This window comes from Chiroxiphia lanceolata, chromosome 15 (assembly GCF_009829145.1).
Source record: "Chiroxiphia lanceolata isolate bChiLan1 chromosome 15, bChiLan1.pri, whole genome shotgun sequence".
Lineage (NCBI taxonomy): Eukaryota > Metazoa > Chordata > Aves > Passeriformes > Pipridae > Chiroxiphia > Chiroxiphia lanceolata.
The window spans coordinates 14,586,400-14,874,757 of record NC_045651.1 but is presented as its reverse complement, the minus strand read 5'-3'; the positions used below and the strand labels follow the sequence as shown (position 1 = coordinate 14,874,757).

The window sequence follows — 288,358 nt, the reverse complement described above, 5'->3', positions numbered from 1 at the left end:
TACAAGTCTGCTAATGACTGTGTGCAGTGCCAGGGCAATAGCTTGGTGTGCTACCTGAATGTGCTGCTGACACCTGGAGCACCCTGGAGCAAGACCAGCAACCATCAGCCTCTCCCCCATCATACCATTTGATGCAAAGAACCCTATTAAAGCATCAGCACTAACTCCTGTCCTTTCTCTCGAGACACTGTGGGCTCTTCAGTGACTCAGAGAGGTTCAGGCCCACCTTTCTACTCCTGACCTGCAGACACCAGCTCCAGAAGCACAGGGCTCCTGGTCACTCATTGGTTCAAGGCAAGGGCATCATCCCTGAGACTTGATAGCAAAGGCACCAGCCTGAGCCAGCCTCTGCCAGTAAAGCACATCTTACCACCACAAACCACACCAGGCAGCCTGATGCTCCTCTTGAATAGGGTAGAAGTTTTACTGTTTGCCTCTGGAAGATGGTTTCTAAGTAAACTTTCTTCAGATGATTCTTCTTCTCCTTATCTCCAGCCCATTAAACACATCCTCACCAACTGCAGAGGCAAATATGGAGAGGTAAATACAGTTTCAGCAAACTCTAATTCTCATGTCTTTAGGAGCTCCATCCCTAATGGCATCTTCTTCTTTAAAAAGTCATAGATGCATTTACAATTTTTAAAGAAACACAAACTAACTAATCAATAGAATTAATATAGCAAATTCAATGCACTGATAAGAGAGCAGGGAGAGCTGACACTGTGGAAGGCTTTCTATGTGTTTCTAGAATGTTTTCAACTTTTAAGTTTCCTCACTTCCTTTCTTACAGCCTTTTAAGGCAGAGGGGAAAGAGAGGCTTTGAGATAGACATTTAGGAACTGAAACCACATATTTAACACAGGGCCTGTCAAATATTTCAAGTCAGAAATATGCAGGAATGCATAAAGAGCTTGTGCTTCAATTGTTACAGCCTACATGAAGATATTTTTTCCAGATAGGCTGGGAAAAAGCACAACTCAGAATAGAGCACATCTTTCCTCCTAGGGACAGAGCTCCTATAAATTTCCGTGAATAAATACTATTTCATTTATTTTACTGACTAGCAAAATATAAAACTCAGTCCCAAGTCTTCCTCTCTCTTTTCTGTTAATGGTGTAAGCCATGGCTTATTCACTGTCTTGAATCTGGTAGGTCCCCATTTGGCTGCTAATACTGAATCAACTTAAGCTTCTTCTTTATCCTTTAGATTGATGGATATAAATGTACAAAAAACACCAACCAACAAAAAAAACCCCAAACCCAAACAGCAAAAAAAACACGACCTCTCCTTCCTAGGCATAACCAGTTCGGTACAATTAGAGAGGAAGTAAAGCCTACAGTCCTTAAATATAGCCAAGGGTCACTCACAATTAAGAGAAGTTCAGCCACACAATAGAGTGATTTACCTGATCTACAACAGCTGAGAGCAGCTGAATTAATTCCCAGATGGAGACTGTCAGCTTTTCAGGGAAAGATCCCAAATACACAGCTGCTTGGGGAACCTTAGTTTCATTTTCCATTGAGATGCCTTAAGGAGTTAGGACAAGATCTGAGCTTTTAGAAGCATGAACTGTGTTTGTGAATCCATCCATCCATCCATCCATCCATCCATCCATCCATCAGGCTCTTCCAAAAACCACTCTTCTGTAAACTGGCTCAAAACTGAGCAGCTCTCATGGAAACGTTCAGAATGAGCAGTGGCACATGCTGGACTCCGCTGCACCAACCACCTGGTTTTGGCTTGCAGCTACTGGGCCTGGCCCCAGGGTTATTCCCTGGATCATCCCTTGAGTTGAAATAGGCAAGGACGAAGCTGGAGCATATTTCTTCATTTTTTATTCAGATTGGTGAATCCTTGGGTTTTATTGCTTCTTATCGCCTCTGGGCCAGGTGGTCACTGACTTCACCCAAGGCCTCATGGAACCTCTTCCCACTGATAATTTGCATCCAGTACCTGTGTGTCTGCTTCTGCTCATATCTGTCGGCTTTCTCTAGATAAGCAATCAGCTGGTAGGAGAATTCCTAAGAAAGCAAGCCTTTATTGCTAGAAACTTCCAAGCACAGAAGAATAATGCTGGGGGCAGTACATACACCTTTGGGTTGAGGCAAGGGCTGCCTGTTTAGGGCTGCAATCTCAGATAGGGGCCCGTGGCTTTCGGTGAGCAGAGATTTATGTAGGACTGATTATTCACAGCACCTGCAATTCAACATTTGCATTTAGTTTTAGCAGGGTAAAGTGTCTGTTGAGGAGATAAAGTCATAAATAGACACTGTTTCTCATGGAATAAGGGACTTGCCAAAGGTCCCAAAGAAAGCCAGAGGCAGCGTGTGATACTGAGGATGGAGCCTCTGTAGTGTCTCTGTCCCAATCACAAGCCCATCTCTCATTTCTCAGATCTCACTTGAAAACAAAAGGTGTTGAAATATTTTTCCATACAAGAGGTCTCTCAAATGATCTAGTCAGGTAGGGCCTGCCCTTTAAACATACTGCTTCTGAAGACTCCAGCTCTTCTTACCTGGCAATTCTTACTGACATGTTACTCTGCACTTGAGGAAACATATCCAAGAAGAAGAGACTGAATGTTTTTGGAACAATTCCAGTCCCCATCTCCTCTTTGACAGTTCCTGCTGTCCTGTGTTGTGCATTGCTAGTGAAACAGTACCAAAGTGCAGTAAAAGCTTTTCCTTCTTTGGTAACCTCTTGGCAACAGAAAGAACTAAAAGTATCCCCTACATCCAGTTCTTGTTCCCTTTTTATTAAAGGATCACCTCTAAGGAATAGCTTTTAGTGACAACTTTGAGTGGGTTTCAGTAATGACCGAAATGATCCATCTTTTAATGGATCTGAGCTCTGTTTACTGGGCAGAAAATTAAAAGGCATGTCTGCAAAATTAGCAGGAAATATATCCTTTTCTGGCATGTAAAAAATACAATTCCTTTCTACTAAATTTGGCTTAGATGTAGCAAAACATATTACGCAGAGGGAGATTTCTTTCAAAAACAAATTAGCCATCCTAAGCTAACCAAGATTTAATGGTTCTGATAGGACAGTTAGACACAAAACAAACTATCAACCAATATTAGTTGTATTTTTAAGTTGATGTATTGTTTGTCAGTTTACTGTGTTTTATATGGGCATAATTGTTAGACTAATAACATAAGTTCAGCTTATGAGTTTATGAAAATGTTTATTTCCACTATTTGTGGTACAATATTTTGGCCAAATGGATTCTGTGAAATAAATTTCAAACTGTTAGAATACAGACGCAATGAATTTAAATATGCTTTTTCCCTATGTGAAATTTCTGATGAAGTAATGTTTGTACCTCTTTGAGAAGACATAAAATTTTCCAGAAATCAATCTTTAGCCATTCCAGTACTCAGTCAATTAATGGTCTTGTGTTAATAAGAACCAAGGTAATTAATCTTTTTAATAAAATTTTGTTGTGTTTATTCCCCTCTAGCCTCAGGAGTATGGAATTAGTTAGGTTCCTCTGCTTTCCATGTTTTGATTTAGGAAAAGAAAGAAACTGGTCTTTTGATCCTGCTCAAAATAAAACTAAACCCACAAAACATTTTGCCAGGTCTTTTGTGGTAAAGCAGTATCCTCACTGTTTGCAACAAGCCTTTCTGCTTCCTTCCACAAAGTGAGACATCAGAAGAACACCACTGGGAGACCAAGCTATCAAAAGGAAGGTGTCTTCAGTGAAAAACAACTCCTTTTTCAGACTGTATTTAGACATTTAAAAAACTTTCAAGAAAATGGCTTAGCCCATGCATTATATCCCCACTGTTAGCAGCTGCATGCAGTGTTTCAGCAGTCGTTCTTGTAGGAAATATAACAGCAATTTTTATTGAGACAGTAAGTATCAATGGATGTAGACTAGGAGCCCAATTTACTATAAACCTCTGCTCCCTCCATGACTTTCCTTCGAAGCACAGTCCCAGTAGCCCAGATGTTGAAGCTCCCACTCTGCAAACTGTTCAGAACAGGCTCTGAGCAGCTGATTTCCTGAGCTTCACAAAGTGCTGTGAAAGTAGAATATACTCCTCAGGGGACATGAAATGCCCGTGGAGTTTGCCTCCTACTTAGGGATGTCTCCAAGGTGAAACCTAGAACTAAGCTCATGGCATTTTCCTTTAGTTCTAAAGTACCAGTTAGACCAGGGGAAGATGGTTCAAGGGTTAAATGGGCTTTAGCAGATCCCATTTGAGTCTTATGCTCCATCATTATTTTTTTATATAGATGTGGGTAAGCCACTAAAGTCCAGATCATTAAAAACACCTGAGAACCACTTTCCTTGGTATTATAACGCCCTGTGCTAGGCAACTTGGGAATTTAAGTCCTGAGGCCCTAAAAGCAATCGAGGAGCACTTTCAGCCCTTGGTAGCCATGTTTCAAGTTGCACATGGGAAAAGCACACTTAAAGAGAGTAGGATGTCCTTTGGGATCCGGGAAATAAACCCCACTGGAACATCAGAACTACCCACAAGTGATCTGATGTGACAGATGTTTGGATGATAAAGCAGATGCCCAATACATCTGTCTGTGTATCCAAGGAGCAGTTCCCTCTGCTAGAATAGCTGTGAACCCTCTCTCAGATGCCTGTGTGTACATACCATATCCTTGCCCTACCCAAACCCAACTCCTGGAGTGCCCCTGTGTGCCTCCAGCTCTTCCTTGTGTGGGTGCTCTGTCTTATTCCTTTTTCATGTAGGAGAACAGATTCTGGTCCCTGGCAGTGGCCATTTCCCTAAGACACCCTCTGCAGGAGCCACACAAGTTCAGATAATGAGAATCCGTCTGTACAGAATGTGTTGGGCTCTGTTCTGCTCTTGCTAGGAACTACTTCAGCCCTAAAGCAAGGCTGAATTAATCTGTTCGTTGCAAAATCATCTAAATGTTAAATTTATGTCCCTAAACTGTTTCTGAAGTCTTTTGATGAAATCTAGTCTGGAAAACACTTCACATGACCACGCCAATAATGTCTCTAAACGTTCTCTCTAGTGAAAGGAATGACATGAAAAATTTAATTCCTTCCTAACTACTCACTCTGCTGTCTGCCTTGTGTGTAGGAACAGAGCAGTGATGGGATCATGTGCGTCTCAGTGACACACAACTGAGCTAATGCGGGAAGAGGTTGTATCAGGACGGAAATGACCCTCTGAAGTTGTAGCGTCGGGTCTTGCACTACTGGGAATCACATTCCATAACCTACTGCAGGAAATACAAGCTCAAGAGTGGAGGCAACTGAGCAAGAGGCAGGGAAAAGACAACATACAGAAAGTCCAAACCATGTTCTAGCTGACCAATTTACATTAAAATTGGCAGGTTTGAGCTGATGAGTAGAATTGTCCAGATAAATACGCAGCTACCAAAGACTTGTAGAAGACCACATAAATATGCAATGTCCTACGTGTTTGCTGGAAAATTAGTTGTGTTACTGGGTTGCCTGTAGAAACTCAGAGCAGAATCCAACTGATTACTGATTACACAGAGAGGATGAGCTGTCTGGTGGCATATCCCTGACTTTTCCTGGCCATGAATTGATTGGCTTTGTGCAGACTACAGCCCTAATTCAGGGAACCTGGTCATCTTCTGAGTTCTCCTTTTACCAAGTCATAAACCTATCTAAAGAGACAAGCAGTAAAAGTAGCTGGGTTAAACTAGCAGCAGAGGTTGAGCCTTGTTTTTAAATACAGGGCCTCCAAGGAAAAGCACTGAATAGCACAATTTGGGAAGACCTAAAGCTGAACGTTGTGTTTTGTTCCCAGTGTTCCTAATGAAGAACTAAAGTAGAAGACTTAAAAATGTTTGTGTCATCTCAGTGGGACACTGTGGGCAGTTTTAGGATTCTGCAACAGAAATGGATCACAGAACACAGCTAGAGAGGTGATTTCAAGTATCACCATCTTTAAATGCTCGGTTTGAATCACTATCCAGATGAAAACACCTCTGTAACACCTGGTGTTTCGTCGTAACTCCAACCCTCTAAGATCATCACTGCCTTTGCAGAAAAAGGTGTTGAAGGTAACAACAGGGAGATTCTTTCGAACAAGACAGCAGACAATACCACTAGGTCTGAAAAGCTTCTCAGAGAGACCCCAAGTTTACAGGGTCAGTCATACCTGACCCTAATTGTAGCAGGTCACGACTTCTTCAATAACATTATACACAGAGCTAGATTTTGGGGGTGGGAAGGCTTACATTATAACAGCTCAGTAGGTTTCATTTGCAATGCAAAACCTATCAGATTTGGTTTTTTAATCTAACACTGCAGTTTTGACCCTCATAAAAAGAATTTTCTTCTTAATCTTCACCATTCAACTGAACCAGTCTTAAACTTTCCCAGCAGGGATGAAAACAGGATGTGATAGTAGGTTCTGCTTTCTGTACAAATCCAGACTTGCACATTAGCTAAACCATATTTGCTGCAGGGGAAGAATTGCTGATTTTTTTTTTTCCTTCCCATCCCATTTTTTCTTTTCTCTGGGACATCCATCCTAACATCTCATCCTAACACTGAACAACATCAGTGCCTGCATGACGCCACTGGTGAGGCAGGGCCCTTATCAGGAACATCAGCAGCAGCCAGAACATTACCTCTGAGAGAAGTTACTCAGTGGCCATCTGCATATTTACACAATGTTTTCTTTTTCAACTTCCACGAAAGGGTGTTTGTTTTTATCCACTCCTTTTATTTTCTCAGTAGCAGCGGAGATGTTTTGAATAAGGCAAGGGAATACTTCTGATTGTTTGGATTCTGTTCAAGATGGACAGATTTATGTGTTTACCCTGGAAATGACTTATTGAATCATACTTTTGAGCAGAGCCAGGGAGCCCCCTTGCCTCCACCTCCCCCAGCCAGTCCTCAGGGCTCTGCCATAATGTGGTTCTCATTATAAGCAGGAGCATTTTCTTCCTTACTACAGTATTTTTCATTATGCACGGAGGAGAATAACTAAGAAAACCGACCTCTGTTAAGGAAAGAATTGATTAAAACTATTGGGGGGATAAAGGTCTTTTAGGCTCATATGTGTGTAATGGTGTTAAAGACGTGATGATGGAGGGTGAGGGGAGCCTTATTCTGTGTTTATAGTGCAGCACTGTGATATAATAAGGATTCATTAAGAACAGACCTCATGGCTCAGTTTGGATTCCTTGGTGTGCCCAGGTTGTTGCTGCAGTTCAGGCACATTGATTTGCTTGGGTTACTTTTGGTGGTGATCTTACCAAAGAAACACTTCTTGCAAGCTCACCACCTCGGGGCTGCCCCATGCAGCTGAGTGAAAATGAAAAACTGCTGCTGGAAAGATGAAAATGTGGAAGAAACTCCTTTTCAGTCGCAGCTTTTCTTGGGCTCTACTTTTTTCCTGCCTTCATGAGGGTTAATCAAACCCAAGACATTATTTCTGCCATGTCCCTACGATGCACTCTGCAGGAATACCACAAGGTACACTGCACTCTATTGCCTGGAGGAGGAGAGGACAGAGATCCCATGGGTGAAGAATTATTTGCCACTTTTTGGTGACAAAACCATTCATCCCACTAACTTGCTGAGTGGCTGAGCTTTCACAAAGCTTTTTTGCCAGTTTCATTCATGTCACATTTGCTCTACCATGAGGGATTAGAGCCCAACTGCCTCCTCAGCAAACCATTCTTTAGTTGTAATACCTGCAAAAAAAGCTGTGACACCAACAAGGGGATCAATCTTGTGCATGTCAGTCCTGTTCACCTCAATTCCCACTGGTGCTTGGCAGAACAGTGTCCACCCACAGGACATTGTTTGCTGCAGACCCCAGGGGATGTGGCTTGCTCTGAGGATTTCAGCACAGTCTTTTGCCCTATGGAAGTGTCCTAATAAATCCCCAAAATAGTATCAGAGCTTGGAGGGATTCCTACCTCTGCAGCCCCCTGATATATATATCAGTTTCAGAGGCTGATATATCTCGAATTACTAGTGTTAGCATCATGGTATAAGAGAAATTCCACCAGATGACAGAAAGATCTCCTGTTACCCTGTTAGAAGGAGAAAAAGTGAAGGGCTGTAGGGCAGAACTGCTCTTTGACATGTCAAGTTACAGCCACAAGAGGTTATCTCAAACATCTGCTGTTGATTTGCGTGACCCTGGAAACAGAGACATTTCACACAGCAACTTTGCTTGTGCATTTGCTATGCCTTCCTTTAGCCTCCTCTTTTTCTTTTTCATGTCTCACTCTATCAGTGTGAGTTAATTTGGAGGAAGCTTTACTGAGTGATTTCCTGTTTTATATGATATTTTTGCTTCAATGAGGATGAGAGAGGATGAAGCTGAGCAGTGAACAAGTCTATCTGAAATTTTGAGGTTTCCATGTGAATTCCTGGTGTGGGGTTCATGCACCCCTCCCACAGCAGTCAGTGGTGAGGAAGTCTTTGATGCATGAGACATGACAGAGCCACCTTTCCACAAACCAAGACATTTCCAAATTCATATATTTTCTCTCCTGATACTTCCTTTCCAGCTGTGGCCTTGCATGAGATAACCCTGTTGGTTTTTAAAGAAAACAAAAAACCTAGCAGATATAATGACTGAGGATATTGAGCAAGGAGCCATTTACCCAATTGTGACCACTTTAATCATTCTCCAGATGTACCCAGAGCACCCCTACCACGTTACATGAAATTTTCTGTGGCAGAGAAGAGCAGCTGCCATGTCTCTGACAGAAACCACACTGCAGAAACCCTTCTAGAGACATTTTATTAGACAATTTCAATCTAATAGCAAAGCTTGGAGCAGTGTGACATTTCTTGCTTTGGGTGGGACGAATGATATTTCATTAATCATTGCTTGTTTTGGAGTTACATCACTGTCCATAAAATTGAAAAACAGAGTATGTTGTGTAGTTTCAACAGGCTTGATCATCACGTTACGCAAGGCATCAGTAGTAGGGAAGTGGAACAGGTTGCCCTCATGGTTACAACGCCCAAGAGTGGGGTTTTTTCCCCTATCTAATGTCTTTTTCATCTGGAAGTGGCTGTGCCTACATCACACTGAAAATGACACAACCAAAAAATTGTGTCAGGGACTTCAGCTTTACCAGCAATGATGCTGAAGATTCAGTCTGTCCCAGCAAAAAGACTTCTGTTTTTCATGCGTTGAAAATCAGACCTGGAGCTGCTAGAGCGAGGCCTGGTTAAAATTTGTCACCAATATTTTATATAACTGACATTAGGGAGCTTTGAAACTTGCCATATTTGTGCATGGGAAATACACAAGCAAATTGCCAACCCCCTTTTACAAGGCGAGACTGGCCATTTTCAGCTGTGACCTTTGCCCACTCTTGGGTATTGCTCAAGTACAGAAAAATTAATACCAAAAGGATGGATGAATTCCTTGTGGGATCCAAGCTTTGCATTGCTGGGTACCCGGATCCAGCCAGCTGCCCTTTGCAGCAGGGGGTCTGCATAGGTGTGGGCTGTTCTGGACAAAGCATTTCTGCATGTGCACCAGAAGTCAGGATCCTACAGCAGATGCTGGAAGTTTCTTGCCAATCCTAAGCCTAGAGAGGCCAACAGAGCACTTGGAGATTTGGCCCATTCTTGTTCCTGTTGAAGTTAATGGATTTTGACACCATTCTCAATGGGCAGCACAATCAATCTTCCACGGGGGGGTTTCTCCCCCATGTGTCATTAAGTGTGTGTACAAGCTCCTGAGTCCGTATTTCATCGGTTACTCCTTTAATTGAGTTTGTACTTTTCAGACATACAAAATAAACATTTATTTCCTTTGTTAAATGGAGAGCAATAAACTGGGGTTGCATACTTTTATTATCAGGAAACAGCATAATACTCAAAAGTCAGGAGAGTGCAGTTTGGTATGCTGTGCACTAATCCTGGGATGGAAACTTCCCATTATTGGTATCAGAAAAAGACTTTGTACAACAGTGTTCATTTGCATTTGTACATGAAGCAAGATGTGGCCAACCCATAAAAATGTAGAGAATGATAAAGCAAGAGAAACAATATATAAAATGATAATCTTGTCCATCTACAGTATTCAACTACATCTGTGTTGGATCAGAGTTTGGCTGCTGAGAATGAACTTTCAGAATATGTTGTTCCCATTTTTGGTTCTTTAGGGAATTGGGGAGCTTTCCCCCTGAATTTTCATAAGCTCTTCTTTTTATATGACAAAGAGTTCAGCAATTACAGAGTTGCGATGTGGTAGGCAGGCAGGAGAAAATGTGAAATGGAATTTTATTTTTTATATTTCTGTAAATTCCATGTGCCCACAAGGACTCGGGCAGAAAGCTCCTCAGCACATAAGCATTACATGGCTGAGAGGCAGATGCCCTCTGATTTCTAAAGTGGAAGAAGCCAAAATGTTAGAGCCCAATATGCCATGCAGAGACCAAAAGAAAAATTAGTGTATAGTGTCAACCCTGAAACTTCAATATCCAAATATAGTCTGAGACTCTACTGCCACACCAGGAATGGAGCTGGGAAGTCCCTGGAGTAGCTTGTAACAGAAATATCTGTTGAGAGACAAGGGTTGAAGTAATTAAAGAAAATATAAAAGCCAAGAGTACAAATAGCTGGCTACATTTTAAGATTTTAAGACCCAAGACTCAGAATACACCATCTGTTGAATAAGGATTCACAATGAATTTCTGTACAGTCCAGTTTTTATCCCACTTTGAAGATCTTTCATTTACTAGATACAGTGTCTAAGAGCTCATTCTCTTGCATTTGTTTTCCATTCACATGACTTCATGGCCAACTGCTGACCATGTCCATTGCAGCTGCTCAAAGAGGGAGCCTATAAATTAAAAATGGCCAATTTCTGTGTGTTTGAGGGCCCACTTCATTTCTAATCCCACATTCATGTGGCAGTTCATGTAAACCAACAACTCCTGCCTGAATCTGCAGCAGGCAATATTCGTTGGGGCCAGACCAAAACCCACGGCTTTTCAATGTCAGATCTACCTCCCTCTCCTAAACCATAACTGTATGGTTGATTAGAGTTCTGGATTTTAGTAATTGGGGTTGTGCACTGAAGGCCATATCTAGGAGACCTCCTTCAGTGTGATTCAATCAGCCTGTGATAAGCACAGGCTCACAGCAGTGCTGCTGGAGGCACCACAACTGCAGTGCCAGCATGGAAGGGGTTTCATCAGGAAATGTTTTCAGGGTAACTGTGAGGGATTCTAGATTAATTGTGCAGCCCAGGTAATGCTGGCTGCCCTGTTATTTTTTTTTTTTTTCCTTTTTCCCCCCCTTTTGTTATTTTTAATTTTTTTGTTCCTGTGGGAGGTCTTGCTGGGCTGTTCCTGATTTGGAGATCGGTGCTTTGCATCGTTTCTCTTCTAAACCAGACTTACTCTCTCTGTTCTGGTAAAACAGTGAGGCACTATTGTAGTTCACATTTGTTTAGGTTTGTGGATTTTTTTGGTGGTAACTACTTACACATCCCTTTTTTGTAGCAGCTGTTTTTCTATAACTTGCATCTGTGGCATGTTTTTGAGGCCAGGACATAACAGATTTGTTGCTGAATGTAGACATAATGTATGTTGTCAAGGCTCATAGGCAGTGAAAATCTGCATTGCTTCAGAATGCACCAGGGTTTATTTGCTTTCTCAGTTCAAACATCCCTCAGTGAGCACTTGCTGGCTGGAGTTTGGCATAAATTCTGTGGCAGGATCAAGGGAGCTGATAGCTCAGGAATATTTGAATCACTAAGTCAGTTTGGGGCATTGGCAGGGGGGAATTTTACTCCTACAACTGTGGTTTTTTTAATGCAATAAAGCATAAGATTGTAACAGGACACTATTTAGTTTCCTATGACACTAAGAATATTCAGCCTTAGCTAATCTGTCCTGGTCAAATGCAGCACAGGGTTTGGATGTAGTCATATGGCAAAGCCAGAGGACAACCAGCCAGATTCAGACCTTACTGCAGAATTTCCTTCCCCTGCATCTCTGAAGAAGAGTGACATTCAGCCTTGACACCTGGGCAGTCCCTGCTGGCCATCAGGCACATGAGGTAAAACATAAGAGCAGTACACAAGAGCACACATGAGCAAACCTTGGTTTGTAGTTACAGAGAAAGAGCTCTCTGGGCTTGGTGGGGCCAGCACGCTGTGCACTAAGTGACTTGTGTTAGAGGATGTCCAGAGTGACTGGCACAGGGAGCAGCAGGCAAGAGAGACAGAAAACATTCCCATGTAACTCACATCAAGCTGGCAAAACTGTGCTGAGCCCTCCAAGGCCCACAGTGAACCCAACATGGTTCCTGGGGCTTGGATCTGGATCTCTCCCATCTCTTTGGCACAAGGCAGCTCTGACCAGTGATGGACAGATCATGTTCCTTCCATCCCCATCAGACATGGGCAGAGCCTCCTGCTGCTTATTTTACTGTTCTGAAGTAAGAGCATTCATGTTTTCCATTGCAGCATTCTTCCTTGCTCAGCTGGCACCAAACCCCCCAGCTTGGCAGCTCACCAGAGAGGGGAGGGAAAGGTGACCAGAAAAAGTGTGAGAAATGGATGGACATAATGGATTTTAGGGGAGGGTCTCCTTCATCTAATCTACAGTTTCATTTACCCTGTCAAGACTCACAAGCCTTGGCATGTGTCATGCATCAAAAGAAAACCTAAAAGGATAAACACAGATTTTTTTTTTTATTTTTGCTTTCCCCAATCCAACAGAAAGGAGGATTTTCTTAAATTTAGCAACTGAAGCATTTTCATTTTGCTTCAAACCTTATTTCCTGATGTTTTATCTGTCTTCTGGAGGATGCCCACATCTATCTCCTTCAAATCTCCAACTTTAATCACTGCATTTTATACAAGGAATAACCATTATAGCACCTGAGTGTGCCTGAGGTGTCATTCCACATTCAGATGCAGAAAAACAGGATGAACCCATATTGCAAGTTATCAAAGGTAACACTGGTTATACTAACAGAATCTTTCTTTGGTATCTCATTTCCTAAAGAGCAGGAATGTGGTAGATCTCACTTAGCAAGACTTCAGTAAAGGCTTTGGCTAGGTATCACCTGGAAAATCAAAGAAACTGGAGGAAATGGCTATTAGTAAGGAACTGGTGATAAAATAGTTGCCTCAGCTAAGAAAAAACACTGATTTTGCATGGAAAAGGGAAATGGCAAATCAGCAGCAGAAAAAGGAACTGTTGACTGCCCACGTCACATGGAGAGTTCCCCAAAGACAGATTTTGAGAAGTGACATCCTCAGTGAACACGAGTGAGAATGGACACTGATTGATTTCTATAAATACTTGGAAAGATAATGCCTGTGAGAGAGAAGAGCTATTTGAGAGCAATTTTGGCAGGGGAACAGATGAGGTTAACTGACCACGGACCAGTTCAGGCTCAGAATCAGGCACCGTCTGAGCAGTGAAGTTCTGGAATAGCCTCCAACAGGCAAAAAATCCAACCGACTCTACCACATATTGTGGCATTACCTGTGCCAAAGGGTGAATTATTTATTCCCAGATTTGTGCCACTGTAAACAGCTGCAGTATGTGCCACAAAGGTGGCAGCTGTTCTTTAGGTACCACAGACTCAGGTACCACAGTGGGTGATGCTCCAGCTCCTCTCCCAGTATCCTGGTGTGTGCACCAGCCCCTGGGAATGGCTGCTGAATCCACACTCTGGCTCCTGCCTCCTGCAGCACAGAGGTGTCAGGCTCCAGCCTCTGAAAACCTCAGAGAGAAACTTCTCTCTAAAATAGAGCAAAACTGAGCTCAGTAATGCCAAAGGGATAAAAGTCCTTGTGTGCTGCTGGCATTCTGGAGACAGAGGAGGGTCCCCAGGATAAACTGGGTCCTTCTTGAGGACCTGCACAATGCAGCCTGCCATCCACCCTTTCTACCTTTTTCCTCCCTGTGCTCTCTACATTTCTTTCTGCTGTGTTTTCACCCAAGGGAACGAGGAGGCAGGCAGCGCAGGGATGATGCCTGGTGCGGAGATAGATGTGGCATTCTGGAGAGGCTGTTTTCCACCTCCTTTGTGAGTGGTATAAAAGGTGAAATGAATCTGCACATCCTTCCCAGGCAGAGTGGAGCCAGGGCCAGCACTCTCCTTGGCTGGCTTCTTGTGGGCACAGTGAGCCTGGGATGGTGGGTGCTGTTGGAAAGGGCAGGAGGAGGGACATTTCCTCGACTCCTGAACAAGGGTCACAATTTGACCCTTAAAAGCAAAGAATGTGAAGTCAACTTGCGAGGATTAGAGATATTGGGATTTGGTTTCTTCTGAGTTTTCTCTGCGCTTTAAAAATCCCACAGGCACGGAGGAAAACGAGCCTATGCTGTCTGAAGTTCCTTTGGCTTCCAGCTCAGCTCGGGATGACTGTGGCACAATGGATTCCAGATGCTGAATTTCCGGCAGTGGCTCACACACACACACACACACACTCTCACACACACAATTCCTTAGCTCCACAGCCTCAGACATAATCCCAGACTACAACAGACGGCGGAGACTGGCAGCATGAGAAACAGAGACATTACAGACTCCCAAACTCATTCCCCCTGGACCTGAGTAGCTCACAGGCTAGTCAATATTTTGGGTATTTTTAGGAGTGCATTAGTGGGATGACGTTCCCTGCTCATGGTAATGACAGAGGAGCTGCATTGCACCAGGAGCACCAGTTCACAGAGTTTGGAGCAACGTCATTTCTACCCCCACGGGACTGCAGCCAGGATCAGGATCAGGATCAGACCTCCAGAGGTGTAGCTCAGTGACTGGCTCAGAAGTGGCTGGTTAACCTGTTGGTGGTTGTAGGCAGAAAATTAATGATCTGATCCCAATTATAAATATTCCAGAGAGGGCTAATGATGATTAATTTCTTGTTACTGAGTTAGTCTTTTATAACTTGTTATTTATTGCTCATATGACCGTGCTCACTCGTGACACCTGTTCCTCTTGGAAACATCTATCACCTATTAAATCTTTGTAAGTAATTTATAGGGTAACCATCATGTATAAATAATATTTATGTCACTTTTTCATATGATGAATGACACTAGAGATCAATTGGCAATGCACAACCCAAATTAACAGGATCAAAACCACCAGATATATTTTACATCTTGCGTTTTCTCAGGCTGCTGCCCAGCACCACTAACAAGAAGCAATTAAATCACAGTATCTCTTTGGTGTGATGAGGGAGACTGTCTCCACTCCTCCCGTGTAACACAAATTTGCTGCAGACAATAGACTCCAGGAATACCCACAGGCACAGGCCCTTGCTGGGACGAGGTCAGAGGAAAGCTAATTTTATTAAGAATTTTTACTATGAAGATATAAACTTGCAATAAAATGTTAGTGACTGCTTTAGGCTGGGATTTTCCAGAAACTTAAGGGGCAATAGGTCCCCAAATCCCACCAAACTGGTACTGCACTCTTACAGGCTTCTCTGAACAGCCCAGCCTTCACTCTGACTCATTACCCATACCACTGCCATTATTTCTTCATAAGCTTTTGTTTAAGTTATTGTGCTCTCAATTTCCTGTTTCACAATCCTTTAGTGATGCCAGCAGAATACATTAATTCAGATTTCTGGATTTGCATTTGAACATTCAAAGGATTAAAATTAATCACAGCTTCTCATTGGCTCAAGGCGAACAAAGGTTCAGCGTACACATTTTAGATTAATATTTCTCCTGACTGTGATTTGTCAAAGCTCAAGTGAAAAAAAAAATTAAAAAAAACCACAAACAAACAAACAAAAAAAATCCAGGCAACTGGATCTTTACCAGCCATGTAAATACTGGGGCAAACCCAAGTGTAGCACGAGCAGGTGAATCTCCATTAATCACAGTGTGGATAGGCTGGCTCATGTTCAGGTTGACCCTAAGCAAGGAAGTGCATGGACAGAAGTCAGGCTGAACTCACAGTGAGCAATGCACTCCCTGACTCAGGGGCTCTCTGACTCAGGGCTGCTTCATTGGCACCCTCATTATTTTATCATACATTAACCCTCTTCTTTTTTTTTCAGCAAGAAACCGTTTCTCCCAATAGATACAATAAAAGCAGATTAAGTGGGCGTAAAACTGGGCATGAATGAAAGATCTGTCAGCAGAAGTATCAGGTTTGCAGGGAAGGTTTGGAGACACTCCGACATCAGGATTTGCTTCTAACTTGCCTGTGCCTCCAGAGTCTCTGTTATGCAAGATTTCTCTATAGCGTGCCCAGAAGTGTGAAGGAAAAAAAAAAAATCCAATAGCTGTGGAGCATCTGGACTGCCAGGAACATCTAATTGCAGAATAATTCAAGTGCCTCCAATGAACCGCACAGAACAAAGGTGACCTGCCCAGATCACCCAGCCAAACTGGAGCAGGGATCCCAGCCTCCTAAACCCCAAATGGCTGAGTGTGTCCCCAGCAAAAAGATTTTTGTGGACAAAGTGGATTCATTTAGAGTTCTTCAAACAGCTTTTTGCCCCTGATACATGCCCACTCCTCCCTTACCAGTTTAGCAATGGAGTCTGGCCCTTCTAGTTTCATTTCCATTGCAGATTAGCAAACATCTTAGTAAAGAGTCTGGTGTCAAGATGTTTGTTGGGGTTGGTGGTTTGGTCAGATAGAAATAAGGGAAGTTAATTCTCTAGGGGGATCTGTATGCAGTCCTAATTCTTTTTTCTAACCATGTGTCCGGCCAGACAAATCCACAAACATGCAAGTTGGTAACAACTGCAGCCAACTGAATTTTTCTAATTATTTTTCTGTGCACAAGATCTAGTGTTTCTGCAGCTCAGATTCCATTCCAAGTGTGTTCCAGTTGATGGAAAGACTCCTGTTGGCTGCAGCAGGCTCTGGGTCAGGGCCCTGGGACAAGAGGCAGAGCAGTGGCTCCATTTGCTTTAGAAATTCCACCCATGAGTGCAACACTTGTTGGAGGAGTCCCATTCCCTCTCCATGAAACAGCTCTCAGTCCTCTGGTCTGTTGTTCCAACCACTGCTTCAGCAAGTGACATTTTGGGTACATAAATAATTATCCTTTGTACCCAGAAGGTATCATTTTCCCTGCCAGCCACCTCCTGCCCCTTCCCTCGTGTCCAGCACTGATCTACAGACCTTTTGTGAGTCTCAGGTGTGAAAAACAGGCCAGTTCCAAGGTCTGAATGGAAACTGGAAAACAAACCAAGCTAAATAAAATATCCAAGCCAGGCATTTTGTGCATATGTAGCAACATGTGCTGCTATCCAGAAAGTCTGAAGCCTCTCCCAAATTCTAGACAATGACCATCTTCATTGAGGATGAGAGTCATTTGGGTCAGTTCCCCAGCACTGAAGAATGGGGATCTAACACAAAAGAACCACTTGTTTTCCAAACTGATCAATATTTATAACCTTTGTTTTCTTAGTTGTGGTACATGTCTTTTTCTCCATTTTAGGACATGCCCTGGAAGGTGTTGACTGTTGAATCCTGAAGAGGGAAATGAGCTATTTTTTTCTTTTTATTTAATTTTATTTTAGATTTTAATTTATTTTAGCTACTGCAGTTTAATAAAGCCAGCATTTCTGAAAGCTATGCATAAGTCCAAGAAGGATAGTTAATATCCATCAAGGTTTTACTATGCAGCATCCACTATAAATAGTCTATGCCTTCAGCAAAGCAACAGGGAGGAAAGTGGATGGTGGTGGTGCAACTGGTAAACCAGTGGATAGCAAGGAAGGGATGGCCTGGCCAGACTTGGGGTAGGTCCAGGTGGGAGTAGAGATATTATTCTCATACTTGTAGAAAGAATTGAGTTGAAAGTGAACAGCAGGGAAAAGCTGACTCCAGGAAAGTTAATAGCAAAGCTTCCAGTGACTGCACTGCATTTCATAAAAGTTTCACTGCATTTCATAAAGATTTCTCTTACAGGGCTTACATCCATGGTTGTTAAAAGTCAGGTGAATTGCTCATTTTGGTGGATATTTAAATTGATAGAATTTGTTGCATTTATAGCATTAATAAAGGTAAAGCCTATAAAACGGAGGTATTTTTAAGGGAAAAAAATCCTCCTGAAAATTTAGTTAATGCAGGACAGATGTTTCTTCTCTTATTGACAGTCAGAAGTTCCTAATAATGGAATTTGCTCCCTTTTTAATTAAAAAGGCCAGTGTTCACTGAAAGGTGAATAAGAATAGATGTTTGGCAAAGGCTTTTAAAGTGTATTTTGAAGGAGGTCTGTTTTATTTCCAAACTCACAGCTGCTCATAAGTCTAAATCTCTAAGCTGACTCCGTTGATTTCGTAATTAAATTCGATGTATCCCCTTATCTTCTCACTTTAGAAACCACTCAGCTTTGAACACTCCATTGTGCAATTCATCTGCTCCTGGGTGGGTGAGGAGGGGGAATAAGGGCTGGTTTGGGTTGGATTCGTTTCACTTGCTGGAAAACAACTGGAAACAATTTTGTATCAGTGTCACTCTTCATCATTTGACATCAGGCAGAATCATGAGACTTTCCCCTCGAAACGTCACCAGCAAATGAGACTGATGTCTCCTGGCTCCAGAATGAGAGTCTGTTCATGGCCCTCTTCCCTGGCAAATCTGCCTCCATGGGAAGAGAGGACAGGACAGGACAGGACAGGACAGGACAGGACTGGACAGGACAGGACCGGGACAAGGGACAAGAGACAAGGGACAAGGAGAGGAGAGGAAGAGGAGAAGAAGAAGAAAGATAGGAAGAACAGGGAGAGGAGAGGAGAGTGAGGGTCAGTGCAGGAGAGGATAAAACTCCCAAGCCGGTGTGAAAAGGCTTAGCCCTTAAAAACCAAAGGGGAACCAGTCCCTTGACACTGAGGACAGGGGCCAAAGGATTTGCCAGAGGGACAGGCACTTGGCTGGGGACTGAGAGCCTGAATTACTGGTTGGATAAAGGGAAGAGATCCAGGGCTGATGGGCCTCCCATCAAGTTTTCCTGGAGAGGAAAAAGTCTTTCTAGAAATCCTGCCCTGACCTTTCCCCATGCTCCTGCGCCTGCCCAGAGCTCACTGGTCTCTTACCCAGGCCAGAAAGGATTTTCCTTGGCACCCAAGCTTGGATCACATTAGTTATTGCTTGTTTTTTTCAGACTTAGGGTTGGCTAGAAAACACCATTACATTCAACAAAAAACAATGGAGGCTTCAATATTTATTTTCTTTGAGCTTAGAAGTGAAATTGAAACTGTCCAAGAAAATTAGCTGCCCCCAACTCACCCTCATAAATCTTCCAGCCAATTTGAGCTGAGGGGGTTTATTTGCTCACTTGTGTTTTTGGGTTTTGTTGTGTTTTTGGTTTTGGGGGTTTTTTTTAGCATAATCGAAATTTCCCAGGTTTTTTTTTCTATTATGGAAGTAGAGGGGAAAAGAAACTGAATGGATGTTTTCAGACTTTTTAAACTACCTCTAAAGAATTTGGAGTTCTGGAAGTTAGGACATTTCCTTGGTGAGGGTCAGCTTTCACCCCAGCCGGAACCAGCTGTGGCTGCAGTTAGAGACAACAAATTGTGTCAGAAAAGCCTGTGACAGATGGCCCACACATATATCTATATATATATATATGTATATATGTATACATACCAACCCATATATTCATCCACCTTTGCAAAATGTTTCGTGACCCTCAGATGAATGCTGACTTTTTAAGAGCAAAATATTAATATCGCTTCACTGAGGCAGAAAAGCAGCTTTTCATCTCAAGAGCTTTATTAGCTAATGGGGAATAAAAATATTCTAACTGCTTGCTAGAAATGTGGAAATTAATTGCACTCAATTTCATCGAATTCCTGGGAAAAAATATTTAGGTATTTTAACAGCATTTAAATAAATGGACTGCCTACTGCAAACAGCTGAGCTCCAGAGAGAGGGCTTGGCTCACAGTGGGAACCAGCCCAGGGCCAACTGCTAACGTGGCTTCTATTCAGTGCTTTATTCCAGGTATGGCTGCCATCCAAGAAGATGATAAATTCCAACACCTTATAATTATTTCAGCAAAAAACAACTTGGAACAATGCACTTGAAATTAAAGGGTACCAAAAAGATGGAAAGTGTGGTGAACCTCCTTTCGATACCACTTTCTATTGTTCTTCAAGGACAAAACTCTCTTCTCTACAATTTTCTATGAAGTGAGAGAAAATCTGACAACTCCCAAAACTACTGGACACTCTGTGTGTCAGCAGTCACTTTGGCTGGGATGTGCTGAACAGGCTCTGAACCGTTCCTCCCTCAGGCTTATCACTGGAGCAGGGCTAACTCTCAAAAAAATATTCTATTTACACTTTAATCCTCAAGCAAGGACCTCTCGCCAGATCTGCAGTGCTCCAGCAGCTGCAGTCCATCAAATGCATTCAAGAATGCAAAAAAAATGATAAGAAAAGCCGTGGATGAGATGCTGGGCTGGGAGTCAGGAGGCTTTGGTGCTGCTCCAGCACAGCCAGAGACCTGCCAGGCAGAGGGAAGCTCTCCCCATTGCCCCACGCTCCCCTTTGCTTCATCAATTTAGGGCATGAAGCCTTTAGGGGAAGCAGCATGTGTGTGAGGCCAAAGGCAGCAGGGAGCACTAAGCAGCTACACTCTCGTATTGGGCTTTCAGGCATCAGTGAAATGTCAACAAGAATAAATTGGCTTAGACAGCAATGCTCCCCCCTCTTCATCGCCGCTGGCCGTGCAGCAAACGCAGCCCAAAACCTCTGCAGCACCTTCCCAGACCCAAAATTCCCCCTGAGCCGCCCCGAGCCCCACAGGAGCTGGCTCAGGCAGAAGGGCTCTGCAGCTGCACCAGGAAGGTCAACAATTTCTGACGTTTGTTCAAATAAAAGCTCAAATCCATTTGACTGCTGTGGTCTCTTATGGCTTCCTGAAATTGTGTGTGTGTGTGTGTGTGTGGACTCTGTGTGTGTGTGTGTGTGTGTGTGTGTGTGCGTGTGTGTGTGTGTGTGTGTGTGTGTGCCCATGGAAACACGATGGGAAAAGGTAACACGCCTGCATTGGGCAGGAGGCTGTTTAGCACAAGTGTTCTTCCTTAAGGGACTGTTGTACTGCAGCCTGTGGAGAGGAAGAGATTGAGCCTGAGGAATTTGAGAGCTACCTCTATTCATTTCTGAAAGAGGAAAGGAATTAGGGTACAAAATGAAAGCCGAAGACAGGATTAGGGCAGATGGAATTAAAGGGTAGGCATGTTGAGTCAAGTGCCTTATTCCTAAAATCTTCTCCGATATATTTAAAACAAAGTTAATGAAAATTTTTCCAGCCATAATTCTCTTCAGATTTATATTTGTTTCTCCCATGAGTTGTAGTGTGCCCCATGGTGGACCTCGTTATTTATAAGAAATGTGAAGGCAAAGGGATACATGTGCATTAGGAGCACTAAACCTCAGACCTTTATAGGACTTTTCTTGTAGAAGAAGCTCAGAACATCTGTTTATTTTTATCACATCCAATTGCCATGGAGATGTGAACACCCTGTGTTATTCACAGGAAGATGACATAGCTATTCTTCTGCAAAACAGAAATTGCTTTTTAAGTATTTCCAATCATAAATCAGGAAAACACCCAAAAATCCACGTTCCACCCATGGCCCAAAATGCCACACCCTATTCTGTCAATTTAAAATAAATGAGTGTGATAACCTTCAGTTTGATTTGGACATGTCCTGCCCTGAGCAGGTCAGCAGGACAGGGTGACTTCAGAGCTCTGCTGTGCCACAGCCTTCCTCTGGGTGCTGAAGGGATTTTCCTGGGCAGCCTGGCTGCTGCAGAAATGTTCATCCTGGCAGAAAACCGTCCTCTCCTGGATTTCAGATATCGACTGCTTGCAGTGAACATGCCAGAGCAACCCACCAGAGCGTGACTCTTCGAGGACAACCTGTCTGGGAGACAATTAATGTGTTTCAGGGAAGAAGACCATTATGGTTGCTCTGCAAGCAGAAAGCTGCTTAATGGAACAAAATACGTGCGGTGATGTGAGCCAGTCCCTGGGCTCTGCCCTGCTTTAAATCAAGCCTGTCACAGACTGATTATTCTAGCAATAATGTCATGTTATATGCCAGAGGTCCTCGGATTTTAGCCCCCAAAGTGCAGTCAATGAACCACCCCAGTGAAGACCTACCTGTGCACTCTTGTCCTGTAGTTTCTCTTTCCTTTTGCTTCTACCTTCCATCAACCCCTCTCTGCATTTTCCCTCTCCCCTGCTTGCAGGAACATTAGTTCCTCTGGCACCTTCGTGGGCATCCCATGCCCATAAGACTGGAAATGCCACTGACAGATTTGCTCTGCCTTCTCTCCTGGACTCTTGCTCAAAGAAGCAGAAGTGAATGAAGGAAAATGGAGACACCATAGTAAGCAACAGACAAACCCTCAGATCATGAACTATTGGCTTTGTCCTTTTGGCAATATAGCTCCTTCAAAATACATGGAAAATTGCCTAGAGAGTGCAAGGTCCCCTGCAGGAACCTCATTTTTCTGTTTTTCTTTCGTATCCCACTCTCCATTACCTCAGTGTGAGTTATGCTCTACTTGCATCACCTCAATAAGTGGATGTCACATCTTTATTTAAGAACAACAAACCTGAGCATCACTCAGTATGTTGCTGAGGTATGAGATGATGATGACTGAGGAACCACCAGCAGAGTCTGCACACACACCAGCATCCCAGGGAACACCAACACACTGCTTTGAAGTGGCTTTGTGAGCGTTAGTGGGGGATGTATCGCTCCTGGGTCCCCTGATCTATTTGGATAATTAGAACTCAGCTGTATTGGGAATTAATTCAACGCCTCCGGCTCTTGCAACATTACAAGGACAATTGCCAGGCACAAGGTTTTCCTTTGTAAAACATAGCTTTAGTCTCATAATCCCAGCCTGATATTTCACCCTCCAGCTATTTCCCACATTTTTTTAATCATTAAAGTAGGCTTTCAATTAACTTGTCTTATGGATCAGATACCACCTGCAGATACAAATACAAACATAAAAAAGGAAGGTTGCTCAGAGGCTAGAGGAAAAATCCTGCACTTTGTCACTTGTTTAAATCCAGCTAGCTTGAGAGAGAGTGGGGGCTGTTGCTGGAGGTGCTGGAGGAGGTGAGGTTGAGCTTTCTGTGTGTTCATCATTCAGCACATCTTCTATAGGCTCTGGCACTGCTGACTTCTATGGTACCATGGGACAAAAAAGGGATCATCCTATAGATGAGTGACTTGTTTAATGGAAGAAGACTACAAGCCTGTATGATCATCCATTTAAAAAATATTTTAATAAATAACTTCAAAACTCTCAGATTATTTTTCTCCAGGATCTTTGCAAGCATTGACCTTGTGCTGTGCTCCCTTCTTGTACATATTGGAGAGTGAGAGGGAATTCTCTCTCTTACAGCTTCATACCATTGGGAAAGCAACCACCAAAATCTCAAATGACTGGCTAATATTATCAGAATAAAACTACACATTGCAGGAACTCCTGCTGATGTGAAATTAAGAGGACTTATCTTGCTGCAATTTCCAGCGGGAGAACCACAGGAGAAGGAGCTTGACATCAACAAGAAAGAGCTGTATCATGTTTGGAGCAGCCACAGTGCAGGGCAGGAGCTGGTACCAGAGGACGGTGACAGAAGAGGGAGGTGTTGGTTTACAAAAGCCCTGGCAGATGTGTTCACATGTGCATGAATCAAAACACCTCTATAGGTAAGAACCAAAGGAAAGACTGTATTCATCCCCAAATCATCTTACATTCAAATGAAGAACTTAGGAATTACTATTAAGTAATAAAATGCTCAAAACAGGGTCATAAAATCCAACCAGTTTCCCTGCAAAGGCAGCTGAGATAACAGAGTTGCTTTTCCTTCCTGGTTCTTACAAGCAACTGAATGACCGTGGAAAACCCAGTGATCTGGGCAAGCTCCCCTTTGTGGCTGGCACAGCTGAGCTGGACTTTCTAAGGAGTGCAATGTCCTCTGTGGGGCAGCTCTGCAATGTCTCACTTAGAGCAGAGATGAACCATGGGGCACACCAGCCTTGCTCCTGCTGATGGTGGTTCTTGGAAATGGGACTCCAGTATCTCCTGGACCCTGCATAAAATACCCCACCGGGGAACTATCCTGGGGCACCTCACCAAAGGTACAGGCAACCTGGTTTATAGAAGGCAAACAGTGAAAATCGTTTTGTACCATTTCTTTTTAAATTGCTTGTTCTCTGACTCAGCCTCTCCACTGTCTCCCACAGACAGATGTCCAGGATCCTCTCTTGTAGATGCTTGGAAGTGAGGAGTAGTCCCTTGGAGTTACAGTAACTCCCTCGGGGAATGGTGCCAAAGACACAGCACATTACAGTCCTCTTTCTAATATTGTTAAGTGCACAAGGACCATCTGTAACAGAGCCATCACCCTTTCAATCAACTGAGATGATGCCATAAGGGCAGCTATTGATTAAAGAAAAGAAACAGATCCCAATGAGCAAAGGCAAACCAGTGATGACTTTGAGCTGGCATTCAGTGCAGGTCTTTGTTCAAACTAGAGCTCTGCCACTCTGGGGAGCACCCAACCCTGCTCCTGTTTTCTGGATGCAGTTACACTTATTGAAGCTCACATATCTTTATCCCACAGCTGGTAGCTGGACTAGAGCATCTGACCAGATACAGAAAACTCCTGATGAATTCTGTGGTCTGGGTTACAAAGCAGGCAAAAATGACAATTGCTTACTTCCCTGTAACAGTTTCAAATCTACTTTCTGTGTATTACTAAGCTACGGATGAGGCAACAGATCAGTTCTGACTGAGAAAGGCTGGAATTTGTGTTCAGCTGTTCCTTGTGATATAGGAAGGAAAACATCTGCATCAATTCAGTCATCTCTGTGAGCAACAGCGTAGATCAGACACTACAGAGCAGGCAGAACTTGTATTAAAACTCTGAGGATTAGGACATATATAACATTTTTAATGTTTTAATGCATTTAAAAATATGAAGCAATCCTTTTAATCATTAATGTTTCAGAAAAAAAACCCAAACAACTAACAAACAAAAGCAAGTCTTTTACAGCTGCCCTTAGTGGTAACCAGTCAGGGCTAAACCCAGAAATGTCTGGGGTTTTTTACAACTCGGTTATATGGAATATCGCTTTTTCTGTGCAGCAGTTGAAAAACCCAGGTCTTTTACAAACAAGCTACAGGCCCTTCAAAATACTGTCCAACAGTTCTCTTGCCAAATGAGAATGGTTTTACACCATATAATACAGTGTAAGACACCCAACACACCCTGTGACGCACCGAGTAACGCTGCGTCACTAACAAAGTTACTGGAAATGATGTTAAAAGGAGTAATTTGCTTTAAAAGTATGCTCTTTCAGCCTGAATTATCTGGTTGGGGTTTTTTATCTGACCTGAAGAGGTGGTCTGATAAGTCTCATTTGAATTCAGTCAGTCCAGCATGAAGGAAAAGTTTCTTTTTTAGAAGCGCTTGAATTTTTCCATTAAATCACTTTTTTCTTTCCTAGAGGCCTTTATAACTATGCAAAGCACTCCAACAGCTAATTTTAAATACACCACCAGTTTCAATGAGACCAATGAAATTATCCACATTCATTGCATAAGCACTGAAATGCTTTGTAGGGCCATGATGAGCCCACACAAAGTATGAACCAGGTCCTTTGATCTGAATCTACACATCCTCACACTTGGAGAGAGCTGGATTGAGGCTGCAGTCTGGTTTTCAGTGATAACCAACAGAATTCCTGAAATCTCCCATCCAAAAAAAAAAAAAAAAAAGGTATTTTTGCAGCTTGGCTTTGTTAGTGCTGGGTCTGGAGCAGATCTCCCCTCTGCATTCCTGAATGCTGATCACCTCCACTCCCCCTTGAGCCTGGGCTGCTCCTCCTTCTCTTCCAACTCTGATGAGCCAGAAGGTTCACTCCCGTGGTGATGAGCCAGTACTTCACCTGCTGCATTGTAATTTGATTTTCTTCATTCAGCTCTGTGCTGGGGAGATACAGTTTGCAGCAGGGTCAGTGTGTTCCTTCGGGCTGTACAAGCCTCCAGGGGTGTATGCTAGAAAAATGCACAGAATAAAACACCCTGAACGATCCTGACCACCACAGGCATCACCTATGCACCACAAACACTGAAATTAAAGCTGTTTAAAATGAGAAAAACACAGGTATGATCTGAGTCTCTTTGGGAAAAGCTTCAGCTGAGAAGCTCTTTTTTCTATCAAACCACGGCTCACAGGATCTGGCCTCCGTAGGGGAACTGGCCACAGCATCCTCTCACAAAAAGGAAAACTTTTCCCTCTGGCTGGACCATACTAACCCCAAAAATCTATAGTAAAATTCCAAATATATTTTCAGCATGCCTTTGTTCAGATCCACTTGGGAACACACCAGATTTGCCATTTCCTTAAGTTAAACACTTTGCATCTGAAACCTGCACACATCAAAGGCCAGTTGCTGGATTCTTATCACCTTTAATGGAGTTTTCCTTGGGAATCTCCCATCAGGGTCCTGTATCTCCACCATATAGGGTGGAGTTGCTTTGATTACTATGTTCTCCTCAGCCTCTGTGTATATCTAACAGCAGGACTGTGTGGGAGATATCGCTGTCCTGGCCAGCAGCCAAAGAACCGACCCTCTGACATCCCACCAGGGAGCTGGAGCTGATGTACAGCTCTGCTAAGCTAGAGAAGGAGACAGCCTTTAACCTGCTCACCCATCAGTAATGATATGAACACTGTGTTCTTTGCCAAAATTAAGTGAAGCATCACTTTATCCTCAAGGCATGCACACTTTCTCACTTTGGCTGGAAAACAGCATCAAATGGCAGTCAAGGGACACGTTTAAGTATTGCACCATGTGAGCCTCCACCAAGGGGGTTGAATGGCAGAGCTTCCCAAATCAGGAAAAACATGTATGAGCTCAGCCAGACTTTCAGACTGAAGTGCCTCTGTTCCTCAATGAAGCTTCTTGACTTGTCTCTGAGCAGTTATATTTATTTTTTTTTAAAGTCACGACTTAGAAACGAAGTCAAAATTATTTACACCACTAAGCAAAACCAGATTGTCCCAGTCCCACCTCCATGCTAGTGTTTATTCTTTTGCTGAGAGGGACAAAAGACACCTTCTAAAGGAAGGAATTTGTCCTGGACCCTGATCCAGCCCCCAGTGCCATCAGCCCCAGGTACAAGAAGATGGGGGGGAGATTCAGGTTTTAGGTCCTGTTTACAGAGCTGGGCACAACCCTGCACATCCACATCCCTTCTCCAGTTAATAGCTTGTTCCCTGCCATACTGAAATCAGATAATAAAGAGCTGACCAGAAACGAAATCAGATAATAAAGAGCTGTTGGGGACATCTCTAACAGTGTGAGCCATCTGCACTCCTACAACGGGTGGTTCCTCCCACGTCACTGCAGTGAAGGTTACTGGCAGGACACCCAGTCTACATTAGGACTTGTTCCCAGAGCTTTCCTATCATCCTGTCCTGAAGGGAATTTTACTTACAAACTCTGATATTTCTGCAAGCACCACCCTTCAGAAGCAGCATGTTGCAATTACATGTCAGAATTTGGCTAAGTTTGATCAGTAACTTCATATCAGTTACTACTTCTACATTCACTTAAGAACAAGTAAGTCATCACTAGCAAACCCCCTTGTTCTCCACTTCAAATGTGTCTTTCATAGAACGGTTTACTAACAAGTTTTTTGGTTTTTTTTCTGTAAACTTTAGAAAAAAATAACTTAGAAACATGAAATCTCATTAAGAAACCATTTTTGCTATTACAGTTATCATGTGATTTACCAGCTGACTGGGACACAAAATTAATATCTGCTTTTCTGGAAAAGCTGGGGTTTGGCTCAACTACAGCTCTGGAAAACAGGAGGATTGTAGTGATAATTCATCTTCTAGATTATACAGATGAGAATGAATGAAGTTTAAATGGTGAAAGTTTAATGAAAGAAAAGGTTATATTGCCACATATTGTAATAAGCACCTGCCAGAGACAGGTTTGCACTGAAAAACAGATGACACAGTGACTGCAGTGTATTGAGAACTAATTTAAACACAGAAGTTCTGGAAGGTTTGGAAGCCTGTCCAGCTTCTTGGAGAATTGTTACTTTTTCTAAATTTAAATTGGGAACAGGATCCCAGCCCACTGCTGCAGAAGAAAAGTTCTGGCTCATCAGAATCAAAAGCTCAAATGCAATTTAATTATAGTAGGCTTATAGTTCAATCCTGAAAAAAACTAAAAAGTCCAGAATAAGCAGAGCCAAATTCAATCGCTTATTCCTGTGACAGCATCCTTTGACCATAGCATAAAATTTTGGCATTTCTGCTCTCCCAGCTATAGAGAGATACATAAAAATATAAGAGATTAGATGGATAGCATTTCTTACACAACCAGCTACACCTGGAAATACAGGCCATGTAGGAGGGTTAAGCCTCCTGGCACTTGTCAGCTGTGCTCTGGCCCAGATCTGATGAGGAAAGAACTCAGTTGTTATCCCAGTGGCCAAACTACAGATGTTGTTGTCCACATGTGGGCGTTTTTGAGGGCAGTCTGAAAGCAATTACAAACCCAGTCAAACAAGAAACCTGAGGTTAGGTTGCCTTAATTTCATTTAAGACATCTGATTGGAGCTCTGCTTTTCAGGCCACGGTAGACTGTCATAACATGTCAGTTAATTATGGAAGTCCAGTTATTAAAAAAAACAAACAAGTTTGCACTTTTATTGGAGCTGAAATATTTCCAAAGCCAGCAGTAAACAAAGTGTCTGCATTAAATAAATCACGGGCTGAATGTGTTATTGACATATGGATTAACGGGGCTGGATGCTCTTCAAAAGCACGTCTGCGCCTTTGCCCAGTCCCACGCAGACGTTCTCACCAGGCCAACACAAAGCACTGTCTTATCACAAAACTTGCAGGAACATTTGTCCAAAAAAGCTTCCATTGCTCCTGCTGATGCCCAGCTTGCAGGGCAGAGGGATCTGTATGGTTTATCTGCCAGCTGGAGGATGGACTCAACCAAGTGGCCAGACCCTGTCTGTTTGACACGCTGCCCTGGCTATCTTCACACCCCTCCAGAGGATTTTAGGCTGGAAGAGAGTGTTTCCTTTCAGCAGCCCTGCTAGCTGATGCAACCAGTTTAATTCGGCTTTAATTCAGGTCCACAGAGTCTGCTGGAGCTCGCTGCTGTTCCCAGCCCCAGTGCTCTGCTTGCTCAGCACTACCTGTGCGCTTCCGCAGGGATATTATCCCACACGGATTGCAGAGTCAAGCCAAGACAAGCTCTTTCGGTTACATGGCCAAGGAGCCCACGGAAGAAAAGTGTCTCTAGAAATGTCAGAGTGGGAGGGGCTTGAGCTTTCGTGGAAAACCAGAAAAACTTGGAAGCAAGCCAGGTGCAAAAATGGAAAAACTTGGAAGTAAGCCAGGTGCTCATCCTCTTTGGAAGCAGCTTTCCCACCCTCACCCCGTTTTAGGAAATCAGAGAAAGCTTTGCAAAGCCTAATTCTTAAAAAAAAAAAAAAAAAAAAAAAAAAAAGTGATGAAATGAACATGTGCTACCACCTGCTGTCCATTATTTGGAAGAGCAGGGGCCCCAACAGGGTCTGGCACCCACGGTCCCCCCGCAGCTCCCTGTCCCACTCCAGCCCCAGGACATCGGGAGCAGCTTCAGTCCATGCAGAGCCAGTCTTGGGGAGCTCAGGGGCAACAGTCACCCAAGAGAGAAAAATCTGACCTTTTGTTAAATTCTGATCAATTAAAAGCAGCATTGAGGAGGGAATTAGGAGATGAGGTTAAAGGGAAGGTCAGAAAGGTGCCCAGGCTGGAGCAGTTTCCTGTGATGTCAGATCCATACACAGACATGGAGGTACCAAGATGGAGAAAGCAGCAATGGCAGCTCCAGACGTCCTGGGTGCTCTCCTGGGGTCCATGATCACCCGCTGACTCATCCCTGACAGGCAGCTGCTGTCACAAACTGCCGGGAAAGCAAAAGATTCACCGAATAAATACGGGTTTAAATAGACCAATTCCTGCACAGGTCACTTCACTTCCACACGTCCCCACTGGGGACTGGCAATTCAGATCTGGAGCAATAAATCACCTCAGGCTGGCAAGAATAACGGCCCAGAGCTCACGAACACAAAGAATGCATTTAATCCTTTTCTGTTGCTGTGGTGAGCAAACAGAGCGTGCCCAGCACATTAGGCAGCTTCTTGTGTTAATGTATTACCTATAATTATATGTAGAACAAAATGGAGACCAGTGGAATCAGTCCAGGTATTCACCATTCCCTGCAGCCAAAGGGCTCCCAGGAATTATCATCTTCCCAAAGTCTTGACAAATAGAGAATTAAAGGACGAAAGGAGTTTGTTTCCAATTGTTTTAACCAGAACAACATACGTCCTGAACACATGGTTACACACAAGATCTTACAGGAGAAAAAGAATAAAATAATTTCTGGACAGATCAAAAATCCACCTTTGTCCTTCTTGGCCCGTTCAGAGGCTTTTGTGTTTGCAAGGGCCCTGGGCATCAACATTACCCATCTCAAAGTCTTTACATCTGCTTCTTTTACAACATGTCACTGGTCCATGCTGCCTCTCATCCAAAACCCTCAAAGTACCTCCACAACTAATTAACCAAGCACACTGTTTTACAAGGATTAAATGAAGTAATTCCTCACATACAGTGTTATAGAGGTGAGCAGCAGACTCCAAACACCACCTCAATGCAGGACACATTACAGACATGTCCCAAACAGACTAGCCTATGTGCTCAGCTGTGCTGGCAGAGATCACACATTGAATATTTATGAGTAAGAAATTGGGAAGAAGTTGCCTTTTCCAAGAACACGTATGAAAATAAAGCATAGTTACGTTTAATTAATAAATTACTAAGCTATAATATTCCAATTGGCCGCAACAGAAGGTTGGATTTCAGCAGAGGTTTCTGGTAACTCCCCTGGACTTCCCCAGCCTGTTGCAGTTTGCTCTGAAAGGGAACCCCACCAGGTTGGTTTGGAAGGGACCGTTTCTATAAACAAGTGTCCCCTGAAACTGCTTCTGTGCAGCCAATGTGCTAGAGCAGTAACTACCAAGGAATAAAAAGGCCAGTACAGCATCAGTGTAAGCAGAAAGGCAAAAGGTATTCAGAGAAAAAAGGGGAATAAGTTAATGTCAATCCAGGCTTTACAAACACGTGTCAAGGGTTCTTCTCTCACTTTCCATCTGCCATAAACAGAAGAAAGAAACATTCTAGGGTGGAATAAAAATGAGCAAAGGAAGAAAATAACATGTGTGCTAAACCCATTTCTCCAAAGCCTCGGTGGCATTTCTCTGCCGCAGCACTCCACATCTCTGCAGGCTCGAGCCAGCGAGAGGATGCTGGGTTACTTCACTCTCATAGCATGAACTCGTACTCCTTGCTATTCTCAATCTGTCACATTCAACAATCACACGCGAAAATGACTCAGGCTGCCAGTTGTCTCCATGTTGTGCTCGTTGAGCATTTGCCAGTTCCTCAGGAGTAGGCTTGATATTGAAAGCCACACTTTGGGAAATGTGATTTAGCCTGAGCCTGCTGCATTAGGCTCAAACATTATGATTTTTTTCTTTATCCCACAATTTTTGGTCTTTTTTTTTTTTTTTAATCTTGCAGACCAACAATTCTGGACACAGAGGAAAGAAGCAGCAGGTTAGATCAGTGGTTTGTTCAACGTGGCGTTTTGCCCCTCCTGGAGGCATTAATTCAAAGTGCCTAATATTTCAGGAGGAGTGGAAAAGCCTTAATGTACCACCCCAAACACCAGCTGTAAACGTTGGGCAAATTTTCTTCCTGTCACCTGCAGTGACCACCTGGGAAGCAGGCAATGATTTTCACCTTTTTTTTCTGAGCAAGAGCTGTTCCGTGGTGCAGCCTTTTAGCTGCAGACATTGAGTTACCCCCTCCCCTCTGCAGCAGCAAATACCCTTCAGCCCACTGAGGGCTCCCCATGCTTGGAAAAAAAATTCTTCCAGTCTCATAATCTCAGCTCCAACACCTGCCATCAAAGCCTTCAAAAAGAAATTACAGCCCCAAGGATCTGTACCGTGGCCTCCTCTGGCTGCAGGGGCATCCTGTGGTGAGCAGCTCACAGACATGTACATGCCCACACTTATTTAGGTTGTTCCCCCTCTCTGCAAACCTAATGTCCTAAGGAAAGTATTTTGTCAATTCAGATAATATAGAAATAGCCACACTTAACGACCAGCTAAATTTATTCAGTCATTTTGTAATTTATTTTTGTAACCACCAATGAAAAAAAGAAAAAAAAAAGAATAGTAGGCCTATAATAGCCTCAGGATTAAAGTGTACTTTATAAATTCTCTGGAGGGTTTTTTTTTCCCACTAGAAACTGTCCTCAGCCAAAATTCTTCAGATAAATAATGATCTCCTATACAAAACATTCAGCAATGAGGACATTCAACATCTTGGAAATGTGAAGCACGAAGACTATGTATAACTGTAATTGGAAATTGTGTGAAGTTAATTACTGTTATATAAGCAAAATTTAGGCCTAAGATTTGATGCAATAAATAAAAAAATGAAAGAGATCAATTCCAAAATCTTCATGCAACCATTTTATTGCTATTCAAAGTAATTAATCTGAGTTACAAATTTACAAAAGGTAAACAATAAATCACTCATTCTGTCCCACAAATGCCACAAGTCATGGGAATGATAAACAAAGTTTTCTACGTCTTCTAATAATGTAGCAAATGGATTTTTATTCAGGAAGCCTCTAAAACTTCCCCCAATTACACAGATAGCTGTCTGAAAGCATACGGTTTGTGTAAAGACTGCGTGTACCATATGCACGTATCACTTCACTTGCCACTGAAACAGTTGTGTCATGGGTGGAATGTGGCAACTCTACCCACACACAGTAATGTGATACAACAGATGAAGATAGTGGAAAGCCGTGAAACTGCATGGAGAAATTTAAGTAGATCGAGTCCATCTCTACTTCAATGGGAATTAGATCAGGCCCCAAATGAGAATTTATGCATGACAGCTGGATTAACATATATATTTCCTGAAAGACAGTACCTTTATAAACTGAAGAGTTCCATAGTGTCACACTGGAGCATTAGTTCATTTTTTATTAAGAGAGAAACCATAATTTTGTAATTCACGGTAATTTCCTCCAGGACATCGGTCTCCTTAGTTATCTCTTTTGAGTCCTGATCCTACTTAATTTGCAAGGGATGAGACTGCAGCAGGGACAGCTTAGTGTATATTTGAGTTATAGTCCTCATATATTCTGGTTCATGAGCAGGAAGCAGTGCAAGTGTGAGAGGCCCAATTAAATTAAAAGTTCAGCAGTCCTCCATTTCAGCAAACGGTCAGGCGACAAATGATTACGGTATTATTGCATTTTCTTACACAACAAAAACTGCACACTTTTTTTTTTTTTTTTTTTTTTAAAATCATGCCCTGCCCACCTGATCCCTGACCCACGGTGGGAAATCCTGGCACTCTGGAAGGCTGGAGCTTCCTACCCATGGCAGGAAGCTCCATCAGACATGCAGTGCCACGGCAGGGGGAAGCTTTACAGTGCGGGAGCACAGATGGGATCAGCTTGCAAGTAAATATGTTTCTGCTGCTAGGGAGAAGCATAGAAAGCAACAATGAATAAAGATGAAAAATAAGATGCTGACAGAAGAAGGGGAAAAAAAAAATGCCAAAATGGGTACAAAGGGAAGAGGGTATGGTAGAAAAGACCAAAAATCTGGATGATTTGTTTTGTTTGAGCACTTGCTTTCCACTAATGAGAATTCTTCCATCTTACATCAATAACACCATTATTTGGCATTTAACCTCTAAGTTGTGACTTCATAACTGGGCATTCAGGTTTTCATAGCAATTTGCTCTATTCACTCACATACATAAAAGCCCTTGCTGTGAAAGGCAAAGCCTTGTGCTCCTTTTGCACAGCTCTGAATGCAACCAGGAGCTCTGCCCACATAATGAATGCACACAGGCCGTACCTTTAACTTTTTCTTTCATGTAATTAACTTGGTTTTTTATATAAAAAGATGGATACCTTCTTGGAGACAGGTGACCGAGAGTTGGAGAGGTGATTCTAGAGACAAAAATCTGTAAGAATCACCCTGTATCTGAAAAATGGCAATGAGGTAAACAACATCATGGTTCATAAATCCAGCTTCTTAACAGCATTCAGATTTTAATATTTGATTAGGACAAGTAAGAATTAAGACATTCTCTTATCTGTTACTTCACTGCTATAGCATAGCACAAATGTACACACTAGAATATATTAATGACTAAATGCTCCACAGACCTGGAAACTTGAGGTAGAGAACAAGATTCATTTTAAACTGCTACAATCCCGATAACAGATCAAATATCTAAATAATTAGAAGAGTCATCTAAACATGGTATACAAGCATCTCAGGTGGTGGCAGTGTTAAATAGTAGCATCCATCCCTGGCAAAAAGGAGTTAGAAACTCTTCTCTCGCTATGGAAGTCTTCCTACTAAAATGTAGTTATTTCTAGAAAGAAAGCTTTTGATCTTATTCCGTTTCTTTTTAAGCACTTAGTCTACTTTTGTCTAACAATGGATATTAAAGTAATTCTAAGGCTGCAAAGCCCTTACCTACAAATCGTGCCATTCCAGGATTAAAATTCCTGAATTCATCTCTGTTGTGGATATGCATAAGGGGAGTTTTCAATTACCTTTTTACATACAAGTCTTCTGGAAACCACAGAACTCCATTCCATGCAGAGGAAAGCAGGAATATTAATTGCCTCAATGCTTTCTGTATGGAGCTTTCACTGTAGTTTTAATGCTCAATAAACATCAAAGATTTATCTTTACTATCCAGCTGTGACAGAAGATGCTCTTACATTCACTCAGTAGACGGAGAACAGGCCATAAAACTTAAGGCTGAAATCATTAAAAATGCAATGATTTCAGAAGCACAATATGAGTGCTCCAAGTCCTCATTTTTCAGAGTACCTGTCATTTTAGGCATATCCCACGTTCAGAGCAGTTATCCCACTGATCTCAACTGCCATGGAAGCTATCCTGTAGTTTCCTGTCTCTCTACCTACATAGACTAAAAATGTAGACCATAATTAAGCTCTGCCCTCCTATTTGGGATCCCTCTCCTCTTCTCCCAGTTACTCCCTTCTTTCCTCCTCATTATCTCCCTTACTTTACCATAACTCTGCTCGATTCACTTCCTGCCTCCAGTTACTTTGGTTTTGTCACATTTCCTGGGCACAGAAGGGGAGGAGCAGAGAGGACTGAGCCTTTCCTTGGCCACCTCTTCTGTGACCCCAGACACACGAGCTTCCATAAGCCATGACACCTCTGTATCTGTTCTCTGGGGTGATGATGTATGAACCATGCAGGACGAAGATATGTCTTTTACTACAAAGAACTTAGAAGGCAAACAAGCCTCTAGTGTGCAACTGTACATAGATATTTTAAGATTATAACTTCACCAAATTTGGCAATTTAAACAAAGCAGAAAGTACCATAGCTCAGCCACAAAGATAACTCTCTACCACAAGTTTCACATCCCTCTGTCAGTGCACAGAGGCACCAGGACCTCGAACCAGCTGTAAGTGTTGGTGAGATGGACCAAGTGGCCCTCCCTGAGGCCTCCCAGACACAGCTCGAGCCTTGGATGCGTGCAACAGAGGAGATGGTGGGGATGCTAGAAGTCTTTAAACTACTCACAGCACATACTTCTATCTCCAGCTGTAAGGAGGAGAAACGTTGTAGGACATTCACCTTCATCATGTGGGACATGTGACTGTGTGCCACAAGTGAGATTTGGCCCAACTGAAGGCCTATTGCACAGCACAGAAAGGCTTTTCTTTTTAGGGTTAATGAATGAAAACTTATCCTCAGAGTACGGTAACCTTAACATTGTGTTTTAAAAAGTGACTAATTTCTGCTCTAACCTGGCTGTCTTTCACAGCAGTGCTGTCCCAAACTCGGGACTACGGCGTTCCGTGCGACATGGCAGCTCCTGAGACGTATGGAAACTGCCATGGGCAGGTAAAAGATTAATGGGAAGGGCTCTCTTTTGATTGATGAATCTGTGACCTTGAGCAACAAGAGCACTTGCACCAAGTATATCTGCCATGCGAGGCAGACAAAATGAAAGAGGCTCATGTTACACTCTCAGATCTCATTAAACACCCAGACCAGAAACACCGATACTGGCACTGGCCATCTGCTCTGCTGTTTGCCTGGTTACAGGTCTGATAACACTTTCAGGGAGCAAAAGTTAATCACATGTACAGATGAGCAGCAGCACTTCTGCACAGGAAATTCAGCAGAACACAACAGTTTCTAAAAAAAACCCCCACATACCTGTTTTTACTTCATTCTGTTGTTTCAAACCACATAAGCTGGCAGTTCAAAGAAGAATTGTTGACATAAAAGGCCATAACTTTAGGCTCTTCAAATATTGCTATTTTTTTATAAACAACTTCTGGCGTTATCATAAAGTTCATTAACTTGAAACCTGCCAAACTGCTGTGACCTCCTGTTACTCTGAGTAACAGGCAACAATACAGAATTATTTTTAATTGCTTTTAAATTATTTCCCCTAATGCTCTTTTTTGCTTATCTCAGTTATTTGAGAATTACAGTATTTTCTGCCATTTGTTCTCCACTTGCAGAGATGAAGGCCCTTGCCAGCAGACCTTTCCATGTCTAATGTAATATTACCCCAGCATCCATCCCTGAGGAATGAAGTTTCCCTGCAAGCGTTTTTCAAGAGACTTATGATCAACTAAATTTTCTTTGCTGAGCAGCAATTCCTGGAAAATCCTGCAACGTATTCAAAGACTTTCCTACTGCTTTTGGAGAATTAGCTCTGGGCAAAATGATATAGTCTATTGAAGCCATATCTGACCCAGAAAGTATTAACTGAAGAATGTGCAGGACAGCTGCTTATCGGAAAGAAAAGACATGCAGTGCAGGAGAATGACATGTAGAGCTACTCGAGTTAGTTCTGAATGACTGTCAGCTCTCCAGAGCCAGCCAAGCCCTGGAAGCAGATAGGATATTCTGCCAGAGCCTGTGCACATCCGTAATGGAGCAGGCTCGGGTATCTCCAGCACAGGACTGCACCATGCGGCGAGGAGATAGTTTATCATCCGAGAGCATTTCAGATACATGATCTGATAAGGCTGAACAGAAATCTGAAGTATAGCAGGATTATTTCCAAAAAAGTGTCAAAGGGCTCAACGTTCCTGTGGAGGATGTTCTGTGAGCAGGTTTGGTCTGCAGCAGGCCAGGGTCATGTTTTTCAAAGCACTGCCCTCGCTGGTTTGTGGTGGTGCTCCTCAGAAGCTCGACCAGGTACCGTTCTCCCTTGAATTATGTTAAAAGAGAATGCCTTGTTTGCACAACAGTGTAAGTGCCACTTATTTCCAGCTACATATCCAGTTATACCTAAGCAGAGGAGCCTTCAATTCTTACTCAGCTTTCTCAGACTGGAAACAGGGTTCTATATGTGGGACAATGCATTTTTCTTTACTGTTCCTTTGGATGAGTTGGTGTGTATCAAGTGCTCATTTGCTGCTGCATCACCAATGCTCGAACATTTTAACTCTCTGAAAAACTGAGGGAATCCTCGATTTGGAAGTCATTATTTATGATTTATGCTAACACTACACCATGGATGGAACTTCCCCACCACCATTTCCCTTAGCATCCCTCATCATACTGTGAAGTCTTATTGCACAGGGACAGTAATAACATCATTAAACGAGAACATGCTTTATTTTTTTAAATATCTTTGTTTGCATCCATTAATCTGTTCAAGGGAGAACACTACACGAGCCACAACCTGAGTTTCAGAAAGGTGCTGCTGGGCAATTCTGGGGGACATTTCACAGTAAACATTGTTTCTGAAAATGTCACAGCAGAGGATCTGAGGCCCTGGCTTGCCAGCAAAGATACAAACGTAGAAAATACATTCCCTTTCCTAAAATGCATCCAGGCCCACCACCCGCACCACCTGCTCACCCACCGCAAGGCTGAGCTCCCGATTTGGGCTTTTGCAGGAGAATTTTTTAAAAGTTCTTTTCCAAACAAGCGGCTATTTCCATTCGCTCCTGCTCGGAACCCTTTCCCTGCCATACACCGCTTGCACCGGTTTCGTGACGTTACTTTCACCCACTTCCCTCCCCCTTTCCCCGGTTCCCGAGGCCGTACCCCAAAATCCCCCCCAAAATCCCCCCCCCCAAACTCCTCCCTCCTCTTTCTCCCCCAACGCTCCCCGGCGCTGCTGCGCCCCCTCCCCGCGCTGCTCTCCGCGGCCGCGCAGTGCGGGCGGCCTGGGCAGGCGGGGCGGAGAGAGGGAGAGGAGGAGGAGGAGAGGGAGAGGAAGGAGGAGGAGGAGGAGGAGGAGGAGGAGGAGGGGGGGGGGGCCGGCCCGCCCGCAGCCGCCGCCGCCGCCAGCGCCGCCATGATGCTTGTTTGCTTTCAATGAGTGTGAGGAGGAGGCGGGGGGGAGCCGCTCTCCCGTCCGGCCCGCGGCAGGAAACAAAGAGCCAGGCAGGCGGCGGAGCGAGGGCGGCGGGGGGACGGGGATGCTGCAGCCACAGGTAGGGGCGGCCCCGGCGCCCGGCCCGGAGGGGAGGGGGCTCAGCTCGGGGGGGCAGCACCGCGGGAGGGGTGCGCCGTGTGTGTGTGTGTGTGTGTGTATGTGTATGTGTGTGTGTGTGTGTGTGTGTGTGTGTGTGAGAGAGAGAGGGGGGAGCGGCGGTACCGCGGCGAGGGGACGCCCCCATATCGGAGTTCAGTGTGGGGGAGCCCCCCCCGGTCGTTTCGGGGTGTCATGGGGGGGAGAGGCCCCCTCTGGGCGTGGGGGGGGCTCCGGAGCAGGGGGAGCTGGGCCTGGAGAGCCGCGGCTGCGGGACCGCCCGGGGGAGGCTCCGCGCCCCGGGGGGGCGGCGGGGAACGGCGGCGTTGGAACGGGGGGCGGCGGGGAAGGGGCTGCGCACCCCCGGCCCGGGCCCGGCGAGCGCCCAGCGGCGAGCGGGAGGGACGGAGCGAGGGAGGCAGGGAAGGAGCCGGGCCGGGCGGCGCCGCGCAGGAGCCCGGCTGTGTTTGCATCGGGGAGGCAATTAAGAGAAATTAGTATAATGGCATCTGCGAGCCTGAAGTTTTTCGGTGGTTTTTTCCGGTTTTTTTTGAGGGGAGGGTTTTTTTTTTTGGTGGGTTTTTTTTTTGTGTGTTGTTTTGTTGTTGTTGTTATTATTGCCGTTGTTTTGGTATCGGGGTTTTTTTTTGTTGTTGTTGCGGTGGGGTTTTTTTCCCCTCACCGTGCGATCGAGTTTAAAATAATTAAAACAAAAGGCGAGAGAGGGAAATGACATCAATCGGGGGTGGGGGGGGAGAGAACTGCCCGTCCACCCCTCCGCGCGCGCGGCGCCCCGCGCCGCTGCCTCCCCCGCCGGAGGGGAGGCCGCTCCGCCTGGCTGGGCGCGCACCGAGGGGCGGCAGCCAGCGCTGCCTGTCAGCGGCGGAGCGCCTCGCTTGCTCCGGAAGGAGCCGCGGCAGCCGCCGGTCCCTGCCGGCCCTCCCCTCCCCGCCGGCAGCGGGAGCCGCGGCCGCGCTGGCGCCGGGGCCGCAGCGGCGCTCGCTCGTTCCGGCGGAGGGAGCGGCGGGGCGGGCGGGGCGTGTGGGGGGGAGCCGTGACTGACAGCGGAGGCGGCCAATGAGGGAGCGCGGGGGCCGTGAGTGGCAGCGGCGGTGGCCAATGGGAGCGCGCGGGGGGCGGGCGCGCGAGGCCGCGGGACGGGCGCATGCAGGGGATAAACAGAGGGAATTGGGGCGGGGGGGCGGCGGCGGGACCAGGGTTGGGGTTTGGAGTGGGATCTGGGGTGAGTTGTCTTTCCATAAACGGGCTGGGTGCTAGCGGGGTCACTGCCTGGGTTCGGCTGCACAGGGATGAACGCCCGGGCTGACTGCGGAACGGGAGCGGGCAACGGGGAGCTCCCGCACCCCCACGGCCTGTCGTGGCGTTCGCTTCCTCATCCAGAATTTTATGGAGAGCGATAAGCCTGGGATCAGACAAGGCTTTAGAAAAGGAGATATCTGTGCACCTGTCTCTGTCTTGATGTGGATGGTGAACACGTATTTTACCAGCAGTTTTTCCACGAACGTTTAAAATTCACGTGAAACCTGCTAGGTTGGTATCCTGGCTTGGCCTCGATGATCTCAGAGGTCTTCTCCAACCTACGTGATTCAGTAATTCTTTCATGCTTTACTTTTTCCAATATATATAAAAAAATATTCAAAACAAATACAGTAAACTAAAGGTTTTGTTGGTTTTTGTAGGCGGGTTTTTTTGTTTGTTTATTTTGATTTTTTTTTTTTAAATACAGCTCTTTATTTCCACAAATGCGTAGAAAATTGTATGGCTAAAAATATAACTGCACGGACGGGTGTTTGCATTGTAACTAGAGTTGCAGATCGTCTGTTTTTTCATTTGATTTCTGGGGCTTATTTTCTTAATCTAGATTTCACCACAGTGGGTAACTAATTCAAAATTCAAGGGATTAAGAAATACCTGTGGTATTTGTCTGGCTTAAATACAAAGATGTGCAAGTGTTGACTGGTAATTGTATTGTATCTCGCATTTTCTTTCATTCTAGAGCAGGTCTCGTAATTGGGAATTTATCAACATTTCCACTGGGGTAATTTTACAGGATTATCCGCCCTCTGTTCTTCCTGCTGGTTCATCTGGACTCTGTGGAGTTTGCTGCTAGCAATGGAGCCTTCTGTGGGGGTTTATTCATGCTATTACTGAAATGGAGCCCTTCGCGTTTGGATTAACTCTTTGTTCACTTTTCACCTGAATCGCTCGGATCAGCCCATGTGTAAAAAGGATACTACCATGCATCCCTTTTCTGTTTGCATTTTGAAGTTGAACTCTGAATACAGTCTCAGTGTGTTCAGGCTGTTTACTGTGCTTGAATTTTAGAGGAAGAACTGAAATATAAAGATAGATGTGACTGTAAAACTGCATGGGCAGGTAAATACTTCCGACGTTTTATATTATGAAGACTTGAAAACATGTTATGACGGGTCACAAACTGAATGAGCACGGTACCTTTCAAGGTAAAAATCGTTAGGAAAAGGCTGTACTAGGTCTTGGGAAGACATTCTTTTAAGCAGGTGCAATGTTCATGATGGAAACCACTGTCTTTAAAATGGGATCAAATGCTCCCAGGTTTGAGCAAACTAAAAAACCTTTCCCAACACACGAACAAAAGCGTCTGGTTTTTTAAAAGCACGGCAGTAAAATAAAAATGGCCTTGTTAATATATCACCAAAAAACTAAGTAATTTTCTTGGTATATTGTGCCATTATTGTTTGGCTCACCACCATGCCTAAGAGTCCAGGTGGTGAACCAGAATTCCTTCATCCAGTTGTGCAGCCCCTGTTGCAGAGGCCCCAGTCTGGTTTGCTAACAGACTTTTGAGTTTTAATTTATTTTCTGTTTTTTTCCTGTCATTTTGGCTGTACATTGTGCATGTACAGTCTGACCATTATATCCCTGTCCCAAATGGGGCTGCATTAAGCAAAGATTCTACACAGAATCTCTAGCAATGAGGATGCCTTTCAGTCTTTAGAATTGAAAGAATATACAAGAATTGACACTTATTTCCATAGGGGTTTTATTGCCAGGAGATATATATAGTATTAAAGGTTACAGTTGTGTATGATGAGCTTTAAAAAGCTACCAGTGACCTTAAAACACCACAAGAATATTCTCTACAGGCCCCACCACTGGATTTTAGCCCTAGCGGCACAGGACAGATCCTTGTCCTGTTGCATGCAATGTATTTGGGGTTTTTTAGTCCATATATTTAGATTTTACACTGCTTTTGGTGCCAAAATACTGACATTATTGAATCCAGTCTAAATTTAGACTTCTTTGTGGTGTAATTTTGAAAGCTTTATGCATAAATTGCTCAAACTGAGTCACTGCAGGGTTTCGTCTGTTTTGTTCCTTCTGAAGTGTTGATGCTTCACACTTGGAAGTGTGATTATTGTACAGTACCCTGCAAGATTATTAGCATTGTATTAAGTGACATAATTTATGTTCCTACATTGAAATTGGGTTGTAGAAGTCCACTAAACAAGGGAGTCTTGGCATAAGCTTGGGGACCTGCACTCACAATTTCTACACTGAGCTGTTTCTGCAGTTGAAGTCTTGAAGAGTTTACAAATGCTCAGACAGGTCCCTTAGAAAAAGCTGTTTAAATGCTTAACATGTAGTTTTAGTTACTAATTACACCTCCAAGATGGTGCTTATTTGGAAAGAAAAAGGTTGGCAACAACTCAATTTTTCCTTTTGTAAGGCTGCAACATGAATCCTTTTGTTAATGCCTCAGAGGCCTTTTTTCAAGTGGATAAATCAAGGAGGGCCTAGGAGCAGTAAATATATACAATTGTTTATTTTAGAACTAAAGTACTTGCTGTTAGGATTCCAGTTTGTGCTATAATGGAGAAGATTGATTTGATTTAAATTTTTTTATACTGAGAAGGCTGTTAGTTGTGTTATGGAGGCTGCCAGCTAGACACTGTGATCACTGCCTGGATATTTGGATGGCTCTCTTGTGTGTCTTAGTTCATTTTCCTGGTATGCAACCTTTTTTGCTGCAAGTGAAGTGACTCCCTACCTGAAGACCTTCCTAAAGTTTCTGTGCCATTGTAGAATGCCAGTATCTCCAAGGCCTCCTTTGAACTTCCCCCTTTCCTTAGCAAGGGTGCAGCACCTTGCCATGGTTAGGAGACCATAAATACACCATAATCTGTTATCCTGTGTGTTACAAATAACATGTGCAGCTTTATTGCTTGAGCTATTTTGGAGTATTTTGATGGGTAAGATGTGGATCCTGCACGTTGATCTGACTTACGTGGTGCTCCACAAAATTATCTCTCTGCATAGATCAGTTTGCAGAGTCAAGGATCAGAAAAAAACTCCAAGCACCGGCTGTGCTCCAGAGACAGATCTTTCATATGTTTTTTAGAACAAAACCCACATTGAGCTGACACCTACAAAGACAGGAAGGCTTGAAACTAAACTAAAACACCACCAGGTTTGAGCGTGCATCATCTGGTGTGTATCACCTGTCAGAGCAAGGAGATGGCATCATAATGGCTAAATAATAAAAAGTATTAAGGTGTTTTGTGCCAAACTCTGACCGTTAATACTCTTAAATATTCTTTTATACAAGTTTTAACAGTTTTCACCCAACAGAAGAGATTTGCCTGACAAAGCAAAGGTCATGTGGACTAAGAGCAGTTTCAGTGCTGCCTTACTCACAGTTCATCTGTAAAAAGAGTACTTAAAAGAGAGGTTTTAGGAACAAGTGTGAAGATGTGTGTGAAGAACAATTAAGATTAGGAAGGATTCCTGCTTTGATGAGGAGCATCATGTAATATCCACCTAAGGAGCTGATCATGCAACAATGGTCATGCTCTCTGTGCAGGGAGCAGTGGGTTAGATCACCCCATGGTTTCTTCTGGTGTAGTATGTCAGGGCTTTTCTCCAGTGGCAGAATTTGGAAAGCTGCTTCTTTGGTTGCTCTTTTAACTCCACATAATCTGTGTCAGTACCACCATTGTCAGAATGATGCTGAAAACCACCCGGTGACGTGGCTGGAGCGGCGATACTTAATTATTTAGAGAAAAAAACAAACCCACAACCTATAAACCCCACTTTCTTAGCTGGGTGTCTGTGCTGGTTTTCACCATTGTCTCACAAACAGCTGCATCAACAAAACAGGGAGAGGTGCAGAAGTGGAACATGGGGACAGGAAAGAAATCTTGCGTTGGCTTTGCTGCGCAAGAGCGTGGTTGTGGAACAACATTTTCAGGCTTGTTGGTTAAATTTGAAGTGAAAACAATCTATGAATAGTTTGGTTGCTTCTGTCAGGATGTGGCTAGATGGGTAGAGCATAAACTGTATGATGAGTTCTGTAACATCCTGAACTTCAGTTAGTTAAGCAACTCTTAACAAGCAATTAGATATCTAGAACTTGTATTTTAGGAAGGCGAAGATTTTTGGATTTAGATACTGACATCTCTTGTCAAGCTCTAGTTCAGTTCTATAGCAGGAATGCTGAAAATGAGCTCATGTCCAAAATTCATTTAAAGTAGCTGAGTTACCTCTTACTCCATAGTTCTGTTGTAAGTCTAAGAAATAGTGTTTTGTGTGGTGACTTCATGTTTTCACCCATGAAACAACAGAAATGCGGTAAGCATTCTCCAGACATGAAGAAAAATGTGGTAAGGAATAGGGTGGTGAATGTGCCAGTATCTAGAATAGCTTACTGAGGAGGACCAGATAAAAAATTCTGCATTAAGTAGTCTAAACAAGAATCAATGTTCCTTGTATCGAGAAGAATCATAACTAAATTGTCAAAGGCGATTGTCTGGACACACTCAGTGCAGGGTGAGTTGGTATTATGTGAACATCTTGGAGTGTAAGACCATTCTCAGCTTTCTAAAGACATGTAGGTAAAGCTTTTAAACTCTGATCTTACTGCCTACATTTTTAAGCTAAATGTTTTACAACAGAACTCTTCCTTTTATAGCTGATCTTTTAGGTTCCATCTTACTCGTACAGCATGCAATTATGTAATGCAAGTAAATTCTTAAAGTAATTAGTGAACCTGACATCTCTTAATGTATTGGCATTTCAGAATACACTAAAATAGAATGTGCAAGAAGCTGAATGCTGTGTAGTACTCATTAGTTAGCCAACATGTTTATAGGAGTACCAGTTAAGGTCAGCCTTTGCTTTGCAATTTGGTTTTGTGTTAGTGTTTGTTTTGTATACAGCGGCCTTTTACTATAGGCATAATTACATACAATTGCTGATAATTAAGAACTATTCGAATCATCTGGACCGTGTCTCTGCTACACTGAAAACACTTGGACATCAGATTTCAAATAATTAGATGCTGTGCATGGTATGGGGTGGGAATTTGAGTTTTTTACCATGATTCTGATAAAACAGATCTGTCTTGTAGGTCTGTCTAGAGGATGGAGCAGTCAAGGACCTCTGTGCTGAATTGTGCCATTTGTATTCTGACCATTGTAGAGTTCTCTTTGGAACCCAAATTGGTCTTTATGGCAACTGAACATGGAAGTGACAGTTGCTTCTTTGCACTGGTTTTTCACACCACCCAAGGTTTAGAGGATTCCATGTACAGCAGTAAAATACTGGGCTACGCACTGCTCATCTCTAGGAAATTGGGATAGGTAGAGATTGGGTAGGAGAAGTAAAAGTTTGGAAAATGACATCCTCCCTAGCCCTGCCACACACCTTGAAACCAGCCAGTTTGCATTTCCATGCACAAGTAGTTATGAGGGACAAAGTAACCTTAATTAAATTTGAAATACCTGCAGGTCAAAATTTAACACATTCTGACTGAGTTTTGGACTTAAACAAATTTAAAGGCTGTTCTAGTCACTGCTCTCTAGTCTAATCAAGTCTGCCTAATTTGAAGACAGCAAATAAATCCTTAGACATTTATGGCCTGATTGATCTGAACCAGGATGGTTTGCTTAAGTTTCAGGAGCGTTGCCTCATGTTAGTCAGCTTTGGCTAGATTAAGGATTCTGCAGAACTTTTACAGCTTTATAGATTTTTGAAAAAACATTGAAGCATTTGTTAACTTCTGAATTTTCTCTAGGAGAACTTATATATGCAAATTCAAATAACTTGTCTGATTAGTAATATTCCAGATATACTCACGTAGGTGACCTAATCAGTATCTTGTATTTATTATTACATAGTTGTCATGCATGTTCACATCCCACTGCATTATCTTAAGTCTGAAAAAGAGGAAGGGTAACTTGTGGGTTTGTATTGGCAGTCACATAAAATTATGGTTTTAGAAGTCCTCAAAATATGACAGAAAACCATTATGTCCCTGGTGAAGACATTAAATCTTAATATGGTAACAGCCACTAAAATGTGATCTTAGCAAGTGAAAAAGCACTTGGAATGAATCAATTGACTTAGTGTTGACTCAACAGCTTTTTTTTTTTTATATTTTTAATTTAGATTATTCCAACATTAAGCTATAAATTGGGTTAAAGGGATCTTGACACTTTCCCACATGTTATAGTTGAGTCTCTTGGGGGTGGGGAGTGTTTCAGGAGTCCTTCTTGTGCTGCTCCAGTTCTTGCTGTGCCCACAGCTGGTACGTGCCATCCCTCCCTACACTGGCTAAAAGGAAATGTTTAATTCACAGCGTGTGTTCTGAAAAATTCAGGTGTTACCCTTTAGCTGATTTCCCACTCGGATTTTTCTTGGCCTTGTTTTTTTCAATACTAAATGGTTACTGTAAAAAAAAAAAACCTTGAACAGCCTTTTTCAAGTAAAATGCCAAGAGTGTTTGCAATAGTCCACAAATAATAGGTGTTTGCACAACAGACTTGATATTTACCTAGAAGTAGCATAATAGTAGGAAAAAAATAAATCTGTGGTTTCTTGCAACACTGATGTTTTCTTTGTATATATTTCAATAGAACAATGTGGTTCATGCCTATGAAGTTAAATGTAAGGTTGTATTTCAATGGATAGGCAAGTCCTCAAGTTTCTGTTTATTCAGCCTCAAAATATTTGTGATTTTAGTGTGCTGTAGTGTGGCTTCCTCTATTGTGAGGCAGATTTAATAATTCCAGGGGTTTTTTTTCTTTTGGGTGATGGCCCACACCTGCTTTTCTGAACTTTGGTTTATCTACTTATACAGTTGTGTATTGTAGCAAAAGATATATTTTTATTTATTGTATATATATGTTATAATACATTGTAACAAAGTATATATTGTATAAAATACATGTGGTATAAATATATATTGTATACTACATTGTAGCAAAATACATATTATGTAACAAGCTACATTTCATAGCAGGATGCAAGTATTCTTCCATATTATGGTGTATACCTGCTAATAGCTGGGAAATCCAAAACTATAGGTGTATGTTTAGATTTATTTTTAAAAAAGCAAAGTTTCAGTTTACTGTGTTCTAAATAAGATATTGATAGAAATAAAATGACATGAAATTTAGAAGGCTTTGTAGGAACAGTGTCAGGCATATAGAAAAAATATTTAATTCTCTAGTTCAAGTTTTTATGTCTTAGGTGGGTGGGGTGGTCCCAAATAATTTTAAATAAGAATTTAGCTGAAGTACATTAAATTTACTTCACATGACACTTGAGGTCTAGCTGGGATGTGTTGGGTACTCTTCCTTTCCTCATCCTGGTATCTTGCCTATGAATAGTTTTTCCATCATTTTTCAGTATTGACATCACTCTCTAGTTTGTTGCCCAGGCATGGTACAGGCTGAGGATAAATAATACAGTCATTGGCTCAACTCATCAAGTCAAGTATGTAAATTGTGCAGGGACTGACCTTTGTCATAAGCCTGTTCAAGTTGCTTTTTTGTGAGGAGGTGACAGATGTTGCATCTTGTCATCCTGGCCAGGGACACGGTTGTTGCTTCATTTGTTTGTACATCAGGCTGAAATGTAAGTAAGTTCCCACAGAAATTCATAACTTGCCGAGTAAAATGCCACCAGTGACAGGAAGGTGAGAGAAGTGAGCTTGATTCATTTTGGAAACACTGTTGTTTAAAGAATGGGTGGTGGGTCTTCAAGTGGGAGTGGGAAAACCTGAATTTTTATAGTAAAAACTGAAGTACAACACTATGATGACACTTAAACATTTTTTTTTCCAAAGGGAACAGTAGTTATTTTTGAGATGTACTTCTGTTCCCTTTGGAGAGGGTCACTGTTTGGAGTTGAAAGAATTTCTGTTAATTCTAATAAAGCTCAGCAGTAGAAATTAACCCTTTAAATACAGGTTAATGCACCTGATTAACCTATGCATTGCTAGAAATGCTATAACTTTCAGTTATCTAAAAAGAAGTGTACTTTGCCTTCAGTTGGGATTTCAGACTTTGTTCAGTGTTACTGTTTAACTGATGGATGGGTGAGGGGAGCTGGAAGCAAGATTCTGTTTCCTGCTCTGGGAGAAGAAATTTTGTGTCCCTTATGGTGGTGTCCCGATTTCAGTCCTTTAAACAGCTGCAAATCCACACATACATTTCTGCTATACAGGAATATTACAGGAAGCTAGGCTCCCTCAAATATATTTTTTTTTTCATCTTCCCCACTTAACCAGCTTAATTAATTCTCTTCACCAGCTCCTTTTGTTATCAGACAAAAGTCAGTGTTGATGCAAGAGCGAAGTGGAAATACAGGGTCCTGGGGAGGAGGAACTGCAGCAGGACCAGCTCAGTTCTGCTTCGTGTGTTGTAAAACCACAGTGCAAGTGGTCGGGGGAGTGGGTGTGTGGAGGATCCTAAATTAACTTGGAATTTGAGACATAGCAGTCAATTTAAGAAACTATATTTGTGGAGGAAGTCATTGAAACCCATTTTCAAACGAAACTTCGGATTGCATGGAAGAGAGCTTCAAGGTTAAAGGCACAAGGTTACAAATGAATGGTCTGGGATGAGCTTCAAGTGTGAGGGTTTGGAGAGGGAAAGGGAAAAAGAAAGTCCCTCATATGGACTATTGTTTTCTTACAAAATCTTTGAGCAACTGAATAGATTGCTTTCTATCCTGCTACTTTTCAGCAGTTCAAAAATAATTTATTTGACAAGTAATACTGCACTGCATCAATAAGTGGAAAACATACTTCAGTTATCTTGTTACTTCAATTATCTTGTTACTTCTGACTTTGTTAGATCTAAATTTGTATAGTTTATTCACTGTTTTCAATTAAAGTAGCAAAAAATTTGAGTAATTCTGCACTTGATCAAGTGTGGTACTACATTGTTTACTTTCCCCTCCTGGCTGTCTCCTGATCTGCATCAGTTTGTCAGTAATAAGTAATATCAAGTAAAGGGGAGGGAGGGGAAGTCAAAAGAAGTCACCAACATGTGTTAGGAAATTTGAGAAGCAGAGTTGTAATGCTTCAGCTCATGATCTTGAGGTACTTCTACAGATACTCCCATATGTGTAAATGGGTTTTATAGATGCTACGTAGTAAGTATTGAAATAGTTATTTCAGAGTTGATTAGATCAGTCAAAATTGTGTCTGAACACTGTGCTGCTCTCATTAGCTCATTGTTTTTTACACAGTTTTAGAATTTTGGCTTTCTTTTCTTAATTTTAATTTTGATATGGTAGGAGATGATGTTTCAGGAGAGTTTTTGGGGCAAACTTGATATCTACATTTATAATAAAGCTAATACTATAAAGGTACTTGGCCTGCAGGAGTTGTCTGATACACTTAGTTTTGAAATAGAGCTGATTTATCTGTGGTGTTGTAGAAAGCATTTCAGGAAATGAAGGCATACTGTATTATTTTCTGTTGATGCTTAAAAAAACCAAACAAACCCTTACTGTTTACTCTCAAAATAACTGCTCAGCTACCTATTTTGGTTAAATCTTCCTCCTCACCATCTTACAATTTCATAAAAGTGGCAGAAGAGCAGGACAGGAAAAACATCAGTCTTTCTTGCCCTGTCACTCAGGGCAGACTCTCATTTCTCCATTTCAAAGGCATTATTTATTGGTAGTTTTCCTAGTCGTCTGGATCAGAAACTGCCTCATAGTCGAGTTTCCACTTCACACATGCCAGTAGCCACGGACACCATTTCAGAAGTCCTGCCAGTCAATGATCTGAACTCTTTCCACTGTTCTCCAGCAGAGTAGCTCAGTCAGCTTGGCCTCCAGGAACTCGTTTTCTGGGCCTCCTGACACCGTGTCCTTCATGGCCCTGGTGCTGTGGCTGTGAGGGCACCCCAGGAGCACAGCACACCCATGCACATGGTGTGGGTGATCACACCATCCCCTGTCCTGGACAATTCCAAAGCCAGCACCTGGCCTGGCTGTGCATCCCTGGCTGCTGCCATCCCTGTAATCTGGAGAGACAGGCAGCCGTCGGTGCAGGTGCAGCTCGACCTGTGAACATTTGGCTTTGTCTCTAGTGGTCTGTTCCAAAGTGAAGCCAGAGCCAGTGTTCCATCATCCACCTGCTGCTGTAGCCAGCTCTGTCAGCTCTTCTTCCAACAAGTTGCCCCCCCTTGACTTTATAACCTTCAGTTTTTTCCTTCTCTTTCTGATCCTTGTGACCCTCGCCCTGCACCCTTCCCTGAAGGGTCTCTCTGCCCCTGCTCTCCCTCAGCCTTTCTCTCAGCACCCCCTGTGCAAATAAGGGCTTAAAACTGTGTCTGCACTGAAGGCTCGAGATCTAATTCCCTGTATCAGACCCTGTGCACTGTTGACCTCATTTAGCTCAGTTCCTTTGGGATAAGGGGTGTTAAATCTGTGTGGAGACTGAGTGATCCAGGGTGGGAGTGGGCAGCCACACTCCTCTTCAGCTCTCAAGCTCTTCTGTTTTTACAAGTATTGAAATAACAATTTTAATAACCTGGTACAAGATAGTAAACAATTTCATTTTCATTCAAACTCACTTAAATGTCCTCGTCAACAAATTTATGTAGTTTGGGGCGTGTTTTTGGAATCCATGTCATATCTTTGTTTATGAAGATTGTCTCCTTTATGAACTGATTTGCTGCATGTGATAGCAGCCTAACATTAGTGGTGCTTCCACTGTCTGTGTTTGCACAACTGAAAATTACAGGTGGTGTAAGCTCTTTTGAAAATGATCATCATGATCCTTTAAAAGCTGCAGATAACAATGACTCTGAGGATGTTCAGTGCTATTTTATGGGTCTTACTAAAAATTGCTTTAGTCTGACAAAACTGTATCACTTAAACATTAAAGCTGAGGTAAACATCAGATTAACTGTAGCAGCTCAGCAGGTGCTAAATTTGGATTTGGGAAAGGGAGAAGGGAGAAGAGACAGTGATTTGTAAAAGAGACTGATGTTCTTGAACTGCTCCATGCTGTGAAGGTTTGAAATGCAATTCAAGGTATTGTGCTGGTGTTTTACGATGTCCTGTGAAATACAGCCCAAATTTAGCCTTGCTGTCAGTTCCTGAGAAGTTTTGAGCTCTGGGTAATGGATAAAGATATGCTAGTGCCTGGTGTGACAGTATCCTTGGTGTGGCTGATGTCAGTGATGCTCTTGGTCAGCAGTAATTCCTTCAGCCAGGAGGCTCTCAGGCTTTTGCTGCTTTTTTGGCACCTGGTAATCCTAAACAGCAGGGAATCATTCACTGAGAAATGCAGCTGTGAGACAGGGAAAAACATCAAGAGCAGGAACTTTTATGAGGGAGGGTAGTGTCCTGGATGGACTGGGAGTGCAGGGTCACCAGGATCCAGTGTCAAAACCTCAAATTCCTAAATCTCTAATTGTTTTAGTGCACATTAACAAAACCCACTGGAAAAGTATGTCATCCTCTTCTGGTAGCGAGGGGTGATCTGCTGCTGGTACCAGCAAGGCTGTTAATTAGTGCATGTGATTGAGTGTGCTCTGGGGAGCATTCGTGTTTCTGTACTGAATGAGATTTCTGTCTCTGGTATACCTGCTTCTTGAAAAATTGGAACATATTTATTAATTCAGGGAGCGGCAGGAAGAGACTGAGCAAGGTAAACGTTTCCTGACAAACCAGAGCATTCCTACACGGTGTTGGTCTTTGTGAATCATATGTAATATTTATAGGAATTTCAGAAGAGATGCTCTGTACATTACTTTGCTATATATTCTTGCACCAGTTGCATAGTTATGGCAGGGAGAAGTTATGCTTTTACTTTTCCAGTGGTTATAATCCAATCTCCTCTCCGTTAATTAGTTTAGTTTGATGAAGAAAGTGTTACACTTGGTGATTCCAGCACCCTGGGTACTCAAGGCCCTTCAATCTGGAGGGAGCCTCACCCAGCTGCTATTTATAATCACATCCTTTTACCCACAATTCACTTCTTAAAGGGGAATTTCTTTTCATTGCAGAAATCTGGTTTTGGCCAGTAGTGGGAGGTGGGAAAGGAAAGGAGGAGTGTGATTAGTAAAAGAGCTGTTGTATTAAAGTAAGCTTGTGGTGCCTAAAAGCTTTATTTTAATTAAGTTGCAGAGTTAGCAGAAAGTTTTGGTGAGTTTCTGTTGTTTTTTTAACGTGCAAAGTAAACATTTTTCAGTAAAGTCAATAAACAGATAATAAGTCTGGTTGATAGCCTTATTTACTAACAGTTATTATTTGTTTGTTCTGTACAACGACAACACTCTTCACTTTGTCCAGGGATGTGAAAAAATAAGAAAGCCTTAAAAGACCTGGTAGGAAGATGTCCTTAAGAATTTGACCAGTATAGCTGCTCGTTTATTGAGTGGGTTTGGGTAGCATTATGTTATCACTGTAATGTATTTTGTTGCATAATTGCAGAGTATTGCTTGTAATGTGTTTGCAAATGTGATTTGAGCCACCATTGTTTAATATCTTTATTTCATACAAATACATTTATACTTTGTTGCTTGTGCCTTTCTGTACATATTTAGATGTGGCAGCTTAGGACATGGAAATATTTGCCATAAAAATTCTAGGATATATGTAGGGCAATGCAAAATCATTACTCTTATTTGTGATAAATGTGATCTATACTCGAAGTCCTGTGTAACTTTAAAGCACTGAACTAATTTATAAATTAATACAGTGTTGGTTTAGTTATTTAAAAACTATGTAAGCTGGTTTTCCTCTTAAACTCAGTAAACCCCAGATGTATTTCTCCTGGGACAGAGGAGAGCTAGCTCATGGTGCAGGGAGGGTTATGGCACAGGGCTTTGTTATGGAACTGGGAATCCTTTTTTCCCCCCTCTCCTCTTTGCACTGAAACAGTACAAGTATGTTGATGTACAGGAAAGCTGGAAGGAGGGTGTTTTTAGAGAGGAAGATTTGCTGCTTCTCTCTCATGGTCCATGAGTGGGTATGGTAAAAAGAAATAACCTAGAAAAATGCTTCTTGCAAAGTTACCAGGAAAGACGTGAAAAAGAATGAGAAGAATGGAGTTAAATTTCAGTATTAAATACTTGGCTGCAGAAAGTGATAGAAATGTCTACCTTGGGTACAATATTTTCAGATTGCAAGAGTAGGCTGAAGGTTGGATTAAAACCTATAATTCTGCAGACTTAAAGAATTGAGGATCTTTTTGAAACCTTAATTCTTTCATGATGCTGATTTGTGGAACCTGGAACTGATAGATAATCAGATTTATTAGCTAATGTGTTCTCTGTGAGTAGAAGTGAGATCCCAGCTGTGCTGATTATCAATTTTCGAAGTTTCATTGCTGAAGAACCAAGAGCCTGGAGTAGAATGGGTTGGTTTTGAAGGACATATGACATACCCATGGGAGGGTCATATGGCATATGGCAGGAGACAATGTTTAAGTTGGTTTACACTTGTTGGTAGATTATTGGGTGGGGTGTTAGGCTGTCACCTGCCATTCTGGGAGCATCAGGAATCTCTGTTCTTCTATTTTATAGCAGTTTTCCCATTCAGTGAAGTTTGTAAGTGGGTGTGGGTTATCTTTATCCATAGGTTTGAGAAATACATGGAGCAGACATCCCATATGAAATCTAACTGAAACAGGAATTACCTTCTGAAGAATTCTCAGTATATAACATCTCAATTAACTGTCTTTTTGTTTCAACAGGAATGCCCAAGGAAAAGTACGATCCACCTGATCCACGGAGGATGTACACAATTATGTCCTCAGAGGAAGCAGCCAATGGAAAGAAATCACACTGGGCAGAGTTGGAAATAAGTGGTAAGAAACTGAGGCATGGGCCTGAGTTCTAAACTCCTTGCAAGTAGCATGGGCTGGGACAAGAAGTGTGGAGTGGAGTCGCCCACCTTGAAGTGAGCCAGCAGAACACCAGGAGAGCAGCTGCCAGCCTTGGGTGTGGAGGGAAGAGTGTGGGTTGGGATAACATGGGGAGCTGTAGGAGAACTAAGCTGGGGCAGGTGGGGAATCCCCACATGTAGAAAAGTTGTGAAGGTGAGGGTATGGGTGTGAGCTTTTTGTGTTTTAAGAAGATGGAGTGAGTGACAGCATGAATTTAAAATCTGATTTGTCCAAGAGAAGAGGGTGAGGTTGGGGTTGATCTGTAGGTGTGTGTCAGTGATGTACTTACTGTAAGTGATGGAACAGCAATGTGTTAGTCCATGACATAGTTTCTGTTGAAGCAGAAATTTTCTGTTTAAAAGCAGTTGTAGATTTTGCTTTGTTCTTGAGATTAAAGACAATCCCCAAAGCCTCCAGGATCTGTGCAAGCTTTGAGATACTGTTTGACTCTTGGATCTTTTCTCGAAAATAAGATAATGCTCAGAATTTGTAAGCATGAATTTGACTGATGTGGGACACCAGTGTCACTGGATTTGTAGAGTAAATCCTGATTTTGCTGCAAAAAGTGTGTTTACAAGGCAATTCAAGCAAATATTTTAAGAATTAAAAAAAATTTTTGTGATGTTTGAAACTTAGGCTGAATTTTGTTTAAATATGGAGGTTCTTTATGAGACTGAAAAAATTGGCATGTGGTATTTCTAAAAGACAGTTCAATAGAGAAATTTATGGAAGAAGGAATAAACATCCAGTTCATCACACTGTGGAGAGTCTTTCCATCCAGTTCATTGAATCTGTGTCTTGCTTCCAGTGGCACGTGCCTTACCATGTGAATGGCATTCTTTACTGAAGGTTACAGATGCAGAAACCCAGTTAAATGCTGCTTCAGGAATCAGCATTATATATCGGCATTAGGCTTGGAATCCTCTTGGACATCTGCTGCTCTGCATAGGAAGTGCATTAAGTGATGGCTCTTTCCTTTCCTGCCTGGTAATCTCACTGCAGGCTCATTCCAGCCAGGAGAGGGAATGAGAGGGGAGAGGCTGGATCAGGGATGTGGATTGGAAATCCTGTCAGCTACAAGGGTTTCTTTGATCACAGTCACCTGTTTGCATTGGGGGTGGGGAAGAGGTGTTAATTCAGTTTTAAAAATGCAAAGAACTATTGATTTGTAGTTAAAACCTTTCAAAAGGCTTCTTAACGAGCATTAGAGCAGCATCAATCCTTTAAAAGCTGAACGCACTTGCCTTGCAAAATAAAGCATGCAGTGTTTTTATTAGTTGTTCACACTGTCTTTTCCTTGCAAAATACTTGGCCATCTAATACAAAAAGGCACAAATGTTTTAACTGCTCTCCTTTAAATCGCTGGGCTTTTTTACTGCAGGGTTTTTTACGCCCCTCACTTTGTTACAGCTTTACTGGAAATGATACCTGTGTTTAAACCTTTTGCCACCAGGGCCTGAGTCCCAGATACACGTGTATCAGTGTAACTTTCCTCAGGCACTAAATATGAGTTCTTCTGTTTTGAAGAAAATCATTTAAGGAAAAGAATTCTGAAGTGTGTATGTTGGTATAATATTAACCAGACTGTTCTTAACATCGATGAGTCACAGTGGGATTTCTAAAGTAACTTTTTGCCTTGGACAAACTGGTGTTGATTCTCCTCTTCTAATGCTTTTGGCGTACAGTGAGATGACTTCTGTAAACGAAAAAGGATCTACTCCTTGGGGAAAAAAAATCTTGGAGAGAAGAAATGTTTTGAGACCTTCTGATGATATCTCACATTCCTTGCATGTGGCAATGTAAAAATCTTGATTCTGTCACACAAATCCATGTTTCCACCCTTCAGTTTATACAAAAAATCATACCTTTTTTTAAATATCTGGCAATAGTTTATGCAGCTTTTAGTTGAATACCAGATGGAAATCCATGTTCTCAACTAAGCATCTTAGTCACCCTAAATATAGTGTTTCTATCTGTTCTTGGCTGGATTAATGCCACAGAATAAAGATTTTTGGTTTGAAAGATGTGCAGAAATAAGGGCCAAAGCTCTTTCATCTCAAACATAAAGCATAATTGAAAAAAATCTGTTTCTTACACCTCTGGTAATTATTAAATTTATGGTCAGCTAGTAAATATGTCTTGTCTTGTCTGAAACTTGAGAAAGATGTTTAAACCTTAAGTTTGAATTGGGAAAAACAACATAAGCATCTCTGGCAATACACTGTATTGTGTGTTGAAAAATTTTTTATCTATAGAATTGATGATTAATGGGATTTTCATTGAATAAAATAATAATGATAAAACCCACAACAAAACCCTAACAAAACTTCTCTCAAATGTGTTACTGCTAAATCTAAAATGTTCTATTTTTCTCTTCCTTCCTTCCACAGGGAAAGTGAGAAGCTTAAGTTCATCATTGTGGACACTGACCCATTTGACAGCTTTGCATCTCAGTGACAATTCCTTATCCCGTATTCCTTCAGACATTGCCAAGCTTCACAATCTGGTATATCTGGACTTGTCCTCGAATAAAATTCGCAGTTTACCAGCAGAGCTCGGAAACATGGTGTCACTCAGGTATGTAAATCTTAACAGGAGTTAAAATTGGTCTTTAATTGTCTTTGTAGCAACAGTTTAAATTTTAGCGTAAGTAAATTCCCCCTTCCTCCCTTCTTATCTGTCTCCTGAATACTTGCTGTGGTCTGTGAAGCTACAGCAGTGCTGGTTTTCTGTGATCTCCTTTTCCAGTGTTGACAGCACAGAATGAGCCTCAGAAGTGCTTGGTTTGATGGCAATCACCTATTTTGTATTTATCCAAGTCAGGTTTCCTTTCAGGCATTTTCTTCCAGACTCTTTTACAAATCTTTTATCTGGTGTTTTTCTCATAGAGTAACTGATGCACCAAAAAATTTACTTTTAACTCATAGCAAGGTAGGAGAGAGGTCAGATTAAACATTTATAATCCTGTTAACTACAATTTTTAGTGATTATTCCTAACAATAGTTCTTATTCTGTTTATTGTATAACAATTACAACATATCTAGTATATCTCCTCCCCACCTTTACTATGATGTAACTGCATTCCTGTGCAAACTGGGGAGGAGGAAAAAATGTTCTAAACACAGCTTTTTGGTGTTTTTTTTTTTTTCCCTTCAATTTTGCAATGCTGAGATGTGTAAAGTTAGCATGGAATGAGAATTCCTTTTGGAATTGAAACATGCATAGTGATGCCTATGCTGATTATACTTAAGGCTGCAGTATTTCACTTTGTAGAAACACTGTTATGTAAATATATAAATTATTTATATAAGACTAAATATTTGCAGGCAACAGTCTTTGACCCAAAGGAAGAGCTTTATCTTAGGTTTATTAGACAGTTGCCAGTAATTGCTTTCATTGCTGTTAATTTTGAAGACACTTATGAACAGCTTTCTTAAATCCAGAAAGTCTAAAAGTAATGAGAATGTTATTAGAAGTAAAGACCACAATAGAGAAATGGGCTGCCAGCACAGCTTTCATGAAACTGGAAGCAAAGCAAGTTTGTGCATAGAAATATCAGTCATTGCATTTTCTTCTCCTTTAGAAAAGTCTGCTCTGTTGGGGAGGATTAAAGTAGCTGATTAAATTGGTACTAAATGCTCAAATTCCAGAGCAGTTCAAGTCTCAACCCTGGAGGCTGAGCAAAGAGATCCTGCTTTGTGAAGCATAATTGGCAGCTCTGTTTTGTAGTGTGTTGTATAGTTGTTTTCAGCTGTGAAGTAGTCTGTTCTGAGTTCTAGTTCTTTGCATTACTTTTTCTGCTAAAAGCAGTTATTAGTAACAGGTTTCTTCTTCCTTTATCCACTCTTGGGGTATTGTGAGCTAGTAACCCTAAATTTATTGGAATATTCTCAAATTCATCTTTGTACTTCATTAACGTCCTTTCAGTCTTCTTCCTTTTACAACATTTTTGTAAGTGTAATGCCCTTGACATGGAGATGGCTCAGCAGTGTGGAGTCAGCAGGAATGTCAGAAGTCATTACACCTTCTGCCCAACACTCCTCCCGATTTATTCTGGCTGTGAGGCTTCAGCTCTTCCAAGTTTCTTTTGAGTAAAGAAGGCTAAATCTTGTAGATGTGAGATGTGTAGCTAAGGTCTAGGATCACACTAGTTTTCTGTTTATGACCTAAACATAACACTTGAGGCCAGGTCTCTGGATATGGAAAGCTGTGCGTTAATCCACAGCATTCTCTCTGTCCTCAGTAACTGCAGCTGGTGTGTGGTTCCTTTTCACTGTGGTGAAGGTGAAGAGAAGCCCATAAGCACATCCTGTGTGATAGTGCACTGCAGGTCTCAGCTGGGCCAGGGTCTTATGTTTCAGGCTGGCTCTTACTGCAGACACTTCCCATGGCTTCTGGAAAGTCGTTCAAACTAACTGTAATTCAATGCTGGGCATTGCTGATATCCTGAGCCACAGAAATCATTTGTGCTCTCACCAGTGAGAACTGATAACAGCTTTTCCAGCTCCCACATCTGGAGCTCTGGGTTTGGTCTGTACAGCAGAGCTCACCCAAGGCTCCTTTCATCTCCCTTTTTACTGCAGATAGTTGAAAAAAGAGGTGTCAGAGCAGTAGGATTTCTGATCTTTGCAGAAAGAGGAGAAAAAATAAACACTGTAACATGTTATCTTGGAAAGCTCAGCTGTAAAACAGATTCTCTTGATATGCTTGAAAGAACTTGAGTGCACCCTTGGTACGTTTGCAGATGACACAGAGTTGGGTGGAAGTGTCAGTCTGCTGGAGGGTAGGAAGGCCCTGCAGAGGGATCGATGGACCGAGGCCAGTTGTGTGAGGTTCAATAAGGTGAAGTGCCAGGTCCTGCACTCTGATCACAACAACCCCCTGCAGTGCTCCAGGCTGGAGGAACAGTGTCTGGAAAGCTGCCTGGGGGGAAAGGACCTGGGAGTGCTGGTTGACAGTGGCTGAGCATGAGCCAGTGTGTGCCCAGATGGCCAAGAAGGCCAATGGCATCATGGCCTGTGTCAGCAGTAGTGTGGCCAGCAGGACCAGGGCAGTGATCATCCCCTTGCACTTGACAATGGTGAGGCCACACCTTGAATCCTGCCTTCAGTTTTGGGCCCCTCACAACAAGAAAGACATTGACAGCTTCAGATGCTGTTATGTAGAAATCTAAAAGAGTTAAGATAACTCTTGGCATCCAGGTTTCCTTTTTTTTTCTTTCTTTTTTTCCTTTTTTGTTGCCCAAAAATACCCTGCAAGTCTCTAGGCACCAAGTTGTAAAAACTTCAAAGCAGCAACTTTATATTGACTGTGATTCTATGAAAGTCTTCACTGCTTAGTGGGAATGTATTTGAGAAAGTGAAAAGCTCCTAACAAGTCCATTTACTTTGCTCAATTTGTTGGGATATTAGAATTCAGGACATGAATTCTGTTACTGTCTGCATATTGGTTCTGTCAGTTAAAAAGCACATATTTTGTCATAACCCTGAAATTATGAAAAAAAAACCACCCAAACCAATGGAAAATTACTGTTGTGAATGACTATTGCATGGTAATGTCATAGTTCTAATCATGCTGCCACAATCCTGGCTTTTTTTCTTATTTGTTTTCAAATAATTTCCCTTTATTTGGTCTTCAGTCACAGCCAAACTGTTTCATGGTCTGGTTTGTCTGAGCTGTTACTGCTTCATCACTTGTAGATATTGAAGTGTTTTATTACTGCTAATGTTTGCAAAATGTCTGACTGTTTAAGATAAAGCTCCTTTCCTCTGTACTTTAATAATACGTGTTTTGTCTGTATGTGTGTCTTGAGTACAGCAGGATTTCCCCAACTATTGCTGTTTAGTCTTTCAATATTGTGGTTTGCAGTATATTGATTCTCTTCTGGTTCAATTGTTGTACTGTACTGCTGCAGACAAATGTTACTCTGTTTTCAGCCCTGTATGATTCTTGCTCTGTCTACAGGGAACTACATTTAAATAACAACCTGTTACGAGTTTTACCTTTTGAGCTGGGAAAACTGTTCCAGTTACAGACTTTGGGTCTGAAAGGTATTACTGCTTTTTCTTTCTTGGTATCCATGCTTGTTTAGTGATATCACTCTCGTAATGGCTGTAGACTGCCAGTTCATAAAATGTTACTGATTAGCAATCCCAGATGCAGCTACTCACTCCACATTTATAAATACTGTTATTTAGGGATTATTTAGAAAAATAACAAGTTTGGCAAAGCAGTGCACACATAAAGAGGTTTACTTCTCTTTTTGCAGAGTGAGCAGAAGCTTTCTATTGCTTGCATAGGGTTTGAATGCAGTGGTGCTTTAACTAAGAAATAGTCTGTAGTTAAATGTAGGCACATCTCAAACCAGAAAGGGAACATGCTTTGTACAGCTGCAGGGCACTGTTGTTTATGCAAGCACCAATTTAAGTCTTTTGCCTTTTTTTTTTTTTTTTTTTTTTTTTTTTTGCTCTGAACTGCTATAAAATTGCTGACCTTGGGTGATTTCAGTCACAAAATCAGGAGCACTGAGGAATATAATACCTCTAAACACTGCTGAGTCTCAAAATCTATTTTTCTCCCCCTTAAACCTGCAGTGTGTGTTGTCCATGACAACTCTTGCAATCTGCTTATGTTTGGCAGATGGCAGAGTCTCTGCTCAGATCTGCCTGGCAGATAAACTGATGGTGGATGTTTCACTCACGCCGAGCAGAGGTGGCTCCTGTGTTTGGGCTCATCAGCTCAGCCTGTGTGTTGTGCCACACCAGTTCTTCACTACTCCTTGGTCCAGGGACCACCCCTGGGAGGTCAGTCAGAAGGCAGTCTCAGGAGGGGTTGTGGTAACTTCACTAGAGCAATCTACACATCCAGTGTTTTGTGGGATTGAAGACCTGAGATCTGAAACCCCAAAATAGTTCATAGTAGGTGCAGTATCTTTTCTCCCAGAGGCCAGCTTTAAACACTGATATGTAAGTTTGTAATAGTTCTGTATATTTTATTCAATATTCCTGTGAATTGGTTTGCAGGAAACCCACTTACACAGGATATTCTGAACCTGTATCAGGAACCAGATGGGACACGAAGGCTACTGAACTATTTGCTTGATAATTTGGCAGGTACTGCAAAAAGAAGTAAGTGATCATTCTTAAAACATTTATTTCTGCTGTGTAAAATATATGTGATTATAATTTGTTGTATCTCTATTTTAAAATGTTCCCATAGTTTCGACAGAACAGCCACCTCCAAGATCTTGGATTATGTTGCAAGAACCGGACCGTACAAGACCAACAGGTACTGTAACACTGGAAGGGCTTTTCCTTTCTTCTTCCTTTTTTCCTTTTAATGAAAGCTGTTGATCTTTACTGGGGGAAAAAAAAAAAATCAGTGCTTAAATTAACCAGTCATCTCTGCAGTGCTGACCAGCCAGCTGAAGTCGTTCTGTCCCAGTTGGAACACCTGTTCCAGATTTACTCATGGTTTACTCTGAAGTAATTTCTTTTTAATTAACGTCCTTCTCACAGGAATTGAAATTGTTGTCCACAATTAGATAAATAGTGGAATTTTAACAGGCTTAATTTAACACTTGTTGAAGAATAAAAAAATGGAAGAATATGAGCATAATTTCCGAAAAACATAGTTGGGGTTTTTTTTAAGTAACCAGTGTATTATCTTTGACTGCACTTTTCTTGCTGTTGGGATTCAAGTAAGTTTAATTCTTTGCTGATTTTTTTGCTGCATAAATTGTCTAAAATATAGCCCTTTCTATTTACCTGCACACCGAAAATTGGTGTATTTCTCAGTTACTGCAGTGACCTCTCTTTCAGGGCTGTTGCACGTTACTTTCCCCTGTTGATTTTATTAAGGCAGTTGCTTCAAAGGTCATGCTGCAAATGCAGCTTGTCTTTTGCTGTCACCTGTTTATTTGTTTGTTTTCAAAATGCTGGGCTTTAAAACAATCAGCCCCAGATTGTTTCCTCAGTTTTCAGTATCTTCAAACAATGGTCTTGGGTTTTTTTTCCCCATGTTTTAGAGGAACTCCGAGTAAGGTTCAAGTATCTCATTCCTTAAGTGCTTCTGAAAAGCAAGCAAACCCCAAAAAAGCAATGAAGCAACCCCCTAAATCCATGCTGCTGGATTACATGTCAAGTTGCCCCAAACTGTCTCATTATTATATTACTCCTATTTCAAAAGAATATAGAGAGTAGATGTTTCGTGTCTTCTGCCTGAATTGTAAGCTTTTCGAGGTGGAAATAGCTGGGGGGTTATTTTGCCTATACCTTTTCTTTGTTTGAAGAGATCCTTAGCCTGCTGTTACAGTTTGTGATGGTAATAACTAAGGTAGATTTTAAAGAATCTTAATTAAAGACTTGCAGACTTTTATATAGCTGGCAAATATAAGTGTTCAGATACATTTACCTTGGTTTGGGTTTTCCACAGTACAGCACCACTTAGCAAAAAATATGTTTGTCTGCTGTTTACTGCATTAATCATATAAGGGGTGGGGGGTGTTTGTTCCCTAATTAAATGCTAGAAAACAGATGCCAGAAGTCCAGAGTTGTAATTTTTCTCCCTAGAAAGCCTGACAGTTTTTCTCAGCGTAGATAAATATGCTGTGTTTTGGTTGGAACAAATGAGGCACGAATTGATGAATTTGCAGAAGACAAAAGCCAAGAACATAACTGTATAGTTTTTTAATATATCAGTGTGTAATTATTGATTGAAATCACTGTTCTGCAGCCTTGTTCTCTGTGATGTGTTACAACGTCCTCTGTGACAAATATGCCACCCGGCAGCTGTATGGCTATTGTCCATCTTGGGCCTTGAACTGGGAATACAGAAAAAAAGCCATTATGCAGGAAATCCTGAGCTGCAATGCTGACATCATAAGCCTGCAGGTAAAAGACACACCATTCTTTGTTTCTATTCCCATGTGCCGGGTTTCTTCACGTTAAATGTATTTATAGTAAACGTTCTGTTTTCAAAACCTTGTGGAAACAAAAGAAAAAAAGAAGCGGTGTTTAGAACGTTATTTGTTGCTTGACATCAAAAGAATGCTTTCAGCCCCCGCAGTTGGAATGGGAACCAGCAGCCCCTGATCAAAGAAATGTACATGGGGGTGTCTTTGTGCCCGTGTGTGTATGTGGGGCTCTAATTGACACATTTTCAAATAAGAGGCTTGAGATAATCATAACTCGGGGGATTACAGAAATCCATTTATATTTTCTTAAAATAAGGATATTGCTCTCAAATTTGCATTCTCTGATGCACTTAATTCCTAGATTTCTTTTTTGCCTTAAATCTAATTTGAAAGTGATTTACACTTCTGAAGAGTCTAAATAATATCAGTCTTCTGTGTTTTGCTAACAGCACGTTCATGCTGTTCTGCCTTATAACTTTACAGGAGGTTGAAACGGAACAGTACTACAGCTTTTTCCTGGTAGAGTTGAAAGAACGTGGCTACAATGGATTCTTCAGTCCAAAATCTAGAGCTAGGACAATGTCAGAACAGGAAAGAAAACATGTTGATGGTTGTGCAATATTTTTCAAAACAGAAAAGTAAGTGATGTGTTTTGCAAAACCTTCTGTTGTCTCTTGCTTGTCTTTCACATAATTTCTCAGGTCAGTCTAGAGCTTACACAGTTTGGCATTAATTGCCCTTTTGTAGCCATGCAGGGTTTCTTACAGAGCAGTCCTACCCCTAGAAGGAGTGGTCTGTGTGAGAGAAATCATTCTGTGTAGAATTAGCAGTAAAACATTTTACCTTGAAGTTTTCTTTTAAGGTGAAATTTCATTTTGTTTGAGCAGTGCTGGTTTGGGAGTTCACTAAATTATACTTCAATTGTTGAGTGTCTGTGTCCCAACCATTAGGTGGTAATAATAAAGAAAGAAGAAATTAATGAAAAATGAAGCAAATTTCCTTGTTTGTTTGTTTGGGGTTTTTTTTGAGTAAAGGAATTTATAATCCCCCAAATTGCTGAAATAAGATCTCAGATAGCATTGACTTTTTGATGTATTAGGCTTCTGGTAAATTGAAAGACAAAGCACTTGGTATCACTCCATGCTTCTGTAGAAAAAAGTAATCATTTAAGAGCTGTAGATACTGGTTGTATCATATTGCACTTGCACAGCTGTTTGGATTTGAGGGTAGTAATGTCCCTTCCATTCCTGTGTGTCCACAATTAGTGCAGGTGCCAGTTTTGATGCCAAGTGGCTTATTAAAATTATTTAGTCCCTCTCTGTTAAACCTGCATCTTTGACCTCAAAACTGATGCAGAATTAAAAACAAGCTTGACTTTTTTATAGTGTCTCTCTCAATAAAATCTTTTAATTGAAACTAAAGTAGTATAAAATACATGAAAATTGCTCAGAAAACTATATCCCTTGATTTCAGTTTAGGATTTTATGAATTCATGTGACTGGTTGAGACTTTCACATCATAAACATGTTTGAGATTCAATTAAAAGGTGAATTATCTATAACGTTTCCTATTGTATCTGGCTGCTGAAAAAAGTATACATGATGTTTTTTCTTTCAGATTTACTTTGGTTCAAAAACATACTGTTGAGTTCAATCAGCTAGCAATGGCAAACTCAGAAGGGTCAGAAGCTATGCTGAACAGAGTTATGACAAAAGATAACATTGGAGTTGCTGTACTGCTAGAACTGCGAAAGGAATTGATAGAAATGTCATGTAAGTCCCATTTAATTTATTTTTTAAAATAGATTCTATTTTGTAAATGAAAAAACTGACTTTTGTCATAGTTAAACAAGAGAAACTAGGTTCTGCAGGTGAATATGGCTTTGCACATTGTATGTTCAGACAAATTTATTCCCAAAGGAGATTTGGGGAAAAGTCACATTGTTTAAATTATGAAGATTTTTCCCCACACACACTTAAATTTTTTAAGGGAAAAGAAGCTATAAAGACTTGAGGTTGAGTGATTTTGTTGTTGGTTTTTTGGTGGTGGTTTTTTTCCCCTTTTTATAAGTATCAAAGAATTGATGGTGTTAGTTGTGTGTATCTGCATCATTTTAGCTTGTTATTTTCTTTCTGTTGTCATACAACCTGTTTGTTCTGCCCTGTCATTCTTAATTTAGGAAATGTAAATTGGCTTTATAAGTATCGCAGTGGGAACCTACTCAACCTGTGTTATATTTATCCAAATGATATTCTGTTAGTTCACATTCTAACAAACAAGCCTTTTAAAAAACACTTCTAGCAAGAGAGGTAACTTAGAATGTGGATAACAGAATTCAGAACTCACTGCCTAATAAGATATGAGCAGTGCCTGTTTACTGTCACAGCCTGAGGAAAACATGTAATTTTTTAGAACAACACTATTTGCCTGTAATTAGGATTATCTGTTATTTATGTTAATTCACAGCATTCTTGGATACATAAACATCACATGTAACAAGGTGGTTGATCCGTTAATGGTCTTGAAAGTGAAATATCGTTCCTAATGCTTTACATCCACTAAAACACTTGGTAGATGTAAGAGGACTTGTCTGACCCTCTTGATTTGAATGGTATTAACCCTCTTGAAGTCATACTGGTATTTTATGTTTTGGTTCCCTCAAACATTTTGTTTAAACTGCAGTAACACTGTTTTCTGTTGCCGACCATGTCAAGTAAATAACTGATTTTAAATTTTAGCTGGAAAGCCACATCTTGGGATGGAAAAGCAGCTAGTTCTTGTAGCTAATGCACATATGCATTGGGACCCAGATTATTCTGATGTGAAGCTGGTTCAGACTATGATGTTCCTGTCCGAGGTAAAGAACATTATTGATAAAGCTTCTCGTAGTCTCAAACCTGGTGTTTCGGGAGAACTTGGAACCATTCCACTTGTACTGTGTGCAGATCTCAATTCTCTACCAGACTCTGGTAAGAGTTCTATTTCATATTCTTTAGACTGTTTCAAGTGTGTAACAATTTAAAGTTCTTGCTTTTTTAAAGGAGTTTTCAACTTAGAGAATGCACTGTTTGATAATATAAACTCTAAAGCTACTACGAGAATAGAAGTAAGAGAGAGAAGGTAAAACTGTTTCATTTGTGAGTGACTTTATTGTTATGCAGTAGTATAGCTATGTCAGGTCTTTCAGAAGCATTTCCCACTATTATCTTAAAATACAGGAATGGAAAGGAAAAAAATATCTTCCAGAAATAACTGGAAACATGAGTGTGTCTGATAATTGGGTTTTCTTAATTGTAAGCGTGAGAAGATAATTTCTTATCTTTAAAGTTGCCACCATACAATCATTTTTTGTACCCCATTTTTTGTAGAGCTTCTAAAATTCAGTATATCCCCTTCAGACAGGAACTCTTCAGAGCTCTTTATTAACAGGGAACTTTATTTTTTTACTTGGTGGCAACTTCATAAAGTGTGAGAGAAGAACAGATTCAGTGATTGCCACCTTGGCTTTCTCAGGTACCCAGCTGAAGTGCTGAACTCAAGAGCCATCCTTCCTTTCTTATTGATGGTTGTTCAATGTAATAATCTCCATTCTTGGTCCCCTTTCCTTTGGGCTTCATCTTGGCAACTCTTAACATCTGTTAGGGTTGAGAGGAGCAGTTATTGCTCAGCAGGACTGGAAATTTGATTCTTTTTGATCCCAGGAAGCCCAATATCTCCAGTGGCAATTGCAGTTCACATGTCTCATTGTCTTCAGAACAATGAACTGCTTCAACACAGTTATTCTGAAACTGAGGCACAGTCACAGTTTTCCATGACACAAGTCTTGTCCATTTGGCTTTGCAGCCCCTTTAAAGTTAACTTTATTTGAAGTAGACTTTCAGAAGTTGGCTCTTTAGCAACACTTTAGCTGAAGAACATTGAAGGACAGGACCTGAGCATAGAAGCAAGGAGAGAAGGAAGCTGACTGCCTAGCACTGATAGAATTTTACTTCTGAATTTTTCATCTTCCCTTTCCCAACCTATTCCTTATTAACCTTCTCATTTTTTTCTAATCAAAGCACGCCTCTTTATTTTAGGTGACATTTACTCATGATATACATTGTCCTGTAATATTTTAAAAGAAATACTGTTAACTGTATTGTGTGCATGTTAAGGTTTTGCTTATATAAAGCATAAAGTTGCATGTATGACTTCAAGAACCTAAATACATTTATTTACTGAGTGGCTGTTAATCCCCTCCTGTGTGTATGTGTGTCTCTTAATAGGTGTCGTTGAGTACTTGAGCACTGGCGGAGTGGAAACAAACCACAAAGATTTTAAGGAACTGAGATACAATGAAAGTCTCACTAACTTCAGCTGTAATGGGAAAAATGGGACAACAAATGGAAGAATTACACATGGTTTCAAGTTGAAGAGTGCCTATGAGAATGGTCTAATGCCTTACACAAATTACACATTTGACTTCAAGGTAAGGACTTGGCTGCTATTTCGGAAAAGTTTTTTCCAGTTTTAAGTGTAACTAATGAGATTTGCTGTATGAAGTTTAACAAATAAGTTAATCTGTGCAGCTAACTAGATTCACCAAGTTTATATTTAAAACATAGCAAACTAGAATGCCCAACACTTTGGTCTCCTGGAAACCAGATTTTCCTTTTTCTTTTTAGTAACTTGCAATAGATTTGCAAGAATTGGAGTGCTGTTAACCTTCCCTGTAAACGGTATTTTAATACCCCAAGCTAAATGACACAGTACAACAGGAGCACTTAAGCTGTCAACTGCAAGGAAATAATCCATGTTGCTTCTGGAAAAGTTCTCTGTTGCCCAGTGAAAACAAGGATGGCTTTTTTCCTCCTCAAAACCAGAGCCAAATGGGATTTGAAGCTCTGTAGGAGGTTGGAAATTACAACCCACAGAAGCATAGCAGAAGTGATACAGGGTGGGCTTTTCTTTTGTTTTCCTAATCTATACTGAGCAACCCATGGGATATAGGAAGAAGAAATCTCCTAAACTGATGATGTGCTATAGAGAAGGAATGGGGTATTTCAGTTACCAGTAACACTGAGCTCACCTCTTGTTTGGGAGAATAACTTTAGTCATGAATAAACACTAACAATGTTTTTTTTCCCTCTTGTTTTAGGGTATTATTGATTACATCTTCTACTCTAAACCTCAGCTAAACATACTTGGCATTCTTGGACCTTTGGATCATCATTGGTTAATAGAGAACAATATAAGTGGTTGTCCACATCCACTCATCCCTTCTGACCACTTCTCACTTTTTGCACAACTGGAGCTTTTGCTGCCTTTCCTGCCTCCTGTAAATGGAATCCATCTCCCTGGCAGGAGGTAGTCAAATACATTTTAGAGGGCAACCTCAATCTAACTTGTATAATTGTAAAATCTGAATATAGAGGAGTGAGGTATGGCCAACAGGGATTTTTTTTTTTTCTTAATAATCTTAATCTTAAATCTAATTATTTGCTAAAGACATAGTAAAAGCCAGGTGCTATCAACAGACACAATTCTGAGCCCAATATACTTTGTATACTGTTCGACAGCGATCGGTGCATTTGCACCCTTCTTTAATACGTTACAATTAACCTTCCTGTTTCTTTTATCCAACGTGACATTTTCATGCCTTGAAATAGGGAATTGTTATACAGTGTATTCTCTTTGCACAGTTATCTGTAGCACTACTTTTTTGAGGCCAGTAGGAACATCCACAGAACATTCTCCGTACTTCACTCCCTCCTTTTTCAGACTTGTTTGTAAAATATAGAATTTGAATTTAGCCTTTATTGATTGTATATGAACAACAGAAAACCTGATTTATGAGATTTTGTACTTTAAAAAAAAAAAAAGAAAATTCAGATTTGGAAAATGATTGTATTGTAAACTAAGGCTAAATTTTTATCTGTTTTCATGTGTTATAAAGGCCAGCTTGTAAAAGAGGTTGTCACAGGTTTTCTCTGCTAGTGATTTGCACTGTTAGGGTTTCGTTAGCCCTTTTATACTACTTTTTATGTTCAATTGAGAACGTTGCTTTCAAAATCCAAACCTATAAAATCTTAATATCTTACAGAGATAACTAAATACATTCTGCCTATTTCTGATTTTTTAAAAAAAAAGAGAAAAGCATAGAGTTCTCGCAGAACAGATAAGCTAAGCAGTGAATATAAGTAGACATGTATGGATTGAAAGTTATTGCTGATGTGTATACACTCAGATATTTTTCTCATCTCTAACTTTTGAAGTAAAATCTAGGGATACTTGTGTACAGCTTCTTCATTTCTGTTTTAAATATTTGTCCTATCTCCACTGTGCCTGCTTAAATTTGTTCTCAACTAGCACTGCCTGTGCATGCAGAGAGATCCTGTGCATCCTCTTTTATTTTTTTAAATAATGTTAACACTTGTGAAAATTTTATGAAGATACTTTTGTATAAGCTGTGGCATCTTTTTTTCCTTTGTGAAGCATTGAATATCACACTTTGGAACATGTTCAGGTTATGGGTACACAGTTTCTAGCTTCTAATGCCCATGCACTGCTTCTTTCAGTGTCATTGCACAGTGCCGTTTTTCCCACTAAGAATTACTATCATGTGGATTCTCTTTCGTTTCAGTGTGTTCCTCAGTTTCAGAAAGTATAATTCCTTGAAGATACAAACCTAGCCCTACATTTTCTATTAATGAAGCAGTGTAAAATAAATGAATTTTCAATACAGGTCCCAAAGACAATTCTTCAGATCATTGTTTTTTAAAGTGACCAAGTCTTATTTTAAAGTGTCAAGCAAGACTGAAGTTCTGGTGTACCCTCAGTGCCATTTGTGTCATGAAGCCAAGTATGTAACAGCTTAAAAATTTAACTTGTCTATTTCTATCCTAAAAGGGAGAATTTATCGTCTCCTTAAACTAATACAACTTGAATAATCAATGTAAAAAAAAAAAATAAATAAAGGAGATAGAGAGCTTGGTCTTAAACAGCTTTTGTTTCAGCTGCGGGCAGGGAAGCAAAAGGACACTGAGCATTAAGAGAAAACTTTCTAAATATTGTGAATTTTTTTATATATAAGAGAATGAATTGGTAATAATGATTCAAAATTTTATTGAAAAGTAGTCAGCACACAAGTGTGCTCAAACCGTTCTGTTTTAAGCTCAAAGTGAAAATTGCAAACAGTTCGGATGTGTAAAATGTACATTTTAAAATTTCAATAGGAGAAATCTTGATCTTGAATCCTTGTCTGGGACCTGATCTCTTGGGGTTATTTTGTTTTGGTTTTAGTTGTAAAAACACCAACCATGTCCAGTTTATAATCAGTACATTGAAATGCTGGTAGTATTGCTGTAGTAGACTTAATGCGTAGTGTTATTTTTTTTCTGTTTGTTTTTTGGGGTTTTTTTGTAAAGTGTGAATAAAAGGTGTTATACTCATGTTTCCTTAATGATGTCTTGGTAATGTACATCATGACAATTTCCAGTAATGATGAGCCAATTTAGCTTGTCAGACTAAGCAAACTATTTTTCTTTTCTGATTATCTGGATTGTGTAAGGAGTCCAGAAAGCTTTACAGAAGGGGAAGGGAAGCACTTACTCATTTTGTATTTTTAGAGGGGGATAATTTACTTTATTAGATGCTGGAGCTTGAGTGCACTTGTTAGATTCTAAAGGTTTGAGCTTTATCCAGTATGTGTTCTCCTCTATTGCTTAGTCTTAAAAAAATATTTGGATTTATGACAGCATGTGAAAATATGGCCCCTTGTGCTTTTGGAGACACAACTGTTCCTGCTGAGTCACCCTACGGTCTAAGGGTCCATTTGAATAACTGTTTCCTCCAGCTTTTTTATACTGTCCATCAGGTCCTGATTGAAAACCCACTGAATCCACTGAAGACACTCCTTTGACTTCACTGGGTTTTAACTGGACTGCAGCTGTGACTCGGGGGCTGAAGGAAGGAAGGAGAAATGTTTTGAATATAGGGAAAGACCAGATGGCACCAAAACAGAGCTGAGATTAACTTTGTCAAACAATCTTTCAAAGAAAACATATTCTTGTGTCAAACAAATCTAACTCAAAAGTCTCAATTTCCAGCTATAACATAGAATAAGGCAATAAACCGTGTCTTCACAAAATCAAAATGTTTGCTTCATAGTTTTTAACATGCAATGGTTATTTGCAATATTTTTATTCAAGGTGGTTTTGGGTGTTGCCATAATGTACCTTCAGTGTTCTTGTTGTAAAAGCACATACAGCAAAAGTCACAGAACATCCTTGGGGTTGAAAGGATTTATTTAGGTTAGACCAGGCTTTTTTCCACTTAAAGTACACTCTGCCATATCTTGTCTAGTTTTATTTACATTTACCAAGAATTCTGGGTGTCAAAAGTGTAAATTGAAATATACCTTTAACTGAAAGAATTGATTAGAGTACAAGACTAATACCACAAGTTACTGCTTTTATCATAACACAAATAGGGGGGAAAGGAGCATATAAGTTGGTGCAAGTTGTAATTATTTTGTCCTTTTAGCAGCTTTAAATTAAAAAAAAAAAAGGTAAAATTGGCTAGCATTTGACAGAACTATTTTGAGAACATTGTGTGCATCTTTGATGTAACTTTAGCAAGTCTCTCAAGGTGGTGTTTTTTTTTTTTTAGAGCAGGCTTAGAAAATACCTTTATGCTTTGCTTTTTCAGCCACACAAAACCTGTATGAAAGACAAAATAATTGCAACACCGTTGGGGGGAGGGGAGAAAACTAATTACACTGTAAAACTTTAAAAAAGTTCAGTTAACCGCTTCAGTAGCAAGCCTTTCTCATTCAGCCAGACACAGTATTTTTTAGTATGTTAACTGCTATTCTTTTCCTTTGGTTGCATAAATTTGTAACACTTAAGTGTCTTGGTATGTTTAAGTAGTGTCTAAAATAGAATATCTTAGTCTTTATTCACAGTACTTCTGTATAATGTGTAATGCACTGGACTAACTCTTGTTTACCATTCATGTAACAAAAACCAGCACATTATCTGCACTAAGCTCAAAGAATGTTGCATTTGTCTATAGGCAGCTCTTCAATAAGATAAATGGGAAACTGAATATGGTCTGATGGTAAACAAGGGCTTTTACTGTTCTCTTCAGTGGAACTTTCTTCTTGGTCAAATTTTAACTAGTTAGTATTATATTTATATACAGGGTCTTCTTTTTCTTTACCAATGTATTTTCCTACTCATAGCTGACCAATAAATCCAATATCTGTTTCAAACCTTCTTGAAGTCTAATTCATATTTTAACTTGATTCCTAAAGCTTTTCCTGAAGAGTTGCACATACAGCCAAAGTGAGTGAAGTGTGAGAAGGTATAATGGAAGCATGTAAGGAACTTGAGAATCCTAGTAATATTTTTCCTGTACTTTCTGTTACTTTCTTGATCTGCAGACCAGAACTCTGCTCAGACCAGTTGGGTTTGGTTTGCAAAGTAAAGTGTGTGATCAGTAGTGAGCTTGTGGAAAACCTCTGTCCAAACCTACTCAGATCTCAACCCTGTGGCCATCTTCTGACCTTCCCAGGTCAGTCAGGAAGGTCAGTTGTGCAGTGGAGATCCACAGGTTTTGTCTGGGTCCTGGTAAAACCCCCCCTCCTTCCTTCCTCTTCCACTCCAGAAAGCACAAAGTAGCCTTGGGGTCTGACAGCGGGGAGGGATTCAAATACTCCATTAAATTACCACGGAAGGGGAACAAATTGAATATTTCTTCCATGTTCTTTTTCAGAAATCAGATTCCACTAACTCTTGTCTTTAGTTTATTTTAATCCCGCATTCTTTGGCAGGGGGTGCTTCTGCATCAGTGTTTGTGTAACACTGCAGACTCTTGTGTTTGATGGGATGTTCCCATCACTGGCAGCAGCAAACAACAAACAGCTGAGCACACAAGACCCCTCCCTGATCCTGCAGTGTTCAAGTTGTTGCTGCTGCTTTGCTATGAAAAATAAATGATCTAGTTCAGCGTTCCCATGAATAACACAGGCCCCAGAGTTTTCAGCTTGTTTGTAGGTTTGAAATGTGCTGTCTTGAAGCAGCTGTAAATCCCCAGCAGTGTGATGAGTCCATTGCAGACTCAGCAATGATTTCTCTTTGGTTTTGTCTCATGGGTGAGATGTTAATTCCCGTCACATTTGCAGGGTTGCCACTAGATGGTGCGGGAAACACAGGCTTCACCAGCACACTGCATGAACAGACTGGAGTGCCATCCACAGAGCATGGCTTGTAGAATTTTTCTTAATAGTATTTTTGGGAATTCAGGCCCAGGAATGAATCTTTTCCAGTGGCAGCAGTTGGTTTGGTAACATCCCCACCAAATAAGTATGGGAGTTATAAATCCCGCTGTCATGATGGGAATGAAAAACACCTACTTGGTCCTCGGTGATAAAATCATTCTGTAGGGCCTTTGCTTGCTGCATTTAATCTACTTAATGTTACATTTTTAGATGAGTACAGTTGTTACATGGTTCCAAATTGGAGTCTACAAGCTCTTAAATACTCACATGCCAGGTTAGCAAATATTATTGGGGGAGCTGTCTGTAGGGAAGCTGGGCCAGAATTAATTAATGGAGAAGCTGGTGACTCGTCAGGGAATGTGCACAGAGAACAGCATCTCTCACTCAAAGGCAAAGGACTGAGTTGAGCTTGTGTCCTGTGATCCTCAGCCAGGTAGGAGAAATACTGTCTTTCCTTAGCTTTCAGTAAAATAACTACAACTATTTTAATACATAGAATACAAAATTGCTCTGGCCAGACTCCTAGTTACTGGACCTTCATACTCCATGTCTGCTGGCTCTTCAGTGATAGAAGAAAAATTGGATTTGTACCTTCTAGGGTGGGAATTTCCAAAATCAGTGCAGTTGACTGTGTGGTTTGGTTTGTCTTTTCTACTGATATTGGTAGAGCAGTGGAGTAAAATGTGGAATTGAGCCTAAAGAGAGAGAGGAAAGGAGAAGAAACTGAGAAAAAGGTAAGTGGAAAGGACAAGAATAAGAAAGGTACATGGATTGACCTTTTGGGAGAAGAAATACTTCATTAAAGGTGAATGTCTGGTAATTTTCTTGCCTTTCATCCTCCCCTCCTAACCCAAAGGCACTAATTGTTTGCTCTCTAAATGTTCCTTTACTCTTTTTGTATGGAAAGCAGTACAACTAATTAAGCTATAGGGACCTTTGGTGCATTTGAATATTTTCTTATTCCAAAATAATATTATAATATTCTCACAGATTATCAGTTTTTAGTAGATAAAATGGTTATGTTGTTAAATCTTCACAGTGTGTCAGTGCACAGTATGGATTTCTTTAAAAAATACTAGATGTTATTGTAAAAAAAACATACATTACAGAAAATAAAAACATATATACCCCCCTCCTGGGTTTTAATGACCACAAAGATTTAACCTTCATCTAATTGCACCTTTTTCTTTTCTAATTAGTTGAGGTCATTTTTTTCTAGGTTTTTTTCTGGCTGGCTTCTGGGTTTTTTCTAGTTAAAGGCACAGGTTGTTTCTCTATGGGTACCAAGAGCAACTTAGCAGTAGTTTCTCCACTCTGGCTAATGATATTGATAGCTCTTTGGAGGCTGAATTTATTGATTTCCCTTCTTCCTTTTAAAAACTAGGATGTAGGTTAAGAGCCTGCTGCTAAAGAGGGCAAAGGCCTGTTGTATCTGAAGACCTGACCTAAACCATGTGCTGGTCTTGCTGACCCCGGTAGCAAGGCACAACCAAACCACAGATGAGACATGGAAAAGCCTAGAGACGCACAAGGATTTCTTTTAACCATCTCCTGCCCTCCCACCTCTCCCAGATAAAGCAGTGGGAGAGAGGAGTGCTAGGAATTCCATGTGGGGCGAAGGAAGGTTGTAGCCAGGTGAGGATCAGTCTCTTCTCCCAGGTAACAAGTGACAGCATGAGAGGAAATGGCCTCAAGGGGAGGTTTAGGTTGGATACTAAGGAAAATTTCTTCATGGAAAAGGTTGTCAAGCATAGGAACAGGCTGCCAAGGGAAGTAGTGGAGTCACTATCCCTGGAGGGATTTAAAAGACATGTAGATGTAGCACTTGGGAACATGGTGGGCTTGGCAGTGCAGGGTTAATGGCTGGACAGCTTTCCAGTGAATAAAAGCAACCATATGCAGTAAAAAGTCTACATCAATTGCCCAGTGAGAGAAGATCATGTCCAACGTTTCAAACTGCTGCTTGATTTTCATGAATTTATGTATTTTCATTCCCTTCGCAGTGTTTTTAGTCAATGTGTGAGAGATCTGAAGGTTTATCCTGCCTTAGCTGCTCTCTGAGGGGCTGTACCCCTGTGTTAGGAGGGGCTACTCCTGCAAATGCTTGCATGTAGTAAACTAGAAATATTTCTGGTGTAAGTTTAGGTAACAGACTACAGAAAGGGCTGGGATTACTCTGTGTAACATTTTCTCCCTTAGGTGGAATTGTTCATCCAGGGACCAGTGAGGGAGGAGGGAGACAAACAAAAGGTAAGACCAAATTTGGGTCTGGGCTCAAGATGGCCAACAGGAAATTTTCCATTGGCTCCACTGGGATTTCACTGGGAAAACATAATCAGGAGTACAAACCATGAAAATACCACGTGTGCATGTGGAACAGGTTGTCTTCCCTGAGACCTGCCCAAACCCACTGAGGCACTGCAGGCAGGAGGGTGAGTGTCTGACCTTCACCACCCAGTGTGGGGATTCACATTCCACTGAACTGAGTTTGCATTTTTGCTGGGTCCAGCCCCGAGTCTTTGGCATGGCTGTACAATTTAATTAAGCTTTCACGTTTGATGGTGTGAAAACTGCAGTTTCAACCAGTTACATCACCCTCAGTAGTCAGGAAGCCTTTTCGTTGCATTTGTCCATGTGTTACTCATGTCCTGTAGGAACTAGTGCAATAAATAAAGAGGAAGAACCCCCTGGCATTGCAACACAGTTTTACCTCTTCTACCTCTGTAATTCTTTGCAGGCTATGAACAATATAATTATTTTTTCTTACAGGTTTGGCTAATCTTACAAATCTTTCTCTAAGTAAGAGTTACTCCCATTCTACAGAAAGCAGAAGTAAAAAGCCAGCAACTTGCTGAAGGTCCTGGGTGTCTGGGTGGCAGAGCAGGTCACACCTGCAGTCCCCAGCTCAGACTCCAGGGCTGGTTCTGCTCCCTCATGTCCTGCAGGTGAGCATCACACCCCATGAGCTGAGGGAGCTTAGCAAGGGGGAAACTGCTCTGAATTATTCAGGTAGATCAAATGGTCTGAGGAGGGTACAGAGCCATGGCCATGTCCTGCCCAGAGCTCCTCTCCACAGCAGGCTGAGCAATGTGCCTTCAAGTCTGTCAGGTGGGTCGATTCCCTCCTGTCCCCAGAAGAAGGAATACGTGCAGTGCAGTGCTTTGTGTCTGTAGTGATTTTAAAAATACTGTACTGCTGGCCTGGAACACTCTGTACAAGGTTCTGAGGGCAGTGACTTCTGAAATATATCTGCAAAGGCCCTGATCCATAAAGATACCCAAGTCTGTGTTGTCTCTTGAAGTACAATGGAGCTGAAAGACCTTGGGAGCTCGTGTGGGTCAGGAGGTGAGTGCTTGTACCAGGAGCAGTAAAATCTTCTACTGTGATCCAAGCAAGAAACACTTCTCTGAAAAAAAAAAAAAGATATGTGTGACAAACTGCTGTAAATGCAGTTTAGACTGTTGGTGAGAAAGGAAAGAATTCTATAAATGCTAATTACATTGTTCAGTCTGACAGACTGAACTTCACAGCTCTGACCAGTCTCAGAGTCTGACAAAGTTGGGACAGACCATGTTAAATACTGCTATTCCTGGAAGAGCAGTAAAAAGCAAAACAATGAAAACATTTTGAACTTAATTTTGAAATAAAATTTCTAGAATTGGTATTAGAAGCAACACAATTTGCTGAGGTGGTTTGGGGAGGATTGTTTCCTTGGCTATTTTGGCAGCAAATGCCAAAATGAATGGCTTCAAACTGGCAGAGGGCAGGGTTAGATTGGATATTAGGAAGAAATTCTTCCCTGTGAGGGTGGTGAGGCCCTGGCACAGGTTGCCCAGAGAAGCTGTGGCTGCCCCATCCCTGGAAGTGTCCAGGTTGGACGGGGCTTGGACTAACCTGGGCTAGTGGAAGGTGTCCCTGCCCATGGCAGGGGTTTGGAACAAGATGATCTTTAAGATCCCTTTCAATCCAAACCATTCTACAACAGTATGAAAATTTTGAAGACATTGGGCAACACAAATTTCTACCAATGAGGTGATATTTAAATGTTGACATATTTTCCTTTCTATCCCATATTATTTGCAGTGGACTGGAGGAAGAAGGCTTTGTCTTTGAGCACAGAATCCAAAGCTTTCTCCTGCCTGTCTGAGATCACGAGGTAATTTTCCATTGCCAGCATTAGCCTTAGCAGGACTTTTCTCTCAGAATCCTTCTGTTGAAGACAGTGACATTTAATGAAGTGAGCTGATGCCCTGAGCAGGCTGTAGTGCCCTTGCTGTCACACGCAGTGCCTCGTGCCTTCTGGGCAGCTGTGCCAGGAGCGCTTCTACGGTGTCAGAAAAATGTGCAAAGACTACAGATGTTTGTCAGCATCTTTCTACTGATACAGAAAATTTTGGAAAAGATTATACTCGGCACTCCAGCCTCCACCTCTTGCTTCCATGGCAGCTCCCACCTTGGATCAGCTGGTGTGTATCTGCCTACCTGGAGAGTGAACTCTGTTTCACTGAGGATTTTACTCCTTTGCTTTCTTATTGCAAGACCCAATTTCTTCTGCTCTCTTTGGTGGTAGAAACCATCACTTCCATTATTCCCCCTACACTTCCCTACAGTGCCACTAGTGTTGGCTTTTGGACTCAGTTATTCCCCCCGGGTGTTTTTCTGGTTAACGCTATCGTACACTTAGATAATTAATTGGGTTAATTATGCTTAGAAAAGGGTTTCAGGGTGGAGACCAAACCAGCTCATCTGCAGCTGGTTTGTTGTGCAGTTCATTCTCTTCTTGAGAAATTGTTGATCTGAAGCTTAGAGGCAGCAGAGGAGGGAAACTTCCATTTTCTACCTTTAAAATGACGAGGGGAGAGTTGTGCTGTGCGCTGTAGCATCAATCAGTCATCACTGAGGTGGTTCTTGAGGACTTCCTAGAACAGGTGACTCTTTATTATTCAAAGGAAAGAGGAGACACTTTGCAGTAGATCCTGCTATTTGCTTGTTGCTATAAAAAGATTGGGAAGGGGAGGTGGGGAGGAATCTGTTCTAAATCCAGCTGGTACCAGCTCAGCCCTTCAGGGAAGCACAACGCTTAATTTCTCTTGTATTTCTTTGACCCAGTTAGCATTGCACAAATGTTCCTGATCACAGGACTGTCTAATCCTCTCTTGAATCCTGCTAAATTTTATCTTGTTGACATCCTGCAGCAATTAATTCCAGGATCTGACCCTGCACAGCAAGAAGGCTGTTTTTCTTCGCCGTCTGTTTGTTCCAACAATCCAGGTTTGAACAGAGGCAGCACAGAGCCAGCATCCAAGGCAGGGATGTCACCATCCCTCCAGGACTGGGAGCAGCCCAACACCTCTGGTATAAACCATTTTCTCTCCTACATACTTGCCATCAAGGAAGAAATAATAAAACATTCAGCTAAGCTCAGCTGACTTGCAAATGTCACAATCCACCACCAGATGAGATGTGGCAGTGTCCCTGCTGGCCAATTCTGCTCTCACTGTGCGTGACCACCCGCTCTGCACTTGCTGATCCCGAGGGGAAAAGCCACTGCAGGTGTGTGAGGCACAGGCAGATAAAGCATTGTGGTTTACAGCTGGCTGGATGGGCTTTCAGCTAGATTAACTTAAAAGCAAAGATGAAAAATGGTTGACAAACTGCTAATGCACACAGATAAATAAACTAATAATTTGATTTCCCTCATCAGCTGCCATTAGAAATCTGTGCTTTAAATGCAGCAGAAAATTATTCCCATTACAAGCCCATTTCAAAGCACTTAAAGGCTCCCTTTGATTTTAAATGGCATTTGGTCAAGTTTTATGTAGCAACTTGCTGGCATTCTAAAAATGTCCAGTTTTTCTACAGCTCCTCACAACAGTCCTCAGAATTGTTGCCTCCAGGACCATTAATTCCAGGAAAGCTGCAATTTCCAGGAACGATATCTCTGTATTTACACAACATGCATTTTGCATCAGCTCTAACTCGTGTCAGGCAAATTGGATTATACTTGAGAATCCCAGAGCATAGGGAAAGACCACGAGCTCATGATGTGGTGCTTCAGGGGTCATCCCTGCTGTCAACTGTGGCCCACATAAGTGGTGCCAGCCACAGAACACGAATGAGCTCTGGTGAGCAAGGCAAAGAGCTGTGCTTTAATGCTCTGACTCCTGAAACACCAGCAGAAAAGCTTTCAGCCATCATTTCAGATCTCTATTCAGCCCATGGTTACAGCTGCAAATCCAAAATACAAACCCCCTTGCCATTAATCACGTTGCTGATGGGACAGTCAAGGTTTCGTTCAAAGATAAGGGATTCCTGCTTAGTCATTAAATGCAGTTATACTTCATTCTACACCATTTATCATTACTCTCCACTAAGGAAGGCTTAAAGTTAATTAAAATATGCCCTCAATGAGCAATCAGGACCAAATTCAGGCACTCCAGGGCAGGGGAAAAGCCTGCAGCACCACACACAGGGCTCCTGCTTTAAGCAGAAGGATTCTGTGTTCTGCCTCAGGCCCAGGTCTGGTCCCCTTAAAAGGTGGGAGTTTTCTGTAGAGCACTTAAGATTTAGATTTTTTTCTTAAATCAGAAACAACTGCTTTAATCCTAACTTCAGAGTTAAAGACCTTTCTAGAAACTGGTTTCTCTAACCTTGCTTACACATCCCCTGCACCTCCCTGTTTGTGTGCAGCCCCTCGATCTGCTCCATCTTGTCCCTGCTCGTTACAATCCCTCGCTGAGAGAGCCCCACTTCTGACCTAGCCCTGCCTGGAATCACATTGCACTGCCTGATGTTTTAGTTTCCGATCCACTGTGTTTCTGGCTGTCTGTGTGGACACAGAAAGGCCCCTCCTGGAGTGGGTGAGGGTCTCTGTGCTGCAGCTGCTGTTGGAGTTTCTGAGCTGTTTCTGCACTGCACAGATCTGATCCCCGGATCCCATTAGTGAGGACTGTGGAGCTGTTGCTTCCTTGCCTTTGGTTTGAGCTGATCGGTATCTTTGTAATTTAAAAGACAAGAATCTGAGGAAAGAGCGGGACAGCTTTGTTTCTACCTCGCCAACTCCGGTTTGTAAATTCTGGTCATGATTTTCTGTGTCCAGATGCATTTGCTGTTTGCAGCACAAAGAGGCTGCATGATCATGCAAGCACAATTGCACGTTAGCCCACAGTCTGCTTGTGAGCTGGTTGTGAAGGCTGAGACTGAAAGCTGCCGGTGGGATTTAGATACCAATTCTCCATTCAAATTAATCCAAATCCCTTCGGCAGTTCTGATGATCTCAATAAATGAGATTTTTCTGCCAGTGACTTCAAATGCAGAGCCTGCCATGAGATTGGCCATGAAAGCAGCATGGCTTTTATCTCACTCTGTGACCTAAATTCCCAGATAAGGTTTTCCTTCTTGTCTGGGAGCACTTCTGAACAGGCAGGAGGTTTATCCTGACCAGTGATTCCTCAGGGGCTGTTCTGTACAGAGGAAAAGAGGGGAAGCATTTTCTGATGGCCCAGTGTGTGTCCATGGGCTGGCAGGATCACCAAAGGGGGGAACAGGGAGAAAAGTGCAGTATAACTACAGGCCACATTATCCCATCCAGGAGCAGCCAATTTATTTTGCTTTGGTAGGACTGCAGGCTCCTTCAGCAGCTCTCAGTTGGATTCTGGAGAGCCCTTGGTGGCCGAGGAGCAGAGGGGCTGTTACAGTGGAGTGAGGGGGCTGCCCCACACTGAACCAGCCTGAGGTGCATCTGCAGCAGGTGGGTGATGATGTACAGCTGCAAACCTGACTTACCAGGGAACTGGTGCATATTTAACTGCACAGTGATTTTACGGGGACTGAAGTGCTCATTTCCAACAGAGCTGATGGTGAAAAAGGTGAGGACTGTGCTTTTCAAAACAGGATTTACCTGGACCTGAAGGGTAGCTGAAGCAAATGGAAACAACCCTCCCCATGTGCTCCTCTGTCCTGTGTTAAACTGGGTTTCCTTCTCTTACCTGTCACAGCCTTTACTGCACAGCTGGAATCCCTCAGCCTGGGGCTCCTGGCCCCTGAAAACCCTCATCCCCCTCCTGCTGGGAGTTGCCCTGCTTGCTCCCCAGCACCACAGTCCCATGTTTCCCTCTTCTAACCCCAATGCCTTGCCACTCCTGTGACCCTGATTTGCCTTTGTCTCTGTCCCGATCTTTGCTGCATCCCGCCAGCTTTGGGTCCTCTTGCTTGAGTAGAACCTCAGTTTGCACTAAAATAAAAAGCTCCAGAGTGAGCCAGTTCACTCCAAAGCTTCATTTCTCCAAACCCTGCTGCACCTAACAGAGCTGGCTCTGGTGTAACCTGGTAGGGTGAGAAGGTGTTTGTGCACTAAATCGTAGTCCATGTGCTGTGGACCAGCCCTGCACTGAAAATAATACCCCATGGAATGCAGTAATGGAAACAACAACTGGATGGAAGGATTTTATTTGTTTCTTCTGTCAAAAGCAGTGACACATGCAATTGGCATAAGACTTGCTAGGCATTAGTGTCTCAAATATTCACATGGAGGAAATTTAAATGGCAGCAGAGCAATGAGGACAAGCATCACTTAAACCCCAGTGTTTACCTGAGAAGGGAGGGACAGAAGTGTGGAGGAGGCAGAGCAGGCTGGCACCTCCCAGGTTCAACTCTTTCCATCAGCTTTAATAAATACAGGACCCACCTTCACTTTTGTTCTTGCTGTGTGGTTCATTCAAGAACAAAGCTGGGAAGCAGTTCAGCTCCATAGTGCTAATGAGTTTCAACACGAGAAAAGATATTTGAGGTAAGAGATGTGAGGATGAGAAGCTCAGACACTCTCACCTTTTGATCCTTGAGCATATTTACACTTGTGTTAGTACTAAGCAGAAGTTGCCTTCTGATTTAATCTGCTCGAGGGTGGTTTGGAAATCACTTGTGAGTATTTTTATAATTGCAGCTTTTCCAATGCTATTTCTCATCTTAGCTGCTGTTGAGCAAACAGCCTGGTCCCTGTGCTCTCCACTGTGCCAAAACATTTGTTCCTAGTAGTAGTAATAATTAGGCTGGTATTGCTTTGCAGTTTTCTCACCTACTTCTCTTGGCTGGCTATAAGAGAGTGTGGCACCAGACACAGGTACGTGAGTTTGCTCTGACCACAGGAGAAAGTGCCAAGGACAGAGAGTTTCTCTGGATGGAGAAGTCTCTGTGTGGCAGTGAGGGATGGCCTGGGCATGTGCCCACTAGGACCACACAGCACTGCAGGAATGCTTCCTGTCCTACAGACATCCCATGTAGCAATAACAACAACTGAATTGTTTTATATATGTTATGTGCTGGATGTTTGTAACATGCACATATGTTCTTTCCAGGTTTCAGTCTCGCAGCAGGAGGCAAAGCACAGTCAACATCATCAGCGTTGTCAGGTAGGTGAGGATACAGAAGCACAGCTATGTAAGGAAACACAGAAATTATTAATTTACATTCAGGTCCTGTGAGCACCAGCCCAGCATCCCCAGGCTGCCCCTCAGCCAAAGCTCCTCTTCTGAGCCTGCAGAGATGTGTACATGTTCACGGGGCTCCTGCATGGGGCTCCTCCAGCAAATCCATGGGTGCCCATGGTGTGCAGCCTGGCTGTGACAGTGCAGAAACCAGCATTATCCCTATTTCTTTACAGCTGGCTCCAGAACAGGCACAGCCCTGGCATGGCAATGGGCTCCTAGCTCTCCTCATGCCAGGGGTAGTTCAAGGAGTAAAGGGAACAGAGTTGTGCCAGGGCAAGCAACAGGAAAATCCCCACCCAAAGAGTTGTAATATTCTCCATGTTGCCCTTCCAGAAAGTCCTCTTAAGAGACTTCTTATGATTTTTAAGAAATATGCTACTGTGTTAACAGATGACTCTCCAGTGGGGCTCTGGTGCTGACACAGGGATCTATGATGGGTCTCCCAGTAAATGCACGTGTCAGAGAGAGCACATCTTGTACTGTCCAAGCATCAGCCAAAATGTTCCTTTCTGGATAACTGTACCCAAGTGTGAGCAACATCTGGCTGCTTGGCATTGGCTGGAAAACACTAGTATTTCCATGTTCCCACAGATCACTTCTCCAGCACAGATGGGGTTTGTGCTCTCTCCAGCTTTTCTTCATGCTCAGGGCAGTTCTAAGCAGTAGGTGGGAGGAGATGCTTTATGAACTGTTGCCTTTCCAAAATGAGAACTGATTGCTGTTTCCTTAGCAGATGAGACTCTGAATTGTCCCTTTGTCCACAGATGAGGGATATGATGGGTCACAATAGTCTGCCTGACTCGCATGCATGTTCAAGCCATGTTTTCTGTGTGAGGACTCCAGGGAGAGCTGCTAGAGCACAGGGTGGTTATATCTTGGGAATAAAATTATTCTGAGCAGCTGCTTCTTCACACTTCAGCAATGGCTGGGAGCAAACAAGCTTTTATCTTTGCTTCTTTCCAGATGCATCTGTGCTCTGAAATCCAGTTATGGATCGTGGCTTTTTTAGGTACCTGGAAAGACTCGAAGTATCTCTGCTTAGTGGAGACACCACTCATCATGTTTTTGTCAAAGTGAGAAGTTTCTCTCCCTTCTTTTTCATCTATGCCTGCAGTCTTGAACAAACTCTGCTTTCTTACAGAGCAGTGCAGGGCTGGGTTTCCTACCAGCTTCCCTCTGGCTGAGGATGCTGATAGCTCCTCAGTGTTAATGGACACAGGGCCATTTTCTTTCTGACTGTGGTTACTCCCTAAAACTGTTCCCTCATCCCTTCTGAGATACTTAAGCTCTGAGCAGAATGCTTCTTTCTGAACTGGTCTTGGGGAGGGAAGCCTTGGAAGACCGAACACTCGTGGAAAACTGTTTTTCCCTGTGGCTTTTTCTTTCAGGGTTGTGGGATGAAGGTCATCATTTCGGCCAGAAGAGTTGCACTGTGAGTAACCACTGCTGGTGTTTTTACCATATGAAGAAGCCTTGGAGGAGCAAAGATTTCCTGCACAGGTGTAAATCTGTTCCAGGGGGTCCTCTCTGGACCAAAAGTCGGCTTCTGCAGGTGGGACTTTTCCCAGTGGCACCACATTTGAGATTAAATTGGTCAATTTGCATTTTGACCTTTCCTGTTGTGTCCCCGCAAGGGGTGGAGAACATGACACGTCTTCAAGGGTCTTCAAGGTCTTTCTGTCCTGAACCTTATGTCTGCTTTCAGGAAGGGCTGGGAAGGTGGGTCTGGCAAGGTGGCAGATGGATTGAATGTAGTCATCACTGGAGTACAAGTCTGGGCTGGCTGTGGTGCTTCCAGTGCGCTTTGGGTTGTTGGTTGGATCTTCCATCGCTTCCTCGTGGGTTTCACGGATGGTTGGGAGAGGCTTTGAAAGACTCAATCTGATCCGGGGTGCCATGGCTGCAAAGAGCAGAGCAGGCATGATCAGCATGTGAAAACTAGCTGCAGTAAAGAAATTCTGGGCTTGTTTCTGTGAAGTCCACGCTACCTGAGCCACCTGATGCCTTCTTGTGGCAAACGGTGCAGTTTACAAAACCTGCGTTTTAAAAGTTTGGTGGCAGTGCTTTTATACCCATGGCTTCATAAAGAACTTCATAAATGTACAAAAGACACCAAGTGATTAAGTACGGCAGCAAATAAAAGGCTCATTAAGGAGATCAGCAATGATGCTCCTCCTGAATGCAGGGGGGCACAGCTGGAGAGGTGTGGGGCAGAGGCACAAGCTCATCTCACTGTCTCTGTTGTAACAGCAAGGCACAAACTACTCTCTTTATTTAATACTCCACGTCTGTTCACTGTAACAGGGCTCTGACTTTACCCTGTGTCCCAGCAGGCAAGAGCTGAACTCGACAGGAGAGGAGCTGACCTGCCCCTGTTGGGAGCACCATGTAAGTAAAGCAACCTTACAGCTGGTCTGTTCTAGAAGCTGTAGGTGAGACTGTACAAACATGGTCACTTTTGTCTCTGCCAGGGGTTCATAAACGTAGTCATGGGTGGTAGATCTTTCCCTGTGTGCTTTCCTAGAGTCAAAGAGATTTAATTCATTTCCTTTATATTCAAATAGTCATCCTCAACTTTTTTTAGGATGGATTTCCATCGAACTGCTCCCACTACTCAGTTAAACAGATTGAATTACAAACATTTCAGTATATTTTGAGCTGCAGTGTTTTCTAACTGTACTGATTATTTTTTTCCTCCAAATGCTCTCCCTGCACTTTGCTTATCTCCCCTTCTGGCAGCAATGACTACATAGCCTGGATTAATTTATTTTTTTTTTATTGCTTCCCCCAATGAAATTTGTATGTGACTAATCTGCCGACACAATATAGCTTTGTTGTGTGATTAAACCAAAAGTGCTTTGCTAGCTATTTTAATGCCTTGCTTGTCATTGCTGCAAATAAATCTGGCTTTGTTGAACCTCCCTGCAAAGCTGCAGATCACACACAGAGTACAAGTGAGCAGCTCGTGCCGAGCCCAGGGCAAAGCTCCAGAGTGCCCATCCCTCCCCAGGCTGCTGCTGGCTCTTACTGGTTTTTCTCAGGTGCCACTGGTAAAATCAGCCAAGCTGGGACTTGTTGTCTTGAGAGCAGGAGACACTTGTTTTAATCCTTATGGCCTTTTTATTATCCTTTTTCCTGCCTGCTCCTTTTTTCCTTATGTCTTTACGCCTTAAGGACAAGGCTTGTTCCTTTGCCTTCCCTCCCACCCCTTGTCTGAGCTTGGCAGTGTCAGGGTCTGGGCCCGGTGTTGAGGAGGGTGGACAGATGCTCCTGAAAAGGGGCACGGGCACATTGTGATAAATCACAATACAGCCAATCAGTAACTAAGTCCTGCCAACATACCCTTCCTTCCCAAGGAAATTAAACTACCTATTTACTGTAAAACTCTGCCGATGAGATGGATTAGTTCCAGCTTGGATCCCCTCCACCCTGGGCACTGTGCTGACATGGTCGGGGTCACCTTCCTACCAGCACTCCTGGAGAGCAGGACCCCCTGCCCTGCAGCTTTCCCTCCACCACGCCTTGAGCATCCCTGGCTACCAGCATCCCGGGTATTCCCAGCGGCACCCAGGACACAGCCCACAGCTCATGCGACCCCCTCCCCTTACCTGTGTGGTTGCGGGGCACGGGTGGCTGTTGTCTCCCCTGGCTCCACGGCTCTGCCCTGCTCTCTCCTCCCTGTTTTCAGCACAGGAGATGTGCTGTCTAACACTAACCCATGCGCCAGCTCCCTGCCTCAGTCAGCTGATCCCGCTGCCTGTTTTGTTGCTGTTGCTAAATATAACCCGCTGGCTGCCTGCCCTGCCCGAGCCGCAGCCGGCAGGCGCCGTGGCATCGGGGCAGGCAGGGCCATCCCGGCCCCGACAGGACTGGCCACCGCACACCCCTGCGGCTCAGCTCCCTGACGATAATTCCCCATGTGGAAGGGACCGCGGTGCCGTGGCCGTGTTGCAGGAGGGGCTGCAACCCCGAGCTGGGGTGGGAAAAGAGGAGCCGTAGTACCTTCATGTTTTATTGCTGAGAGGGGAAACCTCAAGATTTTGGGCTGCTTTTGCTCCTCCGCCTTACTTTGTGAACGAATTCGGGCTGGTTTGCCTGAGAGACGGTGGGTGTTTGCAGCATCGTTATCGCCGCTCTCTGCTCTCCGCCGTCCCCACTCCCGCTCCGTGCTGAGCCGCACGTCCCTGGGCTGAGCCTGCATCCATGGGCTGAGCCTACATCCATGTCGCTGAGTTCCACTGTGCCATCCACTGTGGAGGCACAGCAGGAGCCGGCCCCGCCACGGCACCACCCTGGGCTCTGCTCCCCTCTTCCCACTGCCCCCGACATCGCCCCCGTTCGTGTTTCGCTGAGACCACACAAGTGCATTACGGCAAATTGCTCTGCCAGGAGGACTGGCAGCATCCGACCTTGCGGGCCCCTTGGCAGTAGGGATTTGCCTTTGTTTTCTGGCTTATTAACATGCTGCAAACTGATTGCAATTCTGGAATAACCCCAGTGTCCCTCTCGGAGCCTTTACTGCAGCACCACGTTGGGTGGGGAGATGAATAGTTATGTTGCAGCAGAACCTTCCTTCTGTATTTATTTCCCAACACTGTCCTCAGAGGCAGCCCCAATAGCTGCTGCTCCTTCCTGGGGAACAGCCACGCCACAAAACATCCCTGTGTGACCCAGGCCAGGGAGCGTGACTGCATTTCTGAACCTTGCTGCTCCCTACAACACCTGTCCTGAGCCACTGCGAGGGATGAAGAGAAAAGCAGAAATCCTGGATTAAAAATCACTGCTTTAGTTTTAATGCAAATTAAAACTGTGTTACCAGCACTCAGGCTCGCATTGGCTGTAACTGCTGATTTGGTCACCCAAGCCCACGCTCATCATCCAGCTTCTTTCTTTATCTCTGGTGGAAAGAAATAAGGAGCTCAACAGACTTGTGCACCCCTTTAGGGTAGGATTCAAAGCAGATTTTTTTTTTTTCTGGAAATAGCCATTGCTTAGCATTTAATATAACAGGTGTGTAAGCTTAAGCTGTTTGTCTGGACTTCTGCTGCCAAAAAGCTGAAGTTAGCTGAAATGACCCTCAACCTCCATGCATTAAATTTCCTAACAGCAATGATAGCTGGGATCACGCTGTAGTAACAAGCTTAAGTTTTTCCTTCTTGCTTGCAGGCAACGTTAATTGCCATAGAAAGGAAAAAACCCTCAGACCCCAGCTTCTCCAAGCATCTGCAGTATAAAGCTCAGGAAAGCCATTTTGTGAGGAAAATCATTGATCTGGAAAAAAAAATTCCATGCGTGCAGATATGCCCATATGGACACGTTCTCTTTAAAAAAACGTCTTTAAGGTGCTTTCCCCTCCCCTGGAAAGTCTGTCCTTCTGGCTGGAGATGTCTCCTTCCCAAAGGTCTCATGGAACAGATGGAACTGGGGCCATCCCCCACCAGGGATGGCAGCAGCTCTGAGAAGAGCTGAATCAGGCTCAGGGTTGGGATATCAGGTGTCTAACAGGGTCAGGGAATCTTCTAAAGCTTTTCTTTATCATTGTCCCTCAGTGTGGTTTTGGTGGTGTCCAGACAGGGCTGTGGAGACCTCGCACCCCTCACTCGAGGTGCTGCCCAAGAGCCTCCAAAGTGATCAAGGTCCTCATGAAATGTGCTTAGGTAAGGCATTTCTTTATCACCCCCCCCCCTTAAAATATGGGTTTGCAATAAGAATCCCTTTTATCTGTTAAAATTAGTTTATTCCAAGCGTCTGGTTTTGCTGTAAGAAAATTACATTTGTTTGAATTGCTGTTACTGGCATTGCTCAGGATAACGCCAGTATAAATTATTTGTTCTCTATCATATTTTTTACATTCTGGATGATATGAAGGTTAAAATATAATTTAAAAAATACCAGATACAGCTTAAAAAGTAGCTGTTATTAACCAAATATAATATACCTCTTGGGTTTTTTTACCTCAACCACAGCCACTCGGTTTCCTCTTTCAACAACTGGGTGCTCAAAAAATTAAAATTTAATTTAACTGGGTGCTCAATTAATTTAAAATTAAAAACAAGACACAATTTTGAATGCTTGTTTCAAAACTGTCATAGGTGTCTTCCGAACACTTCTGAGGATGGTTCTGGTTAAATCATCCCTGTCTCCTGTACTTATTCTCCCTGAGAGTGTGGTGAATCAGCATTCCTGGGTGCGTGAAAACCATCACCAAATGGGATTAATGGCAAAAGAAAACAGCCACAGCAGCGGTGCCTGAGCTGCAGTTGTTAGTTCTGCAGGGCTTGGTTGAGTGTCTGAGATATAAATGCTGACAGTTATTTTTTGGTTTGGTTTTCTGTTTGTTAGCTTTTCTTTTGGAATGTTTCCAGTTTTTGGGAGAGCCTTGTATCCAAGCAGTTTGGCAGAGTTGGGTAAGTGTGACTCTCCTTTGGGCATTTTTGAAGTTTGTTGATGTTTGGATAAACAAAGCAATTAATCTTTGGGAGCCATAAATGGATACTAAAGTCAATTCCCACTCTTGGTGTTTTCAGGAAAAATGCCCTTTATGTCAAATGGGGGCTCTGGGACAGCTCCAGCACTTCTGGCTAAAGCCAGCATCCACCTGATGAGGCACCAGCCCTGCCAAGGATGCTTCATAAATAATGTTTGCTTTGGGATATTGCAAGGAATATTTATTTTGGGGGGAAAAAAAAATCAACTTATGATTTCCAAAATAGCGAATCTGTACAGAAAAGATAGAAGAATAAAAGCTCCTCCAGCCTGGTCTGAGAAACCACTACCCCCAGAGGGGCCAGGGGAGCTGGGCAGCTGTGTTGAGTTCACTGCCTGGATGGAGGTCATACCTGGTGGCACTGATGTGACAGCTCAGTGATGCTGCTCTGCTCCTGCCTGGGGTGACACAGCTGAGCCCTGGGCAGCAGTAGTGAAATCCCAGTTGGAAAGAAATCCCAGTTTTTAAGCTCCCACACTGGAAGCACTTTGTCTGCTCCCAGAATTGGGCCAAAACAGGACACTAAGCTGAAGGTCCGTTCCTTTCACTTCCTGATTACAAGGCCTCCAAGAGACATTTATGGTACCAGTTCCAAGCTTTCCTGCTAACCACTAGAACTGTAAATTTGTTGTTTTATCCTTCTTAGCCCATTTCTGCCCACTCCTCCTTCCAGAGCAGCAGGAGCAACCTGATCTAGTGGATGGCATCCCTGTCCATGGCAGGGGGCTTGGAAAGAGATGATCTTTAAGGACCCTTCCAACTATGATTCTGTGTTTCCGTGTTTGTCTTTAAAAGTTCAGGAAAGGAAAATGTTTTGACCTGATTTATGCCAGATTCCAGGTGATTTGTGTTCTTTAATTACATCCCTCACCCCATTAACCTCCCGTGCATTAGAGCAAGCAGCCACTACAGTACCAGTGAAGATACTCCCATGAAACGTTAATGAGCTGGTTTTGTATCAACCAGGCAGAGCTCGGCTGGAAATGTCGCATCCACAGCTGTTGCCTTGACTGCAGCTCACACAGTAACTGGTGGTGGCTGCATGTGCAAACACTGCCACTGGTGCACACAGATTTCCTGGGAATTACTGGGTATTTCTTGGTCTTTTGCAGGTGAGGAAGCGGTTGCTGTGAGGGCTGGGTGACTGCAGTCACCACACGGCTTGTTTGCAGAACTGAGCTCTCCACCCGGCTGGGTGGGGCCCTGCTGGGAGCCTTTGCAAAGGCTCAGGGTGATTTAGGCACTCGATTTCCTTGGGATTTCAATTAAGCTTGGAATATGGCTCCTGGGAGCCTTCACTGGGAGTTTCTAGGCCATGCCAGTGTCATGGCTCCATTGCCTCTCATTAGCAGTGGTTGCCCATGGCCAAAGAGAGAGAAAGGTAAAGTATTTTGAAGTCTCAGAAGTGCAAATTATGGTCACAGCTCACTGGCTCCCCTGGGAATCCAGTCCAGGGTATTTATTTAAAACAATATCAATATTTTTATTTGTATTATTACTGGTCTGCATATGGTTATATTGTATCTTTATATCGATGCATTTTTTCATACATTATTTTAGATTTTATGTATATATATGTATATCCCGAAGTGCCTGAATGCTGGTGAGGATTTGTCCCTTTGGAATACACCCTGTGAAGAGGTTGGAGAGCTGAGCACTGTCGATTGTGGCAGGGTTTGGTGAGGACACTGTGCTGCCATCACTTGAAAAGCTTCTCCTAACTGGAGTCCCATAAGACCCCCTGTCCTGCCAGCAGCCAGAGTCACCTGAGACAGGTTTGTCTTCTCATAGCTGTTGCATTTCTTTGATAGAAGATTTAAAAAAATTAAATGACAACCATCAGTGAAAAACCCTGCAATATTACTGGCCTCTAAACTTTCCTCTTTTTAGAGAAGCTGGGCTGTGTTTAGATGCCCTAAGAACTGGCAACCCCAGAAAACAATTCTTGAGCTGGTTTGGGCAGTGGGGCTGATGATGGCTCTGCTTCTCCACAGCTGCCACTGTCTGTGTTTCTCTTCTGCAGGATCCCTGCTTGGTTTTCAGCCCCCAGCTGCTGGTAGGGCACAGACGGTATCACAACAGCATCTTCAAATACATCCACGCTGTGCTGAGGGCTGAGCCGAGCGGGTTTTACTCCATCTGGTCTTTCCTGAGATCTCGGGATGCAGAGAGCCCATGTCACCAGATCAGGGGATTTTTCACCCCGAGACCGAAGTCCAGCGACTGTTTCATAACCGTTCTTCTTGTGCCGTGCCACCATCTAGTGGTAACTCAAGTCGACACTCCGCATCCCAGAGGTGCAGCAGCACCGCCGGAACCCGGGTGCCGCTGGGGGCTGCACGGATGCAAAGTGCAATTTCCTCGCCTGCGGCTGGTGGGGGCACTCTGCTGACGAACCATAAAAACCAGCGGGTTAACTAGGATGAGGTTTGTGCCACACGTGTCATCCTGCTCTGCTCCTTCCTGTAATGAGTTTTTAGAAGTGCCCTCGCACTTGGTGCCGTTCTGTGGCTCCATGGCCTCGGTCTCTGTTCGGCTTTGGGAAGCTGCTGATGGAGGAGGGACTGTGGAAGGGTGAGGGGGAGAGCAGGGGGAGAAAGCAGAGCCAAGTGATGCATGTGGACACATATCCACCTGCACACACACAGCTCTTGTGGAGTTTCCAGGCATTCATCCCCTGGAAGGGCTCTGCAGCATTTTTTGACCCCTGTGGGCAAAGCCCAGTGTTGAGCCAGAACCCCAGGTGGGAGCCTGGAAATCATCCTGTGCCCACCTTGCTGTGGGAAAGGGCAGTCAGGTTTGCACGGCACCTAGGAAGAGCTACCCTCTGCCTGGTGTAATTGAGAATAACCTCTATAACTGCTTTCCTGGCCTGGAATTGCTCCTTGAGCTGCCTTTTTTTTTTTTTTTTTTTTAATGCACACACTGCACTGAGCTGGAGAAATGCCCGGGCTCCCCCATGGGCACCATTTATTGCCCAAATCTGAAGAATAAATATAAATGGGATAAAAGGCTGATGTAGGCTAGGAGAGGAAGAGAAGGCCTCCTGTGAGTGTCATCTTTTGGCATTTCAGACATGGGAGAGGAAGAACAAAGGGAGAAGGAGGGGTGTTGGACATGTCTGACCCCACCATGGGTGTCTCTGGTGTCTGGAGTATGGACATGAGACCCTTTCCCATGACCCCTCTAAAAATCTCAAAATCTTCGTGTTGTGAAAGCAAAATGCAATTAAATATAACCCTTGTCAATACTGTATGAATTGTCACAGTAAAGGGACTCCAGGTTTGAGCTGGCCTGCTGTTTTATCAGGGCATTTAAGTAAATGACTCTTCCGTATGGAAAATGCTGAGGTGGTTTGTTAGCTGATCAAAGAACATGATGGACATGGATGCACTGCACGGTGCTCACTGAATAATCATAGTAAGCAGGGATCTTTCAAATCCTGAAGCAACAAACTTCAATTAGGTGGGAGAGATTCAATTATGCTTTAAAGGGAACCTGGCTACCAGTGTGCAGGATATGGTAGGGAAATGTATGCAAAAGAATTTCATGGAAAAGATCAATTATTTTATCAATAGGACATGCCAAGTGGAATTTACTCATCAGTCCTGAACTGAGCCTTTTAAGGAGATGATACATGGACCAGGATGGATTTCGGCCTCAAGAAGGTTTAAGTGAGTTTGATTAATTTATATGCAGTTATCAACTGAGGTTTTGGTCCTGTGACTTCATGATATTTAGCCTTGGATAATGGATGTTGTAACAGTGATGTAGGACTTTGGCAGCAAGTGTATCCCAATCCTACTTCATTAAGATAAAGTTGTAGAAATTAAATTGGGTTTGAATCTGAAGGTGCTGGTTCTTCCTCCTCCACCATCTCTGCGTTGTTAATTCAATGAAAAAAGCACAGGGAAAAGCCAAACACTTTTTTTGCAAAAGAACACAGACATTTGAATTTAATAAATTATAAAATTAAAGATTCTAATTTGTATATACATTTTTAATATACAAGAAATGGCTATTTATTGCAATTTCTGTTAAGGCATATGTAAGTGAATGGAAGTTGCATATAGATGAACATAGCTAATACTGTGCATTGTAGGTGAGTAAATAAGACATTAAATGCATTACTTAATAAAATAAAACGTAAAACCCTTTGAGTACTGGTAAAGCACCGTTTCTAGAATTCTCAAAATATCTGAAAGCATTCTATGGAGATGTTGTGAGACTCTAAATATTGAATGGATATATGAATATAAAAAGTGATGCACTCAGATTACAGAAATTTTTAAAGGAATGTTGGTGAAAAAAATGGCAGATGATTGGAGCCAAGGGAACTAGAATTTGTTTGGGATTTTTTTTTGTAAGAAGCTATCACATGGATTTTAAGTTTACACCAGCAGAAAAATGACAATTAAAAAAGCTTTGTACTTGCATGGTTAGGTTGCAAATGCACTGCTTCATGGGAGCACAGTGCTTTAGCTCTCAGATCTCTGAGATGGTCTTTGCAGGAATATATTTATTTATAACCCTGCTTTAGTTTCTGGGGATTAGGTTACATTAAAATACCACTTTGTGCTCATTATGTCTCAAAATGCAGCACCTGGGCAACAGCAAACTGGTTACAGAAGGCACATTATGATGATGCTCTTGCCCAACTACAACATTTTAGAGAAGATGAAATGGTTGTCAAAGTCCAACCAAGCAAAAAAAAAAGAAAAGACCAAATTTTCCACTACATGACATGGGACAAAGATCCCATGTTGAGAGGAAACCCCCACCTGTTGCCTGAGGCTGCTTTTTGTTTATCAACAGAGCCCTGTGTTGTGTTTTCCAGTAGGAGTGATGGACATGCTCTTAGGAAACAACCATCATGGGGAACTGAAAAAAAAAACCTTCTGAAGAACTCGTGGCAGCTTGAAAAGAAGGTATCTTTCCTGGTCTGAAGAGACTTAACTTCCCCCCCCCCCCCCCATACAGAAAGACTGTGAAGGGAAAGCAGCTGGTGGCTCTGCTCCATGAGGGGATGGACCATCAGCCTCTCACTTTCTTCAGCAATCTAGACTGAAGCTGCTGCTTCAAATATTTCAGTGTTCCCCAAATAACAGCTAGAGAAATATTCAGTAGAATTAAAACAGTGAGAAACAAATCAAATTAAATCTCCAAAAAAAAGTGAGACTGAGAAGGGAGCAAGCCCTTCCTAAATGCAGATGCCACAAGGCATTGCATCGGGTCTAATGGATCTAGTGTAGCACCAGACCAGCCCTCTGGGAGGCTGCTCCTGCTCCCTGAGGCAGCAGTTTCCAACCTATCTGGAAAAATGGTTTTTTCGAGCTGTGGGCACTGCCTTCTGTGGTTTTTCTTCACATTGCCTGGTTGACTAAGCCTGTTCTGAAAGCTAAGGCAGAACAGAATCTATTAGATGAGTTATCTCAGGCTTCTGGAGGTCAGAGCAATGGGTCTCGCCAGAGAGGAAGACTGGTACCATCCAGGCAGCAAATTTCTACCTCCCCATCTGCGTAAATCCAGCCCCAACCCCTTTCTATCCTTGGATTTGTAAGGTTTTTCCTAAGTTTTGTATGCTTGGATGTGCTTCTAGGCTATGAAAAAGCTGGGGGTTGTGGCTTGTTTTTATTGTCCACAGAGCTAAAAGAATATTAACTTGAAGGGGAAAAGATGAGCTTTATACTAACCACATCTGTGTAAAGGAAATGTGGAAGGCAAGAAATACTATGACTACAGGCTGGGAGCCCAGATACAGCTTGTGTCTCCCATGGCACAGCAGCTGGAATGCTGTTGATTTAGACACGTCTTCCTCACTTATAAATAGCACGGTGGGGTTTTTTTCCCTTCAGTGCTCATTTCTACATTGCTCTGTTTTGCACAGATGTGACCTGACCCTACGCTGTTACCAAAACTTGTCCTGTCTGTAGGCAACCACAAATCCCTTGGCACGAGGCTCCAGCAGCCAGGCCATGGAGCAGGGCTGGGACAGGACTCCAAAGATAAGCACCCTTTGACTGCAGGAAAACACTCAGTGTTACAGGAGTTAAAGTCTGTGGTGGGACTCCTGCTGCTGTGCTGCCAAACTGCAGGGCCTGAGTTTTACTTTTCAAAACCAGAACAGATTGTTGCTTGTGCTGGCTTCCGCTTCCACATCTGCTGCCACGTCTGCTTGGCCCAGGAGATGTTTCCCAGTGCTCTGGACTTTTACCAGGCCTGTTATGCTTCCCTGTCTTCATGATCTTTGGTGTAACTCCCATCCCTGCACTACCTGAGCTGCTCCAATTGTATCACCTCGGTGCTCTGTAAGAAGGGGCACTTGATGCCAGCACACCAGCTGAAAACATTCCTTCTCTGCTCTGGCCGGTATCTCCATTTTTCTTAGACCAGGTGTTGTGCTTCAAAGACTTCTGGCCACAGTTCAGTCCAGAACAGTCCCACATCTAGGTGCTGCAAAGTCTGAGGTTCCTGCAGGCTCTCACCTCCTTTCCAGCAGGAATGGCTTGTTTGGAAGAGGAGACCGGGCAGCTCATTCAAATCATGGTGGTTGAGGGCAGAAGGCAGGGTCAGAGGGAGCCACGTGTGGTTCACCTTGCCAGACCTGTGAAGCTCTTTGCCAGCAGCCAGACCAGAGAAGAGCTCTCACATTGCTAGAAACGCAGCACATTCCCAATATTTGTGTGACTGTGCATACAGGCTTATTGATGGCACCACTTCAAACCAAGACCAGCTCAGGCTGCAGGATGAGATCTTACTCTCAGACTGGAAAAATCTGAACTGGGAGCCATCAGACCTACCTCCTGCTACACAGAGGATTTCAGGGAAGCCCTGGGCTCTGCAGGAGGTTTACCAGCAAAGAGGAAACAAGTGGGAGAGTCCCAGCCAGGAAAAAAACTGCTCAGATATCACCCACAGCAGGAACCAGTCCATGCTCCCTGTCTTGGTGGTATTAGAGCCAAGCTGAATTCATCTTCTGTTCTCCAACCAGGAATTCAAAATGACCTATGAAAACCATGATGACCCTGAGGGGAAAGGAAGTACTCAAAGGGTTGTCAGGTTATACATCTTAAAGTTTCTAGCAGACCTGGTGCTGTGAATACACGTGTGTGTGTTTGTGTAAGGGCACAGCAAACAGTTGTTCACTTCTGCACCAATAAAGCTCTCCCAAGGAAAGCAAGATAATACAAAATTATTTCCTTGAAAAAAACCTCAGCCTATGGGGGGAAAAAATAATGTTTTTCTTAACAAAGCACCAAAGAAAAGACAACAAGAATCCAGTCATCTTTAAGTTAAACAGAATGTGGGTAGAAAAAAAATCAGACCAATAAAAAAAGCACCAACCAACAACGATCACTGAGGCTGTTGCATTACAGGAATTTAAAGACTACCAAAAATATGGATAATTGTAAACAGAAAGAGTAGGATGTTGTCAGTCCAAGTTGGCCAGATCTACCCTACTAAAATGTCTTGCGTGCATCCAAAAGTTTAGGAGAATCCTTTGAAACTGTTTATGGAAGTACGTAAACTACTGTTTGCTGGTTTTTAATTTACACATAAATATAGGGCTACAGGATTTTCTCTATATTATCTAACACAGACCCGGTTCAGAAAGGTACGTGAGCAAATGCTGAGCTGTGACCACAGAGGCAGCTCTGCCAAAGTCATCCAACTGAGCCTGGCACATCCTTAGGTACCTTCCTGAACTGGGCTGTGTTAGTGCTGGGGTTTATGCAATGCACAGAAGCATCACAGGATTGCTGACCACCTGCTTGTCAGTGTTAAAGGGATTTATTACAGCTTGGGACTGCTCTCCTCCATACTAAGTGTAACTCCCATTACTATTCCCAAGCAGTTTTACACAGGCATAGAAGACTTAAAAGAGCCCATAACCAAGAAACCTGCTAACCTGGCCTAAGTATTACGGTTTGTTTGGATTCAGTGGAACACTGTGGGGATATTGCACTAATACTCTGCCGTACCCTGTACACCTAACCTAGCCATCAAACTGCTCAGATTAGCACTTATCAAACAATCTGTCATTTCCATTTATAGTAGGCTTGAGAATTTGGCATCTCTGCCATAGCACCACTTTGATTTTCCCCCATTTTTAGTCTCTACGACACGGGCAATACTATGATGTTTGTAACATCTCTATAAGAGAAAAATGTTGTTTGTGCCATATTTCCATTTTAGTTTATTTTCCTAAGAGTCTCTTTTTTCATTTTCTCAGCAATCAGCTCCTGAATTCTTTGATTCCTTGTCCTTTCATAAGGTATCCTCCTCCGTGTAATGATGTTGTGCTGTGGTACTTCGTTATCCAGCCCATCAACTTTGTAGGGAACATCCACTGCATTGATTTCTGGGTGCTCCTCAGTTGCATTGGAAGGGGGTGCATGTGTTTTGGGAACCTGAGGAGGGCTGGTGGCAGACTGGGTGGTGGACACTCCCGCGGGAGGGCTGAGGGTTGTCAGGAGCTCCTCCTCAATGACATTATTCTTATTTACATTAGCATCGGTTACATTGCCGTCCTCTGTTATGTTGCTGTACATGTTACAGGACTTGCAACACAGCTTATTGTAACCAGGGATGGAGCAGTAACGAGAGAGAACTTCCATGCGACAAAACATTGACTTGTCTCCTTGACAATGATCTTCTGAAAGAGAAAAAGGGAACAGATAAATAAAGAGCATCTTCACATTAATCAGAAAAAGAAACACAGCTGAAGCTTTGGCAGTGGGCAGAGGGTTTGATATTTAAAGTGGGATGTGAAACTGGCAAATGAGCCTTCTATAAGCAGAAGCAGGATTAATATTAAACCTAAAACTCAGCTCACTTCCAGGGCTGCAAAAGCTGATCAGAACTGTTTGTACCGACCCCATCCAAGCTCTAGATCATAACACTCAAATTTTTGGCCACACATTCTGGAAGTGCTACCCTGAACACAGTGCAGCCACAATGAATTGCCTTCCTGTCCTGGTTGCAACTTCAAAACACACTGATAGTGCTGTGTTGTTAAAACCCAAGAAAGTAATCAGGGTAAGAAATCTATTTTTTCCCCCTTCACTCCTTTTAATGTTTTTCTGCATCCTAACAGTTACAGTCAGGTGTAACTTGTATTTATCTGGAACGTCTCAGGAAAGTCTTATTTTGATGTGTACCGTGTTATTATCAGAATTAATCCACCTCCCATTGGAGTGATATTTTTGCCAGCTACCTCTACTCTCAAAACAACAGCCTTGCCTCAGCATGTCCCTTGCTCAAGAGAAAAGCAGGGCATTTATCATGAGGCTTTTCTCCTCCTCCTAGAAGGGAGCTGATATTTTTGGAACAACAAACTCCAGCACGATGGAGCCGAGCCAGTCCATTAATAATTGGGAGACCCAGAAGTAACAAGTCCCAATTTTTGTGTCACTGACAGAAAAACTGTAATAAAAAAGAAATAATGACAATCAATAAGCTTTAAGCTGCCTATAGCTGTTATGACAATTTGCCCAATAAAAGAGATATTATGGCAAATCCTGATCTTGCTGAAATACAGGTGACAAATTGTAGGCTGAGGCATTAAAGTTGAATTGGTCAAACAATGCTACTGCCTGAGAAACATAAATAGAAGCCTACTCAGAGATTACTCAAGCCCTTGTGATTTCTGCTCAGAGGAGGTAGAGGACCATATGAATTGGTGGCAGATGGATGGTGAGGGGTTAGCAGGCTCCTTGGAGAGAAAGCTACCTGTCCTCTGTCCTACATACACACTCCTCAGCTCCCGTGCCTCCAGGATGAAGTAACAGAGCCAGACACTGCAGTGGAGGAAAAATCCCAACACGCAGCCCATGATGAGAGAATCCTCAAAGGAGAGGAGAGGGCTGAGGAGAAAGGCAGACTGACCAACACTTGGCATCATCAATAACAAAACATTTTCTCTGTGACCAGAGTGCTGAGACAGATGAAATCACTTCTGTCTCTCTCCCTGCTCTTACTACATTTCCACTTACTCTTACAGTAAAGGATGAGTAACTCAAATTACTCGCCTTTATTTAGAGTGCACCCGATGGCAGACAGAGTCAGCCTCTTACTGGAGCTCATATTTCACCCTCCTGCTACGAGCACTGACTTGTGTCAGCAGCCTCACAGCAAAAGAGAGAATCAGAGCAGATTCAGATACCAAGGGAACTCAGAAAGCGTAGGTGCTGCCTCTTCACTCATCCTCAGTTAACAAAACAGGGCATTGTGGGTGTTTAATTGGCAAACATATCAGTCTAAAATAAACTAATAACTGGTGCTGCTGCTTTAAAAAGCTGGTGCTGGCTGAGGAAAATGAAAACACCTCCCTTACATTGTATCTATACACTGATTGTTGCATTTGCTGCAGAAAAGCAAAATTCTGGTTCCTACTTTCAAGTGCACCAGTTCATTTTCGTATTTTTCAAATGCTAAACTGAAATGGTGCTGGAAATATGGAATGACTCCTTCCTTAAGAACCTAAGAATAGTACTTTGGTTTTGGAGAAATTTTCAGACCAGCCTGTAAGAGCTGGAAGTGTTATTACCAGCGTGCACAGCTCCATACAAAGGCCTGCATGTGCCTATACAGCTTTATATATGTTTTTACATACCCCATAAGAGTCCCCTTTGAACATTTTGCCTTGTGTTGCATGACTCTTATGCATGTTCCTCCACGTGGCTTGCAGAATGAAAGCCAACAGATATGACATTTAAACGTGATTTCAACATGGCAGGGCTGTTCTTGGCTTTGTAAGGATCACTGAAAGCACCTTTAGAAAAATGCCTTTTTTTCCTATTAAAAATATGCAATGTCAAGCTTAAAAGTACACAGAAATAAACCTGCATTATGTAATAAGTTTAGGGACATCTGATAAGTTATATAAATAAACTCTGTAACTTCCGAATGTCAGAATGAAATTTTGATCCTCTATCCAAAGCAAAATATCCAGATTTGCTGAACTTTTATTTATTTTTACTTGCAGTATGCATGACAGACTGGAAGTATATATTCAAAACATCAGTAAGAAAAAAATAAATCAGTTTCACAGTCACTTTGGTACACATTAGTCTCATAAAAAAATATTGAAAAGCAAACTGAATTGGCACATCTTTAATATTATGTTAAATACATACAAAACACTAATAAAATATCCCTGATAAACCAAAGTGCATATAGACATAGTGCACAATGCCCAGATACCTTATTGCACCATTCTCTATAGCCACCCATCTCTTGAAACATCACTAAACATTGTCTATTTAAAGGTAACAGTCATGAATATATTTATACAGTTAAACACCAATTATTTTACATAACAGTATTCAGTGCCAGATACGTGTCTTTGCTTTTTCACTTTGTCATGTAAATTGTTAACATGTTTCAGGAAATTATCATATTAACAGCAAAATTTAAATATGTGATCACATGATAATGACAAGTTTGAAGTGCTACACTGTTGACGACCCAAAGATTCAAAAATGCCACTTTTCCAAAAAATATGATCAAAGCAATAAGGTAGTAATTTGCTCCAAGACTGCAGTTTTACAGTTGATACATTTCTACTATTGGTACTGACTGTCACAAATAGGTTTATGACTTGTGAATTCCAAATCTTCAACACAAACACGGAAGGTGAAGCACGAATGCCAGTTAAATTTCAGTAAGTCAGGCCACAATCCTGTCTTGATGAAGATATGGATATGCACTGTGCAAATTAACCTCCAATTAAATTTACTGCCTTCCAATAGTTATCGTTCAAGTAAAAACACTCCATGTGAAGATTAACTCAAGGTACCAGTGTACTGTTTATATTTAAAGCTGGATCTGGTAAATTAATGCCATTTACATTTCAACATTAAGGCATTTTTCTAAAATTCTTCTTCTAAGCAAAAAAAAAGCAATAAAAATTGAGGTAATTCTGTAGTAGTTCACACTGTTATGTTTGCCAGTTGACACATCTAAGAGCACACACACACATACACACACACACACACACACAACCATACCAGTCAAATCAGACATGCACATGGTGAAAAAAGACCAAAGATGTAATGAGTATAAACAGCTCCGTGCTGAGCAGCTGGAGACATCGTAGTCATGAAAACATCATATTGCCTCCGCCACGCTGAGAAAAACACCACCACGCAACCTTCAACATGGACCACGCCTGTTCTGCTTAGGGTTTGTTTCTAAAGTGAAAAGTACGCAAAACTGGCAAAAATTGTGCGACAGGGATAAAATGAACGCAGCTTTTCTCAAGGAGAAACACACCAAACCGCCACCGGGAGTTTGGCGAGAGCCGGCGGCGGCGGCGTAGCAGCACGGGAAGTACCGACAGAAACTCGGCTTCTGCTTCCCAGTGAGCCCTCCACGGGTCACAAACGTAAATGTGAGGGTCAGGAATAAAAAGTGAGCAGCAAGGGTGAGGAAAGCAACAGCCCCGCAAAGGAAAATGGAATGAAAAAATTCTTCCACTCATCAGACGACCCTGTCAGCGAACTGAAACCAGAGAGTTAGGAGATTTCGGGTTTTTAGATAAAGGAGAACTTTAGCACTACAAGGTGTCATTATTGTGATGTGATCACATTCACAATAAGTTCTCAGTTTTGCTATCAAACTGAACATCAGGAACCAGTAAGAGCCTTTTTTCACCATCACCAAGCAACAAGCAAACCGATCCCAGCTCCCTTTCAGAGGACTGCAACATACTGTGGAGATCCAACTTCACACATCCAACACTTCAAGACCTCCACCACCAGTGCTACGCAAGCTCCAGAGAAGAAAGACACCGAGCACCGAGTGCCTGGTGTGAAAAAACAGATTCAGCCCAAGATTTAAACTTGGCAAAGTCAAGGGAACTTTCCGCATAGAGAGAAGAAGAGAGCAAAAGGCAAAGTCCACACTCGATGTGGCATGCATTTAAGGGCAAAGGCAGAGTTATAAATGGGTCTTTTACTTGAAGATATTTTCTGGATGGGGTAGTCTGGATCAGGTCTTGACAGCCATTGTATCATGTAGGTTTTCTTTGAAGGATCAGAAACGTTTCCTTGAATAGAGGGGAAAAAAAAAAGACGTAACACAACATATGTTAGACAGCATTAAATAGTTGCCCTGTCAGAAGGGGATGTCAGCTGAGAGAGTGAGTGGGCTCCAGTGGTGAAGGAGCCCAGGGAAGGATTATGACCAGGCTGTGTAGTTTTGGGCAAAGGGTGCTGTTTGGGGAAGTTGCTACAGCTCGTGCCCAGCACTTGACAGCCAACACCAAAGACAGCCCGAAGGCCAGTTCTCCAGCAGCACTTCTCAGGGCAGTGCTACAAATGTCCTCAGAGACATGCAGTCTGGTTTAGTTATACTGCCTTGTTAAAATTGTCATGTTGGAGACCATAATTGACAGCTTGCTTCTAATTAATTAGGAATCAAAAGCTACCCTGAGCGATACATCAGGAATAAAAGAAAAATATGAATTACTTAATAATAGGAATATGTAAAATGATCTCGCAGGCATCATTTGCTAACAGCTGAAAAGCTAACAAGGATAAAAGCCTTATTGTCCTGGATTAAAAAGGAAAACAATTAATTATAGATTTAAAAAACTGAATTAGATAACCCCTGCAGATGACTTGTGTCTGACAGAATGGAAAAGAAGCCCGGAACTGTCGATGGAGATGAGGAAAGCAAAGAGGCATCTTTGTACATGATGCCCTTGCTTAGCCACAGCCCAGCAGCCTCCTGCCAAGCCCTGCAGGTCTCAGGGGTGCAAGGCTGTTCTTGGGTAGTGCTCCTCACCCAGGGCAGCTGTTGGCTGGTGGCAGATCCAACCATCCCCACTGTACCGGGGTCTGCCCTAGACTCTCATGCTGTTCTGGAGCAGGTGCTGCTCCCCAGCAGGAGAAGAGATTGACCACAGGCCCGAGAAGCCCATTGGCCACAGAACAGCTCTAAATTTGGAAAATCTGCTCAAAACAGGGATTATGGAGAACTGCCACCCCAGGCAGACGTAGCACACCAGCATAAATTCAATGAAGGCGTTGCAAATAAATAAATTAATGCTTTCTCAACAAGTACCATACAGTATAGAAGACAAGCACTTACTTGGGCACGGAGGTAGTCTGCAAATCCTTACGTTCTCTGGTTTATTCTCCTTGCACAGGCCGATAGCATTGTCCCTGGTCCGGCACAGCACCGGCCGATCCTGTGTGCCATTGCCACAGCTGACGGAGCACTGGAAGGACATGCAGCAGTTAGACCCCAGTTCCACTCCTTTGGAAACAACGGATTAGAAATTAGCTTCTGAATTTTAAACTACTGCCCTTGGTCTGAGCTGACAGGGTGCGTTATTTGAACCACTGCGGTACCCACGGTAACCAAGCAAGAGGCAGAACCACTCACTGCTTTTTGTGGTACACCAGTGACTGTGAAACACTTCAAGAATGGTCTGAGCAATAAGCAAACAACTGTAAACGTGAGGCATCTATTCACAGAGGCATCCATTCACAGCGCCAGGGATGACATTGCTTGTCAGAAATTAGTTGCTTGAGACCTCCAGGCAGAGACTGACCTGTGACCAGGGTCCTATTCTCCACTGTGCTGGGCACAGCTCCCGGTTGCAGGGCCTCCTGCCCTCGGGGCGGTCGTTGTTGCAGTACTTGGTGTGAACAGACCGGTTGGTGTTGTCGTGGAGGGGCTGGATGCATCGAACAGATCGCACCTGATACCCTGTTTTCCCACAAGTTTTGCTGCAAGGCTCCCATTCTCCTGTAACCCATCTGGGTTGGTGAAAAGAGAGGAAGGTGAGTAAAATTCCCTCCTAAATTAAGTGAGCTCAGACTGTCGATCTCTAACTCCGTAACACAGGTTCAACACGATGTTAACACTAGTTCTGATACAGAAAAAGAAGACGTGAAAAACCATAAGCAGTTATGGTGAAGGTTATTTGAACATGCACCTGAAATATCAGTAAGATGACCCAGATCGTTAATATTAATTGTTCCCATTACTTCTGAGGTGAGCGTTATTCTTACTTTGCCACATTTGCTTTGACTTAAGCTGGCTTTTACAAGACTGCACATAAAAATATGGTAGCTTTTGTGTCAAAAGCAGCCACCCAAGGGTGCTGCTGAGCTTCCCAGGTCTTGGTGCATGAGATGTGCCTTGTCTCATAATGTAGCATTCACCAGCCACCCCCACAGCTGGTTCCTATAGGAGTGAAGCCAAAACATCTGGACTAGAAATGCAGTTCCAGCCTGGCCCATATCTGGGCACTCCATGAATCACACCCTTGGTCGTGTTAGGCACCATCAGCTGTCAAACTCAGCTACTACCCAGTGCTATGTGTGCTGAGCTTGGGCAAATCGGGGTCTTCAGCATCATAAATGTTTGGTTTTGGGGAAGGCAACACTCCACCGAAAACCATAGTGTCCGAGTTCATAATGTGCAAATCAATTTGGCCACTGAAAAATGAAACCTATGGTTTGTAATGTGGTGTACTTCAAAACATTGCTGATCACCCAAACCAGCTCATGAATTACAGCTACAAATTGTAGGGAACTTCGAGAAGAGCAACAGGGACAGACAGGACTAGAGGACATTTACATAGAGTGCTGAAAGCTTGGTTATAATTAAGAAGGTATACAGCAGTCTATAAATATTTACAGAGTGCAGAGATCTGCCAGATGGAAATGTTGTTCCGTGTAAACAGTATTCATGGGATAAACTTAAACAAAAAACATACACAGTCTGATGAAATACCCTGAGTTTGAAGGAATTGTCCTACAGTACTCATAAAATCCTGGGTTTAGAAATAGTCAGGAAATAGCATGGGGACGAGGCACTGCACTACAGGCTGCAATTAAACAAAAAGTAACTATTTCACCCAACTTTCTCTTTGTAACCTACGGAAATTACCCAGCTGTGGGGAAAAGTGAGTGCTGTGGAGCACAAAGCCATGAATCCTGAGGTGACTTCTGATACAAAGATGAGTTTTTCCCAGTGGTGAAGAAGCAGCATATTAGTGTAGTGGGTGTCACAGAGCTTCATAAAACCCCTTAAATAATTGCCTCTTCTATGTACAAGAGCAAAATGCTCCGATGACTTTCTATGGAAACAGAGGTGACTGAAACTTCAGGGATCCAAGTACAATTTAGGATCCTATTGAGTCTTTGTGGTACCAAAGTCCAATTATATTTGCAGCTGAAAGGAGAATACAGTCCTTTCCAGAGAGCCTGAGATAGAGTTAGATCATTACTTCAGTTTTCCAGTAAATAAATGTTAAACCCTGACCATGCTGAGTTTATGGGGCACAGTTTCTTGCCTTTTCTCTTTCAAATATTTTTTTTGAAAGGAAGTTAGGAAATATTGTGTGGTATGTTCTATTTATTTGCTGTGATTCCTGGAATCTATAGTTGGTCCCCAGAGATAAAAGCTGGGATCAACATACTCCTTTCTTGTTGCAGTAGCAGCACAAGGAGTATATGAGTCCTACATGTGACAGGACTGACCTGCTGCCAGTCAAAAAAATCACCTGTAAAATGTCCATTAAAATATTTATAACACTTGACTATGTAGAGCGAAGATGAAGGTAATAACAGGCATATCATGCTGTATGAGGGTAGCCAGAGAAATTTGACAGGTCAAATATTTTTTATGCATTTAAATGTCAAAAAATATGAACTTCAGGAAGATTTGGATTTCAGAGTCTGGATGACATTGGTTTCCCTAGGTAGCACTCTGTACATTTCTTCTGACACAGTTAATTCACAGTGTGTAAAATCAGCTGAATTTGTGTCTGTTTTGTGCTACCTCAAGATGGCCTGAACACAAACGTCTGGACCAAGGCAGCACTTCTTTTCTAATCCAACTGATGTCATAAGTAATAGGACCCAGCAGTCCCAGAAACAGTATTTCTACGAGCTGAATACACAAGTGCTGGGTGGGTGTGATGCCTCCTGCCCTCCCCGGGGAGCTGTGCTGTGGGCAGGGATGCTTACATGGGCTGGGAGCACTCCTGGAGGTTGCACACCCTGCGGATGGGCTTGGGCTTTTGGATCACCTCGCAGAAACTCCGATGGACCATCTTGTGGTCCGTCTTCCTCCGGCAGCCGTACTTGGTGAACTGGTAGCCTGGAGAAAGACACTCCTCTTATTCTCAGTACTGGTAAATCTCACAGAGGACTCACGTTTCAAACAAACTGCACGCACGCCGTCAAAGGTCGCGGTAGGAGCTCCGCGCTACCAAAGGAACTCTAAACCGCACCAAATTAACACGTATTCATGCGAATTGAACACCCAGAATTGCTCACCCCCTTTATTTTTTACCACAGGCTTTAATGAGAAGAACAACAGGATTTAACATTTCAAAAACATTCTGCACATCTGCCCAGCCACAGTCCAGCGCTGCAGCCTGACCTGGGGAACAGCATCGGGGTTCGCATCTGGCCCCAAAAGCAGGAGTCTGACCTTGCAAGGTCCTCACCACAGGATGTGCATTTACAAAGGGCTGCCCCATGGCATCTTGAGGTTTGTCACCTTCACAGCTCGGAGATTCTCATCCAAATATTGGACATTTGTCCAATTTTTCAGTTTCATAAGCATAAATCAGACATGAGCCAGTCCAGAACTGCCCCCAAACCATTTAAGTCAGATTTTAACTCCATTTGCTGTTTATATATCTATTATGTAACTTAAATAAAACCTCTCCTACACTCCTGGTCTCCCCAGGGTCTTGTGGCAATGAATCAATTTTAAATGGTCTGGGGTTTTGTTTTTACCTCCTCCACAAGGTTTTGAACACTGGGACCATTTCTTCAAAGCCCATTCATATGACACTGAGTCCTCTTCCAAAACATTATTGTTATCTACATTCAAGGAATCTTCATGGATCATGTACTTGTAAGTCAGAGATATCTTAGCACCACCGTGAGGAATCACCTAGTAAGCAAACCAGAGGTAAGGAAAAAAGATACGAAAAACTGATACCAGAAGCTCTGTGAGATGACACAGAATAGGGACCATCATGACTCAAATATAAAAACATCCCAGAGGGATTTAAACCTTTTAGCTGCACTCAACAGATTTTTTTCCCTGATGAAATAGTATATCCTTATGACACAGAGTTTCTAAACTGCATATTAAGAAAGACTGTTGTTGATTTAGACTTATTTTTCTTGCCAGCATTGGACTGGCTTCACGATACTAAATTTTTTCCATATCCCATCACAAAGGAAGAGAATTTTGTGCTAAAATGATAATGGATAGTTCCACTAAAAGACAAAGCAAATTCAACTGCAGAGATAACCGAAAGCAGCAAAGAAAACTGGTTATATTTCTGATAAAACACAAATATTCTTATGATAACCCTGGGAGTTCTGCAAAGCCTGTTATTTAATCTTGACAGAAATATAAACTATTTAGAAAGAGTTTTTGTTATCACACTGCACTAAGACAAATGCAAGAAAACAGAACACAATGAGGATAAAGTGAAAAATATCGGTCCTTTGGAAACATAATATTTATTCCTCCTCTGGAGTTCAGCTGGTATAGATCAACACATTACAGCTGTTTTCAGAGGTATTCTGGACCAACTTATCCCTACTCCTTTAAGTCTATCATTTGCTGGTTTGCAATGAAAAAAGAGTATAGTTGGGTGGTTTTGGGAACTGAGGAACTGGCTGTGCCCTGACAAAGGGAGCCTGGAAGCACAAGACTCCTGCATCTGCCTTTGCAGGATACATTTCCAGAACATGGATGGGAGAAGGAGCTATTAGATCAAGCTGACATGAACCACTTTGACCTTTTTTAACTTATGCTCTAATGTCAGATGTGATAAATAAGCTTCAGAGTCTCTCCACAGTGGCTGATTGCTAGGCTGTCTGCAGGAAATAATCAGGAGAGCTCGTTGCTCAATGCTTAAGGCTGAGTTATAACAACTCTTGCGCAGAGCAATGAATTAGGAGAAAGGAATTAAAATACATCTTCTACTGTCTTATAACTGAAGCAGATGTCTTCGTGTAACTCACAAGAGGAATCTAAATTATATGATAGCCCATTATGGCTCTGTAACCCTGACACTGTGTTCTGTGGGAGATGGTTTTCGTTTGACTTACCAGAATAACTATCCCATTACGCAGCGGTCCCATGGTCTGCACTGTTTCTCTGTCATCGTCATTCCGATATTCCCACTCCACACCCATGTCAATAAATACTTTGGAGTCTGGCACATAGTTGTCTTCACTAAGAATGAATTTCCCCGTCTCACGGTTTTTAATAGCTAGGAACAACACAAGAGAAGTGAATAAGAGAGGTTTGCTTCTCATCTCCGGTTTTGTTCTGCTCCTGTCCCAGTGGAAGAAGCAGAAAAGGCCAGTCTGAATTCTCCTCTGTTCTCTCACAGGTTTGGAACGACTTTTTCAGGTGTCTCATTGAACTGCCAATGCTTTTCTGCTCAGCTCCAGAAACATCAATAGTCCTTTTTTCCCCCCTTTTTCATTGTCTGCCTTGCCAGAGAAATGAGGCCAGCGCGGCTGCACCACGGGGGTCCAGCTGCCTTCTCCCAGCTAACAACTTCTAAATCCACTGGCCAAATCCGAGCCAATTTGAGAGCTCGTGGGGGTCCCAGGGCTATTCAGCTCTTTCATATGTCGTAAGGCAGCTCAGGGGGCTGTTACTGCTCCATCAGAGAAAGGCTACTGGGCTAACCCCCAGCAGGTCCCCACAGCAAGAGAGAGACACTTAGAAACAGTATTAATTCTCCTGCTCAGATCCAGTCCTGACACAGACACAGCCCTGTTAAGCTCCTGCTGCTTTGCAGGCGCCTACCACTGCACACAGCGCCTGGTTCCTCTGCTCCAGATCCATCAATGCTCCATCCTTCACCTGGACAGACTTCAGCCACCTTTGCATTAGGACAGATTTTCAGCTGAGATGGAAAATTTGCCCTTCTCGTTAGCACAAGCAGGGACTGTTTGTTATTTAACACTAGATTTTACCTCCATTTTCTCTCAAGCAGCCACCTGAGCATCCTGCTCCCTCAGCCCTGACTTCAGCAGCGAGTGAGCTGTTCATGTCCCTGCACAGCACTTACCCCACACCGACAGAACTTTGTCTGAACTTGCAGCAAGGGAAGCATTCACTGGTGAGAAGCTGGGATGACTCACGATACAATTAGCAGACCATTCGCTGTGAATCTACTTCCAATTAGTGGCAGCCTACTAGACACTGCTTCCCATTGATTACAGGGCAGGGGAGGAGCAGATTTCAATTACCTCCTAAACTGCAGCATTGATTTGGCAACCTCATGTCAATACTGTTAGCAATGGGACAGAATCTGGGATGGATTTGGATATAGCTGGGAAAGACTGAAGATGGGTAGCACATTGTGAAAGATGCACACAAAGACCATGGAATCACAGAATGGTTTGGTTGGAAAGGGACCTTAAAGATCATCTAGCTCCAACTCCCATAGGATGATGCATTGCAACCCATGAAATAATTTAATGCCTCTTCTAGCAGCTTTCACACATGCACATCCCAACACAGAGATCTGGGACACCAGGGAGTACAGCACAGGGAAATCAAGTTGCCAAACAAGTTTCCTAATTTAACATACTTAAAGAAGGTACCTGGTGTGGGAGGATAATGGGTAAACAAATGCATAGACACATTGTCAGGCTCCAAAGACAAAAATAAACAGTAGAAAAAATTATTCTGACTGAAAATTTTCCTACTTGTTACTTACCAAGATTATGAGTGGTGGCATCTGTTTCCTGTATAAGTAAATGTCTTGCACCAGCAGGAATTTCAAACATCTTAATGTGTCCTATATTGCAGTATTTGAAAATATAGTAATGGGTTAGTATGCCACAAACAGGAAGGGTCTGTCTTAGGTTTTTAAATAAATCTTATTTTCTGAAAGCAGGGTGTATTACTACAAGCTAATCCAGCATCATTCCCATCCCTATTTCCGTGCCAGGTGGTGGAACATAACAGGGACAAAGGGCTTTGGGGCAGAAGAAAGATGCCTTTAAATGTCATCAACAGACTTTGCTTCAGACTAAGATGGGCTTTGAGTGCCTTATGCACCCCCAGATACCAGGCAATCTGCTGCCTGATAGTGAGTGATGATGACATATTATTGCAGCACTCCAGTGACTTGGACAGAGCAGGTGAGTGACATCAGCAGCACAAGAAAGTCCACAGCTCCCCAACAAGGAGCAGGGAAGCCCTCCTCTGGGCACGCACAGGCTCCCACAGCTTTAACTGATCACTGGACAGAAGCCTTATTTTCAAATTCTAGACACATCTGGACACATATTGTTTATTGGAATTAATGGTACTGCAAACAGTTTGTAATTTTCCTGGTACTTTCCATGAGACAGAAGAGATCAAGCAAAAATACCCTGAATTCCCCAGGACAAACCACGCTGAATGCACTGACCTTGTTTCTTTGGTACTCTTGAAAATGTTCTTTTCACCACTTTGCAGTGGGTATTATCTCCTCCACAAACACCACACTTATCTTCCTGCTTCGTGGAACCTATGACCCTGTCACACCCAACTTTCTGTGCACAAAAGAGAGAAAGAGTCATTCTTATTTATCCACTCTTCAAATGAGCCTTCACTTCATATATCAAACCCCAGACTTCTGCAGCAGTAAAGCAGTACACCTGGTAGTATTTTCCTGCAAGATCAACACCTAACCAGATTTTAATATTTCCAGTTCCTATAAAAGCTGTCAATTAGGTGATTATATTTACATATTATGCTTCACAGTGGTCCTCTTACTGAAGGAACAGTTGAGGAAAAGCTCTTAAGCCTCAGCTTATCGTCAGGCAGCTGCTTAAATTCCAGGAGGATCAATGCATCTATACGAGGATAAGAACCTCCCCCAGTGCTTTGATAGTCAGAGGCTCTAATTCCATTGAAAGATGACCTGCAGCAGATCCTGACTTAGAGGAACTGTCATTGATTTTTTAAAAATAGCATGATCAAATACAGGGAGAATGCACATCAGCCACATCCTAACACCACTTTCCTTGAAAGCTGCTGCATGTTCCTATTTCGTTGTACATTCCACCCCCACTAAACCTCAGCAGGAAAAGCTTCCCTTGAAAGCTAATTGTAATAGTTCATCTCAAAATGCTGCGTGAAATATTACTTGTGTAGGTAGGTGCTTTTGGAACTGAGTCACAGGCATGGCAACTGTGAATATCACACATAATATTGTGACAATAATCCTAATGAAATCTCCTTATTGCCTGAAGCGTTATTATACTTAGCCATTCTTGGAGAGAAGCACTCAAGGTACATTTTAATTGTTGTCACAATACTGAGTTCTGAAAGGAGCCCTCAAACACTCACCAAGCAGTCTCCCCTCACACAGATGCTGTAAGCATCCTTGTAGGAGCAGCGGGTCCCATCGTGTACCATCCTTTTCATATACACCACATCCCCTGTCTCCTTTGATTCACAATACAGGTGGCACCTCTCCTTAGCTGAAAAAAAAAATAAAATGACCCAAGTTGTGAGTGTTCATCTGCCACAGTTTAATAGCTGACATTGTGAACAGCACTTTCAGTAGTGTTGGCTCTCTCTTCCTCCTTGCACACGCAGTGTGGTACCCCAGAAATCATTGATGCTTATCCCCTTTCAAAGGCTCTGTGATCATTTGGAAACTGCTGAATCCTAAAGCACCTGTGTGTTACCATTAGGAGACAGACTTAAAAACAACAGGTTATTGACTTCGATGGGGGGATCTGTTTAATCCTTCAAAGATGATCCAACCTGGCCGAGGATTCCTCAGTCTGCTGCACAAATACCTGTGAGAGATGCAAGTTTCTCCTGTACTGCACTTAAATCTGAAAAAAAAGCCAAAGCAACTTTGCCATCAAAAGCAGCTGTTTGACACTGAGTGAACCTGGCATCCAAAATTTCTTCAGAGACAGCTGGGCCATAGCATTTCCTTCTAGTCATGAAGTTAATTTTTCCTCATGGTTGTACTTGTATTTATGATAATTTAAATCATTAAACAAGATGAGATGTCAAAAAGAATCAGAAAAAAACCAATTTTTTTACTGCTAACACATGCACAAACAGCCAGACAAGTGGTATTTTCTCTAATCTGTTCCAAAGAGCTGAGAACAAAAAACAAAGCTGAAAATGGCTAGTCAGTGGCTAAATAAAGTTTTATTCCACTAGTGTATTTCATTTTATCCATTTCTCTTGCTGTCCCCAGCCCAATAATAGGATTCTATGCTTTCTTTGGCACTGAAGAGCAGATGGGCTTTCTGTTAGATGAAACAAATTGAGATTCTGCTATTTTAACATGATTAAAAGTTGGGACATTTTTCCCACCATTTAAAACAATAATGACCCTTCCATTATGGCAGTTCAATTGATATAAATCTTCACAAGCCCTTTGCGTTCTTCCCCCATACAGTTCCATGGCCTCTGCCCTCTTTTTATAAAGTCCTTGTTATTGCTGTTGATGTCCCCAAGGCCACTGGGTATTGGTACATCAGAGACCTTTGTTACTGCTCCCAAATAATGCAGAGATGTCACGCTAAGAGTGTAGGGTCTAGTCTATTGAAACAGGTACTTTATGTTTTTTGTGCAAATCCTTAATGGGCGACTATTAAGATCATAATGATGGCAGACCTAATGTATTTGCATATATTAGAAATATTAAATTATGCACAAGACATAGATGTGTTCACACCACCCCCCTGGGTATGTTCCCACCCCCACCCCATACATACCACGCATTCACTGCACGCGATTCAGTGAAAATGTCAGCAGGTCTGACTGGGTGCCAACAGCTCTGTACAAGGGCTCTATTTTAGAGATGGTTCTGTTCCCACTGCTCCATGGGAACAATAAATGTGCAAGTGCTGTTAAATTGGACCCTGTTAATTGCAAAGAATTGTTTTCTTCCTATTCACTGGTGTTGGGCATAGTAGAGGTGCAGGAGCACGGATGTGATGTGTGCCTGTCCATTCCCTGCTCCCCATGAGCTTCCTTCTCATTTAATTGAGGTTGGGAGCTAATAGCCAATGTCACACTCTGCTGCCCTGGCAGATGCACGACACAGGGGTCTGTGAGCACAGCAGGGGCCAGGAGATGGGGTGCTCAGAGGGCTTGGAGCAGGAGACAGGCCATGGCACAACAGGGCATTGGGATGCCCAAGCACACACTGGGGTGCATCCCAGCTCAGCTTTTCTCTGCCCGCAGCATGAGGTGCTCCTCTCTGTTCCTGTCCCATACACAATGTGCCAGACACGTCCAGCTGAGCTGTGTGTGAAATCTATGGATTTATGTCACTTCTGAGCCACGACTGCACAAAGTATGTCACTGATATGCCTTATCTTTACAAAAGGGAGTTTTAAATAGATTGGAGTTCAAGCGTAAGTCACCCTCTGGCCTTGCTTTCACACAAAAGCTGTTCCCTTTAATATCCCTGCACAGGTAAATGGAACTCTCAAGGTGTCTGCAGTCATACCACAGATATATGGGAAACCAGCGGTGCCCAGGGATCAGTGCTCAGACATCAATGAGCTGATTTCTGCCCCAGAAGCCATTGAATCTAATAGAAAAAAAAATCTGATTAGCTTCAGTGGTCTTTGCAGCAGACTGCTCCAAAGCCTAAAGCAGAAGCAAAGGTCCTGCAGGCCACAGCATTCATCCCCTCACCCTGTGCCAGCAAAGCTATTCCATGAAATTAAGCTGTGAGGCTGTGTCTGTGCCTTTGAAAATCCCAAACTGACCAAGATGGCATGAAAAGAATGAGGGAACCCTGAGAACTGTTTGGGAAGAAAGTCAGGCAAAGTAATTGCAAGGAATTTGCTATTAATTTCTGGCAAAGTATCCTCTCACTGGAATGCAAAATGATTCACCCAAAGTGACCCTTCCCCTCCCAGCAATGGGTGCTGGGCTGAGGGCAGGGTGGGTGCCCAGTACCTGCCCCTTGCCAGGCCGACCCTGCCCTCGTGGCTTGTCATTCAAGTGAAGCGATACAGTTTAAAAACATGTTCAACGAGTCGAGACTCATTGCCCTCCTCTGCCTTTTTGTTTGGTGAAACATCTTCTCAGTGTATTTTCTGGCAGTAGCAGACGTGGCAGTAGCACAGCAACAGCCCTCATGGCCCAAATCAACCAGCTGCACTTCCACTGACAGTTAAGCCGAGGCATTAACAGGAACATTTTTGTCCTAAGAGGTGATCTCTGCCGAGGTGCCAGAACAGCAGCCTGACCATACTGGTTGAGGCACAGTACCCATCCAACCCAACACCTGCCTCCAAAAGTGCCAGCAGTGTTTTTGCAGGAAGATGTAAGAACGAAGTGGATACTCTTCTCAGAATATTCTCCAAGTTCTTTTTAAACTACAGGTTGGGGACTTCCGAAGTCATGGCAGGAACTTGGTGTTTAATAGCTCTTAATGGATTGTAGAACTGTCAAGAATTTTTCTAAATCATTTTTAAAACTTTCTGGCATTTGCAAGTTCCTGTGACAGTGAATTCCAGGATAATTAGATACTGTGTGGAAAAGTACTTCCTCTTATTTGTTTTAAATCTGCCACCTGATAATTTTACTTGATGTTCCCAGGCTTGGGAACATTATAATCATTCTGTGTTCAGTCTCTTAGTGCCACTCACAAATCTGTAACTCTATCTTTTTAATCTAAATCCTTGCTTTTTCAGGGTGGGAAGTGCTGGTTTATCCAAACTCTCCTCATCCAGAAAGCATTGTTTATGTTTGATTTATTATGGCCTTTCTGAGTTCAATTGTAGGTTTTTTAGCAATGTGGGCAGCAGTGAGATGGGCACAACCTGAGCTGCTCCAGCCAAATATTTAAAGTGCAGACACACCATGCAGGTACTCAAGAGGCAGATCAGTGTTCTCCATCCCTCTCTTGACAGTCACTGAACTGATGTTTTCCTAAAGCTATTCCCAACTCCCAGCCTTCCTGTTCAGAGCCCACCTTGTCTATAGACCCATAGAGACACACACACCAATTTTTACCCCTGTATCCTGAATTCATTAATACCAAACTTCTTTTACCAGCTTCAGTCACTTTGTGTCACAAGGTCCTTCTGCAGCTCTCACAGTGCCCTAGTTTAATTAGCCTCAGTAATTTTGTAACCTGAGTAGATTTTGTCACCTGGTTTGTTCCCTTTTCCTACCATGTCCAGCAGCACCCATGCTGCCAGCACCCATCTTTGTGGAACACATCCTCCCATGCAAAACCATTCCCTTTTGTCTCACGACGACTCAATTTGAGAGCTCTCATTGGAGAACAGAGTCCAAAGTTTTCTGAAAATCCAAGTACATTGTATGAATTGGATCACTCATACATACACTGATACTCACTGATCCCTCCAAACAACTCGTAACAGATTTGGGAGGCATCATTTCCCTAGAAGAAGTTTTACCTCTCCCTGTGTAGTTTTAATTCATATTTTCAACTGATTTTAGTTTTCATAGGAAAAGGGACTACCCACCATCGACGTGTTCGTAGGGGAGCCAGTGGTGTTTCATGTTCTGGTACTCAAAGTAGGGGTCCCACTGCCTGCACTGCTCCTCTCTGAAATCCTCAAAGTCCTTGGGACAGTCCTGTGTGTTGCACAGCTGGAACTCGTAGCTCGGCCCCACACACGTGCGGCCTCCGTTGGCAGGACTGTGGTGGGGAGAGAAAACCACTGTTAAGTTTTGCCATTAATGGATGAATTGAGTGTCTATCAAATCTTTTGAGGAGCAGTTTAATTCCCAGTCGTGTCAGTAGGCACTTGGAGAAGCCAGTGCTGTATTTCTGATATGGAAAAAATGTATTTCCTTTCAAAACCCGCTGTCACCATTTAGCTCTTAAAAACCAATTTCTGCAAGCAGAGGCTCAAACCACTTGATAACAGCAAGAAAAGCCATTTTCTTGGTGTAGCCAGGAAAGGGAAGCACAAGCAGATGAAGCAAGTCATCCACATTCACCCCTAAGCCTGCAGCACACCCAGCACAGCCCAGCTCGGTGCTGTGTCCCCAGGCAGATGTGCCCCAGGTCACTCTCAGATCCAGCAGAGCTCAGGAGCTGCAGCTGGGTTTGCACCCTCTTCCAGAAAACACAGAAAACATTTTCAATAGTGCATTGGGCTTTTCCTACATGAAAATAGATTTTACAACTAAATCTGTGCCCGCAGTTATAAAGGTCACTTTTGTGTTGCCAATGTAATAAGGGCTGAAATGAGAACTGCCAAATTTTTTCTTAACAGAACAATTTCCATTGGAAAATGCTGCAGCATAAAACTTGATTTGTTTTAAAAAATCAATAATAAGATGATTGTTAACACTGGTCAAGTTCAATTGCTTTATCAACACAAACTGAGAAATTCAACATTAAAAATATTCTGTCTGGTAAAATAATTTAATTCTGACAATTGTTTCAGTTCTTGCTGTTAGGATCTCAACATTTTATGTTACCACACTAAGATAGCAATAATTATACATATCATATTATTTGTATATACCAATCTTTATTCAATATACTTTACTTGCAGTATTACTGAAATTGAATCATTCTACATTATCTAGATGACCCATATGTAAGTTATTGAAGTAAAACCATTCAAAATTCCTAAAATTAACTTTGGAGAAGGTTCTGATCTCCAGAACTTTGTTCCAAATTGGAACGAAAACTGTTTGAAAATATTTTAAGACCTTCTTGTTGAAATATCCTAAAAAGTGGATTAAAGAAAACTTTTTTAAAAGGTTTTAAAAAAAATCCAGCAAATCCTTGCCATCATTTCATGCTCACATATTGAAACAAGACATATATAGGGCCCTAAACTTTTACTTATGTTTTACACAGTAGTGTATTAGCACTTTCAAGATCCCTGTAACTGCAGAACTGCATAAAGGACGGATAAACTGAGAAATAAAGATGATTCATGGCTTGCTAAGGGCCAAAAGTAGAACTTCTGATGATTTACTATAGGGCAGATTTAACAAGCACCACTCAACACCCTTTACTGCACTGCTGCACTGGTAATGTAGCAAGGACTCTCAGCACTCAGTCACTGCACATCAGGAAGGCACGAGGGGGGAGTGCACTTACTGTGGGTTGTCACACTGCCGTGTCCTGTACTTGACCCCGGTGCCACAGGTGCGAGAACAGGAGCCAAACTTACTCCATGCCCCCCAGTGTCCATCCTGCTTCAGGATGTCTGGTGTGAGCCAGATGCAGTGACCTTTAAAGCAGTGCTGAAAGAGAAAATCAGACGTCAAAACGATTAGATGATTAAAGTATAAGAGAAACTGTGGTACCGCTGATTTAATTTTAGGCACAAACTCTGGATTTTTTTTTTCATCTTTCCAGCAGAAAGTAGGAAGATTCACTGTTAGATCATGCCCATGATCCCAAACTCAGGTTTTATAAACTTCTGTGTCCAGTATGGACATATGTGTGTGCAGGATTCAAGCTTACCAATTGCATTAAACTGCTCTTAGTGTTACATTCCCTCATCACCTGCCTGCAGAGGTGATTTCAACAGAACTAATACAGATTCATTTAAGGGAAATGGCAGAATCCCAAATCTGGGAGGCTAACAGTAACATTCTGCCTCTGTCATTGCATGCAGCCTCTCCAGGCAGCACCAGCAAGAGCTCTGGCCACGGCACCATCCTGCCCTGCTGCTCCCAACTCCATGTGCATATTCCTGCAATAAATGTGATCAGTGAAGTGACACGAAATTAAAGCCAGCTCACATTTTAGACATAAGTGCTATTAAATAAAAAACTCTTGTGGTCTCCCTGGAGATCTCATAGTAAACCTGGGCAAAATATCAAAAGCATTCCTTAGAGAGCAGCCCTGAACAGCCCCAGGGCTGCACAGTCCATCACACCCTACCACACTTTCTTTTACCTGGTTTTTAATACACTCATTCTACAGTAGTTGAAGCAGAATTTGCTACATTCCCCAAACCTATAAGGTATGTATACATTTTTTAAAGAGCCTTTACAGCTCCAGTACTGATCACTACTGTCTCCACTGTTAAAGAAACCTGCCAGTGCCTTTCCACCAGTTTCTCCGGTCCCTAATCAAGGAATTTTTTCTCAGCTGAAGTCAGAGAGAATTCTTCTCAAGGATCACAGGTTCTGGCCCTTTCTAGTACTATTTCTGCTTTCATAAAAGTTTACTGATGAAGTGTGGGTGCTGGAAAATATATTCCAGCCCAAGAAACGACTTTGCATGAGGCTGTCGCAGTTTGTCTGCGTTAACAGTTACTGTCGGGATGAGAGCTCTGGCTCAGGAGCACAGATGGCTGCAACAACAAGTGAAATCAGTCACTTACTTTCCTTAACATTCAAGTCAACAACAACATTTTACACAGCTTAACAAGCCCTGGAACGCAGGAATTTGGCAGGCTGCACAAGCCAAGCATATGGCTAAATGCAGGCTGCCAGCAAAAACAAAATCAGAAGATATATAACAGGAGAGCGTTCTTCAGCATAGAGCGATTAGTGATCTGGAAGGCAAATTTAAAAGTGATGGATAGTCATTAATAATGCTGAATTTAAAGAGAGAATCATTAGTAAAATGGTGACAAGGCACAGCTTACTGATTTGCTAATCTGCTCAGTGACTGGCTCTTTATTCATGCAATTTATTTTGGTGCTGATTTGGTTGGACAAGGAGTAGAAGAGATAGTAGAAATTAGATTTCCCCTTTTTTTTTCTTTCCCATATCTTCAGATATTCAAAGTCAAAACCTATGAAATAGATAAGTTACCACAAAGCCAATTACACCAATCCTGCTCCAGAGCTGTAATGGGCAGATTTTTCTTAGCTGTTTGACAGAACAAGAGATAATTCAGCAAAGCATGAAAGAAATGCAAAATGCTAATATGTCCTTTGCTTTTTTTGGTTTTGAAGCTTAGAACTGTACCCTTCAGGGACTGTTTACTTATGGCTTTAGAGAGGTTTGTTTGAACGAACAGTTTGTGTCGTGGGGCCCCATGAAGCCATGGGACCATTCTGAGATGTGGGGGAGGCTGGCAGGGCATCAGCTTGTCAATACAAATTTCAGCTGGGCTTGGAAGCAGATGTGAAGTGACAGCTCCTGATCTGTGCTTGCTCACACATCCCCTTATCATGGTGTAAGTTCCACAGCAGTCACCAAATCCGTTTCAAGAACCATATAGCCTATGTTCATTATATGATGATCCAGAATCCAGTGCTTGGACTCATGCAGGAGACACTGAGTTTCCCAGTCTCTTTTCCCTGTTTTAGCCAAGAATAGCGAGATGTGAGTTTACAACCAGCACCAATAAACCCCCTATCTGAGACTGGGACTGGTCCCTGAACTAGAAGGCAAACATGGAAAAGTGTTATTGACTTTGCTGCGTAAAGGAAAGAGCACCACTGGTTTTTACTGGAGAAGTTGGTCAGATGCTGATTGTTGGGAAGCTGAGGCAGAGCTATTAGGAGAGAAGCATTTGTGCAAAATGAGTCATCCCCTGCTCTGCCTTTTTTTTTTTTTGTGGATTAAAAGAAAGGAGCCTACAGAAAACAAAATGATTCACAAACGAACCTTACTCTGTGCAGACTCTTGCAAGAAATTGATGAGAAGGTAAACCCAGAGACGGAGAAACCTCCAGTGTAATAAAGGAAGTTAAAGCCAACCCTTCCTATTCCTACTACATTAAATACATAATGAGGTGGAAAAGAGCCAATTTCAAGCACTATTCCCTTCATAAACAGGGGGTTTCACTGAAAGAGTGAAGTATATTAAAGCAATATTTTTTTTTAAATTAAAAAAAAATGGGTAAATTTAGATCGTTTTCTTAGTGGAAGACAAGATGACTTCTTGCAGTCTCGTCTGTTTTTCTGGCAAACAGGACAGTCCAAAACAAGTGCAATTTCCAGGAGAGGAAGCTTAAATTTCTTGCAGTAAAACATTCCACTGCTGTTTTCAGCAGTTCTTTGAAACAACTGCTGAGGACGCCAAAAAAAGAGCCAGTGTGTTCCTGTGGGCTTAACACATCCGCAGGTCAATTTTCCAAGAAAAGACTTGAAGATCTTATGTGGGTGTCTCTAACTGTTTCATACTGGGCAGCAACAGGCAGTTCTCCCACCTCCTCACTTGACACCCCAGATATCTGCCAGGTAACCTCTGGTACTGCACCGTGGCTGGTGGCCCTCAGCTCTCCCCACTCTCCTGAGATCCTCTGAGGAGAGAGTTACTTATTTATTTGTATTCCCCAACACACGCAGGCTGGCCCGCTCTGCTCCATCTGTTGAGAATAATTAGTTGCAAGGGATGAACTGAAAGCTCCAACACTAAGGACTTCTCTGAGCCAGTAAAAGTTTCTTCAGTGGAGAATCAAGTATTCTCCCTGTTTCTGTGGTGACTAACACAGCTCACACTCACCCATCTGTCTCCTGTCTCCAAGAGAAGCTGAGGTCAGCTTCCTCAGCGGGAAATTATCTGGACTGCTTTGAGTACACATTAGTGTTTTCAGAAACCTTTTTTCTTGGTCCATTTTTCTTCTCAATAATACCTATTTATTTCAATATTTAATCATTCCCTTCCTTTCCTGACAAAGTAAAAAAAAAAAAAAATCATTCCAAGTTTGACTCAGATCATCTCATTAGCACAGTGCAAGCAAAGAGAAGACCTGCTAGGTTTGTGCTGGAACCTTGGCACACGAGCCAAATCCAAGAGCAACATCAGCTTGGTCGGCAGGGTCAGGTACCAGTCTCTTACCTCTCTCCAAGAAAAGGAAAAAAAAGGAGGCTCAGGTGGTGCAAACCTTGGTGTTAGTCACTGCAGCAAGCAGATGGATCTCCTTGCATGAATGACTGGGTTTGATTTCTACCCTGTGGAGAGCAGTTTGCTACTTCAGCCAGTAAAAATGTCTCCCCAGAAGAGTAATATTTTTTAAAAACGGAATAACAAAAGCTGATGATATATTACTTAAGGTTGTCTGGATTCAGAAGCCTGAGGCTAATGGTGAAGCCGACAGAACGGCATACAAGTAAATAAATTTATCAGCTGAAAGCATATGTTTTCTTTCAATCTACAGAATGTTGGGCAGAGTTAAGCTTCGCACAGTTATGTCTTGTCTGCATGGTTTACTATAGCAATTTATGGAGTGTCTTTGACTCCACATGAAGACTGACTTTACACACAGGAGTCATTTCATGGAAGTTGATGTGACTGTTGCAAGTTATTGCATCATCAAAGCTTCACAAAATTGACAGAATCTTCCCTTTTGCTACTGAAAACTCAATCTAGTTTAAAAAAATCAAGCTGGGAGCAATATAAAATATTGTTTCCTTTAGGATACTGTCAGAATAGTAGTTTTCTTCTCTGGTTGGGAAGCTCAAAGAGAATATTTGATTTTTTTATCTTTAAGCCCAGCAAATTATTAGTTTGCTGCTAATTAACATAATGGCTGTTCAATATCTCCATTTGCACAAGGAGACTTATTAAAGAGGTTTTGAAATGGCAGAACCTCCCTCTTTTGGCACCTTGTTTCAAATAACCACATGCACAGAAGAGCTTACATACATTTACATATATTTACTTAAGTATAAACACTTATAAGTATGCATACATACACACATACAGACAGCATTAAAAAGTCTAATCTTCCCTTTCTAAGGGTCAGTGCCTGGGTCTAGTTCACAGCCTGGGTGTGCAGAGGCACGACCCTTATCATCCTGCCTGCCAAAAATGTGCTATGGATCTCGTGTCTCCCAAGTGGGTGTTCTTACCCCTTGATCATCAGTTAGGAAGGAGGCAGCTGGACTGGCTTCTCCTCAATAGCATCTGCTAAGTTTGGGAGCAGTTATCAGTTATCTGAACACCACCCTTAGGTGAGAACATCCACCCACCGTGCGCCGTGTTCGTCTCCCCTGCACCACTTTCATTTCTGGCATCGGGTCCCCTCAGCTGCAGCAAAGCCAGGATGTTTCTTTGACACATCAGCAGTGTTGTGATTGGTTTGAGCTTAAAATAGGCCCTGGGAATTAGTGGTATGAAATCATGAAAACTGCAAGTCTCTAAAGTGGGAAACAAATGGATCTTTTTTGAATCAACATCTTTAATTGCTTATGTTTCTGTGCTTTTCTGGTGTTATTCCAAAGAAAATAGTGGATCAAGTTTGAAATTATTTTCCTCTTCCTCATGTGCTGATGAGGTATCATGGGAGATGTACCTGAAAGGAGGCTGCCCCACTGCAACTGAGTCCCAGCTTTGGGGAATAAATGCATTTTACATCCCTGTGCTTCCACATAAGAGCCTCTGGTATTGTCCAAATCGGTGCAGAGAGTGAACAGGGGAAAACAAGGGCAGGGATGAAAAGGAAAGGAACAGATGAAAAAGCATTGATCGGATGTGCTTGTATTAAAAACCCCAACAACTAATAAATACACTGGTCAGATGTTGGGCTCAGATGCACAAAGTCAGCTGTATAACCTTCATAGCTCATGCTATTTAAAAAAATCAAACATTTAGCTCAGACTGCTGAGCCTTATCTAACAAAATTATTTTCATTTTACAACATTTTCTCAGGTTCTTCTGGAAGGTGGCAGCAAGCTTATTTATCAAAAAAACTGGGACAGCTCCCCTGAGAATAAAACAGTCATAGTCCTATCATCTACTGCAGCTTCAGAATGTGCACATACTCTCTTGCTTCTCTGCTGAGCTCAAAAGCCTGGCTGTCTGCACAGCTCACTGAAGCCTTGGATCCCAAGTTCCAGTCCAAAGAAAATTTTTACAGCTGAGTTGCATAATATCCTGACAAACTGTTTATAATGGAAGCACTGACAGATCCTTAACTGTAGGGTTACAAATTCCCCTTTTTCTCCTCATTTCTGTTCACATACTAATATGAATGAATGGCATGGGGAAGAGGGTGATGCAACAAAATGGATGTAACTATATTTTTCAAGGGGGGCTCATGAATATTGTTAATGCGAAAATCAAGATACACAAAAGTGAATCCAAATAAACTGTCTAAGATTTTGGACTGTAATTTAAAATATATATAATTTTTTACAATAAGAACCAAAGCTGTTACAACAGGAGTAATTTAAAGAAGAGAAAACCAGAAAGGAGTGGTTTATTTAGAGCGTGACTTGCTGGGAGATTAATTTAACATAATGTTTTCATAAAAAAGACATTCCAAACCATAACAGCAGCTGCTAATACGGTTCATTTATCGCATAAATGATGTCATCCATTGGGTTATAAAAAAATCTTTCCAAGTAGCGACATCTTCCTCTCCCCCTCAGTCACTGCATCCAAAGCCCAGGGAAGCCAGATTTTTTTCAGCAGACTTCAAAGGACTTGGAGTTCAGATCCACTGTGAGCACAGCGTGATCTCCACAGAGGATAACTGAGGTTTGGAGCAGGTCCAGCGTGGTGGCTGAGTGGTCAGAGCTGTCTGAGCCTTTGCCACATCACACCATCCCCTCCACAGCTCCTCGTGCCTCCCTTGACTATCATCAAAGCAGCAAATCCACCTCTACAAATCTGCCCTTCTCCCCTCATAGTCCCTCTTGGCTGTCATGTTGGTTCTCCCTAGCTGGCACTCACCTCCCACATCCATCCTTTCCCCTGGGAGACTACAGTGGCCTTAGCTTGGCTGTCATCTTTAGGACCTCAGTGCTCTCTGCATCCCCACACTGGGATACAAGTACAACCCCCTGACATCAAAAAAGTCATAGCAGAGTAGAAATTTTCCCATTTTTTGATTTTACCATGAAGACTTGCCAAGAAGAATTGCCCGAGGAGGGGGTTTGATGGTCACAGAGTGACCATGCAGCACACACCAGCCCTCACCCCTGTGTTCTCCCCTCGGCTCCTCACTTGCACTCATGAGATTGCCCCACATCTTAGCAAACTTCAGGTCCTCAAGACAGGTTCTTCTCTTTTTCCTCTTGATTTTAAGAACAGCTGCACACAAACACACACCTGGGGCACCCGCTCTCACCTTTCCTGGAGCACACATGGTCCCGTCCAGCGGAGGCCCTTTCTTTGTTTTGCAGAAATAGGGGTTCTCGGGGTGGCTGCACCACAGTTGCTTGCAGGGATCGAACGTGCGGAACTGAAACGCAAGAAAAATCAGAGTGGATGATGCTCTGAGAGAGTTCCCACTGGAAACTGCAATGGAAGCTGCAGCATGGGGCAGGGGGGGTGGTTTTCTTTCCTAGGTGTAAAATGATTAGCACTGGTTCCTGAGGAACAACGGGATGTCTGTGGATTGAGCATGTTTGACCTTTCACACAGAATCATCAGTGACTTTGAAGTGAGATCCCACCTGCGTGAGATGGAATAAAGTCAGGCAAAAATAGTTTTACACTGGTGACCAAAGGCTGACTGGGCAAGGGAAAAACCATTTTCCCCAGAGTGTAGGACAAACACAGCCTTTTCTTACAGCTTCTCTGAACGGTGCTGCTTCACTTGGCAAACAAAGCAAAAAATCCTTGAGGACCCATGGCAGACAGAAACGAGCTGCTCTGACTGAAGTTCAGGTGTTGTAATCACCTTCTTAGGAGGATGGAAATTTGAGATCAGAACGCTGATCTGATGAATAAATCAGCATTTTATCAATGCAAAGGCTTCTATAGGAGAGGATGAGAATCACCCACCACAAAACATAATGAAACACTGTGTCTGGATATGCTTTTGGCTATTCTGAACAAGGACAACTAGAACGCCTCCATTGCCCAGGCTCTGGAGAATGGGTGTAAGAAAAGATTCTCGTTGGCTGGGACTTTCTTCTAACCCAGCAGCAGTGGGAATTGTGTCAACAGACAATACTAGAGCTGATGCTCTGAAGGTTCTCATCCATTATCTAGAGAGACTGCTTGGCACACATATTCCTGCAGATGGGAATGAAAGCTGAAATGTTATGTGTCAGCAGCTGCCACACCAGTTGAAAATGTCTCTTTCTGTTTAGTATTTTGCCCTGTTTGAGGACCCGAAGGTGGGAGGCACAGCTCAGCTGCAGAAGACTGTTTTCTGAGGCCAATCCACTGAGAATTGCACTAATCTCCCCTTGCTTTAAATTTAGATTTTGCCTCTTGTTTTCCTCATACACAAGAGCCAACCATGTCATCAAGAGCCCTTGCAAGTTGCTTTACTTGCTGTCATACTTATTTTCTCTTGCTAGGTATCAAAATGCATCACACTTTCCATAAAATTGGATCATAAAATCATGCTGCCCTGTGCTAGCACTACAAGATGTGCCAGAAAATCCATCTCCTCCACATCTGGGTGGGAGTTTTGTAGCAAAATAACTAGCTGCCAGCAAGAGGAGGCTTAATAATGCAGCAAGTTTGTTTGCTTGAAGTCTACAGATATTTATGAAACTTTATTTATTATTTATTTCCGTCACTCCAGTTAAAAAAAAAATACAAGATCTATTTCAAATAACATTTTTCAACATTCAGTTGTTAATCCTTGCTTACAGCTAAGGGGACACAACATCTGTCCTTGTGGGCTTCACTACTCTGTCCCTATTAAGGACATTTCAGAGACACTTAGAACCCTCCTGGATGAGAAATAGCAGAAGCCAAAGTTAAGTACTCACAGCTGTGCACATCATGTAGCCCAAACCAAAATCAAACCGGCACTGCTCATTCATGGAGTAGTGAATTCCTGGCAGCTGTGGAAGGGAAGGCCAGTCATGTTCGAAGGGATCATCACGCAGACAATCATAGGAACTGCAACAGGCAAAAATTACAGTAACAGATGGGGCTGTGAGACTTGCACAGTGTTTGTGGTTTCATTGCCTTTTTGTTCCAAACAAAACAGAGCCTACAATTTCTCAGATGCTGGTTGTGAAGAGCAGCTAATATTGCAATTACACTCACATTCAGTTTATCATGTTGTATCCACCTTTAATGGATTCTATATATATTTTTTTTCTGAAGCCCTTCTTTGTAATTTCCATTTAGCTTGCAGGTAAATTCCTATCAGTCTCCAGGCTCCTTATGTGAAAGGAATCAAAGGAAGAATCCATATGAGACCAAGAAGAAAAGAAAGTTTAATTAATTTTCCATTTGTGGAATTTCTTGCTGCCTGCAACTGTCTTTCAAGTGAAGTTTCAAAGGCAGAGGCCAGGATAACCAGCCCAGAGTACCACTAAGCCTGCAGTTTCCCTGTGTCTCACTGAGAAGCAGCAGCTCACTCACAGACTAAGTTTCCTTTCTGTGTGATGAACGTGGAAGTTTCTCCTGTCCTCCTAAGGTGGGACAACAGCCTGTAATATATTAGAATTACAGCTGACCAAGTCACATGGGGGACAGAGGACTGGTGCCAGTATCACCAAATGGTTAACACAGTAAAAGCACTGGTTAATTCACAAGACCAACACAGTCCACAGGATCTCTGAAATGTCTCAGAGTTATTTAACAAACATGAGGACACCATACACGAGTCTGTCCTGGCAATCATTAAGGTTGCCTTGAAGATACCAATAGCTGAAAGCAGAATTTTGAGGTTAGATTTACTTCAAAGCAAACCATCGTTCTGCTTTGTTATAAGACATTTTAAAAATAGTTGTATTTAAAAGAATGTAAAGCAGCCCTCTAGGCCAGATGATTTTTATTTAATGGCTAAAGCTCTGGAGGATCTTGATAATTGAAACAATCACACTTGCCTCACAATATTTTTATTCCTTATTGCCACACCTAAGATATCTGAGATAATAAAAATATGGACAAAAAGACTGACTCATGTTTTCTTCTTGTATTTCTCTGCATTTTTTCCTACTAATTTTCAGGGTTTGCTGCTTATCCTAGTAGTTTGCCCAGATTTTTCTGTACAACTTGCACATAAAAACAAGGGGAAGTTTTTTTTCTGTAAGGAGCAAAACCATGGTCATAAACAATAGAGCTTCTCAGGGAACTCTAGCACAGGTCTAGTGCCTGAAGCATCAAGTCCAAAAGGAAGGCAAGGGGCATGGTTAAAGCTGTTTAAATGACTTTTCATTTAGGTACTTAAAGGAAAAGTAGCAGCTGAAGAACTAATTCTAGAACCATATTCTCTCTTTAGATAACTATTAAAGCCAAAAAAAAAGCCCTGAGGACTTAAAGGGCAGATTTTTGTCTTTAAGCAGCACCATCTTATCATTGACAGGTATCATAAGCAACAAATGGTCCTTGAAGCCAAAAGTGGTATCTGGAAGACAGACACTATGCTCCTGGGTAGCAAAGGCACTTCTCCAGCCAGGGGTTACAGCAGGGAGGGAGGAAAGGTAGCAATGAGATTCACAATAGTGCCTTCTCAACACCCCTGAGAGGACAGTGGATACTCTCTAAATGTCCAGAAAATGAACAGATGTAAATGAAACGCGAACAATTTAAAATGGACTGAAATAAAACTAATTCAGAACTTGTAGTTAGTGGGAAAGAATGTCATTCCTGATGGGTGGGGAGGGGATTCTGTGTTTGTTTTACTCGACTCCACACGAGTAACTAACAAAAGGGCAAAGCACAAACGCTGGGTGAATTGTTCTGACATGCTTCCTAATTAAAGGGGAGAGGCTACTACTGGTAGCTACTCACTGGAGGTATCTGTTCAGCTCCTGCTGGCTGCAGCGGGACCAGTGGAAGCGGTGGAAGGCGGCCTGCACCAGGGGGGCCATGATGCTGCCCAGGCGCACCTCGTCCCCACATCTGTTCCCTTGGCCGTCGTGCTCCATGCCTAAACTGCCCCGCACAGGAGAGACACAGCACAGTTACATCACAGCTGAAAACCCTGAGTGCCCGCCAGTGCTTCCACGTCCCAAAGGCCGCCGGGGGCTAATGGCAGCCCCAGGGGTTGATGGCAGCAGGGTGCTGAAGTCCCGTCACTCTTGCCCGCATGAGCAAAGCCATGAGAAGTCAGAGGGTGAGGCTGAAGCTGGAGAGCTAGTCTGGAAGCACTGACCCTTGAAGGTACTTTCATGCCATTAGGCTAATCCATTTTCAAAAATGCCTTTTCTGGGCTTCTGTGGACATGACATTTGTGAGTTACGACAGCTAAATGAATCCATTTCTGAATTATTGAGCCAGTCCCCCCTCCAGCAGTACTAATTGAAATTTACTCATGCTCCAGTTTGGAGCTATTCAGGAATTCATTTAACTTCTAAAAAAAAAATAAAAATCACACCTTGGCTTAATTCAAAGTATTTTACAACTGTAGACAAGTCCTTTGGAAAAAAGGAAAGACACCACAATGGAAGCTAGTTCAGACAAGCTGCTGCTATTGCCCAGGAGCAATCCCACATTGTTTAAATGTGAAACAGCCTGGAAAGTGTTGGGTGCTTTCTAGAAAATTTCCCCAATTTTTTAAGATTTCTTTTTGGCTTTATTATGAATATGTTTTCTCCTTTCCTTTTTTAGGATCTTATATTGCATTTTTTAATGAGCACTCTTGGACCAACATGGGCAGTATCTGTCCATAGTTAATACAAATTAACAGATTGGGGCTGAATGTGACTTGAGGGATTACAAACATTCTCCAGTGGTATCTCTTTAAAAGCTCCCAGTGTATTCTTTTTAATCCTAATTCAAAAATTCTGGAATCAAATACCATCTGGGTATTAAATCTATGTCCCTGTCTAACTAAGATAGGTTTACAGTGATTTCAATACATTTTGGCACTTTCTTGTTCAAAGCCCTTAATAACTCTGATACAAAAAAGAGAAAGGGCCTTCAGGCTTTCTTAGGGAAGACAGAATAGATTGAAACTGTTCAGAAAAAGCCTTCTGGGAACTGTTGTTCTACCAAGAGAAAATAGGAAATCAGCGGGTATTCTCTGCAAACAGGGAAGTGAAAACGATCTGGGAGAAACCAAAGCTCTGACAACTGCTGCCCAGTCATTGGTTCTAATAACATCAGTCAGTAAAATGATTGCAGATTTTACATGAAATATATAGAACAGTTGTAACCACAGTGCTTGGCACCTCACTCCTATACTGTATTGTTTCCTTTATCTGCAGTAACATATACAGATGACGTGCTTATTTAGTACGGATGGATTGCAAGAATCGTGTGTTCTGCTGGCTCAATGAATTCATGTTTCATCATTATGAGTACTTTACATTTCCACCAGGAGACTACAATACATCATTCAACCTACTCTCACAGCAGTCCTGGAAGACATTTTGGCATTAGTTCTTTTTTCCATTTGAAAATCCCAAAATATAAAACTTACTTAAGATCATAAAGAAAGCTTAGCGAGAGCTGAGACCTGGAACTGGAGTTAACCCTGAATATTAGTTCTTTACATCAACGGCATCTTTCCAATGTCATCAGTATTTCTCTGTATCAAAGACCTTTAAAGGTACAACACAGATGTCCACAGTTCTACTCACACATGTCCAGTTTCGTGAGCCACCACAAATGCAGATGAAAAACCATCTTCATGGTTGAGAGTGCAGCTTCGGACAGGATGACACATCCCAGTGACTGGAGCGTAGCCTGAGAGAAACACCAGGTGTTTCAGAAAATTAACAATATAGAAAGGCAACGTGGTGGGAAGCTCTAGGGCGAACATCTGTCTTTTGTTGTGACACAAGTATAGTTGGAGTGGTCCTTTCAGGAGACCTCTGCCCGCAAACATTTAGCAGTGCTCCCTCATCTATGAAACAGATGTAGCCAGCCTGTTGGACAAATTAAAACTTCCTGGTTCACCAAGAAAACTCTTGTCGCCTCTAGGACCATCCTGCAATTGCTTTTTTCAAGTGCATGAGACAACAGAGGCAAAGGACAGCACATGCTGCTGAGTTACAGCTCAGGAGGAGCTCAGTTCAGTTCCAGCCCTCAGGGCAAAATCCCAGCCCTGTGTTGACAGCAGATCTGGCCAACTCAAAAGGAATGGGAAAGCTCTGAGATTTCTCCTCTCTGGTGAAAAACCTGATCTCACAGGAGGCAGAGCTCTGAAAAAAAAGGAAAAAATGGACAGCACTTGGCCCTGCTGTTCCAGACCTCTGTGTAACAATATTTCTTGGCTGTTAGGCTGTAACACAGCAAAAGCTTTGTAACTTTTTAAACAAAAATCTATTCTTTAATCTTTGGGCATTTCCATTACTGTTTACATACGGATCCCATTTTCTTGGCTTCAGTAAGAGCACAGAAATGATGCAACAAGTAATCAGAAAGAAACGATAAAATAGTAAGTGAAGCAGTTACAGCTGAAACCTATGCAGAGCTCTTGGGGAAAGAAAACACCAACGAAAACCAAGCAAAAGGTAACACAACTAAACTTTGCACGATCAGCCTTGCTCAGTGATAAACACAAATGCAAAACAAACTTGGATGTGCATCTTACCCTGCATGCCTGATGGACCAAAATCCTGCCTCGTGAGGAAGATGGCGTGGTCGTGGTACTCGGCGTGCCCAGTGTCAGGTTTCTGCTGCAGGTAGGCCCAGCGACACACGTTCTCCAGGCTTTGTGAAGGGTTCCCAATCTCTATCAGACTCATAGACTGCACACGTGCAGGGGAAAAAAAAGGACACCAAGAGTTATTTGTTAAAAGCTTGGGCTCCAAGTGTAAAACTAAGCGTGGTTTTTCAGCTGTACTTGAATCATTACTTTCAGAAATGGACTTTTTCGATGACTGCCTTTTAAACTGCATTTTCTTTAAACCATTACGCATGTGAAGATCATTCAGAGGGTAGAACATATAACTGTAGCAGCCATAAGTAGCAGCAGCCCATTCTGTCTGATATAACTGGTGTGCCATTCTCCATATAAACCACACATTACATGGGTGGTGTGCTGACACAGCTTGGCCAGCTCAAATGGTCTGACATGTTAGATGAGGTGCAAAGGACAATTTTCTTGAACAAGAAAAAGTATTTTAAAATCCAACTACTACATTTGCCTTTTTTTTTTTTTTTTTTGCAATAGTACTTTTGTAAGAATTCTCAGCTTATTCTACTTAATATTGTGTACAGCTTAGACTTTAGAAAGCTTATTGGATGTGGGATGCTATAAAATGTATGACTAATTGACCTGTCCCAGGCCTTCCAGGATTTTTAAGAACTACATATGTGAACCCTGGCTTTTCATTTGCAAAAATTATATTACCATGACAACACTGTAATCATAACACAAACCACTACAGTTTAGATGCTATACTCTAATGCAAGTATTTGTCATTCCAAAATACTTAATGGAGAGCAAAACCTACCCTAGGCCAAAAATAAGAGAGAAGTAATATAATTCGTGTTTAAATACAGATGAATTTGACGTGTCCTCTAATTGAGTGCATGATGGAGTACAGAGAATATTGACTACATGAAACCGAAAATCCTCAAAGGGTTGTGGAAGAACAACTGGAATTGATAAAAGAAGTGTCTGCCAAACTGAGGTCTGATTTTGGCAAAACTAAGATATTAGAATTCTGCAAATGTTCAGAAAAACAAATTAATAAACCAAATAGAGGCTCAGTTTGGATTCTGATACCACTGCGGAATGAAAAAGTTGTAACATAATCCTATGCTGGATCATACTGCTTCCAGCCATCATTCCCTTGGAAATTGAACTAATAACTGTATTTTCAATGGCGGGACAGTTGTGGTGCCTTTATTGCATTTTTGTATATTTATAAGAACAGACTTAAACAAACTTTGAGTCACTATTACAGGGCAAAATCCTGGCTCTTCAAGCAAAAATCCTAGTCAGTTAAACAGAGTTTGACCATTGCTGAGGTCTTCAATAACATCCATCAGTGGTTAACCAAAAACAAACAAGCAAACAAACACAAAACCTATCTGCATCATCTCCACTGTTCTCATTTCTCCAAAGCCACACAAAAGAGATCAATCCCGTCAAGGAGCTCAGTGAGAAATCTAACTGCAAGACTCAAAAAGCAAAGAATGTTGTAAAATGAAGTTGAGGAGTCTCCAGTCGTGTCCTGTTTGCTAATAGTTCCTTATCTCACAATGACCTCCCTCGGTACATTGTACCAAACAAAAATCATTAGGTCTTATAAGATGCATTGATCAGAAAACAAAGAAAAAATGCACACTATCAACATGTTCTTTCTTTAAGAATATCCAATTATTTGAAAAGAAATCTCTGACCAAAACACTGATTTTAGTTTGTTTCCAAGCAAATGAAAGGAGCACCAACCAGTTAATGTGGAGCATTGTGAGGGGTTTGCATCCAGCCCAGTGGGGAAAATGAAGAAAACCCCTTTGGCTTCGTAGGGGAAGCTGAGAAAAAACAAGTCTATAATACATTTCAGTTGACCCAATTTCTTTGCCAATGACACAATTTTAACATCAGAAATTTGGCACATAAAATTGAGCCTTACTGCTCTTTAAGTTGGGAAACGAGGCATCCAGTAGGAAATCCATTATTTTGAGTGTCCATGTCCTACAAATGTAAACAGCGAGTTGAGGTCCTGTGTCAGTGAGGAGGACTTGCAAAGAGTGAGAGGGAAAAATTCAGTTCTACCTGCTGAGTACTCAAAGTCCACTGAGGATTCGAGTCATTTGGCCACTAATCCCTTGTCTTTCCTCACAGTAATGTAACAGCCCGAAAAGAGAAACCCATTTGATTCCTAGCAAATTTTCACCTGAACTCCCACTTTCTGCAATTTGCCAAGGGCTTTCAAATCAGAAAGGCTGCAACAGTACTAACAGCAAATCCTGCATGGCCAGAGAACCATCAATCTGACAGTGAGTCAGCCTCACTGGGCTATGAAACTGCTCTGGCTGCAGCCAAACAACCACATATACCATGGTCGTCTCCTGATAGTAGGGAACGTGATGTCCAGGGAAGGGAATTAGTGTTTCCCTCTATATAACTTCCAAGGCTCCAGTGGTCTTTGGATCAGAGATTTCCTAAGCCAAATATGCCTTTATATTGCATTTTTATCTGCTTTTCCAGCTGCCTTGCCTTTACAGATAAATGCAGCTGTCCTGCAAGAAAGGAGCTCAGGAAATCATGGGACCCAGCAGAGCTTGTTAGTAGACAGGGCAGATGTCATATGTTTTGGAAGGATGTTGTCCAAAAAGTTACTCTTGTAGAGATGTCAGATAACACTTGATAGTATTTACTGTTGGAAGGCAATGGGGAGCTTTCATCAGACTCAAGAAAGCCCAACCCCTTATTAAATGGACAAAGCAAAAGGAGAAGGAGGACAAGAGATGAGCTGTGTACAGTAATAAGGACTGTAAGGTAAAATCCCTCTTTGTCACACTGCAAACAGAGAAAGTTTGGGGGCCAGCAGGCTGCACATGGAGAAGAGGTGTAGGTGTTACTGTTGGCCAGGAAAGGGCCTGCATTGCCAGGAACACGCAGGTCCTGCAGCTGGCTGGGAGCTCAGACCTGGCTGGGAAGGACCTCTTTCCAAACAGGACAGCAGGCCTGTGGAGAGCATTACTCAGCTGATCAGCAGGAAAACTGCCAATGGAAAGAGAAACTTTCCTTCTCACAGCAAGAAAGGCAAAAAAATCTCTGAACTGCTGATGGAAACAGATGGAAGTGTTGGCCAAGAAGTGAAAAGGGCTCAGCTGGGAGAACATCCCCCAGGCAAGGAGACACCACAGAGAGTTATGAGGAGAATCTGCCCTAGCGAATCAGCTGAAGCCCTTTCTCTGAGAAACTCAACATCAACCAATGCTTTCCATTTGCCTTCCTTTTTTGATTCTGCCTTCTGTTCTTCTTCACTCCCTTCCTTAGATGGAAGCAGCAGAAAAAAACTAAAAAAAAAAAATAGAAGACAACTGAGCTGCAACTACTATTCATACAGAGAGGCAAAGAAGGGCATTGAAAAAGTGTTGAGAGTCACTAGAGAGGTCTTTGAGCCTTCTTTGCCATCTGTCTTGTCCTTTGGGAAGTTATCAGTGTGATGTTCAGTTCTCTCGTATGAAGACACTGAAGAACAAGTCACTCATGAAGCTGACTGAAAGGTCCTTCAGATACTTGTGGGGATTGTTGGACAAGCGAGAAATATGAGATTTTTTTTTTCTTTAACAATTTCAAAGTCATCTTAGAAGAAATCTGCAAATTCAGACTATGTTCTACCCAAACCTTTCAAGAATGTTCAAGCTGCCAGCCCACGTGAAAGACAGACAAGTATCACCACAAAATGGCAGCTCCCCTTAATGAACTGTTTTATTTATCTGCCATTTGGCATCACTGGGTACAAGCTTGCAAGGGTGTTGATTAGCAGGTACTTGATGATAAGAACATAAGAAATTTAGTCTTGTCAGAACCTTTCCTAACTCATCCATTAGGTGGTGCTCCAAGAGTACCAACGGAGAAGGCTTTGCAGCTCTTTAGTAGCTCCAGGAGGAGCAGAAATTTGTTTAACATGATAGGCTTCAAACTATGGTAGCAAAAGTTGGACCAGAGCAGTGCACACATTCGGGAAACAATTTAACATATGTCTTTCCCTTCTTGAATGTGTAAAGTCTCTGCAAAACACACTGTTTACATTGCTTCTACTTGGCACTCCTATTGTTCATTGGATATTGGATTAGATCTCCTATATTCTTCTCTGATCCTGAACAAGACAAGGAAAAAATAAATAAATACAATTATTGAGTGTCCATGGTAACTGAACTAACAAAAATAGCTCATTCAGCAAACTGTCATTTCGCATTCAAAGGATTTGTAAAGCTTTCTTATGGCAGCAGTTTGTAAACATTTTTCAGTCTCTAATTCTGTATAAATGTAAGCAGATCAGGAATACAAAGTACTGTTTATGTTAGCAGCCAGCTCCACATTCTTCAAGGTCCCAACAAAACACATTAGGAAATTATAAGCTATGAGTCTAATACATAAATAAGGGAATTCAACAATTCACCCAGATAAAAAACAGGAGGGACAATATCTCTTCTCTTTATCCCTACCCTAAGCATATGAAAACAGTGCAAAAACATGAACAGCAGCCAAAATGCTGTATAATAAGTAGGTTCTGGCCTTGCAACTCAGTTCAACTCAGCCTGTGCAGAACTGGTTTGGCCACACTGGAGATGGCCAAATGCTGGGGTCAACAACTCCATCTTCAGACACATTTGTGTAGCACACTGCAAGATCAGGGCTTGATTCCTGCTGATTCTTTCAGGTCTTCTGCATCTACCAATGTCAGTGGAAAACTAAGATACTCAGTTCACATCAGTGACCTTCTAATACAAGGAGAGGCTGGAGAAGAAGAGGCTGGAGAAACTCTCAACGTATATAAGTAGCTACTGGGCAGGGAATAAAGATGACCGAGACAGAGTCTTCTCATTAGTATCCAGAGAAAGGACAAGAGGCAACGGGCAAGAAAAAAAGCCTTTAGGAGTGTTGCTGTAGTTTTACTCTAAAAATGGCCAAACACTGGGAAGGGTTGCCCAGAGAGACTATGAAGTCTCTGGAAATATTCAAAATACAGCTGGGCAAGGTCCCGAACAAGCTGCTCCAAATGACCTTGTGTTGAGCAGGGGAATTGGACTAGATGATGCCCAGAGGTCCATTCCAAGTACAGCTGTTCTGTGACCATAATGTGCAGCTAAGAACCTCCTTGCATTGCCAGGCACAAATGCTCTCAGCCAGAGTTTTGGCATTTTCCTGGGAAAAGTGGAGATAGGTGGAGGCACTCATCCCTTTCCCTCCATCCAGAGCCAACAGCAAAATGGTAAGGATGAACACCAGATTTAAGGGGTCAACCTGGTTTGGCCTCCCACTGGGAAACAGAGAGAAGAAACTGATTCAGATCAAAGCAGCACTTTCCATCCTGGCTGAACCAAGAACATCTTCCTTGCTTGTATTGAGCTTAGACATGAAAAGGTCAGATGGCAGAGATAAAGAGAGCATCATTTTATGAAAATATCAAAGGTAAAATCTTGTCCCGAATGAAGGCAGCAGGAGCTCTGCTAACATCTCAGATATACACAGTTGAAAAATCCTTCTCAGTTAACCGTCCTGTCCTGTGAGATTTTAGGCATCCAGCCCACAGTACCTTCTTCCTGACCTGCCATCTTAAAGCCATTTGGATTTTCTTCCCTCCCCTAATCTTTTTGAAAGGCTCTCTGCCTTGGTAGTCAGGTTCCTCTTTCAATTTGACCAAGGTAACACACAGCCAGAGTCCAACCACTCATTCTGGGGCCAACACTGGTTTATAGCTTACGTGGCTTTTCTCTCCTTACTAGTTGCACTTCCAGATGAGTGTGGAGCAGACACACCATCTCTCAGCCTATCCCACCCTGCTCCAGCCTGAATACAGGTGGCTCCAGCAGTGCATGTTGCTCCAAAGGAGAGTTCAGGGGTTCCTGCACTGCATCATCCGCATTTCCCGAGAAATAACCCTCACAAATTCTCAGGTGGCTGCAGTTATTAAACCCCTGCAGTTCCTGCAAAACTCTGATTTTTTTTCATTAATCACTGTATTAATTACACCCATCCCAGCTAATGTGTGTGCTTTTCCCTGTGCTGTGCAAGGCCAGCTCATCTGCACACAGAGTCACCATTGTCATTGGACAGAGCGTGGGGCTGGAGCCAGGAATTTATGAGGTTTTATCCCCAGCCTGCCAGTGGCCTTCCGTGTGGCCTTGGAAAATAACTCTTAACATCGTTGTTTTTTTAGCTGTGAAGTGGGAATAATAATCTTTATTCGTCCACCTCTATGAGGCGATGAGAGGATTTTATGCAGTGCTCAGGATTTAAATGTTTCCAAACAAATTTTATAATAACCAGTCAGGATTTTTTAAATGCATTCTCAGTTCATCTCTTGCCACCTCCTCTGCACTTGGTGATCGTGGTTGCTCTGCTTATTTCCCTCAGTATCCTAGAGCTAGCTGGATTACAGAGCCCTTACAACCAAAATAGGTCTAAGTGGAATAATTTGCCCAAACATTGAATTATATTAATCTCAAATGTATCCACAGCTTCCAAAATTTGGAACCAATCTTCCTACTACTGAAGTCAAAAAGGCAGAAGCGAGGCAGCTCATCTTTTTCCCATTTGAATTAAAATGCACTGCATGTACCCTGTTTACTTATTTGCAGTATCCCATCCCATCAAAAGAGCCTGGGACTTTGGGAGTCAATGTCAAGAAAACACAGAGATTTCCATGGGGGAAGCAGCCTTTGCAGAACACATTTTTCTATCCTAATGGTGGAATTGATAAATGAGTGGGCAGCAGCCAGGCATGGCTGAAGCCTTCACATCAGTCCCTCTGGTACATCATCGGTTTGAAGTACTGAGAGAAGAGTGGGGAGTCAGGGAAGGGCTGGTGGCTCCTGCAAACCTACCCCAGCCACAGCCCAGCCACACTCTACCTGCTCCCCAAACACACCACCCAAGCCTGGTGCTCCTTGGCAGGGCTCAACCTGCCATATCCTCGAAGTCCAGAGGTGATAACTCACAAAGTCCTAGTTCAGTAAAACCATGTCAGATCTCTTGAATTTGTCCCTGAAGTAATTTCAGCATGTGATCACAGAGTAATGTCTTCCATTTTTTCACCCTACCAGGGCAATTAATGCAATTCCTGAAAATATTGAAACTTCTGAATGTACAGTTGCCTGTGTTTGAGAACATTAAAAAATAAGTACATTTGAAGGAGTGAAGTACCTTCAAGCAAGAACCAGTGAAAGGTTGGTTGCTATGCAACTCAAGTATTGTCCCTATTATTCTTATCAACAGATGATATATTGTATAAAATAATATAATCCTCTAAAAAAACCCCACAATACAGTAGAAGGCTTCTCAGGGGTGGAGAATTGGCAACAACTGAGAGTGCTGTCATAAAACTGACGTTGATGGTACATACTTCATCAATTACAGAACCATAATGTAATTATTATGATTATTTAAATGGCACCCTTGATAATATATATAAATTGCCTGCAGTGAAGCAAATGAATCTGAAGATATCAGCTCCATGCTTTCAAAAGAAATCTTACTCAAACAAGACTGGGATAATATTTTCATACTGTGAAGCCAACCAGGCTGCTTCATTCATGCACTGCCTTAACTTGCACATGGAAGAAACTTGCATTTCTTTTATTATGTACTTTGAATATATATTCCTGAAAAATTGTTAATACTGATATGTGGGATAGTAAAGTATTGAAGGCTTTGTTCTAATTCCTCAGAACAAGTTATGAAAGTAAGAACGATACACCTTTTCTCTCTGCTTTTCCACTGCTAAATAATCCCAAACCTCTGAGGAGAAATCTCCTCACCTTCTACTCCCCAGTACTAGTCCTCTGATCAGGAGCTTTAAAAACATAAACATAAAGGAATGTATTCTTATACAGCCATGGCGTGCAAGTCCCCACACCGTAGAGTAGAGGAGCTTTGAAATTATATCTTTTACATACTTTTTACTTTTTTCAGAAAGCTTTCATGTAAATAAAAATCAGATATAGAAATGCAAGAAAAATTATCTTCTTGGCTATATAGGGCAAGCTTGTGACAGTGGAATTATGACACCTTATGGCCTTCTGAAACCAGCAGGACAGCTCAGAAGCTACAACATTGTCCACTGCAGATTATGGATTTAGAATCCCCAAGCAGAGCATCCAGAAGCAGATTACACAGTGCTACCTGCAACTGCTGCTTTTGTGATGTGGCCAAAGACCCACCATGAAGTGATGGCTTCTGTCCTCCACCCCACTCTCCTCTCTAAAGAAGATTAATATGAAGTTGATAACTTTCAAATTATAAGTGGACAAGTCTTTGCTCTTCACAAGAAAATAAAGATTCTTAAAATTGAATGAAGACTGCTGTAGTTACTGTTTGCCATCAGAAAAATGGCAAAGTTATCAGAGTTCAGACTGGTACAGATTTATAGAGCTAAAGATAGACACACATAACAATTATGAAATACCCAGGAACTAAAGACTGCAAAGAAGTGACTAGCCCATGTACTGATTCTGTTGGCTTCCACCAATATTACAACCTCAGATTTTTATGAGATTTGTCAATCTGCAATCCCTCTAATTGTTGCTGTTACAGCAATCACAAAGATATTTCAATTATTTTGTAATTCAATGTTAACTACACACACCATGAACTTTCGGTCACAAAATGGCAAATATGACCTTTTTTACCTTTTATTTTAGGACATACACCTGATTAAGCTTATCCAGAGCATGTAACTTCATCATCACCTACATCACTGCAGGAAAAGCAGAGATGAATTCCTGTGTTTAGCTCTCAGATGGGGAAGCTCCAATAAAAAAAATTAACCCAAATCCAGGTAACCAGTCTCCAGCAGAGTCCAGACTAAACCTCAGAGCTCCCTCATTTGCACCAGAGAGGAAAATTCTCAGCTGATATTGAGCAAGGTAAATGGGTGAATGTCAGTGGAGCTTCACCACTGACACATCTGCACCGGCTTTTTGCCAATAGCATTCCAGCAACTTCCACAAACAGACACGGTCTTCCAGAACCCAGAAGAACTACATGAACATGCAAATGCCAGCAACTCCAGTCACAGGACGGTGCCTTAGACTTTAACACTCTTCTTTGAGCAGCTGGGCATGCTGCTGTGTTAGAGAGCACTAAAATCACACGTCCTTAACCAAAGCATTTATCAACAGACTTGAAACGCCCTCTTCCTGTTTCCATGGAATTTGATGTTGATGTGGCAATAATAGGGCACAGGTACTGAACTGATCAATACTTTCGAAATGCATTTAACATTTTGTTTCTCTGTACTCAAGTTTTGCCTGTGGAGTAACCCCTTCCATAGGAACAGTGAAAGAAAAAACACTTAATATTCTTTATTACAGATTTGATCTGCAGAGCTCTTGCCTTCTGGCCCCTATTCCACAGAACTCCCATTTAACTTTAAGTACATGTATAGTCCCACTGATAATAAGCACAAGTATAAATGAGTTCTTAGAAAGAGGCTGTAGCCCTCAGCATCTTGCAGAACTGATCTTGTTTTTATTGTCACTTACATACACTTCTACCAGAACACCTTGTGTTTTCTTTAGGAACCAAAATGCTCTCTATGTTTTGTGGATTGTTCCAAACAAATCTGAAAATACAGACTGCCACAACTAAGCAACAACTTCAAATGAGAAAGGGAAAACCCAGAAGAAACTGAAATTATTTGAAATGTGAAACTCAAATGGTAAACAAATATATATAAACATAAAAGATCTTTATATTCATAGACTGGTAAAGACAATATATGAATTACAATGCAAAACCAATACAAGTCACCATTAACTACACTGTTCATAAACAAATGAAGTTTATAGATATTGATATTCTCCATTTAAATTAACCTTTACTTACCTTGCCATAGCTCAGCAGGATTATCCTCACCAAGACAACGTTAATGTGAGCGCCAAGGGACTCATCATGATAAATTTCATTAACCTGCAAAAGAGTTCAGCACTTTAATGATGGTACTGGCAGCAAGTGACTACGAAAGCAGTGATACAGCAGTACCTTTTATGCTTTGTCATTAGTCCAGAGACCAGTTTGTGTTCATATATAAAACATGAAGAACCCCACTAATGCGAGAGGGAACGTTCTCTCTTCCAGGCTCTGTTGTAGCCTCCCAACAGGTCATAATTCAAGAAATCATTTAAGATCAACACATAATTGGAGACTGACAGATTAACAGGTACATAAGCACCAGCCTAAATGGACTTGGAGGTATCATGATGCACCTACATGATGCAGCAGAGCTGACCCGTGTGTGCCTGCTGGAGCCTGGAGCACAGTCATCCAGGCAGAATCCCAAATATCTCTCTGCTGGGCAGGACTATAGGTGGAGAAGGGGACAGTGAGCAGAGGAACAGAACTTCTCTCCCAAGAGCAATTCACTGAACCAGCTCAGCTGCACCCTGCAACTCTTCCACCTGGGACCCATCACCTCACACTCTGCCAGGAGGATATACCTCCCTCATAAAGCTGGTTGGGCACATGGGCTGGCTTTGTTGTCTGTCAAAACTCATCAGTGTTAAACTCTGCAAGTAGAACAAAAGCCACAAAATGCCAGCAAATTAAAACTGTCTTTTTTTTTTTTTTTAATAGTAGAGCTACATAACTAAACGCGTACATGGGAAAATCACCCCAGGAACACAGAAAAGAAAACTGTAAATATTTAGAGAATGAAGTGTGGGTGAATAATGATTACTGAGGAAACACTACTACACGCAAGCTAGGCAAATATTAACTGTTAAAGAGGCTGATTTAAGTATTCAGTGATGAAGACTGCATGAGACTCAGCCAAGTGGCAGGGGTTTAGCTTTACGAATTAGAAGAGGCAGATGAGATTCCCTGCAAGGCAAGTGCCTCTCCTAAAACCTCCTTCCCTTGATAAAGGTTGCACCAAACTGGACTGCTTTGCTGGCTGGACCTAAATCTCATTTATTCCTGCAAACTAGATTCATTACTCCAAACTAATAAATAACTTTCAGAAAACCTTTCATTTGAAACACAGTAAATAACATCCTGTTACTTTCATCAGCCCCAGTTTTAATGGCCCATCTTTTATCTCTGCAAAAATCACTAAAATTAAATGCATCAGTGTAGGCTTTGCTAAGCAATCCCCGTTGACATTTTAAAGTGAATTTTAATTCATTTCATCCGTATTTTTTGATAGAAGGGCTTTATTTCATGCTTGGTAGATGTCCAAGTTTTCAACAGTCCTGAGTATCCTGTGCTGATGGGTTGGAAGTGGTGTGGCTGAACCACAACTCCAGGAGCAGGTTCACACCCTCCAGGTCACCTGCCCAGGCACCTGGAGAACATGCTGGGGGATGCCTGGAATCCAGGCTTGTTGCTGGTTGATGAGCAAGCAGATCCTTGGCTGGAAGATGGTGGATGAGGAACCCATGACTATAATTGGCTTCAGGGGCTGCTATTTTCATTCAGATGTAGAAGTAGCTGATCTGTTCAGATGTACTTTGTAAACAACCCCTCCAGAAATTGGATAATCTCTTTACATGTCTAAATAAGATTTGAGAAGGCTAACTTCATATTCCAATAATTTTAAAAATCTCTTATTTTTACTCTGAGGACCATTGCTGAACAGAGATTATAGAGAGGTAAGACATAAACACATATTTTGCTTTACAAAAATTCTTTCACCCAGGAAAAAGACCCTTGTGCATTGTCAAGGGACCCAGAGATAATAATTTGCCTCCCTCTTTGTGTGGTGAGAAGAAAGCACACGGATATGAGGTTGAAATAAGCTGTAAATTACCTATACATGAAATGAGTCCTAAACCAGAACTGCTGTGTACAGGGGACAGCAAACACAGCATGTAAATAAGTATTTAATTAGTTCATAAAGTGTAATCCAAATTGCTCTCTCTCTCTTAACCTAAGCCTCTTTTAACAATAGTTGAGTAACCGAACAACTGTATCGCTGTTCTGTGCCAAAGGAAAACTTGGCTTGAAAACGTCGATGGAACAGAATTAAAACACTGCCTGACTGTTCATGCAAATGACATCTAACAAACAAACTGTGAATGAACAGAAAAGCACAAGCACTGTAAAAAGCTGCTTGGTTCTCTTGGGATCTTGGATTTTGTGCAAGACAGTGGGCCAATTCAAAGCTCTGGGTCTTGGTTTCATTAATCAGGATGAGTTCAACTTCTCTTCACAGAGCATCTTTCTCTAAGCTAAACTGTGGCTTTGCTAGTAGTGTCTCACTGCACATAGATAACATGCTGAAATAGATGCTTTTCTTTTTTTCCAGCATAGCCTAAATTGCACTTATTTGTTTCAGGAAGCTAGTAAAGATACAAAATCCAAGCAGCTGAATGTTGTGCTCTCAAACATTCATGAAAAGCGCACACAGTTGCCTCCATGATCAGATTCTCCAAATTTCCTCCTGTTATTTCAATAGGAAATCAGAGTCAAGATAATGCAGCACAATGTATAGGGCAGAAAATGACCAACCCATGTGTGGAATCAGAAAGCTCCAGGCTTGAGAGCAACTCACAACTTTGAAACTTACTGTTTCAAAGCAGAGGTAATCAGACAGTGGCTATACATGTTCAGATGTCCGTGCAATACATAGGTGTGAAAACAAGTGCATAGTACTTTCCCAGCACTGCATCTCCGTGTACTTCAGTAGGACATCCTGGTTCATACCAACAGATCAGTACGATCCTGGATCAGTACATCTAAAATTAAGTTGCTGCATTAGGAAAAGAAAGGACAGAAGTCTATCCCAAAATCACAGCTCCTGAACTGAAGGTGGTGAATGCATTAAATCCTGTTAGATGTCCTACAGTGATTCAGCATTTATAGAGGGTGATGAAGAAGGCTGGGTAAATCTCAAAGAATTCAAAGCGCAGTGAAACACTCTAAAGAGACTTTCATCAAGCTATTGTAGTTCACTAACTATTTTGGGATAACTTTGCTTTCTTTTTCTGGGATATTTCAAAGGAAAACATGCATTTCTATTTAAAGTTTCTGTTTAGAAATCAGGTTGGCACAGATTGGTCCTACATAAGAAAAACAAAGACTTCATTTACTTTTTTCATCTGTCCCTCCCTGCTAATTTTATAATTCTTCTGCCTTGAGCAAGTTTCAAGTCAGCACAGTAAGCACATAGAATACATCAAAAAACTAAAGGCAAGCCAGGACCCTGTGAGGTGCCTCATGCTTTGTAAAAGCAGCACTGGAAAGTTTTTAGTATTGAGCAAAGCAGGCCCCAATCCTAAAAGGGAATTTTGAAAGCTGCTGTAACACAAATAGGAATCACTAGCCTGCAGTTCTGCAAGTCCTGGTGCAGAGCAGGTTACCTGCTGATAGAGCTGGCAGGGCTTTTAGGGAAAGTCAGGTGGTTCCCTCAATCTCTAATTAAACCGATGCGCAATAGGAGAACAATCTGCACATTTTGGCAAGTCATGGGCAAACTCGTTCATGCAGTTTGAAGGAGTTCCCAGCCTTGCAAAGTTTGTTGGTATCTGCTATGCAAAAGGCAGCCCTCTTCATCACAACACAACCACGGCTCCATCCCGCTGAACCATAAATCATCGTGTTCACCCCGAGGCACACCCTCTGCAGCTCCATGGGCTGTGCCTTACGCTCGGGTGGGCGCCGCTTCCTCGGGCTCCTGAGCACACACACCCTGTGGACATCTAATAGTTTCCACCTCAGGCCACCATCAATGTCAAACGGCTCCGACCCAGCGACAGCGGCCGTCAGAGGGCACATCTGACCGTTCGGAGAGGGCACAAAACAAGATGCATCTGGTTTTCCAGCCACCACAAACTGCTGATCCATCCAGCCTGATTAGCCTGCTCTTTGATCACCCAGCATCCTTACTCAACTACTGTTGCAGAAACTACCGATGGCTACGTGCTCCCGGGCAGAGCAGGGACCATGTGTGGGTCTCTGCCAGAGAGATACTGGAGGAGCTGGAGAGCATCAGCTCCTTCCCCGTGGGATGGCAGAGCTCCTGGCAAACCATTGTTAGAGCCCAGCCCGAGACGCAGCTCATTCATCAGATCGTAATTATCTGCAGCAAAGCCTCGGTGCCTGGTGGGCATCCAGTGATTGTCTATTTCTGTACGAAACGTCTGTTTTGAATTACAGAATAGGAACCAGAAATGTCATGGTGGATGCTGAGCACAAACTTTTGTAATCTGACCCTCCAAAAAGCGTTCCCCTCTCACTTTATATTTCTGTGGTCCCACTTCAAACACCACTATCCTCTTCGATTTTCATCACCTCCTTTGTGCTTTTGAAAATCCCAAAGTAGCATTTCTAACATTCACAAAGCTTTATCTTAATCCCACAGGAATAACATTACATCAATTCCTTGGATGGATGTACCGTGGTCACATAGAAAGTCATCAGGCAAAATCCAGGGTTCCCAAGTCTCCCTTTCTAGTCCTTACAAGGCATTTCCTAATTTCCTCAAAGAGGAACTCTTTTTTTTTCCTGAAATCTTTGTTGAGCATCACACAGAAAAAAGAATAATGAAAGCACACAAAACACATGAAACTTAAAGGTCAAACTGTGATCTCCAATTTGGAAAACATCTATCATTCTGCTCAAAACCAGAGGCAACAGGCAGTTTTAGAAGAGCTTGGCAATGTACATTAACAAAAAAAGAGATAAGAATCTGGCATTTTCTATGCAAATATGAGCCCGAGTCCTGATTTACCTTCCCTGGTGTGAGAGTCAGTAGATGCTACCAAGTCCAAGTTAGCTGCTTCTGATCAAAATGAAAAACATTCCCTTGAGCAGATGTGTTGGCAAGGCATTAGGTAGCTTCATGTAACGGGTCTCTATCTCACCTTTGACTGTAACAGTGGCTTCAGAAAGGTCACAGACTTTGTTTTCTGACTTCATGACTAATTTATTTCTCTTAGTTCCTCCCACAGGCTCTTGGAACCCCTCATTTTTGCCACAAACCATTGCTCTGAGAAGTTTTTCCAAACACTGTAAATTACCTTTGCACCAAAAGACTTGGTATTTTTCTGAATTACTCTCTCAAGATCATGGTAATAAAATCAACTATAGCATCATAAAATAATTAAGCAGATTGACTTATCATGTTACTACAAGGGATAGGGGTATGGTGTCAATCCAATAAATATGGTGACCTCTTCAAATCTAAGTGGTTTGGTTCAGAAAAGCATCCAGAATTTGAAAGCTGATCCTAATTATCCACACTCCATCACACCAACCACACTGTCACAACTCAAAAGTCCCTGGCTGCAACCTTTATGGCTGAAACTCATGTTGGTATTTGGAGTAAAAGAAAAATCTGTCTTTTAACAGTACCTACCCTCTGCCTTGAGGATGGTACCAAATCCTGTGTGATGCTCTGTCCTATGTCCAACAGGGCAGCAAGGCACATTCCAGGTAATAATAATGAGCAATGTTCACCTAACTGACATTGGGAATAATATCCCAGTGAAAATGAGCACAACCTGTAAGAGTTCTGAGAGGGTCTTTCCTGCGGGAGGTCCTGAATTCCCAATCACAACTACAACTTCCACTGGAGGGTGGCAATCAAGATTATGAGCAAAAATACCCCCATGAGGCCTTTTCAGACACTGTTCACACCAGTCACAGCTACTGGTTTATAATGATCCACCTAAATGTGGAGTTAACTCACATACATATGTTTAAGCTTTCAAACAAGCTGTAATTCAGCTACTGACAGCTGAAGTGCCTCAGATGAATAGAGCTGGACTTATATTTGTCATTTGTGGAACTTCTTAGAGTTAGTTCAGCTTTCAAGTGAACATATTGAAATAAACTGATTTTAAATAATGAGCATTGGTGTCTATGAATTATTTAATTTTAAAAAATCCAGTCAAATTCCACATTACTGAACTATCCTTCCCATCTAAAAAAAAAATGCTTTTTTAGTTTAAAAAGCATGATTCTGGAGACAGGGTGCCCCATTATTTCAATGTATTCAATCATCACTTTCTTTTTAACAGCTTGAATTAGACATGCTTTCAAGGTTTTTATCCAACTGTCAGTTAGAAAACCGATGGCATTTCTGCCCTCTCCTCTCATTAGGGACTTGCTGTTCTGTACCTGCAAATCTTCATCCCTCATCAGCCAGAGAAACGAAAGCAGAAATCTCATCTATAATAGTAGTATCATGTACATCCTATTAAAGAGGACAGATAACATATTCAACAGCGCCTCAGGGCCACAATTTCAAAGACATATGTAGTGCTGAAAGATGCAGGTGAAAGACTCCAGGGACTTTCCAAGGCCCCCAGCTGCATAACTCCCATTGATTTCAGTTATTCAAATGAAAAGTTATTTAATGTATTTATTCTGGAGTTGAAGTTTCACTTGAAGGCTGGGAGATACATAAACCCATAGGCTAATTTTTAAAACTGATTCTCACTAATTTCAAAAACAGGTAAATGACTAAATACTCAGATAAATCTAGCCCTGAGCGAGGCATAAATCCTATTTAGGGTCTCTCTGCCTTTGAAATAACAGCAGTTACGCACCCATCTAGTTTGAAGAGATAGGGTTTGTATCACAAATATTTTGGCCACATATCCATTATGTGAATATAAATATTGCAATATCACATCTTTTACAGTAAGGGAATGGAAAGCAAATGAAATATTTTTACCCCTGAAAATTGTCCAAAGATAAAAAAATATACCTCCTTTGTAGACAAATTCTTCTAAAAAATAGACAAGGATGACAATTGTCAGCATTAGAAAATGAGGTAGTTGAGAAATTGAGGAATATTGTGGAGGAAGAAAGACAAAGGATATAAGGAAGAGCTAAACCAGGGGCCTGACTGGGAAAAAAACCCACCATTTGAAGAGGGGCATGAAAGTGGAAGACATGAAGTCAAGACAGATGAAGCCAATACACACAAAAAAACATTTGCAATTGAGCTTATTTGATGAGAATTTGCTATTTGGAATGGCTGAAATATTGTAAGATCACATATTCTACCTCTGACTCTTCAGGAAATTTTGAAGATATCCAACCTGGATGTGACCCTAAACACAGGATTGTAGCAGCTGAAATAGTCACACTAGTCAATAGAGCAGGCCCAGCCTGGTAAATGAGGGGGTCTCAGGTCTGCTGCTCTTCCACAGCAGGCAGCAAATGTCCTGCTTAATCCTGGAATCTCTGTTCAAGAGGGTTATGAAATGGTCAGAGGATTTCAGCACTGGGGCTGGCTACCAACAACACCCACCTTAGAATAACAGAACGGTTTAGGCTGGAAAAGACCTCTAATATCATCAGGTCCAACCATCAACCCAGCACTGCCAAGGCCACCACTAAACCATGTCCCCAAGTGCCACATCCACACATCTTCTAAATCCCTCCAGATCATTGATAAAGATATTAAACAGTGCTGGCCCCAGTACTGAGCCCTGGGGAACATCCCTTTTGACTGGCCACTACCTGGATTTAGTTCCATTCACCACCACTCTTTGGACTTGACCACCCAGCCAGTTTTTTTGTCCTGTGATTGGTGCACCCATCCAAGCCGTTTAGCTCAATGACATCCACTCAGCTCCCTGCTCCCCCTCTCAAAGCATCCTGCAGTGAAATCCTTTCGTTTCCCAAGGAACAAGATGCCACTTCTCCAACGCCTTGCACTTTTCCAATATTTCCCAAACACTCATAGAACCAGATAAAATCCCTGGGGTTTTGAGACGCCTTCTTGCAGAAATTGAATTACCTTCCATGTTCTTGAGTAACTACAGAGCTACAAGTTTCCACCCAAATCCCTCTCCTCTGTGGCAATGCTCCTGCGTGCTATAAATACAGAGTTAATTTGTGTAATGTGTGGGCTCACGCTTGGAAGTGCAGAGGACTGTGCAGGCTAATATCCTTCCCAGGAAAAAACACAGCATGACGTACAACTGAAAATGGTGCGAGCGAGAGGCAGCCGAGGGGCGCTTCAGAGAAAACAGTGGAATATTTTCCAAAGGTGGACTGAGCGTCCCGTGGGTGCTGAGCAGAGAAAAGAGAGAGGAGGTCAAGAGAAACCAGAGTTTTTGTATGAGGAAATGACTGGAGGCTGGAAAGGCAGTGGCACGAGGCCGAGCTCAGTGCAGTGGAACGGCTGGCGCGCAGTCAGGGGATGCGTGGCTGCAGCCCAACATGTTAAAAATGCTCTGGCGTCTATCACCATTTGTTTGGGAGTGACTTCATTTCCAAACTTTGGGATAAATATTAGCACAGCTATTCAAGATAGCCAGGACACCCAGCCCCTGGGTTTTTTCTCACTTCATGGCTTTTAGGTGTGGACTGCAACACATCACTTAAGCAGCACAAAACAGATTTTACTGAATTTATAGTCGTTGCACTGGGCTTGAAAAGAAAAAATAAATTGTTTTGGTTGGGTTGGTGGTAGGGTTCCACCCAAGATTCCTGGGAGAAGTTAGTTAAGGACAACTGTTCATACCATCACTCACAAGGAAATCAAGCAAAGTGGGGAGAAGCAGCTGTGCTGGGAGTTGCGTTTTGGAAGGTGGTGTTGTGTCCCAGGAGGGAGAATTCACCTGGGATTTATTTCATTTCTGGAACCTCAGAAATTCAACTATTTGATCATCCTCTTATCTCCAGTAAATACTTTCCCTACTATTTTATTCAGTTACCATGCATTCTTGATTTTATGCTTACCAACTTGTTACTGTACAAAGCTAATTGATTCTATGCTTAATGCCTTCTTGCTGTAGGAAGCTAATTGATTACATCCTAAAATCAGCAAGAAACACACAATCTGATGGTTATGGAAGAATCTTCCACCAGATTTAAAAATACAGTTGGAATTTTTTGTAGCTGTCTCTTCTTTTTGAGTGACCTTGGACCTACACATTTCGTTAGAAACATGAAATGCTCCCCAGCACCACCTGGCATCTGCAGTAACAAACCCCTCTTGCCTCTCTATACTGGAGCTGGAAACAGGACTGGTTACCATCACCCATCCCTCTGCTCAAATACAGACTCTAGAAACCAGCTGAGTTTTGAAGAAGGGAAGAACAGGACAGCACTGATGACTGCCAAAGACCATCCAGAGCCTCCTCAAGAGGCCTTGGGGATTTCAAACAGCTCCTCAAATTTAGGCACAGGGCATGGGATACATCCTCAGTCCCCAAAAGACACGTTTCTACCTCTGAGCTCTCAACAGAACAATTGTTGCCTATGCCAAAATCTGCTGTGCCCTGTGGGTACAGTTACACAGGCTGCACTTTCTAAACCACTTGCAGAGACAGCATGCTTAGAGTTGTTATTTCTTGCAATTTGTGTGTTGGATGGTTTACTAAAATTAGGAAGAAGTATATTCCAGAGCTGGAACGTTTATGGCTTCTTTACCATTACTGTATATTTTAATTCTTAAAAATAGATTTAAGTGACATGATAAGTAAAGAGTCATGTTTAATCTATTTTGGCCTGTTTGCCACATTCCTGGTTTGGCCTGTTTGGCTTGTTAATTTAGAGATGCATAAAACCATCTGTTTCACTGTAGACTTTGTTTTAAGCCTCAGAGGAAACAAACCACACAAATAAATGAAATTCACTGTGTCATTTCTGTTAGAATATATGTATTTACCGCCATCGGAGCAGACACTGAGGACCTCATAACTCTAATGTTAGTGCAGGTTTTTAACTATTTATAATGCTGTTATAAAGAGTTTGTGCAACTGAATTTATATCAGACAAGGGATTTTCTTAAATCGTATTCCACCTCTCATTTAAAGTGATAAACAGTGATATTCTGCACGTTGCCAAAAGAATGTAATAAAGAAAGAAAAAAATAAACTTCATAATTAAAAAAATACATCTTGGAAAAACTACATCCCAGGCAAATGTACCTAATAGCCTTCTGCCACTGTGGTTTGTAAAGCCAAAGGAGATACCTACATGCTCATCCTCTTGACATGACTGCAAACTTGAGCAGTCAGACTCCATTTGTCAAAAACAGAGCAGACCTACAATTTTTTACTCAACGCTATTTCACTGAGAACACACATGCACCGAACCTAAAGCTTTTTTGGACTTTTTTTTGAGAAAAGACTCCTGTTCCAGATGAGAAGGAAGAAAGTCATCCCCAAATGAGTTGCCTATGAAGGGGGCTGCCACTCAGTTCTATTTTTTGGGCAGAAGAAGGAAATATATTTTGACTTTGATCTGTAACAGGGATGATTTTTCAAGACTTGATTCTTTTCCCACAAAATAGTGTCCTTGCTTACTGAGTTGGATACTAGAGGGCTGCTGTGTCTGCTGCACTCATGTTTATAAATAAAAAGTGGTTCTTTCAAATATAATATTCCCTAGTGTATTCTTTCATCCCTACTGCACTATATAGTCTGTTGCACAGACTATGGTTCAGAAGATTAAATATTTAACTAAGGAAACCTAAAGATGTCAGTCATGGAGTAAACACTAAATCAATTTAAGAAATTTCAGTGTTACACTACATAACACTTTACTGTGGGGTGAACAAGGAGCAGCAAAGTGCCCTGGGACCTAAAGTGGCTGTTGAGGAATCAAAGAATTTATCTGAGAAGTTTTAAAGATGTGCAAAAAAACCCAATTGAAATTTCCAATAGAACCTTATTTGAAGACAGTTCTCCAAACCATGTTTCTCAGCAAGAAGCTCATATTAAGGGAATACACAGCTAAAATGTAAGGACTTCCAAAAACCTGAGCCCCTGCTGACCCTGTGCCCCCAACCCACCAAAGCACGTAAGTGGGACTTTGAACATTTTAACAGTTCCATACTCAGCTTCTTTCTTGGCCCCTTTTTCTTTTGTTTTCTTCTCCCCTTTTGAATTTTTTGAAAGTGGCCTGGATTTCCCTCCTATTACCTCCTGCCATGAGAGAAATTTGTTATGTCTCCTTCAAACGGGCCAACCCAACCTACATTCCCGGTCCTCTCAGCGCCTTCCCACAGGGCGGTTCACGGGGTTGTACTCACAATATTCATCAGGGTCAGCAGGTACTTCTGAACGTGTTCTTTCCCATGGAACTGAACAACTGAGTCATCAACCCCCAGAAGGACTTCAATGTTGTAATCGTCCTCCGTCGCGTGCCTTCGGTGGCGCTGCCTCGATCTGTGCACCTGGTCTTCAACAAGGCTCAACGCGCTGTCGAGATTATCCAAATTAGTGAGGTTAGCAGCTGGAATCAAACAGACAAACAAGTCATCAACCAAGAGAGGTTCAGGCTCAGGTTTCAGCTAAGGTGGTATAAATTTGAAGTAGCAGCATTTGTTGTGTTCTGGGTGTTATGTAATGGCATTAGTTTCGCTTAATGTCAATTAAAAATTGACCCAAAATGTTTTTGCTTCGCAAACTAAAAGCAATGCTTTCTACTAAGTAATACTGCATAATAAATACAAGCCCGAAAGGGCAGCAAGGTCATGCCAATGTTTTGAGGAGAAGAATGGAGCTGTTTGAGGTAAAATGCTTGTTACTTGAAAGTACTTCTAACAAAAATACACTATTCAGGGGTATTGTGCTACCCAGGGTAGTCTACATTTCAGAACAATTAAAGATAGACACTCTACTTCAAAATCTGATCTTACTGCCCACAGACTCCTATTTCAAGGTAGGTGCAGTTGCCAATATAGTCTTTTTCTATCCAGGCAGGTAGTAACAAATCAGTCCCCTGGATTCAACCTTTTAGCTCCTTTCCTAGATACACACATGCAATCCAACAGTAGTGACATGGATCTTATTTATCATCACAGCTCAGTACCACATTTTAGATATGAGATTAATTAATTTATAGCTACTTTCACAATTTTTTAACAGTTTTTCCTCCTTCATTCCAAATTTGCCATGTCGCTTTACATTATTGTATGTCAAAGACCAACCCATCAGGTACAACAGTAGTTACTTCATTACTGATACAATTTCTAAGAGTCCCTGTGATATGAAGTGCACATTCTCTAACAGGATGGGACATGATTACTGTGGTACCTACCTACTAAAAATTAACATGAAAATATGGAATCTTGACATTTCACTCTAAAGAACAACAATTATTAGCTTTAGTATCATTACTATCATTTGCATTACAAGAGCTCTGGAAGTCCCACCAAGAACCTCTTGATTTTAACACGTCAGGAAAGACTCGCTCAGAGAGGTGAGGAAAGGCAGTGAGGTGGCTGTGGGTTGAGTAAAGGCTCCCAGTGCTTCATTCACAGGAATGCAGTGGAAAGCAAAGGGAGGAGGTCAAAGCCATCACCTTCCAAACAGAAATAAGAAACAACTCCTGGAAATGCTATGAAAGTGGATTCTCCATCTTCATTTATTGAAGTTTTCACATCAAAACTGGCCGCTTGAGAAGGGCTGAATGAGTCACCAGATCACTGGGCTCATTACAAGAACATCTGCGCTCTTGCCTGAAGATCAGCTGCCTCAGGCTGCTGTGTCAGCAGGTCCTGGGCAATGTGCAGCCGGAGCAGAGTCCCCACAGCTCCCCTCTGGGGTGACAGTAACATACTGACCTGCACAGCCTCCGGCTGCCAGGAAGGACACACACCAGGCAGTGTTCCTTACTGCCCCGGGCCTCTGTGCCTTGTGTGGGGAGCAGCTTGTTTCTGTGCCTCTAGGAGAGACCTCCTGACAAAGGACAGTCCTTGAAAGACACAGCTCCTTACCATTTCTCCACCAAGCTTTAAGGACATGCTTGTCCCGAGACCCACAGCTGCAGGTCACCACACTGCCCTGGCAGGGCTTCCCTCACTCACTGGACAGAGAGAAGGTCACACTTGGTAGTTCTGCATCCCCATGGAGCCACAATGCCCTTCTCCCAGCACAGCAGCATTTAATGCAGCTAATAAGCACAACCACCATGTTCTCATTGCCAGCCTCAAGGGTCTCAGCAGCTTCTGCTCCCGGAGCCACAAGTTTTCAAAATTAGTCTGATCAGAATCTATGATTCAGCATGAAAATTCACTCTTCATGCAGAACCCAGTATGTCACTCCCAGGTGTACCATGGAGATGGAATGGATCTGGCCTGGCAGCAATGGAGACAGCTCTTTATCAGGGCTCTCAACCTGCCAAGCAGCCAATTCCAGCCTTGTCTCTTGGTTTACTCTACCAGGAAAACTTTAGTGTTAAATTTCCTTGCTAGAGCCCAGAGGTAATGACTGAGCCATCACAGTGGTCTCAGGGGACTTGCTATGAGACCGTGGGGCAATCATGTATTCATGATCTGTAAGGCAAATCACAGTTCCTGTAAAACTTGACCATAAATCTTTAAATCCTCTCTAGAAAAGAAGGCCTAGGCTGGCAGGGCCCGCAGGTCATGTCCTCTCTCTGCTGCTCACAAAAAGCTACAGCAATCAGCAGCAGGGTCAAAGCTATCAGAGCTGCTATTGCAGAACAGCAGAGCTGGACAGGGGGGAGAGCCTGAGCTCTGCACTGAGACTGCAGATGGGCAGCTCTGCTGGCTGGGGGGCTGCTGTTTGGATGGGTGAGTGGTTGGCTGTCAAGGTATCTTGAGCTTTTGTGCTTTCATCTCTTTCCCTTATGTGTCAAAGTCAAACTAACTCCAAGTGCAGTATCTTTATTCCTGCTGTGAGTAAATCAGCCAGAGGCAAAATGTGATCCTACCATCCTGCAGTGAAAACTGCCTGTCCTCTCTCTTTGCTCCTCACTTCATCACTGTCACACTGTAACCCTCACAGTCCTGCTAACTCCTGGGAAAAGTTATCAGGAAGTTCCCTGGAAGTCATCTCACTGCCAGTAGGTGCCAACCAGCCACTCAAAATTTTCTTTGGAGCATAAAAATTCTCCACATCCGCAGTTACCTTCACCCCACACGCCTGACCACATATCCCATGGTGCTGCTCTGCCTCTCAGTCTCTTGGATGATGAATTGTTGGATTTGCTGGACCATGCTGTGTTATTCCCATGTTGAATTTGCTCCTAAATGACTGTTACATCCAAATGGAATTAATACCCGTATCTTACCAAAGAGGAAGCTAAACAAAGTTGCATCTGTAGTAAATGAGCAATTTGTAGTGTTTCGGCATCTCAGCTTTCCTTGGTTAACATCAGTAATTATGCTGTATCATTGTACTCCAACAATATGCTAGAAAAGCTCAAAAGAAAAACTCCAAGAACTGAATAAGACACCAAATTCCTCCTTAACATTTTCCATACTACCTTCCTTCTGGTCACCCCTGCACTTTGCACAGTAACATCAAAAAAGTAATCTCAAACTCCACTGTGTTTTACTAAATCATGCCAAGACCTCTCCATCAGCTGTTAATTTGCAGCAACTTTTGCCAAATCAGCCACTAATTATTGGTGCCAACTTTGTTAGCCATCTCCCAAGAGCAGACACTCGGCATTTGCAGGCTTAACAATAGCCTGTGTTGAAACCTTCTTGCTCCTGCTAGGAAAAACTCACATTTGTGAAAATTAACCACTGAGAGACAAGGTTCTATTTTTCTCTTGTGCTGCTCATCCAGAATAAATCGAAGAACATCAGCACTCTAATAGTTCATCCAAAAATCCCTCAAACCCCCTCTTTTTTCTATAAAGCCAGCTAAAAACTCAGTAGTATTTCAGTGGTCTTCTCCCAACACTGCAGACCATCTTCCAGTGAAAGTGCCCAAGTTGCAGATTACTTTTGCCTTTGCAGGTCTTCAGAATAAATCTCTCTCTGCAACAGTTTGGGATGACACCACCTTATTTTCTGGGAGTTTTTGCCTTGCTCATTAATGTTTGATATCATGTGCTTTATGGAAACCTAATTACATGACATCTCCTCATTCTGCCTTACCCATCATGGCAGGCAAAGCTCAAACAGATGCTCTGAGTTACTGAAGCATGAACACACTGCCTGCCATGAAAACCGCCTCTCCCTGTGTTTTCTGTCACTCCCTTTAGGACATCCAACAAAAGCACAGTTGCTGGCTCATGATTCTTGTTTTGTTTTTTTTCATGACCCCTTTCAAAAAGGCTCAGGGAAATACAGCTGCACCTACAGCTCTTAAAGAGGTCCTTATGAAATGACTGCACTTTAACGGTACTAGATTTAGGGTTCCCCAGTCTCACGGCAGCGATATTGTCCTAATAAAGGAGTTTCTAATTTTTATCTCCTCTTTCTGAAAGGGAGAAGGGAACTTTCTGGCAAACCCAGAGCAGAGACCAGGATGGGCAGCTGGGAGACTGAACTGCATGTCATGTTCACAGCTGTCATCTGTGGCTTGTCAGCACAGCAACGAGCTGGAATTTCTTTTCAAACCTGAGTGTGCAGCATTCAGACCAGCCAGCCACCATTTAAATGCAGCTGGTTTGCTTTTATGGACACTTCATCTGTCAGCGTGGGAGCAGACGAACACCTGAGCCGACTGCTGAGCACCTTCTCTGCAGCCACACGAGGAGCAGCACTTTTGATGCTGATCTCCATTCCTGTGACACTCTCCTGAAGGGACTCCCAGCTTCCCATTCCTTGCTGCAAAACACCAGCTTTTTTGTGGTTGTTTTCTTTTTCACCCCAGTGACTCAGACTGAGCACCAGTGAAGCCCAGGTGGAGCCTGCTCTGCTGTGGTGGCAAACTTAAGTGGATGGCACAGGAGCACAGGGCACCCAGCCCTGTTCAGCTGCACCACAGCTGGTGGCAGTACCAGTCCAAGCCTGGGACTATGATCCCAGGACGGGCATGAGGCCATCTACCACTTGGTGCTGCAAATGCAGGAGAAACAGGCTGTGTGGTAGGGAAGCAGGAGGCAGGGTGGACTTGCTTCAGCTCAGCTTCCTGCTGCTCAAGTACATCTGCACCTCTGGAAAAGTACCAAACACCAAACACCCTCAACAGCTTGACAGAGAGCTGCTCTTTTGGGAATTGCACCTTAAATCACAAGTCATCTTTCCGCAATGCTCCCTGCTGCTCAGATGCTGTAGGCTTCTGTTGTGTCTGTCCTCTGTGATCAACAGACTCCCTAATTAGCCCCCAGTTAGCCTTTTCATGTATTCTATAAAAGCCCCCATTTGTCCTCCATGGTAAATTGAAGCCCAACCCGTGGAAGTTGAAGTCACCAATGAACTGTCATCAAATCTTGATTTTTATGCCCTAGTGACTTTTTTCTCCCACTTTTAAGTTCCTCGATTTGGGGTTTTGTTTTTCATTCCAGTTGCACACAATCATGATGTGTTTTGTTCATTTGCTAATCAAGAGTTCCTCTAATATTTTAATTTCTTTAAAAACTTACTTCTGCTGGTTTTACAGCCCTGCTCACCTCCTTCTTTGCTTTCTGTTTTGTTTTCCAAATGTCCTCTACTTGTCTTTCTTCCCCCCCTTCACCATCCTGCTCAGCTACATTGGTCTTTCATAATTTATAAATCCCTTTCCCATAGTACAGTCTGCATTTGGACCCTTCTGCTATAGATCAGTCATAAGAAAACTGGGTACAGCCAGCAAGGAATTAAAATGGGAGAGAGCTCCTGTGAGGTGAAAGCCAATGGAAAATGGTCTAAACAAGAGAAGCAAATCCCACACAGTGCACTGGGTACATGACACAAAGTTAGCCCTTTTTAAAAGACATCCCCAGGAGGACATTGCCTCAACATTTGATTTGTGAGCTTTTTGTGATTTCTTGAATCACAGGTTAACACAGTGGCTGCTATTTGGTAATTCATTAACCAAGAGCAATTATTGTAGCAGAACTATCTTGGGGTTGTGATCAAATTCTCCCTCTTCTTTATATAAACTAAAAAGTAAGACCACACTAGTAGACTAAAGACCAGGCATTCACCAGGCATCCTCAACGAGGTTATGAATCCTCATCCTGCTCTTATCTGCAAAGCAGCACTCGTTTAAAAAGAAACTCTTGGGCTGCATGCCTTGCTAACCATATGATCTCATTACAAGCTCCCTGCCTCTGAGTTTATGGTGATGCTGTTTCCAGTCAAATCACATTTTAACGCAGAGCCTGCTCCACCTTTCAGCTGGCTGGGGGAGTTTGCCACGGGTGTTGGGGTAAGTTGGGCTGGGCTCTCAAAAGTAGGTCTCAGACTCCAGCTGCACAAAGGCCAGCACATATGGCAGCTGAACTCCCACTGGAATGATCCAGTCCTGGCATTTAAAACCAGGAGGAGTTCAAAGTATTTAACAGTATTTCATATACTGTATATTTGGGCCTTTATAGAGTAATTCTTGTAAACTTCTTGGGGCAGAACAAGTGTCCCACATTTGCAGAGTGAAAGCACATTCTTGCAAACACAGGCACAAGCAACATTCCTTTTTTTTCCTTGTCACCTATGCGACAGCACAGTGACTCTAAATCTCAAGAGGTGCTCAAGTGTCTGCCCAGATCATAAAATAAAAGAATGGTTTGGGTTGGAAGGGACCTTAAAGATCAACTTGTTCCATCCCCCTGCCATGGGCAGGGTCACCTTCCACTATCCCAGGTTGCTTCAACCCTGTCCAACCTGGCCTTGGGCACTTCCAGGGATGGGGCAGCCACAGCTTCTCTGGACAACCTGTGCCAGGGCCTCCCCACCCTCACAGGGAGGAATTTCTTCCTTATATGCAATTGAAACATAGATCAGAGAATCTGAGTTACGAAGAATAAAGAAGCTGAAACCTACTGAACTGACAAAATAGAGAACTTTCAAGACTGAAAAATAAAAAATTGTCTTTTCCGAAGGATAAACCAATTAGCACAGTGACAATGGCCAGGTGGATGCTGTGGCAAAATGGCCAGGCCAGAGGCACTAAGAATAACCACAGTTAGATGTTGCCAGGGAGATCTTTTCTGGCAAGTCACAACAAAGAGAAAAGTTATTACAATACCAAAAAGAAAAGTTGAAAACTAATTTGATCTCATCAGGGCCAGAGTCACACAATGAATAACAAAGATGAGAGATAATTGCGCTGTTAAAAGATTAAGTGAGAGCGAGGTAATAGAATACCCGAGGCTAAGTTTTTTTTTTTTTAATGGTGAAACATATTTTGTTAAAATTTTAACTTTCATATTGCAACATAATAGTCAAAAAGAGGAAATGAAAGAAATGGTAAAACAGCCAGGCAAACCAATCTGTGTGACCTGGTTGAAATGGAGCTCTCTGAGAACTGAACACAAACTTTTCCAACAGCAAAATTTATCCTTTGGAAGATTTTCAGCTGTCAACCTTACTAGTGCTAACACAGGTTTCACAGTTTAGCACCAAATAATCTATGAGCAAGACGTTCCACATCTAGTGCTCGAAAGTAAGCTCAAAAAGGGGCAAAAATAATCTTCTCTAGAAAATTAATTTTTTGGGCCTATTTCTAAGTTTCACTGACTTAATTGATTGCATCTGGGAAATACCGTCTTGCAAATATTTTGGCAAGTCATTGCAAAGTGGCCTGTAGTGCAGAGCCTGTGACTTGCAAACCAGGGTGCCTGATTTAGAACATCACACTTGTTCCAAGAGCCCACAGTTGACCCTGGAAAAGGGCTCTGTCCCTCGAAAGTCCCCGAGCACACATGTGCACCCAGGCAAGGCAGGCTTTGCTTCACAGCACTCACACAGAGCTACAAAGGGAGCTCTCAGTCTCATTTGCAGTTAATGCATAATTAATTAAACTGCAGAGTTCAGCCACATCTCCAGGCAGGCGCTGGGCACAGAGCCAGAGCTCCACGAAGCTCCAGGAGCCCCAGAGATCCCACCTGAATTCCCAAAGGCAGAGGATCCGGAGCTGACCCACAACCTGCTTTTCCTGACCAGGCTTTAGCCAAGTGTTTATGGGCTGTTTGAGTCCGAGTCTGCCACTGAGATACTCAAATGTCCAATCCATATTCCAAGCATGATTAAATTACAGCAAATTAGCACATTAAGTAAGCTGCCAAGCTGACCCCCTGGCTTTGTAGGTGACATGTCCAACAATCCCACTTGCATTTTTAACAGAATGAAATGCCAAACCTTGATACAGGACCTGAATAACAACAGATTACAGGGGATGGAAGTTGCCTTTCCATGAGCCAACTATTCTGCAAGAAGGGGAAATAAAGTTTAATTACAGTTAAGAAACTAACATTAAAACCCACACAGGTATTAAAAAAAGAAAAAAAAAAAGAAAAAGTCAAATTCCTACCCAGTGCAGGGGGCTGAAAAGATGGAGAAAAAACAAAGAAATACATAAAATAACCATACATCATCAGAAATACTACTGAAGCACATAGGCATTTTTCCAATGCTTTTTAGCCATAACCTCAAGTCTTGTCTTTTGGTAACATTTCAAAATGGAATTATCCCATCCTTTTAAAAGGGGAGCGCTTTTCTCGATTATAGTCTCACAAAGTTGTAAATTATACAATTGAATGTTCTCAATGTCAAGTAGAACATAATATAAATCTCATCAGTGTAAATAATGTACTGCACAAATGACTGTGCAAACAGCTCCTGTTTCTTACATAATCATTATGATCTTTTAATTAGACAAAGTAAACAGTCTGCTCATTTCACCAGGTGAAGCATAAGAAGAAAGTTTCCCAAATTCTAGGGTAAAAACTATGTGCAATTTGCAATATCTATAAGTTCAACCAACTTCTTATACATCTCAGAATATTGTGCCATAAAAAGGTTAATTTGAGTGTCCCAAGAAGAAAACCTCAGCTGGGCAGGCTGAGCAAAGGCAGTGCAATACATGATGCCTTGGCTACTTACGCTGGCAGGATTTAAATCGGAGCAAAAAGGAGTTATAATTTTACCTATGTTTTGAAAATATCCTTGTTGCTAAATCTGCTTGGACCTTCTGCAATAATAAACCCAGCTGCAATTGACTGGGGATTGTAGGGAAGACAAAGCTCACTTGGAGGACACAGGAGTTTCTTGAACATCAAAATGACAGTAGAAAACCCTGAAAGAGAACCAGTCTCTGCTCTAGTGAGAATGCATGAGGTTTATTCCCAAGGTGTTCCAAAATCAAGGGCTGAGGCTTCTTTGGCTATTTGTACAAGAGCAGACTGAGAAATGCTGCCCCTCTGCTGCAGTGGGTTGGTGGGACACAGGGTCTTGGTGACAACAGTAGAGAAGAGATGTTTCCAACATACAGCACTCCTCATGAACATGGATCAGGGATGGAGAGAGGGGGAAGGAAGGCAGGGAGGAAGCAAAGAAGCTGGATGGGTGTAAGGACATCAAAACTCTCAAGTGAAAAGGCAAATTAAGAGGCACAAGTCAGAAGAACACAAAGTGAAAAGAAATCATGGTACATCTTCCTGCTGCAGTTCCCCACTGGCCTCAGGAAGGCAAAGCCAGGGCTTGCTCCCACCTCCCACTCCCCAGCCCTGACAGCTGTGTCCTGAGAACAACCCATGAGCTTTAGGGTGCACAGGGATGAGTGCCAAGGTTTGCCAAGCAAACCTTCTCCCCGGCATGCGTAGGCAGGGCTTTAGTGTTTCTTTTTCAAGATAAATTTAGCATTAATATCTGTGAGCTTTAGAGGGATTAGAGCCAGGTCAACATGCATTTAGTTTTCTGGCAGGTCCAAAATATTTTTAATTCCTTTTGGGTCAAATTGACTTGAATATGGAATTTTTTTTAAAGTGAAGAAACAAACAAAGAGTATTAGTTCATCTGAAAACATGTTTTACTCATTTGATATGAAATCAAGCACTTCAAGTCTCAATGCAGAGAATCATTGAAAAATATAACATATTCCAAGGGAAAGAAGGGAGATGGTTTGTTTGAAACCCACTGCCATGAAATCCCTCAACATTTTCAGGATTTTTTTTTTTTTTTGTGCATGTGAAATTCAGTGAGAAATTCAGAATTTTTTATTACTAAAAAATTTCTCCTAACTCAACTGCAAGTGCCAGGACTTAAAAGAGTTTCCATTTGCCTCTTTCCACCATCTACTCCCCTTCCTCCAAAGGAATGATCATCATTTAAGGACCTCTGTATTTTTATCAGGTTATCTACATATTATTGATAAGCAAGCTGTACCTAGCACTGTCTGACTTGCCCTTCAGATTGGCTTGTAGCCTAATCAAACTGAGGTCATTGGTCTGCTAAATCAGATGTAGTCAGTAGGATGTGATGCTCCTTGGCAAGCAACAGACAACTCTGCTATAGGGACAAATCAGACTCACCACATCTCAAAATAAAAGCCTTTCAAGAATTAGGTGGCAAGGAATTTATCCCCTGAATTAAAGACAGTATCATCTTTGTCTGTGCAAATAAGGCTTAAAGTGGTCAGAAACTGCATTTGTATTCACTTTGCAGAGTGCTATAGAATTGCTTTAGTATTAATGACTGCTCTTCTCTTACTACAGAGAATGAAATCAGACTTAGGAAAACTAATGCACAATGTCCAATAAGAAGGGCTGGGAAGCCTCTTTTATATATATATATACACACATGTATAGATACACATACATGTAATAATCACTAAAATAAGAGAACTGTGCATTTTAACAAGGTATGATGGTGGCTGGAGGGTTGGTGGACAACTCACTTGATAGCTAACATATCAAGTCAAACATTGGAAAAGTATCAGAAATAACAGCAAATTGAGATATTAAATTTTTTAAAACTCAATTAAATTCTCTTCAAATGGTGTTAACCCAAATGGAAGCTGAAAAGGCTAGACAAGTCAATGGCTGTTAAAGAAATAGTGGAAGCTGTTAAGGGTAAAACGAGACAGCTGTTCCAAAGCTCCAGGTAGTTTCTGCCTCCTGAACTGAAACAGTATATAAAGACCATTTAGCTTCTAACCTGTTATTTTTGCAGAATAAATGGGAAATGTCAAAGCTAACACCAAAAAAAGCCCCTTTCAAATTGCCTTACAAAGCAGTTGCTGAAGTAATCAAGAAGTTAACTGAGAGCTCTGCTGACATAAATAGTAAAGGCTTGCAGTAATTAACATGTTCTGTCTAAAACTGGTAGAAACAGAGTGACTCCAGATCTGAGTTCCTGCAATGAATTACAGGTTTTATCCAAATACTGGACTTCCATTAGTTGAACTCTATCATCTGTTCCTACCTAGTCAAGAACTGGCTAACCAAGCCTCTCCTAGTTTGCTTGATTCTAAAAATGCCTGTGATCAGTTGAACAACAATCATAAGAAGAAATGGAATAAATACAAAAACCTTCCACAAATCATCAGCTGTAACACCACAGTTTATGTTTCATTTTAAAAATCAAATGGTAAAAAGCTGTCCATGAGTATGTTCATCTTCTTTATTCTTCCAAAAACCTAAATGTTTAGATAATAGTACTGATCATACAAACTCTGACCATATTAATTATTAATGCATACTGTGCTAATAGAAATAATAACATGGTTCCCTAATCTGAAATCAGAACAGGCTCTATCCTCTTTCAGTTCTTGCTGGGCAATATTAATCCTTCAGTCTTTCAACACAGAAATTCTTTATATTTTCCCATTACCCCAAAAAGAAAAGTCTACCAAGCTAAAAGTTAACACTAACTGAAATTACCTTAAAGAAATAAAGTGACATTTTATAGCAATGAGGAAGCAAGGCTGGAGGGAAAAGCAATATTTTTTGGCTGCTGAAAAAGGCACACTTTGGGTGTCAGGGTCTCTTCAACAGATTTTTGTTCCCTAAGAACAGCTTAGGGAACTGTCTCCTCAGCAACATGAGTACCACAAATACTGTCTCCTTCAGTCCACCTATAGTATCTGTTCACCCAGATCTGAGACCTTAAATCAGTGCTGAAAAATAATGTTTTTGAAAGTCATGCAAAACAGCATTTACTTGTCTGACAACAGTGCTGTTCAGTTATGCAATAAGACATGAAAGTACTACAGTCAATAAAGACTCCACTTTGCTTTGGTGCCCTGGAAGCCCCTAAGAGTCCTCAACAATTATTTTGGACTTGCAGGACTCAGAATGATCTTCTTCAGTGTGGGAGCTGGACATGTATTTATTGGAGCTGACACTAATCAATACCCATCACTTTCTCCCTGCTTTCAACTTTATTAGAAGAATGATATCAACAGCTGCTACTGTCCCAGTGAGCCTCAAAAGAAAGCCAAGGGTTGATGGTTTCCAAGTGCTCTCATTGTCTGGTTCTCCAGTTTACCTTCAAGTCAGCTCCAGGCTGCCTTTCAGTGCAAAGTTTTCCATTTGACCTTTCCTGTATTTCTCTTAGGATCAGAGAATTTTAATTTATTACTTTTTCACTCTTTCCAATCTATTTCTGGCTAATCTTCTCTAAAATTTCTGAAGCATTGGGAAGGGTTTCTTACATTCTGGTTTTAGTCCAAGGTGCCTTATTCTGAAATACTGCAGTGCAGCTGGGCAACTCTTACATTTTGCTGAATAACTGATTCACCAAAAGCAAAGTTTTTTATTGTTTTGAAGTGATTTTCAAATCGAGCCACAGGGTTTTTTTAGGGATTAGAAAAAAACCAAAAATAGTGGAGCAAGGACTCACATTTCATTTTGGTGAACATATATTCCCCGATATGAAAGTGCCTGCACCTTTCCAAAGAATTGGAATCTGTGGGAGTTCAACACAACGAGCAGTATAAATGAGATCCTCAACCCTCCTAACTGAGAGCTTGTTTTTTGCAGACACTGCCTAGCTTTAAGCTTTCAGTCTTGACCTTGACTTCTTGACCACATGAATGGGAGATTGTTACCCAAGTCCAAAACAGCAGTCCTTAGCCTGGCTAAAACTCAGGAAATAGCAACACTGAGCAGCCAGCTGAAAGGGGGGAAGGGGGAACCCACACCAAAAAAAATACACCACCATGAAAAAAATCACAATATGAAAAAAATATGGAAGCCAAATAGCTAGTGAAGGGGAAAATCTTTTAAAAGTCTTTCCTTTTTCTTTTTTTTTCTCACAAAGTGAGTGTGTCAAACTGTGGTATGAAATTAGTGCAGCAACCATTGCCCATCACATGAGTTTCAGCCACCTCTTCTGACCAACAGTGAGCTCTGCAGTGCGTTTTTTTTTATTTGGGGGGAGCTAAATATTTTTGGGCAATTCCACTAAAATTACATTTAAAAAATTCATCTGCAAAGCCAAGCAACGCTCTGGGAGAACATCAGTATTTGGAACTCCTCAAGTACGAGGAAAGTCAGCAAAGAACAAAATGTCTGAAGCATTAACCTACCAGGATTATAACTTAACGTCACAAATTTCAGGTCCATTTGAACTCTCACAACAGAGAATCTAAGGAAACCGATTGAACTTCCTTGTGAAAAGAACTAAAAAACCCAAAAACTGAAAGAGTACAGCATGTGGTCTTGCAGATATATCCTGAATTCACACAGGGAGAACAACGCCTCTTGCAGAAACCCTTGTTGCCATTAGTCAAGGCAAAGAGAGGGCAAGAAAAAAGTGCTTTCTCATCCAGCTGCAAAAGCAGCTTCCATCAATTTGTTTCCCCATCCTCCAGGCCTGGATCTAGCTCGATCCAGACATTACTTACAGCTACCAACCTCAGCAAGGCCAGAAACATGCCCAGTGGCCTGGGAGCAACATCCTGCCCCACTGGTATCAGCGACTTAATTTCAACAGGAATGCATTTCCACCTTCTTTCTCCTTGAAACTCAAAATATCCTCCAGACAACCAACACCCTTCCCCAAAGACAAGTCACAGCAAAACCCCAACAAGTTCTGTAGATAACCATCTGAGCAAGGAAAGGGGTCATGCCAAAAAGCATCTGGGAGAGGGAAGAAGTGTTGTTTGAGTTTGGAGAGAACAGTTGCTTTGTTTGGCGGATACACATGGAATTTGACCATGGAGCCAGAGGGCTTTGGGGAGAGGTAGTTCAATGTGCTTTCAAGTGTTGGACCACTGATGGAAATGCCAGTGAAGAACTGCAAGAAAAGAGTCTGACAGGGCCAGACCGAGCCATTCCATGTGTGTGGGACATTACAGCTCAGCTGGCACCAGCACAGCCTTCTTGCTACCCCTGCCTTCCTGACACACATGATATCTTGGAAAAGCACACATGTAAGTAACACCAGCTCTCAGTTTATGGAGTTTCCCCAGATTTACTGTTCCCTGGGAAAGCGAGAGGCCAAGACAAGAGTACAAGATCCCAGCTAGTTTCCCAGTTCTTCCCCTTGGTACCTTGGGAGGAAAGGGAAAGAGACATTCAGGGAGTGAACTTGTACCAGGGCAGGTAATGCAGGGTCAGCACTTGCACCAGGCTACAAAATGCTGCACCTGCACCATGGCATGTGACTGCTGCTCCAGCTCATTCCAGATCTGCTCTGACTGGAAACTCTGCAGGGCAGGGAGTGTCCCCCATTGGTGCTGACACCGTGAGGTGTTTCCAGTCCAGGCTGGCCATTAGGTATAACCAGCATGTAAGCAGCTGACAGCTACAAGCCATTTTCTCCCTGCTTCCCAAAACTTCTGTAAATCTCTGCCTCTTAACGTGAACTTACCACAGCTCCATAATTATGGATGTAGCAGAAGAAGCAGACAAGCTGAATTAGGCTTCCGATTGCATGTCTAATTTATGTACAACTGCAGCAATTACAGATGCAAATTAAATAACTGTGCAGAAAATGGGTTTTATTAGCCATAACTAAAACCCAATAAAACTCAGTAATTCATGCACATCTCTGCACTGAATGTGCCTCTTTAGAATGTCAATTAAATATGTGAGAAAAGACCAGGATTTTCTATTTCCTAATCTGAAAAAAAAAAAAAAAAGAAAGGAAAAAGCTGTCAGAGTACGTCTTTCTTCCACAAGAAAATGAACAGGAGCTCTAATTGGCAATTTCAGAGCAACACATTGTTTTAGGGACAGCAGTTCTATGCAGCTTTTAAACACATTATTTATACTCAGTCTTTCATGCCTGACATGGCTGAGAGAAGTCTCATCTAATAAAACCATATGCTAAATGTAATTCAGCTTTACAAGAGGTCCCTTCTAACTGCCTGGCAGGTTGGGATTTAAAAGTTTAAACTCTAAGCTGAGGAACTCTGTGCTTAACTTTGCAGCCCTACTGAGATTTGGGAATTTGGGGGCTTCTTAGTATCATGTCAACTGGGTCCAGGGCTGTGAAAAACCTCTCTGGAAGTTTTAATGCTGAAACCACTCAAATCTTCTGTCATTCAGACTTAGGATGAGTGCTGTCATGCCTAAGGAGCCAGCACTTACCTGTCAATTTTTTTAAAAGCAATAAAAAAATTGTTCCCATTAAATCAAGATTAATCCTCCTGCACAGTTATTACACAATTCCATGCTATGTGAGATTAAAACTACTCCATATATATGTAATATGAACACCTGGATAAAAAGTTTATATATACCATGGTGTGTCTCTGCTGTCCATTTGCTTCATTCCTTGCTTTGCAAGGGAAGAAGGGATTTTCCTACCTGCCTGTGTTACAGCATGGGAGTTGATCACTGGGATTGACCCTTGGCTCTCACCAGAGGAACCCAGGTGTGTTCCTGTAGAGCCACCTATACACAGCAGGTCAGAGCACACCATCAATGCAGAGCAGAGATACAAGGCAGGATTTCCAGCTACAGTACAGATAATTCACACACACGTCCATCCTTCCCCATCCAGCTGTAGGCAGAGGCCTAGAAAGGGCTCTGTTCTCCTGGGACACCTGGGTATATCTCAGGTGGGGTGGGATTCCCAGGTCCCTTCCCCAGGACTCTCTGGCAGCTGCCAGGCAGGGCCAGCCCAGGAGCACCAGGAGGAGACAGAAACACCCAGCTTCTGGCATGGGACAGGCAGCAGACACCAGGAGGGGAGCAGGGGAGCAGAAGAGCTGTCACATCTCCTGGGTCCCCTGGTCTTCAGGCTCCCGTGAATGTGGCTTCCATTGGAACCCTCTTCTCCCACTGGCATCCATGGACACTCTCCAATTCCTCAGCTGTCCCACTCCATGATGCATTACTGCCAATAAAACATCTTCCCCAGTGCACACAGTAATACAGGTGGCATTTAGCTCCTAGATTAGTATGTCTGTACACTGCTTCCCAAAGGACCTGGTCCTGGATGCAGTTCCCTACCAGCCACTGCCCTGAGCTTCTCCTTCCAGGCCACAGCCTGGACACTCATTCTGGATGCAGAAACCTCCTTCAAAATTTAAATATACCACAAGCACTGACTTCCCCTTATCTCTTCTGGCAGTTATATCCTCAAACAACTCCAGCAAATTACTTAAACATGACCTCTCTTGCCTGAATCTCTGCCAGGTAGTCTTAATTAAACTGTGCATTCCCATATACGCTCTCCACAACACCCTGAGGAGAGGTTTCCAAGATTTCCTCATTTTGTGTATTCCCTTGGATCAACTATCATTAAACAGCAATAGTGATAAGCAAAATGAAGAAGACAAGAATAGTTTTGTTTCTGCAGAAAGATAATGCACAAAAAATAACTAACTGGATATTTGTTATTAGATGGGCCACCCTGTCTCTTCCAAACAGAGATCCTGAGATGCTGAGCACTTCCCTAGAGCTACGGAAGGATAAGGTTTTCAAACATCATGGTGATGAACATGGAGTAAAATCCATGAACAGCTTCAGAACAGATCTTACCACAAGAAGAATAATCTAAGTCACTAAAAGAGAAGCAGTACCAGAAATGTTGATTTTGCCTATAATTCAAATAGGAGAAGCATTTACAGGGAGTCATGTTCAGCTTTCCTAACTAGGCATTATCATGTGATCATTAATTTTTTATGTTGCAGTTCTAGGTTCAGATGTTCCAGGTTCCATTAAAAGCTTTAAAAAACCCAACCCTCCATGAGCCCACTGCCCTCCCCAACCTGGTCCCTCCTCTTAAATCAATATTAAATCTGCTGCCAGTCTGAGTGGGTGTGGGAGCATCCTGCGGGCACCGACTGCACACAGCTCTGGAATAGCAGAGGGCAGGCAGAGCTCAGCTCAGAGGAGCTTGGCACTCAAAGGAAACTCCTTCTCTTAGAGGTGAACTGCTCTGGAAATGGTGATTTTGTAACACTGGGAACTGGCAAAGGACAGAGAATGAACCACACTCTCCAAGCCTGCAGCTGACAGTCACATCAGTGGGGCTGCAACACAGCAGCAGCAGCATCCTTGGCCCCAGGAGCCTGCGACAGAGCTTATGACATCCACAGAAGGTGAGCAAGGTAATGTAAGGCACAGGTTTATTAATCCCATCAAGCAAAAAAATCAATTTAAGGAGATTTAGGGTTTACACTTATCCCATGCCTGATTTAAAAAGATATTTTAAGTCATGCCTTTGTTTCTAGCTGTATTTTGTAGCTGACCCATTTCTGTTCATAATTAACCCTGGGGTTTTGTTTTACTCCAGGATCAAGATACCTACAGAAAAACAATCTGGGTTGTGTCTGGACTGATGTAACAAGATTGTTACCTCAGCTCTGGGTACAAGACTGTTGTTGCTGATGAGTGAGGAGGAGAGAAATCAACTTGATTTCACAGCAGTGCATATGGAAGTCCACAATGTCATCTCTGCTAAGTCATCTTTCAGAAAAGAAGTACACCCACGACTGCACCATGCCATCAAAAATTCCTCCACTGCAACCTGGATCAGTTTACATCAGGCACATAAAACCCAGCTGGGGTTTTACAGTAGTAGCTGAAGGTTTAAAACAAACAAACAAACAACAACAACAACAAAACACAAAAAACCAAACCAAAAAAAACCCCAAACAAACAAACAAACAAACAAAACCAACAATGTTTTAATAACTCAAGGAACTACTTGCTCTTATGCCTGCTGCTGGTGATCAGGTGGCTGAAGATACTGATGTGAAAGGAGATGAGGGAAATGATGGAAAACTGGGAGGAAGGGAGTTATACACATAAGCAAACTTTGCCTCCTTAAAATAGATGAAAAAATCAGGGATAATAAGAGGATAGTTACAGCCATTCACAGTGATCTAGAGAACAGGAAACTCTGTGTGAGATAAATGAGCTGCACCACAGGAAATACACGGGTACATCCATTTCGGGAGTTGGAGCTTGTACGTGCAACTGGTGTGAAACCACAGACAGGACTCGCTGTTGACACCAGTGGTTTGTGGGCAGCACCTCCATTACAGGGGCAGGATGCAGAGTCACTGCAGCCAACAGACCTGCTGGGAGCGTCTGGCTGGGAGACATCACTTGCCCACACTGCATACAGTGCATCTGGGTTAAAAATTAATGAAGGCTCGGGTACAGCTATCGACAAAGGTGGACAAAAGTGAATACTACGTGCGAGAGGTTTCTGTGCACCTGAGGGAAAGAGTCACTTTCAGGCTGGCAGGCAGAACACTACACACTTTGCTAGTGCAGCATCCCCAAGAGTCGGTGCATCACCAGATGCCATCGATCTGTGCCAGGTTATGCAAGGTCCAGAGCACACTGCCTACAGAAACTTGGCAAAACAGAGATCCTTTTAGTACTTAACTTGAGATTTTGTTAAGATTCACTTAATCTGCCTTCTTAAAGTGCATTTACAAAAGCGAAAATGATCAATAACTCCACCATTAAATTGCATTACTTTGCATAAGTAATTTGGGACAATACATTAAGTAAATGAATGAATAATCCTTGAAATCTACATGCAGTAGGACAGCAGCTTTAATAGGGAATCTCTGCTGGAAGGAAAACCAGCTATTCAGATGACTAAATCTGCAAGGCAACCTAGGAAAACCAAAAAACAATCAGTTTCATATTAGAAGTAAGTGGATTAACTTTAACAGACACCAGCATAGCAATTTATAGCTATTACAATTTTTTTGACAGCATAAATCTCCAGTTTCAGCAGCCAGAGTAGGTGAAGCTTTAAGAACAAAGAGCTCATTGATTCAATATGTCTGTGCAGTTTAATTCTGAGAAATCGATCATTGTGCATTTCCTCCAACACTTTTTTTGTGGCATCCTCCTAAACAATTTATTATTATTGCTTATTGCTAAAATAGAAATGGTGATTCCACCACTCACAGCCCTACTAAATCATTATTTAGTGCTGCATGGCTGCCCTGTTTATATAAAGGGATAGCTTGGTTTATTATGAAGAAGATTATTATTAAACATTCTCAGTTTTGTTTGTAGGTGGTGAATATTATTTTAAGAATTCTGTTTTCTTTAACTAGATTTCCCTTGCCCCACCTATGTCGTGTGGAGCTCTTGGAATCACCTCTAAAGGAAAGGGTCACTTTTGGTTTATGAAGTATCCCCAGGCAAAAGCCAGAAGCTATAAACATGAATTTTTCATTATATTAATTGTCCTAGTTTAACTATCCTACATGACTCTTCAAGATAACCCATACAGAATTTTAATTGTGTGTGAAATATTCAGTCTTCATAAGCCCCCTTCCTAACCTCTTTTATAACAGAGAGAGCTTCTGCCAACAAACACTGCCTCTTAGCTAATGCTCAACTTTCTTTGTAATTCACTTTCCTGACCTTTTATTTTGACATTTTCACCTCATATATTAATTTCTGCCTGCACTGAATACTGCAGCATTATAATTACTTACATATAAACCTTTCATCACATCTCTCTTTGGATTTTGTTAGAAAATGCTGTATTATCAAATAACAGCAAATTTCACGTTAATCAGCTGGCCTTTCAGCAGAACAGGGAGATGCCACCAGCAGGAGATGATCCCACCTAAGAGCCTCTGTGCTACCAAGTGTGGGTCAGAGGAGTCATCTGCTGCAAGACAGCAACACAAGGCACCCAAAAGAGAGAAACCCACCTTTCCAGACTTCCCACAGCCCCTGTGGACGTGTCCTCAGCTTTGCCCTCACCCAAATTTAGGGCAGCAATAAATTAGCAGGACAGTGAGCACCCTCCCAGCACATCCCAGAAACCCCACCACCTCAACAACCCCTTCAGACAGGCCTGAGGATTACCTTTCTCATCCTGTTCCCTGCATTAATGGATATTATTAGTAATTTAAACCACAGTTTGCAGTGAGTTTACTACCTGTATTGAGAAAAACCTGCACATAAATCATGCAGGTTTTATTGTATATTTTTATCTACAGCATGTTCACACACACAGTCTATTGCAAACAGGTAAATGCAGTGACACACTGGAACAATCACGTTACATAAATGTTTTTCTGGCCTGGTTTCCACACTAGAAACAAGGAACAGAAGGTGCACAAGGCATACTTCAGGTGATCAGCTCTAGGAAGATGGTGTCCATTGGACCTGACACCTCCTGAATTCAGCCCACCCGAGGCTCTTCCACTGTAAGCTGCCATAGAGCAAACAGACCTCTGTGCATCCCTGTAGGCACCAAACCTCCACATGACCTGCCTCACTGGGTGAGAGGAGCCCTGGCTGGCTGGCAACAAGAACATGGTTCAGCAGCTGTTCTCCCAGGTATTTCTGATTCTTCAGGATACAGATGTAAGCCTCCAAACCACCCAGGTGATTGCAATATCCCCTCATACACCCACCTGGATTTCAACCCTCCTCTACCTTGCTGGCTCCACTTCCCACAGCACAGTGTTTCAAGCAGCATCTTTCCAGGGACAGGCCCGTGTTGGCATGACAAGCAAGACTTGATTTCTCAAAATCCCAGCCTAACTTCTTTCTAGTCCTGTTCCATAAGATATCATAAAAAACATTTAAATTTGTTCCACAGCAACTGCCTTCAGAAAGTTCTCTTGGATGTGACTGCTCTAAATACAATTCCAGACTTCTTGGGTTTTAAATCTTTGAGTTACACTGAAGGAATTGTAGGACTTTCACAGCTGTCACAAATTTTTCATACGTAGACAGAAGAGATTTTCAAATAACGTATGCAAACAGCACAGATGTTCTTGCATTGTTCTTCCAGCTTCCATTGAGCCAAGGCCCTTAGTTCTGTTATTTACCATGGAGACCAGTGAAAAACTAATCCAAACATCTAAGTGAATTGAAGTAACCTTGTCAATAGTTCTGATAAGTGGGTATGTGCTCAGCTGAGCAAGAGAGACAGAAAAACATGCCAAAGCCATTTTGAACATCATACAGTGTGAGCTGCAGGCACACTGGAATTGTGCATCAGTGGAAAATCTCCACAATTCTGCTACCCAGCCCTTTATTTTACTAGCTAATAAAGATATAACTGAATTGTTTGCAGATAGACACAGCTGAGTATCCTTCATGTAGAGGTCTAAGTCATCTTCTAGTACCCTGAACATTAAACAGACAGGATAAAATTGCAGAAGGGAGAAAAAACGAGATATAGCAGCTGATTATGTACATGCTACCATATATTAAATACATTTTCTGGAGTAGAAAAGTATTGAGGAACAACACCACAGACGCTATTGGGCTGCTCAGCCTTTCAGGTTTCCATAAGACATTTCACATTTCTCTTCCTTCCTCTTATCAAGGTTCCATCTGTCAGCGGCCAGTTTAGTGCTGGTTCTTAAATAAAACTTCTGCTCCAAAATGTACAAGCACATTTTCAACTCCAGACACTAATAAGAGATTTTCCCACTAACTTAGAGCACCACAGTTTCATCCTAATCTTCGCAAAATAACCGAAATGCAACTAAGAACATAAGCATTACTAAGCAGACATCATCTGTGCCAGAGATAATCCTGTCGCTGAGAGGACTGTGAGGTGTTTATCCCATATTTTTCCTTTCCAAGACCACCAGAATAGTGTTTTGTTAGTGCACTTGGAGATACCATTAGCTCAACCGACATGCTGCTTCACTGGTCTCAAATTCAAAAGGCGAGGCAGCTCAAAACCTCAACCACAATTTTTGCTTCTGACTTGCTAGGAAGAAGCAGAGAGCTCACAATCATTGTCCCACTATTTTTTAAATACCATTTTGAATCTCTCTGAGCAGATTATTTCAAAGCTTGATCCCAGCTCACTGCAGAGTGATGCTCTTGTGGAACTCCTGGTAATGGGAAAAGAGCAGGCAACACAATGGCTATTTATCAGAGCACATTGTAGGAGAGAACTCTGTGCCCATAAAAGCACAGCCAGGCCCCTTGGGTCTGTCCAGACACCAGCACTGCTATTTAATCACTGGAAGCTGGAGGAACATTCAGAATCCTGGAATGCAAGACAGTAAATTGAACAAGTGAAGTTTCTCTCCTCTTTAACTCATTACAAGGAATTTTCAGCAAAATTCTGAAACCCATACAGTATGGATGCTTTATGCCCAACACAAGCAAATGATAAGAAACTTTCCCAGGCTTGGCAAAGGGTGAATGAATTAGTTGTTTTGGGGTTTGCTGTGTGTGTTCAGACCTGCACAGTCTGGGGGATGCTTCAGAGGTCACAGCTGTGATACCACACATAGGCTGAGCCAAGTTTGGAACTCAAGGCAAAGCTCCAGCCATCCTCATATGATGGATGCAATATGTCATGCCCAAAGTTACAGAACCTAATCTCTAAGTATAACATCCTGTCCTGAGAAAATAGAAGCAAATCTATTTTTTTACTTACAATTTTAAATTAATTGAAAAAAACAATGATTCCTTTACATTTTTGTGCCTTCACTTGATAGTATTTCTCTGATATAATCTCAATATTGGATATACCTCATTTTTATTACTCCTAGTTTGGAGATAATTGCATCATCTGAAATATATTATCTTTCTAGATTACTCCCAATTGTAATTTCAGTATACATAGTAATTTTTGGCAATATGTTATTACCAATCAAAAAATTATCTTGGTCCCTTTTTACCAGAATCGGGAGTAACTGAAATAATTTGAATTGGTGTTAAGGAAAACAAAGGTTAAACTCATCTAACTGGAAATGCAAAATGTTGCTGTCTGTGTGGCTAATGAGACACTATTTAAAACCAGGGATATATCCTGTGCTATCCCAAACCCATATATTAACTAAAACTTGGCCCAGTAATAACATAAGCATTTAGTTTTGTTTAGTGTAGGAATGGCCCCCAGTTAAGTGCAGTAACAGAGATTGTATTCTGCAGAGAGGGTAATGAGCCCTGGGAGAGGCACACACAGAGCCAGCACCATAAAGCAAAACTGTCTGCAAGAAAGTTTGTTAATCTCTGCTATGGGACATTTCCATTAAAACATGTTTCATAAAGCCGCAGGTTCCTTCTGCCAAACCCAGGCAGCTCGACCTACTCATCAGCAGGCAGAGCCACGGACGACCTCAGTCTCTGTTTAATGACCATTTCAACAAAACTTGCATTTACCCAAAGACCAGCAGCAATTCATGTTCTGCACCATTTCCCAAGCCAGATACCTGAATCCAAACCTGTGTGCCCACAAACTTTTCTTTATTTTGCTGTAGAAGCAAGGGATAAATTCTTCTAAAACCTACTCATGTAGCTGTTAGAGCATTCCAAAAGCTACTGCTTTTTATATTCATCATAATATTCAAAAACATCCTTAACACTGGCTTTAGAGTAGGAGATGGTATAAATTTAAGAGGTTGAATTGAGATAAGCATAAAAAAGACAGAAGAGAAGGCAAAAGCCATTTATTACAAACACACAAAAGAAATATCACTACAACATCTAGAAATGATAGATTACTTTTCTTTCAACAGACCCCAAAGGTCAACCGATTGGAATGGTTTTGGAAAAAAGGGAACACGTTAAGTCTGAAGCTGAAAATCCACCGCAGAGAGTGTCTAGACAGCGAGTCTTGAATCTCACTCCTAAATCAACTGAGCTGCAGCTCAGCTGTCCCTGCCATGCCGTCATGCCGGGTGAGAGACTGGTCTCAGTGAGGAGCAGTCCCCAAACATCATCAGAAAGATGAGCTCTGAAGGCCCAGAGCTGACCCAAGGGCAGGACACAGCCCATCCCACCCCGCTCTGTGTGAACAGTGCTGTATTGGGGTGGGTTTTTAGGGAGTCTATAATGTTCTGCCTGAACTTCCAGGTGGATTTAACAAGGACGTTTGCAGCAGCAGCGCCGAGAGCAGGAGCAGCAGCCAACTTTTTAATCTACAGATCTCAAAATACTTACAAAAGAGACTTGTATTCTTACACTATGGTACAGAGAGCCAAAATGCAGCCTTAGGAGGGGAGGTGACAGAATGCAGAGCAGATGTCCCAGCCCAGTGGCACCACAACATCCACCTCCACCACGGTACGCTCTCTGAAGGTGCCCACTAGCTATTCTGCACCTTTAATGATAGCAGTCCTTCCAACTCCTATTCATTTCAGGTATACTCTGAACGCAGACATAAGAAAACTCAACGTCATGAGAAGTTTAGTGTCTGGTTTTCCCCATGGAAAAGAATATAAAGCTCTTTTTACTATTTTCTGATTCTGCTGGCTGTGCAAACCTCCTTCAAAGACTCAGATACAACATTGGGTTGTATTTTGTACACCAGAGGGTAAAAGCTGTAAATTGATTCACTTTGGGCACTGTCTTCTTCCAGCATGATTTATCAGACCCAGCTCACCGTGAGGAATATTCTGCAGAGGAGGGAGAGTGATAAATGTCATTAATGACTGGCCTGAAAACACACAGGGTGGAACAGCAGGATAATGAATAGTGGGGGACTCCTACCTCCTGGTCATGGCTGCAGAACATTAGACAAAGACATTGTTTTATGCTACAGCAGGTTCAGACACACTCCATTCTTTTGTTTAATCCATGGAAAATAGATTTAGGTGAGAAACAGACATGTGGTAATTAAAAAATAACAGAGAAACTTTTTGTTTTTCCTACTCTTTTTTTTTGAAATGTCTCCATTTTATTCATTCCTTGTTCTTCCTCCTCTCCCACCCCAAACATGCCCTTTGTTTTGTTGTTAGGGGTTTTTTTCCCCCCAGATAAGGAGAAAAAGAAGTCATACCATCATGACTGTGCCTTAATCTTTACCAGTCCTTGGTCTGACTCTCTCTAATTTCAGAAAAGATCCCGAAGCTAATAAAGAATTAAACCACAGAGGAGAGTCACCTGGAAGATGTATTGCAGAAAGAATTAAACAGCAATTTTTTTTTTACTTTTTTTTGGCTAAGCAGCCAGAAAATGCAAAAATGTTTTGAGCAGCCTGACGGCTTTGGGATTCTTGGGCTGAGACTCATGATTTTAGTAGTAATTGTATGCAAATATCAATAATTTCATATAGCTGTTCCAGTGAGGAGAAAAGTAGATAAATAATAATAAAACAATCTTAAAGAATAAGAGGGGAGAGAAAGAAACTAAGGGGTGGTGCAGAAATGGAAATGTCAGAGAATGTCGCAGGCAGAGGGTAGGTATGGGAATAACAGATCCAGAGCAAATCTGCTGGAGATGTTAAAAGCTGGCAAAAGATCAAAGTGATAAGAAGCAGGAATGGAAATAACCTTTAATTCTGTGCCTATAAGAGGATGTCAAAAAAAACATTGCAGCAAAGGCCAGCCAAGGTAACATGGAAAGGGGCCTAGTCATGCGCTGGGAGCTCTGCTCGTCTCGGTCCAAACTACAGCTTTTGTCCTACTTTAAAAAGCTTTCTGCGAAAAACATAACACAGAGAAGCTCTGAAACAAAGCTGAAATACTTCAGCATTTTTAGTAAACCAAGGCTATAGTTCCAGTTTTCTAACTCTTCAGATATTCCAGCTCTGTGAAGATGAGTCTTCACTCCTCCCCTTCCAGATACAGAGACGAGCCCGTTCCACTGTCCGTAAGTACTATTTGTGGCACCATCTTTAAGGAGGTGACACAGCAGAGAGACAAATGACCAAATCCTGCCTTTCCTCCCAGCACTTGGTTCCCCTTCTGAACACATTCAGTTACTCATCAGACACCAGATACCCACTGTCATTGCACACTGCCCTAACTGACCACTAAGAAGACAAGCAAGGAGTAGATATCTTTTCATCGAAAGTCTCATCGTTATTGCTTTGCTACAGAGCAGGTAGAACCTGCCCAGGTGCTCCCAATGCAGGTCCTACAGCCCAAATCCCCTTCTTGGAGTGCACACAAGCTCAGCCAAACCACCACCTACTTGCTTTCAAAGCTTTGCTGGAGCATTGGCAAATACTGACCCTAGGATTTTCCTGAACTGAGAAGAGTGTATGGAGCTGACATAATATAATCTCTGATCCAAACATGTTTCTGTCTTTGAAACACCTCTTTCTACCTCCCTTATCCCCATCCCAAAGTACCAAAACATTGTCAGTGAATGGTTGAGGATGTTACAGCTTGTTCCCAACCTAGAAATTCCAGAAAAGCCTTGACTTTACCAGAGTAACAAAACCAGCTTTGCAAAACTTGGAATGCTTAAAAAAATTGGCTAAAACCTGGAGAAATGATGAGCTTTTGAGCAGCATCTGAACTGAACCACAGGGAAAAACTGAGGTTCGTTCATCACTAATTAAGGGCTTAACTGACATTACCAATGCTTAGCATATGTTCTTCCCTATTAGTTTCCAAGAACAACAACAGGCATGCAAGATTATTTTGAGCTTGAGTTGAAATAAGGTGAACCATACCTTAGGCCAACAAAGTTTTCCAGAAGGAACAAACATTTTGTTTACTCTGAAGTCAATTCTAAGACACAAAGTGTTTACCCAACTTCAGCACACACAGCCACGGATCAGCCCCATTTCCAGCAAACTGAAGGCAGCTTTATTCTTACTTCTCCATTTCAACAGTTTCAATTTGCTAATATAAATCTGAGTGGTGATAAAAGATACAATAATGCCCATTACATTAAACGAGAACATTTTTTGAAGTTGCAGAGTTCTTCCATGGGAGAGTTGTACAATATTCTGCTGGTTACAATAGGGCTGATATCCTGTGTGCTTGCACAATGTTTTCTCTCTTGCACGTAGATATAACATGCAATACAACATACAATATATATTTGTGATGGGAACTACCCACACTGAGCCCTATCAAAGAACTCAAAAAGGCTAAAGGGAGGCTCTGTGGAGCACAGAACTTGTTCCATGGGAGAAGCTTAATCCTAAACTGGATTTCTTCCCATATTATGGTTTAAAACTACACAGTGCTCACTAACATCCTTATCTGTAGGCACATATGGAGTTCCAGAGAACTTGCTATGATGCTTTTATATTTAAAAGTTTATACGGTCAGAGGCTCAGATGTCATTATTCATGAGCAAATAAAATTTCAGAACTGCAAGGCACTATGGAAAATGTCAAAGGCAGTTCATCTCATTTTCATATAAGTTTTTAGCATCATCATTTCATCAACATCATCTAACGTTATTATTTGCCATACAGGAGAAAAAACATATCACTTCTATTTTTAAAATGGAACACTCAGTTAATAAAGCAGCATATTTATTTATTTATTATGTTTTAAAAATCAATCTGGTTCTTACTAAAGCCTGCAGAAAATTTCATTGATTCCACTGGGAAATAGGTCAGGCCTCCAAATATAGGCCAAAGAAGTAAGGTTTCCTGCAAATATAGAATAGATTATACCACTGAAAGGCCTAAAGCTGTCAGATCCCAGCTCTCCAACAAATACTGGGTGGAGGGACAGGAGGTTTCTCCCCTGTTTGGCTCAGGATAACTCGGCTCCAGTGCAAGGGGAAGAGCTCAGGCAGTTTTGTAACACAGCCTGGATCTGGTAAGTGAACCTGAACTGAAAACAAATGAAAATGTTGTCATTTTCTTCAGGGACCAAAACTTTCATCACTGAAAGGTGCTGCTATTTATTTTGTTATGTCCTGCCACATGCCAGATTAATACTTCAGGGCTGAACTCCTGCCAGCTCTCCCTTCCTACCACCTCTGGTAGCTTTTGCTAGAAAACCAGTATCACTGGCTTAAATAAACAGCTGGCAGCAGGCAGATTTCCATCCACTGTGAAAAGGTCAGACACATCCCAGTCTATTTTTAGTGTGTATTTAGGGCCCATTCAGGCTTGATTTATGTCTTCTTTTAATTCAGAGACTTAAGAATAGCATGAAGTTACGTACTTTAAAATTCATTTAGGAAACACGGAAAACCTAATGACCTTCTGGTGACCCAAGATGATTTAAGTGTGATTAGTAACAAAAATGAAAATTCATTTTCTTGCAATAAAGGTCAGTTGACTTCATCATCGTGTTAGGATTCAGTCTTAAACCAATTATATTTATAGCCTTGTTGATGTTTTACACGGTCTGGTGAAATAGTTTTATCTACCAACATCCAAACACAATCTCAGTAATTAGGATCTTCTCAGGCAACAAGTACTTTTTGGTGCCTGAAATGTCTTCAGTATGCCTGACTTCTCAAGCAAGCATGGCTCAGCAGTTTTTGAAAATGAGGCCTTTGCAAAACTATAACAAATAGTAACTTTACAGCTACCTTCAAAAATATGGGTCACCTGTTGCATTCAGTGGAAAAAAAATTAGGATGCTTGTTCTCAGCTCTTCAAGCAAGCTAAACTGGTTATGAAATTTGATTTCCCTTCTATGGATTGCCAAAGTCAACTGTCTGGTGTAAGAGATGCTCAATTTTGATGTTGCTTCTGTGAGGAAAGACTACGTGTGAAGAACAGCTTAAGGGGACTCAACCACGAGTATATCCAGGACAGAGGCCTTTGTGAGAGAGAAAGACACACTGAGAAGTTGCTTTGCCTGAATTCAGATATGAAAAGGCATTCAGCATGATTTCAGTAGAAAGAAGGGGGGAAAATGTTTGTAAAGTGATGGAACTTGGCATTTTGTGGCTGCAAATGAAATAGAAAATGCAGGAACAGTGCATACACTGATATATCTTTGAGATACTGTAATGAAATCCTGTAATGAAGTCAAAATCATGGTTGTTTACCCCAGTGTTTGCAGTCTGAGCAAGACTTAAGAGCCCTGTACTCCAGGGCTGTCCCCCAACAGCACGGGGGAATGCTGGCTGTCCTAACTGGAAGTCTGTGTTTGCACTTTGGCTACTGTTTTATCTACAGGAGCAGTGGGGTGTCAGGTTGAAGAGTGGCCTATACAGCCAAAAAAATCCTGCAGATTTTCTTTCTGAAAGAACAACTAGGAAACCTCTTTTTTTCTATTGAGGCATAAGAGAGTTTCCATTCTCATCAAACATATTTCAAAGTAATGTAGAACAGAGAAAAAAAAAAAATCTCAGTTTTACTCTGTAGCTGGGGAAGGTGAGGCAAGGTTAAAGGAATTCAGATTTAGTCCTTGAATGGCAACTATCACAAGTGACCATAAGGAAAAAAAGCCAAAGCTGACATTTGTCTATTGTCCTGGTCATCAATTTGTGCATATGTACAGTAAAGAGTCTTTCACCTATCCAGAGAGACAAGTGCCAACAACCTAAAAACCTGCCACTGGAGACTTCACCTGTCTCCCAGAAACTGTAATTGCTTTCTTAGGATCACTAATGAACTGAATCCCTGTAACCTACATTCAGGCTGTCAAATGTTGCAGCCTACTAATATTCACAAAAAACAACACATCTCTTTGCTCTTCATACAACATACTATTTTCACTACTTAAACCATAGAATCTAGAGGCATTCTAGCTGTCTTGTCTTTTCTTAGGCATATGTTGCTTTACTTGAAAATATTTTTTTATCTGAAAAAACTAGATTAACTTTGGAGAAACCACCATGAAAGCAGGTTAATAAATTTATATGAGGGAATATAGATGAGAATTTTCTTTAAAATGGCATTTTTAGCAATGAACATAAAAAAATGATTAATTATTAATTCTTTTCCCATATCCACAGGAAACGTAGCTGCATTGCCCTCCCATCCTGCCAGACATTCTCCTGCCACTGGCATCTTTACAGGTAAATACAACGGGCATTTGGGAAACTACCTTCTTGGCCATGTAAGCTCTAAGAATTCAGCAATATTAGCTGCGTGCAATAACAAAGAGAAGCTGCAACTTTTTAACTCAGAAAATGAGATGGGGGGATTTACCTTTATTCCTTTCAGGAGATTAGTATTTTCTGCTTGAGTTCTCTGTCTTTTCAGTAATATTCAATCAACAGCCCTTGCTCAGTAGTTCCAGGAAACTGGCCTTTGGGTTGAAATCCTGCACAAACTTCACACATCAGTGAGAAACCCTTTACATATTTCCACGTTTGTGTACTTGTTGAACAACCCATCCTTAAGAACCATCCACCCTGTACATCCAGCAGGAAGGTCAAGTCGGTTGTGTACAATTCAGGAAACTTAGCTTTCATGAGCTCCTTCTGTCCTGGAATCTGTTGCACAAAAGGTCTGTCCTATAGAAAGACTACATGGATATAGTGGAATTTCCCTGGCAAGCCCAGATCCATGGCTGTTGTTATCCTTCCAACACTCCCTACACCTCTCACAAACCTTCCCCTGCAGACAACTCAAACTAGGTCACTATCCATGGAGTGAGTCATCACGCTCAGCTTTAGCATCTGATGCAGCTGGCTCTTCAGGAATCCACTCACCTGAGACTCTCTAAATAGTCAGCAAGGGAAAAAAAGGTATCTCCTGCCAGTGATTCAGAAAAAGACATCTACAAAATTATCTGAGTCTTTTTCCAGAGGAAAGCAGTGATTGTCACTCAAATTTCTAGAAAGCTATCAGGGGAAAAAAAACACTCTATGACTAAATATTTTACTGCATATCTTTTGATATTGCTGTTTAAAGAATAACAATTCTTGAAATGAGGAAAATCAGTCAAAGAAGGCCAGGCATTTATTAAATACTACTTATCCATTGCATACATGTAGATTATTTAGGCCTTCCCTAGAAGTCCGGTGCTAGAGAAGATCAATGATTTCACTGAGCAGTGGATTAACTCCCACTGGAAGCACTTCAGGAATCAATCACTGCCCAAGTATCCATCAGAAAACACTTTGGATCATAGCAGTAGGAAGCAACAATAAGTACAGATTTTCCTTCAGCTCTCTAACACAGAAAAATAGAAATCCCATGTTTAAATAGCATTTCAAGCAGCAGTGTCAAAGGTTTTCTCAGCTACAAATGTTCATTACTGGAAACGCTTTAATTAATTCTTGTGTGACCATAACCCTGGGCCCCAGGACTTATGTATTATGATGCAGGTTTCTATGAGATGTTCACATACTTTCCACTGAACCCCTGACCATGCAAACAATAAACATGTGTAGAGATGATTCAGAGGAGGGTAGCAAATAATTTTCTGTGGAATTTCTTTTATCACATATTGCAAAAGATGAGATCTGTGTTGAAAAGTGTCTAAGGAAAGAATACAAAGCAAATTTGCTGGAGAAGCAAACTCTACTCTATCACATGTACCATAAAGTTTTTCCTTTGCAGGTAGCACTGTATCATCTGTGCTGTAGCCATCTGGCTTGAAACATCAGCCTTAGTTTTTAAAAAGCTTCAAATTCTTCAATCTGCAATTGGGCATAACAGTTGCTCAGTGTGTTTTGACTCTTTAAATCACTTTATAAAAGGTGCCACAAACAGGTCAGCCAGAGAACAGGGAAAGTTTAAGCTCCAATCATTGGTTATTTGGTTCCCTCCTCTATATTATGTGGAAAAAACACTCTCTTCTTGCAGAGGGCCATGAAAACAGATGCATTAGTACTTGTGAAACATTCAGGTAGAGCATCAGGGAAAAACCCGAGAGGAAGTTCAATAATCAGAGCTGGGTTCGAAAATGGATCAGCAATGAAGGCATGTTTGGACACCCTGGAGAGCAAATAGAAAACAAAATCCTTACAGATGTTCCCCTGGAGAGCCTTTTTTACTCTGTCATCAAGTATGACCTGAGCAGCACTGCCCAAAGCCAATATGTCCGAAGTCTCCGGTGGAACTCAGCCCTGACAGACACCTGACACAAAAACCTTCACCCCAAACCAGTAAAGTTTGGCAAATTTTTATCAAAATTGAATCAGAGTTCAATAATGGGAAGCATCATGTAAACTCAATGATAGCTGATACTACCCACTCTGCTTACAACTCTGTCATCTCTCAAGATAAACCACCAGCTGCCCACACAGAGATTCATTGAGGCGTCCGGAGGAAAGGACCGCGCTGCTTCGTTCGGGGGAAAGTGTGAAATTTATCATATGCCTTTTATTTTTTGCTTTCCCTTTTCCCCTTGCTTCAGACTGACAAGTGCAAATTAAAATTTCACACCCAGCCTCATACAGGGAGCATGAAATTCAGATTCAGAGGATTTAGGAAGATTTCTCCAGGATTACACGGGTGGCAGCTGCCCCAGTCAGTGCCACTGAGCCTGTCCCGTCCAGCCTGCCCTGCCCTTGGGCAAAAACTTTGTGCAAACATTTAACGAGGAGAAAGTGCAGATGTGGCACTAACAAAACTATTGCATGTGCATAATTTAATATTGATAATAATAAAATATAATTTATACTGCAAAGTACCCTCAGATCAATTGAATCGCGGCTACAGACACTATATATGAATAGACAACTGGTTCTCAGTGTCAGTTCAACTGAGTCACTTAGAGGGTGGTCAAAGATAACCAGATGGTTCCCCTATCAAAAAACGTAAAACTTAATACATGATTAGCATTGAACACAGATTTTTGCTGTGCCATTTCCAGAAACAAGAAGGGATTTATTTTTTTGACAATTTTTTAGATAATACCTATCCTTAGAAGGATATTGTTATTTCCTTTCTCTGTGGAGCCTCACTAACTTAACCCATGTTTTGGGAATGCCCAAGGACAGCAGAACTATTGCTGAGACTCTGACCTTGATCTCTTGGCCATGGTTGTTCCATGCCAACTTCAAGCCTCTGGCATTGCTAATGATGAGCCATGGAACAGAGCAGTAGGAGACAGAAACAAACAGTATTGACAAATATTTGTATTGTGAGGTATGAGCATCTTCCACTCCTTTTCCACCCTTCTACCCTGTTCCCTTGCACTCAGGGACTGCTGGACATGCACAGTGAACACCAATTCCATCAGTGCCTTTGGTTTCATTCACAATTTGCTTGGACAATTCAGTGGTCCTTGAGAAGTCCTCGTTGCAACCCGGTGTCATTTCAGTGCCAACAAAGAGCAGCAAATGAGGGAATAGCTTCATGAGATGCACTTTTGCATGCATACCATAACACTACCAAGTGAGTCCAAGGGAGTCCCTGGGAAAGTTCCCGATAAGTTCAGACAAGCTACAGCTTCACTCAGGTTTGACTGTCCCCAATTCTCTAATATCTTTCAGGTAGAAGACTGTATTTGGTACAGTGATATTTCTGACTGTCAATTTTTGACTTCCCAATTATTTTCTTAAGCAAAAAAAGTGACTTCCAAAGCAAATGAATGCTTTGAATTTCGCACAGATTCAGTTTAATCCCCTTTGCCAAACTGTTACAACATGGCAGTGCTGGATGAATGAAAACATGTGGATGCCAACAAGTGCCACTTGCTTCTGGATTTTTTACTGCCTTGAACCGTGAAGCTCCATTTTTATAATTTTAAATTCTCACCAGTTCCTAATGACATTCATCATTTAACTTTTAAGGATTACAGTGAACTGATGAGCAAACCATTAAAAGAAACAGGTTGGATATATGAGCTAGGAGTTTTCTGGCACCAGTTCCTGTGTTTTGGTTAGTATATGCCACAGCACAGACATTCAAGATCTACTTTTCTCTTTGCAGGGAACCACATTTTCCACATTTTTTGAGATGATCTAGCACGCAGAAAAGAAAAAGATGGGACTAAAGTCAACTCTCAGTTGTGCTGGTGCGTATTTAGTGCAATCTCAATGAACTTTGAAGAGTGTCAATGTCTTTGAAGAGTTCTGGACCATCACCAGTGTAATTGAGAGAAGTTATTGACTCTTACAAAAGCATCCATATGACACAGACCTAAGAATCCAATACTTGCATTATTAGGGGTTTTGTTTGTGATTATATTTTATTAACTCTGAAACCTTTTTTAATTCAAAGTCAGGATGTGATACCATTCCAACACCACACAGCCAAAACACTTCTGGCAAAACAACCCTTACAGAAAATAACTACACCCACTGTCAGGACAGCACTGAAGGATTAACAGTCAACTCAACATTTGAACATTATTTTATCCCAGTTTTGAATCCATAAAAAACAGTTCTGCTCAGTCAGGATGTTTTAATCACTGAGACTTATTTGGGAATACAAATGTATGAATAAGAGTCATTCCTCCATCCAACACCACCAAACCACAGCAGAACATGAACTCTGCTCAAGGACACACATTTACTCAGCTGATGACTCTGCTGCCAAGCTGCCTACCCATTGCTGTGTTTTTCTTTTTTAAGGGTGTGGAAATCTTTGTTCATTTAAAGTCATCCTCCTGGTTTATTGTCCTAGATCACTTACCTTCTGGGTGATAATTATCAGTATAAGCACCAGTGTGGGTACTGGGATAAAGGTGCCTTATCCCAAGCAGAATTTGTCTTCCCACAGAACTGTGTTACACAACAACACCAGCTAGGTTGCGTCATTTTAACTTCAGGAGGTTACATTAGTACGATTTCTGTATTTACATAAAGATGAAGAAAAAAAAATAATCATCTACAGGAACTAAAAAGTACATCTTGATTGAAAGATGGCTGAGACAACCTGATAACAGCTTATGTGTCTACAAAACACTGGCACATGGAAGGGAAGGAACTTTTTTTAAGAAGAAAGTGGGGGAGGGTTAGCTACAAAGGATAGATTGTGACAAATTATTAAACTTAGGCTCAAGAAAACATTTTTAAGCAGTGAGATCATTTAGACTACAATGTAGGCTCCAAGTGCAAATTGTTCAATATCTTTCTCTGGAATTCTGTTTAATAAGTTTGAACAATGCACAGGAGGGAGTGGTGGTAGAGGGGGCTCGGGGTGCACCAAAGCACCAAAGAGATGATTTCCATAGTAGAGGAGAATGATACTGCTGTATAACTGACTACAAAGATCTGGAATATTTGGCTTCTGAATCGCAAAGAACGATAAACAACTCACATTCTAACCATATTTCCAAGGTTTTGCTTGCACTGAGAAGTCATCCATCAGATGGTGCACAGAGCGGCGCAAGGCACAGAGACATTTGCGAGGAGAGAGGAATTGCCTGTAAGCCTTGCAGAGCCTGAGCTTGGGTTCCTCTGCAGGGAATCCTGCATTTCTCTGGGTTACACAGAAATTAAGTACATTTCCTGCCCATTTGGTCGGAAGGAGTCAATATGCAGAATGGGAAGTAGCAGCCTCTTAAAACAAGTAAAAATCAAGAATACCACAGTCAAGAAACAGATTGGAAATATCAAGACAAACAGGACTTTCACTTTAATACAGCAAACTGTTATCAAACACTCAAAGCTAAGACAAAAATACAGCCAACACCAATTAATAGCAAGGAAAACGGTTTACACCAAATGGTCTGACTAAATGCTCCTCCATCTATGTAGAGAAAGACTGTTATATTTGACTCTGACTGAGCAAGACCTTAAAGCCTTGGTGATAAATCATGTGCACCAAATTTTCAACTCTACTTTTTGTTTTCTTCAGCTAATGATACATTACTTGGAAAATTCAAACTACATTTCAATCCTGCTTTGATAAGAAAGGCTATAGAATCAGAGCAGGCTCTGATTTTGGCCAAAAATTTTCTGTATTTTTCCAGAGGGGAAAAAAAAAACAAAACCAGAAAGAGAAAAAAATAAGATATACCTTTGTGGGTGGCCTCCTGCAAAACTGGCAGAAGAAACCCACTGCTTTCCAGTTTCACTTCTATATTCAGACATGTTTGCATAACTTTTGCATTTGGAAAGGATCTTTCATATTTCAGAGGAAGATGGTTCTAGTAAGAAAAAAAATTCTTTACCAATAACAAGTTCCTTTTGTATTCTTCATTCTAAGTTTTGCAAAGAAAGCTTCTTGTTCAACAACACAATCCTAAACCCACTGAAACTTGATTCTTATCAAACGCAATCCTAACAAAGCCCTTGTGAACAGTACATCCTTGAGACAAAGGTTTTGATATTAGTTTGTTCATCCAGGTTTCCTCCTTGTTCTGCTCTTTATCTTCCCAGAAATTTTGCCCAGGTGGGATTAGAGAACACCAGCTGTTTGTCTCACATTTCTAGATGTCCAGATGTCTGACCAAGCTACTGGTGTTTTGAACCACTCCTCCATGGAGAAGCACTGGCCATGAGGTAACCAGATCCAGAAGCACAGTAAATCTATTGCAGCTGCAACATACTGGAACAAGTGAGCCACACACGTACTCAGTAAATTTGGGATGTCCTTCAGTGCTGTCTCACGTGCCTAGAGCATGCTTTGAAATCCCCTGAGCACACACAGCAGGCAGGATGCAACTGGTATGTACTGGGTTTACTGGGTGGACCAGTGCTGCAGGACACGCACACTAAGTCCCACTAAGTCCCCTCTTGCATATTAAATCCCACACAACTTGGATACTGCAGATTCACTCTGGTCACATAGGTCCCTGCTTGAAAACTCCTGGACAGGGCCTGACAGGTTTGTCCAACTCCTATTAAAAATCCATCAAAAATCAGGTGACGCTGAAATTTTTCATGCAGCTCGATCATTTAGCCATAAGGGTATAGACTTCTTGCAAGATACAGCTAAATCAGCAAAGAACAGCACTTCAGATTGGAAAGCAGATTGGAAGAATCGAGTATCTTGACACTGCCTAATTAAGCTGTGCTGCTTTTCACACCAGGACTGCCAGCAGAAGGCAAAACATATTGCAAGCATACAGTTCTCTCTACAACCAGACACTAAATGGCACTCCTTTCTCACTTCCTCACTCCACTATGTGCCGTTCCACCTTGCCCACCAACCGTCCTGGCAGGGAACTATCACACCGAGTGTGCACCAGAGCTGCTCTTCCTCAGGGATGAGGTGAGTTGTGCTGCTGTCCTCACCCAGCCTGCCCAGGAGCCAACAGAGCCTCTCAGCCATCAGGACAGGGCACGTGTCTATACCCTCAGCACGAGAGTTGTCTCCTTGCAAAGGGCAAGAGCACGGAGCAATGGGAGCACCCACAGCAGTGGGGTGTGTCCTTTTCCTCTGCAAAAGGAGAGCAGTTCCCAGCTGGATTTGCACAGCAGCCTCCTCTTCCAGCCCAAGCTCAGCACTTCCAAGGGAAGGAAATTCACCCTGAGCTCTTGGCAGTGTTTCTGAAATATCCTGTTAATCACTTTGTGGGTTTTTTTTAAGAGCAAAACGTGAAATGAAATGAAGTCCAAGGGCTTACACTGACTTTGTCATTAAGGTGACTGTGAGGGGAGAAACAAGAGGAGAGTGGCTAACAGGAATACAGAGGTCAGGCCAGGAGCTTCAAAGTCTGTAGATGCCTTATTGATTCTCCCTTCAGATCCTGAAACCAATAAATTTATCTTCTCAAGATCCTTTCTATAGAGGCTGAAGACAGTAGATTTCCTGGGCATCTAAAGAACTAGAAACTTGTTTTGAAAAACTTGAACTATTTGCCTTTATTATAAAGAAAGTGAGAAAGGCATTTGCACATTTCAATGACTTCTGGAAGAATGGGGAGAGACCAATACTGCAGGATGTTTTTGGTGTTAATGCCCAGGGAAGTGTGTTTCTTTCCTTTTAAGCTATACCAGAATTGAGAAGTCCTTTGGATATTTTAGAATTTGAGGAGCAAGGATAGCTTTTGGATTTGTGTTTTGAGCCAAATTTGCCCATGAATGAGAAATTCTCCTAAATGCTAGCACAATATCAAAATCTCCCAAAAATTTCACTATAAATTAGGAGAAAACAAAATGAGCAGTAAAGACCTCATGCAACATGGCATCTTGGTATACAGTGGTTAAAATACTGACAGGACACGATGGATTCCTTGGAAAATGTGGATGAGAAGCCTGAAAGACAGTAAGATATCTGGGAAAGATGAAAATCACCAAGGCATCATCTGAAAACCTAAATTAGACAAATTAACGGGGGGGGGGGGGGGGAAAAAAAAAAAAAAGAAGTGGCTCAGCTGAACAAGACAAAAAGAGAGGAACTGGAAGGACAAACCAGTAACAACAAAGCTGAGGGGTCCAAATTTTAGACTTCCTGCAGTTACACTGTAGTGTATTTTGGTGAACTTAAGAAACATACAGAAGCACAGCCCCATGTGAATTCAATGAACTATTGAAATCAGTCAAGAAGTTTTCTGAAAATTGGAGCAGAGGGATGAAAAGAAGATACTGCTACATGAGCATAAAGCAGTGATTTTTGGAAAGTACTATGGGAAAGGAGGGCACTATGTATTTCCTGCAAATTGGATTAAAAAGAAAGTATGAATGGAACAATGAGATTGAGCACAGTGAAGTGCATATCCCAAAAAAGAGCTGTACAAAGAATACTGAGAAAATTATTTAATCAGAGAGCACCAGGAGGAACAGAGGCACAATTATTACTGACAGAGCTTAACAAAATTACATCCCAGCTCTGAAGGCATCTAACAAACACCGGAGGAGGGCATACCTGACCAGGTGATAGAAAAAAGACAGTGCTCATTAAAATAAAAAGAAACAGCACTGAAATCCCAAGACATATAATTTAGTCACTTATAATCTGGAAACTTCTTAACAGATTCATTAATGACAAATTGGTTGAACTTGTCAAAACTAATGATGTGTTTCTTGACATGAGGAAGAGTATCGACACAGCATAAGCAGGGAGGAAAAAAAATCATCTCATGGTGACCAAGCTGCTGAAAGCAGGAAAAGACTCTGCCTGAATCCTGACCAAATTAGGGGAATGTGTATGACATTGTCATAAGTCTGTGCCCTAAGTGGTGAAAGCACATCTGCTGCAACTGGAAAGTAACACATCAAAGCATACAACCTATGCAAACAGTACAGTGGGAAAACAGGGGAAAATAAATATACCTTCCAAGGGGCTCTGATAATTTTTCATGAGCAATGAAAGATGTTGCTGTCTCTCCAAAGACATAAAAGGAGTGTTAGAGAGTGAGCACCTGTGTAGCACAGCTTCATTAGGAATGCCTGGGTCCATTCCATCATTTCCATAGATACACTCCATCATTAGGAGTATAGAGCTCATATTCTCAATGCTCAAAGTTACAGATTAGCTTCAATGTATTTAAATGATCTTAAAGCAAATCACGAAACCAGAAGGTACAAAATTAATCAAAACAGAAGCAGACAAAGACACTTTGCAATTCAGGCAAATTCAGACATCCAGTTTCCCACAGCCTTGCACTGGGTCTGCCCCCACTAAACTCACTGGGAACTTTTCCATTAAAATCAGTGTGAACGGGATCAAGTGCATGGCTTGGCTGAACCTTATACACTTGCCAACCAGTAATTTATTATTACAAAGGCAGTTCCCAGAAAATTCATTCGTATAAGGTCTGTGAGAATTAGCTATCGCATAGCACGCGTTGCCTACGGGGATTTTGAAAGAGACACTGTAATTTATTTGGTGGGAGTACAGTTCCATCTCACATTGCAAAGACTCCAAGTTCTCCTTTAAAAAACTTAAAAAAATGAAAAGAAATAATCTTAAGGAAGAAATGTGGCCTCTTAGCTAAGGGATTCTTTCTCCCAGAGATTCTTGGAAATGCCCCCGCCATCACTTCAGAGACAATCAGGCTTTCCAGTTGTCTGACCTGAGGCCCATAAGGACTGTAAATCCTACCAGTGCAATCAATCTGATCTGCTGCAAATCTTCAGAGCTGAGACACACCAGTTTCACTGCAAGGAACACTCTGCCCTTTGCCAGTGCTTTTCACAAGGGTCTCGGCAATACAAAAGAACATTTAATTCCCTTCAGGACACCTGATAAGAGGGTCAGGCAGTATTATGGACCAGTAAACACCTCCACAGAGATCTAAGGCTTAGCTAATTCAGGCCATGTGCCCTTCCCACCCATATTCCACCACCATTACCAAGGACCAGTGTACGAGCAGCACGAAGGCAGCCACGTCAGGCTCTCCCAAAGTCTGTTAGCACCCCTAATACAAGCGTAATAAGAGTTGCTACAATATTTTTACAATCATCCCACCTCTATGCCACATCCAGCCACAAACACAAACCAGACCTACAGCCAAAAAAATGACAGAAATTAACCCCTTGGGGCTGGCACTTGATGTTACCACCAGCAGAGTCTTAAACAAAACCCCCACTTAAAATTTAAGTCCAGATTTTATTCCAAAGCCTGTGTTTTCTCATCTGCATTTTGTTGCTGTTGCCTGTATATTTTGCAGTAGACTGACAGATTTTACCAGTCTTTCAAAAATATTCTTCTTCAGTAATATATGACCTGTGGGTCAATATCTGAAATGCTACAATGGGTTGCCATGGAAATATCAATACCATCCGTTTCTCTGCACACATTTAATTGGGATATCCTAGAAAAATACCTGGATATTTAGAAATTATATTCCAGTCATCTTACAGTGACTCAAAATCAGATTTTCTCCCTTTGTTATGTTTTATTCCACTGGAGATAGAGCAGCATTTTCATGCTGCCTAGGACATTTAATACCCTTAGCTAGAGCCTTTGGGCTGCTTTCTGTAACCATTTCATAGTTTAACAAGTCTCCAGAGGCTCTATTTTAAGAGGAACAAAGCAAAAATTACTTCAGCTTGCAAGCAGAATATGAAGTTAACATGTATGATTTTCAGCATGCTCTTTAGTCAACACTTTCTGAAGAGGGACTGGGAAAAGGCTACATTGAACTGACAGAAGTAATGGCCAGTGAGCCTGTGAACAGAGACTAAAGCCCAGATTTAATATATGGCTTTAGACAACTCATCATTTTAAGATCAGGTTCCTGAAAGGTGTGATTTCCCAACCTCCATTAAATCCATTTTTTGATGTATTGGAAAAAAAGTCTGCTTTAAAAGCCACCCTAAAAATAGATTCAAACCCCAAATATCTAGGGTTTGGCATACCCAGATTCAATGTGACTAAATGTGTACAAGAACGCTATAAAATCAGATCCAAACTTCTGCCCTACTCCACAGGGAAAAAGGCATGCACAACTGCAATGTGTTCATTGCTATATATAACAGTGTCTCTAAAAGAGGAAAACCCTAGACAGAAAGAAATGCAGTAGGATGAATGAACTCTGAACACTATGATACAGTGAAGCTCAATTAGACAAACAGAATTGCTGCCCACTCAGCAACAACAAAACACAGCTCATGAGATGTAATTCTCAGTGCCTGCTAATTTTGTGTATTTTAATAGTCAGGCAAGGGCAGTTTCTCATGTCACTATTTAATTACTGTTGCTGCCAGTCACACCAGATGCTTTTCCATGAAGTGACCTGGGTTTGCTGATCTGTGGAAAAATGACATTTCCAAAATGTCGTGACTTCCCACATCCAAAGACCCATTCAAAACACCTTGTCACTTAAACCACACCACCCATTTATATCTGAGATACTTCCAGAAGAAAAAAAAAAAAAAAAAAAAGACCAGAGAGAGAAAATAAAGCAGTAGTTCATATTCATTTAAAAGTTAAAAAAATCCTTTCAGCAGCAAGGTAAACTTTCCCTGCTGACTTTCCCACTAAGTTTGCAAGGTGGTTTTTGAAGGAGGCACAGGGATGGGTGTTTTGGAGGCAGCTGCTTCAGGCAGAAAACATTTTTCAGTGTCTCTTACCATTCACAATCAGCAAGTGCCTTCAACAACTGCAATATGCCTCCACATGTGCCACAGGAAAAAGGATCTCTCTGACAGGCAAAAAGACATGGTCACAAAGTGCACAGATACTTGACAAGATTACAGGTTTAAAGAGTCCCCACAGGTGGCTGTTCATAGAAACCACTATTAGGCTTGTCTTTTCAGGTTACTTTTAGAACTGAGCATGTCTTGTGTGCAACTCACTGTTTGGATAAAAGAATCCTTCCTGAAGCGTTCTGTAAATAATCACTCCAATGTTTACAAAGCTGTGATTATTGAAGCAATGTTAAAATATTAGGGTTACCAGCAAAAAAAAATAATCCATGTCTCTTAAAATTGACAGCCTGTAGTGACCAAACCTTGCAAAATGGAGCAAAGCCCAGGGAAATGAATTTGTTTCCAAGGACAACTGTCTGAAGCCCAGCAGTGCTAAAGAAAATGATCCTCAGCACCGTGAGGCTCCTGCAGCACGAGGCACCAAGGACCACTGGTCCTGGCTCCTCCCTTACACCTGGACCTTCAGGATTTCTGGCCACCTTTCCTCAAAGGGTAGTTCTTCCCTAAAGAACTGCTTGCCTGTGGAACTGCCAGCTCTACAGTGGAAATAAAAGCAATCCCTAACCCCCTCACCATCCAGATTGTGATTAATAATTTTCCTCCTTGAAAGCAGCACACATTGACGGGCAGCCGAGCTGTGCCAGATGGTCCGAGCACACCCAGAGAGCTGGAACAAGCAAGTGACTGCACAAAAACTCAGAGATAAAAGGAAGAGCAAAGATGCATCTCAGGCTTTTAATCAAAGAACCTGCTGAAAAATGAAGTGTTAGGTATTTAACCCATTAACAGGCACCGCAGTTCCGTGAGCTGTGCAACCACATTACACAGAAAATGAATGTTGGTCTACAAAACCTTTGCAGAGGGATGGGGCAGGTGGACAACAGAACCAGGTACCACTCTCTGGGGGTCTCTTTTGAGACACACAGCCAGCAGAGCACAGGGTCTCCATGAGCAGTGAGGAAAGCAATGTAGTGATTCAGTTGCCTGCCTTGGCGCTGTTGGACCATCCAACAGTTTCCAGCTGGTGACTGCATCCCTTCCAGCAATGTGGCTCAGACAGCAACAGCTGACAGGAGACTGTGGCCAGTGAAAAGGAGGACTGGTCTGTCATTAGCAGAGTGTTAGATGGGTTTAAACCAATTACCACACCATGTCCTTGGTCTTATTAGAATAGCAAAGTTTCAGTAAGAGAGTATCAGGATGCAGGTCTGTGCAGGCAGCGCACAGATCCACGGGGATCAAACTAGGCAAGAGCATCATCCACACCTGGGATGTGATGGAAGTCAGTGAAGCAGCTTGTGGCCACTGCTCACGTGTGGGTCCTTAACAGGAATAGTTCAAATCCAAGAAGGAACCTGTGCATTAACAAAATAACTATTGTTTGGCTTGAAAGTATATCATGATCCAAGACAATCCCACTGATAGAACATTTTTAATCTAATATGTGAACGTTAGGTAAAATGACTCCTGAGGTTTATATTCAAAGGAGCAAAGACAATTAAATTCAAACTATTACCAGCAAGCGTGCACGTGAGACTTCATGCTCTACACAGTTTGGGACAAAATATTTTGAAAAATAATTATAAATCATTTTTAAAGTGATCATTTAGAAAAACCGGAGTTTGTGCTCACAGTTTGCAGTAACAGTTTCTGCTACTGCCTTACGCCACTTATCCCACTGTTTCAAAACAGTGCCTCTGCTCTACAAAAAAGTACAAATTTCCAAGAAGAAATTCACTTACTACTGTTACCAAACTGCAGATTGAAAGCAACTGAAATCAGAAATGTTACTGGTTTTTTCCTGGGCTAAAACCCTCTTACCTTTCAGAATTTCAGGGAGGCACCAGGGAAAGGAGCCTTGCACTAGCTGAAATGAAAGTTAACACTGCTGTTGCTTGCTTTTCCTAGAGAAAGTTATTTTTACCTAAAAAGTCCAGGCAGTCCCAAGCAAGAGTTACAAAATAGCTGCAGAAAGTTATTACCCAGCACAGGCTGCAGCTATAAACCAAGGCTGTGCAGACCAGGCACCTAATTCATACCAACCACCAGGTTACTACCAACCACAGGTGTACTACCCAGCCTCCCACAGGGCAGAACACATGCCTTGCTAAAGCATAAACATCAAAGAGGTGTGAGCTTCCCTGCTCATCCCTGCACCTGCACACACCAGAGGCAGAATCCAGCCCCAAGAGATGTATCCTCCTCTCCTCTTGTCTTCAAAAGGCAGAAGTCCCTCTGCCAGTTCACCCAGTAGTAATAATGGTGAGCAGCAGTGTCTGCACTGCTAAGCTCCCCCAGCACCGTGGGACCTGTGACTGCAAAGGGGAAGGGAGGAAGGACAAGCAGCTCTGGCTATACTGGGAGATGATTTTAGGGCACTGGGAAGAACAGCTTTTAAAGGGAACAGTCCATAATGCAGTGATTAAATACATTATATGATGCACAACTTACCATATACACAGCCAGCTAAAGAGACAGGGAGTGGCTTGAAGGAGCCTGGTGACAACTGTCTATGCAGCACCAGCTCTGAGGCACTGAAAGACTCTCCTTTAGACCAGCATTGAGCTCACAGGCAACAGAGCATGTGCTTGAAGGGATGTGCTTGGTGTATGGTGGCGACCCTGAACTAAATTAGTGCAGAGAAAGACAAAGCAATTTGTTTCTCATTCTCCAGCTGGGTCTCACGGCACCATAAATGCAGAGAGCCTTCCAGTGCCACTTCTGCACACAGCACACAGTGCTGGTGCTTGAGACACCAGCACACAGCACTGCTTCCCTGGCTGGCCCATGAGGAGCACATTTCACACAGCTGAGAACAGTCAGAACCAGATGGAACACATTTTTAATCTTTGGACCTCTTCAGAGGGCCTCACATGTGGCTCTTCTGTTGCAAGAAATGTAGATGTTTGAAGGATATCCATCTCCCTTGCAGCTCTGGGCTTGCTCATTGCTTTCATTTGATGATGCCTGGATATTACAGCCTGATCAAACCACTGTATCATCATTATCAAGGACAGCAGGCAAAATTTATGCCGCTTTTAGTCAGAAAACATTTTAAACTGAAAACGTTTATCGGCATTTTCTACCAGAGCTTATTTCAGTGATGCCTACCAGATGCTGTTTTGTGTATTGTTATTAAACACAGGGTTTGAATCCCATGGTGCAAAACAGCAAACACTACATGCTACCCACATTTTTGAATTCTCAGTTTCAGAATCCATTTCCTAAACAGAGATATGGGTTCCAGAACACTTTCAGTTAGTCAAGGCAGAATATTAAGGTCCTTCTGTGAACAAGTTTCTCCCTCTTTGAGCCTGGCAGGACCTACTGGATCCTTGCCATGCTCTGTTTTTCTCAGCAGGTTGGACAACACGAACACAGCTTGTAAATAAACAAAACCCCAACAGGATGACACTTCACGGAAAAACACAGCAGTAAATGTGAAATTGCAGAAACCATGTGGGTGTGCACATACATTTTCATAAGCAAAGCCTCCTCACACGCCTGTGGGCGGCCGCACACCCTTACGTAGGCGAGATGGGGCTCTGGGGGCCAGGTCTGACTTACCAACTGCTGCTCCAATGAACTCTGCTCTTACACTGGGCTATTACCAGCAAGAAACGGGATCAGCTTCCAGTGAAAACAAGGTTTGTGTTACTCCTGTCCAAAAGGCAAATATTTTGTTCTCTCTTTCCTCCCAGGAGGCTGAGAGGCTAAATTCATTAAGGGCTGTGAGATCAATGTGTGCGATATTAGAAGGAAGAATTAAAATGAACTTTAATGAAATCTGTTGAAAAGTTTTTGTCTCTATAAATGTATCTATAAGCAAACAAGTGTTGACTAAATGTAAACAGAACCGAGTGATTAATCAACCTCAGTTTCACACACCCACAGTGCTGAATTAATTGATAGAAGGATGTGAAAAGTAAAATGAGTGCTTTCCCTGTACTTTCATCAGAGTTTCTCACAAAAACTTTGCAGGAGTATTTGCAGGAGAACTGGAAACTGTTGTTTTATAGACCAATATCAGCTTTGTTATAATTTTGTTATATTTACCAATATTTGATAATATTCAACTCCAGGCTGTAAGCTGTTCACAAGCCATCACTTTGGAGAACCTTACAGAGTTTGAATTTAGCAGAGAAACTAAAATGAACTCATCAGTTGAGAATTAATTTAATTTTTACATTAGCTAACAATACATGCAAATCTGTGATATTTAAATAAGCACAAATAATTAAATCATTCACCTGTAATTGATGCATATCTGAATGGAAGTAACTTGCTCTGGTAACTTGCCTCATAACCAAAACAGAAACCAGCCAGAATAAAAAAACATTTAGCCTAAGGAACATATCTGAATCCCACTGAAATCAGTTTGACTTAAGTACTTGCTCAAAGCTAAGCCTGCACTGAAGTGTTTCCTTGAAGTCTACATGGATCCCAAACTGCCTAATGAGAAAGGCAGGGACAAATACAGAAACTGAAACTGAGCTTCTTCACATACTATTATTATGTTCCTGTATTCCAGGAACATAGTAATAGTTTAGCAACGTTTTATTACAGTTTGACGGGGTGTGTGGGATAGGGAGATGACAGTTCAGTGCCAGGAACCCAAAACAGAGTGGGCCATGTGGCAGTTCTCCACTCCAGCTCCATGACACCCCACCAACTTTTACCTCTGCACAAGAGGATTTACGTTCCTTGTGAAACAAAACTGTGCTGCAGCAACTACAGATTTGATACCATGAAGAAATAATAATGAGAAAGTATTTGATGAATGATCAATCATTCTGGAAGCAAACTAGAGCCCCTGGAAAAAAGATGTTTAATTAAAAGAAAAATGAAGATGCAACATACTTCCTAAAGCACTCCAAAATTCAAAAAAGTCCACTGTACAAATAGCCCACACACCTTTACTGTGGTCCCAGTATGTATATGCATCACCACACATCTGCAGTTACATGAGCACTTCCCCTTCAAAAAAATTTAGCAACATTACTAGTATTAAAAAAAATAAAAATAAAAAAAATCTATTATTTTCATAGTAATTTTATTTCCAGGCAAAAGAAAACTGTCCCAGAAGCACTGGAAGGGTTGATTTTTTACCTGACACCATTCTGTGGCCCAGCTAAGGCCACCCACCAAGGAGGTCCATGGCAGAAAACTCCATCAGCTCTGGAGAAAAAGAGGCTATTCCTTGCATTTCCCATCGAGCACAAGAAGGAGCGTTGTTCATTAGCCTTCACCTAATCATCCCAGATGATTTATTGCACCGCTATAAAAGTAGAAACCTTTAGATTCATCCTAAAGTTTCTTATTGAAATTGCTGTAAGGATCTTATTTGCCTGTGTTAGCAAAGAACTGCTTCATCAGCTGCAGCAAGATGGTTGGGAAGGGTGACGTCCCATGGCCTAATACCACTCCCTGGAGACTTCTCTTCTCATGAGTGCATGCCCTTGCTTCTTATTAAAAGCTGATTTGCAACTGAATTCTCAATCTTCCTCTTCCCAGAAAATCCCCAGAAAATGAATCTGCAATGTGGAATTCAGAGAAAACCCAAGACAGGAGAGAAAGACAGATGTATTTATCATGCACAGATGATGTAGGAAGGAGACAAAAAATATTGTCATCAGAGTCTTACTGACTGCAAAATAAGGGAGCAGTAATTAATCAGTAAGAGTGCAGGCTGAGAGGAAATATTGATTGGATTTGGAGAAACTTCAGTTTCCTGAAGGAACTGTTGCCCTGCAAAGGTAACCAGGAAAGTTTCTGTAAATTAGAATGGCAACCAGCCAGGCAGCAGCCAATCTGAGTGTCATTTCAGGCAATCCAGAAAAATACACACCAGATGCACGTTGGTTTCGAAAAAGTAATTTAAATACATTAGTAAATCAATGGCATTGACAGTTTGATGGACTATGATGGAGGAGTCTTCCTCTGAAATATCATCCCCAAAACCTGCAAAGCTCTGGCAACTGAGTTGTTACAACTTTATCATATTTTTAACTTTCATCTTTTCAAAAAACTTAGAGGGTTGGGTTGTTTCAGCTTAAATTTGCTTGGATTTCTCTCCTGCTGAACTGGCCCTAACCCCTCAGGACTCCTGAATGTCCCAGTAGGATGAGAAGGAGAGACTTTTTCCCTTTTGCTTCATGGAGATGCCAATGACAGGACTGAGGACCAGCTCTGCTGAGGTTTGAGTGTCTGTCAGAAAGGAGTTGGCCACCACTGCTGAGTAGAAGCAGCAACTTATTTCTGTCCTTTTACCTGACTGGTATATTCTTATGGCCAGGGGGATATTAGCACACTCAACATCAAAAAAGGAAACAGCAATAGAATTGAAAACAAACAAACAAACAAAAACTTAAAATGATGGGTTTTGCCCCAAAAAGTGCATCACAGGGTCACATAAAACGATCACATCATTCAGCACCAAGCCACTTCCCCTCTGCAGGTCTGACCACCAGCAATGGCAAGTATTGCCATGGAAAGAGGTCAGAAGTCTCCAGCAGAGGCTGTGAGTCTGTCCACCTTGTCAGCCCACAGCCTATTCATGACAGGACTTGTGTCAGATTGGGTTTGGCCATTCCAAGGGATTTAATTGGCACTTGCAGAAACAACAACTTCCTGGTTTAAGCACATCTGGGGAGTTACCTCGCTGTCTTCCTCGGTAATAAACTGTTCTTGGCTAAGGTCATCTTTCATCTGCACAGTAAATAAAACTGTCACTAAAGCTGAGTTTCTGTTTCTCATCAATCAAGCAATACAATAAAACTCAGAGCACCATATTTAAACAATGATTTTGAGAGAAAAGATCAACCTTAAGGAAGTTTTAGTATAATCATTTCCTCTCAGCTGATCAACATAACAGGCACAGTAATTTAGCTGGGGAAATGTGATATTAAAGCTTACAAGTCTGATAATCAGGTTGTCTTTAGAGACAAAACAATCAAGCTGGCTTCCAGACCTCATCATAACCATCAATTAAATACTTACCATCTCTTCACTCAACATCCAAAGAACATTTAAGAAAAAAACAACCTAGTCTAGGTCATCTATTTAATCCTAGTTCTATTATGTAGCTAGTTTTACTACTATCAAGCAACATTTTTCATGTTTGTAAGAAGGAATTCGACGGGAAATATTAAAATATTTTCAACATGCTGCTTATTTTTATCTAGAGGAAGATAAATTATTATATGCATGCAAGCAGTGAGAGCAGTTGCCAGAAAAAATAGGATTTATTCTCGCCATACCTGCAATACATCTACATGAAAATATTTCTCCTTCTCAAACAATTAGCCTAATTTGTAGTGACCTCACACAGACCCACACAGTATTACTCTGCTGAAGATTATTACTTGCCTAAAACATGATGCTTACATTTTTCCAGTACATTGACAAATGGTATTGTTTGAGAGGGGAAGAGGAGGCAGAAATATTGCACCCCATACTCTCTCATTCTTGCCAACACCAGATAATCCCACACCAGTCAAAACAAGTTATTCAGGCTGCCAAAACAACTATTTACGTTTCCCAATATTCTGATAGCGTTTTATGGAAATGCAGAAGCAAACCTGGCACAGTCTGAAATCAGAGCAGAGCTCTGCCGCTCCTTTCACGGCAGATCCTTCCCAGGACATTCCACTGCTCAAAACCCAGCACGTCAGCAGAGCCTTCACAAAACTAGATGCATGCCTTGATCCCACCAGGGTTTAGGAGGTCGTGGGGTTTGTTTGTTTATATTTTTTAAACAGATGGAATAAAATCTCAATTTCTTTTGCTATAATATTAAAATATAGATAGCAGTGTATGGAAAATGCTGGAATAACCCTGCTGTCAGGTTCACCTCACCGTATCTGCTGATATAATTAGAATTTACTTCCATGGTGTGGAAAATGAAATTTTTTTGAAAAAAAAATTTTTTTGGTGAATCTACACTCACAACCAGTCAATGGATCTTCCATTAGTCCTGGTTGTCTTCTGGGAAGTTCAGCTGTTCATCAGCTTCAGGGGCCTCTCTCCTGCTGTCCTGCAGCTCCATGTTGGAGCTCTCTGCCTGGGCAGCCGTGGGAGATGCATGTTGAGTTGAGTAGCAAGTTCTTCAACAAACTACTCAACAAAAAAACTGCATTTAGTAGTAAACCCCAAAGCCTTGTGTTGTGTGAGGTCCAGCGTGGCCACTGCTCACTGCAGACCCAAGCCCTTGAAATGACAACTGACCCACCCAACTCCAAGTTCATGGAGCTTTCCATTCCTTCCCCTCCTGTTTCACTGGGGAGAGAACATCTTGTCCTATTTCTTGTGAAAAGAGTGCCAGAAATAGGAATATTTATAAGGAATTTGTATCTATCTATCCAAAGTGAAACATTCAAAAATCATGACTCACAATCCCCTCCCAAATCATGGGATTAAATTAACATATCATGGGACTTTGAAAGATGCTGTCTTAAAAACTATGGAATACATAAACTTCGTGTTACTCATTACCTTAAAATATTTACACAGCCAGAAACTAAAGATTTTTTCAACTGTTAAAAGAACCAGAAGCTTACCTAGAGGAAAAAAAAAAAATCATCACATATTCATAAGATTCCTGGAGGCTGGACCTTTAAAAATAGTCCAAGTGTTACAATTCATCACATGTAAATTTATGGGATTTGGCAACAATGCAGTTGTCTCCAGGGATGTTAGAAGGGGGGGAGTGCTCTTGGTTAACCTCTTTTTTTTTTTAATAGATACAGCATGCTGAAAGTGCCCTACTAAGTATTTCCTAAATCAGCCCATCGATCAATTTAGAGCACTATGGAAACACGCAGCACAGCACAGCCCTTCTCAACACCCAGTCACTAAATGTTTTGATGTTTGTTAAACCAAAACTCAATACATTCTGTAAAGAGACAAACTGGGAAATAAAATTACAGTTTCTGAAAGCACGTCCTTTCCGTGCCTGTTGCCCAGAGCAAGTCAGAAGTGGGAAGCCAGGTTTAATAAAAAGTAGAGAACAGACTGTTTTAGAGTGCCTGCTCACTTTCTTTGTTAAAGGCAAAGAATTGCATGGAAAAAAAAATCCCCTTTGCACTGCAGTAGGTTATTTCCAAAATGAAAACTAATCTGTAACTAAGTTTACAATCAAAAGATGGTGGGGTAGAAAGGAAGACTACTTTAGATTACTAAATATTTCTTTACTTTAAAATGTGAACTATCACAACTATTCCTACCTATCCCCAACACCTGCTGATCCAGACAAGGTCACTGCTACGTCTCAGCCCGGCCCACATGAGTTCAGCCTCGCTGTCCAACCCTCCAGTGCTGGCTGAAGGCTTTGATTACTCTGTGCCTTTGTACCAGAGCCTGCAAACCCCAGCCCTTGTGCAGGTGAGGTGACAGACACGGAAGTCTGGTGGCATCAGACACGGTGTGTGGCTTTGCTGCCCGGCACTGCGGGCAGTGCCACCCTCAGCTCCTCCAGAAGCCACACAGCACTTGAGAGGGGTGTTTTCAGACACTGCTGTCAGAGCCTCCTCTCGCAGGTACTGCATGCCAATAACTGGAGCTGATCTACAGTTTACACTTTGCTGTGTACCAGACTCCTACTCCTGAGGAATATTTACCATCCAAAAACAAAAATACTGCCATAAGGTGTGAACGAAATCAAGTCTCTTTTGTTTAGGAGGAAACACAGTGAGTGGCTGATATTTTCCAACGTGCAGTATTTTTATAAACATCTACTAATAGAGCAACTTCCATCCAATCCTTCTGGGATTGTGGCTCCCAGACTCCTGCATTCCCCAGCTCTGCTCCACAGTGAGTACAAAGGCAAGAAGAGTCTCCCCACAGCACTGTATCAGCCACAAAATTACATGGGTTATTTCCAAGGTGGAAAAAATGGTTGGTTGAATGCTATTGCTTGCTTTCTTTTTAATCCTTGTTCCCATTTGAACACTGAGAAATTTCTATTGTTCACATGACCCTAATTTCAGTGCTTCACCTCTCTGGCTCTCTGTTCCTTTCTTCCTGTACTTGAAAACCTATTATACTGAAATAAGATAATACTAAGGTACGAGTGACAAATAACTCTGCAGTTTGGTACACACATTTGGAACAAAAATGTAGCTATTTTGTTGTTTCCACTCAAATGACCCAGTTAATTTCAGTGTTAACATCAGCTGTCAAAACATCTACTTACCAGATTTGCATCCCTTATTTATTTAGAAAAAAGGATGCAATATCCAAGCAGTTATCAGGCAAATAGAAAACACTGCATAGAATTGGTGTTTATGTTTAATTCCTGCTATTCCATCACTGTCTATCACATACTTAATATGTTAAATTCCACACTTGGTAGCACATAAATAAATCAAGACAGTGTTCATACTGGAGATACCACTATTCCCCGTTGGGACTAATCCAGCCCAGCAAAGACATTCAGTGAGAAGCCCATGTACCATGTTAGCCTTGATGTCCTTGTTGCAGCCTTCCAACACAGCCTCTGCCAAGCCAGCAGTGCCACCTGCCCCCAGCACAGGCACCTCTGCACTGCTGTGTCATCCGCCACCCCCCTCTTCTGCTCTCACCCGGAGACTTAGTGGGACACAAAACTTCATGTTGGCTATCTCTGGAGCCAAGGAAACTCTTTGAAGCAAAGTCATTTCCACCATCCTGGAGATGGTTTTGGCTACTGCAATGTTTGCTTATCCCAGGTACAGTGTTCAACTCCTTCCACACCTTTTCATCCTTGGAGGGAGAAGAACACATTTCATTCTCAAGGATACAATTCCAGGGGTAGCAGATCACACTGGCTACGTGCCTTCAGCTACACTTTATACATCAGCTTGCCTTACCTTTATACAGGGTATCCACATTCTCAATAGGAAGCTGCTTCTTGGCAGCTGCTCTGCGATAGACCACGTGTGTTCTGCCTCCTCCCTCCTCCTCCTCCCGGGCCCCCTTCTCCAGAGGTTCAATGAAGAACTCGTCCTTGTCCGTGCGGATCATGCCAGCCTGGAGGGACAGGGCAGAGATGGAACACTTGGCATTACTGCACATACAGCAGGCGTTGTGAGTAAACAGTTACAATATGCTTAAGCACACTTTAGTGCTCCCTGGAGAGCAATTAGGATGCAGAAAGGAAACCAGGTGAATTCTTTATTAGAGCAAAACGAAGCATCACTTCCCCAGCTTGACAAGAAAGGACAAAAGGTACAGCCCTGAGCCTAAAGGACTTCTCCTTGAGCCACATGAGCATAGTATAGGCCTAAGAATTTGTCTAGGAAATACCCTCTCCATTAAAAAACAGCTAAAATGCAGGTTATGTTGACCTTAGCTATCCATCAAGCCCAGACCACCCCAGTGTTTACCATTTCTGCTAAACAAAGGATCAGTTCATGCCATAAGCTGGTCCTGATGTGCAGTTCTAGTCAAAAAATATAGAGTCAGCCTTTCTGTTCAGGAGCAGGATGGAAAAATACTACATCTTATCTGCAAGCAGATAAGCTTTGTGATTATTCCCCCCTTGACACAAAGGGTTCAGCCAACAAAATAATCTTTCAAGAATTAGCCACAACTAGTTTTAAAAAAGTGCCAGTAGTGCACTGCTAAAATATGAATCTTATGCAGACTGGACCAGATACCCTGGTATGAAAAAAGAAATTTGCACTTCTACAGAGCACCTCTAAGGAGTGTCATCCAAGCAATTTTCGCTATGTTCAGGAGAAACCCTCATAAAGACTGAAAACTTTAAAAAAAAAAAGACTTTTCATCATCTTTATGCAGGTGAAGTAACTTTGGGCACCCAAATTAACCTGGGATGATTTGGGTTTGTCTCCTCTTGCAGTCGTGCTGTACTGCAGAAGGTCACAGCAGCCAAGAGCTGCTTGCAGAGATGGTTGGCTTGAATCAATTTTTATGCATGTATTTAAACATCCATGTTTGAGAACTCAAACTAATGAACTCTTAGCCTGTAGGCAGAAAGTCTTGCTACTGACATGAATGAAATTGTTCAGGTGATTATTGAGAGAAGCTCCAGATCCAACCTTCAGGAGCTCCTTCATCACGCTCTTTCCCTCTCTGCCCACTGATGATCCCGAAGTCACTGGAGTTCCAAGCTGGACACAGGAGAACACCTCAACACTGTGACACACTTCATCTTGCTATCTGAGCTTCTGGGAGCCTAAATTCCCTGTTTGCTGAAGGTCTGTCTCAAGCTTCAGGAGAACCAGTTTTGGCTCCTTTGAACCCAGAATCCTCACTAGAAACAAGTATCATCTAAACACTCTTCTCATAACCCCGCACTAAAGTTCTCATAGAACATATATTTTTCTTCTACAAGCAGCAAACTACATTCCTACTGCTATAAATACAGTATGTTCACTAGTTCCCTCCTTGGAAAAATGTCAGGTTCATCTGTCATGTCTTAACTTACATTAGGCAAGATTTCCAGTCCCAGAATTCATATAGATAATGTATACAAAAACAGATTGAAGAGGAAGGATTAAAGAGGCAAAATTATATCAAAGCAATTTAAACTGATGCCATCCTGCCTGTATAGAGAAAACTGAATTTGAAATCATGTCCTATTTCGTCTTATCTAATTTAGATTCCACATCAGACATAGAAAAGGTGAGACAGGCTCAGTAGCTCAAGGAAGCCAAAACAACCAAGAAAATAAGTACTGAACCCAGAGAGACAAAAGGTGATCTTTTGCTGTAAAATGGAATACATGAAAAATTCAGAGGTGATGTTACTCTCCTTTTAATGTGTATTCCAATTGCATTACACACACACACACTTCTTCTGGATATCAAGTATTATATCCAGAAATCCTGAAATCTTTTTATAAATGCACAACTAAAGATCAAGAAGGAACAAACATTTGTGAGCTCAGTTGCACAGGGTATGATGCAAACACCATACATATGCTCAGGAGAAATACACTGAGATCTTGACTGTTGTGAAAAAAAACGTGATTTTGTTTTTTGTAAGTTAAAAAAAAAGCACAGCTGTGCACAGGTTCCTATGTGTTTCTGGGTTCATTAAGCCTAGTGTTAACTAAGCATCTAATGCCAGACCTTAGTTTAGAATGCATACCATAATTCAGGATACTGGGGAAAATGCTGCTGTACACTGTATGCAGCAGGGAATACTGATGGAAGTTTGGAGAAATTTAGATCTTCTAAGAATATTAACAGATAAGCAGCTTCTACACTCAGTAGTTGAACTGACAGAAGAACAACTGTTATAGGTGAACTTTAGCTTCCAGGGCATGGTGGCCTTTTGGAAATGAAAACAGCTGGTCAGAGTGAATTCTCCCTCCTGAGAAGACGAAGGTGACACCTGAGAAATACATCAATTATTTTTGGTCGGATATATGAGGAAAGAATGTGTGTTTGAACTGTTCAGGAATTACATATTTTTATGTATTTCGTGTCCTACACAGTCTTTGGTTTAGCCAACATATCGTCATGAAATAATTAAAGAAAAAATGGCTTTTTCAAGATTTTAAGAAGAAAATTCATTTTGATGGCAAGGCAGAGTTCCTACAGCAATCCACAGGTCAAGTCAACTGCCTAATAATATAACCACAGTTATAAATGATTCATTAAGAAATATGTGGGGCTCCTGAAAGTCTCCACCACACATTTCCTTGCTGCTTTGAGCAAGACATTTAACCTCTTTACTTCCATTTCTCCACCTGTGAGGCAGCATAACAACAGCCTTGCAGGATAATTATAAGGGCTGATTTGTTATTTTTTTTGCCAAGTGCTTTGAACACGAAGCACTCAAGATCAATTGCCTATTACATTTTTTCTGATACTACTCAAAACAACCTCAAAAAGCCACCATGAAAGGGAGATTGCTTTTACTCATCAACCCAACACTGGTATTGTGCAGGGGTTTGTTCACATCCTTCACCTTCTGTCAGTCCTGTTCTTATCCACAGATGCCATCACCCTTGTGCCAGCCTGCCATACCAAGACAACTGTCAGACAACCACCAAGTTTATGATGACAACAGAGAGCATTAAAGTTGCTGCAATTTCCTGGAGAATGCCTCTGGGTGACTAAAACAGAAATGCTGTATTGTTTGAGCACACCCGCTCCTTTCCTTCAATTAGGTCTTCAGAAAATTCTTGGACCATCATCATCTGGACATTTACTCCACAAGATGTGAAAGCAGAATTAAGGCTTTCCATTACCAGTTTCCCCAAAAGTTCTGAAGGGAATCAGAGTAGTTGCTTTCATGAACTTTAAGAGTTTAAAAGTATCTGCTGCCAGAAGTGTTTTTCTATCCTACACTGCTTGCCACCCATCCTGGGAATGCTGTACCTCCAGGAGTTATGGATTAGCAGTGCCCACTCTGCACTATGACCCTGCAGCCACATACATGCTGTGCAATTCAGGATTAGGCATGGGATTGTACATCTTCATGGAAAGGAATTCCAATTCTGGAAAAAATGTTAACTGTTACCTCTTCCCCTCCTTTTCTGGGACTTTTAACTTGAAACTAAACTACTTATGGGAATATTGCTAAATAATGATGGCAGGAGAGACTATGTCCTGTGACTAATGAAAATATAAATTAATGGAAAAAGTGTTTGCCTTTGGAATGCACCAAACTGTAGCAAAGAGTCTATAATATTCCACTATTTCCCAAAGCAGGATATCCCCAGGCCTTTCTTCCAGGGGCTTTTAGATCCCAGCTGCAAATTACTCAAGTCAAGCACTGCTTGGCACTCATTAATATGCATTAAAGACTAGAGCAGAAGACACTTAATCAAAAGGAAACGGCAGTTCAGAGAATCAAAACCTCTGCTAAGGTTACCAAGGTGGTTATTTAGAAGTGAAAGCCACACAGGAAAAAACTCACAAGGAAGGCAGAGAGTGACTGTCCCGTCTAATTATGACACAAATTACATTGATATGCCACAGATTAGTCCACTGTAATACACAGGGTTGGGCTCTAGAGTTCCACTAATCTCTTTTGGGGTTAACAGGGCTCCCATGCATCCCTGAAGACCTTCTTCCAAGGTTTTCAAGGACCACAGGATCTACATATACTAGCAATGCCAGCAGCCACCTGGGCTTTCTGCCTAAGTTAATTACAACAATCCTGTCCACCACGACAGAGATCTCCTCTCCAGCCCAGGAGACCTACCAGTGCTTTGCCACACCACAGAGCTCAGCTGAAAAGCAGGTTTCTTCTCCTCAACACTCCCAACCCTTGTTGCATTTCTAAAGACACTCTTTAGAAGTCTAATTTGACAGAAAAACTGCCTGGCATATTTAGATCTACAGAAAACTCCAGGTTTTAGAGCGTTAGCTCCTGTGGATAATTAAATGTCTCTCTGGCTCTGCACTTGGTGAGTGACTTAATTGTCTCCTCATTCCCATTCACATCACAGCTCCCTGTTCTGGGCTGTAATGAAGCAACCCATCTAAATGCTGCTTCAGGACTCCGGAGCCTCAGCCCATCCTATAACCACAAGTTTAATTAATGCTCATTTTCTTCCTCATTAGTACAGCTTTACAAAGTTTCTCTCACTGCCATGTAAAGGCAGATTTACTTCCCAATCTCTGAGCACATGATACAGACAGGAAGATAAAATTAAATGTGAACAAACATGAAATTAATATAAAAAATCCACGTGTCTGCTTAGTTAATTAAACCAGTAGCCTACAAAACCAGAGTGTTTCAGAAACTCTTAGAAACAGCATTTCTGTAAATAAAGAGCTCTTTGGGCTTTTTGAGTATTTGAGTCTTGAAAAGGTAACTAGCCAAATGACATACCTGTGTATGAACAAATCCTAAATACAGTCTTGAATTTCAGATTATTTTCCTGAAACCAAAGGGAGCTATAAAATATCTGATATTTAACCTCAGTGCCTGGTTTATGAGTGAAGACTCCAGAAGAGAATTTGCACTATAGGGTCCTCCCAACAATTGATTCACAGAGAAGATGAGAGAGATATGCATTTAACTATATAGTTGCCAAAAATACTGTGTAGATGACTTGAAAGAGAAAATATTTATATTTGCAGGACAACATGTTGGACAACATCTAATTCTATGTTTATATCAACACATCGGTACCCCAAATACACAACTATTAGACATTTGACCAAAGTGGCACTAGCATAGCAGAGAATTAGAAAGCAAATTCCATGTGTTAATTTTATGATCCTCTTCTAGGTCTGAGAACCACAGGAACATGCTTTTTCCAAACAATAACAGACCTATCCTTCCCACCCTGAAGTCAAGAATGGAAATGCTGTTTGTTCAGTTCCATTAGAACAGACCTGATGCAGCAAGAGCAAGATCACCTGGGAAATGAGGCAGAGTGAAGGACATACCACAGACCTTCCAAACTCATCCCTGCCCACATGGGGTCTTCTCAATGTTTTCCCTTCTGCAATGTCTTCATTCCCAACCACACAGTATACTGATTCAGGAAAAGATGTGTTTGGCATTTTATTTCCATTTAGCTTAATTCATGTAGGTAACAATGAAAAAAAAACAAAACAAAACAAAACAAAAAAAAACAAACAACAACAAAAAACAAAACAAAAAAAAAAAAAAAAAAAAAAAAAAACAAAAAAAAAAAACCCTTCCTATGTCATATTTGCATTTGATTCTTTGAGGAGAACATGCCTTGACCTACCGAAGCATTGCAGAGGAAGAATTGTGCAGTGCTGCAAATTCATCTTCTGTCACAGTGAAATGAGGGACTGAGGGAATTGTAGCAAATATTTGGAACATACTGGCACTTACTTTGTTGGATGTTGTTGCTGCCCTAAAGCTACACCTAGCTATTCAGGCTGGAGGAGGAAGTTTTCAACTGAGCATATATATTTTTATTACTGTTAGTATTTTTCAGCTTCTTTTCAAGTTGGTTTGCAATTAAGTTGCTTTATTTTTGTATATCCTCAAAAAATTAAGGGGGCAAATAATTATGGATACACACAGGAATTACAGAGCCAGACTAGCAGAAACACAGAGCCTGCTGGGTAACCCTATGGAAGCTGTATGTTCCTTAGGGCTCCCATTTATTCTCTGCAGAATGGGGATAAGGTCACATTTTTACTGTACTTTGAGATCTACTAATGAACAGCACCATACAGGAGCTATTCTACAGCCTGCTTTCTACAGTCCTTGTTGCTCAAGGGAGGGTGGATATCTATCCATTCATGCATCTACACGCTTCCACTGCTACCAAAAATAAAATTTTGTCCCTGGAGCCCAGCTTAGAGACTACACAGTCGCAGGTGTGATTGATAACAGCAGGGGGACAAATCCGAGCCAATATAACTGAAGTTATGAGAGCTGCATTAGTTACAGCAGATGAGGATCTGGACCCAAATCTTGCAGTTGTATGGTATAACTCATTTTAAAAACTCAAAAGGGTTTTCTGTGGTTTTTAAGGGACACAATAGTGAGACAGACTGTGTCTCATTCTCACTGAACCATCGAGAAAACAGACACAAAGCAATTTCACAAAGCAGTGCCAGCAGATTTCCAGACAAGGGTCCTGGCCACAATGCCTGGCTTTCGCCAGTGAGCAATGCTAAAAACATTGCTTCCAACTTCTCTGTCTTTACAAGAAAATTACCATATTCTCACCTCTGCCACTCAGCACCTGCCCAGGGCCAGCAGCACCAGTAGATTGAGGCCATGACCCCAAGCACCACTTCCTTCCAGTAAATCTCCTGCCCCTGTCCCCCACAACCCACCCTGTCCTAGCAGCCACTCGCCTCTGAATCCTTGCAGATCACAAGAGGTAAATCTCATTTTCAAAGGGTTTAGGTAATACAAAAACCCACGACTTTCTGTATTTGCCATAGATACTCCTTTTGCAGAATACAGCCTGCAAAAGCATAACAGAGGCTTCTGAGCAGGCAAATTCAGAGCTGGAAACAGCAGCTGAATTCACAGCACCTCTGCCAGGGTAGCTTCCACCTTTGGGATACCTCTACATGACCAGCAGGAACCTCGTCTGCAATGAGCTCAACTGCAAGAGCTGTTACAGTCCTGTAGCTTTTAAACACAGACAACCAGTATTTTTACCTAAAATAATGCTTAAGCAAGAACATTTTGGAAAGTCTCTAGGCTTGATGTCCACCGATATGTGTAATTCCAAGTGGGGAAGAGGTGAGTTATTAAATAGCTGTTAAGAATGAAAATGATAAATGTGGCAGATCTTGCCGACTCAGGGGATTGTAAACTTGATTGCTGTTGTTGCAAGCAGGGAATAGTAATTGCAGTTCCCTGCAACAGAGTTTCTCAGTTTTAATCTTTCAGGGAGGAAAAGCATGAATATCAAGTCCATGAATTTGCTAACAGCAAGATCCAAAAAGATTAACTTTCCCAATTTTATCACAGGGAACCATTTGAAATAAAGCATTTCTGAGGACACTTTGACAAAACACATAGTTGAGTCCTACCCTCAGCAATAAAAATTAATTGACATTCTGCAAGAAAACAAAACAAGCCTGCCTGGAAAGCTCTTCAGCTCAAACCTTCACAAAATGGGACAGTTGCAACACAAGTTTCTTTTCAAAAACACATTTGCTTAAGGCACAAATCACCACCCACTGAAGTCAATGGGTGTCACATTCATAAATCTCAAGGCCAGAATTTATAAATGGATTCATAAATATTAAAGTAGTTTAGTCTGATGTTCTATATAAGACAGGCCAAAGACTTTCACCAAAGCATTTCTGCAGCCTCACAAAAATTGTCTTCATCCTGAATTCAGCAGGACTGGATCAGATCCATTAATGGTTAGGAAATGGAGTCTGAGTTTTTGCTATGGTAAACAGGATAAAAAGATCCAGACTACAAACTAAGGTTTACAATATTTAAAAAAAAAGTAATATACTAAATTCATCTGAGTGAAAACTTAGCATTTAAAGTAATTTAAATTTTCCTGTAAAAACCCCAACTCTTCCCTTAGGAAGGTGTTCTGCAGCAATGCATATTCCAGAGGAGAGCGTGGACTGCAGAGCATAAGCTGCAGGGCAGCAGAAGCCAGGTCTGGCCTGGACCATTCCCATCTCCTCTTTCTCCCAGTGCCACACCAGCCCTCCTTACACAGCAGCTCCAGTGCCCACACTGCCACACAGTGAGTAGGCTCAGGGACCTCACCCCAAAATCACCACCCTACTGAGATGTGCATCTTGGCAGAACCCAGTGTCCCTGGTCTGCAGCCTCTGACACTCACAAGACCCCCCAGCAGGTAAAACTTCCCCCCTAGGAGAGAGCATCTCATACCCTCTTCACACCCTTCCATGCAACAGCTCATAACCAAATCCAGCCACAGGTCCAGGGATTCATGGCTTGGAAATCAGACCGGGTCCTTCCCTGCTAAATGCAAGTTTTACTCTAACTGGATGCTCATAAGGGTGTGGGAAAACAAAAGTAACAAAAGGTTGTTACTGCTGGGGCTTGTTTTTCTCTCCACATCCTATAGACAGATTTATTTTAACCTCCTCTCCCTTATTCTGTTTCAGAGAAATGAACCTGGAAAGCCGTTATCCAAATGGGAGCACGAAAAACTAATGAGAGATGAGCTTTCAATTTTATACTGCACTCAGTTGTAGGCTCCCAGTACAAGATGTCAACAAAGTGCAAGATACAGTACAGAAACTAAAATAATTAATCCCCGGAGGAACAGGCTTATTAAGAAGGATTAAATCAAAGAATTAATGTGCACTATTTGTCTGTATGACAAAGGGGAAGGGAGGCACATGATAACTCTCCAAGATCTGAAAGCATAGAGAGAATAAGAATTGTTGATGAGAAAAGCTTGGACATACCAGGAAACAAACAAAAAAAGAAACTCTGACAAATTTTATCCTGTAATATTATAGGCAGCCTTATGCAAAACCAACTCAAAAACTTGTCCATAAAATTCTTTAAATTAGCATTCCTTATTCTTTACACTGCTGGCACCTACAGTTCAAGGAACAAGGTTTAATCATTGCACAATAACAAATACGTTTTAGCAGACTTCTGCAGGGGAAGAAATAAAGAACATCAGCTGAGTCCAAAACATGCTCAGGGAACACAGCAGTAGTTGGTGATTTACATCCTTGGAAAAGCAAAGTCAACCATGAGATAGGTTAAGACACCAAAGACACTCACTCACCACTGGCCAGTTTTGAGGACAAGATAAGGCCTTGCATGGATACCTGGTGCAACAGAGTGTGGCTCATATGATTTTCTCTTTTCCTCATTTTTATCACCTCCAGTTTTTCATGGGTTTTGCTGCTCTGTGTTTTTCCTGCTATTTTTCTCCTCTACTCCTGCCAAGGCTGCAGCTACTAACAAAACAATTTAATATTGTGTGAATTGAAGAACAAGAATGTTCCCTCTGCCTGTTCTTTAGACTGTGGCTCTGGTAACCATAAACTTTTCACCATACTCCAAACAGCAGAAAAGAACTTAAATTACCTACATACACACACAAACCTCTAAAGGACAAAACCACAGTTAGATAATAACTGTAGAAACCTGCAATAATAGCAAGTGTTGAAGTAGAAGGTGGAGTGTTGGAAACATTTTGTTTTGGAAAACAAAGTGTACCTATATTCTTAGGCAAAAGTTAAAAAAAAATGCATTTTCTCAAAATAAATAGAAATTAAGATCCAGCAGTAACCAGAAACTGGACACAACAAACATTAAGTCAAATGAAGTCTGTAAAGGACACTCTCCCTGAACAAAAGAGGATATAGAAAATACATGCAAAGCAAGAAGCATAAATCAGCCTGTAAATCTTTCAGAACTACTAGAAATCAAATTACACACCATATGTCAGTGGGCTAATGTATTCACACCAGTAAAGCTGGGTTAGCACATTCTGGTAAGTTTACAAGTGGCGTGTGTTTATTTGGACAATACTACTACCACAGAAGATAGTAAGGAAGTTCTTTCAAGAGTTGGTTTCCATACTTTACACATCTACTGTAAAATGATGTGACTTTCTTACTTAAAGTTGCCTTTAAATCTCATGAGATTGTTTTATAATTAAACAGGCATTATTAATTTAGACTACTAGGCAGAGAGGAAAAAAAAAAAACACATCTGTAGGTTTTGAGCCAACAACAATGCTTAAAAACTTCTCAAAATCAATTGTCCAAATACAGTTACAAGAACTACAAGCCAGGAATCTGGATCTAGAAAACAGAGGCTCCAACCAACTCCTGTGCACCCCAGCCCAGACCTTACCAATGGTAAGTTGTGGCCACTGAGCACAACAGTGAACTTCCAGTGTTTTTGAAAAATTACAAAGAAAGTCAACAGAATCCTCACTCTTCCACTTTGAATTTGCTGCTAGCTACAGAATTTAGGTTAGAGATAGCACTATCAGGAGAGATAGTGCCCCTGATAGAGACAGAACTCAGGAAGATCAGGGAATGAGTGCAGAGGAACCCGGCAAAAAGAAGCTAACACTGACAAAAACCTGAAACGCTTTGTCAGAAACATTTAACCAACCTATGCATCTTACAAAATCCTAAATTAACTACTTCTAACTCAGGTAAAGGATGGACAACTATTACAACAAGTTCAATGAAGATTTCCTCTCTCTCTACAAAGACAATCTGTACCAAAACATAGGAAAAAAAAAAGAAAAAAAGAAAAAAAAGGATGTTTAAATATGGGATAAAAAAAGATAAGACAGATGGCATTATTTTGTTGTTACACAAGTCAGTGGTATAACTGCATTGAAAACACTGGATGCAGGATGCCTGCAAATACAACCAAACTGAAATGTTTCCAAAGAAGCTGAATGAGAATGACCAGAACCTCAAAACCACTCTCATTTCAGCAGGGAGACTGAAAATGCTAGGTATTTGTTTTAATATGAATGAGAAAGACAGAGGAAAACAATTAATGGTATAATAAGGAATACCTGAAAGTCATCTCTTCATTTCACAATAAGGAGAAAGAGAGTATCAATTAAATTAAATCATGCTTTCCCCTGCCTCCCTCTACCTAAAACAAATAACAGAGTAACTCCACGGTTTTTATTCTCCAGCTGACATCTTACAGCAAATTAAAGACCATTAGTACAAACAGTGAGGAGCCTCAGAAGCTCCAGGGTGCCCCAGAACGAACAGAAGCAGGTCTGGACTTCTTGGGCTTGGATTCCTGCCAGACCAAAAGACTTTATTAAATGAAAATGCCCAGAGGATCCTAAAGAGAAAAATCTCTTTTAGTTTATTTGTTTAACTAGTAGCACTGCTTCATGTTTACAGGTTGAGTTTGTACTGGTAGCTTTTTGTTTTTACAAGTCCCTGTTCCAGCTGACCCTGGTTTCACAGGACTTACACCTACTGTGACAGTTTTACAACCTGTTGTAGCTGCCCCACGCAGCACGGCCAAAGCCAAGCTGTTCTTTTGGTAACACCGTCAGGCTTCATCGCTCTCCTTCAACAGGTTTCAAGTTCTATTTAGGGTACCTCATCTCTATGGTAACTGCCAACTCCACGGAGCCTCACAGCACCGTGCTGGAGGAAAGCAATCCCCCCTTCCTCACTGGGGAAATGAGATGAGGGAAAGCTGGATGACTTGTCCAAGGACATGTAAGAGCTGTGTGGCAGAGATGGGAAACCAAATGTCCTGAAGACCAAGTCCAGTGTCTGATCTACAAGATGCCTTCTTCACTCCTACCAGCAAAACCACACGCTCCAGGCAGCTCTCAGCATCAGAGTCACTTCCAACCAGAGCGAGGTTCTCAGCTTACAGAGCAGGAGTGTTATGGGAGCATTTTGGGATATGTCATTGCACACTCCATCCCTGTTCTACTCTGCTGCAAGAAGCTGGTCAATGAACAACCCTTACCACCAGCATGGCCACCAGTTCGGGCTGGCCACTGCACTGCAATGAGGAGCTTAACACAATTAGACTTAGCTGGGATTCATCTGAACTCTGGGGAAGCAGGAATTTCGCAAAACTATAAAGGTTGTTTTAAAAAGTTTTCCAGATTTTATCGTTTTTCACATAGTCTGCAATTCTCCTTCCTGGCTTTTGAAAAATGACACACAGCTGTGCTTTGGATCACAGCTGTGACTTTTGGCAGCAGGCAGAGGAGGCCCAATGCTGGGCTGGAGTAGCCAATGTCACCCTGAGCTGTCTGGTGCTTCTCATCAGTAAGGAGGGACCAGTCCCCCTCACTGGCTTGGCAGGGTGCAGCTATTGCAGGCTCCTGCTCTATCACAGCATTTCTGTGAAACTATGAAATACCTTCTGGATCTGCTCTCCTGAGTACAACCAATGGGTAAAAATGACCACATGCACGAAAGGCAATGGAGAAGATATAGCAGAAAAATCTAATGAGTGTTGTGTTGCCTCCCCATTTGAAGCCAGTTTTCTTTCTTGTGTTTGGTACCTCAAGCTTTTGTTTTGTTATATTTGGTCTGTTCTGGTGTTATCCAGGCTCCTACCAATTCTCAGCATCTTATTTTCACATCCACGTTTTCCACAGTTTCTGAACATATTTTCTGCCTTTTCCAAAGAGCTCGCTGGGCTCCGTGTCGTTGCAGAACAGATGGCACAACACTTAGATTTGCTTTAGTAAACGGACAAATGTGATTGCTTTGTTCTTCTCAGCTCACATCTGTGCTCAGTGGAGAACTCTGCCCCTGCAAGCCAGGCAGCCAGGGACAGGGATGCTGTGTCCATCAGCTGGCAGCAGGGCAGGACCAGGTACTCTCCAAACCTCCTGGAGCCAAACTGGCACTTGGGCAGCATTGGCGAATGCAGACACAGCACATCCCAGTCAGCAGCACAAGAATCAAACACCAGTAGCCACCTTCCTCCCAGGTCCACAGGAATAACAAACCTTGGGAAAACATTAAAGTGCAGGGGGAGGTAGGGAGAACGAGGAGCACAAAAGAACATGATACGCTGACTCTCCCAGAAGAGCCTGAGGAGAAGTACTGTCATTTTTAGCCATATTTCAACTTCTAAGGCAACCTCCCATCAGTCACAATTACAGTATGTGGAAGGGACCTGTTCCATCTTGGAAAGCCAGAGGCCACTTAGCCTCATGACAGCAGACTGTGATCAGACCCAGCTTCTCTCACAGAGTACAGAGCAGTGAAAATTAACCCCTGGCCTGCCAAGTGCTCTGCTGTGGTGGCAGACACATGCAGCAAGCCATCCCTGAAAGTTTTGACTGGTCATGGATGAAACAGTCTTTAAATATCCAGGTATGGCTAGGAAACATCACGCTTATAACACTCATTCTTCAGATGGGCTCTTCTTTGCCCACAAAGCACAAACACACAAACACAGAGGGCCCACAGTGGCATATCCAGGGGAGTTCTTCTGTTAGTGGTCCAGATTTCTTCAGAGCACAAGAGCCTCATAAGGGAGAAGATGATGAGTTCATGCTTCCAACTGATCAAATCAGCAACCAGAGGTACATTGGAAGGAGCCTTTCCTCCTTCTCCACAATCTCGCCAGCCCGTTTCAGAGAGACCACAGGGAAATAGCTCAGGCCACTTCAATTCATTAAGGAATTTTCAGATACACGTTTTAGGTTTCCATTTGGGCTAACACTCATTGGAAACATGATGAACTACCATGAGAAGGACATGTCATTTTTCAATCCCAGAGGAGAAAGAGAGGAAGTATAAGGAAGGTTAATGAGCCCTGAGGTCTTGTTTGGGGAAAAAAACAGTGTAGAAGAAAGGGGTTATTAAAATACCTGTGTGCTCCCAGAGCTCAGACTCCTCCTGGATTTACCTCGGTCTTGTGATCCTCGAAGTACTACATTTGGGATGTCTTCACTTTATCAGCCAACATTAATATAGACAAAATTTTAAATGCATTAATGCATCCTTGGTCGTAAACACATGAGCATGTTCACAGGAACCAGATTATTCCAGCATGATCCAGTTTTTTCATCCACTCATTAACTACCACATTCATAAGTGTGTTTATTTGTAACTAGCTGCTAAAGGTAATGACCCTTAATAGCTCTGACAGAAACAATCCTTTGGAGCTACTTCCTACCTTGGGCAAAGAGGTAGAAAAGAGAGCAGAGTAGTCAAGGCCAACATTTTTCTATAACCTTTTTAAGGGTTTTCTTACAGAGTTGCTGCTGATTTTTTTATAGTTTATTGGAGGAAAAGAAAAAGTCATTTTAGTTCGGTCTCAGAGGAACTGAAAACTACAATTTTTTTTATTTGACTCTCTCCAACTCTCTTTCTGTATCCCTCAAGAGTGCACAAAATTTTGCTTTTTTCCACATCTTGCAGAGATTTTTTAAAAATTAGCATAATGCTTTAAAATTAATTGCATTTTTAAAATAAGAATAACTCCAGCTTTCTTGCAGGCAGCTACTGAAGTGAAACACATGATTATGCAAACCACAACCAATATTTTGGTGCCAAAAATACAGCTCAGCAGAGAGATGTATAAATGCTGGCCAAACCTTGGAAAATTCGAGTTACAGAAGTAGATAACAGAACTTTCCTTTCAGCAGCTATTCAAATTTCCTTCCTTTTTAACTTCCTTGGAAAGGAATCAATTAAAAACCAAACATTAATTCAACTTCTACACCATCCTTTTCTATTGCTTCTGTCTCATGGGGGAAACTAAAATCACACCTTAAAAATTCTCCTTAACATCTCCTCTCAGACAGCAAAGTCACTGGCTGTGGCCAGAGCTCTCAGTGCTCAGCTGCTGTGCCTGAGCAGTCATGGGGCTATAAATGCAAAACCTCAAAAACTACAAAATTCAGGTAGCAGCAACTGGTCTTTGAGACTCTGTTCTTCTCCAAGACTTGCATGTGACTCTGCAGCAATCAAGACACTTGGCACACGTGGAAGATGTGTGCAAACAGAGGGGTTTCCAATTTTACAAGTGATTCATAAGGGAGAAATTGCCAAAGGACCCATTTCCTTTCAAATGCCTTTTTGTGCCCTGCCAAGGTAAACTTGGGCACTTGTATGTTTTTGATCGGTACTTCTACAAATTTTTTAGAGGGATAAAATTAACATGCAGGGACTCTTAACTACATCTTATGAAAAAAGAGCTGAAATATAATTGTATGCATAAAAAAGTAAACTTGTTTTTGAAACCTGGACCTAATCTTCAGTGAAGAACACAGGCAAAGGCCAGCCAGGTGTCTGGCATGTACCTCTAAAATGACAGCTGGGGCCTGGTATTGGGAAGCCCCTGTGAATTTAATGGGAAAAAAAAAATTCCTTAAATTAGAATATAAGTACCACAGACCAACTTTGCAGTACATATACATGTAGAGATCAGCACAGACCATGTGATCACATTATCTAACGTGACTACAACATTTTTCAAAAGCATTTGATTCATATGGAAAACGTGCAGATAGCAAAGCCTCGAAAGAAGCTCCCCCATCTGTCACCTTTCCCTCCAGTAACTCCTGTCTCACCCACTTGTCATGTAAGCCTGCAACTCTTCTTAGCAAGGAAAAGATTAATCACACTCAGTTCTCACTGGAAATGCCTAAACCAGAATAGTCAGCGCTCTTAATATCAACACACGTGGCTGTAGCAAAGACCTTGGACACTGTGCTTAAGAAATCACATCCCTCCATGCACTACATACCTACGGAGATCTGATCTCATTCTACTACTATGCAGAAGATGGGTGAGTTAATGGGCTGATTTTTTTTTCCATTTATCTTCCACTGATCTGTTTTGCATCTTTTCATTTAAGTAATACAGATAAGACTTAGATCCTCTTGCGTGAGCTAATGCTCATTAATAATACACACAGGTTTATTAGAATTTGTTCTTCCTCTTTTCTTTGACTCAAATATAAGGAACTGTGCACTGAAAAAAGACCCATATATATAGATATTTGAGGGTATTGTCTTTTTGTGCATTTCAAACAGCACAATTTGCCTCCCCTACACACCCCGTTTAAGGATGTATAATGTCAAATCAAAACAGGTTATGTTCATCTCATCTATTATTAACCGAGAAACTTCTATAGAGATTTGAGTATATGTTTACTCTGTGAAAACCTACACAGTATAATCTACAGCTAAGAGCAATACTAGACACCTACATAATCAGAGAAAATACAGGAAGAATCCTGCAAAGCATATGAGTAAAAGCTAAATAGATCCTAGTATATTGCTCTGACTCTGTGGAAAAAGGAGAACAAATATTGAACACGCAGTATTACCATTTATTTCTGCTGAAGTAGCTCAGGAGCAAAGAGGCATTGTGTAAATATACAATCCACAAATTGCTGATGATCAAACCACAGCCTTCCACACAAGGATTAGATACAAAAAACAAACCAGGAGTGGGGTAAACATCAAGTAATCAGGAAGAATTAGGATCTGCCAATACAAAGCAGCTGGAGAGCTTGAGTTTGCCCAAGACAAGTGCAGATACCCAGGTGCACGTGGCAGAGGCTGCATCGCTCCCACACTGTTACACAGCTCGTGGGCCTGTCTCCTGCCTGCTGCAGCTTGCACAGGGAATCATAGGATAATTTAGGTTGGAAAAGACCTTTAAGATCATCGAGTCCAACTGCAATATGAGCAATCCAAGGCACAGGGCCCCGGGGGTTGACTCCATATGGGAGGCACATGTCAGGCTGAGGGCATAACCATGCAAGAAATGATGAAAAAGCAACACAGGTTGCAACAGATTGCCAGTTATCAATTCAAATGAGACAAATGGTCCCTGTGGGCAATGCTATTTCAAGAAGTGTCTACCTGGCAGGGGAGCAGCCAAGTCCAGGAGCGTGGGCTGCCAGCCTGTGTTTCCCTGAAGTTGCACTTTCAGGACTCTTCCAGCAACACACATTTGGGATAAATTACACACATTTCTTCCAGTTCTTATGGAATTTTAAATTGCATTTATAATGAGGACTTGATCACTGAGACAGACTGGAAAAAAGAGGCAGCAAAATAGGATGTTTCACAAGGTCAGCATCACTTCCCAGCTTGCAGGAGTCCCCAGCCCCAGCACAGTGTAATAAAGTGTGCAGCCTGAGCCACTGCAGGCAGCAAACCTGGAGCAGGCAACACACAGCACCTTGTCAAATAAGCAGCAATATACATGTCTAATGCCTTTAATTTTGTATATTGCAATCTGGTACATTAATAAAGCCTGTTATAAAGGGCAAAAGAAAATGTGAAGCAATTTCTACAGATTAATGTGCCTGGAAATATTGCATTAGGTTCCAGTTTAGAAAAAGCATAAAGATATGTGATTGTCATCAGCTGACAAGATTTGTGAAAATTATGGAAAAGGTAGTTGAAAGGAAACTAATTCTTGCTACTGTGCAATTGAGTCCATGTTTTAAAAACAAGTAAAACTAACACTAAAAATAAAGTACCCACAAATCAGCAATCTACTTATTGAAAATTTTATACTCTCTGGGTCTCACATGGACTTGTTCTGCCCCATTATTAGGAACAGAGGAACACACAAAAAGTCAGAGTTCTCTTCATTAATTCTGCAAAGTTGAGGCCTGAAAAAGTCAACACTAAAATGTTGCCGTGATTGAGATAGCCTTTGTATATTAGTTACTATGAAAATCAGAAGTTCAGTTTCAAAGACAGAAACAAATTCAATGGTTTATTTTTAATATTGAAATTGCTTCCTCTGCCTTCTAATGAAATAATTTTTTGGCAGAACAGCTGTCCAGAACATGAAATTCTGGCAAATATTACAATATTCCCATGCATTCCTGAATCAAAATACCCTGGAATCTTAGTCAAATCTTTCAACAAAGCAAAAATTATCAAGTTACAATAATCTAATAGAAAAAATAGAAAAATAAATCATGACATTTTTGTGTCCAGTGTAACAGATGAGCTTCTGAACATGAACTGCTCACAACAAATCTCTTGTAAATGAGCTACAAAGTAAGGATTGCTGACAGAAATTATTTGATGCATAATTTTAATTAACAACTAAATTCAAGTAAGTCACGCTTTATTCCCAGGCAATTCAGAATAGGAAAAGGTGACATTCATAAAATAAATTACTCTTTATGAATTATTCACCCAGTTCTAATATCTTTTGCAGAATTTCCAATCTGTTCACTAAACCCTACTGTGAAAAGCTCAATACCATATTCATTAAAATAAACTTAACGTAACTGAACCCTGAAGGAAAGCACACACAGATCATCACTACAACCAGCTCTTCTACATCTGAAATCCCTATTTTACACAAATGCAGAATGTGTTCCCTTACCTGCTCTTCAAAAGACATATCAACACCTGGATTACAAGTGCTATCCTTCAAAAGAAACTAAAGGTATCGGGGCATGACCTACTGACCTACTTCAAGACAATCATTGGCAGACTCAGAAGACATTGCCTCTCTCCTCACAGTGGCTGAGTGTTGTAAACCTCAGGATGAAGCCCTGATCATAGACTTTCCCCTTGCCATGTGCAAGAAGATATTTAAGATAAGGTGAGTCAGAGGCTACGAGAGTAAACTTTCCGTGTCCTGACCTTTCCCTTGCACTAAATCATCGTCTGGGTCTGTCCTCCAAGAGCAGGAAAGAGACACACTGACTCCTGAAACAGCAACTCTCTTGGTCCACACTGCCAGGATGCAATCACAGATCCTCTGGTGACTCATGAGCTTAAATCCTACAACAAGGCAAGAAAACCAAACATATTCACTGACCTTTGCTTGGGGTAAGGAGTATAGTGATGAATGAAGAGGAATTGGAGCTGCTGCTATCCGTGTTACTCACCACAGAGTTCACTTCTCCCCCATTAGTAAATACAAAAATATGTAGTTTTATCGTCAGCCAAATAGCCAGGCTGTGGTCCTCAGAGGATAATCTGGCAGTCATTGCTGCAAGGTTTCTCCATTTGGTTTGATATTACATTAAATAAGATGTCTCAGATCTCTCTCATAACAGTCATCTGGTGTGTTATCTCCCATGTATATTAGGAGGGCTGTTTTCCCGAAACCTGATGTATCATTGTAACCAGCATATGTCAGGGAATTGCAAATCAGCACATTACAGAGCATCACTGCAGTCCCAGCCCTGAGAACAATATGTAGCAGCACACCAGAGGACGGGACTGTACGTCAACAGAGAGGGTTCCTGCTGTACTGGGAAGCTGAGCACATGCTGCTCTGGGCACACTGGGATCCAAAATGTCAGGCAGCCCTGAAGGAAGGAGATTCACAATGCAAATCTAATATTTACATTCTTTCCCAGAATCTTAGCCAGATTGTCAATGGTTTGTTGGCAGCTTAAGTAAACTCTTGGAAGTACATAAAAGCGGGGAAAGAAATATGATTCTGTATTACAAGACAATAAACAGGAGGGCTCAGGACAGGTAGTGATGCATCTCAGAGCAATTTCTGTCCTTCCAGGTGACTGTGACAGAGGGGAAAGCCTGTGCTCACAGAAGAGAGACTCATGCAATTGCTGTGCTTGGTGCTTCCATGCATAAGTGATGGAGAAAACAGAGGAGAGGAGAGGCAGGGTGGCTCTATGAAAGGCTATAAAGGGCATCCCCACTCCCTTCCTGAGAAATATATCAGCATAAATAAATTAACTCTGTTCTCAAATGAAAGCATTTTCAGTGTCTGAGTTCTCTACAAATCTCAAAGAAGTTTCTCATTTTTTCAGGAAAATCTAAATATTGCATAGACATTTCTGGGCAAGTTTAGGACTTGGGAGGTGGGGGAAACGTTCTTTTCAGAGGGAAAATGGACTAAGAACTTCCAGCTGACCCTAATGGATCTACAGCTGTGTTCCCTCTGCTTCGTCACCACCTTGACCCTATGCAGCCACAGCCTCCTCTTTGCATTCAATAAAGATGAGTAACATTCTGCAGAAGTAACCTAATGACTCAAAATTCTGGACAGTGACCTCTTATATCTACTCTGTGACAGGCTAAAACCCCGGAAAACATTTTCCTTGGAGTCTCAGATGACTTGCAGTTGAAAAACACTAAAGATAAATCCTCTGTTTGAAGTGAGCAGGAAGAAAGATGGAATGGGATGACCCATGACTCGAAACTCCAAAGGGGGGAAAGAAAAGAGAAAGATATGGGAAAAGGGGAATGGGAGACAAAGCAGAACCTGCAGTAAGGGGCATAAAGGTCCAACAGAAAAGGATGGAGTGGCGAGAAGGAGAAAAGGGTTCAACTCAAATGTCACAAGTGGTTTGTTATGCAGCTGCCACCAATGAATTTTTAAAAACAAGGTGATGAAAACTGATCCTGCTAAGAACATAATTCAGAGTTTATTTCTCACCATATGTATACCTGGAGTTATGTCTCGCTGTTCTTATGTTTTTAAAGGAGAGAGAACCAAGCCCATCACACTGTTCTAGGACATCACTGCCTGGGTGCAGCAACAAAACACAGCAAATCTGACCCACAGCAAGTGAATGCTCATGTGCAGTTCAACAGCTGCACATAGTTTGAAAGATGAACAGAAACAGACAAAATAACAATTTGTGTTATTTTAATATCTACATATATAAATATATCTAGTAGGTAAAGGAAATCGAAATCCAAACCTCTAGTGGACTGCCAAAACTAAAAAAAAAAAAAAAAAAAAAAATTCAAAGCACCACGGTGTTGCTGTTGGCTCCAAAGAAAACAGTTTGTCTACCTTCTTCCAGGAACTTTAAAAGATAGTGATGGAAAGCAAAAGGAGAGGAGAAAAACATATACCTAAATAAAAGAAAATTACCATGCAAATTGAAACCACATACTGGTCCCATATGTGTACCACATAATTCTGTTCATGGTATGTATCTCAAAATTTCAGGTCAAAACTCTCCACTGTCACCATTCTAGCACACATCTGCTCTGGGCATTAATTCACTCTTATTTGTTCATGTAGAGATAGAGGGGAAAGACCACCTGTAAGTAACAGTCAACTTATATTATTAAAAATATAAAATTATTTTCTCTGGAAATCTTCACAGATCAGAGATGAAGTTCTTATCTCCTCTCTGGCAATGGGTTTTGCACTACCTGTAGGAGCAGGTGGGGAACACTTCTAACCCAGATCAAGCTCTCAATTGTGATCACAGAAGCAGAGAGGCTGATGTGACCCATTCACAGCCAGAGGCCATGTCTGGACCAGCATGTTTTTGTGAAGTGGATTATTCAGAAAAAGGTAAAATTGTGTGTTCTGATTTGTGACTGAGCCATGCCTCCTTCCCCCAGATTAACCAGGCTCTGAGCCTCAACTGCCCTACAGAAGAGGGATAGTGGACACTGGGCAGTGTGGAAGACACTCCCCTGCACCACGTAGATGTTGCTGCAACTCATTTAAAAATCGGGCTGTGGGCACCAATCAGGAAAGAAGATCTCAAAATACGTGAAAGGGGAAAATTCAGATACTGATATCTATATCTGAGAGCTCTTTAAGGTGCCTGAAGTACTCTGGAAGGAAATCCTAACTTTCCAGGCTTCCTGCCAGATAAGGAGACACCACGGTACAAAGCTAAAGGGTGAGCAGAATAAGTAGAGGACAACAAATCAACCAGTGCTACAAAGTTGATGCACATAAATTAAAGCTCATTAAGTGCTGGGGATTATTCTCATCTGAAAGAGGAATTTGTTTGTCATAACTTCATCCTATCCAGAAGATGAGCATACAGCAATTCATAGCCAGACAAGACCATTCTGGCAGAGGCTTGATATGCTCTAGATAAGTCCCAGTAACTTCACAGTTTTAGTGAGTTTTGACCATTTTTTTGTGCTCTTCAAATAAACAATCCTCAAGCATTGTTTAAGAAGTGTTAAAGCTACTACACCAAGTAAACAAATCACCACATTTCAGGGCAAAAAGCAGCCACTCACAGCTTCAAGGTGGGATAACTTTACGCCTGCTATTAATCTTCATGTACCTGTGGCTGGGACCTTTGGCTTTGGCCACTTTCAAGGCAGAAAAATCTGATTAATGGGAAAACAGATGGTAACTGATATGATAAAGCACTTATTTCTGACAGACAGAAATAACACAATCTCATTTACATCCAGGGCAACCCAACTCCCCCTGCCCTCTTCAGAAGTGCAGCACAATCACGGCTCCTGCTCCACAGCTGTGTTTCCTCAAGGAAGAGGAGAAGGATCAAGAATGAGAACATGCACAATTCCCGTTGTTAGAGAGGCAACAAAAACAAGATTTTGCAGTCTGTGAACTCAGACTAATAATCTAAGGTTTTGCCACCACTTTTCCTCTCGTTGCACCACCAAAATAAATGAATCTGGAGCTAGTTATAAATTGGCCTCTATAAAAACAGGATTTGTTGTCTTTAAATGCACAGAGCTCTACCATCCCACAATGCATGAATTCTGCAGCCTTTGCACTTTAAAGGACATTAATTCAAATGAATACAGTAGCAGACCACTGCCATATATTACATGATGTTTTTACAGATGTACATAGTTTTCCAATTGAGAGATAAAATAATGCAAACCTAGGCAGGGGAATTAGGCATGCAGGCAGAGTCGATGTGCAGGTATGAAATACAAAGTAGGACTGGCATGCTGACAGGACATTCCTATTCTCTAGGGAAATTTAACATTTTAAGAGGGTCAGCAGCTTAAGAACATCTGAATGGCCAAACACAGCTTCCTGTTTACATAAATTAATAGAAGATTAGTCTTTTCCAAGCTTTGCGTTCAGCGAGTGACGTGTAAATTCCATGTGACTCACAAATTCTTAGCATATGGCCCAAGCACACATAGGATTTTCCATCCCGAGTCAGAACTTGGGTCCAGCATTTTCCTGTGATGGTGATTTCTGGGAATGGGAATAGAAACTCTAAGACATTGCTATCTTTTTGTCAGTCCATCCTTTAAAAGGTACGTGATAACTCTGCTTTTCAGAAGCAAGCCTGGGAAAAATGCAGACCAGATGGAAATGTATGGTTATGATGACCCATCATCTTCTCAGTCTGAGGCCAATGTCCCTTGGTATTTCTCTTGCAGAATGTTGAGTGACTTTATCTACTCCATTCCCAATACAAGGGTTAGAACAAAAGTTGGAGGAGTCCTCTACAGATGTCAAACAGTCTACATTGTGACAAGATGGTAAGAAAGATGGGAAGCAAATTCTTACCATGTTGGGAATTGCACCTGGGGTCTGTATTCCTCAAGGAAAACGTTCACGTCCACCTCCACTGAATTTTCAAGACTCATGCATGCCACAAAAAAAACAAAGATTTGAAAAGCCTCATGGCTTCGTTTTCCACTGAGGCCAAGGGCTATCTACTACATAGAGGGACTCTGTTGATTGCCCCACTGCCAGAGTGGGAAAGGCACACTCCCAGCAAGGATGGGCATCACACTTGCTGTACACTAATTGGAAGAATCGTCTGCTGGCTGGTTTAGCTGGCCTTGCAACCCCTTCACACACAGTCCAGACACTCCTCGCGGGAAAGCTGGCAAAAGCCCCAGAGAATTACAAAATGATGAATTTTGCTTGGACAAGAGAGATTGCCAGAGTTAATTATGAACCATTATTTAGACATATTGGTAAGGAAGACATAACAATTCTCAATACTCAGACTTATTATCAGGCCTGCCAAATTCCTGCCTCTGGGTACAACGCTGCACGTAGACCAAGACATTTCTTTGGAAATTGGCATTGATGAAATTTTATGAATAAGCAAAACATCCCATTAGCAAGGGGTCTCTGAACATCCATTAGTCAGAGCAGCAATGAAAGCATGGGATGGAGCAGCCTGCATGGTCACTTCTTGCCCTGTCTCTATGACATGGATCGTGAGAAACAGATTTTCAGCCACAGAAAGACCCAAGAATGTTGATAGCTTGGGAATAGGCTGAAATTTTGCACTCTAAACTACAGGGACTGGGGAAATGAATTTGCACATTGCCAAGAAATTAAACCAAATTTAATTTCCCATCTTGGGCTTTTTTGTATCTTCTCGACTTCTTGCAAATCAGTCATTATGCCAAGAAAATATCTTAAAAATACCACAACGAACACAAACCCCATACTGCTAAAGCAAATGGTGAGTTAGGAAGAGAAAACATTTTCTCCAATGTCTGAAAATCTGATGCCAGCTAACAGAGGATGGGAAAAGTATCATAATAAGAAGCTGAGAATTTAATAATATGAAGCTGAGAGTGATGGGATATTTGGATAATATAACACAGGAAAGCTACTGAGAACTGCATTAACAGCAAAGCTCCAAGCCACTCCTAAGAGCAATAATGGGATGTGCTGCTGGGATTGTGGAGAAACACTCTCTTTTTTTCATAATATATAATGTGTAAAGATCAAAACATCTGTGCTTACTGGGCCAAAGGCAGACACAGAGCTTTTCTGTGTAAATAGAGGATGATAGAGAAATATGACAGCAGTGTTTGTGTGCCTCCTGACTGCCTGTGAAGCCCCAAGGGTCCCCAGTTGCAATAAGAACAAATATTCTCAGTACTCTGAGACTTCCAGATGAAAGCTCAATAGCCTATTTCCAAAGGTGTCCTATAACTGCTTTCTAAGAAACTATATAAGAACACGGCAAGCAAGCAGTGATGTTCTCCAGAATATACCTCTTACGTCCAGCAGACTGCTTAGTCTGGGGTTTCCTGCAGCAGCACTGGTGACTGGATACTTCCTAGTTCTTAATCAAATTTCCTTCTGTGAATCTCTGATGACTTTTTGAACTCATGCAGCGCTTTACCCTCCACAGTATCACTCAGCAAGTAGTTCCATGGCTTTATTTTGCTGTGCTGGCTTCTCTGTACTTGTCTCAAACTGCTTTCTGTAAGTTTTATTTGATGTCCATTAGTTGCCACATAGGAAAAGACATGGGACAGTGATTATCTATTTATCTTCTCCTGATCACTCATGATTTTATAGACCTTGATATCTCTGTATCTCTTTCCACCTTCCCCTGCTGGAATTGTTCCTCCCTTGACAGCACTCCTCTACAGCCCTAGGAGAGAGGTCCATGGCAGTCCCCATTCCACTCTCAGGGTCCAAGAACAGTGTCACTTAGTTCCCATACTGGCACACAAACAGTCTGACCTCCCAAAGGCCCAGATGAGGAAGAGATTTGTGGAACTGTTACATATTATCACTGCAATTCGCCAAATGTTCCTCTCTACAACCTGAGTTCTGTGACAGTGCTGGGTTCCATATCTTTGTTTTATATTATTTGGTCTTACACATCATACCTACTGCAAACTCACTGCAGAGATCCCATCTACTAGTTTAGTCTCAGTTCAAGGTTAAGTTCCAATCTGAGTATAAGATTTGCAAGTTATAATTCCAGCTGACAGAACGCTATTGTTGGCAAAAAGTCATGGCTGGGCTTCGCGAACGAAGATTTGGGAAGGCTTTATCCACACTTGTTACAGGCACGTTGGTGACTTATGAGGCCAATACGTGACAGACATATCCGGTTGCAAAAGGCACAACAGAAAGACTCCTTAGATGGTGTATTCCGCAAGACACGGTTCTTCCTGCGTTGCCTTTTCTCCTCGAGAGTGATCCTGCGTGTGTTCTCAAAGGCTTCCGCAGCGTTATAGATGGTGTGTCTCCAGGCCTCCCGATTTGAGGCCAGAGTGGACCAATTATGGTGATCAATATGGCCAAGGCTGAGATGTTGTTTCAGGGAGTCCTTGAAGTGACAGACAGTAAAATGAGTGTCTGTCCTACACAACCACAGTCTCTACTATCCCAGTGAAGTCTTATTTCTACCACTATAAAGTTCAAGCAATCCACGCTTAGAGGAAAGAACTCATTTCACAATTTTATCACTGCTGTTATGATACCAGCAGGGTTTCTTTTAAAGCCTGCTCTGGTGGGATCATAACTCCCTGCGATTCTCTCCCTGCATTTAAAACAAAACAGCTCTAGCTGTTGTGGTTGCAAAGGAATGTTTGAAATTTAATGCAATCTTAAAAGCTCAGGGGAGGTAGCAGATACAAACTCAAACATGATGAGAAATTAAACAACAAATCTGAGGATTTTTAACCAAATCTCATTTTCTGAGCAATTGGATTTAGTGCATGAACCTCCCTCTACAATCTGCAGATTATCTGTTTCCTAACGTTGTGCCTGCAGCTCATGCAAGTTTAGAACAGGCTCCTTGGATATTCATTTCACCATGAAGCTCAGCTCAGGCTTATCACTCTTTTTGGGATGAGGGAGGTTGCAGTTACAGGTTATTTTGGTGGGGATTGTAGCCTCTCTGTTAAGGTCTTGCTGCCTCAGAAATACTATGGCCAACACTCAACTCAGTTGTTTTGAAGCTAATGGACGTAGTCTACACAAGCTGCAATCACACCTTTGACTTGAGGGCCATACACATAAATTGTGTTCAGAAGGACTCCTGGTTGGATTTAGCAGTTCAGAGTTTCACTCCAGTGCTCTCTACAGTTCCTGGTACAACTGAAGCATCTTTTTAATTCTTACATCAAACCAAGTTACAAAATAATTCTCACACACTCTGAAATTCATGCTGTAGTTTGTATCCAACTTCCATGTATTTGTGTCTGTTTATATGAAATTTTTGCATATTTTAAGGCTCTACAAAAGATGGGAACCTAAAAATGGTAAGAGCTGCTCTAGGAAATTGGTATTCACTGAGTTTGTTTACACTCAATTCAGAACTGCTTTTCAAAAGCTTCTCTGAATTATTATTAGCAGCTTTTATACAACATTGAAAACACACAGATCATTTTACAAATAAGAACATTCTCTGTCCTGAAAACTTGATCATGGACTGAGTTAAGTCGGAGTCAGATTTCACAATCATCTTCTCGATTTGAGAATATAAATGGCAAAATTTATAAATATAAATAGCAATTGTCCCTGCCATGGCAGGGGGTTGGAACTAGATGATCTATAAGGTCCGTTCCAACCCAAACCATTCTATGATTCATTCCATGAATATTCCCTCATTTGAACAAAATGGCCTAGAAGTCAGCTAAATGCATGTTTGGCTGAAACAGGCAGGCATTTATCTGAGAATTTTGGCACGTATAAAACTTATTTACAGCAAATGAAAAAAATGTGTATTTTGAAGATAGAAATCTTCAAACACTGAGCATTATAAAACTGCCCTACAATTGTTCTCAGCACGATCACTGGCAGGGTCACCAGCTACATTTCACACCCAGCTCTGGGACCTGACCTTACCCATGTTCCTTTAATTTCTTTGTGGCTTATGCCTTGGCCAACTCAGACTGCCGTAGACTTTCACAACCACTGACATGCTTCCTTTAGCACCACATTCAGGCCTCTGGTTTCCAGCCACACCTGAACACATTCACAAATGCTACTGGGAAATCCCTCAGAAGTTTCAAGGTAGCTCTCTGAGGAAATATTCCAGCTGTGGGATGGTAACTTATTTATTTTCTATTTTCCCCCTCTTTATTTTTTAATACAAACCACATGATGTTGCTCCCACAGCCCTTATTTTAGTTGTCTCCCTTTTCTAGCTACACTGAATTGGCAGAAGACAACTCTGCCCAGCTCCTATTCTCACACCAGGCTTTTACATTCCATATGTTACACTAAAAACAAAGGCCTTTTTCTTTCCCCTCACTTTAAACATTGTGTGTTTGAACACACATCAGTGCCCTCTAACTCATCAGACAACCTGGACTCAGGAAATCCATGGTGGAACCACAGCTTGCAATCGTCTTTCTCCATCCATCCCCAGACTCCAGAGTTCACACCAAAGTGTTTCCGTGGGATGCCAAGGGGAAAACTGGTAATTGGAAAGGCAAGTCTATTCTACAACTTTACCACTTTAAGCTTGTTTGGTCCTTCTGAAGAAGATTGTCATGCCCATGGAGTTACTGGGTAGGAGAGGATAAGGATGGGAATATCTTTTCCTGAAGACCTTCTGGTGTGCCCTTCTGACAGGAGCAGAGGAAGAGGAGCTCTCCCATCCATCTTCCAGAAATGTCAGTGCTGACACTCCTACGGGTCACTGCTTTGGTTTAGGTGTCAGTTTATTATCACCTGGAAGCCCCTGGTAGCTGCACAAGCTGCAGCCAAAGCAACCCAGGCCTCCGAGTGGTCAACTGTGATTTATGATCCCTGAGACTTTTTACTCATTTACATGAAAGTCTTCAAGTAAAGGAGAAGAAAAAAAAAACAACCAAACTCCTGTACACACAGGCCTTAAGAACCAGCCAAAATCCTGAGACAGGCAGTACCCCATTTATCTGGAGAATCTGACAACAACTCCTGACATGTAAAGCTGGACCTTCTAATCTAGCCAATTTGTAAAACGACAGGAATTCATTCCAATGCTGCACAGCAAGCATGCTCCAGCACAAAATCAATCCCAAACTGCAAGAGACTGTGGAAAGCACGGAATACTTATTTTAGTGTTTGGTGAAGGCTGAGGTGGCTATTAATTTTTGTCTTATCATTATTATCAATACATTTTTTAATGCATACATCTAACAGATTTCCAGGGAAATGGGGTCGGATGATAGAGAAATTACCTTCCTGTTTATAGGTTTGGTGATTTTAGTACTTTTGTGACCCTCTTCAAAACATATCACAGACTCCAATGGATGATGGACTGCAGAGGGAAAAAGACAATTCCAGTGCATTCACAAAACCACACAGTCCTAGACACTGAGCCTAACTTAATTGTTGTTTATGGGATAGATCCAAGCATGAAGCCATTCCATTCTCCCATCATTAAGTCACGTTTTGCTGCTTAATACACCACTGCTTCTGAACACTCCAAATTTTACAAGGAAATCTCAGGCTTAAAACAGGGCAGATCAGAATCACAGATCCCCAAACCCCACATCTTGAAGGCAACCAAGATCCTGTCAGACTGGATTCTCACCCTGAGCTCACAATGGGAACTGAAACACTCATTCAAAAGCAGATGGTTTTCTCTACCTCATTAAACATTTAAACCACATATTATGGTGGGACGTTTTGTGTATTGCCCATCCATAGCAAACAAATGAGAACTCGGGGAAAAATCCCAGCACATCCTAAATATTTGCGGGCAGGCTGAGAAGTGCCACTGTCCATCGATGGGCTCCTAGAAAAGCAGAGCTCTGGGATGCTTGACAGATCCCTGTGTCAGGGAGAAACTCCTCCTGCAAGGACCTTTCCTGCAGGGTCGGGCACGGAGCTGTGCTTGGCAGCACGTGGTGGGAGCAGACCCTGGAGATGGCACTGAAGGAACTCTCCTACAACCCTTCCTGATCATTCAGATTACAGCAGCACTTTGAGGAACTGAGTATCAACCAGAGTGCTTGCTCCTCCTGTTCCCAGTGGGACCAGGATATGGTACAGGAGGAATCTAATAGACTCCCAGACCTAAAATCAATTATTGAAGTTTTTGAAATCTGTTGCCTTTTTAATAGCAAGCAACTGTTAAGCTCACTCTCCTGGTTTTATCCAAAACCCCACAGGACTGAGTTTCAGTTCCTGCCTTTAAACACAGATAGTCATATTCATGCAGTGGGCTTTAAAAAAAATAAATAAATAAATAAGCAATCACAATTTGTAAACAACAACTTAAAACAACCAAAAAGGAACATTCAGCATCAAGAAATAGAAAGAGAATGAAAATAACTAAGAAAATATTTTTATATTTTTGGTTTTTTACATGATCCATTTACTTGGGGGTGGAGGAGCAGGACTGAGCCAGAATGCTTTAAATTAGCTTTACAGCAACACATTTCCAGGAGGATTTAAACCAGCAAATGAGGGCAGAAGCCTTGGTGTTCAGCCCAGGAGTTGTCTGGATCAAAGGTTACAGAAGAAATCATGAGATCAGATAAGCATTTGTACTTTGACATGCAGAACCTCTCCTATATTGCGTTCTGCCCAAATTCTCTGCAAAATAACTGCTAGCAGTTACGATATCTATAAAATGCATTCACAATGCAATGATAGGGCAGATTTTTCAAGCCCTTCAAAGGGATTATTGAATTTCACGCTTGCCAGAAAAGCAGATTAATCTTAATATTCCCCTTTGTTTTGCAACCAAAAAATGACTGTTTAAGAATAATTCTTTATTCCTTTATGCTTTGCTTAAGTATTGGAATATCTTATGCACAGGAAATTTGCTCCCATCTACTACCCCCATTAGCCCACGTAAAGTGCATATTTTAAGAGAATACTTAATTATAGGCCAATAATTCCAGCAGGCCACAAAGATTTTATTTCACAATACCCATTTGTGTTGCAATTTCGATCAGTTATTTTTCACACATGCTTGGTGACAAGGTTATGGCACAATGGATTCCATCAAATACACCTGCCAAGTCACAGCACACTGCAAGCAGTGAGAACAACATTAAACATCCTGTTTATAGCACTAAGTATATATGTTTAATGGAACCTAAATGGCAAAGCCTCACGTCTCCCACATCCTTTCCCATAAAGTCAGGTAAGTGTCAGAAGCAGTTTGCTTGTCTGGAAGTGAAACACGTGTTTTTCTACGGCAGCTTATCTTAAATTCAAGCTTTCAACCTTAAGGGGTAAATAGTGTGAGGATTTAAGAATAAATCTCAAGGAAACACATGGAAGATTTACTGCAGACTATTTGAAAATGTAAAGGAGAAAAAAACCACATTCTAACAGAAAATTATTTAGGTCAGTGGGGTAATTCATTTTATGTGCCTTAGAATTTATAATACCACTCCTTAGAATTTATAATACCACTCACTTATTATACTATATATATATACATATAAAGAGTTATACTATAGTTTTACATCATCATTCTTCACAAACACTTTTATATCAATAAACATCTTCATACTGAAAAGACAAAGCATCCTTTCCTGTGTTTTTAAGGGCCAGCAACCTCATCTCTTTTTCCCCATATCATCTCTAGTACTGATGAATGAAAGCACAACAGTTTCAAACCGCTCTGTAAAATTAGTTGCATAAACCTTCCACAAAGAAAAGGCCAAACTCCCTCCAGAGTTTTTAATTCTCCTCATACCTCCCTACCTGCTGACTACATGAAACATTTTTATTCCTCAGTACCACCTCCACCTTATTCCAGTGGATTTTAAGATCAATGTTTCTCATCCCATCTTTATCTCGATCTTTATCCTCAGGCAAGCAAGAGGACTGTGTCACAGTACCACATGAAAAGGCACGTTACTGTTAATATGCGACTACTGGAGAACTTAAAATGCTCTCATCTGCCTCCCAGTCCCATTGCCAATCAGCTCCACACACCTCTAGCAGAGAGAGACCACTTGCAGGAAGAAATTTCGTTCCATATTTTTTCTATTAACAACCTTGGCATTTCGGAGTGCTTCACACTTCCTAAAATAAGATCCAATGTCAACATTTATACCTTTGGAGACTAAGGAAATTCCTCTGGCCTGCCCCATCCTACTCAAGTGTTGTGCTGAAAGGTTAGCAATCCACCTAAAGTCACAAATCAGAGTGATAAACCTTTAGGAGCTCTAACAACAGTTTGTATTGCTGTTGAAAGACCATTTATTTACTGGTAAACTATCTGCAAAATAGAAAGAAAGATTACTTTCTGAATGCTTTGCAAAAAATTATTACCGTATTCAGCTGTTTTCCAAAAGCTCTAGTAATGAACAAATGAGTGAAAGATTCTCATCTTCCTCTTCATTTGCACTTAAACTTGCTAATTATCCCCGGCCCATGAGGCAGCCTCTGATCTAAGAAATAAACTCTTGACTCAAAAGGCCACCAGCCAGCAACTATTACTGCATGTGCACTTTCATTCTCTGCGACTTTCCATGATGTTTGTCAACATTTCCTTTGTCTTTGGATATTTATTCTTTGCTGTTTTCCTAACAATGAGTTACATGTAAGGTAACTTCTCTTTCTATTAGACTCCTGCAAGGCACAGAGTCTGTAAAATCACCACAGCACTGGGAGCAGGCTGATTCAGTTCTGTAGTTTCTGAATTAGCAGGAAGCTCATAATGACTTGTGGCTTCATGTCTACAAGCCAGAACTCGATCCTCCAGCTCTACCAGCTTCCTAAAAGGACACGAGATCGTAAAATGGGCCCTTAGGCTCTTTGTGTTCATGTAACAATTTCACTGACCTCAGTGGAGTTAGTGCCTCTTTCCACCAGTGCATGGCTGAGAGTTGTACCTTCCAATATCTTCATTGTAAACATCGAAGAACATTTTCAAATTGAAATTAAGGGAAATGTATGTATCACAAAATGAATTTCAGTTCAATTATTCTATTTGCCTCAGAAATTTACAGTAAGAAAAACTATTAGCATTACCCTACGGTATTTGTAATCTTCACAGTGGTATCACACAGCGATCGTGGAAACTGGCAGAACTGCTACGGACACTTCTACACTTGGTGAACATTCTGTTTAGAGGGCAGCGTAGTGTAACTGCAAGACAAAACCCTGGCTTTGTCCTAGCCCTGCCACTGACCCATCTGTGTAATTGCCACAGATTGCTGGTTTATGAAATGGAGATGAAAAAGGAACAACCTCGCACGCGCGCGGCACCCGCGAGGCACCCGCGTCAGGAGGCACCCACCAGCTCAGGAGGTTTCTGCCACTCCATGCTCCTAAAAAAAATTTAATTTACGTAAAGTTCTTCAAGGTCCTTGAATAAAAACCAGTATTTAATCAAAGCTCTTTTCATAGGGCATTTTGCATCAGTTCCCTATGGGGCACAAAGGGGAAGGAAATCATTTTTGGTTGTACTAAGAATATAATGTTCTTACTATTTTAACTTTATCCGGATTTACCTTGCTCAAAGTAGACCAATAAAAAATGTATATTCTATAGCAGTGGAAAAATGTACGGTTACAAAATAAACTGTAACTAAAGTTCAAAAAAAACCCCAAAAGCCCAAGCCCAAGATGGATCTATCTATGGACCTATCATTACTCCAGGCATCACTTCCAACCCATTCACAAGCCTTTCCCAACATCAGTAGCTTTAAGTGAAGTTCCATAGCAGTAAAATGAGCTTTGCAGAGAAGTTAAAATTTAGAGAAAGTGGTGAGCACTGTCCTTCAGTTGCTTTACTATAAAAGCCAGGGCCAGCTTTAGCTTTGGTCAATCCAGTTTCAGAAGCTGTTCGAAAGTTTACAAGGAAACTTCCATTGCTCAGAGCAGTGCCGAGTTCTGTGCGTCACGCTGGAGGATGACACCAACACAACAGTACATTCTGTGCAGGAGGAGTAATCTGCATGGAATGGATGTCAGTACTGGGATATGTGATTTGGCCAGCACAGTGGTTATTTCAAAATTCAGGAGCAAAGGAAAATGTCTTGAGATGAAAGTCTTGGCAGGTACAATAAAATAGGTAAATAAAACAGGTTGTGAAATCTCAGTTTATGAGTTATCTCACTAATAGATTAAGTTCTTACAGCTAGATTACAAATGAGCATTTTAAAAAGCATGGCTTTTTTGTTGGGTTTTTTTTTTTTTTTGGAGGAGGATCAAAGGAGGAAGACTGGGATGAGAAACTGCCTGCAAATCTCAGTACAACAGGAAGAAAGAAAAACAACCTCACACATAAAGCCAAGAAACAAATGGACAGCTGGAGAGAGAGAAGAATCCTCCCTTCTTTCATCATCTTATCCTAAGTTTCAGGCAGACTTTCTCTTAAATTGTAGGCTGGGAGCAGTGAAGAAAGGGCATTTGTAATCACGATGGAAGCAACAGAATATATCAAAACAGCTCTAGGCACAAACGCATTAGCTGGGACAGCAAACCCACTGCCTAAGCCTGCTACCACAACTCCCTGCCCTAACCATAAATTAGTCTTAACATAACGGGTTTTCAGTTCCCGTGCTCATCCTACACGCCTGGGTGTCCCATTTTTGTCTTTTATACATATCTGCAGGGTATGCAAATACATTTAAGAAGCAAATGGCTCTCAACTGCTCATGGCTTTGACAGGGGGAGGCATCAACATCACAGAAGAGGTAGACCTTGCCTCTGGGAGCCAAACAGCAAAATATGCCAAGAGGAGAGAGGAGAAGAAACTCCAGCACTGATGTCCAGTGATGCTCTGATGCTGGTGCCTCCCTACAGGTTGCTGAGCTGGGACTCTCCAGTTCCTTCTGCTACTGGTACAGATGCTCCACGTGGCCCAAGGCAATGGGAGGGACAGAGGGATTTGGCAGTGCCTCACTGTGGTCTTTTTAATACCATTTATTTAAAGCCTCTCTGAAATCTCCTTTCCAACTGCAGCAGAGCAAGGGAAGGGTAATTAAAAATAAAAGGAAGTTTTCATCTGTTTCATCATGATCAAAGGAGAAGGTAAAGGAGCGTGCGAGTCCTGAGGGACTTGTGTTTCCCACCACGGCACAGCTCTTGTCATAAAACATGGATCTGTGTTTTATTGAGACAGTTTTGCTTAACAAATATTCTAAGATGCAACATCTCATTTTCATGAGGGGCCTCGGGGGACAGAGTTAAAAACAGCCGTCCTGAACAAGTAAGAGCATTTAAATATAAAAGTAAGAGGGGAAAAAAGGTAGAGCAGAACGCTCTGTCCAGAAATGGACACTAATGAACAATGACCTGGGTTCATTTACCATCAGCTAACTGAACTTCCTTAGTGTAAGCAGGGCTTGGGATAAATTGGAACATTTATTTCAGATGACAGGACCAAAGTAAACAAATAGGAGATTTTTAATTTCTCCTTTTACTTAGAGGGCCATAAAAATTCAATGGCAAAGAGACCACACAGAGGAAGACACAGGAGATTTAGATGGGCACAAGAAATACATCTGAGCAAAGGTTTGCCTTAAGAAACGAAAAGAAGCTTTTTAAAGTTCAGAATGGCTCATCCTTAAAGAACAGGACAACTTTTACCCTGAGCATTACATTCCTAGTACACATCCCTGCTCTCTTTTCTACCAGCCTGCCAGAGTTCCAAGCACCCCTTTCTTCCCTCTTTCCAAAAGTAGCAGTGGTTTAAAATCCTCTTGCATCTTGTAAGGAAAACCAAACAAACACCAGCACCACTAGTTTAACTGAAACTGGAACACTCAGCTCTGTGTATGTGTAGGTTTGCCTCTTCAAATCCCTATTTGAACACTTAAAAATGACCTAATTTTAAAAGCTACCTGAAGACCCAACTTGCTTTCATTCCATTTAAATTGTGGAGCTGGATTAGCCATTATATTGACTGCAGCTGCCTGTATCATCAGCCCAAAAAGATTACAGCCCTCATGTCACACCTGAAGCAGCACTTCAAAGACAACTAAAGAAGGAATTAACACCTTAGGTACTCTATCCCTGAGTAATATAACACCATCCTATCTCGCCCAGAAAGGATACACCAAACAAAATCAGTTACCAGTATGCTATACATGAATGTATAGGCTAAGTAGGACCCCATGGATATCAGAAAAGCCTGTCTCATCATCATTTAAAAAAATTAAGCAGTGCCATGACAAGTATGTAACGTAACAAGGACTTTAGGCACGGTATCAGGTTGTGCTGTCTATGGGAAGTGTTGTTTCCTTTATTGAGGATAAGCTTTGTTAAGTATATGGCTTTCATGAGTTATATTAGGTTTCCATCAAAATTTATCTCACTTTTTATTGCTGTTGTTTAAGGTTTTAGAGATCAAAGTTTTTCCAAAACCTTTCCCTATTAGAGAAAAAAAGCCAGAAGCTTTAGGAATCTACTGTATACTATAGTTTCCTTGCAGCTATCTCTGTTGAAGGCTTTTTTAATTACAAAATGGATTTTGGAAGGCACAGGAGTGGTTCAGCAAATTACTGCTTAGAGCACAGCGTAAACCCCAATGCCAACAAGGGGGCACATTCAGGATTTCGTCCTGAAGGTCAGAAATACCAACTGTAATGAAAGATGGTTCGATTTCAAAGTGCTAAATGACAGCTGTGGTCCAGAGATTTTTTTGTCACATGTACAGGAAGGCAGAAACCTAAAGAGGAGAAAATGGTGCATGGACATCTGGTAGAACAGCATCCAATAATTTCCTACGGGCATAATAGGGCCTTAGCTTTTAAGGCAATATAATTGGACATGTTTGCCCATGGTTTTAAAAGGCAGGTTTCAGAAGTGCACAAAAAAAAGAGGTATCACACACATCAAACCTCTATATAAGCAGTTAAGAAATTCACTGTCTTGCTTTTGGATCCAGTCCACAGCCTGGAGAACAACTGTGGAACCTCAACATCAGTGATTAAGGTCTGAAGAGCTACAGTACAGTGAGAGAACAGGAACTCTGCAGGGAGCAATCTTTCAGATACATAGATTTAAATTTCATTTTTCATCTGGAAGGAAGGGGAAGAGCTCTCTCACTTTTGAAGAACTTGAGCCAAACATAAATACTATTATTAAGAGTTATACTAACGCATATAATTGATCCTGGAGTATTCTAGTCATCATAAAAAAATAAGAGACAGTGGATACTCTGGAACTTTACAGTATAACTTTTGCTTTTCAGATTTTTTTCCTGATCATTACTGATCATGACCAGATGTATGAAGCACCCCTGACAAGAGCAAAGTAATTTTTTCAAATTAAAATAATTTTTTTGTTCTAGATACAACTCAGCATACATTTTGTGTTAAGAAATGCTGCCAATTTTTATAACTTAATTTGAAAAAAAATCTCTTCTTCCTTAGTGTACAAATTGCTACATTCCAATCACATCCTACACAGCCTGGCCAAATTAACATAGTCTAATAAAGCTTAGCAGATATCGCTTTCTCTTGTCCTGGAAAGTCAATACAAGGATGAACATTGCTTCTGATGCTATTAGAAATATTTAGAAATTAGGGTACAAAACATGGACATGAATAACTCAATGTACATAACTCAATAGCATAGGACATGTCTATTTTTCTCTCCCCAAATCATATTCTTAGCCACCGTCCTTTAACATCAGAGCCTATTGTCCAACAGATCATGTATAATTTTGGCCTCTTAATTACAAGCTCATCATTTTTGCATTTTAAGTCCCTACTTTTTCAGGGTGTTCTGCTCCAGTCTTTCCTCACCCTAGTTTACTCAGTTGCATAAGACAACCTTATTAAAGATTACAGTCTGCTGCAAAATGCTTTCTTCTGCCTGGAACTACAGAGAGCTGAACTAAGGCGGGCAACATTTCAACAATAAGTCAGACTACTTCCAGCAAGGCAAACTAAATAATTTTCTGTCCCAATTACTTTGGATAATCTTGAATTTAGCCTTATGCCATCTCTGTATCCAGTATTTTGCCATGAACTGGGGACTTGCTGACGCACTCTGACCTGCTTAATTGGAAGCTGAAGCATAATTGATATCAAAACAGATATCAGAGGAAAACGTTAGCCAGTTCACCAGATTTCCCATGCCCAAAAAACTTCAACTGACTCATTAAGAAATTACTTCAAGAAATGAGATATGGAAGAGCAGTGACATCCTAATTAACAGAACAGGAAACACATAATCAGTGGGAAAAACCTTTGTGTGGTGGGTGCGCTGGGAGATATTTCAAGATTTTCAGGCAAAGGCTGTATCCACACTCACGTTTCCCTGCATTCGTGGTGCAGTTCTCAATACCAGACACTACTGAGAGTTTAAATAAACCTTCTCAACAGCCAAGTCCTAGTAATCTGTCTATCAAATGTAGATCAGTTTAAAAGACGTTTGAAATCTTAATCTCATCTCTTCAGATTATGTCCACATCCTGTCTGTTTCAAGGGTGTTTAAAAAAATACTTTTGCTCCATTGCAGAAGAATGTATTTTAACCAGAAAGAGGCCAAGACTAAAAGATTTCTTCCAAGTCCTTAACAATTCAGGTGGGGCGCCCATCCAAATCTGCTTTGGATGCAAGTCAGAGCCAAAGCTGGAGAAAAACTGTTTTCTTGTTCCAGTTCAAATATGGACAAAATCTCAAAATCTGCCTTGAGACAATGAACATGTGCCTCAGATGAAACACAATTAAAAATACTGTTCTCCCTCCATCTCTTGATTTAATTCTGAGTAGACAGTCCCAGTTTACCCTCTGGCAGCATTACACCCAGCACTGCTCTTAGTCCATGTGACACTGGAGCAAAGTAACCTCTTGTTTCAACGCAGATTTAACACTTTATCAAAATATGGTATAGTCCCTTTTATTTCCAAAGTAGATTCCCATAGAATAATACACATGGATTTATGAGTCAACACATAGGAGGTTTAACCTGAGAAGTCCCTCCCTTTACCCTCTCTTTCTGTAACCCCACTCCATATTCTCAGCTACAGGATCTACATTGGAGCAGAGTTATTTCCAAAGACATTAATTAAAGCCTTAATCTATCCCACAGGAAACCAGCAGAGGATTCGTTTTCTGCAAAACTCTGCTGTAAGGAAGGCTGATCTACACTTACCACATGTTTAAAATCAGCAGCTTTTCCCACTCCTTTAACCCTCATTCATTTTCACTTCCACCTCATAAATATCACTTCCAAAAAACCCCGAAAATCTCAGACTAATAAAAACAAAGCAAATCTGACTTGCACAGGGTTTCTTATAGCATGACCACCTTTCTCACACCAGCAGCTGCCTCAGAGTCTAAGCAGAGCAGACCACACAAGGATGATGTCAGACACCTCCCTGCTTCCCGCAGCGAGCGCTTCCAACTCCACCAAACCAGGTTCTGAGAGTGGAACAGGTTAAGAGGCACAGACCAAAGTAGTTCTTTACCCAAATATATCTGCTGCACTTAAAAGCACTGGCAAGCAACTTGTTATTTGGGTGGCAACTAACCTGTCCTGTAATGTTATAGTTCAATTCCTTAGAAGCTTCAGAGTTCAGCATAACATATAAGAAACACTTCTTTTTCCTACAACAATCTGCTCTTTGGCACTGTCTCAGAATACTTTACTGCCACGTCTTACTTTGAAATGGGAGGATGCCAAGAATGAGATAAGTGCAGACATCCATGACTGGGAAACATAAGTAAAAGGCCTTCTCCAGAGCCAATTACAGCCTGTGACACACAACCACTTCAAAAAAACCCAAAAAATACTAAACTAAACAAACAAAGTAAAAGCAACAGTAGATTTCTCTTTGTGTATTGAAGTAGAAACTCAGCATTTTTTTTAAATTAAAATCTTCAAAACATCCAGCGAAACTGAAATAAAGCTTTGTTCCTTCCAAACATGAATCTGAATTCTCAAAAAAATACAAATGCCTACATGGCTCCATTAAAGAAGTGATCATTCCTTATCTTCTGTTACCCATTCAATGAATGAAAACCTAGATTAGAGCAGAGACTTTCTTGAGATATAACTGCTGTAGTGGCCAGATTTGTCCCCCGAGAGTTCCATTTGGCTTTTGTGTTCCTTAAGTGTGTGATAGCAATTTATTGTGTAGTTTTATCAGCAGTTTTTCCACTACTAAATGCTGTAGGCAAGATGATGTAAAAATGCCAACGTGACTACAGTCTTCATTTGACATCTTTATAGTTCAGCATATTTCCTTTTGGAAAAGGAAGAGCTAACTTAAGTCAATTAGGGAAAACATGGTATGAATACTTTATAAACAATCAGAAGAGAAAAAAGTTAAGTTAAATCAAATAAGCCACAGCAAGTAATTAACTATTTACATTCAGCTTCATACACACTTAAGCCTACAAGGATCCCAAACTGACCCATTCTGCGTCCCCCATTCTTGCCTGGTTAGAAAAATCCAGATTGTGAAGTCAGAAGCAAGCAGGGGAAGGTCAAGGTCCATAAAACAGAAAGACAACACCAAGGTTTCAAGTCACTTAAATAAAACTGCAACTGAAAAGAGCTCTGAAATTTCAAGGAAGTACACAAGTAAATGTGTTTCAACCAAGCCAGTCCCATTGAAACAGAAAATTACCTTCAAACAACACTAGAAATGTGCTTTAGCTCCCTCTTCCTCTTGTTCACGTTGCCTCATGAAGGAGTTCTGGCTACTTCAAAGTCCTTGGCTCTACTTTTCCTTCTTCACTAGAACAGTGATGCTCACCACTGCTATTGCAGAGGGCACATATAAATCATTTAAATCACTTTTTTAAAGAGCATTAAAACAACCCCAGACAATTTTAACAGGGGTTAGAACCCAGCTCAGAAGAGGACAGTGAACTCCAGCACAACTTCACTTCCTCAGCAGTCTATGAAGTAGATCCAGCAAAAGCCAACAGCTCACAATTCAGAAACTCAGCTGTGTGGGGTTACATATCCAAAGGTGTTTATTTACCTACTAAAGAGGCAGGTAGTGGGATATGTAAAGCCCCCAGCCCCAGCGAGTTAGGTAGTTAAACTCATTGAGGTCAAGCAAATTAAGACCATAGCTCAGGTGAATGTGGAAGCTTCACTAGGTGCCACACACCTTTTTTTAGTTCCCTACACAACTCTACTAAAATTCAGAAAATCCACTGTTACTTTTGGTATCAGCAGAAATTCCAAAATCTTATTTTTCCAAGAGGGCTGATTTGGGTCTCAGCCACTTTATTAGGCTGGCTACAGACACAGCTTCAGGAGATTTTGCGGTTTGTGTCGTACAAGAGATCAATCAGCAGCATCATAAACATTCCTGGTGATATTAAAAATAAAAGGCAAAGGACCATGGCAATATTTTGTGAACATGTGCAAAAACACTGCAGAAGAAGCCAACGCTCCCCAGGCCCCTTGCAGCTGTCGTGGTGAAGTGGCAGAAGCCCTGATGAGAGGAAGAATTCAAAATATGATTGAACTGGTTTTGTTGAAAGTTTCCACACAGAGGAGAATTTACCTTTGGCCTAAGACCAGGAATGAAACACTTTCAGTCCAAAAAGAATGCTTTGGCCAAGGCTGCAAACAGCTTGAAAAGGGGGCTTCTCGTGAGAGCTGGAGCACTGTGGTTACTCTGGCATCTGCTATCACATGTTTTGCATTTCATTTCTTAATGACATTATGCTCCCTGTAAGTACTGAAAGCAACAAAGATTTACTTATTTTACCCATTTATCCCATATGTTCTAGAGGTGCACTAGCATGATTTGCCAATTTATTCCATTTTATAAGAATTTTATGGATTTTGAACGTACAATAATTTAATCATTTCATCAGTATTTTATGTAGAGTTGCTGTGAGTTCCACAAAAAGGGTCACCTGTCTTTTGCAAAAGGTGGTACTTAGACCAATATACAATATAATGTAACAAGTACAGTGAAACATAATGATACACACAGACTACTCCAAGAAATGTCTCTTTTCCAGTATTTTCCACAAATCTTAACCCAGAAAGTAAAAAGATTACTTCTTTTCCAAAGAAAAGAGTAATATGCAGTTGGTAAGGTCTATGCAGAGGATTAAAATAAAAGACACATGTAAAAAAAACCATGACCTTGACACCTGCTAAAAAGAGAATTATTGTTGCATCCACTTTCATCTGTTGGCTTTTAATTGTATTGGCCCAAATAATTGAATAATTTTCAATTTTAGAATTGATGTAACCACTACTTTATATAAATAAAGCAATACTACAGTCACTTATTGCTTGACTCAGGCAAGATAAGTTTTTTTTTATTTTCTACAAATGGGATGCTTTACTACCTCTTCCTCACATGGCTCATGTCTACAGTCTGGGAAACTTAAAAGAGATAAAACACTGTCACTGAAGGAGGAGGCTGTATATGCCACATTTAGTCTGTTTTCCTTTTATGACCCAAAAATTCTCTCTCCCACACCCCCAACTTTACCTTCTCCTTACGTGAGGAGGATGAACCAGCACCTTGCAAGGAGCTGCCACCCAGGGCTGCTGGTAGGGAAGAAAGAACCCAGGGAGCTGCAGCTCATCAGCAGCTCAGAGGGGTGGGTGACAGCACCAGCAAGAAAGAAGGGTAACAGTCAAAAATGTTGGGACACTTAAGTCCTTTGGAAGAGGCAGTCGAATTTCCTTCGCTCAGAAGTAGTGGGAAATGCAGTGGGAAATGCTCTATTTAGTTTGGGCCTCAATACACAGAAGAGGCACAAATGAAACAAGGAGATGAATCAAGGAAGGGACAAACACTTTAGAAAAGTTCGTGTAAGGACAACCCTGGAGAATGGCAACATTGCTTACAAACGGGGGGGGGGGGGGGGGGGGGGGGGAAGGAAACACCGAAACTCTGTAATTCCCTCAGCAACAACAGAACAGAACTTTCCAAATCTTCCAAAGAGGACTTGAAGGTGGTATTTATTGTACTACATTTCAGTGAGCAAAAGATGCAGAAAACTAACAGAAGAGAGCAATAAGTGTATTTACACACCTAGAATTTCAAGAGAACCAGCTGTATTTTGAAAGGAGGGAAAGGCCACTTTCTTCTCTGAAAGCAAATGTAAGGAACACAGAAAACACCAAGCTTTATCTTACTTGTATTAAAGTTTTGGTTGGTTCAGAAGCAAAATAGAAATTCTTTATCTGAACATTAATGTCTGCAAATTGACCAGGAGACTTTTATTTTTTTCCAAAAAAAGAGACATTTTATATGAATTATCTCATTTCCTGATTAGCAAACTAGAAGTATGAAATTGTTTTCCCCCTGGTTGTATCCCAGCTGGATCAAAGCACTGGCCCAAGAACATACTGTACTAGATTAGCTATTAAAGAAAGTCCATAGGTAATTCAAGCATCTACTTCTCATCTCTCCTGATAAACTTATCACTCTGGAATGTAAACATGGGCTCTTTATGCACCATACAGCCAGATAGTTTTACACCTGTTTTTTGTTGCACTGTTACTCCTTCTACACAAAGAGTATCTGCTCTGCTTTTGGAGCAGAGTCCATGTCCAGTTCTAGATGACAAATCACCGAAGTTCATTCCACCATCGCTTCTCTTTCCAGGTCTCACCGGGAAAGGTTCATTCCATCCCTGGAAAAAGCATCACCTCCAACGGGTCCCAGAGGGCTACAGCTCACACAGGAGTTGTGTGTGGGCCAGTGAATGGCACAGAGACACCCTGTAAGGAGCAGTGCATGGTGGGGAGGCTTGAGCACTATTCCCAATATTTGAATATCACTGTGATATCTATTTTCAGTAAATAAAAGGAAAGAATCTACACCCACTTCTTCTAAATGCACAAGATCATCAATAAAAGGAGTCTCCTGCTCCAAGTCATGAAGTCATAAATCAAGACAAAACAAGCTGTTGACCTGGTTTTATTCTAATGTGGAGATCACCACTGCAGTAAGGGTTTAAGGCCATGAGTGCCGTGTAAATCAGCTCTCTCCTACACAATCATGTGACAGATAGATCCAAATACACACTGACAGCCAAAACAGGAAAGGGATACTCTGGTGGGGTGATGCTGGCTGGATGCCAGATGCCCACCAAAGCCAGCCCATCACTCCCCTCCTCAGATGACAGAGGAGACAAAATGCAATGAGAGGCTCTGGGTCGAGATAAGGGCAGGGAGCAATCACTCAGCAATTACTGTCACAGGCAAAATTTGACTTGGAGAAAATTAATTTAATTTATTACCAATCAAATCAGACCAAATATTAAAAACACCTTCCCCCCACCTCTCTGTTTTTTCCAAGCTAAATTTCACTCCTGAATTCTCTACCTCCTTCCCCACAGTGGCACAGGGAGAGAGGGAATTTGGGCTGCAGTCAGTTCATCACACATTGTCTCTGCTGCTTCTTCTTCCTCAGAAGGAGGATTCCTCAGACTCTTCCCCTGCTCCAGCATGGGGTTCTCCATGGGCTGCAGGTGGTTCTCTGCTCCTTGCCTCACAAACCTGATGCCAGTATTCCTCTCTATTTGGAAAAGTAGAGCTATCCTTTAGGATAAAAAACTACAGGGAGTTTACTATCTTCCAGAGAGCAATGTTAATATAGGCTTTAAAAAGAGATCAATAGGCATTTTTCTATTAGTCACATTTTTGGCAGCTTGTCCATATCTTGAAATATATATTTTATAAGCTCAAACCAGCAGCCAACCCAAGCAACAGACAGAAAAAGGAAGACAGTAAAAGCACAAATCATGGAATTATATTAGTGCTCCCTCCTAGAGAATGTTTTACAATTATGTCTGGCCAGTCAAACTAATTCCTCTTTACTGCTCACTGGAACACCACCCATTCCTACTGTATTCTCCAATCTGACTAGGTCTTTTTTGTTTCCCTTCTTCACTTCTTTTATTCTATAAGTGTTTTGCTAATACACTGTCAGTTGGATTAGACTGCACTTAACCTGAAAAGGGTTCACCATTCACTGGGTTTAAAATAAGAAGCATCACAGCAGCAGAGAGAGATCTGGTGTACATCACTGTCCAAAGCCTGTGTGTGTCCAGGGTCAAGAACAACTCTGCTGAACACAGTCCAGCTTCAGAAGCAGGTGCACCTGAGAAAAGTCAGAGAGACAGCCCAAAACCACACAGTGCAGAAAATCAGACACAGAACCCACAGACAAACAGTCCAAGGGAAAAACCTAGACTTTGAGTTAGTTGTTGAACTTGGAGCTGGGAGCAGGAATCTGTGTCCTGTTTTTTGATTTGAGCTCAGTGAGAACTCAAAGAACTTCCTTATTCTTTGTAAACAAGCAGGAGGTATGAAGAATATCTGACTCCGTCACCTTTCCCTAACTCCAACTATCTGCAAGAATCCAGCTTTTGGTAAATCTAACTCATGTCCAAAGGTAGCAGAACATGCAAATGTTATATAGTTTAAAATGTCATATGTTGATGCCGTCAAGTTCAAGACATAAGAAGAGGTTGCTATGGAAACACACATTATATTGCCTGGAACATAAGGCAACATTTTACATTAAAAATGATTAAAAAAAAAAAACACCTTGGACCAACAAAGTAGTTGGTTGCCAAATTAGGTTTTTGGAGGAGAAAAATTAGTTTGTCATTTGTTCTCAGACAGAAATATTTTCATTAAGAAACAATGAAGCTAAATGTGATGAAAGCATTTACATTGTATTTTGGATTGTTTCCCTTGCCTCAGAACAAAAAGTAATTTGATATTGGAAGACTTTCCTCTGTGGTTTATATACAGCAAATCCATCTCTGTATTCCCATGTGGTGGAGTCCCCATGTAATTTTGCTTTTATGATTAATGAAATCACTTTAATGAGTAGTCATGTTCTTTGAAGGGTTAATCCTTTAACTCTTCCGTAACTTTACTTATCTGTGTATCCACATTGGCCAGTGGAACTAACATAGGAACAGAACTGATCACAGATGAGCAGAATTGCATCCTTGGACAGTCAGGCATCTCTCAGTTGCTTCATAAACGCTGGTTTATAACCTGTCACTGTTGCAAAGTAACTCCTGCCCTTCTGGGGTATCACAGTGCAGTGGCATCCTTCAATGCCAATCTCTTCTGCTTCATTCTACTGCCCTCCCAAAAAGCACAAGAACAATTCTGAACTCCCCAAACAACAGTTTTACTCTGCAGGCTTCATCAAAAGCCTGATTCTAAAACACAATTCCTACACACCCATCTCCTGAAAAGAAAAAAAAATTTCTACTTAGTCTTTCTTACATAAAACATAAAACCAGGGGTTTTTTTTCTGGAAACTTCTACTAAGTACCCACTGGATTTGAAAGAGAAGATATGTAAAAAGGGGAGATGAGGTTCTAGTTCAGACACTTTATATTTGGAAGCTCAGACAAACATTTAAGCCGCTGGGCCTGAGACTGATTCTTTCATCCTTTCCTGTTTTGAGTGTTCTAGGAAATTCTGGTTTTACTAGAGCATTTATTTGTTTGGGATTTTTGACTATCACAAAAGTGACAAATCTACAAATCAACTTAAGTTACTCTCCAGTCTGCAGCTGCAGCTGACAAGACCTTCTTGATTTTTGCGAGTAGAAAGTCAAGATATGCTTACGAACACAGAAGACGGTGTCACGGTATCACCATGGCACAAGCAATATTTTTTCTTGATAACTTTAATAAAAATCCAAACCAAATTGCAAGCATTATTTATTTATAAATACCTGAGCAGTGAAGGTGGGAAAAGCTCTTTTTTGCTAAGTTAAAGAGAGAGGATGCTCAGTAGGTACTAGTAAACCTGAAGACAAGCTTGTGAAATGGAAATAACCTTGTGAACTGGCTTAAGAGCACTAACCTTCAGTAAATGCATCAGCAGGCAAACAATGCCACAAGTTGTTTTTAGAAAATGTCTCATTTAGGGTTGTATTGTCAAAGAAGCCTAAGGAGAACTGACATCCAAATACAAACAGGCACCTCGTGTCCCCAAAACCTCAGCTTACGTGGTTACAGTTAAATCCCAACACATCCAACTTGTTTAAAAGGCAGGGGGTTCTCCAACCATCCCCCTGTGATAAGGAAACTCCTGTGAATGCTGTTTGTGAGTGCTACCCTCGCTGTCTCAACAGTGCTGTAGGCTACTGGATTCAAGGGCCACTGCTGCCGCCCAGGCAAAATGGGTCACAGCAAAGGGAACAAGGAACAGCATTTCATTTTAAATGCCAGATCCTTTTAACATCCATCCAGCAGCACATATGAATTCATTTATTACTGTATTTTTAAGCTGTCTGTATGTGATTGATTCTGTGGCTAGTTCCAGAACAGCCTTCTTTAATTTTATTTTATTTTTTAACGCAACCTACTTTTTATGCAGATCTTCCGGATACAGGGCATATTAGCTTTCCCCTTACCTTCTACTTATATCAGTAACTGAAAGCTGCTTCTCTTTTCTTTGGAACCTAGAAACTCTGTATTCCTTAAGAATCTTACAAGAATAGTCAAGCAAAGTAAGTGTAAATTATTACTACCCAGTTTCAATATTATTCAAAGCATCTCTTTCTTCTATCACACCTCTCTTCCCATTTTTTTTCTTATTATTACCTTCATTGAATAAATGTGTCTATGAAAACCTCTAAACAGGTAGTAAAAATGTAAGGATCTTTAACATTCATTTCTCTTAAAAATCCACAGTGCATCTGTGTCAGAAGGACTGAGGCAGAGAAATATGGAAAAGCTCATCTGTAAAGATATTGAGACTTTGGCTGCAGTTCACTCAACTTCACAGGGTTCATCACAACAGTATTTGGCTCTCCTCTCTTCTGTTTTCTTCACTACTAATGGATACTTTACTATTTAATTAGTGCAGCATGATCCAAATCCCATCAAAGTCAATAAAACTCTTTTCATTTATGTTAACGGGCTTTGGACCAACTCCTGATTTAATACCAGAATCAAATAAAACACCCTTAGGAAAAGAACAGATACACCATGCTTACACTTTAAAGTACAATCTTAAAACCTTCCTAAGGTTTTTACTCTCTTTAAAGTCTCATTATTGAACATCTTACAAAAACAGCTGGACAGCCCTTTTTTTGCCAGTCTGATTAAAGTGTCAGAAGGAATCTAAACATATGCGCTGCTTTGCTGTGAAAAACCTTCCCACGATTAGAACAGCAGAAGGTCACACCTTCCTGAAAACTACTCCTGGGGCTCCTGCACTCCTCCCCATGAAGGTTCCACTGTGGGAGGACAGACTTGGCAATACAACTGTATTTAAAAAGTGCCCCCAAACACTTGTTCTTTCTCTCGCACCACCATAGTCGTGCCAACAAAGGATCTGTTGGGCTGCTCTACAAAAAACTTCACCAAATCAATTCACCCATCAAAGCTTTTGGCCAGACAACATCCACACCTGACCAGGTGGCATCAGGACAGTCCATGCCCAGTTCAGGAAAGGTCTGTTCAGTGGAACAGTCAGTATTCTATGTATCACAGCTGAACCTCCATAACCACTTTAATCAAATCAGCAGGAGAGAGCAAATGCTATTTTTGTTGTACAGAGTAGAGAAGAGGCTTTCTGCTCTTAGACTATACCCTACTCGCTGCAAAAATTAATGAACCACAAAGCAAGCAAAATGACACTATGTAAACAGGGAAATTAAACTTTCTCCTGATACTTTTGACCCATTTTGGCAATACCAAGCAAGCCACACAAAGCCACCACATCATTTCTTGCATAGCAGCTTGCTTTAATTGACTGACACATTAAACATCAAAGCTTTGTGTAAAATTTGACCACATTCAGAAATCACATCCCACCAGTGCTGACTCAGCAACAGAGCCACAGAATACTTTCTTAAATTCCCAAAAGCCCATACAAATGAACCAAACCTGTGCTGTTGCTTTCAATGTGGTTTTTTTATTTCACGCTGGTCCAGACTGGCAGCGCAGTAGGGTGAGAGAAAACTTTCCTAGAAAAGAACTTTGGCAGAACAATAAGAGAGAAGGAAGAATACTCAAGGTGAGGATGAGAGGTGCTTCAATCCCTTCTGGGCTGGAACTGTGACCCTTCCCATGAAATCAATCACAGCAGCTCTGGAGGGGACTGTCCTGCAGCACACAGGACGCGTTGGTGGTGCGTGAATGTGTCTCCAGCTCTCTGCTCCCATCTGCCCAGTGCCCCTGGGCAGCCCTGACTCACCTTGGAGTGCCACATGGACTGGTTTGGGAGATGCAAGGATTTTCATATGCTCTCAAATCGAGTCAGTATTCCAGCCCTGCCCTGCAGACTAGCAATGAGGATAAATGGGGACATCATTTTTTGCTTCATTCTCCCTTCTGGAGGTCCTCATTAAAGGAGAATATTCACTGAACAAGGATTCTGTTATGAATTGCCAGGAAACACAGTGTTTTCTGCTCATTCCTGCTACATGGGCTACTCACAAGCTATTCTTATCACCTCAGCACTGCAGTAGCAGGGCTCAGCATCTTGCCCTGCTAACACTGATCAGAAGGCTCTAACTACTCTTTCCTTTTGGTCTTTTTTCTGACCCATTCCATCCTCTCCCGCAGATTCCACACAGAGACAGTCATCTCGCTGCTCTGAACACTAGGCTTCTCCACAGGAACCAGGGTACATTTTTTCCCCAGTGAAGGAAGTCTTTCCAGCTCGTGAAGGGGAGAGCAGAACTGCCCACCAGCCCAGCAGCAGCATGTGGGGAGGGAGGTAGACTTTCATAAAATCTGCCACCTTGGAATTCGAACTTTTAAATTCAAAAATTTAACTGTGGTGGAACAAACCCACCACCTCTGGGCAGCAGTTTCGAAGACGGGCATTTGCTCCACATTCCTCAGCAAAGGAGGGATGCTGACAATGTCCCTGGCTCTGTGAAGATGAGGAGTGAGAACCTACAGGCTCAGCCATCACCTAGAACCAGCTTCAGGGAGGACATGATCACAAGGTGAAAGCTGCCTCCAACATAGACTAGAAAACACAAGTATTAGGGCTAATCTAGCCAGGGCACCGTGAGATATAGAGGATTAGATTTGACCTGATAGGTCTCTGACGTCAGTGAAAAGTGGTCTTAATATAAACAAACATAAAATGAAAAGAGAAAAAACCCAACTCTTTCCCACAGTGGGATAGCTAGAATCTACCATAGAACTTGTAAGTAGTGATTCAATATTCCAGAATTATATCCTTGGGTTAAAGACTGCATGGAGTTCATTCTGGAAGTGCACTACAAAAGCATCACCTAGACACAAATATTTCTTAAACCCACAAGTCAAAGTAAACACCTCTTTGAATCACCTCAAAGAAACACAAAATTGCCAGAGGAAGCTAAACCCTTCAAACACCTAAGTATATCCATCACAGATGAATTTCACATTACTGATATGATATTTATTCAACAGTTTTGCTAGTCTTGTCATGATTTCTACAGGCTTGCATAATAACATGGAAATGTCACAAAAATTACGTCAGAATGACAATTCAGAGACAAGGAGCCACGAGGCCTCAGTGAGCCCATATTTTGTGTGAAAATAAGCAGTGCCCACAGCTGTGTCTTTAACCCATCTGCCCATTCAAGACCAAGGACCCAGACAACCTTCAAAGATCCTCCTCTTCCAATGCATTTTGCCATTTCCAAGTATGTCAACAAATCCTAAATGCATTACTTAAAGAAATCTCATGTTCATAGCACATACACATTCACAGATCTCGTGTGTCCTGCTGCCTCCCAAAAACGAGCATATCTCTTCTCAGACCATGGAAGCCTGAAATCCAGACAGTCAGAGGAGGGCATGTCACCAGGAGAGTGTGAAAACATCTAATTACATAAGGCCAGGTCCTCAGCTAATGCAAAGTGACAGAGCTCCCAGAAATCCGTGGAGACACGATGATGCAGATTAACAGAGGTTTGGCTCATTATAATTGAATGGACCCAGCTTCTAACTTTCCCATCTAGTGACAGATTGTTGGAATCCTGACCACCAGAATCCCAGAGCGCAATGGGGAGTTGAAAGGAGGTTGCATCAGGGAAAGTAAACTCCAGTTTGGCTGAAAGCATATTTATGATCCAGGAGTTTCAATTAGCTGTTGCTGAGTTATCACAAAAGTCTGTTGAACAGATGTGCACTTAGGGTTTTTCTCATGTTATTCTCTCTCCTGATTTGTTGTTGGTTTTGATTTTTTTGTTGGGGGGGTTGGTTGGTGTTTGGGGTGTTTTTTTTGCAAGTAATGCTAATTTTGTTGAGGTCAGAACTAACATCTTAGGCAGAGAAAGCTCTTCCCACCACCATGCCTCTAGCAGTGCAGAACCAAAGAGGGGCAGCCTCAGAAAGCAGGAAAATCTTCCTCTTTCTGGCCCAAACTTCACAGGGAGAAGGACACAGAAGATCTGTCAGAATGAGCCTGCAAATTCAAGGCAGCTGGAATTGCCTCATCTTCCTGGCACGGACTGAGGGAAGGGTTTCTCCTGATCCCTCCCCCTTGCTTAATGCATCACCTCTTCTGTGGTGGGGATGTGGTGTGAGGCAGAAGGGGAAGAAGGTTTAGCAGAGCTATTTCAGGTTTAGAAGCACAGTTCTGTCCTGTTCCATCCAGCACACGGGATATAAACAGCCATGGGAAAAGCTGCCCTTGAGCCTCTCGTGCTCACCTCGCTCACCACCACCGCTGCACCAGGGGACAGAGAACAAGGTGAAAGACAAGGTTATGATGTGGAATACTTCATGGCCTGCTTTTTGTCCCAAATTCTTTGCTAATCAACCTGCCCAAACAAAGCCAAATGGAGCCAGTGAAACTAAACACATTCACTTCAGTGGATTTGGAACAAGTCCAAAGATCAGCTACTTACCATGGGACCTCCCTGGCCTTTATGCAAAATGATGCTGGATCATGACACAAACACTGACAGAGATCTATTTTTTTTTCTGTGTGATTTTCTGTTTAGATAAATACAAAATTATACTATATTTTCATAGGTTCAGCATTATTATTCTATTTTGTAAGATGTGTTTGATTACTGTTGGCCTTAATTTGACTGCAGTGAAGTAAGCACTTTATTTTCATAGCAAATTCATTACCCTTTCCTACTGAGGAGTATAAATTAATTCAAGACACCTTGTAAATTGTTTTGTCTTTCTTTACTTGTCTATTATTTATCCAGACTGAGTTTCATATTCTTCTTTCAGAGTAGTAAATCATCCTGTGATTAATCCCATTTTTACACTTGCTGCTTTATGTCAGCCTTAATGTGCTGTAACTTTGCAAACAAATTTAATTTTGACAGATACCTCTTAGGACTTGTTTGGGAATTAAATATTTTGGTTTACTGATGAATAGTGGATTTGCCATTTTTACAATGAAACCTAAATCTATTAGGAAATTCTGATTTCAAGCTTGGTTATAAACCTGAAACCAATCCACATTCATCCCTAGAACTTCTTCATCCCTGAGCTCCTTAGTGGTATTGAACTGAAGCAGTGTAAAATTTCTGCTTCTGGGCTTTGGGGTGGGTTTTTTGTTCCCAACAGGTAAAAGATTGTGACTTTAGGTAGGTTAACACTGCTCTACAGAGAGGTGTTTTGAAAAGCTTGAAAGAAATAATTTTATTTAGATATTATTTTAGGTATACAAAAAAATTTTTAGACATTTTCAGCTTTGCAAGTTTCAGAGCCTGTCAGCTTCCAATATAGCTCCTGTCACGTGAGAGAGGGTTGGCATGTGGAAGACTCTTGGCCCAGCTCAGCTGTCTTCATCATTGGGTAGTGATTTATTTCTCAGAGACTGTTTCTTAAATACATTCTGGTTTGCAGAATGCTTTCCAAACAACATCTCTCACATTCCTTCCACAGCTCCTCTGCTTGGAGAAAGAAAAAAGCCTAGCAATTCTAACACTCTGAAAAATGAAGGGGTATATTCCTCTGCATGTGAGTTGCATGAACGTGATTTACCCAAAAGCCATGACTTAAAACAAATAAAACCACTATCAAAACAGTAACCACAGCCTGTGCTGCCACCTATCCTTGGTTATCTATGTGTTTTCTGCAGATTCTTTTTCCAAACTACAGGCTGTGTCCTGTTTGCCCTTCAAGTGATGTAATGGCCATGGACACTGGCCCTTGTACCAGACTTGAGAGCCACACACTTCACCAAGAAAGAACATGTAAGGTGCATCTGCTTAGGGTAGGTATGGGATGTTAGTTCTGTCTTTTGCATATAGGGCAAATATCAGACAAATTAGAATCACAGAATCACAGAATTGTTTAGGTTGGAAAAGACTTGGAAGATCCTTCAAATTTAGGACCCTAAAAATTTAGCAAGTCTTCAGAGTAAAATCCATGCTTTCCCCTATTCCATTCTAAATTCTATCATTTTACTGTATTCATAAGAAAATGTAAATGGTTTATTACTATTCTTAGCTCTTGAAATAGTTTTACTCCCAAGAAAATAAGCCTTTCTTTCCTGTTGGACTCCATGTGTTATTTTGACTTTCTCCATCCTATACTGTACAATACTCATTATATCATGCCAAAAAAAGCACATGTTCAGAAACACAACTTGAAAAAGAAATCCCTCCTACAAATTCTGCAAGAGTAGCCCTGACTCTGCAGTCCCCATCCTGGGTGTGCAGTGTGAAGGTGCCTCTGGATGGGTTTGCCTAAGGGGGCTGATACAAGCCCAGAACTCCACTGGACGTGCTGGAAGATGCTCCTGCAGCCCAGCAGCCCACAGGGCACAGAAGGAGGAGGTAGGTATGGAAAAAGGACTACCCAGAAGAGAGGGAAGCAAGTACAACATGAGGCTGAGATATCTGCACTCAGGGCTCCCGTAAAATGTGCTGTATCATTCACAAAATCCAATCCCTCCTGCCATTTCATGGACTGCTCCTTGTCAGTGCTGTAAGTGATGGGGTAAAAGAAAAGGGGTCAGGAAGAGCTGCTGGACAGCCTGCTCATTAGCCAGCCTGCTCATTAGCCAGCCTGCTCATTAGCCAGCCTGCTCATTAGCCACGTAGGTTCTTCTCCCCATGTGTCCACTTCATTATTCTTACAATGGTAGTAAATCAGAAAACACATTAATAAAGGCTTAAAGATTCAGGGCCTATATCAAGATGTGGCTCTGTGTTATCCTAAAACCTCCAAAAAACCAGTTGAAATGTTGGCCATATGCCAGGTGTTTCCTTTCAGTTTTCTTGCTTCAAAAAACTGTAGAAATCATTCACCTTCTTTAAAGGGCAATAACAGCAGCTACCTATAGTCAACACACCTAGTGAAGAGAAATTACTTAAATGCATAAATTAGTTTTACCTAGTTACAGGTAAAAGGAGATGTTCTTATCCACAAAGTTACCAGTGATGTCCACTGACTCTCTTGTTACAGGATTAGTAGACTTCACGCTTAATTTCAGCAGAAAATAGATTGTAATTTGTCCCCTGAGATCCACTGGGCTAGAGGTCAAATGCTGAGAAAAATTGGTCTGACTATATAATGAAATTCAAACACGGAGGTGGCAACTACAGGAAAAGTTAAAGGGAATGACAGTAGGAAAGAAGTTAAAGTAGCTTTATTTATAGCTCACCACATCAGAAGAAAAGTGAAAACATTGTACTTTGCAGGTGGAAGAGTCAGAAAGTATCAGGGACACTGGGCAATTTCAACCTCTGAATTCTCCACAGAGAGCTGCACAACTGAAGAATTAATTGTATGCATTTATTTTGAAGATAAAGGTCACAAGTGAAGCAATAGAGAGGAAAAATATTAAATTTGACATAAACCAATACAAAGGGAATAAGAAAGAATATAAACTTTAAGGGAACACTGAAAAACTTAAACCCACGGGATACCAAGACCAGAGAGTAACAGCAAGTTGTACAAATGCTGTTCAATTTTAGCAAGGCAGAGTTTTGGGAAACAAACAGATCAGTAGATGCAGTCCTACAAGGGGCATGAAAAAAAAGTATATAAATGAAAAGTAATGAATGGTCAGGGCAGGTCGTTTCTGTGGGATCAGAGAGGAGGAAACGATGATGAGGTTACCATGTCCAGCAATTGAACCTCCCCCACTTGAGGGGCAGCCAGCCCACGTAACCCACACCAGTGGACAAACTCTCTCAGAAGTGCCCACAAGACACACACAAGGTGGTAAGAGAAACTCATCTGTACTGTAAAATGACACCTTCAAAACAACATACTTGGGATGATTTTTACTGGCCTGGTGATTTTTGAGACTTCAAGAAAGAGAACTGGCATCTCTGCCTTTTCCTTGAGGGAAACTCTGACTTTAGAACACCTACTTTAAACAGAAAACAGTTACCTAGAAGAAAAAGCAAAAACATTAGTGCTGAGATTCACACTTATGACACTGAGAACTCCAGATCTGAAGAAAGTACCAGACGTTTTGAGACCTGGGAATAACTCGGATCTGTGACAGAAACTGTGATTTAGATATGAGGAAGCAAAATGCTCTTCTGCACTTGAAGAGGACACTCTTCTTTTCAATGTTACAGTTTAATGGAACGGCGCTGAAAATAGCGTGTGAAATGTGGGCCTTTCATTTGCAGACTATTAAAACTGGGAACCCGCTGTGTCAAGACTCTGCAAACAAAGACGAATTTAAAACGCACACAGATAAAGGGGCTAAAGAAACCAGATGTGATGTGTTAAAGAACTTACTGAAACTTCGGAAGAAAGAAAGCAATAAAGGGAGAGGGTGATCCGAAAAGGAGGGTGTGCACATCAGAGCTGTTCACAGGAAGCAAATGTAGGTTGTGCAACCCCTACAGGAGGCTGAAGACCTGCTCCCCGGTTCTGTTTTAATCAGACCCAGCATGAGAAATGTCCTAGTGTGCAATTAAGTAATGGCATGACCTGCTTACAAAGCCACAGTCGCCATTAATAAAAAGTGCTCAGCAGTAGGTCGAATAAAATACTACTGTCATCTGTGGAGAAAAGGTCCTGCTCCATGCAACTGCTGGAATCCTGGTTGATCCAAAAAAGTGTTTTTCAACCTTCTGCAGCAGACAGTAAACAGGTAACTAACTCAAAATGTGGGAATGCCTTGCCATTTGCAAGAATCTGGAGTTCTCAGAGAACACTGGAACACCTCACCACACAACAAGAGAGCTGGTACCTAAGTAAGCCAATAGCACGTTTCAAAGGACACACCTTTGCAAGCTGAGGAGGGACAGACTTCTCAAAATAGATGTTCTGCTTACCCCAGAAATTAATTGTGACCTTAACAAAATTAGTTCCTATATTTGGATGTTTCAAGATGGAAAGTAGAAGAAGCCATTAGGAACATTTTCTTGGACGTGCATAGTTTAATATTCTGGTTGGAAAACGACAGAATAGATACTACTACAATGAGGACAATGCAATAGAAGGTCAAATAGGACATAAGGAAATACCTATATTTTATCCAAAGGCCTACAACATACCACAAAGATACCAGTTTTGATAGCCTGAGGAGACTCTGACCAGATGGTGTCCACCTGCATGATGTAGAAAATTACTTACTCTGCTCCCAGATAAAATGTGAGATGATCCATGCACAGAAGATGCAAAGGAAAAAAAAAAAACCTTACTGATGATAGAGTCTCTTTTAAGGACAGCAGAGGATAATTTACTCCAGTCAGAGGCTGAATCATAGTGTTTACACTCCCTGTGTTTCAGACTGTAACTTTTAAAAGGGAAAGTCTGTGCAATTTACATAACAGAAGGGGCTGTCCAACTAGGCTGTCCAAGGAAATGCACAGTAGAAACCCAGATAATGGGTTACAAAGCAAAGTCTGTCCTATGAAAACCTATGGACATGCTTGAGTGTTAGGCATCAAAACAGCTCCATTGCTTTCTGTCAGGCAACACAGGTCTTTAAAATTATGTGTGTAGATGGGATGTGCAGTTCAGGCTCTGATTGTGCTAGAATTTACATACATGCTTGGCTTAGAGACCCCAGCAGAATTCAAAGGACCTTTCAAAAAGGGTTAATGGTGATCCCACTCTGATCATCTGCAGAGGAAGGATTGCTGTTTTCTTAAAAAGAATGACTTTTACATTTTGTTCCACACTGTGTCACAGGAAATATTTGCATTTCTCCTGCCACTGTATTACAGTCCTACTCATCCAAAAGACAAAAAAATAAAAAAAAAATAAAAACCACCAAAAAAACAGATGGCAACTTTGGTTTGATTTTGGTTTAATTTACAGAGAAAATGCTCCCAATTTAAGAGATTATATATGCCAAATTTTAATATACTAAAAATACATGCAACATGATCACAATGTAAATTCTAAGAACTTAGCATCCAAAAAATGGATTGCTGGAATTACTTGTAGCAGACATCTGTTTTAACTGTCAGACACTCAACCTGACCAGACTTTGAAGATAATATTGTGCTACCTGAAGCTCTGCTTTTTTGCTGCATCACAAACCAGCGTAATCCAAAAACCAGATAAAAAAGAAAGAAAACTAAATTGTAAATCCATATGAAAGCAGGAGATGGATGTCTAAAAGGAAAAATAACAGTTATATAAGCATGTTTGCCTTCTCCTGGTGTATTCACTGTGAGCAGCTCCTTCCCCCTCTTACCCCGGTAAATTACATGTTCCACCTAAGGAGAGTTATATTCAACTTTAACTTTGTGGCCTGTTCCAAGAAAGCAACTCTGTCAGGAAGGTATATAAAAATATAACCTTAAAAGTCACTGACTTCTAAGAGCTCAAGCTCATTCTCAAAGTGAAGAAGGACTACTACTAAATAAGTATAGACTTCACAATGTTTTTAAATATCTTCAGGAATGCAGGGAAGGTTGCAGGAGGGAGGGGGGAAATAATATATAAAAAATTCTTGGGACAACTGACAGACGTGCACTTACACTGACAGCAGCCAAAGCACCAGCCAGTTCCTGAAGATCCATGACTGGTTAGTAAAGCAAGTGGATCACCCCAAACCCACCCATGTCAGCCCAGAGCTACAGATATTGTTAGCATTGGGCATGAGTTGAAAAAGCACTGCTGGTGTCCCAAGCATTTCTAGAAGAAACAGCATCTGGGCAAGCAGCCAGGCATCAGGCTTCTCTCAAACAGTTTGAGAGGGTTATAACAGCACACAGTGAAGACTGAAATGCTGTAGAGCAAACCCTGCCTAGTTCACCAAACAAGCAGAAACAAGTCCATTCTATTAATAAGGTGACTATGGCTTGGTACCTCCAGACATGTAATGCTGACAGCTTATTAAGAAAACACACAACCAATGACATCTTGATAAGCTCGGTTTCTATATAACTACTTCTAATAACTTTCCATTTTAATGATAATATAGTGAAATTTTTGGACAGTTGATCTTTTAACTTTGTTTAAAAAAAGAGGATTATACTAATGAAGCAGAGCCAGGACATCATGTTTTGTTACTGAAACTGATGTTCCTTCATTTGCTTCCGTGGACTCTAGATCATACTGGCTGTTCATCCTGAAGTTGTGATCCTCAGTCTTCTAGGATCCTGTCAGTGAGTCTGACTCTGCACTGCAGCCCAATTTAATCATGTGTTCTTTATCCATTTCAGACGTGGTGTTGATATTGTGTTTCTCCTATACCTGCTTGTGTCTAAACCCACACATTCTAGCTCACAAACTACAAATGTTATGAGGAGACTGGAAGAAACATCATGTCTCTGAATTTCCACAACCAAATACTGCCATCCTGTCAACCCGAAGAAGATATTTTTGGCACATCTGCCTCAAGCACTGCAGAAATATTTACCAAAAATCAGAAATCCACATGTATAAAGAGTTTGTCTACAACAGCAGGTTCATCTGCTGAGATGAAGAAAAGGAGTTCCTGTAGTTCAGGCAATAATCTGGAAGGATTGACATAATTCTAATTTTATTTTTTTATGGTACTTTTTAGAGCCTCCAACCACTTCTCCTTCACAACCCTTGGAGAGGACAGCCAGCTCCCTTATGCTCCAACTGCATCCACAAGTAAGAATCTGGCCAAGGACCAAGAACATACTCAAAGTGCAATACCTTCCACAGCAGCCTGCAGGCCACAAACAGCTGACCATGATGGTTCTGCCCACTCAGTGGAGAACTAGTTTGAAGGCTATCAGGCTGACCAAGATGATAACAAGGTGTCCAGAACATTTTTATCTGAAGTAGAAAAGCTTTCACGAAACTTTTTTTTAATATGGTAAAAGTCACATTCATAATTCAGAGAGCTGTTAAAAAAGTTATTGATTAGCTTCAACATTCCAATGATTTGTAAAGACCCATTTCAGCTCTGAAAACACTTCTAGATTGCACACTTCAGTTGTTCTCTTCATCTGTCTCAGATTTGATTTTTAGGTCAATAAAACTAATTTTGTCATGGACTTCTGACAGAGAAAACCATGAGTACCCAAACTAACTGTGTATCTCCTCAGTCAGGGCAACAAACCTTCATAATTTATAGTACAGTTCAAAAATCCCTTCACAGAATTCACATTTTCATGTAAGTGCCTTCCAACAACTTCTCATTTGGCAATACCAATTCCACCAGCCAGACTTTTCACTGACAAAGATTGGAAAATAAGGCACAGTTGGTAGTGAAGTGCAAACCGAAGGGGATGTTCAGAGGAAATAACATCAGAAGTTGGCAAGGTAGCAGATGCATTCGCTGACTTAAACCAGATTCAATCAACAAAAGTTTGCAATGTAAAGATCAAAGTAGGAAACTTCAGTTCCAGTATGATTTCATCCCTTATGTCTGATGCAAAAGCTGGAAGACCACCAGAAGCATAGACAGATGTCAAACCACCTTCAAAAGCAAACACTTCAAGAAAATACTAGGAAATAAAAGAAACAAGTTTATAACAAATAACTCGAAGACTTGTCAGTTGACAACTCAGTTATCAGACAGCTCCACCATCCCTGTCTCCAGAGTAACCTGGAAAAAGAGGTGGAAATACTTGAGGTATGTCACACTGGCCATGGTGTGTATATTGTCAGGCAACTGAAAAAAAAGTCCATAATACTGCAGAATTCCTCCACAGAAGTAAACTATGTGTGAGGCAAAAACTTGATGTAGAAAACCAGTTAAGAATAACCTTGTCCATGTCTTAATTCACATCCAAAATGCCAATAAACCTGAGAAAAGCATAGAGCCCAGTGGTCTCTAAGAATGTCTTGCTGGTGATACATTGCTCCAAAGATTCTTCAATATTCCTTTCAAACACAAGAAATAAAAAAGTAAATGGAGAGACAGTTAAGTGCAGTATTAACTTCAGTGGGTTACTTGCTCATTATTGCTGTCCATGGAGCAGTGGTTTTTGGAGAACCACTGGTATAATTTCTTGGAGTTTGTGTAATTCTATAGACAATCTGTTTTATATTCTTGCCCCACAAGAAAGAAAGAAACTGAGATGGAGGGAATGGGTAGAGACAGAACATAGTACCCAAGGGATTGGAGTTCAATTTGTTGTTCTGCAACAGATTTACTGCACAATCTCAGGGAAATCATTACTGCCAGATGCTTAAAGGTATTGAGGTAATGCTTCCTGCAGGAAGGCTTCAGTGACCTGGGCAAAAAAGTACATGTCTCTGCCCTGCAGCATTTACCTTGTAGATATACATGGAGGAAGCAGCAATCCTTTGCCAATGGTATTAGCAGAACCACAGAAGTTGTAGTGCCATGAAAGAATCAGCCTGACATCCAGATTGGAATGTGGCAGCTCCCAGACCAACTCTCCTGCTTCCTCTAATGAAACAAGAGTGCTGGGAAAAGGCAGACACACAGGCTGTATACACAGGTTGAAAACTACAATTCTTTTGGTATCTTTCTGAATTCCAGCCAATTGTGAGTGCCATTGAATCGAGACCTGGCTTCGTTTGTTTGTGTTTGAGAAATTACTTAAAAATTCAAACAGAGCAGCATTTCATAAACCCTTTGCCATTTTCACATGCAGCATGAGGTCTTGGACCTTTACAGTCTTACCCATACTTTGGCTTTAACCCCTGTTCTATTTTATCATAACTCTCTTTTCTAAATATAAGGAGTTCATACTGAGGTGAACACGAGAAGGAAGAAGGAACAAGCTCCCCCACTGCCCTTACAGTCAACACCTGTGTTGATGAAGAGAGCACAAGGCAAGCAGCAGCCACCAACAGGATCTTCCTCCACCTTTCAGCACAGATGAACAAGGAAGAAGAGTTTTGGCTCCTCCTCAGTTCTAAAAGTAAAGAGCAATTAAATTTTGAGCAAGTAAATTTTGTCTTTTACACAAAACGATCTGTGCCAAGTATGGAGAGAGCACAGAATTTCTGCCTGCCCCCCTGAGGCACGACTGCAGGCTCACACTCTGCTTTCTGAGTGGCTCTTCTTGCTCAGTCCTGGTGCTCCTCTTGCCCTCAGCCAGCTGTCCACATCAAACAACTTTAACATTAAAACCTGCTTCTCGAAACAGGAATGCCCATGGCTGAGAGAAACCGCAGGGAAGGAAAGACTAAGGGGAAAAGCATTTGATTCCCTTCCATTCTCAGGCAGCCAACATACTATCTCCATACATGTCATCTTCTTGGCACAGCAAACTAACAACTTCCTATGACTAAATAAATAGAAATACAACTGACTCCTACTGGCCCTTTATGCAGAGGCAGAATGCATTACAACTAAGCAATCTCAAAATTATGAACTCTAAAGGCTATAGCAAGGAAATATTGGCTGGATAAGCTGTTCATTATAAAAAAAATATAGCTCTTTTCTTGCTAAACAAATTGCTGTGCAGTAATTACTGCTCAAATGACAGTATGACAGTTTAAGATGTCAGGGACAAACAGTGATAATCTGACTGCTGAACGTGCACTCCAGAACAGGAAGCTGCAGCAAGTTTTAAAACACACAGCCTTGCAAAATGTATCCCAGCGAGCTGTTTTGCATATAAAACTCAAACTCTTCTGCAACTTTCCATCAATCACTTGATTAGGCAATGAAACTCTCCGAGTGAAAGATCCATGAAAACAGACTCTGAATAAATTAAAATTTTCCAAGGCAAAACCATATTTTACCTATGAAACTTGTTTCCAGGGCAGTCCAGCCCATTATTTGGGATTAACTCTTCCTAACATTTCCCCTTGCAGGCTGGAAGTGAGAAGTGGACGAGGATGCCGAGAACTTGCCATTTCGTCCCCTGTTTCAGAGCACCAGACCCCTCAAGCAACTTTACCACAAATCACCATAAATCCTGGTTTCAGCTGCTCTGTTCCAGAGTAGCTACCTCAGAGCATGTGTTCAAACTTCTAGTGCCACTGTCTGTAAAGCAGCGCCTGGTGCAGCGCAGCTATTCCCACACAAGAGAACATTAGTTAATTTGCATTCACAGTTACCATATGAGGTGTGAGTTTCTGACAGTCCACACATTTTATATTTAAAGACTGTAGGAAATTAATATAATTATCTTTGATATAATAACAAAAGTAACTTACCAGCCCATCGCAATTGCTGATAGCCACTGAAGCATTTGGCAAGTCAGTGATATCCCCAACATAGAGGCAATTCCCATAGAGAGGTTCAATGTGAGTCTCCTCAGAGTCCTCCTGCCACTCAACTGTTGCTCCAGGGGCCACGAGCCTCGAGTTTGGCCGCAACCTGAAGTGAAACTCTCTTCCAAAAACAGTGACATTGTAAAATATTTGCTCATTTGCTACTTCATGTTCCAAGTCTTCCACTGCTCTCCTGAAACGTCCTTTTGGCAGTCCAGACACCAGGTGGGATAGGAACCTGCCCTCTGAATCGGTGCTGGTGGGGATGACAAGGCTGTACTCCTCTATATTCCTCAGAATTGAATCTTTACAGGGAGAAAGCAAGAGAGGACAGAGATACTAGAACTAAACGTATCCTGATGCCGCGGGATTTTTATTCCATTATTCATTAGCACAGCAGACACTTACATAAGGCAGACGGACATTGCACTCTGTGCAGGCACTTCGTTCACCTGCATGAAGTGTGCAGAGTTCATTCAAACTTGCCTTTTGTTCCCCAAAACACCAGACGGCAGCGTGAGCCTCCCCACCCCACCGGGACCCCGGCTTCTGCCCTTGCAGCGAGGTCCCACTACCCTCTGCCAACCCACCCGGGACCTCGCACCCCAGCCCACCCCGTCCGGGACCGGGTCGCCTCGGGGACTTCGGGGCTACCCGGGCGGCCAGAGTTGAAGACGAGGGCGCTGGTCCGCTTCGGGACTGCTCAGAGGGATAGGGGTAGGGGCTGGGTTTGCAGGTGGCAAGTCTGCAAAGGAAAAGGCACGTCCCTCAAACTACCCCCGGTGCGGCGGGGATGGGTCGAGCGGTGATGGGAACGCCACGGGCAGCGATCGGGAGCGGTCTCTGCGGGAGTTGTGGACGGAGGCGATGGCCGGGGCAAGAGGAGGAGGCAGACCAGCTGCCGTGTGTCTCATCCCGCACGGGGAACTCCAGGCACCGCGCCCTGCCCGCCGGGGCTCGCCCGCTCCGCGGGGCAGGCAGCGGGCGGCGTGGGGCTGCGGGCGCAGCGCTGTCACCGCCGGGCGCTGCCCCGTCCCTTCTCCCGCTCCCCGTCCCCGCCTGCCCCTTGCAGGAAACAGCTGGAAACCCGGCAAAAAGTAGCCGCAGAAGAAGTTCAGGGGGAGCGGAAAGCCGCGGGGCGACGAGCCGAGACTTGGGACGGGCGGGCTGGCGGACAGCGGGGCGAAGGCGAGCAGCCCCGAGGGGTGTCCCGGCGCAGACCTACCTCTGTCCCCGGGGCGCCGCAGGGCGCCGGCGGGCAGGGCGAGCGCGCAGCAGAGCAGGACGCAGGCGATGCCCGCGGGAGGGTCCATCGCGGCGGCCCCGGCCCGAGGCGGGGGCCGGCGCCCGGGCTGCCCGCAGCCGGGGCGGGCCAGGCGGCAGCCCCGCTCCGCGCCGCTCAGCGCTGCCCCGCGCCCCGCCGCCCGCGCATTCGCCCAGCCGCAGCCGCAGCGGCAGTGGCGGCCGCGCTCCCGGCTCGCAGCGAAGCAGAGACACCAGGAGGCGGCGGGGGTATAGTACTGGAAGCACAGGGCGTGCGGAGTGAAGTCAGGCTGATTGACAGAGGCGCTGCCACACGGCGCAGCCGGGGCCGCGGGGAGCGGGGACGGGACCGCCCGCCCCGCCGGGGCAGCCCCCGCGCCGCCCCCGCCGGGCTTCCCCGGCCGGCACCGCCCGCCGCTCCCCCGCTCCGGGACGGGGCCCGCCGGCGGGGACGGGACTCGGCAGAAGGCGTTTTTTGAGGCAAAAAAGAAACGCCCCCGCGCCGAGCTCGGGACCCCCGGGCGTTGAGGCAGCGTCTCGCTGCAGAGCCCCGAGGGCTGCTCCGTCCCGGCTCCCGGCTGTGCATCCACTGGTGGTCAAGGAACACCAGAGGCAGATAAGGGAAACTTAAAGCACCTCGGCGCGAGTTTTGTTGGAATCTTGGTTTCCAGTTGACAGCAAGGACCCAAGTGGAAAAAGTGCCATCAGCAGAGGCAAGCCACAATCAGAGATCATTATCTGATCCGATAAATTAACTCTAAGCAGCCATTTCACACTAAAAATTGTTTGGACTATTAGCTAATAAGACTGAAAATACTTGCTGCAAAGCCATCTTATATTAAATATCTGCAATTAGAGAGATAGACCCTGAAAGTGTTTAGGAATACTATAAATAAGGTATAAGAGAACATTTTTTAAAATGATATAGAAGAAGATTTTTTAAAATTATTAAAGAATCAAGAGTGGCCTTTATGGAAAAAAACAAGTTATATTTGTTTCCATATGGCCAGGATAAATGCCATATCGCTTATTCCCTTCAGATAATGTATGTATTTACTCAGCTGTTTCATTTCTTGGATCATCTGCTGCTCTCACCACTTTACTCTTCAACCTTGCAGAATCCTATCAACCCTTCTCGTGCTCCCGCTGGCCCTGCCAGCCCATAGCCTTACCTGCCACGGGCTGATTCACACTGTACCTGCATGTGTTATACCCCTCTGGAAATCCACATGCAATGGCTTCCTGCAGGAAGCTGGTCCTCTGCCAAGGAATTTTCCTGGGTATCCTTGACTATTCTTGCTTCTTTGTGAATAAAGGTCCAGTTATTACCTTCCATCCCTACATTATGGACACAGGTGAAGGGTATAGAAATAAAATAACAGCAAGCCAGTCTGCTCAATGCCCATGATGTGGTTTTATGGACCCCAGCCATGGTCAGTTATGGCAGCACCTGGTTTCTGCTTGCTTGGTTTGATGTTCTGGTTTGGTTTTCCCACTTTTTAGGTTAAGAATAAAGCAGGAAAGATTATTCTGAATAATGGAGTAGATCAATTTGTACATTGCATTCAAATATCCCTTTACTTATCATTTCAAATGACCTCTGTTTGGGATTGCTATCTGCACCAGGCTTCTCCCAGTTCTTCCTTTTGGTTTCGTTTTCTGTTGGCTCATTTTTTTGTTTTCTTTTGGTTTTGAGTCCATATTGAGCAGCTTCTCTTACTTAAAATCTCATATACTTTCATCAGTACACAGCTGGTAAAGTTCCAACTTCATTTTTATTGGGCTTGTATTTTAAGCTGATGATGTGGCTTTTTTATGTTCCATCCATCCCATCCTGCTCAAATTGAAATAACTTCTGCACATAAACTTGAAAGGGAGAGGGGATGGTCCTCTATATCTGAAATCAAAGTTCTTATTTGTACATCATGTATCCAGAAAAAAACAAGGACACAGAGTAGGTTATAGAAATACAAAACAATCCAGCCAATACTTCTGCTAATTAAGATGGATTTTTACTCTTGAAGATACCGGTGGTTAAAAAACATGCTTTAATATGGATAACAGCTGGACTGCAGATTAATGGTATAAACAAAAAGAAGCAGTAACTGCCTTCATGTAGTTTATTTCTATACAGAAACCAAGTTCTATGTGCACATTTGTTACCTTATCATATGTGGACAAAACTCTGTGGGCTCCGGGGCTTGGGGGGACTGTTTTACAACCTTCTTTAAAATGTTAAACAAAACTAAACTGAGAACAAGTGTCAAAAATGGAGCCAAATATGCCATTGTTAAAATCTGCACTTCCACTGAAGTTGCTGGAATGAATCCTGATCCCCCACTGAAGTCAGTGAGAGTTTTGCCATTGACTTGGGCAGAGCCAAGATTTTCTGCAATAGATTCCCAGTGCCAATTTTTAGACCAGCTGAGAATGTGCCACATGGCACAGCGATGGGCCCATTATCCTTCAAGAGGAAAAATGGATCCATGTTTGACCCTGACAAGGTGGTCCAGAGCATGCCAACCACCACAGAGCCTAGAGGAGTGAAATTCAATAAGTTCTTACATCCCTACACTTACACCATCATAGCAGAGAAATTCAGGGAAATATCCTCATCAAAACTAGTTCTTCCCCATTTCCTGGACTAGAACTCTTGACACAGGCAGTCAAGGTTGTGGCCTGGGTTTCCTTGGTAGGACCTTGGCATGGTTGGCTCCAGCAAGATGTTTCAATTCCTTTTAGAGCTAACTAGAAAAAGTCAATGTGAAATGTAAGGACTGCTGCATTACTTATAGTCCATGAATTTCTAAATTAATTGATGTGAATGAAGTAGGGTCATATTTATTTATTGGAATGAAGGGAAGAGGACTAGATAGTGTAACTGTGCACTAGCTGAGTTTGATCTGAGGGCACGGCTGGGCTGCCGCCAGCCACGACTACAATCACACAGACGTTTGCCTTCACTGGATACAGGTATATAGAAAGGAGGAAATGGTCCTCTGTGTGTCCTGAATGAGTACCAAGGCTGAAGGAAAAGTGTTCTAGCAGCTTATGCTGAAATACCCAAAGCAGCTTTAAACAAGTTGAGGTACAAACAGCCCTGTAACTGAACGGATGCGAAGTTCAGCACAGTTCGACAGAGCATTTACTTGGATTTACAGATCTTCTAGTCCTCACCAAGTTTGTGCTATCTGTTCCTGTTCCAGCTAGGGTACACCTGCAAAAACTGCAGCCAGACCTTCCCTTGGAGATGTTTTCACAACATTTAATTTTGCTTAGGAAAATGAAAAGATCCCAAGCTTAAATCTTCAACCACTGCTGTGAAGGTGTTCAAAATACCACACTTATAACTGGTCATTGCAATGAGAAACCTTGCATTTGAAATTTCTAAGACCTTGCTATTTTCAAGGGAAAATCACTCTTTTCCTTACGTTAGTGGGGCTGTGAGGGGCTGGACTGCAGCACTGTGCCTTCTGCTGAGGGCACATCATCACCTGAGCAGGTGACTTAGAGGCTGCTTACAGTCCTCATGACACAAAGTAGTCCAAGTTCTCAGGCTAGAGGTTCCCAAAAGGGGAGTTCTCAATCCTCACCTCCTGATGGAGAATGTGGTACCTGTCTGCACAAGGACTGTGTGTTACTTGCACTGTGTTTCTCATGCAGATGGCTGTCTTTGCTCTCACTCTTAACTGCTATGCACACTTTGTGGCTATGCAACATTATAAAGCTTAATAAAAAAGAATTTAAATTAAAATAGGGTGCTAGTTCATTTCCTTTGCACTTGGCATTTCCAGGCTTCATACCGTTTGAACCCATTTGCCATTACGTGGCACTATGATATACTACCCAGGTTTTTTTTAGAAAAAAAGCATGTATTTAATGCTGATTTTGAAGCAGTGCATGCTAAAGCGCAGTAATTAAAACTAGAGCAGTCCTGCCTTTCCCCCCCTTTACTTTAGCATAGTAATGAAACAATCCATCACACAAAAAATAGACCAATGTAACAATTAATAAATTACCAAATTATCAAGCTCTTGTTATTAATTTCACTTCCATTCCCTTTTTTAAAAAGTGACAAAGAAATATTCTAAGGTAAGTAAAGTGACAATAAACTAAATTAAAGCAGTAGTACCCAGGTTAGTCACTTTGATTCCTGAAGTAAGAAATTAGGTAATAATACAAAACATTAAAATCTATAATTGGTAACTAATAAAATCCTGCCTTCAACAGCAAACTATTGATTGAATGTATAAAAGAGGGGTATGCCCTCTGCCTGCCCATCCTGAGATTTCTGAGGACCAGCTCCTCAGCCCTTCCTAGGCATGCTCAAAGTGCCCAGACTCCTCAGGAGACTCGGATGACTCTGCCAAGCCAGGGGCAGCACAGGACATGCTACGGAACTTCAGGGCCTTGAGGAACTTGACTGACAAAAAACCCTTCAAGAGTTACACGTTTTGAAGTCTGTCCCTGTTGGACTATGAGACTTCACTCTCCCTTTAGCTGTCTAAGATGCAGATGTGCAGTCCTCCAAGGTGGAACAGAGCAGTAGAGGCTCCCAACCTCGATCTATGTGTCACTGCTGGGATACCTGCAGACTGAGGGAGTAAAAAGGACAGGCCAAGAGATTAATCTGCCAGATGCTGGTCACACAGGGACCAGTTGTGGGCACATTCTTGGGTCTATACACATTGATAACACAGGTTCAAACTCCTTCTGCTCTGGCCCAGAGCTTCTGCCTGACCACAGCCTTGCACCTGAACTGTACACACGGGAGTTTGCACTCGGATCCAGGGAAGGAAGTAGCAGAACTGGGGGGATGGATCCAAGTCTCCTTCAGCACCTTCATTATTTGGTTCAGTCACTTTGTCCTGATTTTGTGGCCCATGGTAGATGTTCCATCCTAATTCCCCTTAACATTTCCCCTTAATTCCCCTTCTCTGTCAGCATAACACATAAAGTTTTATTGTTACCACTTCTTTCACTAACTATCTGTATTTACCTGCTGGCATAATTGTGTTTTGATAAATAGTACGATCCCTTCCCTACATTTTCACCTTGATTCTTCCTGTGCAGATTTATTGCCTTTCTATTAATATTCCAGCCGTGTGATTTATCCCAGTATGTTCCCGGAATACTTGCCTTCCCTATATAAATATTTGAATGATCTTAATTTCAACTAATTAGTACTGGGACATTTGATTTCCCTCTTGAAGAATTCTCATTTGCTACTAACCAGTTCCTTTCCATTTTATGAGATACCTATTTTGAGGGGAGAAACTAGAGACACTGAGTGAACCAAACACTTTTCAATACTGTTCTACCCTTCATTATATTGTTCATGTTAATCTGGTGCCAAAATAACTCTCCTAAGGTCTGAAATCTCAGAAACATCAAGTACACAGGGAGTGACAATGAAGCATTCCTATCCTGCCTGTCAGCATGCTTCCATCCTGACAAAAAGACAGACCTTATTTAACATTTTATTATGCCACAAATTTGGGCAAGCCACTAAATTCAGATCTGTGCAATTCTGGGAGACAGAATAAAAGTCTGATGGCCCTAAGATCTGTCACTCTCTGGGAAATCACTTTTCCTCTCTGCTTTACCTGTAAAGAAAGTTTAGATGAACTAGGTCCTAATCAAGGGTTTGGGATTTTTTCCCAGTGCAAATCTAGCTATACATCATTTTTCCTGAAAAATATTTAGCAAGTTTGGCTGAAATATGTTGGCTTTGGGCACCATGACTTTTTAAAAAGAGAAGGATCAACATCTTCCAGAAGAAACATTTCTGGAAGAAAAGCATGTTTCTAGTCAACATACTATTATTGTTGAGAAACAATTTCGATGGAGCAGTTTCAACCAACCATACTCACAAATCGTTCTGCTAGAAAGAAATTGTCTCAGAAGCATTTCAGCCATGCAGATTTCTTCACCCTCCAGAAAAACCACACCACTCATTTTTACTGATTCACCCACTGTTGACATTAATTGATTGTTCAGCATAGGCATTGTTTCAGAGAGTAAAGACACATATAAAAAGTATTCTTTACAACTAGTAGAAAAGCAAAAGTATTCCTTGGAACTGCTAGAAAATGTCTCTGAAATACTTACTTAAAAATCTAATTGAGTACAACCAAAAAGCAGAATTTTTCCCAAAACAGACTTAAGAAACATGAGATTTTTTTTAAATTAGCCTTATCAAGATCTTCAGATTCAATTCTCTCTTCAAATACAGATTCAATTCTTCCCTTCAAATAAAACAAATTCTACTTTCCAGTTGCCTGTTTCACAGCTGCAACTCTGATAATAGGACATCTTAGTAATTTATATCTTCACTGAAAACAAATACCCATTTAAAATAGATCGGGAGATCTTCCAGCTTCAGAATCATTATTTGTATATTTGTATTGAAGCAATGCCTAGAAGGCCCAGCCGAGACTGAGGTCTACTGAGTTAGTAAGACAGTGAAGAAAGTGACCTCCCTAAGTACAAAGTTCAATACAGCAGTTTGGTGAAACAAATACAAAACTAAGGACTTCCATCCTAAAATCCTAACAGGTTGCATAACATTTTAAAAAAAAAATCCTGTCTGCAATCATTACCTATTACTTGTAGGCACACTTTTCAAATAGTATTTATTCTTCACATTTACAAACAATTTATCTGAACAACTATATCCTTTAACAACAGAAGTCTCAAGCTAATTCCCTTCTCCCTTCTCACCGCCTACGCTGCCTCCTCGAGAGATGCCGCGCATTTGCAACTTAGCCTTTTTTTTTTTTTCTCCCTTAATCATGTTTGCTGGGAGCCATAAAGCTGAAAGGGAGAAAACCGTAAATAATTGCATCTTCAGAGATGAGTTTAAGCTTTAAGCAGTGGCAGAAATACTGAGTTCATATGCTCACACCACGCTCGATCAGAGAAGACCTTACAAATTAGGGTAAGAAAAATTTATTGCTGTCCAGGACCCTGTATTTTAAGAGGTTTTCCATCAGTCACAGGAATGATAGAATCTCTGTAGCTGCCGTTTCGGTGTATAAGTAACACAGAAGGAAAAGCACAGCAGATTACTGGGATCTTATCCAATATGGAATATCTGCAGCCTCAAGTCAAACAAGCTCAGAAGGTTCATGGAATTTGACTCAGTGAGAACTGCCAACTGAGGAGGAAGGTCACAATCACAGTGCCTGAAGGATAAAGGAAAACAATTCTCAGGCTGTTGGGAAATGGGAAACTTTTGGGAATGTGCATTTTCTACCTTACAGAAAGAGAGTTATGTTAAAATTGTGGATTTTGCATTTCCTTTAGCTCCAGTCTCCAAACCTGCCAAATGATGTGGCACTGCACATGGAAACTTTACCTAATCCTTCACTAATTCAGGAATGAGGGAAGGGATTCTTTAGGAATATTTAAAAGCAAATCTCTTACATCATTTGTCACTCAGAAAAATTTGAGATAAGGATTAAGAATAGAATAATTTCTATTCACCTTTATTGTGCAGAAATTGAATCCCATCCCTGCCTTCTATTTAATCCCAGGACAGAACTTACTTGAGTGTGAGCTGGCACTCCTGGAGTGAACTGTAAATTGTGTCACACTAGCATCAAAGGAAAATAGCATGGAAAATCTCTAGTAAGCCCAGGGCTGTTATTGAAACACATGCAGTAAAACAACCAAATGTTTCTGGCTGTTCTTCAGCTTATTCTTCAAATGACATGTCAGGGTCTAGTCCGTAATATGAAGAGCTCTAACTTGGGTAAGCAGGCTCTGTGTTACACAAAAAGAATGGTTGCAGCTTAAGAAGGTCCAGTTTAGTGGAAATAATAGAGCAAGTTCACGGAAATGGAAATTTAAGGAAACACATTCAGAAAGCATAATAAGAAATAATTTTCACCTTAAAATCCGAAGCTGAGAAAGCTGGCTTGGTGCAGCAAAATGCTAATCACACATCAGGCATTTCAGTGCCCCAAGGGAACAAAGGGAAAATCTGGATGTTTCTAATGACCTTCTTCATTTCACAAAAGTAATAAAATCACTTTCAAACAGATATTTAATGTTTAACAAATTTATAACTGGTTTTTGCTCCACTTTCAACCAATGGCTGACAAGTAGACTGCAGAGCTCAGTCCATGACCTGAAAGCTTGTTAGCAGCCTGCCTTGTTCTTTGGTTCTTTGTATTGATTTCAGAGTATCACAGGGAGTATCTTATGATTGTTCCTGTCCTTTATAGACATATAAATCAAGAGTAAATTCACTGAACTCAGAGCTGTGACCCTCATGTGAAATGGATGTTAATACAATCAGAATCACCTACTGACAATGCGTTTTTGAATCATTTCAGCCTGCTGTGCTTACAGCATCCCTGCCTCTAACTTGTAGTTTTGGGCAATTATATAAGGTGCATTTCATAGACAGCAAAGAATTCCCAAATACAGAAGCAGGTAAAAAATATGTAGTATTTCTACTAAATGTGATACCCTACAGTTTATTTCCTCAGACATTATGTGGTAATTTGGGGGGTTTGGGGCTGCTTGAGTTTCAGAATAGTTAATCAACTGCAGTGTAGTATTTTATAGATCTGTTTTCATGCTCATGGTAATAACGTGATACTACATAAGGGACACTGTATCAGTGATCAAAGTGCATGTGCTTTGCATTCCATGACAACCTTTTCCACCTGAAATAACTTCTGGGTTCTGTCTTCTTTAGGCAGTACATGAATTACTGAACTTCAGAAGCGGTCCGTGCGTCCTGTCTATGTCAAAGATGAATTCTGTAAAAGCAGGAACAATTCTGGTTTCTGATCTGTGTTCACGAGTGCGAGGCCCGTTCGTTTCTCCAGAGCATTTATGGAAACAGTACAAGGGACCTCCAGGACTCCCTGCAGATTCCTCCAGCTCCAAGGCATGTTGTGGTTGAGTGGACAGAGCCATCAGCCACCAGAAATAGCTGTGCCTTTCACTTTGCATATTTGCCTCTAGCGTTCCTGTTTGCAAATGCTGAAGATTGTGGCAACTCAGTTCTGCCAGGGGAGTGCCTGAGTACAAACAGGATCAAACTTTTCCAATGAAACAGCAGGTAAAATGACATCTACCTGCTAATTAAAACTGATGCAATTCTGGGTAGAGCATGCCTACTTAATGTTTTACAGTTTAATAGAATTGTGTAAAATATCCATCTTCGTTAGGCTGAAGGATTACAAAAGGATTTAAATAGGACTAATTTACAAATAGTCTTTCCACACTGAGCATTGGGCATGTTCTGCAGAGACTGAGAACACAGCTTCCATCAGAGAGAGTACAGAGTAACACAGGCCCTACCTAAACATGGTCAGTCTCTCATCATTTGCCAGACTGAAGACACCAAAATAGGCCCACGCATCCATCAGACTCTCTCATTTCTGTAGGTTCCAGGCTTCTGGCCCTCTCTGGAAACATTCCATTCACTATGGAAGAGAATTAAGTTGTTTTGCTTTTTAAATCAAACCTACACAGGCTCGTAATCCATCAGGCAACTTCACAGTGTATACACATCTGCATAATCCTCCTGAAGTTGCATAACTCTCCAGCTGTCCTCATAAAAGGGATTTCATTCTGTGCCTGGCAGGTTTTGCAAGAAGTACATGTTCTGTACAATATGCATCTACCCATGTGCGTGATTCTGGGGAGGATTCTTAAAACTAATCAGTTTTTAATCTCTGCACCTTCCCTTTGTAAAACCTGCCTTCCCTGTGGCTGTGTACACACAAACTAAGGAACAGACACCAACTCCTTTGGTTCTAAAAGTGACTCCAGTTAAATATTTTAGCAAGATCTAAATATTCTTCTGAATTGTAATCTATCTTAGAAACACGTTTGAAATATTCTATAGAAATGTCATACTTAGCAGTAGTTAAATTAATAATTTATTATGATGGTGATCATGGGACTTCTCATATACTTATAGAGTGCAAAAATATATGTAGGATCTGCCTTAAGAAGAAATAAGTCTGACTGTAAATTATGCTGATTATGAAAGAAGTTATATCAAGAGCAAAAGTGGAAATGCAGCTGGAGCACAATTCATACACAAATCTGACTTTGTCCACATGGCAAAGGAACCTCTTCCTAGAGAGTTGCAAATACCACCTCCATGACTCCTTCATCCCTTCATTCTAAGTCATTATTCAAACATTATTTGCTACTGGATATGTGTGTATCAAAAATATGAGCAATCTTGGTTCTGAGGGACAAGGGAAAAACAGCTGGTTTTTAGTGTCTTCAAGAAATCTACTGTATTTTTCCTCCAGTTGGCATTGCATCATGGTCATTTTCCATGGGAGAAGAAACAAAAGCAAATGCTTCTTATGACCAGGCCAAGTATTTCTAAAATGCTATCATTTCCAAGGTTACTCAGGTTTCTAAGTCAAAGAGTTTTTTTATTTTTTCCAAGTTTCTATAGAAATTTCACTACTCCAGTGTTACCCCTGTCTTGTTTACTGCTGGTGCTCCATCTGGCTTCAGTCTTTAATTGCAATTTTAGCACAGACTATGGTATTGTACAACTTGAAGCTCCTCATGAAGTTGATACTCTCCTATATTTAATTGTACATTGCAAGCAGGAGGGGAAAAAGGAAATAATCTTCAAAACAAATTTAAATCTTATGAAAAATAGAGGGTGGGCAATATCTGGCAACTTCTTAAAGTTTCTGCCCTCAAACCAGAGGAAGGACTGAAAAGGAACCTGAGCTACTGATGACCAGTGTTACTACAGAAACTGATATTCTCATTCCTCTGATTTTTACTAAGGCCTAAACCAAATAGTTCTCAAAGCTCTCTGAGGCTATTAAATAACTAGATTTGAATTTTGCAGTTCAACCTCTTACAACTTTAATATCATTACGACAGTATCAGTGTAAGAGAGGATTAATGTACAGATTCCCTAAAGAAAATGTGACATTGGCAACTGCAGTGGATTAACAGTCATGATTATAAGTAATTATTTAATGCCAAGCAGATTCAAAAAAGACCAGATCATATTGTGCTAAATCCTATTAAATACAGTAAATGACTCATTCTTTTGTAAATATCTCACTACTTACATAAACAAGCCATGATAAACATGGTAATAAAATGACTGGCAGGGAGTAATGGTATAACTTGCCTAAAATCATATAACAGGTCAGCTAAAAAATCAAGAATAGAACATGTCTCAATGGACCATGTAATCATTACCTCAGAACATAATCTAACATCACCATAATGAATCTGGGTTACACTTGGATAAACATTTGTTCACTGCTACAAGGTTTGGTAATTTGGTATATCAGAATAGTGAAAGAACATGCAACTTACATTAAACATCTGCATTCAATCCTTTCTTAGATATTACACCACATTAGATATTGATCAAGTGAGGAAAGAAATGAAAAAGAGAAAACACACACAAAAGCAAAAAAAATACATTGATTCTTGTTTCAAGGTCAATCATGTGCATGTCTTCACCCTAATAGGGCTAATTATGAAAGAGAAAAGCTGATCCCTGCTGTTACAATCATTAAATGCTGCTTAAATAAAATGCCACTTATATTATGTTGAAAAGAAACTATTTTGCTTCGTTTTATATTTCAGTTATCCCAAAGTACCTAAATATTACCCTTTATGAGCCAATGCTCCTGTGTGTTACGTGGTGTTTCTCTTAAAAACAGAAGTTGAGCTCCATGGACTTGCACTCAGAACCTACAGGATCTCACATCTGCTAAATTGAGCTTTCAAGGCAAAGGTTGTCTTCTCCTCAGCCCTATTCCCATCTTATTCAAAAGGCTTCCGAATCCATAATATCAGTCTCCTTCCTAGGAACTCTTTTTATCTGTGCAGTGATTAATATCTTTTCATTCCTGACATGACATTTTAAATTGTTTAAACTGAGGGACTAGAGAGATTGTTATTGTAACCAATCTGCAGATATTGAGACCTCTCACATACACACCGTGTGGCTGCTTGGAACATCCTGGCAACAGCAGTAATAGGAGCCTGGATAATACCAATAAAAAAAAACCCAAACCCTGTGCATATTTATTTTAAAAATATGGCATCAAGGGAAATTAAAATTGAGCTGAAAGTTCAGCAATCAATTTGGGTTTGAATACAGGACTGTTTGGAGACTCATCCACTTTTTACTCTGCAAGCTGATCTTACATCTGCCCATTTTCTCTCTGCACACAGTTACAGCTATGGAGACAAAGATACAGCTCACAGTGAGCAACATCCCAGGCTATGCACTGCTCTCCAAAAGAACTGGAAGAAAATGTTGGGTTTTTTTTAAATTAAGACAGAGGAGCAGACATTTCCGACTGAGACACAGCAGATGGCTGCCAGAAAATGGTAAAGAATTCAGGAAGATGAAGGGCGAGGCAGCCTGTGGGCTTTGGAAAAGAGACAAGAACCCAGAGCAGTTTAAAGTGCTCTGTATATGTGGGGCAGGAAGGGTTTGAGTGGCAAAAGTGTGTAGGAGTCTGTCTCCATGCCCTTTGGTCCTGCTTCCCACTGCAAATTCATTCTAAACCCAAGCACTGCATGGCAGCAGGAATTCAGTATTCCATGTGTGAGGAGGAAATGTGTGCTCTGCTCTGGCCTCTTTGGCCTTTTTTCAATACGACTGTAACTGGAGCTGTATTTCCTGGGAAAGGTGGCCTTATTGGAAGGGTTTAGACAATTCCACAGGAAACCCATCTAGCTGTGGAGCTTAAGAAACATTTTATTAGCAGAACTAACAACCTTTATAATAATAATAGGCAAAGTCAGTATTTCCATTCATTTATGTTAGGAGATGTTGATACAGATGCTTTCTTTTGCAATATATGTTATTGTAATGATCACATTTCAGAAGGGTGGGAGAGGAATTTCTTCTGTAACTATCTAAAAGAATTTTTGAGCTGTCCCTGACACAACCATTTTTAGCTTCTTATTCTGCACTGTTCTGTAATTGTTTATGTGAAACCTCAAAATAAAATGTAATCAGGTGAAGTAGCACAGGACTGCAGGTAACAGTTCAAAAGTATAATATTTGATCATGGCTGGGGTTCAGTGTCTTGTGATTAGAATGTGTCCCCATTCTGAGGGCTTTTTTGTCACTGGTTTCTAGGAGTCCATTGCACCTACACAGGGAGCTAGATTTTCAGCATAGCTCAGCTCCTGTTTCAGAGTGTCAGAACAGCCATGTATGTCCTCTGAAGAGTCCAGCACTCTGATGTTCTTGGACTTCTCCAAGGCAATGGCAAACTGCTTCATAACCCAATTCCTTTCCATCAAAATACAACAAATCCAGGCTTTGCTATCTGACCACAGCCCCCAAACAACCCCTTCCCAGAAAAATACTCATTCAAAGGATTTGATTGTATGGAAAGCCATCGTTTCCTCCCTAATCCATTTGAATATCCGAGGTGATTAACTCAAAATTCAGCAGAAATGTTATGAATGCAAAATACAAAATTCAACAGCTCTTTATGAGCCATTTATTAAACAAGTCCCCAGCTTATACCACATGAGAGGAATAGTTATTGTAGGGGGGAGAATTCTTCGCTTATGAAAATAAAAAGAGATGAGGTTTCATAGTCTTCCTCATGGACTACAAGGTTTCATCAGTATCTATTATTCCATTTGCAATAACTTTGTACATCTCTATCAGCACACACACACAAATAAAAATACTTTCTATACATCTGAAAATAACTCAGTAGCTGAAACTACATCCTATGGTCAGTCAGCTCTTTGGAAGCATTATATGACTGCATTGATCCTCTGCAAGGCCCATGGCCTTGCATGAGACAGATTAAAGGCAACTCAGCAGGGCATCTGCTTGTGCATATTAACTAGATGAAGTTCTCCTATAGCTCAAGGGAGACGTGCACATGGTTGGAGAATAAGAATAGGCACTGTCACCAGCAATTGTTTGCAGTGGTATTTAACTGAGTAGTGATTCTTCAGTCTCTGTATGGGCCATGTTGCCATATTAACAGGAAAAAAAATTGTTCATAGAGTCTTCACAGTTTGTTGGAAGCTACTGTTGTGAAGATTATGTTACTGGGAAGGCTGCTAGATATCCTCTATAATATAGAACATCCCACATTATAATCCCAAATCCTATGTTCCACAGTAAAAGCAAGCAGAATATTAATTTCCCCATATTTTCTCACCTGCAAGTGGCTGCTCAAGGCCTTCAGAATATTGTCTTGAAGCTGATTTACATTTCTGCATTAGAAGAAAGGGAGATCCCTGCGAGATTGATGCTCTTTTTCAGTTGCGTTTCATTTGTGTACAGTTTCTGCCCTCTGCATTAAAACATTTGATTTTATCTATCAGAAGTGTGCAACCGTTAGGGAGCAAGAGGGAACCTAAAACTCCTGTGAAGGTAAAGGATATTAAAGGCTCACAAACAGCAAGAAGCAGCTGTTCAGCAAGCCTGTGCTTCATTTTAATGGAGGCTGGTGGAGCAACAGCACGAGACACGCAGCTCTCGCCACCCTCATAGAATAACACAGAGAAAACTTCCACAAAGACCCTCTGGCCCTACCTCTCACTATTGTAGGAACACAGCCTGGATCTGGACCCCTGTTTTTATTGGCATCCTGATTAACTCTATAGAGCAATCAAAGTAATTTGTTCCAACTGTTTTCTTCCAAAACAACTTGCATTCTCTGCCACACCTCTGACAAAAAACCTAAATTGTTAACAAATGGTTGAGGGCTCAGTCACAATGAAAACAACAATTGTGAGGCAGAAATAACAATAACACAAACACAGCCCCATCCAGTTCTTGCTGGCGTAAGTTATTCCTGCAGAGACGTGGAATTGTAACCCAAGGGTATGCAGTGACTTTGTTATTTGGCTCAGTGACCTCTTACTTTACTGCAAAGTAGTGCTGCTGGTATTTATTAGCAACAATGCCCTCTAATAGCTGGTGTACAGAGTGAGTGGGATAGTACTTTTCCTGAGGAGTTCTACCTTAAAAACACAAGCTTTTCCTGTTCAGTGTAAATCCTGTATGACATACAGTAACTGCTTATGTCGTTCGCAACATATGGCTACTGGTGAGCACTTCCCAACAGCTGGCACCCTCAACTTGTGGCAAAAGATTTTAAATCAGCCCTGCCCGTGATTTGAAGACTTGTGTGCACTTACTCCTCAAAAGATGCCATTTGCATCATCCACGCCAAGACACAGTCAAGCATCAAACAAAAAAAGGTTGAGAATAAACGCACTGGCAATATGAGATTAGCTGCCATTCTGTTCACCTACAGAACAGATGTTCAGCTTCCTAGTCACCTAAAATCATCCTCCAGGAATGCATGATTTATATCTAGCTCCCTGTGTTTAAAACATTGTGTATGGACAGTGGAATCATTAACAGATTCAAATAGTTCACGTCACGCAAGACGGCAATTGTTCCTCTTGTATCGTTGTGATTAGTAAAGGAATTGTCGAAAAGTATATTGAATTGCTGAGGTTTTTAGTGACAAGTGACAAAAATAATTTCAAGAATAAAGTATGCAACAGTAGTGGAAAAAAATTATTTTGAAGTACATGCACTTGATGCTGAAATAGACACCGAAAATACCAGCTATGAATGAATTTTCAAAGGGCAATACCTTGCAAGGCTCAGGTGTCCTGGAAATTGTTATCTTTCAATTCACCAAGTTTTTGTCTTATGGAATAGGAAATTAGAGATAAAGTGTTCTGGTTTTCTTTCAAGCCCATCCTGATGCTGATGCAGATTTTTTCCATGGGAAATTTTATGTCTTCCTACTTGAGTTTAGTCAGTTCCTGTCTTTCAACCTTCTTTCCCTTTTGGTTGTCCTCATTAGCTGTTCATCTGAACACTAATTATATTATTTATTGGATTGAGAATAGGAATAGATTCTGGAAGACCATGATCACCCAAGATTTGCTGAGTAAGGGCTTCAGAACTGTCCCCTTGGTGCTACTCATTGTTCTGCAGAAACTACATTGTCCTGCCTCTTAATCATTTTTGTTGGTTCTCTCTAAATTCCTTTCACATTTCTGCTATTGAGCTGCCCAGAACCAAATTTATTAATTCCTCCAAATACATTAGCTTGCAGTTCTCCAGCCTGAATCTCATTTTGCCTCCTGCACGTATTTCTGAGCTCTTTAGATCCCTTTTTATTATTTCTCCTTGGTCGCTTACGCTCACAACACCTGTCAGTTTAGAGTATGATTGCACCATTAGAAAGCAGGGCAGCTGCAGGGCAACACCCTGGGGAAACCCCAAGCAATACTGGGTCTTAAACTTCTGGAAATTTATCTGTGGCAGGGAGGAAGCATCGGGAACAGGTGCCTAAAATAATCTGCCTGCAGATGCAGGGCATACAGTGTTTCTTCAGAACAACATCGAGCATCTGCTGCCATCATTTTATCTGAATTAGCTGCTGTTGGCTGAGTATGATTTTACCTGGGCATGAGGGATCTGAAGCCTCTCCATGACCCAGGGAACACTGCCAGGTGTTGGCATGTGCCCATAACACACTTGTGCCTCCGCATCCTCCCACTGATTCCTCCGTGGGGAGTGCTGAACTGCAAGACAGTTCCCTTAGCCATCAGTCATACCTTTTTGGGTTTTAGTTCTTTTGTTTGGTTTTTTTTTTTGGCTCTGTAGACATTAAAACATTTTGGGATACGTAGAACTTAAAAAAAAAAGGGAACAGCCTGCAAGTTTGGTACTGATATTATGAATTAGAATATTATTTAACTCTGATATGGAAGCACATGGATTAAAAATTTGGGAGATTATGTTCACACCGAGTACAGACATTCCTTTTCACTTTGTGAATTTTTATCTGCAGCCTGATGTTCGGTTTCTCCATGACATTTTCCACAGAATTAACTATTCTTCCCGTGCCTTATTATTTCCCAAGACAGATCCCAGGGTGGTTATAATACTGTCAGCTGCCTCCAGGGAGCACTGGATTTCAATACATGTGACTAACTGGGTACTTCATCTAACCTGCTGCAAACACAGCCCACCTTGCAGGGCAGAGATGTTCCTTACCTTTGAGGAAAGTCAAACAGTTTAAAATGGGAACATTAGTTCTCTCTGAAGAGAGGTGGCTTTTCAGTGAATCCACGACAAATCTCAAAAATTTACATTTATCCATTTTATTCAGAATATGATCAGTTGCAGTTTTTGCTACTTTTCTGTATGTTACTAATCCAACAGGAATGTGAATTACTGAATCAGTTTTCTAAACAATTGTAATTCCTTTTGCCATCTCTTCAGTAACAAAACCTTAGATTTATAAAAAGCAAACTTCAGTGTAGGAATTTGCCGTAAATAATTCGAGCAGAAGCTTTTTTGAGAACGATATAATTGTGAGGGACAGGCCTGTGCCCTGCCCTTCCTCTGCCCCACAATGAGCACTTAGAGCCTCTCCCTTGTTCCTTACACTGACTGCAATTATGGTCTGAGTAAATTGTCAAAGATGTTGATACATCGACAACAATAAGCTTAGAATCAGACTATTAGAAACTAAGGACTATGTGTAAAATGTCCCTTTCAATGACAAAATAGAGGAAATTATACCATTCCCTTAACAGCAGAGTCCTCATTCAAAAATAGAGCATTTAAGGAATAGCTAAAAAAAGCTCTAATTGTTCACGTCTTTCTTTTTTCACAGTTTGGATAACAGTTTTATAAATAAGTTATCTGAATCACCTACCCTAATTAAAGTACAGTACACATACTATGCCATACATAAAGATGGTGAATGGAGCTTAACTCCTTAAATGATCCATCTGTAATAAATGTATATATTTGTATATCAGAATAAACACCTTTGTAGTACTATAAGGGGATTCCCTGAGTTTTTCCCCATCATTTGTGTTCAATAATTAACTATGGTAATCATGTTTACTTTGAAATTAATTGTTCTCTAATCAGTGTTCAGAACAATATAAAAGAACAGTTACTTAATAAACATGGCCCTTACTGTTAATTGATTTTTAGACTGACTTCACAAAGTGACATTTAGTTTTAAAAAAATATTTGCAGATAAGGCAGCTCCCTCAAAACATGCTGAGTAAAAACCTATTTCACTTAAGGACTTCATTTCTTTTCCTCTCTGCCTCCTCTTCCTTTAGAGGCCCAAATAACAACTCCCCCATTTCCAACAACTCCTCATTTTAGGAAATTATCTAACATTAAGGAACTGTAGTAGTATGGATACCCAACATAGTCCATGGAGCCTGGAGAGAGCAATTCAGAGCATCCTCACTACCTAACTCTCTTCACCGCACATTTTCCTGGTTATTGGCAGATCCAGAGGTCCTACTGCTGGCACCTGAATTAAATATCTAAATTTGGATGGTAGGAGTAAGTTAACCTTAACCTCTGGTTTTCACCATATAGGAAGTGAGGAAGACACGGATTTTTTTTACTTTAGAATTGGGGTCTTCATAAAACCAGAAATACTCAGCAATCTGTGGCTGGAAAAGTATGACTTAATTCAAAGCAAATAGGATGTTGTTTAAGAGAGTCAGGAGAGCTGATTTAAATTCCTGTTCTGCCACAGACTTCCCCTCTGACCTTAAGCAAGTCACTCAGGGCAAGATTTTTATGGGCATCTGGACATCTGACTCCAGAGGATTTTAAATAACTAACTTTGCAAATCTAGCCATTGAGTGCTATTCTTTAATTTACCATTTGCAAAATGTTGACAGTTTTATTTCCTCTCTCACCTTCTACCTACAACAGCTTCCAGGTGGAATTCTCTGTTAGAAGAATAATGTAAGGCTGAGAGACTATGCACCATGGTGAAAAAATTTACTGCTTAAATATATTCTCTAAAAGATTAGGAATTTCTCTAACCCATTTTTTCGTAAGTGCTGGGGACAATTCTTCTGATTCCCTGTAGCTGAATAATCGAAGTTTCTTCACAAGCATTTCCTGTCTCCATCTGAAAAGGACAACAGCCATCACTAAAGCAGTCAGGTAAAGCTATATACTATTGTTTCAATTCCCAAAATAGAGCACAAATATTTGCAATTCAAATATCTGTCCATTTAAATTTAAAATTTAGCTTTCAAGACCTGCCAGCTAACTTGAGCTTGAGCCTCAGACCGAGGTGGCAATTCCAGCCATCAGTCCTTCTGTTTCTCTCCCACACTCTGTCCCTTTGTGTCCTTTATCTGCCACCCCCATTTATCTCCAGCATCACAGGGCATGGAAGGGGACACTGCACTAAACCTGGAAATGCAGCTCCTATTGGAAGAATTTTTGTTAAATGGCACAGAGAGGTTGTACCACAGCATCACATCCACTCGTGTGTCATGTACATTTGTGATATGCTCCCCTTGACATGGCTCAAGGCTGCCCTGCTCCAGAAGCCAAAGCAAACTCAGAAGTTTTCCATTAATACTCTCCTGTGCTGCTTTGATTCACTTTCTGCAGACATTTTGCCAACAAAACGTAACACAAGCCAGATTTCCTCTTGCCATGCTTTCTGACGAGCAGATGACTTGTGGATATGTCATTCAGCTGGATTTTCACCTGGAAGAAAGCAGCACACTGCCTACACTGAAGTGACTTGCTACTAGCTTTTAATTGGCACATCCTTCCTTTTGCATCACTCTGTGCTCACAGGCATGCCTTGGCTGAAGCTGATGGAATATATTTTACATTTATTAGCACTTCCAACATACCGAAAGCTTGCAATACATATGCTGGGCATCACTCCAGATATATATGACCCCAAAAGGTTCCATGAATTTTGGACACTAACTTGCTTTGCAGTTATTTTGAGCGTATGGAAGGTTTCAATGAGAGTACCCACACTAGCTAAGCTGTAGTCAGAGTTGTGATGTGCCAAGGGACCATAGAAACTCTACATCACAAGGAAAGCTTGAAAACCAGACTGATTCCAAGCAGATGTATGTAAAACAGCGCTTTATTCACTAAGTTATTTGCCATCAACATTTGCACAAATTAAACAGGCCCCCAGGAATGGTTTCTAATGTATTTTAGCAAGTCACTGCATTATGGTGAGCAGTACCTTGCCCTTTGAAGAGTCCTATTGATTTTAGTTCAGAGTAAGGTTGGCAGAATGGGGACTGAGCAACTCTGGGTGGACAGTGATTCCCTTCCTAATTTATATTCACTGGATCATGTTTGACAACTAATTTTTTTAAGAGGGTTCTGTATCCTCTCAAACAAAACATAAATCTCCTCAGTGCATCTGATCAGGACATTTCTCCTAGTGATTTCCCACTGACTTCTGTGGGAAGATGATGATCCCACTTAATCAATGGAAAAAGTTCATTGGTTTCCATGAGGGCTTTGCCCTTATTCTCTGGGTTTTATTGCCTACCATAGCCATCTTTGGCACATTTCACTATTTCTCTGTCTCAGACTTCATTAATGAAATATTTCCTTCTAATAAAGAAAGCTCTGCAGTATAAAACATAGCATGTTTCCAGGGCACATTTCTTCTTTTCCAAGTTTAACTTCTTGGCAGCACACTCCTCACTTTCATCTTTGTTTTAATCCCAAATCTATTGCTGTTATGATCCTTGCTTTAATAAGTTCCCTATTATATAGTCAATTTTAACTCCAGTATTACATAATACTGCACCTAGAAGTATAATCATCTTCGTCATTTGATGCATATATTAATTTGGGAAACAATTTTAAATCAGTTTCAGTGTCACATTTTTGATTTCCAATATTAATTATGTCGTTCAATGTATAGCTCTTACATACTACTATATTTTTACATGTTGGCATAAACATTGTCTCAGATCCTCTGACTGTGGCAATGAGATACAGCAGCCAGTTTACCCCCTACTACTTCTTCATTCTCAGAAGGCAAAAGACAACAGCCTGCCTCTTTGACAGCACACAAAGGAAGTTCTGCTATATTTATATTGCTCTAACATATTCCTTCCCATGTGAAGGTTCTCAGCTCGTTTACTGTAATCTCCACCACTGAAAAAAGAGCTTTTCATCTCCCATTATGTGACTACTAAAAAAAATCAGGTTTCTGTAACATCCTCGGTCAGTTTGCCCCTCAGAAGGCAGTAAAGGTTTTTATCTTTGGAAAGGATATTTAAAATTAAAGTTCATACTTCCTACATTTTTCTGTAGGTTTTATTCCAGATGAAGCAAGGAAGTGATTGACTTCTAGGTTTAACATACTCCCTGTAGATCCTGCATTGGTTTGGAGGCATGAGAGGAAAACTCATCTGGCTGTAAACCAAAAATGTGATTTGTCATTTTGTTGGGTTCTGCCACTGAGGAATATGGCTTAAATGTTTCCCTTGATGACCAGCCTGTTGAGAACATAAATCCTACAACCTCATGGAAGGTGTTTTAGTCTTTTAGGCAAATTTATCTATTTTTTTCACAATGGAGGACCTTGATTTAGCTCACACCCAGACACCAGCCATGATGTAAACATTTATTTTAAGTGAAAATTCTTGTCATTTTTATCTCCTACTACCTTCTTTTCAAAATATTTCTGGTCCATCAGTACAAACATGAAGCATCTAAACTATGTCTTTCTCTTGAAAACATAAATAGTTTTCAATATGTCTTCTGTCATTCTTCTTTATCTTTGTTACTTTTTATTTATGCAT

The 288,358-nt window shown here is 41.7% G+C and overlaps 3 protein-coding genes and 1 long non-coding RNA gene across 6 annotated transcripts; 2 read left to right on the top strand and 2 right to left on the bottom strand.

The window, feature by feature from the left end:
- The first annotated feature begins 35,334 nt into the window (after window positions 1-35,334).
- On the top strand, window positions 35,335-37,261 carry LOC116794515. The gene is made up of 3 exons (XR_004359818.1): window positions 35,335-35,587; window positions 35,951-36,030; window positions 36,660-37,261. It is a non-coding gene; the product is annotated as an uncharacterized LOC116794515 (long non-coding RNA).
- A 1,137-nt stretch (window positions 37,262-38,398) lies between these two features.
- Window positions 38,399-71,998, top strand: CNOT6 (CCR4-NOT transcription complex subunit 6). Of its 3 annotated transcripts, none has more exons than XM_032702876.1 (12): window positions 38,399-38,594; window positions 53,640-53,753; window positions 56,222-56,408; window positions 59,796-59,881; window positions 60,854-60,958; window positions 61,050-61,118; window positions 62,565-62,722; window positions 63,229-63,383; window positions 64,363-64,517; window positions 65,484-65,714; window positions 67,011-67,213; window positions 67,883-71,998. In XM_032702876.1, the coding sequence occupies exons 2-12, from the start codon at window positions 53,642-53,644 to the stop codon at window positions 68,093-68,095; spliced, it is 1,674 nt and encodes a 557-aa protein (XP_032558767.1). In that variant the 5' UTR covers window positions 38,399-38,594; window positions 53,640-53,641; the 3' UTR covers window positions 68,096-71,998. The 3 variants fall into 3 exon arrangements, with proteins under 3 accessions (XP_032558767.1, XP_032558769.1, XP_032558768.1); XM_032702878.1 differs by having other exon boundaries at window positions 38,424-38,594; window positions 60,854-60,943; window positions 67,883-68,586; XM_032702877.1 differs by lacking the exon at window positions 38,399-38,594 and adding an exon at window positions 40,650-41,029 and having other exon boundaries at window positions 67,883-68,586.
- A 9,440-nt stretch (window positions 71,999-81,438) lies between these two features.
- LOC116794404 lies at window positions 81,439-86,341 on the bottom strand. Its single transcript, XM_032703047.1, has 2 exons — window positions 86,100-86,341; window positions 81,439-84,391 (listed from the first exon to the last, which is right to left on the bottom strand). Exon 2 carries the CDS (start codon window positions 84,387-84,389, stop codon window positions 83,400-83,402), a length of 990 nt encoding a protein of 329 aa, XP_032558938.1. The 5' UTR covers window positions 84,390-84,391; window positions 86,100-86,341; the 3' UTR covers window positions 81,439-83,399.
- A 9,903-nt stretch (window positions 86,342-96,244) lies between these two features.
- Window positions 96,245-266,784, bottom strand: ADAMTS2 (ADAM metallopeptidase with thrombospondin type 1 motif 2). Its single transcript, XM_032703046.1, has 22 exons — window positions 266,697-266,784; window positions 265,415-265,776; window positions 203,677-203,836; window positions 151,326-151,528; window positions 140,213-140,296; window positions 130,289-130,445; window positions 129,333-129,438; window positions 127,540-127,683; window positions 125,562-125,694; window positions 123,960-124,073; window positions 117,075-117,220; window positions 115,474-115,649; window positions 111,338-111,471; window positions 110,415-110,538; window positions 109,716-109,796; window positions 108,085-108,248; window positions 106,750-106,909; window positions 105,970-106,102; window positions 103,542-103,749; window positions 103,076-103,205; window positions 101,940-102,029; window positions 96,245-97,634 (listed from the first exon to the last, which is right to left on the bottom strand). The coding sequence occupies exons 1-22, from the start codon at window positions 266,782-266,784 to the stop codon at window positions 97,171-97,173; spliced, it is 3,561 nt and encodes a 1,186-aa protein (XP_032558937.1). The 3' UTR covers window positions 96,245-97,170.
- Window positions 266,785-288,358: the final 21,574 nt, after the last annotated feature.

Excerpts from the sequence above, each read along its gene's own strand:
- LOC116794404 (XM_032703047.1), bottom strand. The coding sequence starts at position 84,389 with ATGGCACCCCGGATCAGATTGAGTCTTTCAAAGCCTCTCCCAACCATC.
- ADAMTS2 (XM_032703046.1), bottom strand. The coding sequence starts at position 266,784 with ATGGACCCTCCCGCGGGCATCGCCTGCGTCCTGCTCTGCTGCGCGCTC. Across the intron at positions 129,439-130,288 it reads TGGTCCATCAGGCATGCAGG|GCTACGCTCCAGTCACTGGG; the intron begins GTAAGATGCACA and ends TGTTTCTCTCAG. Across the intron at positions 103,750-105,969 it reads CAGGAGTGCTCCCAGCCCAT|ATGGGTTACAGGAGAATGGG; the intron begins GTAAGCATCCCT and ends TCACCAACCCAG.
- CNOT6 (XM_032702876.1), top strand. The coding sequence starts at position 53,642 with ATGCCCAAGGAAAAGTACGATCCACCTGATCCACGGAGGATGTACACA. Across the intron at positions 59,882-60,853 it reads ACAGACTTTGGGTCTGAAAG|GAAACCCACTTACACAGGAT; the intron begins GTATTACTGCTT and ends ATTGGTTTGCAG. Across the intron at positions 64,518-65,483 it reads GGAATTGATAGAAATGTCAT|CTGGAAAGCCACATCTTGGG; the intron begins GTAAGTCCCATT and ends TTTAAATTTTAG.